Source organism: Simochromis diagramma, unplaced genomic scaffold, assembly GCF_900408965.1.
Source record: "Simochromis diagramma unplaced genomic scaffold, fSimDia1.1 OVJJ01000293.1, whole genome shotgun sequence".
In the NCBI taxonomy this organism is placed as follows: Eukaryota; Metazoa; Chordata; class Actinopteri; order Cichliformes; family Cichlidae; genus Simochromis; species Simochromis diagramma.
In genome coordinates, this window is record NW_024386801.1 from 13,793,004 (window position 1) to 14,081,361 (window position 288,358).

The 288,358-nt window shown below is 41.3% G+C and overlaps 7 protein-coding genes across 21 annotated transcripts; 4 read left to right on the top strand and 3 right to left on the bottom strand.

The window, feature by feature from the left end:
• Positions 1 to 16,890: 16,890 nt before the first annotated feature.
• Positions 16,891 to 114,280, top strand: reln (reelin). 4 transcript variants are annotated; one of them, XM_040026012.1, is made up of 65 exons: positions 16,891 to 17,447; positions 39,927 to 40,034; positions 58,159 to 58,297; positions 69,654 to 69,724; positions 76,632 to 76,664; positions 76,772 to 76,850; positions 76,962 to 77,058; positions 78,301 to 78,352; positions 79,449 to 79,557; positions 80,016 to 80,256; positions 80,468 to 80,613; positions 82,209 to 82,360; positions 82,688 to 82,803; positions 83,189 to 83,397; positions 83,709 to 83,837; positions 83,924 to 84,033; positions 84,628 to 84,694; positions 84,921 to 85,154; positions 86,129 to 86,290; positions 87,389 to 87,625; positions 87,889 to 88,081; positions 88,846 to 88,958; positions 90,659 to 90,796; positions 90,924 to 91,110; positions 92,050 to 92,255; positions 92,360 to 92,531; positions 92,777 to 92,983; positions 93,172 to 93,407; positions 93,564 to 93,721; positions 93,825 to 94,032; positions 94,564 to 94,640; positions 95,070 to 95,228; positions 95,339 to 95,533; positions 96,419 to 96,692; positions 96,783 to 96,923; positions 97,029 to 97,206; positions 97,321 to 97,405; positions 97,498 to 97,680; positions 97,828 to 97,996; positions 98,120 to 98,225; positions 98,331 to 98,557; positions 98,696 to 98,919; positions 99,227 to 99,371; positions 99,694 to 99,952; positions 100,128 to 100,377; positions 100,466 to 100,634; positions 101,137 to 101,277; positions 101,460 to 101,637; positions 102,834 to 103,027; positions 103,139 to 103,389; positions 103,477 to 103,631; positions 103,730 to 103,944; positions 104,091 to 104,268; positions 104,375 to 104,550; positions 104,634 to 104,740; positions 104,834 to 105,076; positions 105,171 to 105,346; positions 105,439 to 105,512; positions 106,387 to 106,548; positions 106,638 to 106,795; positions 106,945 to 107,170; positions 107,333 to 107,530; positions 108,005 to 108,103; positions 111,054 to 111,059; positions 112,819 to 114,280. In XM_040026012.1, exons 1-65 carry the CDS (start codon positions 17,195 to 17,197, stop codon positions 112,913 to 112,915), a joined length of 10,437 nt encoding a protein of 3,478 aa, XP_039881946.1. In that variant the 5' UTR covers positions 16,891 to 17,194; the 3' UTR covers positions 112,916 to 114,280. The 4 variants fall into 4 exon arrangements, with proteins under 4 accessions (XP_039881946.1, XP_039881947.1, XP_039881949.1 ...); XM_040026013.1 differs by having other exon boundaries at positions 106,945 to 107,164; XM_040026015.1 differs by lacking the exon at positions 111,054 to 111,059.
• A 725-nt stretch (positions 114,281 to 115,005) lies between these two features.
• On the bottom strand, positions 115,006 to 115,392 carry bncr (bouncer). Its single transcript, XM_040026884.1, has one exon. It carries the CDS (start codon positions 115,390 to 115,392, stop codon positions 115,006 to 115,008), a length of 387 nt encoding a protein of 128 aa, XP_039882818.1.
• A 2,909-nt stretch (positions 115,393 to 118,301) lies between these two features.
• On the bottom strand, positions 118,302 to 121,220 carry LOC120729979 (small integral membrane protein 29-like). 3 transcript variants are annotated; one of them, XR_005695029.1, is made up of 6 exons: positions 121,102 to 121,220; positions 120,717 to 120,977; positions 120,593 to 120,618; positions 120,403 to 120,511; positions 118,517 to 119,016; positions 118,302 to 118,399 (listed from the first exon to the last, which is right to left on the bottom strand). XR_005695029.1 is itself a non-coding variant. In XM_040026031.1 (5 exons), the coding sequence occupies exons 1-4, from the start codon at positions 120,849 to 120,851 to the stop codon at positions 118,963 to 118,965; spliced, it is 324 nt and encodes a 107-aa protein (XP_039881965.1). In that variant the 5' UTR covers positions 120,852 to 121,094; the 3' UTR covers positions 118,302 to 118,399; positions 118,517 to 118,962. The 3 variants fall into 3 exon arrangements, 1 of the variants encoding a protein (XP_039881965.1); XR_005695030.1 differs by having other exon boundaries at positions 120,717 to 120,915; positions 121,102 to 121,219; XM_040026031.1 differs by lacking the exon at positions 121,102 to 121,220 and having other exon boundaries at positions 120,717 to 121,094.
• A 370-nt stretch (positions 121,221 to 121,590) lies between these two features.
• Positions 121,591 to 136,483, top strand: pik3c2g (phosphatidylinositol-4-phosphate 3-kinase catalytic subunit type 2 gamma). Of its 2 annotated transcripts, none has more exons than XM_040026017.1 (33): positions 121,591 to 121,709; positions 122,156 to 122,678; positions 122,791 to 122,870; positions 123,128 to 123,279; positions 123,976 to 124,090; positions 124,199 to 124,310; positions 124,719 to 124,789; positions 124,953 to 125,016; positions 125,125 to 125,250; positions 125,416 to 125,446; positions 126,254 to 126,437; positions 126,575 to 126,697; positions 126,861 to 126,989; positions 127,517 to 127,631; positions 127,725 to 127,858; positions 128,007 to 128,195; positions 128,572 to 128,665; positions 128,828 to 128,922; positions 129,705 to 129,885; positions 130,025 to 130,132; positions 130,234 to 130,326; positions 130,476 to 130,605; positions 130,698 to 130,834; positions 130,922 to 131,091; positions 131,186 to 131,342; positions 131,438 to 131,547; positions 131,653 to 131,821; positions 132,336 to 132,454; positions 132,574 to 132,670; positions 132,764 to 132,827; positions 132,961 to 133,040; positions 134,042 to 134,167; positions 134,969 to 136,483. In XM_040026017.1, exons 2-33 carry the CDS (start codon positions 122,238 to 122,240, stop codon positions 135,119 to 135,121), a joined length of 4,149 nt encoding a protein of 1,382 aa, XP_039881951.1. In that variant the 5' UTR covers positions 121,591 to 121,709; positions 122,156 to 122,237; the 3' UTR covers positions 135,122 to 136,483. The 2 variants fall into 2 exon arrangements, with proteins under 2 accessions (XP_039881951.1, XP_039881952.1); XM_040026018.1 differs by having other exon boundaries at positions 122,156 to 122,666.
• A 111-nt stretch (positions 136,484 to 136,594) lies between these two features.
• LOC120729978 (1-phosphatidylinositol 4,5-bisphosphate phosphodiesterase zeta-1-like) lies at positions 136,595 to 158,503 on the bottom strand. Of its 3 annotated transcripts, none has more exons than XM_040026028.1 (12): positions 156,386 to 158,503; positions 154,113 to 154,305; positions 152,213 to 152,414; positions 149,429 to 149,573; positions 149,016 to 149,168; positions 147,158 to 147,346; positions 146,793 to 146,949; positions 145,641 to 145,757; positions 142,058 to 142,230; positions 139,346 to 139,472; positions 136,917 to 137,066; positions 136,595 to 136,713 (listed from the first exon to the last, which is right to left on the bottom strand). In XM_040026028.1, exons 2-12 carry the CDS (start codon positions 154,297 to 154,299, stop codon positions 136,631 to 136,633), a joined length of 1,683 nt encoding a protein of 560 aa, XP_039881962.1. In that variant the 5' UTR covers positions 154,300 to 154,305; positions 156,386 to 158,503; the 3' UTR covers positions 136,595 to 136,630. The 3 variants fall into 3 exon arrangements, with proteins under 3 accessions (XP_039881962.1, XP_039881964.1, XP_039881963.1); XM_040026030.1 differs by having other exon boundaries at positions 147,158 to 147,337; positions 156,386 to 158,499; XM_040026029.1 differs by lacking the exon at positions 156,386 to 158,503 and having other exon boundaries at positions 154,113 to 154,325.
• A 16,400-nt stretch (positions 158,504 to 174,903) lies between these two features.
• Positions 174,904 to 262,937, top strand: LOC120729977 (pleckstrin homology domain-containing family A member 5-like). Of its 7 annotated transcripts, XM_040026019.1 has the most exons (29): positions 174,904 to 175,047; positions 175,169 to 175,245; positions 177,698 to 177,755; positions 225,953 to 226,036; positions 234,906 to 235,026; positions 235,170 to 235,274; positions 237,150 to 237,222; positions 238,932 to 239,032; positions 240,326 to 240,441; positions 242,312 to 242,806; positions 244,035 to 244,515; positions 245,624 to 245,707; positions 246,402 to 246,521; positions 247,514 to 247,567; positions 248,408 to 248,488; positions 250,819 to 250,881; positions 250,969 to 251,049; positions 251,589 to 251,738; positions 251,865 to 251,966; positions 253,948 to 254,106; positions 255,213 to 255,368; positions 256,201 to 256,321; positions 256,971 to 257,086; positions 259,412 to 259,627; positions 259,743 to 259,904; positions 260,487 to 260,620; positions 261,002 to 261,144; positions 261,443 to 261,545; positions 261,786 to 262,937. In XM_040026019.1, exons 1-28 carry the CDS (start codon positions 174,956 to 174,958, stop codon positions 261,535 to 261,537), a joined length of 3,840 nt encoding a protein of 1,279 aa, XP_039881953.1. In that variant the 5' UTR covers positions 174,904 to 174,955; the 3' UTR covers positions 261,538 to 261,545; positions 261,786 to 262,937. The 7 variants fall into 7 exon arrangements, with proteins under 7 accessions (XP_039881953.1, XP_039881954.1, XP_039881955.1 ...); XM_040026020.1 differs by lacking the exon at positions 261,443 to 261,545; XM_040026021.1 differs by lacking the exon at positions 248,408 to 248,488 and having other exon boundaries at positions 174,905 to 175,047.
• Positions 262,938 to 264,180: 1,243 nt separating this feature from the next.
• LOC120729980 (zinc finger protein aebp2-like) lies at positions 264,181 to 286,857 on the top strand. Its single transcript, XM_040026032.1, has 9 exons — positions 264,181 to 264,842; positions 265,528 to 265,738; positions 266,934 to 267,041; positions 267,168 to 267,354; positions 268,719 to 268,843; positions 275,963 to 276,030; positions 282,844 to 282,957; positions 284,263 to 284,292; positions 285,363 to 286,857. The coding sequence occupies exons 1-9, from the start codon at positions 264,286 to 264,288 to the stop codon at positions 285,367 to 285,369; spliced, it is 1,407 nt and encodes a 468-aa protein (XP_039881966.1). The 5' UTR covers positions 264,181 to 264,285; the 3' UTR covers positions 285,370 to 286,857.
• The last annotated feature ends 1,501 nt before the right edge of the window (positions 286,858 to 288,358 follow it).

Consider the following 288,358-nt stretch of genomic DNA (forward strand, 5'->3'; position numbering starts at 1 on the left):
GGGTTAGTTTGCTGTTTTTAACTGCAAAATGAATGTGTCTCATTTTTTTTTTTTTCCTATTTCATTTTAATACAATTCTGTACAAAAGTCTCGAGCCATCTGTCATTTCTTTATTTTTTGTTTCCAAGGAGCCAGACTTTCTTGGACTTGTTTTTTAAAGTGGTCTTGGCTGCTTTTTTCACTAATTTTAATACCAGTCATTCTACTTCATGCTGACCCATGAATCATTTCAAACATTAAAAAAATGCACCTAACTCAAGAAAGGATTCAGTGTTTATTTTACACACATTATTTCCATTTATCGATGTTGAATCTACAAAATATGGCAACAATAACAGTTTGGCAGGCATAAAATAGTATTCTTTTGCACCAGTCAGGCGATTTTAGGAGACAAACCTGACATATCTCAGCATTTTGCACTGTGTCCTTAAAAATCGACAAGTAGAGGACAAAAAGAAGAAGTGACAGGCCTAAAAACTATCTACGGAAGATGAACAGTTTTTGAAAGTCATGTCTGTAAGAAATAGGAAAAATGGAAAACAAATTCCCCACACAGGACAGAGATGTATCTGGCCCTTCAGCTGATTCCTCTGCTATTCACTGAAGCCTCATTGGATTTGGTGTCAATGGAAGGGCAGCCAATATTAAGGAAGGGAAAATTACACAAGAACTGGAAGTCAGTGGCAACAGAGTGAAAGACCCAAAAGTTTGGTTCAGTTTTTAGTGAGGGGTGCTCGTGTTGTGGATGTTGTCAAAATGTAATTATTATAATTGAATTATGAACACAGAAAAGTGCTTTCACATTTTGATTCACCTGTCTGAAAAGTGCCTGATTGGCAACAGCTTTATTTTTCAGCATGACAATGACTTTATTGCATTATAAATCCAATACACTGCATCTTTTTCCAATTTTCCTAACAAAACATAAAGTGCATATGTTTGGAAAAAAATGGGCTTAAAGTTGAATTTTGCTTGTCTTGCAGGTTTACCCCAACCTGCACCTCCAAACGATGGGCTAAGCCCCATCAATGGCAGCACGTTCATTGATATTTTTCCAGAACTTTCTGAATAATTTTGCTAACAACCAGGAGACAAACTCAACCAATCACATATGATTTGTTGCAGAGGTAATAAATACCAGATTGGCCTAGGTTTGAAGATTAACCTTTACATACACTGTACAATAAAGCCAGTCCTTTGTTGACACAGTGACACAGTAACATGATGACATCGGCTTAACCCAGCTAGTTACCAGAAACAGATACAGTGCAGTGACACACGGTGCAGGGAGGAATAGCTTTTTCCTTTCTCTGGGTCCAGTGAGTTGAAAGGGAGAACTTCCCTTAGGGCGTAAGCTAGAGTTTTAACATGTGATAGGGAGCGAGAATAAGGAAAGAATAAAGGAGAGAGTAGGAGCGAGTCTAAGCGAGTAACAGTGGAGGAGCGTAGGAGAGAAAGCTCGGAGAGAGGGCAATCATTGAGAAAAGGGCAACCACAGAGAAAATAGATTAGCTGAGGAACTGCAGCAACAACACTGGGAGCAGTGTGGAATGCCAGAAGTTAAAAAAATTTTAAAAAGAGATTTAAGATTTTTTTTTTTTTTAAATGGAAGCAACAGTGCTGTTTTTGTTTTATAAGATATAGGATCACTCAGAGCAGTGAGCCTGTGATTGGCACACATTTGTGATGGGGGACAGACAAAGAACGACAGCCCTGTGAGCACAGTCAATAGCCATTTAGAGGAGACGAAGTGAGAGATGACAGCTGAGCAGAAGGGTGTGAAGAGAGGAGGATAAATGAATGAGGGGAATGCTGGGAGGATGGGGAGAAGTGAGTGGGGGGAGGTCCTGTTGTATATTGTGGTAGGATGGGACCGTCTTGTGACCTCTGACCTGTAATTGGATCAGTGAGTGTGCGGAACACTGTGTTGAAGGACCTACAGTGGAGGATTCAATGGACCATTATATTTTGTGTAAATCGTGTGCATATCTGCATGGATGTGTTAATTGTAACGTACGCCTAAACCTCGCCGTTAATTACAGTCTCTCGCCATCATGATGATGGTGGAGCAGGTGTGCAAGAAGCACTTTTCTCTTTGTCATTGGTACAGTGTTGCACATAAACGATTGTCCTTGGTTGTTATGAGTAAACATTGAGTGCACAACATCATTTTAAAGCTGAATATAAAGTCAGGAAACAAAGGCCGCTGGTTTCCTTCTGTTTCCTGTCTTGCTTTGTAACATTTTGTCTTGTAAAATGCTCATGAAATGCGTCATTATTATGAGAGGAAATGCATTCATTTGACTGTGTGCGTGTGTGTGTGTGTTGTATTTGCAATTTGCATTTCTCGTTTTAAAGCAGGGCCCCATCGTTGATTGACTGGAATCAACTCGCTCTCTGTGTATGTCTGCATTTGTTTGACTTGTTGATACCCCCAATGTGGGACCACCAGCTCCTGGTCTGCTGACCCATATAATTAAGGCCACAGGGGTTCCTCCTTCTATTCATAGTGACAAAGATGAAGGTCACATTATCATCTGTATCATCTGGCTCACTCTGTCCTCCTCTCCATACAAGGGATGTTCCTTGTGACTAATTTCATTATCAATTAAATGTTTGAGAAATGGTTAAGACTGTAATGTAATTACTTTTGTACAAGTATTGTGTGCATAGCCATTTCACTCTGTTAATTCCACCCTTTTGTTATCAAATCATATTTAAAATGCCTCTGAAATTTATGGAGCTGTCTGCTGTCTGTATCATTGCACATGTCATTTTGGCTTGGCGAGTGTGCTGCCACCAGCAGCCTTCTTTACTTGCAGGATAGTGTCCACACGGCTGTATTGAATGTGGGTGACAGATTGCTCTGGTTCAGTGGTTCTAGCCTGACACAGCCTAGACCCAAGCATTTCTTTTCTAGATCAAAATACTGCCAAACCACACAGGTTTTACAAGATGTCATCTGTCTTTCCACCTTGCTTGTTTAGAATATTTCATCACCGAGAGAAAGGGGAAGACATTGTTGTAAGTGACTGCATGACATCCCACAGCTCGTTTTGTGAAATCTGAGCAATTAGTCGAACAAATGAGTATTTCTGGTACCGACTAGCAAAGGGAGCTTAAGCTTCTAGTCGACATCCCTGGTCCCTCTTCAGTTGTTGACAGTTGGAGTATGTGCACAGTTTAAAAGATATTGTGTCATGTCTGCCTCAGTACGTTTGGTTTAACCAATCCAAAGCAGGATGTTCATCCATCTGTGTGGGGTTTATACGCCAAAACAACCATCTATTGTGTCTCTCCAGCATCCACACCCACAGATCCACATGCCCACAGCCGCTACTTATATCTGTTTGTTTGCACAGTCAAGCACAATATGGATATGGCGACAAATTGGCTTAAATCAGTTAGTATGCTGTAGTGTCTCAGCGGGCTAAACCTATGTGCTTCCCCTGACAGCCATGCCTTTCTCTAATTGGCATCATCCTACCTGCCACGAAGCCTGACATAAACTCTGGATTATAAAATGGAGCCAGGTGCATTTGTTACAGTAGATTTACACAAACAGATACAATGGTCTGACAACCTCTGGCGCTTTTGCCGGTTGATTGCCAGATTCTGGTGTGGTTGGGTACTGTCAGAGCTCATCCTGTGGAGGGGGGAAGAAAATGGAAAGCAGAGCCAGCGCATCCATGTCTCTGGAGCCCTACGATAGGTGGGATGGATGGAGTTGAAGAGATGGATGCTGGGCAGCCAGTCTTTGTGCTTCTTCAGAATGAAACCTTGATCTGGGATATGGAAAGGAGGAGGAGGAAAAAGGAGGAGAGCTGGGAGGAGGAGGAGTGGGCTCCAAGAGGGGGTGCGAAGCTTCTGGTTTAAAATGAGATTTTCATTTATTTATTTATTTAGCTGAGCTCATAGCTCAAGGCTGTCTGCTTGCTTTTTGTTGTATGTTCTGTGGCCTCAGTGCCCCCTTCCCCCTCCTCCCGCCTTCTTCTGTGTTTCTAATGTGAGTGGATCTGCAAGTGCAAATATGTGTGTGTGTGTGTGTGTATGTGCGCTCATGCACATTTACACCTCTACTACTACTGCCAGTGTTTGTTTGACTGTGCATGTGTGCGAATGCTGTGTGAGTAAGACTTTTTTGCGTATCTCAACAGTGTTTACTGCTACATGCGACTGTTATCACTGCATATGTGTTTATTTGTAAGAAGTGAGAGTCTGTGCTGGCCGTCCAGGGATGAATGGTATCTTTTGGAATAGATCTGTTTTATTATGTGTTTGCCAGCCATGCTGTGCAGCTCTCACACACACAAGCAAAAGCAACTTATCCTAGCTGCTGAAGAGCGCAGTGCCCGAAAACAGCTCAGATTATGCCACGGAGTGAGAACAAGAGCTGTTTTGTCTTACTTTTTTTTTTTTTTTACAAGTTCACATTGGCATTTCCACCAACCACACTAAAATCAATACTGTATCTATTAGGCCATAAGAATGTATGTGAAGAGAGACGGCTTTTTGATGGCCTGCGTGTAGGATTTCAGTTGCTAGAACACCTCTCTATCATTTATCAAATTGATTTTCAGCCATGGTGATAGCCTATTTTCTCCCGAGTTCTAGACTCTGAAAAGCTTGTGTCAGGAGGTCGACTCATTGATCTTATTTGTACAGTGAACAAGTCCGATCTCAGCAGCAGATGAAGGAATGACAGTACGGGACCCTAAAGTACATGGATTCGCCTCCAAACAATAAAATCTGTGTCCAGCAAGAACTTCCACTCTGCTGCTGAATGCCTTGCAAATACTAGAAATCTTGTTTTTCTCGACTTGCTGTGTCCCACATAACTTCTGCCTCATGTCCTTCTTAATTGCTTGCATGCTGGATGTCAGGATGGGGAAATCGCTGTCTGTGGTGTCAAACCATTCGGCATTCTCTTCGTCTGTCTCTGTCACAATGTGGCCATGTGTCTGTCATCCTCCATGCTTCATATTCCTCAGCTTGTTCTTTCACAGCTCCGTTACCATGACTGCAGGAAGGGAGGGGGCTGCTGTGATGACAGTGAACTGGGAGCTGAACTGAAAGCGAGGAGTTTGGGGAACAGATTTTGCGTCTAACAAATGCAAAAGAAGTACGAAGCTAACTGTCTGTAGATGGAGGCAGCCCCGAGCGACGCACTTTGCCTTGCTCAGAACTCAGAAAGAACTATGACTCACAGCTATTGAAAAATGTATCACACTTAAATGGTGCCAAGCCATGTGCCTCCACCATTTAAACTCACAGATATATAAAGACTGTATTCACTGCAGACAGCCCAGTGTTTGACTATTTGATATATTTAAAGCAAATTTGCGGGATGGCATTATGCTAGAAAGTGTGCAGAAAAAGGACATCGGGACATGTGCACCTGCATTTATTTTTCTTTGACATTTCTTTTTGCGTGGATTTTGTTCAGTGGAACGAAGCTCCTGCAGTTAATGCCATAAACTGCAACATTGCATCATTAAGCTGTCCAGCTTGCAACCTGCTATGAGTCATTCTTATCGCTCTCACAGCATTCATTTGCAGAAAACCACTGCTTTCATCAAAAAGCTGTAAAACCTTACTGCACACTACCTTCTTAGTACCAAACACTTAGCCGTTTTAATATTTCCGTCAGGCTTCAGTACAGACAGCAGTTATTACATTTACCATTCATGAAGATCCCAGAAACACAACTTCAAATCAGCAGAAAAGTTATTTTCCATGAGTACAGCCACACATTTACCTTTTATTTAAGCATGAAAATGCACACAGATTCAATTATTATTAGTTAAAGGCATTTTAGCTAAGGTAGCAGGTCTTTTGACGGTTTTCTTAAATCTCTACTAATCACTAAGTTGCTTGTTTAAAAAAACAGAAAAGAAAAGGAAAGAAAAACAGTAACTTGGAGCGTTTGCCAGAAATGGTCTGTGCTGTCATGCAGCAGGCTGGCTCATGTGTGTTATTTGATCTAAACCCCAAATATTTCCAAACTGAAGCAGAGGCATTTATTATCCCCACCAGTATTTACCATTGAATCAGTTGCGTGCAGTATGTGCTGCACACGACAGTTTATTTGGTTTATAGCATCTCTGTATGAGTTTTACAGGACTGGGAGCATATGTTTGAAGGCTTTTAAAGCTTTGATTTCTAATCACTGTGATGTACCTTCATTCTGTGATGTCTTTCAAGCCAAATTGACGTACCTTTCTTCACATTTCTCAGCAGCAAATGCTTGATGTGCAATTATTTAAAAAATACTGTATCTTACTGTTGGTATGATTGGAAAATTACATTATAAACAAACCAACCGATGTCTGCTTTGAGTGTTAAAAATTAACAAGGGTTATATAGGGTACAGACTCTTGTGATGATATTCTTTTGATTAATTAAAAACTTGCAACATACAATCTAACAGATAAAATCATTGTCATGTTCCTAAGAAATTTGCATTTTAATTGTTTCATTGCATTTTCTAATCTTAAACTCAGCTTTAAATGTTGATATTTCTAAACACCTCAGGTGCTCAGTGATATGTGTACATACACATAATGTAGTTCATAGAGTACTGTGGGAAAGTCTTTAGTTACACCTTATTTCTTCATGCTTTCCTAAAATATGGCAAATAGGAACAACAATTTATTTAAAGATGTGGAAACATACAAGGCAAAACAGAGTTTCATTCTAATGAGCTTAAACGTCAATATTTTGTATGACCACCTTCATCCTTCATCCTTCACAGCCTGAACCCTTAGGCATGCTTTCTTGTAGAAGAAGTTTACTTTCAGCTGCTCCCTTGCCACAAGGGGTCGCATGTTTGATTTGGCTGAATTTTATACTGGATGCCCTCCCTGACACAACCCCAAGGGGGATTTGTGTCTCCAGCTGGAAGCGAACCAGCAACCTTTTGCTTGCCAAGTGATTGACAAGCAAAAGGTCTCTGCCATTGGAAGCAAGCTTCTTCGCAATTTCTTTAAATAGTCTTCAGGAAGAGATCTTCTGGCTTCTTAAAGGACAATCAAAGCTCTTTTTTGGATGTACGCTGCCAAGTCTGGGCTCTGGGGAGGCCAATCCATGACTGACTGCATTAGCGATATGTTTATATTTCAGCAACACAATGATAACAAAGCTGCTTCAATCAAATGCTTTCCAGATGGTTTTGCATGGTATATCACATTCTCATGGCATTTTTCTGTATTCATCTCAGGACTGGCAAGATCCCAAACACTGCTTCCTGAAATGAAGCCCAAGCTGAGAGCCTCCACAGCGTATCAAAGATGGCTATAAACACACACTATTGTACCCCTCTCCTGACCACGTCTACACATACTGATGACAATTTGAAACAGATTATAAATTTTGGATTCGTCACTCTATATAAGGCGCATTAGCACTGATTTTCAGTCCAGTTCTTGGGTAATTTCCCTTCCTTAAGAATGACCATTTGAGATTAGGCTTGAGTGAACGGCAGATGGATCAACTGAAGGGCCAGCTGCATCTCTCAGGGTCCTGCTAATTGCTAATTCTTCATTTGTCATTTTTCAAAAAATAAAAACAACTGCCATGAGGAATTTAATACCAGTAACTTGTTTAAAAGTAGGAACAGCATATCTGTATATTTCATGTTGGATACTTTTGGTAATTCTTATAATTTAATTACAAGAAAAATAAAAGCCCAGCTCAAAATAGGTTAAGGTTTGCAAATGGCACTGTTAAAGTCAGATGAGCTATGACAGGTGTCCAAAACTGAAAGCTGCTTTAGATTAATGATCTTCAGGCTGCACACAAGTTCAAAGCAATACCTGCATGTTTCCCCAACATGGTTTTTAGTCATGCAACGAAAAAGAAAAATGTTTGTGCCGGTCGTTTAGCTTGAAAATGCACTTGACCTTGGTAGCAACAGTGTTGGGCTTTCTTCTCGCAAAGAAAAACAACTCTGCTGAGTGCCAGCGCAAAAACTAGTGCATACTGTATTTCTGGCTAATAATGCTTCAACGAGAATTCATGGAAACTGGTTCACATGTGAGTATTGAAAGAGAAATTCTGGAGAAAGGACGCAACAGGAAATTCAAATGAAGGACTTTAATATAAGTTCCATGGTGTACAGTCTAGGAACCATTGAGCTAGTCTCAAAACCTACTCTTGTATAACTGAATAATTAGTCTTAGATGTTTACTTGCTTTTAACCATAACAAATTAAATACCATTTTACATTCTTTTTCATTTTTGTTCTGTCCAGTGTTTTGGTTTGTAACATGGCCTCACAGAGTCCCACACATATTCTGCTACTCTCCACTGGTAGCTGGCAGATTAATGTGGCCCTAAAGTGGAAAGCAAAAACAACTGAGTCACCCCTGAACTGTGTGAATGAACAGAGTTCTTTTATCAAAGATTTTTTTTTTTTGCTTTTCTTGTTTTTCCTGTCACTTTTATACTACATATAATTGTTAACGCATTGTGTCTGCAGACATTTCCATGAACAGATGTTTTAATAAAACAAGTTTTTATACATCAACCTTTATCTCGCTTTGTCCAAACAGCAGGTTTGAGTTTGGATTTTCAGTTGTTTATGTGGTAGAAGAGAACCATAGAATGTGGGGAATGTTGATCCCACTGTTGTTTAAAGGATGATGCTGTACTTACTCTGCATGGCTTACTCATTCATCAAGGTGTCAGTGTAGCCACTTCCAGAGGTTTTTGTCCTAATTGAGGAGTGGAGGACAGAGGACATGGGATTTTTTTTTATTTATTTTTTTAGCAGCCATGAGGACTTATGCTTGATTTTAAGAGGGAAAACGTCTGTCTTAGTGTCTGAACTCAAAATCTGAGGACTTAATGCCTTCAGTCTGAGACTGCATCTGTTAAAGCAGAGGATGCATGAATGTCTAAATCTAAAAGGATGTCTCTAGCTAGCTTAGCTTGTGAAATTTTCTTAAGAACATCAAGATGATTTTTCTTATTTCGATTTTATACATACACCCACTACCCACTTCAGCACCCCAGTTTTGTTTGGGGGGGGGGGGGGGGCATGTAGAAATAGTCAAGATGAAGTTCAAACCCAACGTGAGAATGGCTAGAAAACCAATTCAAGTGACTTTGAACATTGCATGGTTGTTGGTGCCAGACAGTCTGCTCTGAGTATTCCAGAAACTGCTGATCTCCTGGGATTTTCCCAGACAGCCATCCATAGGGTTTACAGACAATAGTCTACAAAAGAGAAAATATCCCATGAGTGGTAGTTTACTGGGTGGAAGTTACTTTTTGATGTCAAAGGAGATTGACCAGACTGTGTTGAAACTGCAACAGTAACTCAAATAACTACTCATTACAACCGTGGTATGCAGAAGTCAGTGGCGGCTCCTGAAAAAAATCTCAGGGGGGGCAATTTTTATGATATCGACTAAAATGACCCATTTAATGAGTACATCAAACAACACAATTTTAATTTGTTGCTAGGTGATTAACTCATACAGTGATACCTCATGCCCACTAGATGGCAACACACAACAGAAAGCTTTCCTCTAGCTACATAAGTTACAGGTAGAAAGCGAAAGAAATTAGCATCCAGTAGCCTTTAAGCAAAAATGAATGTGTCCACTTACTCATTACTTAGGCTACATCAATCCAATGTTGTGTGGTGTAATCAAGCAACAATATAAAGCCGGCTGCATCATATAAATCAATATGCACAGCCTGTCAGCCACGACTTGCGCTGGAACCAACTCCGACAAAAAGTCCTGTTGTATGCTTTTGACTTCTCCTTCGTTGCCTGGGTTAGTTGAATTTCGGGCTTGTCAGGTCCCAACTCTTTAACTTGCAGTTTTTCTGCCATTGTCCTTCTGGCAAAAGGGTAGGTTAGAAGCAATCTAACCGAATTTGGGGGAGGCTGTGCCTCAACCGTTAACAATACCGCTGCCATCGTCTCTCTCTGACCTTATAGCTCACTTAGGCTACTGACTGAGGTAAAATTCTAGAACAGCAAATCTTCGCGCGTTTTCTGCAGGGGCGCAATTTTAAGCGCCCCCAAACCATTTAATTCAGCGACACTGATAGGTCAAATATTTATTATTTTCCCCTGGCAACCATTTAATGATAGGCTATTTCGCTGCATATCAAGGGCGCTTTGACGAGCGCCCCAGAAGAAGAAAAACACCGTTTGTTGGTTGAACTTTAATGAGTCAGCTGGTGAAAATGTTAAAATACGCCTGGCTGTATATGGGCACACACATAGTAAAACTATCATTGATGAATTTTTTAAAAATATATATTTTTACTCCTCCACATTTGGGGGGGGGCGGAGCCCGAGCGCCCCCTATGGGCCAGCCGCCACTGGCAGAAGTGCATCTCTGGCTTCGCAACAGGTCGAACCTGTAGTACAGCAACCGTTTCCCGTCAACTAAGAACAAGAAACTGAGGCTACAATTCAATTGTAGCATGAGAATTTGATATAAATGACACATGCCACAAAGCTCATGTCATCAAAAAGTGGTTTCTTGAATATGACAATGAGTTTACTGTACTCAAATGGTCTCCACAGCAATCAGATGACAGTCCAAAAGAGGACTCCGTTTGGATGTGATGACACTGGAAGTTTGCATCATGGATGTACAAGTGACACGTCTGCAGCCAACTGTGTGATACTCTCTTGTCAATATGGACCAAAATCTCTGAGCACCTTGTTGAATCTATGCCACGAAGAAGTAAGGCAGTTCTGAATGCAAAACAGGGTCCAACCCAGTAGGAACAAGATGTAATAAATAAAGTGTCCAGTGGGAACACTATCTCAGAATGGTACAAAATATCCTGCATCTAGATCCATATCAAATCTTTACATTTGATATGTTGATGTTGAGGCAACCTCCTCCACTGATCAAGTTTTTATCCAATTCCATCTATAACGTAAAGAATAATCCTGCTAGCAAACAAATAAACCGATTCAATCACGTAACTTCTGACAACCCAGTGCAATGAACAACTATAATGAAATACAAGATTAACTTTTTCAATTCAGTTCAGCTCAGCAGTCACCTCAAGGTGCTTTATTTTGTAAGGTAAAGATCTTATAAGAATATATTGAAAACCGTAGTAATCTGATCTTCTATGAAAAGACAGTGCGGAGGAGACCCTGTTATAATATTTCAAGTGTTGCACCAAAGATAAGTCTAATAAAAAGTTTTACTGTAGGCGAAAAATATCAAGAGGAAGATTTTCTAAACATCAGATGGCTGAATTTTATCAGAGATCCATAAATTTGACCTGCATAACAAAGACTACATGAGGATGATTGGTATAGAATAGATGGAAATCCCTCACCTATGGCCACGAGCTGTGGGTAGTGACCGAAAGAACAAGATCGCTCATACAAGCGGCGGAAATGAGCTTCCTCCAAAGGGTGGCTGGCCTCTCCCTTAGAGATAGGGTGAGAGGTTCGGCCATCTGGGAGGGGCTCAGAGTAGAGCCGCTGCTCCTCCACATTGAAAGGAGCCAGCTGAGGTGGTTCGGGCATCTGACAAGGATGCCCCCTGGGCGCCTCCTGGGTGAGGTGTTCCGGGCATGTCCCACCAGGAGGAGGCCCCGGGGCAGACCCAGAACACGCTGGAGAGATTATATCTCTCGGCTGGCCTGGGAATGCCTTGGTGTTCCCCCGGATAAGCTGGAGGAGGTGGCTGGGGAGAGGGAGGTCTGGGCTTCTCTGCTTAGGCTGCTGCCCCCGCGACCCGGCCCCGGATAAAGCGGATGAAGATGGATAGATGGAAATAGATACTACAGCACACAGCAGTAACAGAACTAGACCTTCAAATGATCCAAAGGAAAACACTGCATTTTTAACAGTTTTAAATTGATTAATATTTATTTATAGTTGGAGCAGAAGTAAAACACTACAGTGATTTTGCAGTCTTTGCACACTGTTATGGACTATGTATGGTTAAAGGTGCATTTCAAGTCATGCATTTATTTAGTTAGTGTCAGCAGCGTTTTTTTTGGTTGTTTTTTATTTTATTTGTTTTTTTGTGGTCGCTGAACCTACGTGTAATACATACAGTACAAATAACAAATTTAGTGTCATTAACAAAACAAACTTGAAAACTGTGTTTTCATTGCACGTGGCCCTAGGCTGAGTCCCAACAACCAGTGAAGTTGTTCCTTGTGCAGTGGCCCAGCAAGAGAGTTTTGGGGTGAATATGGCTGTTTTTATTTACGCAATGAGCAACTCACCCCTTCCTTAACTCCTTTCTAGGGAGAGAAGCTTTTCATGGGACTAATTGGAGTGTGCAAGCCATCACAGCACCGAAGTGTTCCCGCAGGGCCTCGCTTTCAGTTTTTCTCTTTCCTTGCCTTCTCCCCTCATCCAACACCCAGGCTTTTATTATCATTCGCCATATCAAGTAAACAACCTGTTAGTGTAAATTAGGGTCCGGTGAGTGATGAGGCGACACATCCGACCCCTCCGGCTTCCCCTGTCGCCCCTCTCGCTCTCTGTCAAACTCTTTCTATCCCTTTGAGCTCTTTTCCTCTTTTGTGCCCCCATGCTCTGTTCTGCCTTGTTTGGCACGTAGCCTTTTCAAAGACACCGGTAGTGATGGTGGTGTGTGCATGTGTGGATGTTGGGGGCTGAAATGAAGATTGAAGCAGACAAAAAAGCCCCGGCGCAAGCTTGAGGTGGAAATTAATAATGATAAAAATAATTACTGCCCCACTCTACTCGCCCACTCCTCCCCGACCTAGTTTTCATAATGGAGAACGATAGCCCCCAGTCGCACTCTGTGAATGTGTGTGTGTGTGTTTTGTGTATTAATACGTCTGTGTGTGCACATAGGGGAAGGGGCTGTACAATAGCCACGGTGTAATAGATGTAGGACAGGACCTACATGAGGAATATGGAGAGATCACCAGGTTCAGGGGTGTGAGTGTTTGTTACTAAAGCCTGCTACAGGTAACAAATGGCTATCCTCGAGCGCGCCACGGGCATCAGAAACACTTGTTCAAGTATTCATTCTGTCTTAGAGCGCTCTGATTTTAGTCATGTGTTAAATTCTTCATTTTGTGCAGATGTATTTGTGAGAGTATGAGCATATGTATGGAGTTTGTTTGTTTGTTTTTTTCATGAAAGGTAGTCAGTGTTTAGGATGAACTATGACACAATTTATACTTAAAGTATGCAGTTATTTAGACGGGCTCTCATATACTAGCGAGTTGTCAAGGTAGCCCTAAAGCATGCTATGCTGTGTCATCCTTTTAAGTATGACCTTAATTTAGCAGGTGAACATTACATTGTATTAAATGTGAATTAAAACTACCAGTTGAATCAACAGGAAAGTTTTAAGTCATACAGCGAGGCATCCAAGGGCAATTTTGCTTTAAACTTCCGCACAAGCCTTTTTGCAACCAGAGGAGTCGCCCCCTTCTGGCTGTTAATAAGAATGCAGGTTTAAGGCACTTCTGCATTGACTTAACTCTGCATATAAAGCTGATGTTGCTGTTGTTGATCTTTTATGTACAGTCTATGTTTTCAACCACAACAACTATTGTAGTACCTGTAATTACAGTAAGAGGGCTAAACTCCTTGTCATAAAAACATAGTTTAAACTTTTAAGCTTCAATACATCATCATTTAATATGTCAACCAAAATTTTGAGTTCCTCTCTACTTCACTCCCTACAAAACCACAAAGTGTTGAGTCTCTTTTTCTGTTTCTTATAATAATTTGTCATAAAAAATAGATTTTAAACTTAAAGCAAGATGGTGTGCTCAACTGAGAAAGTTTGTAGGACCAGTGGTACCAGTGGAAAATTTTGTCTGGTGCCTTGGCTAGACTGATTTTTTTTCCCCCCTTGAGTCCACTGCATCAGCAAACCCATTGTGTCAATGCAGTCGTCGCAGTGAAATGAATGAAAGGGCTCGCACACTGTGCTTTTGTCTAAATAAGTGGGGCTAATTAAAAATAATGAGCTGCGTGGGCCGTCAGTGTACCGGTCATGTAAACTATACTGTGGAAAGAGCAGCCATCTACTTAATTATTTGTGTTGCATTATCCATCTAGGATATAAACAAGTTTTTATATAAACCAAATAAAGAGGTTACAATTCATGAACTTTACAGTTTTCTGTTTACCCCAAACTGTTACCCCCATCCTGGCCCGCTGATGCTTTACTGGAACTTCTTTGAGGAAACCAGAAGACGTTTTCTTGGTTTCTTCTTGTTTTTGCGCAATTCCCTCCTTCTGTTGTCCATTCCTCGAAAACTTAAATAGCAACATCTTGTTCCAAGTGACGCAGCAGTACAAACCGATTTGGCTTTCGTTGGGAGCAATTTTCACCTCTTGTTCAGAATTTTCAAATATTTTATTTTCTTAAAACTGTAAACTTAAGGAGTACATTTTTCACTGCATACTTCAGGCTGGAACTACAGCAAAGCATCATTTTGTGCAAAATGCTACTGTAACTGCACTTAAGGAATTAAGTTCTAAAAAGAAATCCCACCAGTGACTTAATGCATTTAGTTTAATTAAAAGTGCTTCATTAAGCCAACACAGAGCTGTTGGGCAACTGCAGACTGTTTGAGAGGAACAGCATAGGAGGACTGTGATAACCTCTGATCTCACTCTCCAGTCTCGGCAGACAGGTCCGCCGAGCTGACCTTATAAAGAAACTGGGGAGGGCACACGCTGTTTCTAAAAAGTTGCTGCCCTCCAGTAACTACCTGCACTGTCTTGATGTACTTGTTTTCCATCGCACTTCTGCGGTGAACGTGCCAAAACAAAACATTACAGTACACCTGTTCATGGTAAAGTTGCTGCTATGCACTTTAGTCATCCTTTTAATGTGTTGTCCCAGCAGTCTGGTCACATGATTATCATGGATCCTATATGAGGGAAATGTGTGTTTGTGTGTGACTCCACAGCACTCTAAGAGTTTTTTAATGGTTATGAGAGAGAGAGAGTCTCTATAACTTGCCTATGCATTAAAAAAAATAACTAAAACTCAAACACATGATCTCATATAGCATGAGAATTAGTGGAGAATTGACCGAGAAAAAGTTAAAAGTTAAAAGTTAAAAAATGGCGAGGAGAGCACTGAAAGAGGGGTTTTTGTTCAAGCCTGACAGTACAGTTTGCATTAAGCTTATTTCAAACCATGTCATGTTTTCCTTCATTATCAGGCTGGATGTAAGCATAGCTGAAGCTTCTCTGGGATTTGTGGTTTTGTCTGGCACTTTTCACAAGTTATTATAAATCAGACTGACCACTATAATAGAAATCCACAAAGTGAGTGAAGCTTCCCTTTACAGTTGCATAATATTTGTCTTTTTGCCCAGCCTCTTGGATGTCTGGACTGCAATGTGGATAAACACGCTGACTGGAGCTGGTCTGTGAGCTGCAGCTGCCCTGGCAGGTGAATAACTTTGCAAGAGCCAAATATAAGTCATTATATCAACATAGAGATAACAAGAAACTGATAGAACCACTTACTATATTTCTTTGTGTGTTTGTCTGTAAATAAGAGTACTCTTTAGTGCATTTTGGTTCGTTTTGCAACTGTGTATTTGTATCTGTATATGTGCATACATTTGTGTGTCTGGTGCAGCGTTTAAGCTGTGAAAGCAGCTGCCCATGCAGGACTGGTTGTGCGTTCTTGCTGTGGGTCAGTCAGGCTGTTTGGACATGAAGCTGCTGAGTGTGAGTGTGCGTGTGTCTGTGTGTACCTAGCTGGCTTGGGAGTGTTTATGTCTGCAATAGGAACTTAACCACACAAACCCAGCAGGCAGCTAAAGAGAAACACCAGAGGAAATAATTGGTGGTAACAACAGCTTCTTTAAGTCCACCCCCCCCCCCCCCCCCAACCCCTTTATCATAATAATTTATTTCATGTGTCTGTTTTGTCTTTGGCCGTGTGCCATGAAAGGAACTGTGCAGCCACTGAGACAATTTTTTTGTGTTTGTCATATATCTGGAAAATGTTTTTTTTGTCTCCACAAGGTCTGAAGAAGGAATGCTTGTTGGGGGGGGTGCAAAGTGTATCACTTACACACAGAGCAAGAGAGAGATGGGCAGAGAAAGAGAGTCGCATGGCTGAAATACAGGTTCTTTGTATTTACTCGCAGGTGAAAAGGGAAGATATGCATGTGCTGGACGAATACTTATCCATCAGCTGGTGGTGGGGTAATGCAGAGTGGAACGGTGGCGCGGGCTAGTCTGACAGGGGAAAAAAAGTTGGAGAATCTTGTGGAAAAGGAGATTCTCATGGAAAACCCATGAAAAAAAAGCAACAGAGGAGAAGAAGAAAAACAAATGCTGAGCACTTCTAAAGATGAGAGAAGAGACGGAGAGGTAGAGGTTTGAAAGAAGAAGGAGAGGGAGATCGAGGGGCAAAGTGGGAGAAAAGCAGAAAGAGAGAAAGGGAAGGAGAGGGAGGTGAAGAGAGCTTAATAGGGAGGGAGAAAGGAGGTGTGATAGTGGGTGGGAGAGGAGGAGACAGTCTGGTGGATGGGCAAAAAGACAAAGGAAGAGAAGAGTGAAAGGGATCTGTCAGAGGGCTGCTTAGGGATGAAGAAACTAACAGATGCATAGAGATAAGGCCGCCAAGGTCTCCAGAGAGGGATACAAGAGTGCAATATGGAGTAACAGAATGGTTTAGTGAGAGGTAAAGAGGAGGAGATAAGAGAGGGGGAGAACGAGATTAAGGAAAAATTCAGAGTGATAGACTGGCGGAGAAGAGGGAGGAGAGAAGAGCTGGATGAGAGAGAGGAGGGAGGCCGTCTTGTAGAGCGCATACAGCACGCGTGGAGCTGGTGTTGGAGCGAACGAGAGACAGAGAGAGGAAGGGAGGGAGGGTGGGAGGAGAGAGGGAAACAGAGGGAGGGGGTGAGGTATTTAAACGCCGGAGCAGGACAGCACAGGCGAAGCTCTGAACTCCCCGAGAGTGGAGGTAGGACAGGGAGAGGAAAAAGAAGAGCAGTTTTCCTGACGACCAAGCCCACACACTCAGACACAGAAATACTGCACATACAAGCACACACAAGACGTGCACACTCTCACCCACACACTTTTGGACTTTCGACTCATCTCTGGACTCCAAACCTGTCCTCTGGAGCTCTACCCGCGCCTCCCTTGCTCCCAGCCATCACTCTCCTTGCCACTTCACCCACCTTCACTCCCTCAGCCCCTCGCGTGGTGTGAGGGCAGATGGCCATGGCGCGGGCCTCTCTTGGGGGTGCTTTAGGCTGTGCCCTGCTTGCCCTCGTCCTGGGGAGCAGCAACATGGATTTCGGGGCTCCCCCTGCGAGCTTCTACCCCCGTTTCAACCCCTTCTTCTTCCTGTGCACCCACCACGGTGAGCTGGAGGGAGCCGGGATAGCAGAAGGTGGGGGAGAGGTGCTTCTCACCCTCCAAATTACAGGCAACCCCACCACCTACACCCCTGGACAGGAGTATCAAGGTGAGCACACCCCCTAAGGTGTCCACTTTTTTAAAAAATTCTGCATGGAAAAGAGAATGGGATGTGTTTGTTTCAGCAATGTTGATGTCAGTAAGGAATCAGTAAAATAGAAATGCTTTGAATTGATAAAATTGTGTATTTTTAAAAAATCTCTTTTTGATGATTCATTTCTACAAAAATGCAATATGCATAATATGCACTTTGCAGTAAGACATACAACGAACTTATCGAACAAGAATTTCGCACACTGCGGGTGCAGTTAATTCCTTTTCGTGCAGGTGTTTCGTGCGGCTGTTGCGTGTGCACATGGGAGTTAACAGGTTCTGTGAGGTGGCTGTTGTTGGAAACCAGCATTTATGTAACTGTAATAAATAGTGATGCTGAGTGGGACTCCTCTGATCCCGATGCTCCATGTGTAGGTGGCTTCTCCACAGGACTAACGGCGAGATCCCTCCAACTGAATGAGAGTGAGAGAGAGTGTGAAGGCTGCGAGTGCGAATGGACAAAACGGAGCACCACAGAAAGAGATGCTCTGACTGATAGGGAGAAAAGATTAGGAAATCAGTGAATCGTGCTTCGACTGGAAGAGGAGACAGATACTTGTGTCCCCTTTCCCACACTGTTGTGCCGGCACCTGGTCCTGGAAAGCAGATCCCCTCTGACCTCCCCAAACTCTGCTCGTTCGCTCTCGCCTTACTTAACACTGGGGACGGTGACCCTAACAGGCCACCACAGACCGACTAAGGTTACATTCCCACGCAGCTATCATCTTAACAGAGAATTGATGTATGCACATTTTAATGTGTCCACCATATACGGTTTCCTAAATATACATGCATATACACCTTGCTGATGTATTTGATTTAATTTAATACATTATTGTTGACGACGGAATCCAGTTATCTTAACTCTCAATTCAGAGTTTGTGTAACTGTATGAAGAAAGGAAAAAAAGGGCAGGAAAACAGATCAGAAAAGGATGAAGCAGTATTATTCTATGTCGGAAAAATAACAGCCCGGATCAGCCCTTCAGTCAAGCACCTTTAACTGGGGCCGGGCTTGTAGGGAGAGTGGGTGGGGAGAGATTTGAATAACTAGCTGGTGGATGGGAGGGAAAGCGCGCACAGAGAGGTTTAGATAATTAGCATTAGAAATGTGGTGGACTGGGAGGAGGGAGGGATTTAAATAGGGCCAAGGCTGGGATCGGATGGAGTAGGGGGAGATTTAAATGACGATGAGAGGATTGAGCCGATAAGATACCAGCAGCAGGGCTTGCACAGAAAAATGACAGGGTTCCAAGCTGCTCACTTTTTTTCTCCCCCCCCCCCGCCTCTGTCCCATGTTTTGGCACATGACAGCAGGTCATTGTTACATTTCCAGGGTTTTGACTGAGTTTGCTTGGGGATGGAAGGGAAAAATGGCAAGCGAGCAAGTGAAATGCTGCTGGCTGTGTGCATAGTTGTGCAATCGTGAGCAATCCCAGTCTCGTCTCTTTTCCACCTCTCTCATCTTTTCAAACCTTGATGGTTACAGCCAGCCTTGCATGTTCTTACCACAGCCATTGCCAGGCTCATCGTGGTAGGAATTGAGTGGATTTTGAGGGGCTACACATACACAGCAGTGAGACTGAGGACGGGCATCTATCTGCATGCCCTGCTAAATGTGGAGTGATAGAAAAAGACAAAAAATGACATCCTCTTGTTATATGATAGAGCAGGGAATAACTTTCTGGGAATAAGCTTGTGTATTTAAGTGGTTTATATTTTTCCCCTGTTTTTCTGTGCTTTTTGAACCTTAGTTTTGGATTAGATTTTGGTTTAATCTTCTAAAGCAATGTGTGATATAACTATTGAACGAAATGGGGGTGGAAAGTATTCGAGGTTCTGGCTGTATGCTTGTTGAAGAAGCTGTAGAAAAGAAAACTGAAGAAAGACCGTGAAGGAGAAGAGGTAGAGGTTAGTGGATGGAGGTAAAGTTACAGAAAAGGAAAGAGATAGATGATCTTTTATAAAAGAGACAGGAGGTGAGTGTCTCAGAAATCTAACTCAGCGTTTGGCGCAGAGCAAGAGGAAGATTCAGTGTGGCCGCACAGTAATTGAGTTTCCAACCTGACCTCACTGCCTCTTGCTTCTCTGTTGCTTTTGAGTGATAAGACCATGTGTGGGCAGTGTACTTTTGAATGTGTAGACAAGATTACGGTGTTTAGCTATCAGAATGAAATGACCAAGAGAGGCTGAGAAATGTTTGAGAGGGTGGGTGTACTGGCAGGGTCATTGTGGACAAAACAGAAATACAGCACTGTGGGGACTTTCTGAACTGCTTGGAAACAAAAGGGGAGAAATGAAAAGGTCTGTTGAGATTTGTTTGCTCACATTCAGACTCTAGGGTCGCTTCTTATTCCAGACAAATGGAAACCAAGTGTGCACATACTGCCTACGTAGAGCCTTATCTTTTAATAAAGAGACAGAAGCAAAAAAGAAAAAAAAAGTGAGGTCACACTGGGATTTAAGGCTGTCCTCTAAATAACCAAATGACCCTTTTGAACTACTTTTGATACACTCGGGAAGCAGCTCTCTTTATTTCAATGATGTTAAAACATTTTTTTCATTTGCCGCCTGGCCTCTTTTAACACTGCTCTGGGAGTCAGCGACGGTCTCCATACAGCAACCACATGTTTATAAGAAGCAACATCAGAATACAAAACCCAGAGCACGGTTTCTAAACACAGTTAATCAGAGAAAGCTGTTTTGCATTTCTGTCATTTCTCGTCACCCTGCTGTGGAAATCTTGCGTGTTCGTCTTCACAGATGAACAATAACATTAAGAAAACACGGTGACACAGCAGAGAGAAGAAAAGGAACAGGCAGATTTGACCTAAACAGAGCATTAGATTTAAATCCGGAGCTGAAGGGACATCATTTCACCGGATCGTGGAGCGTTTGGGTCTTCATTAGAAAGCACAGATTGGCGAGGGGACAGAAGGGCTGTGTGGTGTCCTCTGAAAGTCAGCAGAGAACAGCCAGACAAATGGAGGTATATAGGTAGAAATGGGGCCAGTGAGATTGATTGGGGTCTTTTTCATGTCAAGGTGTTTGCACCAATTTGTTTGTGTTAATGGCCGTACACTCTTGAAAAAACCCCCACAGTCATGTTTATCGTACCACGACTGTTCGTATGGACATCTGCGTTTTGTTTGTGCCACTTAAAAGTGTGAGTGAGTTGTCTAGAGCTTGCTTTTATATGCACAGTTCTTGATGTCATTGTGAAGCACTGAGCCACTCACGCAACCATGCAGGTTCCAAACAGCCCATACAATGGTCTTTTTCAGTGTCGCTCAGGAGGAGGAAGGGGCAAAACAAGACGGCTGCTTAGAGAAGGAGTTGTCAGTAGATGCTGAAACAGCCTTTCCTAATCTGTCTATGGTTTAGTCCGTGGACCTTTTCCATGTGCAAATGATTGAAAAAGCCAGAGAAACAATCAACATTTCAAGGAGATTTGGACGTTGCCACTAAATGACATTCTTAGTGGGAGTTTGGCGATAAATTCATCCTCACAAAATGCCATCAGCTCATGCCACGATAACCTATGAGATTAGGCTTAGTGAATTGCTCCGTCCGCTCTCCTGTCAGCCGCCAGAAACAGCTCATTGTGCCTCGCAAAGTGAAAGAGGCCATTATCTATCTGCAAAGTTGATTACTCGTCATGGTTGGGGGAGTTTTTCTGCAAGTGTGCTGTTGACTGATGTCTGTAGAACAACATGTTGAATTGAAGGTCACAAGAACAAGGCCCCAGAAGGGTTGTAGAAAAGCAAATATTATCTTGCCTACATCACATTATGCTAGTAAACCCCCAGAAAGATGTCTTGCAAACATAGGGCCCATCTTTAGACTATCCAAACAGGCACGCGCCGGCTTCAGATTGAATGGCCAAATGACATCAATCTGCTGTGACTATGGCAGCCGTTTGGATGTCATCAGCACCTTCTGTAGTACTTAACCTCTGAGGACTGTTAAGTGTCTGCTTTCTGACCTCTGACCACTTCTTGTCAGTGCTGCATTGTTTAGAGTTCTGTTCCTGAGAAGATTAGATTAGAACTTTTTTTTTCTGTCCACCTTACATTTCTGTTCCCCTTACATGTAATTGTAATTTAAATTTGTATTTATCGCTTCACAAGACTAAGAAAACTTGAAGTAACCTTGGTCAGCAAACCATTTAAAGACTGTCCTAGATTTTATGCAGTTTTGGGAACAGCGAAAACGTGAGCAAGACTGGGGAAAGAAGTGAGGGGCGAGGGGCTAATGGTTTAATAGGGCTCTCTTGTGAGCAAAAAGCAACATGCGGACAGCACAAGCACTTTCAAGTGGTCCAAACCCGTGCATTCATTAGCTTCCCGGCCCTTCAGCCTCTCTGCCTCCTGCTGCTGTGTTTGAATAGGTCACTTCAGTGGGTAGAGAGAAGTGTGTCAAGTGTATTACTGTTTGTATGGGCTTTTTTGGGTGTGTTTGGGTGTTCTGTCTTTGTGGACACTGAATGATGAACCATTTAAAAACCATTGTGCTTTCTGAGTTATGCCAGTTTCCTTTATATCAAGGAGCAGATGGGCGAGAAATGAGAATGGATATTCATTGGGAATCTTCCCTTTGTCACACATGCACGCCTGGCTGTGTGCACAGCACTCAGCTCTTGGTGGGTGATCCATCATGACATAGAGACAGGTCAGATGTTCCGCTGGCTAAACACAAATGTCCTGATCAGCGGGCTATTACAATTCTCTGTGGCGGTGTTACAAAATGACATCGCAACATAAGTTAGTATTTTCCTGCTGTCATGTGCTAAATTGCTATGCCAATATATTTCCTTATTAATGTTCTTAAGCTATTATAACATACTGTACAAACGCATGACATTGCAGAAATAATAATAAACTTGCAGCGACAAACACACTTCTCTTTTGCCGCCTTTGTTTTCTTTTTTCTCATAAAGAGTCAATGAAAGGCTGCAGCAGAGAAATTCAAGCCGTGATAGTTGAGATGGCGCAGATGCCACCTATAAGCTACATTTCTGGAAAATTGATTTACTGCATCAGAGCACAGAAAATCTCCTTAGATAGCAGTTACATTGTTAGCCATTGCCTGGCTGGTGCCAGAATGATGCCAGCGTGGTGCCAGGTGTGGTAGAAAAACTAAAATTGAAGGCAGTGAGTGGATCCCTGCCAGGCAGAGGTGCGCGCCTGTGCCAGTCTTATCTGGCCAAGCGGCACAGAGCTGCTACATCTTTTATTTTCAATTTCCTCAACGGATTCATTTTCCAGCCAAAACAAGAAAGCTCCTAACAAGCACATGTGAGTTGTGTTTTCATTAACTTTCACGAGTGGGCAGATGAGTGGCTGTAAGGATTTTCAGGATGCTAGAGTGCATGTTTGTCTATTGGGAGGCAGAGGGGGGGCTGATTTGGAGTGTCTGTATGTTGATAATACGAGATGTGATGTGCAGAAACTAGACTCCCGTTGTCCTAACGTGTCCTCAAATAGTGCATTTCCCATGTGTCTGTTTCTGAAGTGTGTGGGTTTCTGTTTTAGAAAGCACAAATACCAGTATGTTCCACTCCTGGCACACATTTTGCAGCCAACGTAAACCACATCAACTATAGTGACATTATGAGCTTTTCCACCTTTGATGCACTTTAGCAGCATTCTTGGTGGTGACTTTCTCAGGATTTAACAGTAAACAAAGCTAATGGAAGCCACAGTGTGGGAAGACAATGGCTGTACTTTGTGAACACGATTGCTATTTGCTTAAAAACGCATTCAGGCATGTCTAATTTGTCATCATTCTTAATGTAACAATTAGGACAAAGGAAAAGAAAAAAGTACAAAAGACATTTTGCAGCAGAGCAGCTTCATTTTTAAAACTGCGTAAAATAGCGTCCCTCTTTCTCTATTTGCACCGAGTTACAAAAAGTTTATTTATCCATGTTACTTGTAAACTTGATTTCTTATGTTTGCTTTGACACAAAGCGTGTCGCTTCAGCTCACAACTCTCTGCATGTGTTTGCTCTGATTTCATCTGGAAGTTTTTGGTGTCTTATGTATTTAAGTCATTGTTGATTCTTTTAAAATGCTGGCATACTAGTCCTTTTCGGATATGCTGTCTTCTTTATTTTTCCTAGTTCATGTGGAGTAGAAAAGTTTGTGCACTGAGTAACATGCCAAATTTAGTTCCATAGATCTGTTTAGCAAGAGGGTTTGTGGGTTCTGACAGCACAGAGGAAGAATCAAACATGTTCAATGTTTGATTCTTAAGCAGTAAATAAAGAGCAAAATGTCTTCCAAGCATCCAAGCCACCCAAACTAGCATGCTAGACCTACATCTAAGATTTAAAGCGGATGCTCCAGCACCTTCAGTTGATAAACCTGTAGGTCTGATAGGCTGGTTACTGTCAAATTAGGGTTTTTTTTTTTATGTCTTGGAGATATTTACTCAGTAATAAGACAAGAGTGACATCCCACAGCCTCCTAACAACTTCAACGCATCCTTTCTTTCATCTCATCCCTGTGTTCATGGTGCAGATGTGAGAAAAGTTAGATACTTAAGAAACTAGCTAGCTCCACAGAAGAGGAACAAGCATAAATGGAGTACAGCTTTTTTTCTTTTTCTTTTTTTTATTAAATTTCATGTAATTTTCGAGCAGCTCTAAATATCACCAAACACACAAACTTTCTGGGCAACGTTTTTGCCAGCTAAATCAGCAGCTGTTGTACTTTCCGGGGAGATGAAAATGTGACAGTGTCAGAAATGGAGAAAGATGTAAGATAGGAGTGGAGAGATGGGAGAGAGCTTGCTTTCAGAAGTAACTGCTCAACACGTGAAATTTGATAAAGAGGAAATGTGAAGCTTCTATTTAATGTCCTCATTCATTTTTGAGGTTTTAAGTCGGATATTGGATGTATACAGCACACGTTACTGAAGTTGTGTTCTTCCATTTTGTGAAACATCACAAACTGAAGTATAATAATTTTGTGTTATTCAAAGAAAATACCAGGCAGTTTATTGCAGGATATTCAGGTTAGTTTGCAACAGTGTTTCAGGTTTACTGTGATTCAGTATGGTTACATCAAAGGTAGCAATTATTATTATATATAATATTTAATGGGATGATTATTAGTTTCACTCACCTAATTTTACCTTTTATACAAACATTATACGGTCAAGGGTTTGGAAATCAGCCTTTAATCCACAAAAAAACAGTGAATATTAGAGTAGCAGGTCAGCTGATCACAGCCTGTGCACAAAGAGAAATCTACAGTAACTCACAATGCAAGTTATTATGTGACTTATTTTTAAGTACTCTTTTCCCTGCACTGCTACACCCAATCTGGGGGTTCTCCGATATACCAAATCCCACTTTACCCCCTGTCTACACCCATCTTGGGTACAAGTCCCATTTTGGAAACCATGCTCAAGGAATGGAAAACTACCTTTGCAGAAACACAGAACTTTGAACAAAAAGTAAAGGAAAGAAATCTGGTAACATGTAGAGGGAATGTCAAAGTCTGATGAATTCATAAAAACTCTGAAGTGCGCTGGGGATTTTTGAATGTAAATTTAAATCATTTCTAAAATTATTGAAGTGAGAGACTTGGGTTTTTGGGGGGGTTTTTTGCAGAAAGGGTTTCCAGCATACCCCTGCTGAGGAGAAAATTAAAGTCTTTTATTTCCATCGAGCACCTATTGTGGAGAAAAAAAACATGGAGAAAACTTTCAGCGCAACTGTTTCAGCTGAACGTCAACCACTCAAACTGATTGATTGACTGAAATTCCGTTCTGCCTTTAGTGGCGTTGGTATTGGATGACAAAACATTTTACCCTCATTGTGTGTTTTATTTCTATTTATTCTCATTTAACTTCTTGCACAACTTCTTTGTGCAGAATGTTTTTTATTCACAGTTGTTGTTCATTTTTTAACACAAATGCCATTTGCTTTCACATGTTGTCGTCGAATGCAATTATCTCGTGTTTTAGGAGTGAAGTTCAATTGCGTAAATACTTCCTGGGGCAGCTGCATGTATCAGTTTCTATGATAAAGTATAATGAGAAACAGAGCGTCAACTCAAATAGCCAAAATACTCGAAACCCTGAGGGAGGGAGCGTATCAACCGCATTGTATTTACTGCTCAAGTTGTTTTAATAGAAAACATGAGTGACACACCCTTCTGCAGTCTATTCAAATTATTTGTATTATTTTATAATTGCACACTCCAGTTTTCCCTTTTCCTCTGCCTCTTTGATGTTCACTTTCAACTAACGTGGTTGTAAATATATTTACAAAGTTATTTCCTTCTCAAGTCTCAGATAACAGGGCTACACGTGGCATTAAGAGTTCTCTGTGTCTATTCAAACTCCCCCTTACCACTTTGCCTCACAACAGTGTTGGTGATTCTCATCAAGGGGTACAAAGTGGCTCAAAACTGGATGAGAAAAGTGATGAATCTTTCTGTTGTTCTCTTGGGATCCTTTACCAACTGCTATCAGTTTTGCCAATGGCCTCTTCCTTTAAGAGAAAGGAGGCTGCTGATGGAGCACTGTGCACCTCTGCCTCTTTCTTCTACTTCTCTTTTTGCTCTAGACCCTCCTCCTGGCAGCTTCATTGAGAAAACTGTAATCCCTGCTTGGGGGGCAGTGTGTCGTCTGTGCTGATAGCATTCAGAGGGACTTGTAGCGCTCCAATGGGCCCACTACAGAGGAGGCAGCTTGGTGCAACTGGCTGGGTGCTGGGCACACGCCGTGTGGCACAGGCGGATTAGTCCCAGCCCTGGCCCCTTCCCCCCCACCCATTCAGCATCAGCCTCCTTCAAACGACTATCCCACTCTGCCCAGAAAAACACAGCAGGCTGGCAGAAACAGATTACAGATCGGCACATCGAAAAGCACATATTCCTTCCTTGAAAATGTTTCCCATTTCCCCGCTGTTCCCAAATATGCAACCTCAAACCTCCAGCCTCCATTACGCCATGTTTGAGTTCTGACTCAGGAAAATTGAAACTTCCTCAGAGCTTTTTCCTGTGGACCCCAACAACAAACATCTATTTTGCTTTTGGTGGTTCATCAGCTACATTTCTGAAATCCAAGATCACTTTTAGTCATTACTTACTCAAGAAGTCTTAAGAAAAGAATGTCTTTAAAATCTATCCAAGTAGATAAGAAGCCTGTAAAACATGGAATATCAATGAGCCAGTGACATATTTTTTTCAAAAGATAAAAGAAGGTCTCTTTTTGCCAAGGAATACCCAGTTGAGCTGTGTCTTACACCCCTGTGGATCAGGTGTTTGATTGTATCTTGCCTGTCAGGGAGAACCGGGAACTGAAATCAAGAATGATAGAGGTCTAAACTAAAGATTAAGTGAGACCTCACCTTCCAGACTTGCTGCACTCGAGGGAGACTGACAATATCCAATAAAAAGACACAGTTTCTCTCACCCTTGTATTTTTCATTTTAAAAAAAAATAAAGTGAAAGTGTGAACTCGCGGTAAACACAACTTTAGCATTCCCGAAGCCACAGCATCTTCTCGAGATTACATTTATTTTTTTTACATCGTATGTGTTCACTCAGTGAAATAATCATAATAGGTTTAACTTAAATAACGTGTTAGAATAAATCCCAGGGAAATACTTATTTTCCTGACTCTCATTCAGTGGATCACAGCTAGCCGGGGGTGATTTGGAGCCACAGGGAAAGAAGACATGACTCAGAAATGTGGCATAGTGTTTTTTATTTGGAGGGCCCAAAAATCAGACCAGCTGATCTCAGTGTCAGTCCACATGAGCTGGTAGTTCAGGTAATACTTTTGTATGCAAAATTCATGTAGAGCATTTTATCTAAGCTGTTTTAAGCTGCTTGAACTTGCTGTGTATCTGCAAGCCACTTTGCAGCCCACCCCTAGCAGAGCTCCTTCCTTCATGCTGTATCTGACTTAAAAAGTGTCATTTTAATCATTCGTTAGTGTTTATTACTCCATGATCCTGTGTTCTGTTCTCGGTGTCTCTACTGCTCTCCAGCTTTCCCTGTGGAAGGGCAGGGAGGTCCAGAAACAGAGCCATACTGTCACTTTTAAATTACCGCAGACTGAAATATTAGACTTGCTTTCATAATACCATATTTAACTGAAATACTTATGGTTGCAAACACACCAGATACCTATTGCACCAGCTTAGCACATTCCACTTTGTCTGAACATAGACATTGCGGTGCGTTTGTCAATGACTCAACACATTAGCTTATTTGCACGTCACTGTCACATGCAGAGCGATAGTAATTGAGTGATCCCTGTTATCAAGTGAAAGCAGAGGTCTGAGGTGGAAGTTAAGACAGAAAAGAGGTGGGGATGAGAAAGGGGAGATGGTGAGAGTATGAAAGCATTAATTTTCAGCAATAAGTGCATTCTTAGCAAGCTGTGCTGGTGTGATTAAGACTGGATGTCACAGGAAGCACTCCCCATTGATCCGCTGCCAGTAGAGACCATCTAGTCTTTCATTATGGCAACCAGCTTGTTAATTAGAAATCAATCATCCCCTCTGCTCTATGCAAGCCCCTTCCCCACCAGCGTGCCACTCTCCTTCCACCAAGCATTCATACCCAAAAGCTACAGAGGCGTGTCAGACTTTGACTGATGTCAGTACTTTTTCACTTAGCTGGCCATAATTTGTAACTTTCACGCCAAGAAAGAGCAGGGAGCTGAGAGCAAAATAGCGTGGCACTTCCTTTCCAGCTGCCAGGAAGTCTTTGAGTTCTTGAAAGACTTTGACAATTGGAATTCATATTCGCCAGATGAATAACAGCTATCATGTTGTCTTTTGGCTGTGTGCACTTGTATATTTTCAGGAAGAGACCTGTAGGTTCAGAGGACACTTTTTGATGACTGTTAAAGTCATTATAAATCTGATGAACTGTTTTAACTGTTTTGATCCATAAAAAAAATCACGGCTAAGTCGACGTGTTGACGAAGCATATAGTTATGTAATGTACTGCTGTTCTGAATAAAAGAAGCATATTCTACAAAATAACTCACAGTTAAAAAATAAACACGATCTCCCGAGTATATACATAGAACAAGTGTTATTAATAGAGGAAAATGTTGTGTAAGCAGAAAGGCGTAGGAAAAGTGGGTGTGGAAAAGACGCTAAGATGTAGTGACAGAGCTGGGATGAAAAGTGAACCTCTGTGAAATGACAGTTCCATTATTCATATTAGCGCTATTAAATCTGTGATAGTAGGAATATGGTCGGGACTGCTGTTAGCCGAGAATACACTAAGCATGTGTGTGAGTTACTCCTGTGTGCACATATCGGAGCACAGATGTATACATACTGTTTTTGTGCTCCTGTGTGCACATACATCCAGTAGTAGTACAGTAGCACAGTAGTAGCAGAACAGCCGGTTTTTCAGAAAACCATGTCCAGATGTTCCTGGGCAGTAGGCATTAAAAACTAGGTTAGTGTATTACAGGCACAGGTGGGGAAAAAAAGAGCCATTGTAGACGAATTCTGTGCATCAGATTAAAAACATAAAAATACATAATTTTTTATCCTGGCCTTGGTTAATAAAATATCCCATTGTTACTTTCCATCACTCTGTGTCAAGAGCTTTGCCTAGAAGACATAACTGTATTGTGTAAAAACTCTGAGTTTTGAAAGCCATGAATTTTGCATGGACAGAGAGCTGACCTGCTTTTTGGAAGTCATAACAGCTGAAGTTCAACATGAAGTGGGCACATTGTGGGGTTTTTTTGTTGATGAGGCTCAAACTGTTCAAAAGTCCACGTTCATAGCCTGATTAAAAACTGCAGTTTGATGTGTCAGCCCATGAGGATGGCTAAGACGAGGGCAGGTGCACCTGGTGTTACTTATTCTCTTTCATCTCATAAGTCTTAGTGAGTCTGGAATATGTAATGTTGGAAATATGAGGATGTAAATTCAGGGAAAGACTAAACAGCAGGATTTTATTTAAAAAGATTATTTATTTATTTTTCACAAACAATATGAAAATATTCACTTTTTAGGCTATTTCATCTCAGTTGGAAATAATTCAATATAAGCAATGTGATTTCATTTTAATAAAACATGACGGCTCCAAGACACTGGCGTTTATAAGGTTTTGTCTATTTGTCTCCTTGAAAATGAAGTGAAGTCTGTGTTGTGTGTCTCCAACAGCACACTATCTCTCAAATAAAACTTTTCACTACCTGACTCTTTGCGTACATCCCAAAAGGTTGATTCTGTTCATCTGGATGTAGCGTTTTCAGTGGGAGAATACTTCTTCAGTCTCAGCCGACTACAGGTTTCAACAACCTTATAAACAGTACATTTGTACAATGACTGAAACCAGCCCACTGAAGGAACAATGGGCTGTGAGGTCAGTTCCTTGATCATTAATATGCAAATTCTCATGACCATTGATCAACAACCACTGATCAAAGACCATGAGTACCATTCACAGAGAGTTGGGGAATGGCTGCAATCACAGCATTGTAAGATTGCAAAAGATGTTCCCATTAGGCCCCCTCCTCGATTCAGAGATGGTCTTTCCCTTTTCACGTAAATGGCCTCCTTGACTCCGCGCTCAAACCAGCGTTCCTCCCTGTCCAGGATGTGCACATCCTCATCATTGAAAGAGTGTCCACTGGCCTGTAGGTGTAAATAGACTGCAGAGTCCTGGCCTGACGAGGTGGCTCTTCTGTGTTGTGCCATCCCTTTTGCCAGAGGTTGTTTGGTTTCCCCGATGTATAAATCAGACCCAATCCTTGGGGTGGACCAATTTTTGGCGCAACGTGTTTTGGGGTTTAGAAGCCACATAGACTCTGTGTTTAGAAAAAATGTGTCTCAACTGTTCCAATAGTCCTGACACATACATTGTTTATAGTGCTATCTGTACCGAACCCAGGAAATTATAAAAGTATTTTTTTTCTTTCTCTTCATTTGTAATTGATTCCACTTAATGATGAAGATTGAGATACTGATTTCCAAATCTAAGCATCTTCACACCAAAGAGTGCAAAACACACATACATTACAAATTCTGTTGTCTTACTTTGGATTTACCGCCTTGTCACTTATATTGATGCATTGATGCAAGACAGAAGTGTTTTGGATATGCAGGCCTGTAGGAAATTTTAGAGCCTTTGAAATGCTTTAACTTTCATTTGATGTGAGGTTTGGTGTTTGGTGTTTCAACCATTGGTTGGTTGATTGACTGGACAGAGTACAAAGTTTGTGCTTCATAATTTTTACTTTTTTTTCTGGCATGTCAAAAAAAAGTTGTAGTTTGGTAGGCCAAACAAAACAGATAAATGTTTCAGTCATTAGTTTTAGTCTCTGTCATTTTAAATGCCCATCTAAATCCCTGCTCTACGTTGGGCTAAAGTCTCAAGGCCTTGCTTTGACAGATGCCTTCCTGGCACAGATGACTCAGTTGTGAAACAGTTTAGTTTACACTCCTTGTGGGAGATAAACCAGTTGTGGAAATATGATAAACAACTTTTAAACAAAGCAACCTGGTGTCCCTGACTGGGACATCAAAACTGTCATTGACGTTATGCCTAACAGTTCACAGCTTGGCCCTCATTGTCTCCTTCCTTTTTTCCTATAGGGTAGCTCCCAGTGGAGCAGGTGAGATGGAAAGGGAGTTATGCAACAGTGCTGTGCATGTCCAGTGTCTGGATTTGGTCTGTGTTTTTGTCTGTGGTTACTATTTGTTTGTATGTTGCTGTGAAAGCAGATTGCTGTACGATCAGGTGTCTTTTTGATGAGTTTAGAGTCAAGTTTGTATTATATTACAGTACAGATTTGTCAGTGTGTGTTGTGTGTCTCAGCAATATGCAATAAGTTGTGGTTTGGGTTTTACCCAACTTTTCAGGCTAACTCAGCTTTTAATGTTTTCCTGCATTCCTTGGATTTTCTCTCTGGAAGGCATATGCAGTCGCAGCTTCCCTCTGTAACATTTTACCAACATTAATGTGATTATATTTTGTCAGTTTCATGATTAGCATTTTGATCACCTTGGCTTTTCATGTCACATTTGCATGTTCAGGATGGCTTTGACAAGTGACGGAAGACGCTTTGCTTGTCAGGCCTGGATAGCTGAAGCTTTTTTCTGTCTACAGAACACATGGTGTTGATCATAAGGACAGCTCACTCTCCAGTCCTGGCAGCCACCACGCGACAGAGGGAAAGAATCATGGTGTTCTTGAACCCGATTACAATATAACCCTTTATAGCAACCACCAATTATGCATCTGATGCTGAACAACATTCCCTTCATGGCGAATGTTTTGGATTTTGTTTTAGCAGTTATATTTATATAACACTTGCCTGCTGCTTTAGGTTACAGTTGTATTAGGCTATTTCTTGCATTTTTCCCCTTGTACATACAATCACTTTCTTATCTCATGCTTCTCATCATATGAAAATTTCTTAACAAGATGAAGACCAGGTAACAGAAGTGCAACCTATCAAAACCTATTTAGAGTCTCAAAGCAGAGCTGGGTAATGATATGGGATCTGCGTGCAGTTTGAGGCCTCTGTACAATGAAATAATGAATAATGTTAAAAGCTCAGAGAGATGATGTGCTATCAAAGCTAATCTCAAGTAAAGAGAACAGCCTTTGAGTTGTCTAAGCTATGAAGTCTCTTCTGTCATGACTTATTTTGCCTCGCTGATTGGTGGACATGCCTTCCCACTAGGGTTGTGTATTCCTTCTAAGTCCAGTGTAAGCATTTTAGCACCATGAATAAAAAGGACATAAAACACTTACAGATGGTGGAAGTGGTACTTAACAAAGGAAAAGCCCCTAAAGTAGAAACATAAATATTACAATGTGAAAACCTTTGATTATTGTAAAATAATTTACCGAGGATCCTTTTGGTGGATCCCGTACACACCTGCTCATGTTTTCACAGTGAACATTGTATGCATTGTATGAGAGCTGCACAATGAAGTGTGATTGTGAGGCAGATTATGTGTGAGGAACAGGATGCTTGTGACAGAACTGCCTCTTCGCTCCTGTTTTTTCTCCACGGCTGTTGCAGGGGTGAAGCCAAGTTAGGCAGGCAGTAAAGGCTTCAGCTCCCCTCTTTGGTAAACAGAGTAGAACCTCAATAGAAGAAACTGGATCGAGAACAGAAATTGGCTGTTATCTCTGGCAGTGATCATGAAAGGACACGTATCCTGCTCCCAAGAGGAAAAACTGCTTTCTCTGAGCCTTTTTGCAGAAAAGGTTATACATGTTGTAGTTAAGCAGACCTGTAGAAGCTCTGTGGCTGATAGGTCGTCTGTGATCTAGTGTTTCACAGCAGCAGATGGCGGTGCCAGCAGGCCAGGGTGGTGCCAGAAGGTTACGCAATGGAATGATGCCTCTAAAACCTGACTCGAACGCCACATGACACATATATGTGCAGAAACACACTTCCCACACAATCTTCTGAAGCTGTAAGGAGAGACTTAGACTTGGGTAATTCAGATGGCCACGAACACGCTGTCCGTTTAAAGCTCCAATCTTTGCTTTCTTCATTGTCATTGGTAACAGCAACCTATCCTTCATGGTGTCACGGTCAGGTGACTGACAGTTTGAACCATTTCAGGAAGCTCAGAGTGAAGTGGCACCCCGACACTGGCATGGCCATGGAAACAGATGGAACTATAGCTTCCCTGTGATCTGGCCTCCATTTCCTGGTCCTCTCTGGGGCACGTGTGTGTCTGCCAGTGGGATATGGGTCAGATGGTCGGCTATCTTTATCCAGATCGTTGCCAGGAAAACCTCCATCCATTTGGAAACAAAAAGGGCATCCTCCTGGGATGGAGGGAATTTCATTGATAATATATTCTCTTGCACTGTCTGTACTCTGATGTCTTGCTAAAATGACTTTTTCAGACTCTTGCTTCTTTAAGCTGTTTCTTTCAGCCCCTGGCATAAAAGGGAGCAGCTGTATCAGATTTTGTCAGAACCTCCTTCTAAAGTCATTTCTTTCCATTTTAGGTATTTTCAATAGGTTTATTTGAGACTTGTGCAAGTGAAGTGAAATTGGGTGAGGCTTAAGACTGGTGGGTGTGTCTGTACACAAAGAGCAGAAAGGAGCTGTTCAGGCCATGCCAACCACATAGCCACTTCAATGCAAACACACTCGTCCGTGATGTAAGTCAGGTCTTCTTTGAGACCTCCAGGACTTCCTGTCCAGCTCTAGTTTAATCCCTTCCCATGCTTTTTTTTTCTTTATTTCTAAGAATGAGCTCATGCCACATGTTGCCAAGTACAGTACCGATTAAGCTTTGCTGCACCATAAGGAGACATTACCATGGCTTTTAAAATGCCACTGGGTGCTATTTTTCTGGACCCTGTTGTAATTGCTGACCCAGCATACAGTGATCCATTCACATTAGTTTGGAATTTCCAACATGAGCATTTGGTTTGTGTTTGACAGCTTAATACACCCATTTTTTTTCTCAAGGAATTGGCCAAACCTTCTATCATTCATGGCTCTCCTCTCACTGTTTGTACTATATATAGGGAAAAAAACAGGTTCTTTGTCTAGCACCGTTACAGCCATGTCTAAAGGCAATAGCACACCTCTGGGACTAGTGTAAAACCATACTGTAGTATCTTGTAAAATTTAAATACCTATTCACTGTCTTCTTCCAGTGCCTTGTTGTTCCCACGTTGAGAATGCTTTTATAGGATTCAGGAGAGCGTAATGCACTCAGGCGATATGATAATGCAGCCCTGTTGTTCTTGGTTAGCAGCTGGCTACAAGAACTCATCGAGAATCCTAGCTGAAAAATTAATCATACAAATTCAAACCAAGATTTTCTCAGACAGAACAAGTAGTGTAGTGTTTAGCACATGCATACATTTAAATGAAAAGTAGGCTTTTCTTTTATTTACTCGCAGTTTTTCGTGAACATATTTTTGCAAAGTAGACTGTCACAGAAGATTAGTTTAACATTACCAGTTAGTCATCACTTTGTGTTTTCTCTCTGTGTGTTTTCTCTCTCTCTCTGTGTGTGTGTGTGTGTGTGTGTGTGTGTGTGTGTGTGTGTGTGTGTGTGTGTGTGTGTGTGCCTACTTGATCTCTCAGAGACTTGTCAGCAAAGGATGTGTATTTTGTTGCGTTGTGTGGTGCTCTGATACTTCGTGCCCTAACATTACTCCTGGTGGATCCCAAGAAGTGAAGAAAGCCCTGGGCCCATCAATAGTTGAGCGGTAGCACGGTTGTGTGTGTCTATAATGAGGCATACCACATCGCACCATCAATATTACATACTGGCTTAGGGCCAAGAGATGTGCTCTGTGGTGTGTTCCAGTATAAAATATGAGAATCTGTATGTGGGTATGAGTGCTATGCATACAGTGTAATGAGGATTTTGCAAGATCTAAGTCAAGAGCACTTGCAGGCATGACACTTGGACCTAGCGTGTGCCTCTTGAAATTTGAAACATGAAGGTTCACCAACGTATGCAGGCCTTGTTAATGTTTAGTAGCTCATTTGTCTGTAGAAACTTTCTTCTTCCTTCCTAAACACAACAAGAATCACATAACCAAAATTTAATTAAGAACAGAAGCACTAAAAAACAAGTAGCGGCCGGCCCACATGCTGTAAAATACCAACTTGTTGTAAAGCATTAAATAGCAAAGGTTTAGCGAAAGAAAACATTAAGGCAGGGTTTTCCTGTATCCTGCACGGGATTGAGCGAGGACATGCACACAGCAGAAACTGCTCAGACACATGCTAAAGCATGCTAAAGATCTACTGACCTATCCCCATTTACTAAGCTAGCAGTCAAAATTGATACAGCAAATACAGAGTTAACGCACACGTATTGTTCTTTTTTTTAAGTGTGCACTTGACATGTAAACCAAAGATTAGTCCTTACTACAGGAAAAAGCCTAAAGTTCAATCTAGAAGTTTGCATGAACAGTACTAGCCTGACACTCGGTTTGTTCATATGTGAGGAAACAATGCACATGGAAAAATACATACCCAAAAACGCAGAACCTGCCTACGTGTTGAATGAGACTGTTGGTATTAATTTCACCTCTTTTGCCCGCCTCATGGCTCCTCATCCCCCTCGGCCAAGTGAACATTGCTCAGAAATGAAGTATGGACAAGAATGTTAAGGCTACCATCAAAGGCCTCCCTTTAGATCTGTGTGCGTGTCTGTGTGTGTGCTCGTGAGTGAAGCAGCCCCACAGGTGATTGGATCTGATCTGATCTCATCTGATTGGCTCATCTGTCTGATGCATTCCACAGGCGAGTGAGAGAAGGTTGTTAGAGGCCTTTCTAAATAATTTAGATCCTGGATTTGTATTGATCAGGTAGTGCTGCTCTCCACGGGCCACTCCAGTACCCCTTCTTTCTCCATCCCTCTTCACCCCTGTTCTTGTTTTTCCTCCTCTCCACTCTTTCTCCCCCACCCCATGCTCTACATCAAACAGAGGTACACTGCTGCGAGGGAGCAGAAAATGCATGAGAAAGGAGTTGATGGGGAAAGTGCAGGGAAGAAGATTTTTCTTTTACAGCGATTCCTCAATGGGAGTGAAGCTGTAGGAAAGGTGTAAAGCGCGGCTAAAGAGAGAAACGGCACAATGAAGGCAGGGGGAAAAAAGTCTTTTGTTTGCTGTATTTGTGCAGCACATGTAAAGTTGTCTGTGGAGAGTAATGGAGTGTGCGTAACCTTGGTGATGCAGGTCAATGGAAGTGCAGAAATGAGCGTTTTGTGCGTACTGAGCCTGGTCCAACTTAGTCCATTAAACTCAGTCATTACTCCATTAAATACTGCTTCATGCCATGGCCTTGGATCAATACTGCATAATGTAAAGACTGATAACATGTCTTAACCACACAGTGGAACGGATTTGTTGAATGGGTAATGTATTCGTGGAGGGATAGAAAAATAGCACAAATGAGGAGGACGTGTATGCATAGTATGAACATGATAACTGCTTCTTTTTTTTTTTTATAAGAAAGCCCTTTTCTTTGCATTCTGCAGATAGGGATGTGTTAGAGGTGCACTGAGCAACATGGAGCGAATATGATAATGATTCTGTTGCCAAGCAAAATATGTATCTTTCTCAAAATACAGCTTCGCGTACACGCTGTACACGCTGATAGAATTTGGCAGTGCTCAGAGCAGACAAGCAAAAGGAAATTACTTGTTGCTCACAGAGTGTTATTAGAGCCAGCTATTTTTTTTCTTTTTGTGGACAACCAAGCATTTCTAATATTAAATTTAAAAAAAAGCAATCGTCTATATTTTAAGTGTAAGGCTTTTTATATTGACCAGGAGGGACTGCAGACAGCTCTCCCTTTTGACTGGTTAATATTTGCGACCATGATAACATTTATTTCTGACATATAAAACAAACAAACCAATATCTACACATACACATTCACACAGATATGTGGTCAAGACAAATAAACAAAATCTCAATGCCATGAAAAACCACTCAGTCATCATCAAGTGTGAAAAGGAAATAAAGCGTAACTGGTGTTTTTATATCTTGTTTACACTTTGCTGTAGAAGTTTGCAAAGTGGAGTGGATGACAGGGACTATAAAAAATTACTCTTCCATACACAATTAATAATATGAACTGCTATGTAGGAAGTGTCAATAATGCAATCATTTTAAGCGCGTTCTCATCCCAGGGCATCACAGTCTTTCCATCAGATGCGGCTGGGGTTGCAGAGCTGTGCAGTCCGATGGCTTCAGCGGACGCTGAGACATAATTTTCCTTCTTTATAGGGCGATAAAATCCTCATTTGGAGGTTGGCGAATTGGCAGTGAATTAAATCACTGGAGACGGTGGTTTGTGTCTGGTTTGTGAGCTGTGTGTTTTGCACTTTGTTTTTTCCTCCACTCTCTAATTAGTTTTGTTTTCAGTCTCTCGCTCTTTTTATTTTTTTTTAAAACTTTTGCTTTTACTCTCTGATTAGGTTTAGACAGCAAAAAGTATTTGGTTATGTTTAGGCACCAAGAGTTAGATAACAAGAACAACAAACCTTTTATTAAGTCCCAAATTACAAAACCATAGAGAAACAAACAGAAGTCCAAAAGTAATAATTGGGGCTGGGGAAAACAGAGAGAGCCTCTGGAAAATATGTTACTTCAAAAAGGGACAAAAGGTAAGACACAAGTGTGTGTATATACATGGAGGACTGAGACAGGTGGAGAGCGAGACACAGCTGAAAACAAATGGGGGGAAAGACAGGAAGTGGAACTAACACAGGACATGAAGGATAACTAACCGTCAAAGTAAAACAGGAAGTAATCCAGAGGCAAGACGCTACACACAGAGATAAGACTGACACTAGATATTAATAACAGCCAGAGAAACAGACAGTAACAGAAAGATGAGACAGAAGGAACAGAGAAAGAAAAGCTACTAAAATAACTACAACGAATAAAAAACAGAACATGAACCAAAACACGCTGTCTACAGTAACAAGAACAAAGACTCACTGTATGCTGGAATAATAAAGAAATCAAAACAGGAAACAAAAACTCAAGTTAACAATAATTAAAAACCTCAAGCACTAGAAAAACAAACTAAATTTAAAAAAGTGTAAAGCAACTCAAAAAGCAGACCAGGGGGACCATGACAAAATACTTAGTTACCTGCATGGTTTGCTTTAAAATAGGCCTTTCATAACATTAACCCAAATTAGGCTTACTCAGTACATTTAAATTGTGACAAGTTGAGAAACAGTGTGTCACAGAACTGGAACTAAAAGCCTATCTGTGAGGAGATGCCAGCAGCTGGAAAAAAAAGTAGAAGTCCTTGAAATGAGATTTAGATCCTGTTACTTGAGTGGCTGTTTCTGAAAGAAATCATCAGAGCAACATTAAAAAGTATAAAACCGACTGTTTTATACTGTAATGGAGCAGAGAGAAGTTGTATGTACAGTGTGTATACTATTAGTAAACACTGTATATAGTCCTTGTGGAGCGCTGGATCCCTGTGCAAAAGTTACGACAGAAAAACAAAGGAGGAAACGTCCGGATACAGTAAGGAGTGTTGTGGGATGAATTATTGAGGCTTTAATATGGAGGAGAGAAAGGGAGGGAAGAGATGGACTGAACTCTGCTCCTAAGACAGGGTGTAACACGTCCAACATGCACAGACATGCGGCGAACACACACATTCAGAGACACACGCACAAGCGTCTTGTGCGAGGACATGTTAATGGAGTCGCCCAGCCAGGCAGGCAGACGGGGCCACACAGGAGTCTGCTCTGCCCAGAATTCCACAGTGTAACGCACCAAACCCAGAAGAATGAACGCCCTGAGACCCAACTGACATGCTGCTATTCTTACTAAAACACAGTCTCACTGTGGGTGTCGCCTCATTTTCCCATTCAGTTTTCCTCCATAAGCAGGGGGATTCCAGGGTCAGGAAACAACAATGCCTTCATCTTTCTCAGCCGCAAAGGATTTTATTCCCCGATGTGTAAAACGGTTTTGTTTTCTGTTTTTTTTTGGTGGGGTGTGTGTGTTCCTCCTTTGAGCCACGGGCTGTTCCTTGTACTCTGCTCTGTCTGGCTGGAAACAGTCCAGTGACTGAGCCCTCTTCCTCCAGTGATGCAGCTGACTCTGTGGTCCCATCACTCAGGGCCCTTGTTTACCGGGTGGATCAATAGTTAACGTGCTGCGGGATACACTGAGCTGTAGATGTGTTCAGCTGGATAACACACTCCCGGGAGTTTTCTGATCTGTGGCTGTTTGTGGTGGGCTGGGAAGAATAAAGGCTTAGCAAAGCTATCAGGGTTACAGCCAATTAGCTCATCAGTCTGTTCTAATATGGTTGTCAATACGACAGGCTTTGATTAAAGCGCTGTGATTTGTTGAGGATGAGGTAGATTACATTCTGCCACCATTTTTCTCTGTAAAAGGTGAGGTGGGGATATTCTGCTGTTTTCTGGTTCAGCAACCTTTAAAGTAACTCATACCCTGGTTTAGCACATGTTTTAATAATGCTTCTACTTCTGTCTAAATATATATATATATGTGTGCAAGTGACCTTCTAGATTTTGCTTTAACACCTCCATGCACTCTCCTCTCCTCCTGCAGGGTGTTTGGTCTTGTTGGCATCCCATTTAACGGCCAGTTTACCTTTCCATGTGCTAACACCTGATGTGATTAGCAGCAGGACGTTAGTGAGCTGCTCTACATACTTCCAAACATCCTGTCCACACACGTACATCACGCCTACTAATTATCTGCTTAGCCTGCAAATGAAGCGTAAATGCAACTTAGTAATTGCGATCTCTGACACCTAATCGGCGTTCACAGTTCATCTTCCTGTATTCATTTGAGGTGTTAATACAGGGGTGGTGAAACAAATAACAGCTGGATGCATTATATTTAAAATGTTTCTGGGAGTAACTCTCAGCTTCACCAGCAGTAAGCATGTTCCTTTTTTCTCTCTCTCTTCAGTAACCATCTCCACCAGTGTATCCTTCGATGGTCTCCTGGTGACTGGCCTCTACACCTCAACACCAGTCCAGTCGGCTCCCATTCCTGCTCCAGCTGCTTTTGGCTTTGGTGAGTCTTGCTTCTTTTGCCAATACAAGCTGCTTTTTTTTATTATGCTTTTTAGTACTAGCAAACCCTCAGATACCCCGAGAAGTGTCTGCTGGGACCACGGAGTATTACGATCCAGCTCAGTGATCCACATCCGTTCCCAGACTCAGCATAAGACCACTTCCCTTCTCCGGTTATGACAGGTCGTGATGGATGAGGAGTCAGGATGATGTGATCAAGGGTTCGGTCAGATGGGTTTTCATTGATGTTTGAGAGAACAAAAAAAAACTGAATATGAGATAGATATGAAGAGCAAAGCAGCAAATGTAGAGCTTTCTAAAAGATTAAACTTAAAATAACAAGTGATCACCAGGCCAGCTTGCCAAATGTTGGAGCAAAGGCCCAGTGGACGGGCTGATTTACATTTTTTTTTTATCCAGAGATGCAAATATAGCAACAGTTTAGGTGGTAGATGTTGCTATTAAACTGGATGAAGTTTGCAAACAACTTATCTTATTCTTTGTCCGCCTTTCCTTTGCATTGTCTGCATGCTCTGCTCTAATGATACAAATTGAATCTCTCTTTATCCTTAAAAGATTAAAGCTAAACTTATAAGTCTTTACACTTTTGATAACTGTAATCGAATTACACTGTAAGCATGCAACTGAAATGCATTAAGTGCAACTCTTTTTTTGGACACACAACCAAGATTTGTAGACTCAGATGAAGTATTTGCGGATGGAGCCCTTGTGTGCACGGATGGGGGCTCTTTTGGTGCAGTGGAACAGCTATAAAGAACTCCTTAGAGAACAGGGCTAGTGTCCCAGAACTGCTGCGCAGTGGGCTCCCTTATCCTGACTAACTCCACTGTTCTTCAGACTTTGACTTCACTCTGGCCAGGGCAGTTCTTCACTCTTGGCAGCTCTGTTTACTGGGGAGGCATCCAAGCACGGATTGCGTCACCTTAGCTTCACTCTAATTACTTGAAAAGTTTGAAGGATACGCCTACCCTGATAGGCAGCAGCTTGTGGAACGGTGACTTTCTGTAAGATGTGTGTTTAAGTAAGTCTGCAAAGTCTTCCGTTACAGCATGTGTAATCTGTCTGGGTTTTGCAGTGCCAGTTAGACATTTGGTCCTCAGCTGAAGAGCTTTCTGCACTTTGTCTCTCTGCTCTAATTCTCCAGCCACCCCTCCCACTGTGGGATTCAGGACTCCATGGAGCAGCAGGCACATGCAAAAGCAGTCTTGTCATAGAGGAGATTCTGAATGACGATTTAATAGATTTATAGTTTTATTTTCCCTTTGATTAATTTTTCTGTGCATTTTTGAGGTACACTGGGATTTTTTTTATGATCAAGTGATAGAAACTTTGCAGAACATGGTGGTCCACTTAGCTGTTGAAGGCTGCTCAGCGTTGGAAGGGCTGAAGACATTCTCCTAGAGAGAACGTCCTTTATTAATAAGCTCATGGAAACTTGGTGACTTAACAGAGAGCCAGCGTTTTTCCAAAATGCTTTGAAGATAATGCAGTGGAACAATAATACAGAGTGATGCCTCTTCATGTCCAGTGTTGTGACAAATATAAATGTGCCTTTGAGCGCAAGAGGGTCACGCAACTCCACGAGGGAGTTTTATGAACATGGTGTTTATGAGCAGGATAAGGTGGGGCTCTAATCCCTCTGAATGAAGCCACGTGGGGGACACGGTTACACAATGGACTGCAACATGCGTATGCACACGTTCAATAGAAATACCACCAACTTTCACTCAAGAGCACACACACAGTCCAACTGTTCAGCTGAAGTGAAGTGTTGGCTGGCTGGGGGGAACATGTGGTTGGCAGATGTATCAGTCCAGGAACTAGCATGAACTATAGCAGAGGGAGAATGAAACCACTGTAGCGAGAAGATCGCTAATAAATCACTGAAAGACTGAAACGGCAGCTTAAGATGAAGCGTGAGAGAAGATTTCTTTTTGTTTTTGGCTGTGTTTGTGTTGTTGGAGGTGAAGGGCAAAACAAAGAGATCCTAAGAGAGAGACAAAGAAGGAATCAATGGTTTTAAAAAAGACGTAAAGTGGACTAAATAGACAAAGTCAGGGAGCTGTGGACACAGAGGTTAGTGTTTTTACTCGCTGCGTTGGGATGTCCAGTGGTTGGTGTGGTCAAAGCTGTGGTAGCAAGCAGACACGATGGCTGCCCAATAGCCTCTAAAGAGAGAAATCCCCTCAGTCTTCTGTGTCATCCTTTGTTGCTTTTTACACGTCATAAAAACAGTGTGGATGTGAGCATGACGGAATTGCATGCTTCATCAATTCTCTTTGTGTGTGTGTGTGTGTGTGTGTGTGTGTGTTTATCACTCCTTTTTCTTTTTGTTGATCTGTTACAATTATAACTTTAAGAAACAAACACCATAACATGAAGACAGCAGGGATTTTTTTTCATTATGTTGTCTTCTACTCCACTTGAATTGCAGTGCTCTTTGAACTACATTTGTAGCACATATGTTTTAGTTTGAGGGTTTTCACTGCAGCGTCGCCCACTGTTTGTCAAATTACTGTAACCGATGTGTGGTGAAGCAGTCGGCAGGGCAGTTTAAGGTAGTCTAAGGAATGCCATGTTTTCGGCTGCTGCGCTGAGTTGTGGTTCAAGTTGCTCAAGGCTGGTTCCTCCACTCCCTAAAGGCAAGCGACCTTCTACTTGCTGCTGGCGGGCTAACCACAGACCTTTACAATGCTGTAACTGCTCTGCTGTGGCAAGTGCAGAATCAGATGAACTGGAGCTAAAAACAATGTTGTGCTTTGGGAGCCATGCCTGCTAAATACAGGGAGAACGCGGGAGTGCAAATTGATTGTGGTTTTCGTAAATGTAGCGATCACAGGCCAGCAAAACTAGTCTGGGTGCATTTATTTCAAGGTGCCAAAGCTGAGAGGAAAGACTTGACATTTCATTTTGGGATTCAACTACTTACAACTCACAGTTAATGGATGAGGTATGACGTGCAGCTTCATTTGAGTCTACTTTGTAGTCGATTTTGACAACCCAAGTACTCATTAGAGACTTTTTGAAACACTTTAGAGTGAAACATGGAGACTTTATATGCATGTTTGAATGTAACGTGGTCAAAACGGATGTCTGTACACACTGCCAGAAATGCAACATGAGTCTGGACTCAGCAGCCGAAGAATTCCAACTCCTCAGTGTTTTTCCTTTCTTTGACATTTATTCCATTAAGACGTCTTTCTTTCCAATCCGCCCTCTTGGCGTTCTGAAGCTTTCAGCTTGGCAACCAGAAAGATTAAATGATGAAACCAATAACATAAGTATATTGTCATAATTTTGATTTTTGTTTCATGTATCATAAAATCTGCTTGCTGTTACATGTCACATAGCAGTAATGAGGTGATATATTAAAACCCATAGGCCAGAGCCTGGATGGAAAGTAATGTCACATGTGGTCTGATTTGTATTCCTTGATAGTAAAATGTTTCCCATCACATCATTATCCATTCAAACACAAAGACAGACAGAGCAAGTATTCATTCTAAATTTGTCCAGATAACTTATAATCACAATGATGAACAGGCACTTGAAGGAAAAGGAGAGCTTTGAAAATTTAGAGCAAAACGGCCAATAATGGACTGAGAAAGTGTGTGAGATTGAGGAATGAGTGTGAGAGTGGAAAAATGTGTACATACCTCCTTTTTTCTTATTTCTTTTTTCATATTTCACACACTTTTATGTTTCAGATCATCGCGCAAAACTAACATTGGACTAAGATAAATAGAACGTGCACAGTTATGTTTTTTACAGTAAAAATGCCATCCAAAGCTCTCTGGCCCTGTGTGGAAAAAATTACTGGCTTTTCTTGCTAAATCATGAATTAACTGTGATTAACCACTTTTTTTGGAAAGCTCAGCTCAATTTCTAAAGCCACACTCAGGCGTGTTTAATGTCTGACAAAACAAAAAAGGCTAAAAGATCTCGGAAAGCAGTCCTTCATGTTGCAATCTAAAGAAACTCAAGAAGAGATTTGATAGTTTCACTGATGTCTATCAGTCTGGAAAGGGTTACAAGGCTATTTTTGAGGTTTTGGGAATCATGGTGAGAGTCATCATTCACTAATGGAGAAAAACAGTTTTCAACTGGAGTGGCCGGCCTACCAAAATTAGTCCAGGAGTGCATGAGCAAGTCATCCAGGACGGCTACATCTAAACACAACATCTAAAGAACTGCAGGCCTCACTTGCCTCAGTTATGGTCAGTGTTCATCATTCACTCGAGAGACTGGGCAAAAATAACTTCCACAGGAGAGTTACAGGGGATAAAACCGCTGTTTACCAAAAAAACACAAAGGCTCGTCTCACAAAAAACATGATCCCGAAAACTTTTGGAAAATGATTCTGTTGACTGACAAGACAAAAAAAATTAACTTCTTGAAAGGTTTGAGTCCCTCCACATCTGCCATAAAACACACATAACACATAAAAAGAACATGAGCCGCAGTCAAACATGGTGGTGGTAGTGTGATTGTCTGGGGCTACTTTGCTGCTTCAAGACCTGGATGACTTCATTTAAAACATGATTTCCGCCCTATACCGAAAAAACAGGAAGGAGAATGTCCATCTATTAGTTCATGCTCACTTTATGTGGCAGGAGAGTGAGCCAGACCACACCAGCAAGTTCAACTGTGAATGAATCAAAATATATAATGGATGTTTTGGAGTGACATAGTTCACTTAAAATCTGATTAAACAGGCTGTTTATGCTCGAAAACCAACCAATGTGGCTGAATTAAAACAATTCTCCACAGAAGAGTGGGCCAAAATTCCTCCACAGTGATGTGAAAGACTCACAGACAGTAATTACAAACACTCGATTGCAGTTCTTCTGGTGTCACAACCAGTTATTAGTTTTAAATATATATATGTATATATGTATATACATATACATATATACACATATACAGAGAGAGAGAGAGAGAAGGAGGATGACAGGATGTGATGATGGCATTTCATCACTCCCCCTGATGGAGGGCCTGATTGGTGTTGCCTTGCCAGCGCTGAGAAACTGGTCATTGATGGATGGCTCGTTTGCAGGGTGATGTTTATTTTGCTGTTAATTTGCATATTTGTAAGTATTTGCGGGGTGGTTGTCTTCCGCTAGCAAGGCTCAGTCCCCATCTCAATATGATGGATCTGGCCGTCTGACAAAATGGACAGCTTAGTGACAGGGACATCCAGCCGACACTCTCTTGCCATGACGGATGGGCTCATGCTAACACACAACCCAACTGATGAAATCCTGCTGCACCTTGACCTTTGTAGGAGGGGTTGCCAGAAAAGGTCTTCCGCCACAATAATAATCAGGTCTCACAAACATTTAACTCTCAAATTAATCCCAGGGCACCTGGTACTCTGTTACACCTTTGTAATATTTTTTTTTTAATTTGACACTCAGTTTTAAGGTATTCCTCAAACTGTTGCCTTGGTAGTAAATTTCATGCAAACAATTTAACAACTAAACATTTTTTTAATTAATTTATTTTTTTTGCTATAAATTATGCTGGGTTCGTAGTGAGTTAATATATGTATAATATATGAATAGGCTTTAGCATTCATTCATCTTTGTCATTTAACAGTAAAATGATAAATGACAAAGATGCAGTTTGCAGTTTATTCTCATAGCGGTATATCAGACAATAACAGATGAATTCTTAAGTTGTAGATTTCATGCCCAACAGCACTTTATGTTATATTGGAGGATTCTGATAGTCATACACTACAAAGATGCACTGATGTCTAGTTTTTATGGCAGTCACAAATCAGATAATTTAAAAGCACAACTGGGGCATGAAAATGACAAATAGTATACAGTGGAATATACTAACCTCAACTATCTGAGCCCTCATACTAAATAACATGCCATTAATTCCCGTGTTCATTTTCCAACTTGGGAAGCATGAAGCTCTCACAAACTTGCACTCTGCTGGAAAATATTGCCATTCAGCTGCTGCGACCACAGAGTAAGAAAAAAGGAAAGAAATGCCACAACTTCCAAAAACTCGTCAGCGCTACTGAAATCAAAATGTGGCATCTGACTGTGGTGCCATGCAGGCTAATTACTTTATATAAGGCTGCTACTGACCCATAGTTTATAATCCTGTTTGCAAAATGACCCATGCATTAGCAGGTTAGCAGAACTTGTTCTGAAATAGAAAAAAATATTACAATTTTCTTCCTTTTTAATATACATAATTATGCATTCAAATCCAGATATCCACACATTCATCCATCTCGGGGCTGAAGGTCAGCTGTCAGCCCCCTCTTGCCACTAAGCCAGATTGAATGTCAGCCAGAATGTCAGACTATGAGAGATGGCAGCTCATCATGTCAGTATTTATGGAGACACACTCGCAGGTGTGCTTCCTGCTGTACAAAGCCTTGTTTGGGAACCTCTGTGTTTTCTCAAACAGTACCAACAGTCCCACGAGAGCACAAGTGTTCTTTCGCAAACCCACCCCTCCCGAGCAGGGCACAGACTGTGAAGGAGATGCTATGTATGGAAAGATGAGGATAAAGAGGAATGATATAGAGAAAGGGTGGTGCAGGGAGCAGAGAAGGGGTGAGAGAAGGGGCTCCCAAGGGGAGAGAAGCTGTCAGTCCCTAGGAGACATCAAACACACTGCAGCCCTGTGATCAGCGTGCTCTCTGGCTCTCTGCTGACAGCTCCCTGACTGTGCCGCTTAGACTCCTTCATGCGCTCATAAATACACACATACACACACGTATATACACTCGTTTGCTCCCATAAGAGCTCCCACACTCACCGACTTATCCATTCATACCCCAAACACATTCAAATTCTATTGACATACGCACACTCGCGCTGATTCTCATACATAGGATACACATCTGTGACACTTTTGCTCTGATATGCATCCTCACAATAACCTTGAACACCAAAGTTTGCCTATCACATCTCTGTCAAGGACACTTTACAGTCCCAAACTGTTGCTACTGAACTATGGGCCAAACAGAGACAAGGAGGTGCTGGCAGCAGTGATGATGTTAATAATGATGATGATGACTTATCTAAGCCATTACTCCTTCTCTGCTCAGGGCTGGGACACCAAAGGCATATCCCTCCTGATGATGAATTCATTAGTGCAGAAGATGAAATGAGTTGTCAGGAGGCGGGTTATGTATGGTAGGTTATTTGTGTTCTCTGCAGCAGCGTGTCAGATCACACTTAAGATCAACTGGGTCGGCTTGTTGTAAATCTCCCTGTTTTGCTGGCGCTGGACTTCCCCAACCTTCTCGCCCAGGCTGTCCCTTTCTTTTATTAACACATATTCCCCCCACTAATATGCAATGCCTGGAGGCTGCTAACAGGTGGCTAAACATTTGTGTACTCCCAGAATCCAGTGGAGTGCTTGGGTAATTATGCACCAGAAGTCAGAAGTAACTTCTCTCCATGTGGAAAGCGTCCTTAGAGGCCAAAGCAAGCCCACCTTTAAAGAATTCAAACAGAATACACGATTCATTACTAATTCATGTTGGACCTAAAGCAGTGGCCACAGCTGTTTGGCCATACAGCAGCAGCCTCTCAGGTGTGATGGTGCAGCAGACCTGTAGGAGCACTACTGCTGGTGCTGCTGGGAATTTACTGGTTCACTGAATGTACACTAGCTCTACTGAAGGAAAAAAACAGTGCTTTTTTTGAACTCCCATGGCTTCCCCAAGTGTGCTTACATTTGTGTAGTGTTCAGTATGTGTGCCTGTGTGCATCTATTTGTGCCCTTGTGTGTGTGTGTGTGTGTGTGTGTGTGTGTGTGTGTGTGTGTGTGTGTATGCGTTCATATTTTCATCATGTGAGAACTCATGTGTATTTTTATAAACATTTTTTCTTTTCTTTGCTGTATGGTAAATCCGGGCTGACTAAGAGAGCAGGAATGAGGAAGAGCAGGAGCTGGACTCTCTGTGATAGATAGAGATTTCAAAGTGGTGTGCGAGCTGTTGGGCAGTTTTATTTTATTATTATTATCTTTTTTTGTTATTATTCTGCAGGAGAGAGCAGCAGGCGTAGGCTGTTTCTCCCATGTGTGGTCTCTCTTGAGCAGAGCAATGTTATTTTCTGCCATGCAGAGAGGGTGGTAACATGCCAGAGCGAATGAGAGAGAAATAAAGATAGAATAAAGACAGAGACAGCTTTGACTGCTCCGATTGACACATTTCTGTCAACGGCAGAAGGTTTGCGTCATTTTAAGTTAGAGGCAAGCTGACTTTGAAATTTATCTTGCTTAAATTCTATGCCACCACTAGCACCTTGCAAGCGTGTGGGTATTGGTGTGCAAAGTGAAAGGAAGTGATTTTACAAAGCCTTCCCCACAAAGTGCATGCCATCCAAGCTGCACTCTTAAGTCTATTCATTTTTAAAGTTCCCTTGAGTATTAGAAACAGTGGAAGTGCTCAATCTGACTCTGTGAGCTGAGGACACTTAGTGTGTTTTTTTTTTTTTTTTTCTGCTGTAGGGTCCTACCTGGGTTTGGCCCTCTACCCTCTAAAAGCCTCAGAGACAGAACAGGGATGCTCTATTGCATAGCCACTTTTTTCCCTTTTACATTATATACAAGTTATCTGTGAGGAACTCACCCAGATCCACTCTGACCCATATTTTGGCTGTGAAAATAGTTACTGACCTTCTCTTTGTTTCGCCCTCCTTACGAGAGCCAGTCTGTTGCTGTGATTAGTTCACTGCCTCCCAGCACTTCTCTGTCAGACCAGGCTCATCTCCAGCCTCCTCCATAAACACATTTAGCTACACACAACACACTCGACATACACATGCATACAAAGGCAGCACAGGCACCACGCTACTTTTCCGTCGGCTCCTCACCTGTCGCCCCAGGTCTCTATCTCTCTCATGTGTGTCAGGGCAGGGCCTGCGAGACCACGGCCTCACCAGTTTGTTTATTTGCTGCACTGACGGGTGGAGACCGGGGACGTGGGTGCAAGAAATTAGCACAAGTCAAATCAGATTAATTAATCCCCAACTCAAACTATTAGCCGAGGAGTCGTGTTGAATTAAAAATCAAATTAGCCCTAGCGCCTGCCGGTAAAGCTGTGGTGTGTGCCTGCCAAGCTACAATGACACACACCCACAGAAGGCAGCTGCTCATAGGCTTTGCTGATGGATGGATGTATGGATGGAGAGTTGGAAGAAGAAAATGGTGCTCAAAGACTACAGGGCTGGGGGAAGGGGTGTTTAGTGACTTTGCCACCCAATGTGGTAAGCCTCTCCTGGGGCACGAAGCTGGCTGTCCTCCACTGGTTGCTGCTTCACAGGCCCCACAACACCAGCACTCAGCCTTTCAGTTGCTGATTTAGGGCTTGAAGCACCACTTCACCTTCATAGTTTACATAACACACATATCTTGAACCTGGGACTGAACCCATTTTAGGAAGTTTGACTCTATTAAAAACATAAAGGAAAGCTTTTATTATCATAGTTTTGGCTGTCCTTCCTATCAATAATTATAACCTTGTGTTTACTGAAATAAAGCTTCATCACTACAACTAAGCCCAACGTAATAACAAACACAAACGGTTAGTCAAACATGAAAGAAAATAGATCCATGTAAAATGGCGTTTCACCTCCAGAACTCGGACCTACAGCACTTCTAGCAGATATGTGGTTTTTCTGTGTAATTACAGGTTTTTATGAAGATCTAATTCACTTCTTTAATGTCTAAATATACGACTAAAAAAAAGTAAGAGAGCACTTGAAAATGTTTCACTTTTTTTATGTGCTTTTGAATCTCAGCCTGAAACGGCTGATGATCTTGGTTTTGGGTAAAGTTTGGCTCATACACTTTTTTCTGATCCAATATGATGTAGCTCATATTTCACATTTTAGTCTGTGCTTCCTCCAAAGCAAAACTATGTGACTGCTCTGCTCAAAATTCGAACAACCACCCAGAATGGACATATCACATTGAAGTAGTGCTGGAGAAGTGGACCAAAATATTTTTATCAAAATATTGATAGCATTCTGGATCCAACAGATACTGTATTCAGCAGTGTAGATGGAATATACTCTTATACAGGCATTTGATGTATGATCTGTGCGGGCCTGTGAATACAAAAGCCTAAAAAGCCATAAAGTAGTCTAAGTCTCATCTATCATACAAGGTGCGGCTCCAAAACACACAACACTTGTTTGATTCAGAACAACATTCATTTCAATTATGGGACATTAGTTCTGGAGGGTCTATTATGCTCCACTGGTGTTCCTGTACTCCATTTATCATTTATGCTTGCATGGCTTGTAGCTCTTGATCACAGCAAGGAAGCCAGGAGCGCACAAGTAACGAATTAGATGTTTATTTTCTTCTTACTTTAACTTTTCAGTTACCAGTTTTGACACAAGGAGCATATGTAGAGCATCTCACAGAAGCAATTGAGTATTTGTGTTAAACAATGTAAACACATGAGCGTATGCTTTTCTGCAAAATACTCTCTCTCTTTGTCAGCTGGGTGGAGCCATACTGGCAGCTCCTACAACAAGCCATAGATTTGTGTTTTTGTGGGTGGGTGCAGCTATGCCATCAGGAGTTTATGGATGATGGATGCTGTGAGATACAATGGAAGTCTAAATGAAAGCGAAACTGCTCTATGAGCGCATGCACACGGGCAAAAATTGGTCAGGTGTTTCCAACACATTTTTTTACTGTGTGGATATGGAAACATTAATGTAAACACATGCACAATAAACCTCTCTTTGCACTTCATCACCAGTGCACATTTGATGCTTAGCAGACCCCACAGGTGTTCTTTAATACCATTTAAAGTCTTTCATTGATGTGGCAAGCCTCTTTCCCTCACATTTTCCCACAGAGTTTCTTACTCTCTTTCCCCCTGGCCGCTGGCATCTTTCACCACCCATATTAACACACAGCTTCCTCCTGGCAACGCTGTGCCGGACCCCCGCCACCACCTCAAAGTTGCCAACCTGTCTCCATGGTAGCATGATTGGCAAAGGCAAAGATGGATGCCATTTTCGGCCAATGGCAGAGCAGAGTGGGTTGTCATGTACCACGAGACCCTGCAGTGGTCCGACTGACCAGCTGAGGATGGCACTGTGGAAGAAGGGGTGAATGCACCACATCAGACACACAGAAAAAAACACACATCCCATGGGATCATTCAGCAGCACAAAGCGTATGGGGTCCCCACTCAGGCTGTCACTACTGTTGTGATGTATCATTTATGTGGCCATTGTGTGGCCTTCTCTTGAAACGTGTTGACAGAGGCATTATATTCCAGCTTTTGACAGATTCCCATACATTCACAGGCTTTTAATAACACATGTTAATGCTCCAATAATTTTGTGACAGGTTAGAATTACTGCGTGAAATATGAACCTTTAATTGGCTTTCTCGCCAAGTTATTTGGCGTGCTGTGCATTAGCTTTTTAAGTCTGAGCCAGTGGTAAAAAGATGGTTGCAAGGCTATTATCTGTCTGAGAGTGAGGATACGCAAGGTGATAAACATTCATCTCTGCTTTTTATGTGAAACTGACTTTTCTCTGTTAAAATAAGTGCTTAGCGACAAATATAAGATCCCTAGACAAATAATGGAATAACCTCTTTACAGCACATTACACTGCCTTGTAGGGTTTTAATGCTTTAAGCAAACTGCTGTGCATACACATGCATTTTAATTGTACTTGTTTCTTGTTAGTTCAAGCGTACAGAGCCGCATGCATGTCTGTGATTCTGAATGCACAGTGCGCGCACTGTAGCGCTTTAAGCAAGCCAGACAAGTTTACAGCATTTACTGTTGATGGCAGGGAAGCAGCTTAAACACGTTGTTCAAGTGCCTTTGTGTCAATCATAGCAGGAAAAGCATGTTTAACTGCCTTGAACTGATCTTAAAAAGCACTTAGTTGGACACCATTAGACATCTGCTAGGCAGCAAATGGCTACTGACCAGATGTCAAATGGTGCGTATGGATTTTGGTAAATGTGCATTTCAGTTTGAATGGTGCCTTTTGAATCCTCAAAACTCTGCCACGTAGCCTAACTACCATCTCTAATGCCAGTTCGACCGGCTCCTGCTGGTCCTACAGTGTTAACTTGCTGCCAGGCTGAGCCACCGATTGCCCATCTGCTCCATCGGGGAGAATTCTCACTCCATCTATTTGACTTGTTTCGAGCTTGGCTGTGGAAAGCTCATTAGCTTTGCAAAGTGAGAAATAGAGAGATTTTTAAATAGGACATACACAGATGTGAACTGAAGTGTTTACATATTAAAAAAATTAGAATGGAAAAATGTGGGGAAGTCTTTGTTAGCGGAGACATGGGCAGACGGAACATGAATAAATAAGAGGCGGTCAGCTTCCCACTTCTTTTTTTCTTTTTTATGGATGGCTTTAAAAATTCACTACAATTACCAGCAGAGATGGATGTCGGAGTGACATTCCAACAACCAACATGTGACCCCTAAAATCCAGACACACCCATTTCCTGTGTTTTTGTGTGTGCGATTGAGTTCGTGTGTGGGCACGCTCAAGAGCGCATGTATAAGCAACTGCGTGCCCGTGTGCATGTGTGTGTGGGTTCATATTTATGAAACAAGGTTTGGCCCGTCATACCGTGGGAGTTAGCAGGTCATCTTCCCTTGCCATTAATCACTTCCGACAGCTCTTAAGTATCCAATCTACATGTGAAAGAACTGCATGTGTTTGAACGTGTGAACGCGCATGTATTTGCATGTGCGTATTTGACTGACAATGTGTGGATGGAGTATTCCTTCAAGATCCTCCTGAGGCTGCTTATTGAATTAGAGATGGACTCTCCTGATGCTAACGTGCAGCATTAATGCATCACTGGTGGCATTTGTAATGCACTTATAAATTTACAGCTCATTAGGCGAGTTCTGCATGTAGCTGATGGCGTGATAATAGCACCCAGTGCGGATAATAAAATATCACAGTTAATGAAGCATAAAATGATTTCTACTAAAAAGTAGTAGTTCTGAATCTTTTTTTAAAGAATGCTTAGAACGCTCAACCAAAATCTTTTCTCGCAATCACAAAGTAAAAGATGCTTTTTAATTAACACTGCATCAAGGGTTTATCACGTGGAATTCAGGGGAATCATCAGCGATAAAGGAGGTGTTTTTCTGCCAGGTTTGGTATTTGCCAGCTGCTAATTTAACAAAGAACTCAGAGGTCAGCTGAGTTAAGAGTAATTTAAGGTCACAGGAGGGCCTTTTTCTTTCATATATTTTCATTTCACAGGTACGAAAGAGGCCGTCGTGCTGTTTTTCTGCTTCTTCCCTGGACCGAATCGTGAATGTCAGAACTTCTATTATTTTTTCCTGTCCAGGTTCACTAAAGCTTGTTGCTTTACTGGAACATTTGAGATTTTCACATCGAATAATAGTGATTTTTCTCTCCCTCTTCACACCCAGACATGAAAGGAATAAGAGATCGTTATTTGCATTTTTATGCCTGAGTGTATTTTTCAAGTGGGAATAGAAATTCTGTGAGCGGTGTCAAGTCCCAGTGCTGCTGTGTCCTGGAGTGCATCAGACTGCCTTTTCATCTTCACCATAGCCTAAGTGCTCTGCTTTTCTTTAGTCGTACCTTTAGCTCTTCGAGAGCAATCGCTCTATTTCATACTTAATTTCTTCTATTTTTTTGTCATTCTCTCATTAAGTTATGCCTTTTTTTCAAAGCGTTGAAATCTGTGTGTGTTTTCTTTCATTACTTCAGAGTTGCAGTGCAAGAGTTTGTGAAGTGTAAGTTTATAAACACACCTCTGTGGTGAGTGGCAAGTGCATATAATTTTTCATTTAGTGAAAATGGTGGCTAGTTTTGTCTTTTCATCTCCCGCTGATTTCTCTGCTGTTCAGTCCCATCACCTCACTGCTCTTTTTTTGTCTTTGTGGCCATCTACTAGTGTCTATTAGCTAAAGAGCTAGACTTGTGTTGCACATCGGCAAGGAATTCTCAAATTATGGGTCAACAGTCATAATCAAAGCTTTTTTTTTCTTAATCTGCAGGAAAATTGAACAATTAGAGCGAAACCTGTTGCCTTGGCTGCCTTTGGCTATGCTGGTAAATATGTGGCACATATCAGCAGTGAAACTGGTCTGGATTTGTGTTAAAAAGACAGAACGATGTATAGGTATGTTAAAGAGGGATAAGGGCTGCACAGGAACAATTTCATCTCCTCTGTATATCAGCAGTAAAGGTTTAATAGTGTGTTTATTTCCTTGTGTGCATGATTGTGTTAGTATGTGCTCAGAAGTAAATTGTGACAATTACGCAGAGAAATTGTTGGTGATTTCAAAATAATAGCATTACGAGGCGATTAAATCGCATTCTGTTATTGCATACCAGCACCTCCTTAGCATGGTTAAAGGCTGCGCTGCTGAACAGCTCATAAATCTGACACATTAGGACCACACAGCACGTGTCCTTGCACGTAACAGCACAATATGTTTTCACGTGAAAGCGCGGTAAATGGTGTTGCTTTGACGGCTGTTCAGTTTGAAGTTGAAAAGTATGATGTTACTGTGCTTGTTTGGGTGGGGGGGAATCTTGGGATGTCCCATTTGGGTGCAGAAATCAATGCCCGGTCCTTGGCGTTTTTCCTGAGCTTTTTAACCGACAGCAGTGATAAGTAGATTTGTTTGTACCACGGCGCGCACATACACTTCAGTATAAATTTTATGCAGTGATACAACTGAAGCTCTGCACAAATACACACACACACACACACACACACACACACACACACACACACACAGCTGGCCTCATCAAACAGAAACGTTTATGGTGCTGTCAACATTGTGTATATTTATGGATGCAATCTGTGAGGTCAGATTTATTACTGTCAGAAATGGGTGGAATTATTTCTTTTCAAATAATGAATTTTCAACCACACACACATACGTACACAATTTTTACTTATTGATTTGCACATTGATTCTGGGGATATTAAAGCTTCTCAGTTATTAATCATTGCTGATTATACTTTCAGTGAAGTGAGTTATAATTGCAGAGAGGAGATTGTGTTTTGCAGGTTATACATAGAGGCGAGCCACCAAAGCACTGCCGCTTAGAGCACATCTTTGTAAACAGATGGGAGAGTACGTACATTTTTAAACTGGCTGAATGTGTGTGGCCTCAGTGCTGGAGTGACTGTCTGGGGAACGCATTTATGTGTTTGTGAATTGCAGCACAGTTTGGGCACCTCGTAGATGACACTACAAAGTCAGGTACAGTAGATAATTAAACTGTTCCGAATGTGCATACGATGATTGATGAGTCTGGTGGTGTCCTGCCCTTGCCCTTTGTGATATAAAGCAAAGATTGTGCGACACAATGTCATTTCATCGTGCAATCATAGCTGTACACAGATGCTCATTAATAAGAGCACTGTCACAGATTGTCAGCTCACAGGGAAAGAGGAAAGAAGATGGTTGAGAACAAAAATGATAAGGGAAAGAAGTACAGAAAAGAGAACTGGTGGATGATTGTGGTTTAAAAACAGCACGAAAACAGCATGAGACTTAAAAAGTGGAGGAGCCAATGAAAGCAAGTAGAAATAAGTCAGCGGTTTATTTGCAGTTCAAATATGTGGACCAAAAACAATACCAGGAAAGTTTAAAAAAGAAAGTTAAATGGTGGATGAAGACTAGATGTACACAAAGTGCTGGTGAGGGTTGTCAATCAGAGGTCTGTGCTATGAAGAAGAATTTGGGTTGATCCAGGTAACTTCAGGGTTAACGTTGGATTTTTTTTGTACTAAAAAAGGGAGTTCTACGGTGGCCCTGATAGGTCAAACGGACTGCAACTTAAGAAAACACCAGCAATAAGAAAAATGCTGCAAAAGCACAGGAAAAGAACGGAAATAGGAAAAACGAAAACAGAAATAGGAAAAAACACAAGGGAAGTGTTTCTGGGGAGACAATAACCTGATGGAACAGTTGCAGGAACCCAAAACATGGTAGGCGTGTTTTATCATGATTCATATAATACTGATGACGGATTTTTAGGCTAATAGTTAGGCTAACACACTTACCTCTCACAAAACCAATAGATCCTCCACTTCTTTCAAGTGTCTCCCAGCGCAATTCTTAGCATATTTTGGTTCCTGCAATTGGTCCGCCAGGTTATTGTCTCCCCAGAAACACTTCTCTTGTGTTTTTTCCTATTTCTGTTTTGTTTTTTCCTTTTTCCGTTGTGTTTTGTGTGCTTGTGCTGCGTTTTTCCTTTTGCTGGTGTTTTCTTAAGTTGCAGTCCATTTGGCCTCTCAGGGCCACCGTAGAGTTCACTTCCTAATAGCGTGTATCACCATGGTAACTGCTCCAGATCAGTTTAGGATCAGCAGGAATTAAATCATCACCTGAATTAATTAATTCCCTGTTGTTGCCAAACAATTCTAGTATTGTGATCATAAAACAAGAAACCTATTTGTACTTGTTGACCTCATGTGATATTTACACATAGACTAAGCCAGTTTGAATGTTTGAATTCTGGTGAACATCACCGAGGTTGAAGATAAAAGAATTAAAACTAAATCTCTCTTTTAAACATTAATTTCACTCTTTAGTCTTTGAAGACCTACTGGGACCACTGATGAAGCTTTTTCTGAACTGAGTGGTTCCTATTTGCAGGCCTGCCCATAGAACAAAATAACTGGGTGTGCCAAAAGTTAGTGAAGGGGTGATCTCTACCTATGCAGCTACCCTTGGAAAAACCTCTTTATTTATATTTATATACTGAGGTCATTAAAGGTAGAGGGGAGGTTGTCACATGTTATCTTTATGGGTGAAAGAGTTAATAAAATACTTGATTATAATCCATCAGATTCTTCCATGATTTAATGATAGAGTTATGGTATTGAAAAGATGAAAACTTACACAGTTGGCATTTCTACTAGATTTACTTGATAAAATTTTACTTTATTTTACTTGATTTACTTTATTATTAAAGTAAATCTTTTTCAGTCGTACTGACCAAAGTGCCTAAGTTCATACAAAGTTCATACACTGCTTTTAAAATGACCCCTTTCATATAAATGTGATAGTGTGAAGGAACCCTGGGTTCACTTAGCGAGGTGATAACCAGCTTTGTGTGGCCGCTGAAGGGTATTTTGAACTTATTTTGTAGTACAGGGCCTGGAAAAGAGGGAAAAGGAACAAAGGCAGGAAGTAAAAACAATAAACCTTTAAATTGCCAATGCTGAAATGCATAAAGGCAAAGACAGGAGAACATAGAAAGCACAGAAAAAAACTGAAGCATAAAAGAGCACAAGATTTTTTCCACCACTGATAGTCTCTTATTACACGATTACACGATTGCTTGTGGCTCTGTCTTCAGTGTTTGTGCTATAAGAATTTATTAAGAATCTCTCTTGCACTCTTTGAGTGTGCTTTCTGTGCAAATATTAATGCAGCATTTGGATTTTATAGCAGTGCTTTGTACAAGACAAAACAGAAAATTCAGTGTCCTTCGTTATTGTGATTTTATTTTTATCTATTTTTATTTCATTTCATTACAATATAAAAGCAGCCTGGACGGACTCGCTTCTTAAAACCTCGGTTCATCACAGCGACATTGTTAACATTGTTTTTATATTGTAGTAAAAGTAAGTGTGAGTGTGCAATAATGCATCTGAGCGTGGATTAACTGAGGATTAGCTGACGAGCGTTAGCTACCAAAAAGCATTGTAATGCAGAAGGCCACGAATTAAATGTAATCCTGGACACCACATCTGTTCTCTTGTAATCTTTTGTCTTTGAGTAAGGCTGCTCGACAGATTAGCTAATGGATGCAATGTAAATTTTGTCAACATAAAAGCAGACATGACATTTATGGCTTTGCAAGTTCCTTTTTCTGTTTTCGTGAGTGGATAAGCTAAGTTTTAGTACAGCGGGAAAAACAAATGGAAACCAGCTGGTACCTATAAAACAGGAAATAATTCAACCATAGAAAACTGCAGCAATTTTTGCAGCCTTTAAATTGCAAGCTGAAAGGAAACAATTTTTAAAAAAAAAAACATCAGATGAACCTTCACTGCTAGTCCTCGTGTCTCCTCATGTGTCTTGCTTGTCTTCTGTGCCGCAGGTGTGATGCCAGATCGTCAGTTTGGTGGAACCCAGTTTGTCTGCAGTGTGGTGGCTTCCCACGTCAGCCACCAGCCCTCTACGAGCTTCAGCTTTGTCTGGATCGCCCCACCACCTGGGACTGGCTGTGTCAATTTCCTGTAAGTCATATGTATTGACACAGAAATGGCAGGTGATGTGATCTTTTGTTGTGCATCACTTAGACTGTATCCAACCATGCTTGTGTTGAATTTTTGAATTTATATTTTATAAAAACTCACACGTTTGCATGCATTTTCTTTAAGCGCAATAGATTTTAAATACCAAAGATGTTCTGAGAAAACAAACATGCATGGATTACTGCACAAGGTTAGGCTTCCTCTACTATTAGAGGAAAGTAATTAATATCGAGCACCACTGTTTCACCAAGGAAAGTTGCGCTTGGCTGGGTTTTATGTGTTGATGAGATGTTAAAGTGCGATTTGGTTAGTGAGAATGGTGCCTCCGTGTATCTAAAGTAAAGTTAAAGTGTATAAAAGTCAGGAAAATGACCATAGAGCTTCTTTGATCCATGACTTCAGTTAACACTTTCCTGATAAGTTTATGATCTCCAAGTATTGAATACATTCGTTTCTTTCGTAAATCACGGTCTCTATCACAGAAGAGAAGATCATCACGTCTTATTTTAAAATACCAAACTTCAGATTCCTCTGTCGGTTAAAGCATTAGCAGAGATAATGTGTACAGAGGTACAGTAAGAATAATAATACTCATGTGAGCTGTTTGAGTAGCGTGCACCGTTTCTTTACTCGTGTGCATGTAGATAATATTTTGGCACTATACTGACTTTATATATGTATCTAACCCAAATATAAGCTATAACTATCTGTTAGTGTTGTGTTGCCCCAGAAAGCTCGGGAGAGGTTTATCAGATGACATCATGGGTGTTGCTCTCTCTGAACCACAGAAAGGATGTTAAAAGGCCATCCTGTCAGAGAAAGCCTGCACGGTGACTGGAAAGAGGTTAAACTGGGGACATAGTATGTGTTTATATCCTAATTGCCTTGCTCAACGTGACCTGTGCATTGGCAGGTGCGATGTGTGCCTTGCTGAGAATTCACGGAAATACCTCCGTCCTCTAATTCAGTGTGACCATTTCTCATCGGAAAACGTTCGACTGGCTCATCAGATCCACCCATCCCGGGAGGATGGGTGTGTTGCAGATAGTAAAGATACGCAAACATATCCTAAGATTTTTTGCCCCCAAAAAATAACATGATGTTCCTCTTCTATGATTTTACATAAGGGCATATTATTTATTGGAAGCTTTATTGAGATTTATAACCCATTGCAACAAATCTGGAGCATTACACAGCAGCTCAGGGCCACTGGATTGGTGATGTTGTAAATAGTGCTCAGTCTGTTTCCCTGGACACTGCAGGTTGTTTGATTGGTGTAGGTGGAAAGAGCTCTAGCCAAATATGTTTGAGAACAGCCTTGAATTTTCCTTTTTCTATTTTTCTTTCCGCCTCTAACTGTCTTGTCTTACCTTTGAGCATTTTCCTCAACTCTCTGCCTTCAAACGTACCACAAACTTTCTTTCCCTCCTGTTCTCTTGGCTTGGTGATTTACAGCTACTTGCAGATAGTCAGTCAAAATGCAATTAGCAGCTGTTGCTGGAGAAGTGTAGAGGAAAAGAGAGAATTCCTGTAAATCCAAAGTCACCACAGCACCACATTAGAAAAATCTTTGAGAAATCGACCCACAAATTTTTACATTGCATATAATTTTTTATCAGGGTAAATGCAAATGTTTGTGTAGGTTCTCAGTCATCCAGGTCATGGTATTCTGACGAGCTTGGAAAGTAAACGACAGGACTTCTTTAAGGTTCTTGAAGACGTTTCACTTCTCATCTCAATGATTATATTTACACGAAGTAGAGTTCAGTGCTTTTTCTTTTCTTTAACAAAATGAAAGAAAAGGAAAACTCATTATCGTTCTATGATTTTTAATTCATAGATAGTCTGCAGTTTGACTTGGCTAATGCCTGATATTTTGCTTTTTTATTACCAGTCATCCACTTTTAAACCATTTTATTTCAGGGGGATTACAAAATTCCTATCAATGTTTCATAAAAAACACAACTAAATTAAACAGTTTGGCTGTACTCACAAAAAAATCCCTCAATGAATTCCTGGAGGGACGCGGTCGTCTATCAGACGGAGACTTTTGTGGACGGACTTACATAAAAAGATTCAGCTGGGGAATTTGCTAAAGTGGAGCAGCCATTTAGACAATATCCACTGAGCCAAACAGATTTACTGGCTTTTTTTGTCTGCCAACAAACACATTTACTGTTGAGTGTGTGTCGGCTTACAAGGACCGTGTTTTTCAGTATATTTGTGTGTGTGTCCATGCGTGTGCTGTGTGTTTGCATTTGAGTGTAAACCACTGAGCAGCAGTGTGCCAGTGCGGATGACAGTGGGGTTGGCAGGGGGCCATGATTGTATGACAATAAGGGCCCCTGCGGCTGACCTTATCAAAGTCAGCCAGTCACACTCCAGCTGGCTTTAGACTGTTCCTCACATACAGACATTTAGACAAACACTCTTACCGCACCCCTGTTCCAGTTCGCAGCTCCCATCTCCATCTCGAGCAGTATATCCTCGTCTCCAGAGCTGCCTTCTCTGGTTTCATTCAGGGAATTTAAGTTTCAAGGCCTTTCTGGCAAAGGCCAGGGACACTTTTGGTGCTATAATTGATCAAAAAATTGTCACCTTAATGGTCCATTCCCTGTGAAACTCTCATCTGTCATATAAAATTGCAATAAAAAGCTCTCTAGACACTAAAAATCTCGAATCCATCTTCTTTACAAGTCAAATTCCAGTAGTCCCATAGGTCCATAAAACTGTAAATAGCCAATATGAATCCGTAATCTTTTCTGTGGTGTAACATCAGCAGCTCTGCAAACAGTCTATACCATATCAGAGATGAACATGACAGTCGTGACATAGCAGATTGGTTTTTGACTCAGCATTTTGAAGCCACAACATTAGCATTTTGTTAGCTGTCATGTTTTATTTGTATGTTATTTCTTTGAAAGACCCATTCCCTTCATACAGTAGCTATTGAGTTAGTTGTATTTTTAAAGATAAAGATAACCTTTATTAGTTCCACGAATGGGAGATTTGTTAGGTCAAGGCTGCCGACTTTTGCCAGAGCCAGTTGCCAGTTAGTGCTGTTTAGTTGGGCTGCATGTGAGTCTGTGGGGATTAGCTGGTTTTTGAAGCCAGCATCAGGTGGCCTTTTGGACAAAGGGCAGTTCTGGTACTTTAGAACTGGCTTCTTTTTTCAGTCCTGGTGGTTCAGTACAGTATTGTAGCCTCGTCACTGACCAGCAGATGCTCTGTTTTCAAGTCCGAGTATGCACTTTATACCACTTTATTAGAATTAGGCACTCTGCAAATACCAGGTTGGAGCCAGTTTTGGCTTCAGATTGCCTCATTTCTCAATTCGGGTCATAGATTTAACAAGGTACTCTAAACATTCCTCAGAGATTTTGGTCCATATTGACATGATAGCGTCACACAGTTGGTGCAGATTTGTCTGCTGCACATCCAAGATGTGAATCTCCCCCTTCCATCATATCCCATAGTTGCTCTACTGGATTAAACTGGTAACAGTGGAGGCCATTTGAGTACAGTGAAATCATGATTTGAGTTTTGTGACATGATGGGTTACCCTGCTGAAAGAGCACACTTTGGTCATAAGAGAATTGGCATGTTCAGCAACAATAGTGATGTATGCTCTTGCGTTTAAGTGATGCTTAGTTCATAGGAAGGGGTCCCAAGTGTGCCAAAAAAATATTCCACCCTTACACCAGCCTCACCAGCCAGAACTGTTGATACCAGGCAGGATGGATCCATTCATTCATGTGGTTTACACCATATTCTGACCCTACAGTACAAATCATGACTCCTCGGTCCGGGCAACATTTCTCCAATTTTTCTTTGGCCAATTTTAGAGAGCCTGTGTGAACTGTATGCTGAGTTTCCTGTTTGTACCTGACAGGACTGTCACCTGCTGCAGTGGGTGAAGAGATGCTTTTCTGCATACCTTGGTTGTAACGAGTGGTAACTGGAGTTATTGATGCCTACTAGCTCGAAACAGTCTGGCCATTATCCTGTGAACTTACTCATCAGCAAGGCTTTTTCACCCAGAGTGCTGCCCCTTTTTCAAACCATGCTATGGAAACCTTAGAGATGTGTGGGAAAAGTTGATCAGCACTTTTTAAACAACCCACACCAACACCAACCGCATTCAAAGTCACCTTAGTCCTAGTATTAGTCCTAATAAGCAGCTATAACAGTTGTACCTAATGAAATGGCTGGTAAATGTACTTAGTGCTGTCAATGTAATCTCGTTAAAATGACATTGAACTCGCTGTTTTAAATGTAATTTCTTTTTTTAAAGTGATTTAAATATTTTTCTTGAAAGAACTGACCCTTTTTGAAGTATTGGAATTTAGTTAGAAGTTATTTGTCTTTGTATCATGTGTCACATTTCACTGACTCAAACACAAATTAACAAACACCGTTTGTTAATTCAGGTAAGATCTTACAGATCAGTGAATTTCAATATAAAAGAAATAACTGGGGTTTTTTTCTAGATTGTACAAAATGTAAATAATGAAGCCTCCTGCCCTTGCCCATGGCAGTACTTCCTTGATTGATACAAGGGCTATTTTCCACGAGTGTTGTCCATGAGTGTTTAAATTAAAGGCAAAGACGCGACATGTCCTTCGGAGAACTGGAGCTGGTCCACCGGGTGCATTAATATGGGCCCTGTGAGCAGTTTTATGGGCTATATTGTGGGAGTGTTCCTGGTAACTGATCTCTAGCAGGAGTGATAGAGTGCAATGACGTGGGCATCCAGAAGAACTCATTTTCTGGGTGGCTGTAAATTCCCACCTAAAAAGAAGGAGAGGCCTTGGTGTAGAAGAGGAGAGGAGATGAAAGGAAGAAGCAGAGGTGGAGGGGAGAACACAAACTCGCATACAGACAGTCCAAAAGTGCTTGTACCCTTACACCTCGCTGAACAACGCTACTTTGTCAAGCAAATTTGCATGCCTTTGTTTTGCCGCTGGAGCAGAATTTTCAATTTCAATGAACAGACAGAAGTGATGACACAGAAATGGATTGGATTTCCAGCAGTCTGTTGTCTTCAGTTAGTGTCGTAGGTGTCTTCGGCTTACATTCGGTCATTCAGCCTATTTAAATGGAAATGTATATGTAGATCATTATATGCAATGTTCTGAATATATACAAGAGAAAAGGTTGTCTGAGGAGAAACGGAATATGTCAAGGTATGAAAAAAGAACAGCCGAATATTCCTATGATTATTAATATTACTGTTATTTAGTGTAATTGCTATGGGCTATGGGATTGCTTTGGAGCAGGACACAGTGAAATAAAAGCTTGCTGAACTTTCTTAAGCAAAACATACAGTCAGGTCAGGGAGCTCTATCCAAGCTAGAAGCCATCAAAAATAATTCATTAATATATGGAAGTGAACACTGGGTCGAAATGCAACTCTTGCTGTTATGCTGAAAGTCGGGATTAAACTTTTTTATACACGTGCACTCTAACTCACAATTCAACAACTGCACAAAACAGTCGTGGCCCACTTTTGTTCTTCTTGCAGACATGAGAGTCCACACTGTTGTATAATGTACTAATTACTTTGCTGTACTAAGAGAGGTGAGAATGGTTAATAGCTTCTTCTGGCAAAAGCAAAGATGCACTGGTGTGTTGCTTTCATTCTTTTGCTCTGTTTTGCTTCACTTATAGCCTCGAGGCAATCAGTGTGAGTGTTTGTGTGTGTTCGTGTGTCCGTGAGTGTTAAAAATCTGTTCCAACAGATAGCTTCAGAGAAACATATTTAACAAAAAGCTTAGCACCGTGTGTAACTTTTGATGTTATAGATTGCACATGTGGATATGTATGCACGCTCATGTGTGTTTGTATGTGTCGTATGCATGTATATATGTGCGTGTGTCTGTGTGTGTGTGCACGGGCGTGTTGCAGTCCTTTGCACCGTGGCCCTGTGGGAGTCAGACAGCTGCTGGGATGAAGATTGCTTTAATTACTGCATGCGAGCCCCCTTTTCCAAAGTGTTCCCCTGAGGAAACGGATGTCTGCAGATCTAATGGCACACTCTCTCTCATGGCATACTGTTGTGTTTTATATGCACGCACGTGTGTGTATATATAGATCTGCGTTTGTATGCAAACACAGATTTTAGTCTTATCTACATCTCTGCTACCTGTTGTTTCTTTTGTGGACTGGAGACAGACTGAAATCATTGTTAGGGGCAATGTGAAAGGTATAATTAAAAAAACCCAAAGTGAAGCAGAGAGAGAGCTCATACTCTCTCTTGTCTTGTTAGCTGTGATTGAAGAGGAATGGTTTCTGTGCTGTAATTATGCCGGGTGTTGTGGTGTTGTTGGTACTACCATCTGCTCAAAGTAAGTAGGTCTGTCAGAACGTAGAGTTTGTGAAATATATAGTGCACTATTGTATAGACTGCACAGTCTGCTGCTGCATGGGAAGAACATTATTTGTGTGCTTTTGGAGCATTTGCTTAGCTCTAAGGGAGCTTCATGTGAAATAATAACAATGGTTGTATTGTTGCAGTGAGCTACTGCTTTTACACACTCTAAAAAATGTTTTAACATCCAGAAATATTTAAGCTTAGAGTTTTTATTTCACCTTATAATAATTTGTCTGTGTCTTAAGCATCTAGCAGAGTAATATTGACAGACAGAATGATAGACAGCTAATCGGAGGTCAAGGGTCAAAGGACTGACAGGTGATCTATCTCAGCCAGCTTCTAATTTCTCCGGGTATTCGTCAGCTCCATTGATTTGTTGTTATTCAAGTCAATCTTTGAGTCTGTTTTAACATATAATCAGTAGTTAATGAGCTCTTCTCGTCATTAAAGCTCCACATTGGCCTGTAGCCTGTGGCAGATTAACTGTAGACACTTGGCTGGGGAACATGAGGGATCGATTCAGGCCAGGTAATCTCATTTTGGCAATGTAGATACAGATATATGGGGAGAAATGTGAACGATGACAGAGGACATAAATCCGACCCTTTTTTTTCCTCCCGCCAGAACCGACTAGAGCTGCAAATCTGACACAGTCCGTCCATATAATTCCAATTTTCATATATCACAAATTCCCATATAAGACAGCAACTCTTATATCTAACATATTCATGTTCTTAACCTTTCTTAAACTTTTCAAATATCACAGTTTCTCAAATTTAACAGTAAATCTTCGACATTTTCTGGACAACCCAAGCTCCTGTTGCTGTTGACCGCAGACGTGTTTCCATTATTGATATTGTCTTATTTCCCCAGGGATGGCCCATGACCCCTGTAATTATGTACATACCCCTGTGTACACAGAGGCACACATCCACACACATGTGTATGCATCAGTGCTCTGATCAATACTGCCACATATTGTCCACAACACATAAGTGCTGTACTGTCATCGCACGGTCTTATTATCAAGAGAGCGGGCGCTGTACTACCTGCTGGGATGCTGACCACCTTAACAGTTCCAGGTGAAATAGAGCATGAAGACTGAAAAAAGGCAAGCACTTGATTTTAAATGCAGCATAATGAACCAGGGCGAGCCGGGCTGCCCCAAATGTATTTCGTGTCAAATTATTCATTCGCATTCTGCACTGCCCGTTCTGTGAATGCGCACGAGATATAACAGACACGGTCGGTCAGGAATTCATCTCCCTCGTTGTTGACGCTGGGTAAATACAGCTCATTCTTCCCCGTCTCCTCCTTTTGTCCTGAAGAAAAGGGGACATTTTACTGCTGCTTTTTCTCAAGTTTAGAAGAAGTCATTTTTTAGCAGCACATGCCTTTATCTGCACTTAAAAATCTGCAGTTTTTACAAGCTGATTTTTTTTTTCCTTGCCTTCCTCGCATATTTACTCCTAAACACTGTGGTTTTCCTAATCTCCCTAATTATTACTCGCTAACAGTAGTCAAGGTCAATTGCTCTTCTCCTCAAGCTGTATGCCGAGCAATAACCGCTCTTCTTCTGGCTGTATTCTGAGCCATAACTCTCAATGACCCTGTGCTAACAAGCAGGTAATTTGCCAAACAACTCCCAAATCCCTCTTCTGTGGAGCTTCATTAAATTTGCATGTTCTCCGAAAGCCTTTTTCAATTAATTAATTTAGGGGCAGTCAGAGGCATAGGGAGTAATGTGATTCCACAAAGCCAACTGCACCTTCACAGTAACGAATCAAGACTACATGTTATTTTTTATCAGAGCTCCTGATTGCCAAATGTTCTGGAAGACACCAGAATGTGGATTTTGCCCGTCTCATTACTTCTTTATCTTTTTCTATTGTCCCTGATTGCGGTGTCATAACCACAGCTGGTCCTCAACATGGAAGATAAATCAACCAATTAGCGTGTATTATTTTAAGGGCTAGGTCCAAATGCACCAAATCAGTGCTAGCGACTAGAACTCTACCCCACTGAAAGTCCTCGTATTAATCATGATTACCAACAGGAATAGTGAGCCGGGAGAAAAAATGAGCTTTTAATTGGGATTTGAGGAAGAGAGGATGAGAGTGTTGACTAAAGTCGTATCTTGTAGCTATATTTAATATGTATATGGGTTCGTGTTCTTGGGTAAATCAGCTGCATTCGCACTGCGTTCATATAAATATATGTGTATGCGTGCATGTGAGAGTGGTTTAGTAGAGAGCTGTCAAGTTGGCTCCTGGGGGATACTTATGGCCGACAGCAACATGCAATCTAACATGGAAGACATGCTTGGTAATTACCCACTCCGAGCCCTTTTGGGAGCTTCTTGAGTGACAGGCTGTCCATCTGCGTACATGTTAAAACTCGTATATGGCTTCAATTGTGTGTGCCCGTTCCCGCCTTTACTCCAATGCTTCGCTATTTGACAGCAGATTGTGGACTTTGAAAGACAAGGCCATCTAACCCCCCCTCTCCTGTCTCAGTTTCCTCGAACCTAACCTTTCCCCAACCCCCTCCCCTTCCCCGTCCATTTTTCCATCTTTCTTTCTCTCTTAGATCCCAGCTTTTTCTTCATCTTCCTCAATCCCCTCCTCTCTTTCCCGTCTCAGATTTTCTCCTTCAGACTAATGAGAGGAGTGAGGATGACACTTATTCTCAGAAGATGAATGATCCCTCGGTTGAATCAGAGAAGGGAAGAGAGTGGAAAAAAAAACACCAACACATTAAGGCCCTTAATTGCCCCACCCCTCAAAGAAACTCAAATTAACATTTAGATGTGCAGTAATTGTTTTGCATGTATCGGTACTGTTCACTGCCTGCGTGTGTGTGTGGCTACCAGAGTGGAGACAGTAATGAGAGACACACCGAGGAACCACTGGAGTGTGACGGCAGGACAGAGACGGCGTCGTGCTGTGCTGATCACACACTTGTCGGCTCAGACTAAATGCCCTCTCCTGGCTGCTGCTTTAATGACATACATCTTATTAAGTCACACCAACCTCTCACATACTTTTTAAAGGGAATATCTCTCATTTCTGTTGAAAATCTGCCACATTAATTGTTTTATTTTTTGTTTTGTGTTTTTTGGAGACTAAGAAAGCATTTTTGATTTTATATTACGTTACCCCCGCCCTCCACACACACACATCCTCTGGCACCTAACAGAATCTGTTTAGTGTACTTGAGCAGAGAGTGTGTTTAGTAAATATTTAAGGGCCTTGTTCCTACATCCCCACCCGCTGTTCGTTACGCGCCATCTTTTATTCATAAATACCAGCCTCAAATTAGTTTTCACCGAATTCTGAAATATGACTGTAATTAAGTGTGTTTTCTCCCCACTCTGCGCAAGCACAAGAGGTCTTTATTAATTAATAAGGGGGTCTATTCATTATTCATGAGCTGAGACAAACGCGTAAATGCCTCGGCACCCATAAAAGGCAAGTTTGGTGAGGTGAGAGACAAAATCCACGTTGGACTGTAGGGAAGGAAAGAGGAGTGATGAATAAGGAGAAGGAAGCGAGTCTGTGAGCCTCACGGGTGACTCAGGCAAGCACCATATTGTCTACACCCTCCTCTCCTCCTATACAGTATGTTGACTGGGTGTGGCGCAGCATACAAAAACTGCTGTAGTGCACTGTAACATCTGTACTGTACGTTGTGAAGGAGGACGCTTACAAGTACCCCTTCAAGAGACTCGATCGGTGTATGCGGGTGGTGTACATAGTTGTGTTTGAGTGTGTGGGAGGTCGCTCAAGTTTACAAGCCACATATGTTGTTAATAATTAATGCCGAAGCCTGATTAGGTCACTTTTGAAAGTTTATCTGTGCGCCCAGTGAGGCAACTTTTCTCCTCTCCTTGATGGACAAGCAGTAACAGCACGAGCAGACTCACATTAGAGCTGCGATATTTCTCCCTTTTTATGTTTTCGACCTCAGTCACACCGCAGTTGTTTTTCATCCGTGTATTATGTGGGGAAAATGTAGGTTATATTGTAGAAGTGGGGAGTTACGGCTTTTACTGGCCATCTAAAAGTGTAGTGTTGTTGTGCAGAAGTTTCCTAACTGGACTGAGCTTCAAAGGGCTCTAAAACTTATATATTTTCCCCACAACTCATTTCAAGGTCTCTCTGAAAATTGCAGCTTTTTTTCAGACCCAGTGATCTTTGCGCCTCATTCTCCCTCCTGATTTATGAGCTTGTATTTTTTTCACGTTTTATTATATCTGTCTTCTCCTAAGCTTTTAAATAAACAACATACCAAACGTTTTTCTTTTACTGTTTTTACTACGATTAGTACTACTACAGCAGCAGCAGTAGTATTTTTTTCGTGGTTATTATTTTTTGAATGAACAAGGTTTCTGTACAGCTTGTTCAGCGTGCTCGCAGTGTCATTCTGCTGTCACAGATTACAGTGGATCTCATTCTACAGGACAGTAGAGCATGTCTCAGTATCTGTGTAAAATATCTCAGTGCACTCTGAACAATTTCACCCTCTTAGGTTTTTAAAGATTCTCCATTTTCATATGAATAAGGCATTTTATGGCCACCTGAAGGAAATTCGTATTCCATTCTCTATGAATGACACGCTGCATACAGCTAGATTTACACGGACATGCAAGGAATGCAGTGTGTCAGTGCGAGGAATGATGATATTGGATATTGTATAACCCATGCTCTATTTTTACTGTAATGGTACTGTTTGGTACTGTTTGTCTGTTTGCTCAGCAATGCCTTTTCACTTGTTTATCATTTCTGTCAGTATAAATATATAAATGCATCTATCTGATTTCTTTACCTTCAAAATCACACCATAATGAATATTGAATTGAATATTAGAGGAAATAAGTAAACTTTTCATCTTTTTTTTGTTTTATTTTTAAATAATGATTTTCTCTCCTCTGTTTCTCCCGTCTTTCCTTTTGCTTTTTCTCAGCGCCACGGCAACATATCGAGGACAGATCCTTTTCAAAGACACGCTGGCCCAGCAGCTCTGTGAGCAAGGAGGTGAGTATCAGGGATGTTGCATGCATACCTCTCTTTGCAAACACATGCATAATGAATACGTGGGCTCTTACAGATATATTTTCTATCTGTCCATAGTACTATATGTTACATGTGCACCAACTTATATGCATAATGTTCCTCTGTCTCACTTCCTACTACTGTCTGTCAAATTGTATGCATATATTATCAAAATATGGCAAAGCAGTTGATGCGCTGCTTCTTCATGACTGTGCCATTGCAGCACTTCCTGGCTTTCTTTCTGCCTAATGATGCAGCCAGAGTCAGAGATATTCGGGTGTCCTATGTTGCCAGCTTAATTTCAGCTTATGCTAAACTCTGCAACCCCCCCCCTCCCCCCCCCCCCCCCCCCTCTCTCTCTCTATGTAGGAGATTTATGCTTTATGGCCAACACATCTTACATCCACTTTCTGTGACAGCCTTAAGTAGCTATTGACAGACAGTGCAGTCCCACTCTGCACGCTGAGTGTGTATAATTGCTTGTTTACAGGAAAGAAGCCTCCCTCCTCCTCACTCAAGAACTCCTCCTTTTGGATCAAAATTGGACTTTAATGCTGAAAGTAGAGATGTACAGTAACTGCAGTCGAGGGTATTTTTGCTAACTGTTTCGGAGTAAGAATTTGAGCTGCATGCTGAATACTTACAGGAGAACTTGGTCTTTATTAGATTAAAAGTAATCGTTGTACTTGGTCTCCGAGGGCTCTTTATTACAAGTGCACATCCCAGTAGGGATGCAGCACATGCCAAGCAGAGAGTGTTCAAATTCATGCCTTCGTGCCACTTGGAAGAGATGAGGCACAGAGCCCAGTCAGCCCAGTCAGGCCTGGAAGAGCGACAGAGAGAAAGAGCGACAAGGCTCCTCTCCTTTGTCTCCTTGCCCGAGAGCTCATCCTTTCACTCCCAGTGACACACTGCCCCAGTCTTTTCCCTGTGCACATGAAATATCTACAGCCAACAACAGTCATTTACTTGTTTAGTGCCAAGGCCCCGCGGTATCACACTAACACACAGCTACTCACAGCAGACAAGCTGAAAAGCAGAGATTTAGACGTTACAAGGCCTTGGAGGACACAAGCTGTAAATGGAAATGGACAGAAAAACCAGCAGTCAGGTAACGCACTAAATGCAATCTTCAGGGAACGTATACAGGTACGACAGGGAGAGAGGGAACCGAGATCAGATAGAGGATGGCGAAAGCGATGAGAAGTACAGGGGAGAGGTAGTCGAGGAATTGTAGGGCTATAAATTGAAGGTGTAGCTAAGACGTTTGGTGAAGGAAGATAAAAGGACAAAGATGTTGGAGATGACGAGACGATATTGATGAAATGCTTGAAGGTCATATATTCCAGATTTAAGTGTTGGGCAGAGAAGGAGAGGTAATTAAATGTCATCACCAAAAATAAAGAGTGGAATGGTTGTCCGACCTTGTTGCAGGCTAATTGACAGCTAATGGGGCATCACTCATTGTGATGCTGCACTAATCCCGAAAATCTGAATTATAAATGAGAAATGAATCTGGCACGGGCAACAAAAGTCAAAAGGAGACAAGGAGAGAAATGAGGGAATAAGTGAGCTTCTGATTATTTTCTTTACATGAAATGATTGAAGCTGATTTTATACAGCTATAAATGCAGCAATATAAACTGCATTTATGTCGTGATTAGTGATTTTCTCTCAAAGTGCTTTTACACCCACATAAACACATTCATCATTTTTTATTTTTTGTCCATACGGCTCGCTCCATTACACATACACTCAAACACCGGTGTCATTTTGGTGTTCAGTGTCTTGCCCAAGGACATTTTCTGAGCCGCGGGACACTTCCTGAGCCACAACCACCCCCGCTTTCGTCTCCTTTGGGTCGTACTAACGCCGACGAGCATCATTTTTCTCTTCACCACTGACCTAACTCACAGCCAGTCAGATTCTGTTCCCCTTTACAGACCAAAACCTGCCACTTCAAAAGAGCTGTGTACCATTAAACACACACACACACAACTGCAAGGTTCAGACATTAAAATGAAACTTGAGAACTACTTTGACCTCACATAAACCCTGTGGTTATAGAACCAACGCTGTTTAACATACAAAGTATTATCATGCCAAAACCAAGTCAAAAAAACGCTGAGGAGACGTGGACATAAATCATGGTTACTGTCTCATTTTCCCCAACAAAATCCGAGTTACCAGCAGGTAAGACAACCGCCTCTAGATTTTTCCTTTCTGCCAGAACCAGAGGTTATTTCTCTGTTTTCAGTGGCAAAGAAAGTGCAGGGGTGTGTGTGCGTTTGTGAGCAAAGTTACTGCAAATCTCCACATTAGCATTCAAAGTGAAATAAAAGATATGGGGCCAGCTCAAGCCACTTTAGAAGTTCATATGCTTAAGACTCCAGCTTTGAAGAGCTGAAGAAATGAAAGCTATCTAAAACAGGGTTATGATCCACGGAGGAGGGGGAGGGAAGTTGAAAAAGAGAACGTAAGCATAGACGGAGCGAAGCGGAGGGCAGGCAATCAGAGCCGATCAGCTGGGGCGAAGACTTTAAGAACAAATGGACAGATTAGCTAAAGAGCTAGAAAAGAAGGTCAGAGTTTGAATTAGATGGCCAACACAGATAATTCAAATAAATTCTAATGTAAATATACGATTTAAGGATAAAGAACGGAGACGGGCGATATAAGCCTTAAACCCGAGGTGGAACGCCTGATATGCAACACTTTGCTTCTCAGTAACAGAAAGCCCCCCAAAATAGCCTGCTAAGACATAAGCAAGGACTGGATTTGTGTGGGTGTGTGTGTGTGTTTGTGTACATGTGTGTAAAATAATCTGTCTAGCAGAGTTGGGGGATGCCTGGTCCCCAACACACTGCTCCCCCCTGTGCTTACAGCTCCTTTCTGCTGTGCCAGCACACTTCTCTACCCCATCCCTTCAATCTGCCTCCAATTCATTCCTCTAACATCCCTTCCAGTTTGCTTTGATCTACACCCCATTACTTTACCCCAACAACCTGCACGGGGGGGGGGAAATCCCCATATTTTGTTTTTATATGTGGATTCTGAAGTCGAGACGTAATGGGAGCCTGACAAATTCTGCTGCAACCAAATGAAATGCTCAGCAAGGCGGAGTAGTTTGTGACACCAATCAGCACAGGCTCTTAGAGATGCTTTAAAGAATGATGTGGCAAAATTCAAATTACTCCTACAGCTTCAAATAACTGAAAGTATAAGAACAAATTGGGGAGGGAGGCATCTAATGAGTGACCATAGAAAGACTTATTAGCGGCCAAGGTGGGGGATGAAGAAAGGTAGGGGAGGGCTACGAAAGGGTGCTCTCTGCTAAAGGGTGGAGTCATTGAGGATGTTGAATAGCGCTGTAGGCCGTCCATTAGTTCTATCACCTGACAGCAGGGCCAGCAGTCCCTGCTTTCTGCACAGCATCCCCAAGTCGTCTCATTTCCAGCAAGAGAATAAATCAGATCTTTATGGGCCTGGCCAAGTGCACTGCACCCCAGATGGATTATTAAAGGGACATATAACTCAAAGAGGCCACTGCTCCCTAAGGGGTGCCTGATCACAACGCAACAGGGAAGGGACGGGTGGCCTAGCCTCTCCCACCTCCTCGCCACCCACCCAGTCTGCCAGCCAGCCTGCTTTCCTGGCTGAGTGCCATCTTGCTTGCCATTCCATATTGCTCAGTAGCACAAAAAATGTGAGACCTTGGTTGTTGGTTTGTCTCCCTCGCTTGGCCTGCTGACTCCCTCCTGTAGCCATGTTTTCCCATATTTTCTGCTCTTATCTGTTCTTCTGAATTTAAAAAAAAAAAAAAAAAATCTTTTTTCCAATTTTTGTTGTGTAGTTTTTGCTGGAATTACTTTCATTGCTAAACATTACCAACTGAGGGGGGATAACATGTTAAAGAATAATGCTTCTAACACACTGACAGGAACAAGAAGTCAAATAAGCCTCTCTTGTTTTATGATTTTTTTCCATTTTGGTGAAGAAGCATGTGTAGCGAAGAAAAACAAAGATAACGTGGGCACCGAGGTGTGAGTCTTACTTCTTTGGTGGTTCAGACCGTAGACCTGTGATTATTGTAATAACTCCAATTAGAGCTCACTCGGCCGCCCTGTTTTTGCTGAATGGACTGGAGTGGCTGCTATCTAACCTTGGAGAAGCGCCTCTTTTTAGTCACCACAGATCAAAAACAACAGCTTCCTGCAACCTGGTGCGTTAGTAATTGCAACCACCGGTTAGACGAGAGCGACATGACTTCAAATGCACTTCGCGTCATCAAGGATGTGAGTCAGACGAAGGGGGGAAAAGCGCAAATAAGATGAGAACAAGGGAGTTTGGAAGAGTGGATGCAGTTTACAGGGTGGGGAGAAAAGAGGAGCAAGAGGAGATTAGAGCTGGAAGGCGAGGAGACGGAGGGGGAGAAGATTTAACGTGACTTGTGCCCCGCAATCTTTGTGCCAAGATGTCTGAGTCTGCCAAAGCTTATGCTCATTTAGTCCCCCATTGTAGCACCCCAACCCTGCTCATCAGCACCCATGTGCTTTGAGCACTGGTGCATTTTACTGAAATGGCACTCTTATTTGTTTCTTCTGTTTATTTGTGTGCACAAGTGTACATGTGTATTACAGAGAATATCAGAGAGGGTTGGGTCAGCTGTGGAAGGCAAAGTCATCTGTGTATGTGTGTGTGTGTCTCTGCATGCTTGTGTGTTTAAGCCCTGGCCAGGGAGATACAGGCATTAGCAGAGATGAGCTGCTAATAGAGGAGGCAGTAATTGAAGTCTTTAAGAAAGTGAGAGGGGATTAATCCAAGTGAAATGAGCACCACTGTCTGCTCTCGATGCGCAAAGGGTTAGGCAGGGAGAGACAGGACGGGTGCGGATGGAGGGGGGTGAGAAGGAAAGAGAGATTGTGATAGAAGAGAAGTGAGAGAGACAGCAGGAGAGTGTGATGAAGCAGGGAGAAAGAAAACTGTAAATGAGGCCTTTTTGGAAGCTTCAAGGGATTATCCACCCAAAAAAAAAAATCTTCTGGGCCTTTCTCCAGCCAAATGGCCTCACTAGATAGACTGGAGGAGATTTAGAAGGGTTTGTTTAAGCACGCAAGAGAGGAGAAGACTATACAGAGCAGAATTATCCACCAACCAAGCGTTTGTGACTGTATGCCTGTTTGAGAGGATGGATTACGAGGAAATGAGTTTAAGTACGTGCTCTTTTCAGGTTGAATACGTAAGATCAGCACATGGCCGTGTAAACTGAGCACACAATCGTATGAATCATTTTTATTAGAGGTTAATAGGAATGTAAAGTAGATACAAGAAGCATGAAAGAGTCACACATGCTTGAACTGATGGCTTCTCTAAACATGTTCTGCATCAGCAGAGACCGGAGGATTAGAAAAGAACAAAATAAGATGGAGAAAGGGGGGAAACATAACCCTTTGATCTGCTTTTAATGGGCTGCATCACTAAGCTGGAGCTCTGGCCTTAGCTAAGCATCAGGGGCCACTAGAGCAGCAGCAGTGGTCACAGTCACTGAACCAGCTAGCTCTGTCACACAGGCCACTTAAACTTCTACAGTCAGCATGAAACTTTGCCACCACTGTATGAATCGCAAATCCACTTCTAAAAGCCCGGCATTTGGATCCAGTGGTGAGAAATGAGGGCAGCTAAAGAAAGTGAAAGCTGAGCTTAAAGTAAAGACGTTTCCAGAGCCATTACAATTGTAAGAACACTTTTTTGTATAATCCCTCATCTCTCGATTCAGGTTCCGTTGTTTATAAGGGGCTTTTAGGTGGGCTTTCTCGAATGCTTGAAAGAGAGTCTTAAGTAACTCAAAGTTAAACTTTGGAACAAATCCACGCTGTGCTATCTTAGACCACCTTATCAGGTGGGCAGGCTCATCCTGGATGAGAATACAGCTGGTTATGTTTCATCAGTCAGGAGTAAGGTTGTCTTAAAACCCCCCACCATCCCAGAGCAGAGTAAAATAGTGCAGCGGAATTGGTGAGATCAAAGCCTATTTGCAATTTAAAAGTAGAAATGAATCTCGCTAAGTTGCATGATAGCTTTGATCAACTTTGGAGATTTCCTTAACCTGATAAAATAAAGGTGTGCAAACGATTGCAGTTTGCACCAGTATCCTTTTTAATGCAGGTCTGAGTTTATGCACAACTTTATTTGTCACTTCTTTCCTGTTTTTTATTAAAGCATGAGCACCAGTTAGTGAAACAAAGCTTCCATTAAGCTAATCTATCAAACCTTTCCTCAGTTTGATTTCTAAAGTTTTAAATCTCACTGTGTCTCTACGTTTTTTGCCTCCATCTGTTTCAGCACAAAGGTCACATCAAGGCTTTGCGACTATTTTTTTTAAGACCCATAGTTGATTCATTAAATCCTAACAGTCATGACTTCCCTCCATTCACCTCCCGCCTCTTCTCAGAGCTGCGTATATACCCCAGGAGAGATTGATGGTTGAGTGTTGAGTCTAGGCAGCGGCCACAGATTACAGCACACAGGGCGCCTCTGGGGAGGAAGGCGGTTAATTGCCATTGAACCATTAATCATAACAGCCCAGCCTTTCATTACTGAAAGGAATTAACATCAGTAGGCAAGAGACTGCAGCCATGGCTGACCAGGACACAGCGAAAGTTTGTTTCACTCAGAGATGATCGCTCAAGATTGGTCCATTTTCCTAGCTTCTTCTGACAAATACACACGTGTGGTCTGCGTGTTTAGTTTTGTCCATGATAAAAACTCATTAATACACTAATTCTTTAGCGCTTCACGATCAGTAAGCTTCTGCTAGATCCAGATGCAACATGATAACAGACAGGTATAGCTTAGCAACACTCACTCTGCTCTTCTCTGTCTGTTTCAGCTCCAACCGAGTCCCCACTGAGACCGAGTCTTGGTCAGTCTGCATTCCACTTCTTGCTATTGTTTTTTTAAAATAAAATTGATAATGAAAAGTATCGTACAGACGGTGTCTAACAGTGAGCATGTGCTTCATGTGTGTAGTGGAGCTTCATGGAAAACATGCTGTGCTGCGTGACGACTTTGACTCTAACCTACAAGGAGAGCTAGACCCCAGCATCTGGTAGGTTAAAAGGTTATGACTCCTCTTGTAATGTTGGGGTGCAGTCACTGTCACTACTTCTGCACTGCAGTTTGTCTAACAGCTCGGCTTCTCTTCTCTTCTCTCCTCTAGGTCTGAGTGTAGCAACTGTGAGGTTGGAGAGCAATGTGGCGTACTGATGCATGGCAGAGCGGTCACTTTCTGCGAGCCCTTCGGAGAGCGTGAGCTGGTAACTGCCATGTTTGACCACACTGCAGCCGCTGTACATTTTACGGCCAATTGATCACACATCCAAAGCAACCACACAGTCGCCACAACTACACTGACAGTAAATTACACCATGCTTGCTCTAACCACAGTTTAGTCTCATGTTTAAATTTGTATATTCCACGAACACTGTGCACACACTGCTAACGTAGGAGATGCTTGATTGCGGTGAAGGAAGGGAAATTTACCTGACCTGGTTTTTCTCTATGGGACTTAATTTCTGTGGGGATTAATTCAGGAGTAAGCAAGTACCAGATTTTGCAGTTTGTTTAACGTGTAAGTAAGAGCAACAGCATTTGTTAACATTTGTTAAGCATATGTTAACTGATGGTTAGATGAAATCAATTCAAATATGTTTTCTCAGTTTTTACCTCAGACAAAAACAACTAAAAGTGAACACTTCCAAATAAAACAGGCTCGTACATGCCTCTTGAAGCATCCTTAAGATGTGCAGGAACAGAAGTACAAAGTAGTTTTGGTGTATTTCATGATTTCTTTGTTCAAATTAAATTTTTGATGTCAACACGCCACAAACACCCTCTTTAAATCCCTTTCAAATGCTGCTTACTACGACTGCTTGCTTCTAGTTATCTACCAGCAACCTGTTCAGGATGCTGAAGCACCTGTTTGGCATTTATCCTTTTGCTAAAACTTCTCTTGCAAACTGCAGCACAGCAACTGTTATACTCTGAACACACTATTGTACAGCAGAAAACAGCAGATGCGTTGGGACACAACAATCGTTTCCATGCTCTCTTCCTATCTTTATAAACTCGATTTCAGACTGTTTATTCAGTTGTAGGAGATTAAAGCCAGGCTTCAGCATAGAAGTATTTAGTGGCTCGTGATGCTATTTACTTCTCTGATAAGCATTTGCTTTGTTTGTCACTCTTCCAAATGTTTGATGCCGCTGCCTGGCAGCTCTTCTGTCAAGCGCAACAAGCGTGCGCAACCAGAAACACAGAAACATTTACACACAGTGACAAATAAAACAACATCAATAATGGCAGCATACATTCATGCGCACTCAAACAGACGTTTAAAAGATAAAGTGGTTTAAGGTCTCAAATGACACCAGCGTGATTACTCTTAAACTGCTAATCCAGCACAAAAGATTAAAGAATTCTATAATATATTTACAAAGCATAACTTAATGTAACTATTTATCCGCAATATCCTAAACTGCCTTGTGTATCCTCCCCAGACTACTGCACCTCTGAACACCAGCACTGCCTCAGTCCTGCAGTTTGCCCAGGGTGAGTATTAAATCTCCACATTGTAGACAATAACTAGATTCAGACAGCTTATGTGTGGGATATTTATTTTAACCTTGGTAGCCCTGTGTTAACCAGTCAGTGCAAGGATCCCAATGGCATCCTCAGGAAACAAGCATCTTTTCCACTGTTAGATGTCAGGAAGCCAGCCTGTACAAACTGTATTCGACCCCCTCCCCTCTCCCCCGTCACAATAATGAATGATTTACAATATTCTGGAAAGACACCCAGAAGGCCATGGCAGAGTTTTTAGAGGTGCTGTATTTTTCATGTCCATTACATGCATCCGCCAGTTCTCATGGGAACGTGACTAGGAGGAAATAAGAGTACATAATGTAGAGCATTCTGTCTGGCTGCACTCTTGCTTGAAGGTCCTCAGTATGAATTTGTGTTGCGTATTGAACAGTTCAGTAGAGCAGTACTGTGAAGTGGCAGCGGGTTAATGCATGGCTGTATTCAGCGGGGATGTAACAGCACGGCGCAACATTTTGGAGGCATGGACAATACACACCGTCGGTAAAGTGGGAGGAGGGGGAGAGGAGAGGAAAGGTAGGGATGCTGTGGGGGTTACCTGTCTCCCTCCATTAGTAGCCTTTGACCCTCCCTAATCCCGCAGCACCCACACGACACCATATTTTAAAGCGGTCCAATCCCTCTCTGACTCTGCAAATAGAAATGCGCAGCAATAATGACACACACATACACGCACGCACACACAGATGAACAGTTTATGGCTGGAGTTAGTACTGTCGTCATTCTGTGACTTCTCCAGTCATTTCTGCCCAGCCCCGTCATTCAGCTTCCTGATGTCACTGAGCCCTGTTAAGCTGCTGATCAGTTAGTTTCACCATGACATCATTTAGACATTATTTTCCATTAATGGAGGCGATGTGGGAGCAATCACTGGAAAGACAGCCATTGCGCATTGTGCAGCCTCACATGCAAAAGCTCATTGGCTGGCTGGAAACAGCTCAGCTGATGAAAAATAATAGCTAAACGGCACATTTTGGAGCTTCACCCTCAACACGAGTGTTGACGATCATATACGTGTGTCCTCTGCTGATGTTTCGTTCCTCAGGCTCAGGCTCCTGCCGCTTCAGTTACTCAGACCCCAGCATCACTGTGTCGTACAGCCTCAGTGGCAACACCAACACCTCAGATGACTGGATCACACTGGAGAAGATCAGGTATTTTTCCTCCTTTTCTTCCTTGTTCCTCATCCCATCCCACAGTCCTTCCATCTGTTACAAACACCCGCCCTCTTTTTTTTTCCCTTGTTCACACCTCCCCCTCTTAATTTGTCATCCCTCTCCTGTTTGCCTCGATGATCCACCTGTTTTTTAATCCCTCTCTCTCCCCGCCTCTCTCTGTTTTGTCAGCTTTCAAACATAAGCATAATGTAATAATAGACTTCTTAATACAGTATTTAGCAGCACTAAGTGGATGTTTTGCTTTCACGTAAACACTTCAACTCATTCTGAAAGCTGCTTTTTAAAGCTGCTGTGTCTCTCCTTATTTGGTTATTTCAGCTACTTTGAAACGATTGATGATTGTTATTTACTGTGTAAATATTGAACATCATTTCAAAACCACGACTTCCACATTTAGAAAGTCACTTGTTTTTCTATATTTTATTTTCCTCCAGAGCTCCTACCAACAGCAGCACCATCATCCACCTGCTTCCACTTCCACACTCCGCCAGAGCCAATGGAGTTCGTCTCCGCTGGTCTCAGGAGGCCCCCCAAGGCCCTGAAGGCTATGAGTCCTGCTGGGGGATGGACAATGTGCTTCTGGTCAACGCCGCCCACAGGACCCCCCTGATGGAGGAAAACTTGGATCCTCCAGACACCGCCAACTGGCTCTTCTTCCCTGGAGCTACTGTCAAGGTACACCAGTCAATCAATGCACACTCAAGGATTTTGTTTCCCAGTCATTTGCTTAGAAATGTGGTCAAATGCTCAGATAGATTAAGATTATCTTAGATATATTAAGCAAGAAACTACAACAACTCCAGTATGAAAGCAATAAATAAATGTAATCATGTGGTTGTATAAGTGGCACAGCGTCCTATTTCTCATCTGTATTCTTATTGTCCAGCATGCCTGTCAGTCAGAAGGCAATGCCATGTATTTCCATGGTGGTGAGGAAAATGGACATAGCTTTGCCACCACCAGGGACATTGATCTGCACCGTGAGGAGGGACGGAGCTACTGGGAGGAAGACTTTGAGAGCCCACCATTAAAGTAAGTCAAAGTAGCGAGTCATTTGATTTATACCTACCTTAAGAAGGAGTTTGATCCACTCCAATAAAACTGAAACAGTAAACTGAACTTGGCTTCCAGACCAGACTGTTCTGTGTCATTAAAGGATTAAAAATGTCCATTCCCCCTTTACTGAGTTATTTGATTTATATTTATCTTAATTTGGCATCTTTTTTTCTCCTGTTGTTTCTTTCAAAGGTAGAGAAACAAAGTGCTTTACATGCAGCAACACAATCACGGAAATGTCAAGTTAAGATGAATGAATAAATAAAGATTTTTAAAAGCTTTTTTAAAAGATACTGAGAGAGACTTTACTGACAGGGAGTTTCATCCACCGCAATAAAGCTGAAGCAGTAAACTGAACTTGGCTTCGAGACCAGAGTCTTCTCTGTCATTAAAGGATTAAACTACAACGGAGCCAAACCACGAAGGGCTGAAAGAGAGTCAACAGAATCATAAATGGCTATCTTATGCACGATGTGATTGGATCAGAGGGACGGGATATTACCAGATAGATATTACTGTGTCTATGTATACACATAAATGCACTGACACCTGTCACTTGTCATATGTCAAGCGATTAAACATGCAGCGTGTCGCACAAGATCAAGTCAAGCATGGGGGCCGACACAGGTGAACGCCGTGCCTCTGACTGCTACAGAGATGGCAGTCCATCTGTTCAGAGTAACACACACACACACGCCGGACAGCAGAGAGCACTGTCTGAAGCGCTGCAAGAGGAAGAGAGATGAAAGGAGAGAGATGATAGATGGCGTTACTGCCAGGGAGTGATTAACAAGCTCCATGCACCGTGTCTGTCAGCATGTTTTTCCATTAATGAGAAGGACCGCAAACAGGAGTTTGCTTCTACAACCGCCCCACACCTTCACACCTCCTTGCTGCATGCCAACATGCTGCACTGCATGCTAGCTCTCACCCATCAGGCGTCAGGCACTGAAACATGTGTGAAGTAGGCAGGGAGATTTTTTTCTTTTTTTCTTTATTCATTTTATTTTTTTACGTTGAAGGTACACTCGGCTCTGCTAAGTGTCATTTAACTTAACACTGGCAGTGACAAAGACACAGAAAGTAGGGAGTGACAGAGGGAAAGGGGAGAGGAGATAGCAGCCGGCTTCTGTCAGAACTAATGAGAGTCCTCTCTCTACTGTGCAGAAATATGTTTGTGCATGCATGTGTCAGTGCGTCCTGCATGCCTCTACCAAGTGGCTTAAGCCATATTTCTGACACCGTGTGTTTGTTTAGTAGTTGTAACTCTTTCCTGATTTCAGCAAAACTCCAGAGGGAGATGCAGGACTTTTTAAAATTATTCACAAATTTTAGTCACTGCTTATTTTTCCTTAATAACTCTGCTGCATAATGGTTAACACAGTTCAAGACGAGGAGGAGACACAAATCCCTGCGAGTCAGCAGAGGGTTGTGTCAGGAGCGGCATCCAGTGCCAAATCAAACATCTAAGCCCTTTGAGAGAAATAGAGCTGCCTTTTTGATGTAAACCTTTTGTGTTTAGATCAGTCTTTTTCTCACAAACCCTTCACTCCTTGTTGTTTTTCACTCAGCTGGGACATAGAGGGCGCCGTCTATGGGACCCAGTGTGGAGAGATTGAGTCGGGCTCAGCGCTAGTGTTTGACAGAGAGGGCCGGAGGCGAGTGTGCACCCCCTACCTCGACACCACGTCTTACGGAAACCTCCGCTTCTACTTTACCATGGGTATGGAAATCCTCCATCTGTATACTCTCTGTCTAGCTGTAAGTAAAACTGAGTCAGTTTTTATTTATGTAGCACCTTTCAAGATAAATACCGCAAAGTGCTTCACAAGAAGAACATCAAAACAGAAGCTTAAGCATCAAAACAAAAGTTACCCAGAAGCAAGTTTAAAAAGAGGAGTTTGTAGCTGCTTTTTAAAAGAGATCACAGAGTCCACAGAACTCAGGCTCAGAGGAAGAGAGCTCCAGAGTCTGTAGTTGCAGTTAATAAACCACGGTGTGCAAGTGTTTTGGCATGTCTATAAGCATAATAGGGCATGTTTGTGTGTAGGTGGTGTGGACTGTGAGCCGGGAGAATCCCATGAACACGACGTGATTCTGTTTGGACGGTCTGAAGGAAGGAGGGAGCGTGTGGTGCTCGACACCCTGCCGTACTCTTCTTACAGGGTGAGATACACCAAAAACTGGGCATGCATAAACTTTGTTAGCCTGAAGCGCTCTGTCCGATTGAATAGCATTAGATTAACAGCTGTGAGGCATTTTGATAAGCGATTATCATTTTTAAAGTAAATATGTTGTTTACTTGTTTCAGCTTCACATCTGCAGGATTTGCTGCCTGCGAGTCGTACAAAAAGTGACTATTTTTGTACCAAACTGCTAAAGGCCGCATTAGAAGTGGCCTTTTGTGACTTTTTTTAGACCAAGCAGTTAATCGACTGACTAAATAATTAGCAGATGAATCAAACGTAGAAACAGTCACAGTCACTGCCCTAATTTGAGCCTCCCCTGTGCTCTGCTCTCTTCACTATATCCGCTATCTTTCTTCTCGCAGACTCCTGCGGTGGTATCTGTGGCCTTGCCGACTGAGCTGCAAACACCAGTCACCCAGTTCTGCTTGGAGCAGCGGTCACATGGCGGTGCCAACCGTCACGTGTGGGCCGTGGACTTCATGCAGCTGCTCCCCGTGCTGCCTGGCACCCACACACATGTTGCTCAGTTCTCCATCAACCTGGGCTGTGGCTCCTACCAGCCTGCCAACAGGTGTGACTCACTGTAAACTAGGCCAGGCGTATTGTGACTGTGAACATCTCCATTATTTTCAGTCAAATACATGAAATTTTGCAGCAACAAAGGAGTCTCACACATACCAGGTCACTCAGTTATTTTCATGATGCATACATCAAACTAAAAGTTCTGTTTATTTAAATCAAACTGCAGCCCTCAGATGTATTTAAATGTGGAGTGAGGGATGGTGGACTTAACACCACTCACACTTACTTAGTTTTTACCTAATTTAAGTTAAGAGAAGCAATTTAGGTCACTAAGATGTCCTCTGATCCTTTTTATTTTAGTGTCAGTCTGGAATTTTCCACCAACCACGGTCGTTCCTGGTCTCTGCTCCATACTGAGTGTCTGCCAGAGCTCTGTGCAGGACCCCATCTACCTCACAGCACCATATACTCCTCCGACAACTACAGCGGGTATAAATCAGTGTGCATATCTCCATGTGTGCATCCTTGGGGGGGTTCCTGTATTTCTTTCATCCTACTATTGTTTGTCTGCACAGGTGGACAAGAATCTCTATTCCTCTGCCCAATGCCGCCCTGACAGAGACAACCCGGTTTCGCTGGAAGCAGTCTGGCTCGGGAGCCGGCAACATGTGGGCTGTAGACAATGGTATGAGCTGCACATAACGGCCAGATTTTTCTTATCACATGTTCCATTGAAGTATATATAGATTGTGCGCATGTGCCAATAGGGCATGATGGAAATATTAATTATGCAAATAATGTAACTCAACAATAAGCAATATAAATCAACATAATCAGAGCTGCTGTGCAAACTGTGCTGATATATGAAGTGCTGATGAAAATTACTCAGGATACCCTGCAATATATTTGGTGTCTGCACAAGTGTCATGAATAACCTTTATTTTAATTGTCCTTGTTCAGATGTGATATATCTTAGTGACCACACATTTGTGGTTTATGCTAACACCATTATACATGATGTGATTAGAGTACCTATTCATTTAGTATAGCAGATATTTATATATTTAATTGAATACACACATAAAAAGTTTACTCAAACTGCTACTGCAAACAAGTCCCATTACTTGGCAGCCACCTTGATTACGCCTCTGGGAAGTTACTTGGCTCTTTGGGGGACAGGGGGAGGACAACATGTCATCTGTAGCTTTACAGAAATCTCAGATGGATTTCCATCTGAGATTCTTTGACAATTAATTACAATTAATTTGTTTCTCTTCAGTGTATTTCGGTCCAGCTTGCCTTCGTTTTTGCTCTGGAAGAGGACATTGTTCCCGCACCGGCTGCAAGTAAGGATCCACTTTTTATTAAACCAAATAAATCCAGAACGAGCCTGCTCATCCACATAATGCCTTACAGCACCAATAACCATTCAAAATTAATCAGATCGTACATGTTATGTTTATGACTTATTAATGAATTTTCATTATTTCTGTCTTTTGTTCTCATTGTTATCGTTCACTCTTTTTTAAATATCTTGTGTATCGTCTCCTGTCTTTTTCTTTCTTTTCCCAGATGTGATCCCGGTTTCAGCGGTCCAGCTTGTGAGCTTGCTTCCCAGACTTTTCCAGCTTTTCTTTCTGAGGGTTTCTCCAGCCCACGCCTCTCCTCCTACCATACCTTCTCCTCACTTCGTGGGGCTGAGGTCAGCTTTGGCTGCGGTGTGCTTGCCAGCGGAAAGGCTCTGGTTTTCAACAGGGACAGCAGGAGACACTTGGTCACGGCTCCACTAGACAGTTCCCAAGCCAGGTAATTGTAGTACTTATATACAGCAGAGCAGAATGGAAATGCACTGCATATAGAAACATGAGCAGAGAAATCAGGGAGCACAAGTTTTGCCAGATTACTTTGGAAAACTGTGGCTTGTCTTCAGCAGGTGTCTGTACCTGTGATTGATACTGCAAATGTTCCAGGCAGCCATCTATTCTCCCTCCTCCTCTGCCCACCCCTCATTCCCTCATACTCTGTATTCCTGCGCTCCGAGATGGATTGTGATCATGGGGAGGACTGCAGATGAGAGTGGAGATGAAAATATGAGAGAGAATGATAGAGAGTGAACGATGGACTTAGATATGGCATCTGTGTTAGATTGATTATGCCTGTTGCGGCTCTGAGTGTGCCACCTGATGGCCATATTTAATGCCAGTTTCCTGGCTGATTGAGTGAACAGCTGCCTGGAAGAGGAAACTGCACTGCTAATGAAAGCACAGCTCAACCAGCAACAGAGAGCGGGGGGATGACTGGCAGCTCAAGACAGATGATGGAAATTATAATAAATTTTACATTAGTATAGATGAGGATATGTCTGCCAAAACACAAATAAACATAAGATGACAGAAACTCGCTCTGTATTGGGACTATTTACAGTTTACATGAATACATGGGTATAAACTGTGACTCTCATTCACACTCTTGCTGAGTGTTTTTTTTTTTTTACCTGTCTCATTAAGTTTTCTCTTCATTCATTTAATCATCCCATCCATCATCCACCTCGCTCCCACCTCCTCACTCTACGAGTGTCTATTTATCTGCCTTTTTAACCAACTCTCTCTGCTCTTTGAACACACTCTTTGTGACCTAGGTTTTCTTTTTCTCTAATTTTTCAGTGTGCCCTCTTCTCTCTTTCTGTCATTTCCTTTTTGTACACTTGTTCTGTGCCGTTCACCGTGCTCCTTAACCAGTTGACCCTACTTGTTCTCGCTGTCATCTTTGATTCCCTGCAGGTATCTGCAGTTCACTCTTCGGCTGGGCAGTCGGAGCATCCTGAGCTCATGTCCTGCTCCAGACCAGCCAGGGGAGGGCGTCCTGCTGCATTACTCCTCAGACAACGGCATCACCTGGACCTTGCTGCAGCACTATGCATATCAGGGCTTCCATGAGCCAAGGTACTTCCTATATTTAAATCTTTTATTTTCTCATGAGTGTGTGTCTCTTTGTGCGAATGATTGTAAACCAATAGAGTTTCAGTGACTCCATTAACACACACGTATGTGCTGTCAATTTTGTGCTGGGTTTGCTGCTGGGACCCATTGAGACAGTTAGTGGCATCTTTGTGTGTAATGAAGAGTGGACAGAGTCACACAGCTCTTCATCTCCACTAGAGAGGTCAACAGAGGACAGTGATTCAGCAACTACGTAATGCCAGATATAAGTACTGTAACAGCATACTTCAATCAGGGATAACATTATATGTTCGATTACAGATGCTTGATTGGATTTAGATCTCGGGAATTTGAAGGCCAAGTCAACACATCAAAGTCATTGTTGTGCTCTTCAAACCAAACGAAACAAACTGATGCTTCTAACACATGCAATTTGAGGACAAAACGTTCACTTGCTCCCTAATATATCCCACCCACTAGCATGCGCCATGATGACGAGATAATCAGTGTTTTTCACTTCACCTGTGAGTGGTCATAATGTTATGCCTGATCGGTGTATATGCTTGCATAAGATATCATGATATACTAATGATTGTTGAGAAAGAAAACATAGCAGCAGCATAACATCTGTATTTATAAAAACAAGTTAGAAATAGAAATCCTGCCCATGCATTTTGTCCAAATGTACAAACAGCAGATGTGATTGTGTGGGCTCAAAATCCAAGTCAGACCTGAGTCACAGTTCAGTCAGCCTGTATGATTAATATCAGCTGAGCAGCTTAGCTTTATGGACACTATATCCAAATATGTATCACTTTACACTTGCTCGTTTGTGCCTGCGTACTGTTTATGTGAACTAACATCAGCAATGTTCAGTTTAGGGTTTTTTTTCTTGCTAATGAATGAACACGTACAGAAGTGTGAACATGACAAACAGTAATATATTATTCAATTCTGTGACAGTAGTTATTAATTATCCTTCAGATCATTAATTCTAAACCATGCCTGAGTTTTTCTTTCTGCTATCTCAGCTTTTAACAAGCTATAGGTAGTCGCGTTGCAAACACGCACGTCTATTAACCGTTTCCCTTCCTTCATCAGGATTGTGTCTGTCGAACTCCCATCCGGCGCTCGCAAATTCGGCGTGCAGTTCCGCTGGTGGCAGCCGTACCACTCGGGCCGTGGCCACGACGTGTGGGCCCTGGATGAAATCAGCATGACTTCTGTGCTGTTCAACACCATAAGTCTTGACTTCAGCAACGTGCTGGACGTCACCCAGAGTCTTGGTTTCTATCTCGGCCACGTCCAGCCGTACTGTCAGCATGACTGGACCCTCAGGTGCATAATGCTCTTTTGCATTAATACATTAGTCTTTGCTTGGTATTTGAAGAGATTAATTTCCACTCGGTTCAAACATGACTGAATACCTTAATTACGCTTCACAATGGTCATTTATAACTCTGGTGGTATAAAAATAATTTACTCTTTAAATTTTGTCAAGATTCTCTTTATTTCTACAAACAGTATTATACCATTAGAGCATATATATGGTTTGTATAAGGTTGAAAACTCTTATTTCTTTTCTCCATGTCATACTCTAGTTTCTCTGGTGAGCCCAGTCCTGGCTCCAGTATCCGCTATGTGGAAACTCAATCAATGCAGATCGGAGCCTCCTACAGTCTCCAGTTTTCACTGGTCATGGGGTGTGGCCGCGAGCCCTCCCCTCACATTGACACTCAAGTGCGACTGGAGTTCTCCACCAATCATGGTCTCACCTGGCACCTGGTGAAAGAGGTAAGGAGACTGAAGCACAGTCACCTTTATTTCCCCATGTATTAACAGTGGCTTTTGCTATCACAGGCCGGTGCACATGCAGTATCTGTTTGTGACTAAAACTTGAGATAGTCATCCCAGAGAAAGACACGGAAGCATCATTTATTCATGATCATGAATATTGATTTACTCATTACAGTCCTGGTAATAATATGTAAATAATGTCTTTAAATGTGGTACTTTGTCTCAGATGAGAAATTATCACAATTACTTTTAATCATCCCACTATCAGCAAATACACGGCAATACTTGAATCAGCAAGCAGATTATCTTCCCATGATTCAACAAAGATTTTCAGTGATCATAACTGGCTCATAAATATTCATAAAGCACCAAAGTATCTGCCAAGACTTTTATTGCTTTTGGAATTGAATAGAGCATAATGAGCCCTCTATCAGTGAATTTTCTCTAATTCTCCCATGTGCATGAAAATGCAGTCGTTTGGCAAGTGCACAATGTAACTCAGTGAATGTCCTGTACAGTTAATCCTTTGCTTGTGTTCAAGGTCAGAGATACTCTAATCCTCCATTAGCCTTTTATATTTATATATTGTGTGAATGATGAAGCTTTGGACTGTATCTGCAGCTGTTTTTGAAGAATTTTACTACGAAGCGCAGTCCGCAATGGAAAAATTCCTTCTCAGTAATTGCTGTTAGTCAGTGCTCCCCCCGTCGGCTGTATGAGTAAAAATGTGTAGTAAGAAGCTGCTCATTTCTTTTGCACAGGCCTGTCTACCTGGCATGCCAAGCTGCTCTGAGTTTACAGCACCCAGTGTCTACCACCCATCAGAGTTCAAAGACTGGAGACGCATAACCCTTTCTCTGCCTCAGAAGACATGGTAAGGATCACATGTAGAGACATAGAAGAACATTTTTACAAATTGCCCTTTGGGAAAAAAAGTCTCTGACGTTAATTTCATGCTTTCTTTGCATTTCATAAGCATGCAGTGCCATGAATGCAGTCAGAACCATAACATACAGCAGAAAATCAGAATACTGCAAAGCGCCCATACTTATTACCCTTAATGCTTTTCCATGTAGACATGGACATGCATCTGCAGCTGTGCACGTCTATAATGTTGTATAAAGACAGAAAAAGAAAGCAACACATGAGGATTTGTTAAAACCCATGTATAGCAATTAATACGACAATTCATTTTACAGCATTGCAAACAGAACACTTCTTCACGCCCTCAACATTAACACAAATGTGTTTTCTCAATTGTTTGTTGTAGCCACCAAAAATTGGCTTATGAGTCATTTTTATCTGGAATGCAGTCAACAAGAAAACAAAAGTTAGCATGGCTGTCCTTCTCCAGCTTAATTGCAGAGCTGTGCAGACATGAAGCGATTCTACAGGCGTGATCAAGCTCTTTGTGTTTACTAATTATAGTGATGTAGCCGAAGCCTCAAAAGCTTGTGTTGTCAAGAGGGGTGTGCACTTAAATACAGCCAGTTCCTAGCAGATAATTTTACCTGACGTGAGGTGGACAGTGTTGGCACACTTTTTCAGTCTGGTTCACTACTTTTTGTCTGGTAAAAAATGAAATCATCCCAAACAAGTTATCGAATGATATGGGGGAGTTCTCCGTCATTTGCTTCACACCGTACAGTACCAGTGTTAAATCTATAAACTGGTGTTGTCTGACTAGTGTAATATGTACTATACAAAGACTGCAATTTCATTGCATTAGGCTTGGAAGACATATTTGATAAAGAACCGCTCGGTTTAATATGAATTCAAGCAAGCCCCATAGTGAATCAGTCACCCAGTGCCGAATAAGAGAAATAAATATATTGTTAAAGCCTTAGCTCACACATATATCAGCTCAAGTAATCACATAAACCTTCCACACCGAGCACTGTGACCTCCACCTCCATTTCATTCTGCTTCCCAGCTCCTAAATAAAGGTGGTCTAATCTCCTGCAGGGTGTGATGACAGGTCAAAGGGTCATGGCAGCAAATGATAATAAAACAGTCGAGGTCAGGTCAGAAAGATCATGAGGTGGTCTCAGTTGATTTGGGTCACTAACACATCAGACGAAGGAACCGCTCTGCTATATAATCCCCAATATAACTGCCTATCTGCGCTAGCTTCTGCTACCACTCATCATTTCTGTACATACAGCATATAGTAAACCCCCACCGAAACATTTGCCAACACACCGCACACATCCACAATTTACCATCCACATGGAGAACGTGTAATGTTATTGCCCTCTCTGTGACATTACTGCAGAACACACACATAGACACATACACTGGAATGTGCACATTTAAGTTAATCTTGACCTTGCAAAATACATTAAATCTACAGTTGTCTGCGCCAAAAAGCAAACTGTGATTGACACGCTTTTTCAGACCATTTTATGCATTTTTTTAACAATCAGTGACCTTTCTAATCATTTTGCTCGATCAGCCAGGTACACAAATACCATATTGCCATTTTTTCCCCTTCCATTTACATGCATTATCTTTGGTATAAACAGTATAAACATTTTACAGCTATGGAACATTCAGGATGCTTTCTGTGTTCAGGTCCAGTGCAACACGGTTCCGCTGGATCCAGAGCTACTACGGAGAGCAGGATGAGTGGGCCCTGGATGACATCTACATTGGCCAGCAGTGTCCTAACATGTGTCATGGGCATGGCTGGTGTGACCATGGCCATTGCAGGTCAGACGTGCAATGAACTGACTACATTTTTCATACCTCTCAGTAGCACCATTCCACTAGTGTTTTGTTAAAATCTGTATTAAAGTTTGAATGAATAAAAACGTTCAAGCACTCACTTCTCTTACAGGTGTGATGATGGATTCTCTGGAACAGACTGCCAGCCCTCCTCCCCACTCTCCTCTAGCGTACTTTCTGACTTTGAGTCCCAGGATGCACTGCTCGCCACATGGCAAGAGGTGATAGGTGGAGAGGTGGTTACGCCTGACATGGGCTGTGGTGTGGTTTCTTCTGGATCATCCTTGTACTTCAGCAAGGTAGAAATACATTAAATTAACTTCTTCTGGTTTTTGCTCAGTTTACTTTTTTGGGGGGTAGGTATTGTATTTGTTAGGTGTTGCATCCAGCAAGGTTACATTCAACATATTAAAGTAAAATTAAAACATTTTTGTGTATTTAATCTAGATCTAAATCTAGATCCAGATTAAAAGTGTAGTTAATTTGTTTTTATTAAAATAATCACTTCAGAGATATGTGTAAAACTTGGCATACGCTATCCATTTCCTGATTACTTTCTAGTGTTTGCTGCCAAAAATTCCTACCCTTTGAACTCTGATTACCTCTGCTCTGCTTGAAAATATTTTTTTATTTAATTATTCAATAGCTCTGAGAAGTATTGCACATGCTTTTGATTTGATTGGACAGAGGAGATTCACAATTTTCAGGCAGCTGCACATCGCTTGTTTCACATATTGCGGCAGCCAAAAATCAGTGTCCACAGCTGGAACATTGCTTTAGCAAACAACGTCCCCTCATTCCAAGTTTGCTTACGAAGAAAATGGCAACAGATTTTCCATCTTCAACATATAATTATATATTGATTACTGGATCACAACTGGCTCCAGATACCATGTGTGGGATATATCTGATCCATCCATTCGTTTTCTTAACCACTTTTCCCGTTCAGGGCAGGAGGCGTGGCCTATCTCAGCTGTCATGGAAAGGCAGGGGTACACCTTGAGCAGGTTTCCAGTCTTTTGAAGGGCTAAAACAGAGAGACACACACTCACTTTCACACTAAGAGCGAATTTAAAGTAATCAGTTCACTTAATAAGCATGTGTCGTGACTGTGGGAGCAAGCTGGAGTACCCAGGAGTACCCACCCTTGTTTTAAAATTATGTCAGACTGTAAAGTGTGTTTCTAGCTGATCTTCCCACACTTAATATGTATTCATTTATTTGGATGTTCCTTTCAGGCTGGGCTTAGGCAGCTTGTGAGCTGGGACCTGGACACTGAATGGGCAGAGTTTGTCCAGTTCTACCTGCGGGTGGGTGGAGACTGGGCGGAGTGTAACCAGGCAGACAGCAGGGAGGAAGGAGTTCTCCTGCAGTACAGCAATGATGGAGGCATCAGCTGGGGCCTCATTGCTGAGATGTACTTTACTGACTTCACCAAGCCTCGGTGAGAAACCTGCAGAGGAAGAAAGGAGGACAGAGCTCAGGAAGTGTTTGGTGGATGTCTTATTGGAAAAGAAACATGTGTAACCTGTCTCCCCTCTTTTGCAGCTTTGTGCATTATGAGCTTCCCTTGACCTCTAAAACCCCCTCCACAAGGTTTCGTTGGTGGCAGCCTCTTCACTCGGGGGAAGGCTATGACCAGTGGGCAATCGATGATGTCATAATTTTGTCAGAGAGGGAGAAACACATCATCCCCATGGCTAATCCTACTCTGCCGCAGGTCAGGAATCATCTTAAGGAGTTATTCTAGTAACTTGTAATTTGTGCTGTGAACTTGTATAGCAGCTATGGCTTATTCTTAATATGTACTAGAACATGTCAGCCATGCTGACATAGAACAGTTATGAACTCTTAAAAATCAAAATAAAAAAGACTTCCATTTATCTTTTTATAAATCCTTTTTCCTTCAAAAAAAATATTAGCACAAAACAGAAAAAATAAATCTGGTATCTTCTGTTTCTGAAGAACTTCTACGAGAAACCAGCATTCGACTACCCCCTGAACCAGATGAGTGTCTGGCTGATGCTAGGTAATGAAGGCATGGAGAGAGAAAACAACAACAGCTTCTGTGCCCCAACTCCCTCTGCTATGGTGTTCGGGCGCTCTGATGGGGACAGGGTGGCTGTCACCAGGGACCTGGCTCTGCGCCCTGGCTACACCCTCCAGTTTAAAGTAGGTGGAAACTGCAGAAATTAAAATGTAAAAGTTGGATGACATTAAGAAAGACATTTCAGGACACAGTGGTGGGTTGCAAAGTGGCTTGTAGAGAAGTACCCACTGTAGGAATGTTAAACCAACTTAAAGCAAATGTGAGATTTCCTAAGATGTGCAATTTTTCCCCTCTACTCCATCCATGCCAGCTGAACATCGGCTGTGAATCAGAGTTCAGTGCTTCTGCACCAGTGCTGCTGCAGTACTCCCATGATGCTGGTCGCACCTGGGCCCTGGTGAGAGAGGGCTGTTACCCAGGCACCCCGGGGGCTGGGGTCTGTGAGGGCAGCGGTCGTGAGCTGAGAGAACCAGCTGTCTACAACACTGGAGATTATGAACAGTGGACCAGGGTCACTGTGGTTATACCACGTAATGTTGCAGCCAGGTAACTATGGTAACAGGCATGTAATATGAGATGTAAAGCTGTACTACTGGGGTGTTTTTTCTTTGGGGGGGTTTGTTTTAACATATTTTTAGACTGAAAATATTTGAGAATATTGAAAACTCCAATTAAAATGGCTTCACCTGCCTAATTTTCTAGTAAAACGAGGTTCCGGTGGTTCCAGGAGAGTAGTGTGTACAGAGATGCTCCACCCTTTGCTCTGGATGGGGTCTACATCTCTGAGCCCTGTCCAAACCACTGTGGAGGACATGGTGATTGCATCTCTGGAGTCTGCTTCTGTGATATGGGATACACAGGTAAGGTAGAATATAGAAAGGAAATTAAAAGAAAGGAAAGACAAAGAAATTTCGGGGCCATTTTTTGTTTATTTAAACTTTATTGTCTTCATATTTTTCACAGTGGAGCAGGATAGTTGTGTCCCGTCTGTGGCTAGTCCCACAGAGCTCACTGAGGGCTTTGAGGGGAAACTGAGCCCACTTTGGCAGAGTCTCAGTGGGGGACACATCGGAGGAGGCTGTGGCATCATTGGTGAGGGCAAGGCCCTTTACTTTAACAGTCCTGGAAGGAGAGAAGCACGTACAGTTCCTCTAGACACCACCAACACACGGTGAGAGGAAAACTACAAATCCCTTTAATAATAATAATGGATTGCATTTATATAGCGCTTTTTGGGGCCCTCAAAGCGCTTTACAATTCCACTATTCATTCACTCTCACATTCACACACTGGTGGAGGCAAGCTACAGTTGTAGCCACAGCTGCCCTGGGGCAGACTGACAGAAGCGAGGCTGCCATATCGTGCCATCGGCCCTTCTGGCCATCACCAGTAGGCGGTAGGTGAAGTGTCTTGCCCAAGGACACAACAACCGAGACTGTCCGAGCCAGGGCTCGAACCGGCAACCTTCCGGTTACAAGACGAACTGCCAACTCTTTGAACCACGATCGCCCTTTAACCCTTTATCACCCAAGAATCAAACAGGCCGCCTGGACTAATTTTCTAATTTTAGCTGTAAAATTAGAAAATAATTCTCATCTTTCAGGACCGATGGTTGGAAAAAGAAGGGGCTAAACACTCAAGACAGTTTAATGTGTAAAAATGTTGGAATATGAAATTCACTTTTGTTAATCTTTGCATACAGGTTGGTTCAATTCTACATCCGAATTGGCAGCAAGAGTTTAGGACCCACTTGCACCAGGCCTCGCTCCCGCAATGAAGGTAATTTTCAATCCACAGAAGCCATATGTCAGTGCTTCATGTGTTGTGTTGAGGCCCTCTGCTGGATCCACGTGGCTTGTCCTTAACAGTGCGGTCTGTAGAGAGAGCAACTCCACATCTGCTCTGATCACTTTACCACCGGCCTGTCTCCATCTGTTCCTTCTTGCTCAGTCTTTGATCAGCCTTGTGATCCAACCAGAGCTGTGCAGCTACAGATCTGATCTGTGCTATCTGTTCTGTCCATCAGCCAGCACACTGTGCATTTTTAGCCTGCAGCATTGCCAAAGGTTCAGTTTGTTCATTTCTGCTGTGTCAGATCCAACACTGCCAGCCTCCTAAACAGTTTGTCTGTTATCCTCAGGGCTGCCATTACATTATTTTGTGTTTCATTCATTTAAAAGGATCCATTCACTTTCTTGTGTGCTTTAGGTGTCATTGTCCAGTTTTCCACCAACAATGGAGTCCAGTGGCAGTTCCTGAGGGAACTGGATTTTAGTTCCTTCTTGGAGCCCCAGGTAGTGACCATTGAGCTGCCACCTCCAGCAAAGACCTCCTATACAGTGTTCCGGTGGTGGCAACCACAGCAAGGTTAGTGTGCTGACTCAGGAAAACACAGCACAAAACTGCCATATTATTAGAAAAGAAATTTGATTGGTTGATTTCTTTTTCATTTTCATTTTTTGTCCCCTTTGTTGTAGGGAAACACTCTGCCCAGTGGGCTCTGGATGATGTTCTGATTGGTATGAACGACAGCTCTAGGACAGGTTTTCACGACAAGTTCGACGGCACAACCCCTCTGAGGCACAACTGGTACCGCATTCAGGGTGGGGAGGTGACCGTGGACTGTTTGTCTTTGGACACGGCTCTTACCTTCAACTCTGAGGCCATTGACAGTGAGTCACTCAATCATAGTGCCAGTCCTAAGCACATACACACATTTAGTTGGAGAAACACTCTTATGATTGCAGAGTTGTTGTTTTAATTGGAAGACTGTGTAAGAAACTGTATGCATGTTAAAAGGAGACTTAAGCAGCTGCTACACCAACTTTGTCAAGAGCTCCCTGAGTAAAACGCTACAAACGCTTTGAAGCTGCTGTGTTTGTAGTGCGAATATTTCGAAGTGCGTGAATGCAAAGCAAAAGAGCTGCACTACTCAGTTGCACAAGAAGAAATGGAAAGACGTTGAAATATTAAACAACTGGAACGCATATAGTACACATTGTGATTATGATTAAGCTCATCCAATATATCGCGGACTTACTGAACATTCCTACTCACAAGTGCCTCAAACAAGCCACACAAGTAGCAGTGCAGGGACATCACAGCATATTTTATACACAACAGACTGAAATTGAATCACCCATTTACTGTGGCGCCATGGGTCCTGCATTATTAATGAGAGCAAACCTGATTGAACATCCTGCCTATTATTTATGCTTGCACCATGCTGTGAGCGGATTTACACGTAGCGGATTTACAAATAGTACATTACAACTGGGCCATTCATTACACGGCCACAGCAAGAGCAATTTGGCAACGCATCTATAAACATAAAGCTCCCGTGCGCCTGTGCGAACACATGAAACACTGATTGTCAAGCTCTTTTCTCAAAACATGGCCACATTTCAACATTTACCTATTGGAAGTTTTACATAAGTAATCTTTATACAATATGATAACCAAATATAATTCACAACATTTTGACATTTACAGACACTGAAAAAAATTAGTATAAGGAACTGGATACATGTAACGTTGTTCTTATACTATGCTTACAGAGAAACCCAGATATGCAGAAAGCTGGGACTTTGAGGTCACAGGCTCTTCATTCCTGCAGTTTGAGCTGAGCATGGGCTGCAGTAAGTCGACCTCCTTTTCCCACGGTGTGCGACTGGAGTACTCCACAGACTGTGGTCGCCACTGGTCTCTCATCACACCAGAGTGTGTGCCCCCAGCCATCGGCTGTGCTGGATATACTCAGAGTTCCATCTATACATCAACGCAGTACAAACACTGGAGGAGGATCACCGTCTACCTGCCTAGTGCAGCTAAGTATGTGTTTTTATGTTCTAAAACACAGTAGAGAGAATTGCTGTATTTTTCTTAAGCTACTCTTCTGAGCTACAAACTCTTGGATCTCAGTTCTCCTAGAACTCGCTTCCGCTGGATTCAGACCCATTTTACCCCCGGAGCAGAAGGATGGGCTCTAGATAATGTGCTACTTGCTCCTGGCTGCCCCTGGATGTGCTCTGGACATGGTCTTTGTGACAACGGGCACTGTGTGTATGTAAAAGCTTGCTTTTCTACACAGTTCATTCATTTAAAGTCGCTCTTTTTACATAGATGTAAATCCTTCTTAACTTTCTGTTTTCTCCTGTGCTCACACAGGTGTGACAAGGGTTATGGAGGGGCGCACTGTGTGCCTTTGGCCCCACTGCCATCTGTGCTAAGAGAGGACTTTAATGAGAACTTGCAACAGGAAACCTGGCCTGAAGTTTATGGAGCCGAGAGGGGAACTCTGAGCGGAGAGCCTCTTAAGTCTGGCACTGCTCTTATTTTCAAAGGGGTAGGCATCCTAAACACCATGCAGAGAAGAGCCAGCTGAATCAAACAGATACAGCTTGAACTCTTCAGATCACTGACATTAGAACTGACCAACAACAAACTTGTTTGTTTGCAGGATGGTCTGCGAATGATTGTGTCCCGGGATCTTGACTGCACGAGTACTCTCTATATCCAGTTTTCCTTCAAATTCATCACTAAAGGTACTGCAAAACTCACTTTTATAGCTACATTTTTGTAAACAACAAATTAAAGTCATATGAGTATAACAGTACATCCTTTTGGGTCTCTCTAGGTGTGCCAGAGCGCTCACACTCAGTGCTGCTGCAGTACTCTGTGAATGGAGGAATCAGCTGGCTGCTTTTAGATGAGTTTTACTTCCCAGCTTCAACTGACACTCTCTTCCTTCACCTGCCACTGCCAGCCAGCGCTCAGACCAACGCCACTCGGTTCAGACTCTGGCAACCCTACAACAGCGGTGAGTATGAAACCAGCACTTTCATGCTTAGATGTCGCTCATCCATATTCACTTTTATTACAACTATTGTTCTCACATTTGCTTTCCCACTTGGAAGGTCAAATTTCCAGATTGAGTGTTTAATCTCCACAATATTATCCCCTTTAGGCAAGAAGGAGGAGGTGTGGGTGATAGATGATCTCATCATTGATGGCAGCTCGTTGCACAACCCCCCAGTGGTGATAGACAGTTTTGAGGAAGGCCCCAATGAGTCCAACTGGCTGTTCTCTCCAGGGGGAAACACTGGTCTCTACTGCCCCTACCAGAAGACTGGCCTGTAAGAACTTGTTGACAGTGACACTGTCATTCGTGACTGTGTTTGGGTTTTTGCGTCATCTGTGCTTTCATCGATGATGAAACATGCAAAATATAATTTTACCCTTAAATGTGATTGATGCAGGGAGGAGGATGAGTCTGCTATGGTGTTTGTCTCCAGTGAGCTTGGAGAGCACTCTATTACCACCAGAGATATTGATGTAAATGAGAACACCATCATCCAGTTTGAGGTACACTGACTTCTTGATCAAAGCAACGGTCGTAAATCTTACAGTAAAAACAAATAAATCCTGGCTTGTCATCTTCACTCATGTTGTTTGTATGTGTCTCGCCAGATTAATGTGGGCTGCACAGCTGAAAGCTCCTCTGCTTACCCCGTGCGTCTTGAGTTCTCACGGGACTTTGGTGCCACGTGGCACCTCTTGGTTCCACTGTGTGCAGGCGGACCACAACCGTCCTCGCTTTGCTCCACAGAGCTTCACCCTGCCAGTATCTATTTCCCTGGCACTACTCAGGGCTGGAAAAGGGAGGTAATTCAGTTTGGCAAACTCCGCCTCTGTGGGTAAGGACTATAACGGTTTAAATACATAACAATTTGACTATACGTATACTGTTCCTTAATGAGTTTCTTGCAGCATGCAGTCTGTTTGTGTCTGTCTCTCTGCCTCATTAATCCTTAGTTTTCTTTTTTATTTCATAGGTCAGTGAGGTTCCGCTGGTATCAAGGTTTCTTCTCAACTGGTTCTTCTCCTCCAACATGGGCCCTAGACAACATCTACATTGGCCCACAGTGTCAGGACATGTGTAATGGTCATGGAGCCTGTGTGGGTGGTAGTCACTGTGTATGTGACCCTGGCTACTCTGGACCTGACTGCTCTGTGCCTGACACCCCCAATCCTGACTTCCTTAAAGAGGACTTTGAAGGTACAACAACATATAGAAGCATATTAAATCTTACATTTAAATTTGGATTCTAATTATGGATCCAAGTCATCAGAAGTTTATACTTTTATGGCTGCTTGAAATCACCTTCTGTCTCCATGTGAAATAGCATGTGAGCATTTTTGGGGTTATTTCATTCACTGTAGTGAAAATTTTAAACATTTTAAAGCATTATTTTTCCACTTTTTTTACTCTTGTTATGTTAATTATGTTTCATGCATTCATGTTGTTTGCAAAAAAGTTTTGTATGTTTGTAAATTCTACACACTTTCCACTTCCTCTTTTGTAGGGGGAGCCGCTGAGCACTTCAGACTCCTGAGCGGTGGAAAACCATCCAGGAAGTGTGGCATCATGTCAAGTGGGAACCACCTGTTCTTCAGTGAGGATGGCCTACGCATGTTGGTCACCAATGACATGGACCTGTCAAATGCAAGGTATACCTACATCTGGACCAAAGAATGAATGCAATAAACATTTATGTTTTTTTCCCAAATAACTGATCTAAGCCATTTTTTGATGAGTGGGTGATTAATTTTTCTAAGGACTTACATGATGAACTGGGACTGTTGTGGAGGGCCCCACCAACAGGCTGAACTCAGTTTTTCTCATTATTAATTTTATGTCCTTATAAGGTTATTGGTGCAGCCCTCCAAAACAATCCCAGTTCATCATGTAAGTCCTTAGGAAAATGAATCGCCCTTTCCTGCATTCTTTGAATCTAGCTGAATCTCATACGTTGATTGTTGGGCTCTTCAGGTTTGTTCAGTTCTTCCTACGCCTCGGTTGTGGTAAAGCACCACCGGACCCCCGTTCTCAGCCGGTCCTGCTGCAGTTCTCTGTGGATGGAGGTCTGACCTGGGGACTCCTGCAGGAATTCCTCTTCAGCAACAGCAGTAATCAGGCTCGTCTGGTTGCCCTGGAGATCCCACTGCGTGCCCGCACCACGTCCACTCGCCTCCGGTGGTGGCAACCTTCTGAAAATGGACACTTTTACAGCCCGTGGGTCATTGATCAGGTACATTGATAATCATCCAAACAGCCATTCATCAAGTGTTTCAATCATTTATAATTAAATACTGGTTTGAAAAAAGATTATTATCTATCTAAACTATCTTAAACATTTTCATTTACTTTTTATTCCTTCCTTGTTTGCATTGACCATGCAAACATTTGCTTTTTTTAATCCATAGGTGGTGGTAGGTGGCAGTGCCAGTGGCTGGGGACCACTAGAAGATGATTTCTCCTCAATCGATGGACGTTCATGGCTCCTCCACCCAGGAGGGACCCGAATGCCTGTTTGTGGCTCAGACGGACCCGCTTTTGCTTTTATTGAGAAGTCCAACACACGCTATGCCGTCACCACTGACATCAGTCTGGGTCAAGATGCATTTATCCAGTTTGACTTTTCTGCCTCCTGCTCAGTCACAAACTCCTGCTACTGTAAGTACTATTAATAAAGCCATTATTGGTACAGTATTAAAAGAAAATAAGTGGAGTAAAGAAATTAACCTCTTTGGTTTCTCTGCAGCTGTAGAGTTAGAATATTCCCTGGATCTGGGTTTGACCTGGCAGCCTGTGGTCAGAGACTGCCTGCCCACAAGCCCCGACTGCTCTTCGTACACTCTGCAGCGACTTCTGGTTTCTGATATCTATAACAAGTGGGGTCGTGTCACCCTGCCTATCCCGTCATATGCCAGGTCAGCGCAGGCCGGTTCTTTTATTCAGAAACAGGAACAAATGTATCATCATAAATCTACAACATTCTCTTGTGTTTGAGGGGGAAAAGAAGTGGCTGTACTGTAACAGTTACAGTACGATCTAATTCAGATGAGTCGCATTTGAAATAACAGGTGAAAAAGATAGTTCCAGTTTAGCATCTATATGTGCCAACTCATCACTCCCAACAGGCATAATATGCAGAGTAATTGGGGTTTGATAATCAAACATCGCCTCCATGAGTGGATGCAGTTAAAGCAGCAGGGAACAATAGAGCAGCAGCACTGACATGACAGAAGGAGAGAAGAGAAAATGTGCAGGTTAAATAGACTGCCAAATTAGGAAGTTGTTTTTGGTATATTACAGTACAGGACAGTGAGATGCGTTACAGTATGTGTTTGGTATACCCTGAGTTGTCTGCTTGAACTAGCTTTTATTCTGTTTTAAATTATGTGTATCTCCAACTTTAATTTATGTTGTTAGGTCTCCAGCCACAAGGTTCCGATGGTACCAGCAGGCTCCCTTTGACAAGCAGCAGACCTGGGCTCTGGACAACCTCTACATCGGAGATGGCTGCCCAGATATGTGCTCTGGACATGGGCGCTGCCAACAAAGCTCCTGCGTGTAAGTGCCAGCAGCAGAAGGTATTCTGTCTAAAAGCAGAATTGGTATATAGAATAATATTTGGGCTGCTTTTATTTACTCATAATTGTATAGAAGGTGTTTTTGTTGCGATGTTTAGCTCATCGGGTTCACTATACTTTGAAGGCTAGCTTGTATTAGTATCTGCTGATCTGTGTCTGCAGATGTGACCCAGAGTGGGGTGGAGAATACTGCGATGAGCCCGTGGTCCCTCTGCCCTCCCAGCTGAAGGACAGTTTCAGTCGAGCTCCCTCGCTCAGTCACTGGCACGTACTCACTGGTGGGAAACTCAGCACTGTGTGTGGAGCTGTGGCTTCTGGAGCTGCTCTGCACTTCAGTGGGGTAAGTCTACAAAGCACCTTTGTTGTTCGAGTCTCCGCTTTCCTCATTTTATGATATAAAAACCATTACACAGTATGACCTGACACAAGCAAGGAATGTCTGTAACCCTTAGCTGTAAATCATCACCTGCAATAGCTTCTTTTTTTTTCTTTTTCTTTTTTTTACCTGATGACAAATTTTAAGTGGCTCCACAGGTGTTGTGGGTTCACACACATTCACCAAACAAGTGAAGGCTTCAAATCCAGGAGGAGATACAGATCCTTTGGGGATTGTGTTAGGAAACATATAATATGCAGAGCTACCCACTGTGGTGACCCCTCATGAATAAGTGAGCTGAAAGCAGCTATACTACAGGGGGCAATGCACACATGGGTGAACACAAGTAAATGTTCTCATTTGTGCAGACTGAAATTGTTAATCTTAGACAGACATGTCTCTTTCTGCACATTTTCTCTGTTTTGGTAATTCTCTGATTGTCTTTTTCTCCACTGGGTCATATTTTCATCTGAACTTTATCTGAACAGATTTTAAAGGTTAAGAAAAACAGTGCATAGAGGTGGCAAAAAAATCCAACAAAGCATCAAAAACAAAGGAGAAACAGGGAACCATCAGAATAAAAAGAAGGGATAATACAGGGACTGACAGGAGGAGATGAGATGACAACTGACAGAGACCGAAGAAGACAAATAGACTAAATTGATACAGGTTGAGAAGGGTAAGAAAGGACTGGTGGACCGAGTCAGACACAAACAATGGAAAAAGGAAGAATTAGACACACAGTGGAGTAAAATAAAAATCTAAAACATGACAAAGATTGTGGCAGACTTTGCAGATGCAGTGCAGCAAACAGATGATTGAAAAACAAACCACAAAGTAACTATCTGTCAGCCTTTATGAGCAGCTGAAGTTTTCCATAGACATTTAGAGCAGTCTTGTAAGTGAATATTTATTGGAAGGCTGATGTTAATCTGGCGACACGGCCAGAGAAAAATCATGGGAACAGCTGTTTACATCTAACATTAGGATTTATGATCGTTATTTACACCTCGTCATATTGCTTTTGTTATGTTCTGTAATTAAACAACAGATCGTGATTGATTGCATGCTGATTTTTGGATATTTATTTAAAAACATCATCCGTTTAGAAACATGATTCCAAATATCCAAATGGCTCAAATTTCTTTTTGTGTGCACAGAGCTGCAGCCGTCAGCTGGTAACAGTGGACCTGAACCTGACCAACGCCGAGTTCATCCAGTTCTATTTCATGTACGGCTGCATGGTCCCGCCGAGTAACCGCAACCAGGGCGTCCTGTTGGAGTACAGTTTGAATGGTGGCATCAACTGGCATCTGCTGACGGAAATCTTTTATGATCTGTACACCAAACCTGGGTATGTGTTGTTTTTTGGTTTTTTTACCTGCCCCCCATGGACATACCTGCTTGCACACAGCTGGAGAGAACCGGGATAGGTGTGAATGTCTTTATCTTATCATCTGTTCAGGTTTGTGAATGTGCTGCTGCCCCCTGCTGCCCGTCAGGAAGGAGTACGTGTGCGCTGGTGGCAGCCTCAGCATGATGGAGCAGACCACAGCGATTGGGCTCTAGATAACGTCCTCATCGCTGGCTCTGACCCACGGGCACAGATCTCTGATACATTTGGAGGGGTGGCCTTGCCTAACCATGAGAGGGCTCCTGCTGATGGGACTTTAGGAAGGATAGGTCAGCTGAGCGAGCAGGAAGAAACGCCAATAGGTATTGTTCAATCAATCACTGCGTTTTTAATTTTTTTCTTCTCAGAAGCAACTTATGTTTTCTTCTCTTAACGTTCTTTGTTTTCAGTGAGCAATCACTGGTTGTTCTCAGAGGACTGCTCGGTGCAGCGCTTCTGTGGCTCTCCTGACGGGGTCATGGTGTGCGGAAATGCCGACGGTAGAGAGGTGTATGCTGTCACTCATGATATTGTTCCAGATAAGGGCTGGGTAATGCAGTTCAAGGTAACCACTGATTCTAAAGTAACCAGTCAAAACATTTATTTGTTTTTTGCTCTACACCTTTTGAATCACTGTTTGTTAATGTCTGTGTTTTCATTCAGATCGCTGTTGGCTGCAGTTTGCCAGAGCGTCACGCAGATCGGCAAGTTCACATTCAGTATTCAGTAGATTTTGGAGTGACCTGGAAGTACCTGGTCCCTCAGTGCCTGCCTGCTGACCCCCGCTGTGGTGGTCAGGTCTCCCAGCCGTCAGTCTTCTTCCCCACTAATGGCTGGAAGAGGGTAGTCTATCCTCTGCCTGAAAGTCTGGCTGACACGTAAGTCATTTCACGTCAACAATGCCACCGGAGCTGCTTCATGTTTAACTGCAGCACCATCACATACAGTTATGAATAAGTTACATTACTGTTGCTGAAAATTGTATGCATGTTACTCAACGAGTCTATCTTGTCTTTTTCTTAAGTGCGGTGCGGTTCCGCTTTTACCAGCAGCACTCAGACATTCAGTGGGGTGTGGAGAACTTTTACATCGGGCCAGCGTGTGACGGTCACTGCGGGGGGCACGGAGACTGTCTGGATCAGCGCTGTCTCTGTGATCCAGGATTCACTGGACCAAACTGCTACGCTAGCACTGCTCTTAAGGTAGCTTTGATACATGTTTTTTTTCCTCCCGGGAAACACAGAACTAGAAAAAAAGAAGCAGGTCGTGATTTAAATACACGTGCATTTGTGTGTGTTTACCTTGTAGGCTACTCTAAAGGAGCGTTTTGACTGGGAAGGGGCAACAGGTCCTCAGTGGCAGGTGCTGGAGGGTGGTAAGCCCTGTACGGACTGTGGTGTGTTGGTAGAGGGGACAGCCCTGTATTTCGGTGGGGCTGATGCCAGACAGGCTGTCACTGTTGATCTGGATCTACGGGGAGCCAAGTCAGTATTTAACTTCTTTCAATGACAGCTTTAAGTTACAAGAAGAGCAGTTTTATTTTTAAATCCGTGTTTATTTTTTGCAGGTTTGTGGAATACTGGGCGAGGATTGGAAGTGAAGATAACATGACCATGTGCCACCGTCCAACTTGTCGTAAAGAGGGAGTGCTGCTGGATTACTCTACTGATGGAGGTGGAGTCACTGTGTGTTTTTTCCTTTTTTTTGTTCCTCTTTTATCTGTTTTTGGTCTTTAAATGGCTCATTCTGCCTTTAATTCTTCTTCAGGTGTGTCCTGGACGCTGCTGCACGAGATGGACTATCTGAAGTATGTGTCGGTGAGAAGAGACTACATTGTGCTGCCAGAAGGAGCCCTAACTAATGCTACTCGCCTGCGCTGGTGGCAGCCTTTTACCATTTCCTCTGGCCTCGCCACCCCGAGCCTGGAAAGAGCTCAGTGGGCCATAGACAACATATTAGTGGGAGGGTCGGACATCAACCCATCCACCCTGCTTGACACGTTTGATGACGGTGAGTTTGTATGATTTTACGCGATTAGGTGCTAATATGGCATGACCAATGAGTAAATATGATGGAAACCACCTGTTTCTTTGCCCTTCGCTAGAGGGTGTTTCCCACGAGGAAAGCTGGAGCTTTTACCCTAATGCCGTACGTACGGCAGGCTTCTGTGGAAATCCCTCTTTTCACCTGTACTGGCCCAACAAGAACCAAGATAAGACACACAACATCCTGGCCACTCGAGAGCTCATTGTGCAGCCTGGATATATCTTACAGTTCAAGGTACAGAACTGAAAGAATACTACTGTAATGTCGGTCTTTTATCTTACGTCTTTTAAGTCTTAGTTGGTGTCTTATACCTCTTGCTGTTGTAGATTGTTGTTGGTTGTGAGGCAGACACCTGTGAAGACCATCATTCTGTCCTGTTGCAGTACAGGAAGGATGCAAGGTAAGAATATCACAGCCTGATGCTAGTAATTAAATGTGTCCCATTTCCTGGTAGCTCTGGTATCTAGTAGGGTTGGGACTCCGCAGACACCCCACCATACAATATTATCATAATACTTCACTCACAATACAATTTTATTCTGATTTCTATCATTTTGCTATCTGCCGAGTTAGCAAAATGATAGGGTTGCTTCTTTTTTTTCCCTTTCCCTTTGCTGCTTGTTTTGATACGATCAGACAGAAATCGGATGAGTTCAGTCCCCTTCGAGTTGTGCTCATTGACAAAAACTCATTCAAGCTGACGTCAACATGTCTGCATTCATAAATTAGACACCAATTATTTGTAGACCTTGGACCATCTCTCTGAGAGTGACTGCAGTCAGTCCAAGTCTAACTGTGACTGTCTGCAGAAAGGTTGCCACCTTTCAGGCAACTTCTAACTTCTGCAATCAAAAGTGGGAAATGTGCAGCACCCTCAAGCTCTGTGCCATCATTTAGTCACCAATAAAATTGCAATCAGTTGCAGGATGTCAAAAAATTCAATACAATCCTCAGACAGCAACAATTCTGTCCTATTTTTACTTGCACGACTGAGCTGTTTAGCATGCTTTTACATCAGGGGACACCTTTGTGTAGCTAAGCGTGTCTAGTGTTGGATGGTTTTTTCAGTAGAGTTGATTCAATGTAAGTTTGCTTTGCTAACATTATCTCAGTATTTGTTTTATTTTTAATTTATTAAATAAGAAAAACTATATTTTTGGGGGCCCTGTATTAATCCAATATTGCCACACAAAATATTGCAACACCATGCTGTATGAATTTATTATTCCCCTCACTCCTATTATCTACTGTACATCGACTGTTTCCCTTCTTAGGTCTGACTCATGGCAGCTGGTGCAGTCAGAGTGCCTCCCTTCATCAGTTAACAACGTGGGCTGTTCCCCTTTCCAATTCCACGAATCCACAATCTATAGTCCAGTCAACAGCTCAACGTGGACCAGGGTCACTGTCCAGCTACCAGATCATGTCTCCTCAGGGTACACACTCTTTTTTTAAAGTGATACATATCAACAGCTCTTTACGTTGCAGTAGTAAGAGGCTTTTGTGATTTATCATATATTTCCAGGGCTACCCAGTTCCGCTGGATTCAAAAGGATGGAACAGGAGAGCGGCAGAGCTGGGCAGTGGACCATGTTTACATCGGTGAGGCCTGCCCGGGGCTCTGCAGTGGCCACGGCTACTGTACTAGTGGAGTAGTCTGCATTTGTGATGAGGGGCACCATGGTATGTTCAGTATATTAGAGACACACAGCTTTTTTTGTAATCAGTTGAATTGTTAAGCAGAAAAAGGCTCCGTGTGTAATATGATGTAGAAAAAGGTCAAAGGGACTAAATATTTGTCTCTTCCCCTCTGCTTCCGCTCACTCCAACAGGTGACGATTGCTCCCTCTCCAGCAGCGACCTGCCCAGCTCCATCAAGGACAACTTTGAATCAGGCAGCGTGTCTCAGGAGAGCTGGCAGCTGATCCAGGGTGGTGGAGTGGGCAGTGGATGTGGGCAGCTGTCACCGCACGCCCACGGAGACTCACTCTACTTTAATGGCTGTAAGATGAGGCAGGCAGTTACTAAACCGCTGGACCTCACTAGAGCTAGGTACAGGTACTACCAAAACATAAATAAACTCACTACATACAGATACAGGCCAATTTGCTTCAGTCAGAAGCCCAAAAAATTGTTTTTCCACAGAATACTCTGTTCTGTCAATCTTGGAAATGTCTTTTTTCTAATCTTTTTTTATTCCTTTCTTCTCTTCCTTTACAGTAAGATCATGTTTGTGCTGCAGATCGGCAGCGTGGCACAGACGGAAAGCTGTAACATAGCTTTAGATCAAGCTGACACAGTTGACCGGGCCGTGCTGCTACAATACAGCATCAATAATGGAGTCAGCTGGCATGTAATCGCCCAGCACCAGCCCAAAGACTTCATAAAGGCTCAGAGAGTTTCCTACAACATTCCTCTGTAAGTGATGCACACAAATCCAGAAACACATTGTTATATGCTCAGTTTAAATGGAGCTATCCTTCATTAATGCCTGATTTTTATAGGATTTTTTGTATTTGGCCTTTTAAATGTTTAACTAATACAGTGTGCTTTTTATTTCATCATTAATAAAGTGTAATGATTTTCTTAGTTTTAATAACCCTCCGCAGCAGCTAGTAAGTCATACAACATTCATGTTGAGTAATTCTTAATAACTACTATGCTCTAAAAAGTAAACGTTTCTGGGAAGTGGCTTTTAAATCATCTGGGAATTTTTAACTCTATTTATAACAAATGAATAGTTGAAAAAACTCTGTAAGGTAGTAAGTACAGTGTGTTTAATAAACAGTTACCTGCGTGATAAATGCCATTAGGCTGGTGTAACACTGATATAAACCCTGACAAACGTGTTGCCCCTCACTGACACTTCAATCGTTTCCATGATCTCTCCAGTGAGGCGAGGGTTAAAGGGGTGATGCTGCGATGGTGGCAGCCAAGACACGATGGTGCAGGACACGACCAGTGGGCGTTGGACCATGTGGAAGTAGTTCTGTGAGTACCCAATTCCCAGCTGGCATCTGGCTCTTTCCTACCCCCACCCAAACTGGCCCCCCACAGAGCCCTGATCTGCCCCCGACGCTACCTTTGACTCAGACTCAACTGTACAAATGGTTCCCTCTGCACTCCACCCTCGCACAGTGATCAAGTTAGCACACAGGTGTGCACTGATTGCCACCCACAACTAAACTCATGAGAAATCACTTTCTTGTATATGCTAATCGCAGCTTCTGGTGTCAGGCAATCAGGGCACAAAACTTACAGCAGCATGCTTTGCGGTGATGGGTAATGTCTGTGGATGGCTGTTCTGTGTTCAGCAGATCAACGCCTGCTGTTAAGTCATCATATTTTCAGTGTTTTGTAGAATCCATGCATCTTCCACGCAAACAGGTTATCAATAATTTTTTTTTTTCCACTGAGTTGTCAAGAAGCAGTTACAACACATACACCGTGTGTCATTTATTTTTTCACTAAATCTCTTATTAAATGGAAATCACATGTTTACATATCCACCCTTGATTTACCGTTACTATCGCCATTTTGCAGTTAAGTTATCTGTCCCTTGTTGCATCACTGTTGAGATGCTCTGTGAGGTCCTAAACACAGACTGTATATAAATGATGGATGTAGCCTACTGATCTGAGCCTACTGATCATTTTTTTTTGTAATTCCCATCAGGAATTACTCTTTGTAATGGGTTTGTGGTCATGCATGTACATATATGTGTGTGTATCTGGGTTTCCAAGATGCATCCTTGCTGTCACCGCAGGAACATAGGAGAGGTAGGATAGAATTTCACTTAGACAACACGAATGTATGGATACATCCTGCCTTATATGATGGCGGTGCTGTCATGGTGTGGGAGATATTTTCTTGGCATTTTGTGCCTCCTGGTATCAATTAAGCATTATTTAAATTCCACAGCCTACCTGAGTATTTGGCTGATCACGACCATCCCTTTATGACCAGAGTGGACCAATCTTCTAATCGCTGCTTCCACCAGTATAGCATGCTATGTCACAGAGCTCACATCATCTCAAACTGTACTTACATGGCCTCCACAGTCACCACATGGAATGGAAGATTTGCATCATGGATATGCAGCTGGTAAATGTGCAGCAAATGTGTGATGTTGTCATGTCAGTATAGACCCATTGTTAAATCTATGCTATGTAGAATTAAGGCAGTTCTGAAGTCCAAAGAGGATCCAACCCAGTACTAGCTAGGTTGCCAGTGAGTTCACCAGTACAGCTGCTCTCTGTGTTTGTGTTTTTATCACTAGTCTTCTTTAATATATGATGCTTGTTTGTAAATTATGGTCTGACCTAAGGGACGCTAGAAAATACGATGGGGTTTGCATCATTGCATGGCTAGCTTGAAGTTGGCAAGCTGCTACCTTGTGGGCTAGGAACACAATGCTCAGCTCAAGGCTTTAAAATGAGCAGGACTCTGCAAACTACTTTCAGTGCAGCTACATCCGTCTTTAACACGGTCTGTGGTTCTGAGATGATTCTTGTTGTGAATGGCAGTCTATAAAAAAATGCAACTGAAATAATTCACATGTGGTCTTCCGTGTAAAACAAAGGAAAGTGTGATGGCCACTTCACATCTATTAAAAAGTGTCTTTTTGTTCCGCTGTGAACTCACAGTCTGACCAGTCTTCTTTGTTTTTAGGTGTCACATCCATTTCATCTAAAAACGACATTACTGTATTTCTTTCTTTTAGGTAATGCGCTGTTCTTAAATTTGATTTCACTGAACTTGTGGATACTGAACCTTTTCACTGATTGTTTTTCTCTGTCTTTCATTCCCATTTTCTACGTGTGTTACATTGTAGCTCATAACCTGGATGAGTCTGTTTTATCAAAGCGGAAGTCGATTCCAGCGTTTAAATCTAATGACAGGCTTTTTTTTTTTTTATGGAGAAGTGGAGATTCTGCAGGGCACTGAAGATATCATGAACATGGTCTATAGCACATTGTTAAGCATGTTCAATACATTCTCTGCATGTTGTTCTGGGAAATTGCTTAAATTCCCTCACATGCAGGTGCTGATTGGTCATTCAGATGTGTAACCAAAGCATTTCAGATGGTACATACAACAGCCATGTGGTTTCCAGATTATGGAAAGTTGCACACAAACGCAAATAATGACTCATACAGACACACACATTTATGCCTAACCTGAGCTGTCCCTGGTCTACATGGCCGCGACCTGTCCCACTCCCTCCTTTGCACTCGCTTGGTTTCAACAGTGTCTGCTGAAAGGAGTGACCGCGATCCTCATATTTTGCTCTGTTGTTTATTTCTCTCTGTTCACCACTCCTTTGCACATTCTCCTCTCAATCCTCCTGCTCAATCTTTTTCTTTTGCTTCACACGCTTTTCCTCCCTGCCTCCTTGCTCCCCTCACCTCACCGATGCCTTCGATCATGCGGTCATGCTCGCTCCTTTTGCTTGTGCCACATTTATATTCCTACCGTACTTCCGCATCTTCCTCCTCCTCTTTTCCTTTCTTCCCGTATTTCCCCTTTCTTTCCCTGTTTGTCTTACATTTTTGGCATACAATGGATGGATTACTGCTGTGTATCTTGCTCTCTTTCTTTACCTCTGCCTTTGGTTATATCTCCATCTTACATCTTTCTACTGTTTCCTCGCTTGTTCTGCCTACTCTTTTGTTCTCCATTTTCTTTCATGTTTTTTGTTTCCTTCCTCACTCTCTCTGTCTTTCCCACTCTTTCTTGTTTCTTCCTTGAACCTCTGACTATCTTTCTGCCTTCCTCTCTTCCTCCCTTCTCCCCACTTTGGGCCCCTCGCCTCCCCAGGCTGGGGCTCATACCCTCCCAGACCTTTCTACGAGACAGCAGTCCCTTCCTACTGCCCCTCCCCTCTCGCGCTCTAACCTCTGCTCTCTTCTGTATTCTGCTCCCTCTGGCATGGCTGTAGTGTCAGGTAAGTTCTCCGCCTCTTCCTGAATGCAGCCCCCTCCCTCATCCTCCTCCCAGCTCCTTTTGTTCTCCCTATTACACCGCAGACACCCTTGATTTCACATACACACCGCAGCCCTCACCATCACCACCATGGTCATCTCCATGCCTTCTCCAACACGTAAGCCCCCACAGGCAGGTCAAAGGGCAGGTCAGCTGCTCACAGTGTTCAGCTGGAGGCTCACTGATAAAATGATCCAACACACAGTTTTTAAAAGACAGCTCTTAACACAGGAAGTACACCAATATCCATGAAAATTCAGTGGATGGAGGGATAAACAAATCCTGAACAGTGCTGGTAAATTTTCTGCTGACATGCATTTTTTATTTTTTTATAAATGGTTCGACACAAGGTCACAAAGGTTGCAAATAAAGCGGCTATGATTTGAATATGCAATCACTGCAGCATTTAAATGTAACAATTTACATGCACAGATGTCAATGGTAGTGTGTTTGTGTGTATATGTGTGATGTAATCCATCACTATACTTGTATCTGTCTGTTTTGTTCTTGCTGCCACCTCAACTACAGGCTGCTGTAGTGTTTTTTGACATGGCTGCTGATTCACAAGCAGACCTGAAAAAGATTACTGTTTGCTGTAGTTTATTTATCATCACACAAGCCTCAGCAGTGAATGACGATGTATCTTTTCTTCCATTCATACATCAGCATCAGTCGCAGTGCAGGGCATCTCACATCCTCATCCTCAAATGAACTCACAGTTGACCAGAGTTTCATTAGGCTCCTCCGTCCTTGCATGGCTTTAACGGATCGACTGTTGCGATAGCCCTCCATCCTTTTTTTTTCACTCATGGTTTTCTGTCCGTCTGTCCGAGGACGACGACATGTAACTCTGAGCCAGGAGCTTCCTCCTCACTTCTTTCTGGTTTCTGACCACAAGTCAGAAACACACCAGCATGCACACGTGCTCTCAAACACACACATCGCTACCATTCGCCTGTACAGCATCAACCATCACACCCACTGGCGCCATCTACCTACCTCGCCCTATCCTTCCTGCCCCCCTCCCTTCCCCCCTGCTTCGCAGAGGCCCCCCCTGCCTGCCCTGGCTGCACTCCTGGCTCACTGGCACCGCCCTGCTGGATGGAAGAGGCAATGAACAGGCTAAGCAAGAATGATCTACTGCAGCTTTTCTCTGTTACTTAGATTTAAAACCACCCGTTCCCACTCACCACCCTGCACTTTATGGCTTTTTTTTTTTTAATTATTTTTTTAAATTCTTATTATTTTGTTTCCTCTGACCTCAAACACTCAGTGTCAGAGTTTCTCCCTAGTATGTTTTAGTGTGTCTGTAGACTCCTGTGTCTTCTGTCTTGTCGTGTTACATTTGGTCTAGTTGATGGATACATGTAGCTAATTGTAGTGCCATATTCACCATCTAGCTGCCTCTCATTTGTGCAGAGTGTAATGAAATCGAGTAGCGCCACCCATTCTCTGAGCTGTGGGATCCATGCAAGCGTTGAGTGTTTGAGGTTGTGGTTGAAACGTGACTTAAAAAAAAAAATAGCCAGCATGACTCCGGATGTGAGAGAGTGCGGAAGCTGCATTCGGCCATTTGTGCGTGTGAGTGCATGGTTTCAAGTGCGTGCATGGGAATGTGTGATTTTTGCAGCAGCTCTTTACTCTGTCGCTAACGTTCACACCCCCTCCTCTTCCCCTCCCTCTGTTTTTTTTTTTTTTTTACTGTCTTTGTATCCCTGCAGCACACGTAAACAGAACTACATGATGAACTTTGCCAGACAGACCGGCATGCGTCACTACTACAGCCGCAAGAGGCGGGCACTGCAGCGCCGTGCTTGAACCCAGCGAGTAGGGATTTCATCCTCTGACGTGCCAACCACACATCGACCTGCCACACACCATCCTTATTCTCATCCTGTTGAGACCCATCCAGTGGATTCCAGTCAGCCTTAGAGTTCCCTCGCCCATCTTTACCGACCCCTCTGCCACAAACACGGAACATCCAATCAGTTTACGCTCCAGCCAATCAAGGCCTTCCCAAACCCATGGGTCGGCGGGATTGAAACTCAGAAGGAAGGAGTGAAGAGGCTGTTTTGTTTACTTGTTCCCATGGGATGGTCGGGATTTCTAGTTGTTTTGTAATTGTTGCTGTGGTTCCTCCGATTCCCATTCCCACCTGCTCTACCCTTCCCTCTGGGTCCCAGCCCCCTCCCTCTACCCCTTCTTCACCTTCTCCCTTCTTTTCCTGCCGCACTGTGAAATTGAGAGATAATATATCACTGCTGAACTGACCAGCCGATTGGAGAGCAGCCTCCCAGTTCCACTGAGCCACCGGGTGGGAGGACCGCTCCACCGCTGCCAACAAGTACACCCAGAAAGAACGACTGCAATGATGATGCTGACCATTAGGAGGAGTGATGGTGATCAAGCCCTAAGAAGAAAAGAAAAAAAAGAAAAAAAGAAAAGAAAAAGGAAAAAAAAAGTACTGTGTTCTTGCTGTTCTGTGTGTCTGTGGGTTCTTTTTTGTGATGAGTTGACTGTGGTGTTCTGTTCATTTGTTCGTTCGTTTTATACTAATTCATATGCTTTTAAGGGGGGGGGGTGGGGAGGGTCGGTTTGTGCTGGGTTCTGTTTCCTTTTCCTCGTTTATCCACATCGGGGCGGGGCGAGAAAAGCCCCGGCTCCACACGAAGAAGAAGCAAAAGAACGATTTGCAGACGACGGAAAGGAGAAAATATGGAGAGAAAAAAAAAGAAAAATAAAGACTGAACAGCAATTGTGTTTTTTTTGTTTTTTTAATCATTTTTTATATATGTTGGTTCCCGAAAAATACAGATATTTATGGTAAATGGTTCTTCACGTGACCTATTTAAGATGCACTGTGCGTGAAATCTGTATGTTTTTTCTAGTGTTAAGTTATTAGGCAGTCGAGTCAGGCTCTCGGACTGCATCATCTCCCCTCTCCCTTCACTTCCCTCTTCTCTTGTGCTGTTTCCCCCCCACCCCATCCTCTCTCTGCTGATTTCTGATACCTGGAGGTGAGGCTCTATTAGTGTTGTTTTTTGAAGTCTGTGTAATATGGACCCTCTGCCCTCAGTGTAACTTCAGTATAGCAATCTCCTGTATATATATGTATATCCACTATGGGGAGACCCAGCAGCCTTATAAAAGGGAAATAAAGAACTGTCCAAACCTCATACTGTACACATTGCTTCAGCTGCTCTCTTTCATTCCTGCAAAATAAGCCTGGACTTTGTTTGCTTTAGACTTTCTCTCCTTTGCCCATTTGTGGCTCTCACTCTCAGATCCCAACAAAGATTTAAAGCCATGTATGGCTGAATCTAAATTATCTATTGTGTACATATCAGTAGTAAAGAAAGATGCAAGCCAGTGAGCGGCTCCTAAATGTTTACTTAATTCAGTGATAGAACTCAATGGGATAAAGAAATCCCTGGAAACTGACACGTGAGAGCAGGAATCAGTTAATTGTTTTGATTTTCTGTAAAATTATGACAATAAGAAAAACACAGAACATAACCATCCTTGCCCCATATCTGTGTGACTTTGTATGTGACAGAAGAGTGTGGGAAAACATTCAAAAGGCATCAAATTTGATAATTTATTCAACTACTTATTTATTCAAAGAACTATAAAAACAAAGCCCCTGTTTAAAGAAAATAAGCCATTGATCCAACCGGGGTTGTAGTGGGCTGGAACCTGGATGATGACGATGGGCAAGAGGTGGTGTACATCTTGGATATGTAGCCAAATTTAATAAGACATTTATGATAAAATTCTCTCTTTCACTGGAGTGCACACCTCAGTGTCTTCAGACTGGGTGTTCACCACATATCACTGCAGACCTTCAGCCTTACTCCAGGCTCAGGCTGCAGCAAGTCCTCTGAGCATGTTCATCAAAATGTCTGTATTCACAAACCATCACCGACCATCACCCACACTGTTACAAGTGCTAAAGTGAGACAGAGGGGTTCCAGTGTGATGTTCAGGCACGAGTTACAGTACGGCTGATCACAGCAGCTGTAGCTCACGGTGTAGGTTGTCCCCTTGAAGTGGACTTTTTGCTTCTGGCTGCAGTCTTTTTTTGCCATGCAACCCCTGGCTGACAAGACGCTGTGGTTGCCGTAGCGGCCATCTGCCTTAAAGCACACCTTACTGGGAGGGCACTCTGTCACGACAAACTCGGGTGTCTTGTCTTTCTCCAGCATGGGGCTGTAGAAGCAAAGCAAGTTGTCACAGAGCACAGAGGGAAGGAGGAAGTGAAGCCACAAACCAGTGATATGCAGGAGCTTCAACATGCTCAGGCTGCAAAGAAAAGAGAAGCATCTGTTAAACTTTGGGTAAAACACATACTTAGTGCTACAGTGGTTTAGTTTTTGCAATCTACACTGAAAGGCCACTGGTAAAAAGAGATTTTAAATAGTTATTTCACTAAATCAATAAATCAACTGCATTTTTCTGTCTGGGTTGCAAAGCCATTTAAAAATTAGATTTATTTTATGCAAACCAACCAGTTAGTGGAAGTCTCTCAGCTGCAGAAATGTCTCCTCCTCCTAAATATAACTGGACTAAACGACACTTGTCTCCAGAGTGACTCTGGTCAGCACAGTGAACTTTCTCCAGGCACTCTAGCTTCCTCACACATCTCAAGGACAAGCTCATTAGGTTAACAGGTGACTGCAAATTGGCTGCAGGTGTGTGAATGTGAGACTGTGTGGTTATCCGTCTCTCTGTGTTAACCCTGCAACAGACTGGTGGCCTGTTCAGGGTGTACGCCCCCCACCCGCCTGGGATGAGCTCCAGCACCACCTGCAGTAAATAAGTGGACTGATGAAAAACTGATACTCTGATACTCAAAGTGCTAAAAAAAAAAAACAACCCAAAAAAACCAAGAAAAACAAATTGAAAACCTCAGTACCAACATCTTTCCACAGTTTCATAGAAGCCACTTTTTCCCAACACCTACAAACTGTAATGCTGTGCAGAGTGAAGCACCTGGTAAGAGGCTGAAAAATGAAAGTGACAGGATTCATAAGTCACTGGCCCCTTAGCCGAATTTACATGTTAGTTAGCTGCAAGTTTCTATTGTTTGGTAAAGGCTGAATTTAGATACTATATTTACCACGTTAAATAGCTCACAGATAAAATGTCATAATGGGTCATAATTACTGGAAAGAAATGTTGCTGCTGAATTTTTCTGTGATATTATTTTCATTCATGAAACAAAGTGAGTGCCATTTAAATCCATTATATTAAACAGATGAACAACATCTTCACAGCTATCATCTTTAAAACCGGTCAACTTGTACAGCTGTGCAGTAAGTATGAAATTTCACCATTTCTTGTATTGGTGTGAAGGATTTCCTCTGATAATCACATTCAGACTACTTCCAGCATTGACGATAAAATGCAGGAACAATTTTAGCGTGAAGCTTAAGATAAGATAAGATAAGATAAGATAAAACTTTATTAATCCCTCGGGTGGGTTCCTCTGGGAAATTCACTTTCCAAAAGCACAGCACCGACAGAAGTTACAGAGTAACATATACATACACACACACACACATATAAATACAGAGACATATATAAATAATATATATGAAGGGGATAAATAGAATAAATAGGAATAAAAAATAAAAATACAAGTGAATTGCACATTTCAAGTATTGAGGTCTATTGCACCGTTGACTATTAACAAAAGTATTGCACAAAAGGTATTGCACAGTGAGGTGAAGAGGCACTACAGCTTAGTTGTCCCCCCCTCCTTTGTCCTCCTGTGTCCCCTCCAGAGAGGAGTTAAACAGTCTGATGGCGTGTGGGACAAAGGAGTTTTTAAGTCTGTTAGTTCTTGTCTTGGGGAGAAGCAACCTGTCACTGAACAGACTCTTCTGGTTGTTAATGGCCGTGTGCAGAGGATGCCCAGCATTGTTCATAATGTCCATAATGTTTTAGTGTCCTTTTCTCTGCCACTGTCACCAGAGTGTCCAGCTTCATGCCGACCACAGAGCCAGCCTTCCTGATCAGTTTCTCCAGCCTGGATGAGTCCTTCTTTGCTGTGCTGCTCCCCCAGCACACCACAGCATAGAAAAGTACTCCAGCAACCACTGACTGGTAAAACATCCTCAGGAGCTTCCTGCAGATGTTAAAAGACCTCAGCCTCCTGAGGAAGTACAGTCGGCTTTGGGCTTTTTTATACAGGTGCTCTGTGTTGCATGACCAGTCCAGTTTATTGTCCACCCACAGCCCGAGGTACTTGTACTTGTTGACCACCTCCTCCCCCTCTATCTGAACCGGCAGTGGACCTTCTCTGGACCTCCCGAAGTCCACAACCAGTTCCTTAGTCTTTGAGGTGTTGAGTTGCAGGTGGTTTGTGTGACTCCATGCGACAAAGTTCCTCACCAGACTTCTTCGCACAGTCTCACCTCATTTAAGAGATTTTAAGCCAAGCCAAAACATTTCAGAGCTTCTCCTGCTGAACTCCAATCTCATCACTGACTCCAGCTGTACAGGCCACACCTTCGATTATACCTGCTTGTTAAATTCACACAGAGCAGCTACACCAACAGAAGCTTGATCATGCCAGTGCTTTTATTTTATTTTATTTATTTTAAACACATGTATATGGAAATAGGCATTACAGAAAGATGGTTGACAAGTCCATCTCTCTGGCGCATAAATACAAGTCACACAATACATCATACATTTTTTTTTTTTTTTTTAAATTATACAAACTTTTTTTTAAAGTAATGACTGAGATTTAGACATTTGACTGAATGCCTTTCATCTTCTGAAGATTTAAGTGCCAGTGGCTAACAGGACTCTCCCCAGTCTTCAACAATACAGGTACCTATGCATCAGTGACAGGTATTGTTGTTCTTGTGTTATTTGGACATGAATCCAAAGGCTCTTCCTTAAGACCATCTGTTTTTCCAACATGATCAACCTTTAATGCAATCAAATCCAGTAGCTTCTTCAGATTGCTGTCAGATTTGGGCAGGATGTTACACTGATTTTTACAGCAGCATGTGTAGCTGACATTGTATTTGACTCCCTGGTAAGAGATGACTTTATGGGAGCCACAGAGTTTACTGTCCACACAGCCCTGAGAAGACAAGATGTGGAAGAAGCCATAGTTGCCTGTGGAGATGGCGCAGCGCTGGTCGGGCATACACTGGCTGGTGGTTTGGGGGCAGGGCTTGCTTTTCTGCTGCAGAGGACAGTAGTAGCACAGCAGGCTATCTAGAGCCAGTGCTGGGAGGATCGCAGCTGAGACCAGCAGGGATGGAGATCAAGAAGCAGCATGGACTAAACAGATGGATACCCAGACTAATGTGAATTCACACCAAAACAACACATACTGAAATAATATTTCAATTAAAGGCATTTATGGTTCTTAGTTATTTGCATGCATGTGCTGTTCACCTGGTCTTTCTTTGCGATCCCATCTTTTTCTGTAAAATCCCACCAAACGTGAGAACGTGTCCACTCAAGCAACCTTAAAACGCCAGCTTCTGATTGCTAATCAGAAACAGGTGTGTCTTTAATGTCATTGCGCACACATGTGAAAGAAGAAACACATGAATTCACACAAACACCTTTCAAACTTTAAACTTCCAGTTTATTGCAAAGGAAGAACATTTGCTTTGTCCTTTAAAATAAAACTCTGTGCAGCCTATTAAAAAGATAATTTCAGCTGAGGTAAAAAGAAAAAAAAAAGGCAGTGTTACATTGCCATCTGGTGTTTGCTTTAAGTCACGTTTCAACCACAACCTCTATATACACTTTGAATCCAGGCAACAAGCTGCTGTGCAGCATGTACAGCAAATAAAGATTTATTTGCCTAAATGAGTTTCTTCTGAAATTTGTGATCATGTTGCGTAGCCAGAGGAAATGGTGAGCTGTGCCTTCTTGTACAAAGGTTCCTGTGAAGAAAATCAAATTCTACATAAGCTGAAATGGTCACTGCCACCCACGTGTATGACAGGAAATGAGGGTACGAATGTGAAGTTGAAAATATGTAATCGAAGTGTTAAAACTTATGTGACTGGTGATGTACTTCAGTGAATCATACACAGGGGTACTGAAGGTGACATTTTAAAGTACGAATCAAATGTAGTTGGTTCTTATATAGCACTTTTCTACTCTGCTTAAACACTTAAAGAACTTTTTTCCCTACGCTTACGTGTTTTCTATCTAATGTTCACACTCAAATGAGTACATCAGGAGGACTTTGCAGTTCAGCATCTTTCCCATGGATTCTTTGGAAGATACTGGAGCAGCTAAGGATTTAACCCACCAACCTTGGAACTGGTAGACAACCCATGCTACCTCATGGATCACAGCCCACACAAAAGTAATGGGCAGAAATAGTTAGCCCGAGAATGAGAAAGGGAGCACATGCACAGTTCAAACAGATTCAAATAGAAGTATTAACCAGTCAAAGCAAATCAGTAGACAATAAATGACAGATGCCACTAACTGCAGAAAATGTACAGCTGAAGAATAACTTACAGTTCAAATTGTTAGCAAGATGCTAACATGGTAACAAATGATACAAGAGCTGTTGTATGTGACTGATTATAGAAATTTACCAATTAACATTGACAGGTGTAGTTTTAAAAGGCCCTGTATAGGTGTATTTGTAGCTGTAGCTCTGGAGGTAGTGAATGTTATCTACTAATCAGAAGGCTGGTGGTTCAATCCCTGGCTGCTTCAGTCTGCATGCCAAGGAGTGCTTGGGCATGTTTCTAAATCTCCAACATGCCATCATAAGTACTTAGATAGATGGAAATATTGTATTTGTGTTAATGGTGTTCCTTTCATTCTGTGGCTATCTGTTTCTACCCAGTTTAGGGTGCCTGTGGTTCTGGAGGTAGTGTGGGTTGTCTACCAATGTGTAGGTTTGTGGTTCAAATCACTGGCTGTTCCATTGTCCTTAAAAGACTCCTTGGGAAAGATCCTTAAGTTCCTTCTGATGCGTTTATTAGAGTGTGAATGTTAGAAAGCACATCCGCATAGGAAAAAAATGCTGTTTTAATGAATGAGGTTTGTAGTATAAAGTGGTTTGAGTGCTCAAGTAGAGCAGAAAAGTGCTACATAACAACCAGTCGAGTTTATTGGACTCAATCTACTTGAGCTCTTTTGTCCCATACTTTGTCAATTTTCTTTTGGTTGGCTGCCAATTGTAAACAGAAGCTTTAATACTGACCTCAAAGATTCTTAATGGTGACAGTACATAAATGAAAATCAAAACAAACATATAAAGTCTCGTTCTAACTCATCTGAATCTACTAGAAGAATGTGCCTACATTGAGCTCCGCATCCTCATCCTCCCTGCCAGCATCACCCCAGTCTTCCTGTTCCTCTGCAGGGTCGTAGCTGTACAAAGGAATCAACCTATGCCGCAAATCATCCAATCTGGAAAAAAAGAGAAAGAGAAACCTGAACATGAAAGAGCCCAAACCGAGCTCAAGATGATGCTTCAACTTCAGGAGTTACCTCATTTTTCTTCTGATATAAACAACCTAAAGAGAAGCACAAGCCAAACAGAAGTGCAATTATAATAGATGTGTAAGACATCATTTTGAAAGTGAATTGTGCAGAAGTAAATAAACATTTTTACCACTGCCACTATACATCCAATCAGTGTGAGCACAACCAAAGGGATGAGTGAATAGTAACCAGGAAATACAGGTTTGCTGGGTACTGGTGAAATATGGGGAGTTGTGTGGTTCGGATGCATTTCTTCCTGCCCCATTGCCCTTTTTATAGCAGCCGTCTGTGCTGCGCACCTGTGTGACACATTCAGTGCCGTGCCTCTGCTTTCATTCCCACAGAAAGACGCAAAAACAAATGTCGCCGTGGCATGTAAGATCCAGCAAATCTAAATGTACAGTACAGTAAATATTTACGTGCCTCAAACTGAACTGAAAAGGCGGCTGATTAAAGGATACTACAGCGACGCATTTTAACATATGTGCGTTTTTCTTTCTTAAATGTATTCTTACCTTATGTGCTACCTGGGGACTACCTGAACATGCATGTCGTTCTCGCTCCTTTCAAGTCTTTGTGACCCACTGAAACACAGTGATCGCGTATCTCAACTAGCTCAATAGCATTCCTCCATGAGGAGTGTATTCAGTGTATTCCGGTGTGTTAGTTGAACTGGACAGACGTGTTTATCCATGTTTATGATCACGTTTAAAACATTTTGACACACATACAGTAAAGTCAGAAGTGATGCTGCTTTGAAAATTAATGTCACATATGGTTTTTTATTGGTTAACTCGTGAAAAACACACGCGCAAATTAAATCTAATCAGCATTTGAAACATACAATGAAAAGTCAAGATTGTTTTGTGTTTTCAAATTTTAACGTAAGACTAAAAACTAACTGGAATTAGTTCAACTGTACAACCACAGCACACGCACACATATGTAATACACAGTTTTGTCCAGCAGAGGGCAACTTTGTGACGCGGGAGAGGGAAGAGGAGGAACAGTGGGAGGAGCTAGCAAACCTTTCCAGATTTCTTACAGGTCTAACTGGCTGGGCTTGGCTTCATTCAAGCGTTCACCTTGAACAGGATACCCGCCGGACATCAGAGCTTTTACGGTAAGCTCACAAAAATATACCCGTGAATTTGCAAAAGATAAATCTTGTTATTCACAGCTAGTCTTAACATTTTACTATAGAGGACCTTCTGTGACATGAAGGGAAAACACTACGTGATATGAAAAAGTACCAGGCTAGATTTGAGTTTGATTTAAATTCAAAAATCCCTGCTGTTCAGCTTTATACTGTCTAAAAATAGAATTTAAGTCATAATGTGTTATTTGTGGTGTCACTGATATATAACAAGGCATTGTTGTGGGCTTATTGGTGTGCTCTGTTGGATTTCCTGTTAAGATTTGAAAGCTTGTTAATAATTACACCAGCCTGAACCTTCAGATTCAGTTAGACTCTGCTCATAAAACCCGCCCTACCTTCAACAATTCTCATTTTCTAATGTAAGTCATCAAGTATCCTAACTTGTCATTATTAATAATACCACCACATAGGTTTTTTCTGTTCTGCCATGCTGTGAATGAAGAGTGTGAAACACCAGCATCCAGAAAAACTTGTTTACATGAATAAAATGCAATGGAAAGCTCAGCTGAAACACTCCACAGAGAAGATGCGAGCGACACCGATCTCCCCATGCCTTTGAGGGACGATCTAGAAGCAATACACCTTTATGAGAGCATTGACGACCTATCACAAAATGATGGGCCTAATTTGTACGACATCCCAGAATCCCCCACTTTAACCCAGCCTAAACCTGGAAATGAAATCTGGAATTTTGAGGTCGGAGGTCCTGGAAATACCAACCAGCAGAGCACAAATGGTCGTCCCCCAGTACCCCCAAGATCTCCTAATCTACAAAGATGTAGGCTTCCCAGTGAATGTTTGAGAGGAGAAAAGGTCCTTCGACTTCCTCCTCCTCCTCCTCCTCCCAGGCCGGGACTCAAAAAGCAGGTTTCTTGTGATTTCAGCGAGCCTCTTCAAAGACTGACTCGCTCCAAGACTGAAGTATGCAACCAAGTGAGCATCTCCAATACTCATTGTAGACAAAAAGCTCCTTAATGTTCAAGATCGAAACCCAAAATACAGAGAAAAGACTGAAGAGTGTCTCTTGTATTCTTTTCCTCATCAGGATATATGGGCCATCACACTCATAGACACTCCGGAGGGCAGCACCAAGACAATGGTTTCGTTTTCTGCTGCAACTGCCAGGTATGAAAATGACCATAAAAACAACTTGTGTGGAAATGAAATGACTATAAAATGCTTTCGTTTACAATGTTCTCCTTTACTATGACAGAAATCAGGCAAACAAAATTAGTCACTGGACTTTAAATCTTATATGCTGTGTATTTACTGTCAATTGTTTTGCTACTGGACGGCTCCTCTGTAGTTCCAGTTGGTTTCTAATCGCAATCATACTTTCATTTGGAATTTTGCAACCTGTTTTTCTTCACTGTCTCTGGCAGCTTAATGTCAAAATACAAGCACACAGACAGTCTTTACAACTCCGGCTTGGTATGCGGTCGACTGCTGGACATCAACCGTGCTCTGCTGCAGCAGGTCGAGGTGACTATCAGTGTGGTGTGGGACCAAAACCAGATCCCCATTCCCACCTCAGGTAACATTTATATATATACCAGTTCACTTGCTTCTGTTAGCTAGCAGCAGCTCAGTCACAAAATACTGGAGGGAGAGAAATCCTTTAAAAGTGGCTACAATAGTGCAATTTGTACATTCAAATTTTTAAAACCCATCACTGAATTCACTGCAAAGCTTCTTCTGTCATCATGCACTGACTCTGAGATGACAGTGCAGCCATCACACATGGTATTTGGGCAGAAACGTGGGCTAAGGATCTTTCTGAGGTCTTTACTGAAAATGAGGTCTAACACAAATGTAATAATATTTTCTGTTGCAACATTTAACCACAAATCAATTTTCTTGCTTTTTGTCTGTCCTTAAGTATCTGCAGACAACTTAACAACATTTGTTTCTTCCTCCGTCTTTTGGTTTCTGTGGCAGTTAAACGAATTTAAAACAGGAAAAATGATCATAAAATGTTGCTTGTTACTCGTAGTCTGTTTTAGAAATTATGCATTATTGATATTTCTAACTTAAAAAAATAAATAAGTGGTAAAATTGGCATAAAGTGTTAACAGACTTATCAGCAGTCAAGTAAGCAGCTATTACCCAGCCTCGCAACCCAGGAAACTGTGCTGAACAGGGTCATTTGTAGGTAATATCTATAAATGCTTCATAAGTTTCTTCATATGTTGGCATGTGTGCTGTCTCTGAAGTCTAATCTTTTATCCAGTGAACAGGACAGTGAAGAGTCTGATCGAGGACATCTCCCAGCTTCTAGACATCCCTCCCGACCAATCTGAGCATTGCGTATTAAAACTGTGCGACTCCGAGGAGGTTCTCCAGAAGTAAGTTTATTGCTAGATTTTACTACAAAAGCTCATGACGTCCTCTTAAACCTGCATCGTTTAATGTGGTGTAATGCGCCCCATGCACTCTTTCGTCTCTGCCTTTAGTGGAGAGCTGCTCGGCATGCACGAGACAATTCAGATCTACTACAAGCTTAATCTAGAAGTCCCCGTCCGACTGATAAACATCAACAGCATCAAACGTGGACTGGCCAGAGATGTGAGTGGCTCAAGGTCCTTTTCCATTTCCTCTTACAGAAAGGATCCTTTCGCTTCGTCCCAAGTCTTGAAACAATGTACAACTCTTCCCGTTCCCTGGCCGGTTTGTTATCGTGAGAACTATTGTAGCTGTAAAAATCTCCACCCTGAGCTCTTGACTTTGCTCTGTGTAAACATGACGCCATGACTGGTGGCATTTAGCGTGAAGACGTAAACAGAATAAAGGTGAACCCGATGTGCGCTTAGATTTAAATGCATAAAAGACAAAATATGCATGTTCACTGTCGTGTACTTAGTTAAATGTTTTATATAAGCTACATATTGGATATTATTTATGGAAGTTGTCCACATATGAGCGACACCATAACCATAAAAATCCAACATTCCAATCTATGTCGCCCCCTTTAAGGCTGTGGATGACAACACTGCATGCCAGCTGTTCCAGTTCCTTGCTTCTGCTTTCGTCTTCAACACCAGCAAGTAAGACAACCAGCAGCACTGCATACCACCAGCTTTGAGGAGTAGTTTCATTAACAATGACAGCTATTTGATGGCAAGACAGTCAGATGGTGTCTGTTTGCAGAAAACATGAAGAGAGCTGGTTTTACTACCACTTTGTTTACACTTTTTCCTCCCCTCTCAGGCTGAGTCTTCAGAGTGTGCTCAACACCTACTGTAGAGAGGCAAAAGAGCTCTTCAGTAATAAGGTCAGTAAAATAAATAAATAAATAAAAGCAGCTAGTGGATTTCCTTTCTCAATACATGGTTGTCCAATATTTCTCCTCATTTGTGTCTCATCTTATTATGGTCTGCAGTCTGGGGTGAATATTGGTGTTATTGTGAGCCGTGCTCGGACCATCAGCAACCTTCTGTGTGGTGTCACGTGCCAAGAACTGGAGGATGCCATTGGCAGCCTCAACCGGATTAACCCAAGACCTCTGGTAGGTTATATCACAGAAACAGAACCATCAGTATAAACAGAAGTTAGTATCACACTAACCTGCAAAATTTGCCTCAATCTCATCGTTTTTCTTGTACCTTTAAAAACCTGCAAAAAATGCCTGTTCACATTAAAAATGACAGATGTTTCATTTTTTGTGTTGCAGAGTCATGAAGAGATAAGTGAGTGTGCAGATGGTGAGTATCTATACTGGTACGTGTGTGGTTGTGTGTGGTGTATATTTACTGTAAACTTTTTGTTGTTGCTGGACAGCAAAGAAGTTTTTTAGATTATTTTGGGCGTCAGATTTATTTTCATAAGGAGAATCTATTTGAAAGTGAAACAAGTTATTTACTCATTGAAGTGTTGGTGACTGGACTCCAATCAAAAAAAAGAGAGCAGATTAGTGTCAATAGTAGAAGTGTCTGTATAACAGACAGGATGAGGCATGTAGTGGGTAAAAGATCCCGGAAATAATGGTCTTAAAGGCAGAATGATAAAATAGCAGAATTTTAAAGAGCAGGAAATAGCTTTTACTATATGTGACAGACAAGAAGATGATTGGATCAGAGTGAGGAAAGAAGTTTGATATGAAACCGAGCTCCCAACACAAACTTGCCCACCAACCTACATGGTTATGAATTTTTAGTTTTGTAACAACATGCTCAATATGCTCAAAAACTTGAAAAACATATTTGTTATTTAAATATTTACAATTTTTGGAAGACCACTGTCAGACGTATCAGTTTTGCCTCTGGCGCACAAACGTGGTGTTATATGTACACTACTCTTCACTAACACTGCTTCAGTGCCATGTTTTGCATTTTTCCAATGCTAAAGGAAAAAGAGAGCAAACTACAATTCTGGTATACTACACCTATTATTGATACATCTACATAAAGCAATGACGATCATTATTAAATGTTTCAGCTATCAAATTTTGCTGTAAAGGTTCTACTAAAAAGTTGGACTCTCTTAAGTGATGTTTATTATCTGTGCTCCAGCCATGCTCATGCTCCACGAGGCGCTGCAAAAGCTGCTGCAGGTGTTTTTTGAAAACTTCCAGTCAGACTTCAGTGCCCCGAAGGTAACGAGCAGCTTGCAAATCTGTGACGTAGACCACAACCGCGACATCCTCCAGCTCAAAGTTGCTGCTCTCTACAAACTACAGCCCGTCTGGGTAGACATGTACGTGTGTGGTTATTGTATTTTTATATAATTATATATGCATGCACAAACTCAATTCACGCGCTCAAGCATGAATGTTAACCACACCGTCGATATTCACTGGATTATTCCCAGCTTTATTGTTCCTCTTCTTTTAGTTACGAGTCGTTCTCTATTTCGTGTGAGCTGACGTACGTCGGAAGGAAGCTCTGCGACAGTGGAGTTTGTGAAAATATCAGCACTGCCTTGTCACACGGAAACACAATCCAGTGTAACCGCATGTAAGATTTAGATAGTGCCCATAAGTATAAATTTTATTTTGTCACGTCCAACTTCCTCTTTCTTCATTTACAACCTGTCTAAAGTACGATAATGTAAAATAATTGCAAGACAAACAACGCGTGTAAATGAATAATATATAACCTATATGTTCTTTGTTTTTAGGATAATATTCCCTGTTTCAATAAATCAGCTTCCCTATGAGTCCATGCTCACTTTTCGCCTCAAGGGCTCCAAGAAAGGCAAAACTGCTGAGCTTTTATCGTGGGCTGTACTACCTCTTTACAGCGATAGGTAAGTTGTCATTAAAGCTTACATCTCTATAGCACCTATAAAGTTTTTGTGTCTATTTGGATTGGTTTAAAATTCATATGCACACTCATTGGACTTTACGAGCACTTGGAGACAGTGGGTAGGAAAAACTCCCTTTTAACAGGAAGAAACCTCAAGCAGAACAGGGCTATTGTAGCTGTAAAAATCTAAACCTAATTGGCTGATGAGATATTTGCAGTGATGAGGAGTTGGACAGGTGTTCCTAATAAAGTGACTGGCGAGTATATGCAACTGTGAATTAAATCATGTATTGGTGTTAACTGAGGAAACCCCAGTTCCACTATCTCTGTGTTTGTTTTCACGCATTAAAATGAAAGTGCTTCATTCTTTGAATACTTTAAAGACTCAAAACAACAGATGGAAACATGTCACTGTGCAAGAACAGTTTTCAAATTGCTTTGCATTGCATGTGTTTAAAGGCTGGTTGTGTTTTTACAAGCTCAGTGTAGTTCTGTTGCAATAAGTGTATTCTCTCTCTCTGTGTGCAGGACTCTCGTAACAGGCACCGTCTTGCTCTGTATGTCTACTTTGGCTGAGCTGTCTTTTCCTCCGTCCGCTGCCCTCTTTGACAGCCACAGACAAGCCACTGGGGTGATAATGCAGGTAAGTAATACTGGACAGCTCTGCCCTCTGTTGACCAAAAAGCAAAACGACACCACATTCCTTGACTCTTTATCTTCCTACCTTTTCCCTCAGCTTCAGTTTCAAGACCAGGTTGAGTGGGAGTATAAGAGGCCCATTGCACTCCCTGGGTCAATATTATTCACACAGGCTTGTGAGGAACTGCAAAAGAAAATGCTGGAGGTTTCAAAGAAGCATTGTCTCTGCTTGTGAGTAGAATGACTTAATTCCTGAGTCATTTGAGAACAGGACTAGTCAGAAATACCTTGGACTACGAGTTCTCAGTAATTCTTCAAGATTGCTTCCAGGGTTTTGTTGTCAAGCAACACATTCCTAAAATAATTTTTCTTTCACCAGTCTTACAGAGAATGAGAAAGCTTTCCTGTGGACGAAACGTCACAGCAGCGACAAACAAAGTACGTTCCTCCACCTGCTGCTGGGCGGAGTTTCCCACTGGTATCCTGAAAACCTGACAGAAATCTATACCATACTGGAGAACTGGGCCATCTATCTACCCGAGGAAGCCCTTTTCCTGCTTAGCGACAGGTACAGCGTTTACATGCAAAAATAAAGTGCTGTCACTTAGAAAAGCTGACCAAAAAATTTATACAACATATGAAAGTAGTTATCAGTTCAACTAACACAAGGTAATGACTGGGTACCCTAAAACAAGGTCAGCGTAGTCTTTGGTTCTGGCTTCCTTTAGCCTAACACTGATCGTCCTGGATCTGGAATATCATTTCTTTAATCTTCTTAATATTCCTGGCCACCTACATTATCATCATAAATGAAGCACAGCGCATAATTCAAGACAATAAACAATAAAGAACTTTTGTAATAGAAACTGATGGATATCTGGTTAATGTTTCATTCATTTAAAACAAAAATGATCTGAACCCTTTCCCACTGATCTCACTTCCAGCTTTCATGATCAGACTGTACGACAGACAGCCGTTCAGTACTTTGAGCAGATACCAGATGGGGAGCTGGAGGTGTATTTACCACAGCTGGTCCAGGTGAGCAAACTAACACACATTCAAACCTTTCAAAGGAGATCTCAAAAAAAAAAAATGATGTTGAAGTAGTTTAATTTTTCAGATGATAAATTGGACAACTGGTGGCACACTTTGCACGCTCAGTAGTTTGATGTGTGATTGATGAGTGTTCCTTTCCTGCAGGCACTGAAGAATGAGTGGAAATTGGATGGACCCCTGGTAATGCTGCTGTTGGAGAGATCACTTAGGAACATACGCATCGCTCAGCAGCTCTTCTGGTGAGTCAGACACTAAACTGATGAGGAATAATACTAAAACTACTGTCATTTCATTCAGGTGAAAATGTTTATTGCCATATTAACATGAATAAAACTGAGACACTTCTGTCTTTACTGATAAAATATTGATGTTTTTATTACAGTTTTTCACTCTACTCGATTTTGTGATCAAATAGTGATCACATAAGAACAAGTCCATAAAAACTTATCAAATTGAAATCTTACTCCAAGTCATTTTCTTCCCCCCGAATTCATTGAATAGTACAAATAGAAGCTATGTCTTTCTTACTGTAAAGGGTTGTGTGACATGACTTAAACTAGTTTTTCCATAACATACGAGGAACTGCAGGATTTCCCGCTAACTCTTCTCTCTTGACACTGTGCACTGCCCACTGTATAATGGGCCTCCCAATAAGAGATCTAAAAATACCAGCTGGTACAAAAATGCAGCTGCTATTTTTAGAGCTGATATCATTGAATATGATCAAATTGTATTGTTAATCATCCAATCCGATGAAAACAGAAATATATAAAGAAGTACATTTTGTGCACACTAAAAGAGGTGAAATTTAGGAAACTGCCTTTGTATTCTAGTGTGTGTTAACAAAGCAATTCTTCACTGGCCTTCACACACAGTTAAGACGCTTCACTTATCAGTCGACCTTATTTCTTTTAGTTCTAGACTCACTGTATTTAGGTTCAACCTCTATGATGCTTTTAGGCAGTAAGTGACAACATCATGCATGCAAAGCTTTACAACTCATGCTAGAATATAATGTCAGGCTGCTGGAGGATGCCCGCAATGACCAACACTACCAGAGCTGGTTCAGTAAAATTCACGATGCCCTGCTGCAGTGCTGCGGCCAAGCACTGAGGGAGGAGCTGCAGCGCGAAACCAAGCTGATGGCCGTGCTCGTACAGGTGGCTAGTGGCATTCGCAGTGCTGACAAGGCTCGCCGTAAGGTCCGTAATGAACTCATTGGTGTATTCACTTCCTGGCTTATAATCCTTGTAATCATTGTGTCTGTCGATGTACAAGAAATGCATTTAATTTTTTGTTTTCTTTTGTGTTTTTTCTCCTGCTTTGCTCTTTTGTCTGCAGAGTACTTTGAAAAAAACAGGGTGGAGAATTGAAGACTTCTTTAAGGATGGGATCAGCTGTTGCCTACCACTAGATCCTGCTGTCTGTGTGAATGGAGTGAAGCTAGAAGTAAGATTGTTACCCACCACATCATATATCAGTATTTTTTTTATGCAAACACACAGCAACGTTTTATTTCAGGTGTTTACTCTTTGATGTGTTACTTCCAGGCCTGTAAGGTCCACAGCTCATTTGCTGCTCCTCTGGGGATCCCATTTATCTGCACTGACCCTCTGGCCAAGAGCTACAATGTTATCTGCAAGGTGAGTAATGATATGCAGTTGGATCGATCCACACTGTGTGGTGTGCTTGTTCTCTTCCAGGGAAATGAAATCTGTTTCAAAACTGCTATTACATAGCTCTGAATATTAGAGGACACTCTAAGGAAATCTCAGTTAAACATGTTGTTCAGACAGGAGATGACCTGCGTCAGGACATGCTGGTACTTCAGATTGTCCGTGCGATGGAGAGAGTGTGGCTCCAAGAGGGACTCGATCTACAAATGATCACCTACAAGTGTATTTCTACAGGCCAAGCTCGGGGTCAGTATGATAGATTTGTTTGTACTTTTGAACGTCCATAAATAGTCTGGGAATTTGTGTTTTTCCAAAGCTTGTTATTTTATGCTTGTCAGGTCTGGTGGAAGTGATACCAGAGGCAGTGACCCTGGCAAAGATTCATAAAGAGTGGGGTCTGGGTGGAAGCCTCCGAGAGGACACTCTGGAGAAATGGTTTCACATGTTTAACAGAACTAAGGAAGACTACGAGAAGGTTAAGACCATCTGAAAAGCCTTTTCTTAACCATGCACTGTCACTGCTCCATCTTTCTCGTGCATAACACTTTCTGTTTATATGCAGGCTGTGATGAACTTCCTGCACTCGTGTGCCGGGTGGTGCGTTGCTACCTTCATCCTGGGCATCTGCGACCGCCACAATGACAATATCATGCTGAAAAAAAGTGGGCACATGTTCCACATTGACTTCGGGAAGATAATGGGCAATGCACAGATGTTTGGAGGTGTTAAAAGGCAAGTCAGCAAGTCAAGCAAAGCAGCATTTTGAAAAAGGACAGAGTGCTGTTATGTATGAGTCAACAAAAAAATTTTTCCCGCTCAATAATAGGGACCGGTCTCCCTTCATCTTTACATCTGAGATGCACCACTTCATCACTGGTGGAGGGCAGAAGCCTCAACGCTTGCATCGCTTCGTGGAGCTCTGCTGTGAGGCTTACAACATAATCAGACAGCGTTCTGCACTCATACTCAGCTTGTTGGAGCTTGTAAGACTAAATAACACTACAGTCCCTTTTTAACTCTGTCTGAGAACGGAAAACATCCCGTAAAACAGGTTTCTACCAATTGTGTACATTTCCAGATGCTACATGCAGGAATGCCAGAACTGAAGGACTCTAATGACTTGCAGTACGTCCAGAACAACCTCAGACCTCACGATACTGATCTGGAGGCCACCTCCTTCTTTACAAAGTAATGTGACGTGTGTGGCAACGTCTTCCTAAGAATACATATAATCCTTCCGCAAATAAACAAACTTGCATTTAATTTCTGCTGTTTGTGTTACACCTGTGGTAGGAAGATCAAGGAGAGTATGGACTGTGTTGCAGTCAAGTTTAACTTCCTGGCACACAACATTGCTCAACCCAAGACAAAGGGCACCCTGCCCCGGGAGAGTGCTCCTGCTCCTGCTAGTAACATTCAGGAAGCTGTCATTTTGGGATACTCTGCCAAGGGAAAAGATGTGGTAAGCCTGCAACTGCACTTTGGCCTCAGTAACAAAACAAACCATTATAAAATAGATTTTACCTGATGCACCACATCAGGCCCAAATAGCTGGAGGAGGCAATAAAACACTTGGAAGTGACAGCAAATTCACACTTTTTTTTTTGATCTGAGAGGAATAGCCCTCACTACTGCACTGACAGTGTGTGTTTGCTGTCACTTACAGCTTGTCAGAAGGCAGTCTTGTGCTTATAAAGTCTTTCCCAAGGGTTGGGTGAAGAGTATTTGTAAGCATTTACTACTCTTTGATCCGAAGAGCTGTCCTGATGTCAAGTGCTTCTTCTTCTAGTCACATTCAGTCTATAGTAGAAATAACAGCAAGGATCAAGGATTCAGGTGTTTGCAAAAATGCAGTGAAAATAAAGGAGTTTGAATATGAGCAGTGATTTAAGCTACTAAAACAATCTCCCTGGAAGCTTTAACACAGTTCCTGTAGTCTCTATCTAATGTAATAATTGGTTGTGTTTGATTTGCAGCTCTATGACCTAAGGATAACCATTGACGATGGGTTTCTGACCAGTGAGAAAACATTTGGACAGTTTGAGCTGATCCATAGGGAGCTGCAGAAACACTTTATTGAATCAACACTACCACAGTGAGTGAATAAATTAACATAAATCCTGCTCACACGTATTATATTTTGTCGCACAGCTCGTTCTCATAGTAATTACATAATTAGATGCATGACTTCGCTTCCACTCCTTTGCTTCCAAGGTTTCCGAGCTGGTACCAGATGTCATTCACCCCAGGCAGGAAGATGTCTCTGCTGAATAAATACCTAAAAGAGCTTTTTGAAGGACCTTGCAAAGGAGTGAGTTTCTTCCCTGCTTTAGTAGTCCTTTGTGATTAGCTGTTTTCCCCATTAGAGCTGAACTTGAAAAGTATCTCAATTTGCCACCCGCAGAATGAATTTGTCTGCAGCTTGTTTCTGGATGGTCCAGGACATAACCGAGGTCCAAAATGTGCAGGTAAGAACAATGGAAAAAATATGTGAATGTGAGCGTTGATTGCGTGGTATATTGAGAAAAGTGTGAAATTAGTTTATTTATAAGAAATTCCTTTGCTGTGATCTAATTGCACTTGTGTGATTATCTGTTGCAGAAGAGCAGCCTCAGGTCCAGCTTTACATTACTTACGCCAACTACAAGCTCTCTGTAATGATAAAACACCTGAAGAACATTGTGAGTTTCATTTATTCTTATTACTGTCCTGCAGCATTTAGCAAGAGTAAAGCATGTATAGTTAGGGTTCTATATCAGATATATACTCACTGGATACTACATCAGGTTCACCTCATTAACTTAGTCATACTAGTATGAGGTTGGACCGTCTTGCCTTCAGAATTCCTTAATTCTTCATGACATAGATTCAACAAGGTGCTGGAAATAATCCTCAGACATTTTGGTCCTGTTGACGTGATAGTGTCACACAGATCCACTTTCATGTTGTGAATCTCTCATCCCGAAAGTGCTCGACTGCACTGAGATCTGGCGCCTGTGAAGGCCATTTGAGTACAGTGAACTCATTGTCACGTTCAAGAAAAATGTTTGAGATCATTTAAGTTTTGTGTCACAGTGTGTTAAGCTGTAGGATCCTTACTTCGATCGTGTCCATTACACCATCATGAACTACCAGAGGTTATTCTCCTCTTATATCAACCAGGTATTTGTGTCCTAAGAACTGCTGCTTACTAGATTCTTTATCTTTTTGGAACCTCCCCTATAAACCATAGAGAAGGACATGGTGAAAAAGCAGATCAGCAGTTTCTGAAACACTCCTGTCTGGTTTGAGTGATTGTCTGTGGCTCGGGAGATAGAATCGGTCATCTACTAATTGGATGGATGGTGGATCGAATCACCAACCTTCCGGTCCATTCATCGGAAAACTACTAGTGTAAATGCTAGATAGCCATAAAACAAAGTGCTTGTATGAATGAGGCAAGTTCTTTGAGTTTTGAGGTAGAGTAGAAAAGTGCTTTATAAGAACCAGGTCATTTACCATCAGGCACCAAGAACCACCCCACATTCAAAGTCTCTTAAATCACCTTTCATCCCCATTCTGAAGCTCAGTTTAATCTTCAGCAGTTTGCAAAAATGCATTAGTTGCTATCATGTGACTGAGTGTACTTGTGGCACGTGCTCATTCTCCTCTGACTTCCTGGCCATTCGCCTCTCCTCAACAGAAGCACCCGAACGGTTCTAACCCTGATGCCTATGTTATCACATACCTGAGGCCAGACCCTCGGAGGCGCTCCAAGAGGAAGACAAAGATTGTCCGCAATAATGTCAACCCCATCTTCAATGAACTGGTAGTGCCATCATTCCTCCTCTATATCCATGATTAGACACAGTCAAGACATCTTTTGGTACTTAGCTGTATTACAGGGTAGCTTGTACATTTATAATCTTTTTCCACTAGTACATAGTGGCTTGGCTTGGCTCAGCTCCACTAAGTTTTTGGGTTTTCCATTAGGTGGTAGTATGTGGCACCAGGTGCTTTTTTTAATATCTACATGGCTGGGGTTCCAAGCTATCTGAGGCAATCCAAAAATGTGATCGACTGAGTAGCGTCAAGTGGAAAATCAGCTAATAGTACTTAATACTTTTAGTCTGCGTGCCTTTCACATGGGTAATTTGTTTTCAATTTAACTTCTAATCTGAAGTGCTTAGTTTAAAAAAACAACAAAAAAGAAATTGTGCAGTATAGCCACAATCACAAATTTCACCTAATATGATGATGCATCCTTGAACCCTTGAGCTGGATTTTGTCATCATGCATTAGCTGTCACATGTACAGTTAATTGTGATGAAAAAAAAAGTTTGTTTTTCTTTTGCTTTGTGTTTTGAATACTTCTTCAGATAAATTGTTCTCACTCAGACTTATAACTAAATGTATGAATGTGTTTATATATTTCATTATAATGAGAGTTCCTTCTATGCAGCTGCAGTCTGATTTACAACATGATCTTTGACCCACTAACCATCATATTCCCACAAATTTATAGCCTCTTATAACCTCTTATTTAGAATCTCATGCATTAAAAAGTTTTGTAGAATTATAAAACCACATCTTAAGCTAGGTAACTAAAGTGTCTCCTTCCTACTCACAGGTGGAGTACACTTCGGTCACACAGCTGAATGGGATAGTCCTGGAAGTGGTAGTAAAGAGCAAGAAGGCTTTTGTGGCTGCAACTAACATAAAACTGGACGAAAAGTTGCTCAATCAGGAGCTCTGGTTCCCTCTCGGAAACTCTGCTATCTGACCTCTGAGCTGCACTGCAGGCTTACTGCCAGCAGGGGGTGCAACCATATCAAGTGAGGGACCACATTCATGGATTTGAGAGGGAGATGCCTGAGAAGAGGAAGAATGCACTGTATACAAAACTGCATGCCAGTGATACCTATTTATCAGATGCAACTTAATCCCATTCCAGACTTGAAAACACTGCCAGATGGGAGTGTGTGGATAAAGTTACAAAACAGACTGAAAGAACACAGCGGACGGTTTACTGTGTGACACTGGATTTATTATTTCTAAATTTTTATCGAATGAAGGCCTTTTGTTCACTAGTTTTTCTAATGTTACTTTGGTGATGGATGAAGAAAACGTATTTTTTAATCACTGTGGCACTTTCGTTTGCACTTGACTTTGTTTTTACCGAGAGCAAAAAGCAGACCTTGTAAACGTGTACGTCGCCGAGGCTGTGGACGCGACAGATTAAAGAGGAGGTGATGCAGCACCGCCAGTTTGTTACCTGAGTGTGTTTGTCCCCTCAGGCTGCGTCAGCTGCACTGTCCTTGACCAGTGGGACTGGAGGCGTGAGGGGGTGAGGGAGAGCGTGTGAGCAGGATGACAACTCTGCCTTTTTGGCCCGTGGGGCTGAGTTAACACTCGCCCCCTCACCAGCCTTTTGCCTTATCCATCAGGAGCATTTGAACACCGATTTAGCACGTGTGCACGCAAAGGCAGACAATCACATGATGACAAAAAAAAGAAAGAAAAATAAGACGCGCACACTTTCAAGGCACAACCAGGTCTTCGTGTTATCTTAATGCTGTCCTTTCTCTTGACAGGCCTGCTGACCCATACTTTCCTCTGCCTCATTCATAGTGATTTAGTGGCGAAAGAGGATAGAAATAGACTTCCCTGAACTGGATCTGGTTAAATTATGTATACCTCTGTGAATCTTATTTATATTATTCCCTGAAGGGTCTCTCACAGGGAAGTAGGGCTGTAAGATGGTACTCTTTAAAAGCTGTGCTCGTGGAGTATTAGTTTATCCTGGCGCTACACATCCGTTTCAGGCCTGATATATTGTTTTTCTAATCATTAACGATAAATACCTCCTTCCCCCACAAAAAATGTTGTGGATGTGCAAGACCCTTATACAGCATGTGCAATCAAGTTTACCACATAAAAAAGAAAAGAGATCAATCTACTCCTCTAAAATCATTACTCTAGGAATGTCTCTATTACTTTAGAGATGCAAGGAGAGAACTATTATGTGTGTTTTCAGACTCACTGGAGCCTTCTGGTCTTTTCTTCTGCAGCACTCAGTTGCAGGCAGTGGGGAAAAATAAATGCACTTCTATTTTCTGACAATAAAAGTGGTATTTATATCTGAGGAAATGGTTCTTTTTGATTTATTTATATATTTTCATTGTTGCTGCCGCTGCTGCTCCCACATCAGCCACGCTTCTCTATCTGCTGGCAAGGTGTGCGTGTGTGCCTGTGTCGCCATGTGAGAGAGTCTGATACGGAGACGTGTTTTTTAGGAATGCGAGATATAGACGAATAGGGAGGCTGGATCCAGGCTGAAGCCGTCTTTGGATTGGAGAGGCACCCACCTGTAGCCTGGAGGTTTGAAAAGAACAGTACGTATGGTCATACAGGATCATTTCCATAAAAACTCAACCGAAGCTCAGATAAACCTTCAGTAATGCTGACACTGGGAGTTTAGGGGAAATACAATGATGCCCGACATTGTCACCTGATGTAATTTAGCCCTTCATCTGACTGCCCTACAACCCTCTACCTTCCAGCACTTGCTGGCTCACCTTTCTTCAGACTCTTGAAGGGCAGGGTGTACTGGCCTACAAACTCACTGCTGAGAATGCCGGTCTGATCTCTGACACAGAAGCGAACGAGGCACAGTTCAGGCAAGCGAATCGTGAAGGACATGTCAGTATCCCAGCGAGGACTCAGAGCTAGAACAGAATTAACAACTTCATTAGAGTCAGTTAATATTTCTTTGAGGTGCTAATTAACATTTTTGGATCAAACACTGGATCACACGACTACCTCTATGTGAAAGACGTCAACTGTAATGATGAACACAGAGAAATTTATCACCTGCCTACAAAGATCATTGTTTTCGGTATATAATTTATGGTTTTGGGCTTTGACTTTAACCAGTCTTACATCATTTGAATAAAACGGCTCTACATATCCACTAAAGTCTGCTAAAACTTAGGACAGACAAAGAAAAGTGGTTAGCTAATGAACATAGGAAAGCATTTTGGAGCCTGTAAATATATTTTTGTCATAAGTTAGTGGAGCCCAAAAGCAGATTTCAAAGGCAGAGTATGTGATTTATATTCACCTGGAGGCCAGAAACACAACTTCAAATGAATTCTAATGTACAGTGGCAGATAAATAACAAGTAAACAAGTTCTGTTTTATGGGGTGATAATATGACACTGTTGGGTTCTCAGCTTGTTCCAGCTGTCTTCAGGCGAGCTCAAAATATTACAAACTTGACTTTTACTTTATCATGAAATTATTGTCAAAAGTGTAGCTACGCGTTAAAATACTTGTTTCAGGAGGTGGTATTAAAGTTGTCACCGGCTTTTGAAATTACACACCGCCTGAGCTCATCTTGAGTGCTCTGACGCTAATACACGCTGACAACCTGTGCAAAAAGTAAACTTACCGTTAATTCAGCTTATTGTTCAACCTGAGTTAATCACTTTCACTTGCTGCTTTGAAACAAATGCAGATGTCACAATAAGAATAACAATGCTACCGTGCCAGTATTTTTGCAGGTACAAACCGCTCTTACCACTCTGCCAAGCTGCTGATCAACCAAGTGGTAAATTAACAAATACAGTACTGCGCAATATTGTCGAAACACCCCCTATTTCTCTACATTTTGTTCCAAAGAGCCATACTTTCTTGTCTTTTTGTTAAAGTGGTCTTGAGCAATAGTTCTCAAAGATTTTGAAATTTTGATCATCTGGAAAGAATCTGATTGAAAATGGCCTTATTGTTTAGCATTTCAACAATCCCAAACATGCTGCCAATACAATAAAAGCGTACCTGAGTAGCAGAACACGCAATGACCTCTCTAGAGTATGAGTATGGGATCATCTTGACAGAACAGAATAAAAGGCAGCCAGCATCCAAAGAAGAGCTTTGAATGTCCCTCAAGAAGCCTTTAGAACTATTCTTGAAGACTACTTAGAGAAATGACAAGAAACGCTGCCTAAGAGAGTTCAGGCTGTGCTGAAAAATTCAGGAGTTTATACCAAATACTGACTTTTAAGTTCATTAGAAATGTACACTCTTCTTGCCGTATAAATAGTATATTTCCAATTTTGCACATGTTCCATTTTCTGAGCATGTTTCTATAATATTTAATACTATTTATCAATTCTGCCCAACTATGCCTCACTGTGAAGCAGGGAGAAACTACCTTTTAGATGGTTTACCAAGCAGTAGTCCCTCCAAAACAGCCTTCCATTCCTGACAATCCTGCCATCATTTTAACTTTACCTGTGCCCAGTGCAATGTGTGCAAGCTAAACATAAAGTGGCTGTCGCCTGCAAAGACCTCAATGTCAAATGCCAAGCAACATTTCAAGTTTCTGTTGCAGTTAGCAAGCTAATGTTGCAGAAAAATGTTGACTGGACTTTCAACCATTTTCACAGCAGTGCTCTGTAGCTCACTAAGGTGAGCGACCACAAAAAACACAAACACTTGATCTAACAGTGAATTTAAAAGCTGTTGGGATAACTGACCAGCAATCAACAGACTCACAGATGACAGCACATGACCAGTGTTGACTGGATTTTAAAGGGTTTGCTGAATTCTTTTAAACAATTTGATCAAGTTTCTCAATCTAAAATGACATTTGTATTCACCTTACCTGTTTTATTAGATGACTATATGATTAATGTTCATATGCACATCATAACAGAGTACCAGATGTATTCACTCTAGTGCTACGTCTGGTACTCTGTTTCCTCCTTCTCTCCCTCCTTGTCTCATCTCACTCCCATGTACAAATACACACATGAAATCTGTCCTTCCTACTTTCTTGAAAATTTAAAATACCCCACTTTGAGCTGAGTGTCAATGATCTAGAGTTAATTCTGACAAAACACAACTTGAACTGACCAAAGTGAAGCTAGATCTAACATAATGGAGAACAGATTGCTGTGTCTTGGTACGTTGTGATATGCGCAGTTTGTGTTGTGCCACCTACAATTGTTTTTGACAGTATGTGTGTTTTTTCTGCAGGAGTCTGATGCAATCCCATGAATCTCCACTCTCACAAAGGGGTCCAGAGCTTTTCCACTCCTGGGTAGGGGTAGGTTGGACCCACTGATCACCTGTGGACAAACACACACAGAGGTATACAGTAAATTTAAATAAATGATTAGTGAGAATCTCAGAAACAGTAAGAATCAGTAAGAATCAAAAATCAGTAAGAAGAAAAGAGTAGAGAAGAGAAGAGGAGGGAGGGTTTGTAATTACACTAGTCTGGAGAAAGGCAGGCTTATCTGCAGTCGTCTCACACTGAGCTTTCCCTCACTGGCCCTGATCAAAGACAAACCTGCATGTACTTATCACGACATGCCCTGCTTGGCACTGATGTAGCCTTACAGTGTCCAGCCTAGAATTACAGTCCCTTTCCTCTTCTGTAGTCACGCTACAAAACCACAAAGGTTCTGATACTTCACAGTCACAATGGTCCCTACTTGTGAGTTCATAGCTAGCAGGTTGGAGTCATCATTAAATAAACCTTTTGCACGTACTTGACAGTTTTATGCTAAAAACTCTTGCAAAAGCTCAAGGGGAAATATTGTTTTCCTGAACAGATGAATAATTTAATGCTGAGATTGAAGATTGAAAACCCAAACACTCCTACCTAAGTTACAACACCGTCTGCTACTCATGAGTCTGATTCACTGAGTTGAGGGCTGTGTTGAGATTGCGGGATTTTCCCCGAAGTTATCGAATAATACAGAGCGATGATGTGAATAAATAAAGGCGGGGCCCTGGGCACACTAAAACACAAGCACGCAACATTCATATTTATGCATCGTGATGTGTGTTGTTGTGCATATTCTATTAGAAGACAATGTCTGACATGCATTTGTTTAACTTGAGCATGTCTTTGTAAAACACTGTCTGACCAAGAAGTATTTTCTTTAAAAAATTTACAAAAGCGATGTGACAGGAGTTTAACAGATATTCTATTCAGAAACATAAAATAATAATAAGTTAAAGACTGCATAACTCAGCCAAGGCTGAAAACTTCCTCCATACCATGCATAAATGGAGTCCCTGGATGCAGAAAATTATACTCGAAAATATGATGCAAGGTGTCAAATATTAAATCCTTCCTAAAAGTTGGATCTGAATTCCAATCACCTTTGACAACCAATCACTTCTAAGTGGGTCTAATATTCACGCCAATCCATAATATCCGTGGTTGTTGTTTTAGCAACAAATAAAAAAGAAAAGAAAGAAAAGCAACACTGTGCATATAAAGCCATGCTGGTTATGGTGTGAAAGTGTACTGATACATTCTACATGCTAACTTTAGCATGTGTCAAATGCTAGCGCTAACATGCCACTTTAGGGTTACAGTAGGTAATGTTTACTGTGGTGACTCCTTTCGCTAAAAAAATTCTTTGCACAGCTGAAGCTGAACAAAACTTCAATAGTTGCAGGCTTATGGTCGTCAGGCATTTTGCACATTTAAAATCAGGTATTGAAAGAATTTGCCAATAAGTATACTAGTATAAAATACTTCTTGGCAGCACGGTGGCATGGTAGCTAGCACTGTTGCCTCACAGCAACAATGTCCTGGGTCTGAATCCGGCATCTGGACGGGCTTTTGTGTGTTGAGTTTGCAGTTTGCATGTTCTTCCCGTCTCTGCGTAAGTCCAGTCCCAAACTCCAAACACATACAGTTAGTAGTGTTAGGTTAATTGGTGATTTTAAATTGCACATAAGTGTGAATGTGAGTGTGAATGATTGTTTGTCGCTCTATGTTGGCCCTTCAACAGACTGGCAAGCAGTCCGCCTACCTCTTGCCCTAAGGCAGCCGAGATAAGCTTCAGTCCCTTTGCGACCCTGAATTGGATAAGCGGAAGAGGATGGACCGATGGTTTTGTATACTAGTGCTAGTCTAGTGTTTCTGCAGATAAAGGGGGCTTTTTGTTCAGTGCTACAAAGGTTTAATAGGGATGAATGGACATCTCAAGCCTATGTGACTAGATTGTTTCATTGTTGTTTGCGCTTTTAGTTTAGTTGATATAAGCTTTAAAGAATGTTTTTATTTTTATACGCCTTATGATCGATCATGAAACTGATATCAGCATAATGATGTTCCCTCCTCTGCCTTTACTTCATCTGATCCCGCACTGTTCCCCATGCTGTTTCAGCAGTACAAAACCTCGATATCTCTCAAAACTCTTCTCATAAGATCAAATCGTGACAGTTCTCCTTATGAGCTCAGAAAAAGATATGTGACTGTGCTTTTTCGGCAGCTTCTTTCACTTTTGCTGTGTGGCTTTGTACATTACAAGTGCTGCTATTACTGTCCCCCAAGTTGCTTAAAATAATGAAGGAGAGATGATTTATTAATTGGACCCCAGGTCTAATTGCATTAGATCATTCCTGTCTCTCTTTTCCTAATTTTCTAAAGGAGATAATCTAATTAAACAGACACTCTTGGGGAGTTTTACATCATTGTTGGTTCAGAGCATCCGGCAGGAAAGTATTTAACTGCAGGCAAGAAGTGCAAGGAATAAGATGAGCTCTGCTTCACAGTGCCCTACATTGTGAGGGATATCCACACTTATACATGCACGTGAGGCACACATACCCACAGACAGTCCGGTAACGTTACACCTTAATCCATAAATGCACCATGAGTGGATTATTCAGTGCTCCATAGGTGTACCTTGAGCAGCAGGTATGTTGATTTACGCTTGTGGTGGCTGCTGTTGGGATCAAAGCGCATCTGGGTGGACATGAGAACCGCCGGCTTTAGGACGTAGCCACAACCCCCGTTGTCCTGGAAAAGTCCATCATTAAGGTCCATAGGCAAGCCCGGAGACTGGAAATTGAGTGCCACTGCAAAACACCACAGGACAGTCTCTGAACAATGAAACAAGGAGACACAACACAGTGGAGCAAAAATTGCAAATGCCTAAAGCTTGTTAGATAAAACAACCAGCTTGAGATGATCCCTGCAAACCTTCTGTTTTCTAAAGCTCATTTTCATTCTGCAGGAGAGAGTTAAATTATACAATGACTTGAAATGTTTCTGCAACAATGGCTTTCATTGCATCAGGGAGTCATTCACAATTACCAACTGTGCAATGACTGAATGCGCAGTGGGCTGTTCTGCTGTGCACAGTTATGTTTTGGCATGTGCACTGCACACATCATCAGTGACTACAGATTTCAGGCATCAGAATAGAGTGCCAGATTATGTCTCTCTCTGGCTGGACAGAAATCATTGATGAGGGTTGAATAACGTATATAAATAATGCAAAGAAACAATTCGGTGTGAACCCCCATGTTGCTCTGCAGCCTTCAGCTTCTCTTTCTGTGCTCTCCCCGTGTGTTGCCGAAGCCCTGTGGATGTTCTGCTCATCTAACAGCAATTGATCCTTCTAGGCTACTGCTTTGTTCCGCAGACTCCTGCAGCTTTGATCACCATCTGCACGGCTCAGCGATCAGCGAGGCTACATGTCAGAGTCAGTGACTGACTGGCTGACTGATGAAGATGTATGAAGAGTATGTGTTAAGACAGAGTGACAGGAACACTGGCAAAGACAGTGTCAGACAGATAAGGCTTGTGACTTTAACCTCATAGGCAATCTGTTACATTTTTAAACAGAGCTTGAGGCCTGAATGCAGATGCACATGCTCAAAGGAAATGCGAAGAGCGAGCTTTATCGAAAGAGCTGATAAAACCGGGTCCAAAAGGTGACGAAATTTCAAACAGGCACGCACTGGGGACAGAGATCAGGAAGAAGGAACAAGTACAAAGGGAAAGACAAGCCTATATTTACACAGAGGGCGTATTAGGAATGAGACCCATGTTGGAACAAGACACAGATGGACACAATCAAACACTGTGTTTGAGGATAGGGAAGGTAATAACCAACGAACAGGAATTAAAACCAAAACAAGGTCATTAGAAAAAACAATGTAAATATGAAACAGAAAGAACGCAAAAAAAAACCCCCACCAAGCAACAAGACACTAATGATGACAGAGACAAAGGAATGCAGAAGGCAGTGGCAAAAACAACTCTAAGAATGCCTAAGAAACTAATGGAAAACAACCATAACAAAATCTGGAAATGCATGACTTGCAATCCAACAACTTAGCTCTGGGGACAATGTCTCGGGGCATTTGGGCATAGTTCTCTAATATCCGGGCCAAAGTTCCCGAAACATGTGTTGTCATTGCTTACAAATGCATTTACATTTTAAAGAACTCGTCACCAGACAAAAAACGTTGGCATCAAAATTGCAATTTGACAAATGCAATCCCCATTTTGCACTCCTCACAACCTGCATGGAACCAAAGCTTTCTCCAATGCGATTGGTCAATGCTGTTTGGACTGCAAAAAGACTGCAAACGAAAACCAGAATGCTTAGAGTGTTGCAAATATCGTCCTTTGCCAAGAACCTGTTTACGGAGATTACCTCAAGGATGAATCATGCACTAATGCATAGTTACTCGGGGAGGACATGTAAGTCATATGGAGGGAAAAAAAGAGCTCTGACCGAAAGCCAGCTGTAATTTAAAGAAAGGGGGCATTTAGTGGGGTGCAAATCGATTTGAAAAAGATGTGATAACGGCCGGGAGAGGACTTGCTCTGGGGGAAAACACAGATGAGGCAGTCAGGCTGTAGATTGGAATGAAATGTTCTTTTCACAGGTAATCGACAGGACACTGGGCCAGGTTGTTCCCTTTAAAGTTTGACAGTCGGTCTTCTGGGCTGCAGTTTTCTTCATCTCAAGAGTTCATAGTGGACCGAAGTAAAAAAGCAGTTTGTTTGTTTGTGTCAAAGGTATTTTCTTTCCTGTTGACACAGTGGGGGGAAAAAAATAGTTTCACACATCAAAATTGATACTTTTAGGGTTTCGCTCAAAGAAACATAAGTGAGAGCAAAGCAGTGGTTATTTCATTAAGAATCATTAACTCCTCTTATTATATGTGATCTTTTTTTATTGCCCATTAAGATATCAATAAATACCTAGTTGCTGAATTAGGCTGCGTTCACACTGCAGGTCTTAATGCTCAATTACGATTTTTGGATCAAATCCGATTTTTTTTGTCTGCTTGTTCACACTACAAATAAAATGTGACAGCAAACGCGCTCTAGTGTGAACCCTCAAAGCGTCCCGCATGCGCAAAAGAAGACGTCACACACAACGCGCTCTGTTTAGACCCAGACCACACAGTATTGTTTGACTGATGGCCCTTAATGTAAAGACTTGTTTTGGACTTTAGGTTTCCCAATTTTGCTTTAAGTTATAAAGTTATTTTGTTATTGACATATGGCCTAATAATCATCCTTATTGCTGTTTTAGAGGAGCGGTGCTTCAAAGGATAGTTGCAGATTTCTGTCAGAATCTGCAGATTATACAGTACAAATAAAATGTTCACGTTTCTCCAACGTTGTCTTCCCAACAGTTTCACTAACATCTACACGGGATGGCCAGGAAGCGTTCGCGTCTGTCTTGTGTCAGTGACGTAAAAGACGGATTTAATGCGACATGACCATTCAAACAGCAGTCGCTTTCTAAAACATCAGATATGTATCGGATTCAGTACCACATACGAAAGTGACCCAGGTCGGATTTGAAAATATCGGATTTGTTCTGTTCACACTGTCATACCATGATCAGATATGGGTCGCATAGGGTCAAAAAAGTCGGATTTGATGCACTTTCGCTTGCAGTGTGAACATAGCCTTGGTGTCTTTAATTATTCTGAAATTAAACTGTTTGGGAACCATCTATTATTTATGCCCTATTCATTTCTGTAATTGGATTGGTCTAATTAATTAACTGCTTTCTAAATATTTCCATAATTCTGGCAGCCTTCTTAACGGCATAATAGATAACACTGCATGCACTTGGAACATTTTTCTAAACTAAATGAATCTCAGAATCTCTAAACAAATAGGAATGTGCATGTGTAGAGTATATACAATCACTTTAGTAATTCCACATAACAAACCAGTTGCCCCTATTTAAGATGAAAAAAAAATCTTTATGCAAGATCTCCCATCTGCAACCTCTGGTCTGTAGCATCCACCTATAGGCTACAGGGGATGTTAGCTCATCACTGCTCAGTATCTCTACTGTAATGCATTTGTGAGTTCAGACGTCAAACTCTGACTCTGCTTTGCTGCTGTAATGAATCAACCATTTCAAATGGGCGCTGTCTGACTAAAATATCTTTTGTGTACATAATGAGCGAGTATCTGAGTATTCCATGTGAGTCTTCCAACTCACCGAGCTGAGAACCGACATTCCAAAATTCCACAGGTTTATAGTTTGAGGAAGACATCCTCAAGCCCGTTGGATAAATCCTACTGAGGAACTTCTGGTTGTGTTCAACAAAATCCGAACCTGAAAGAGAGACGGGACAAACAATGCATCAATGACAATGGTCACATTAATCAGAATGCCGATTAAGACTTGACAGCTGTTGATTTGTTTAATGGAACCACATGACACATTATCTGTAGGGATTTGATTTGTCCTGAGCAGATTATAGACATATCCCACTATTTCTCATTGGAATGATTAAAATTCATTACACTACAGCTCAAGCTTTTGGTTTTGTCAACCTTAATGTGTTGTTTTTATTCAAATATAAAGAATTGCGATTGTAAAACATTGCAGAAAGTGAATCGCTATACTGTTTAATGTAAAAAAAGGGAAGATAATGTCTCAAGAAATTACATTTTGATCCATGTATAATTATCCTCCTTCTGAGGACTGAAAAGCATGGCACACAGCTTCAGTCTATACATTATCTTTAACACAGTAGCTGTTTGATTTTCCTGCAGAGACTGTCGAAACCACCACGCTTTTGAGCTAGATTTGCCGAGACTGCTCATGGTTGCTGACACCCGAGTCAACCAGCTCATAATGTAGCTGTATGTGTGGAAAAGTGTCATTCCTCCTCAGCAGGAAACAGATTTCATTTCTCTTTATCACTTTGTTTCTCCAGTATGCTGCGGCTTAGCGGCGTGCTGACACTTTAACTGATTATCCGCTGATTTGAACCTCTGAGGGCTCTTTTCACATCCCCAGCAATGAAAGTACGAGTCACATTTCTGGGTTTTTGTTCTCATGCTTTATTCCTTAAAATTACTTCCTTCTAACGTATATGTCATGTTCAATATGCCTTTGCTGTTCTGGGAATTTATAGCCGGTATGCTGTAATTGCATTTTCCATCCAAAGACTCCTGGATGAGAAATGTAATTATGCACACTGAGCACTTTGCAAAAGTGGGATGATAAATCAAGAGAAATCTGCTGGGATCACCCGAATAATATTTTGTAACATTCACAATTACAAATACGCATCCTTTATTACTTTAATCTATAAATCCTACTTCTCCTGTTTAATGATTTCAAATCAATAAATGACTCTACCTGAAGCTTTGAGTAGCTTGCAAGCCTTCTTCTCTTCCATAGATGTGTTCTCATAACAGTTTTGATTGTCCCTGGAGTGACTAAAACTGATGAACTTGACAGACCTTGTGTATATAACAAGGTCAGACAAAGCCTCAGCTACCACCACCTTCTTCTTCTACTCAATGCATTAAGGACAGAAGAGACAAACAAAAAACACCATTGAAATTCCAGTAACAGTTCCAGGTTGAAAGCTATGCCTTTTTGCCCTCATGCAAAATGCCTTTACCTTTACATTTCAAACATTATTTTTTGTAGATGATTTCTTTTTTCTTTTTTAAGCTGACTGGAAAAAATAAAATAAAAACAAAAACACCCTGACTTACTTTCTTCTTTGACCCTGCCTTTCTGGGAGACCAGAACTTTGCTTTTGTTTGATGATCCTCTTCCTCCTCATCCTCCTCCTCCTCACCCTCATTTGCACTCTCCTCTCCCTCTGCAGCATCCTCTGTCTTAATCTGACGCTTGAGCTTTTTATTCTTGATGAGGATCTTATACTTCAGGTCCTGGCAATCCTCCACAGGATCAAGTCACACATGAATGAATGCGAACTAACATCCACACAGCACTTTTAAAACACGCCACATATTTGCATCAGCCAAACTGTTTCTGCATCTTCAAACTTTGGGCACAAACACCAAATTTTTTTCGTTTTTTTTGTTGTTGTTGCACAAACCACCCCACTCCCACCGCTATGGTCTGCCACAAAGACGCTGTTCTTCAAAGAGTCACATCCACAGCGGGGCATACAGTACATACACACAGTTAGAGCAGATAAGAAGAAAAGCAAGAGAAGCAGCAGGTGTATCAAATCACCGAATCGAACATCTGCTCCTGCATTTCACCGTCCGGACTCCATATCTGTTAGTACTTTAAAGGGCTCTCTTTTCCAATGAGCAGCAATATGCTAAAAGCCAAAAAAAAAAGAAAAAAAGAAGAAGAAACATGGTCTGGAGGAAGCTCCACGTTAAGTGAGTGTCAATGCATGCTGTATGCACAGGCAAATTATTCAAACTAATTACAGATATGCCAGCATTAACAACCTGTAAGAGACCATATGGTCTAAAAATTACAAGCTTCATAATTTCACTTGGCCCCTTCACTTCTTGAAATTTCCATCACTTGTACACAAAATTATATAGTCTGCAGAGCTAAAATTGAGGCTTTGCTTATGTGGATGCACTTTAGGAAAGAATAATTGGTTCTTGAGGGGGGTTTCGCCTCACACTGACAGTAAAAATAGAATAAAGTGGTGTAATAACATGTTAATTAACTGTAGCTTATTTCTAATCCCACAATAACTCTGGATAATTGAAAACTGAGCCAAGACAACTGGCTTTTCCATCTTTTCCACAGCTTAGAAAAAGTTGTGTAAACAGCTTTAAAACCCTTTGATGTAACTAGTAGGAGTAATGAGGGAATCCTGAAAACTACAGATTGGTTCCACTTTTATAATTAGATAGTAACTTGAGCATGTGTGAAGCTGCATAATTTTAAAACATGAAAACTGTCCCTGCTGCAGGGGTTAATAGTCAAGATGAAACCGTTAGAGCTGAGGCTCCTACGTAAGCCTGCTACTTCCAAAGTCATAAAGATAAAAATGATATGGAGAATATGTGCTCCAAGGATAGAGCACAGCTCATTTTTGCAGCAGAAATCAGAAGTACCAAAGAGATTCTCATGAGACTGCACACATTCATCCACAAAGCCTTTATCCTCCTCGTCATAGTCAGTATACTGCAGTCTCATTGTCTTTCATACTGGTCACTTCATAATGAGCTGTGACAGATGCTTTCAAAGGAGAAGTCGGCTTGAGTGCCTCAACAGTCTCAAAGTGATGGACACTTATCAGGGTCTACTACGTTACGTTAGATTTGTGACTCTCTGAGATTAAAGAGGCTTGCAAATGCAGATGTCCATTTACCCCGCATGCTTGCGGAGGACAGGGAGCCTGGGAAGCCTAGGAAGGGAGACTAATGAGGCCCTTTGTGACGATGAAAAGGTCTCACTTTGTTCTTGTTTTGTTTTGCTCTGGCATACAATGAGAATTTACAGGTGCAAACACCATCATTCTTCCGCTTGCAACAGCTGTTCTACTGTTAAACACAGATTCATCTCCTTTCTTTCTTTCTTTTTGCTACTCACACAGCCTAATTCTCACATCTTACATTGACTGAGTCTTACATTTGGACTTGGGAGGTCTCCCGCAGTTGGGTGATCCAAGGGAGCTATCAGCAGGTTTTCCCCCAGGATAGAGATAAGATACTCGGCCATGACCTCCTGCTGCTCCCGGGAGCAATGGTTTTCCAAAGACAGAATCACTGGATAAGCAGACACCTGTCAATAAAAATCCAAACCAGAAAGAATAAAAGAACGTTTAGACCCTATTACCAGCAACTTGACTGTTCTCTCTGTATGGTCGTACATCACAGAGAATGGCCTGAAATGCTAAATCAAAGGCAGTTTGAAGGCAAGAGAGGTTATTAATGAGAGCAAATGCTGCTCGGTAGGGTCTCTTGGCGCCCGCAGAGGCAAGAGTGAGTGAGCTGGCTGCTACGCCAGAAGCAGTAATCATGTAACAAACTACATGCTGTTACCTCAAAGGCGTGCTGCCCCACAGTGGTGATGACATCCTTAAAAAGTATCTTGCTGGTGAGGGTGTGGCCATGGTAAACTACGGGCTCCGTGTCTGGCCCATCCCAGCAGTCAATCTCCAGGCAGCGACAGCCTTTCCTCAGAGCACTGTTCCAGACAGAAGCACACACGTGTACAGACTGTATCTTATACAAGATTGCTTTCTGACAGTGGAGGAAATAAAAATTTCACAAAGAGGTTGGGGCAAATAACCACTTTGCTTATAATATTTTTTTCATGCAACACTGACACACAGTTATATCCGCCTTTTTCTCCAGACATTTTCAATCAATGCTTGTCTAGAAGTTATTTGTGTTTTAAATGGAGCCTGGCGCATGCAAAACAGCTGAAGTCTGTGTAAGCTTTCAAGTGCTTTTCTTTGTAGTAATAAAATGTCACATAAGTGTTAAATGTGGCTCTGTTATTGCAGGCAAAGTTCATAGTATCACACTGTCAGTCTTTTGCTTTCTTTGGTTGAGTTACAGCAGACAGTAAAATAGTCTTTCCAGGTGTGATGTCATCATGCCTTCACAAGTATCTGTGCTCACATTCGGTATCAGGTAACCTGCACTATAGTGCTCTGAGTCAGTTACAACATGCCAAGCTAAAACTTGAAACAGAGACACAAACAAGATTGCATAAATACGGGTTTTCTGGCAGGTTGAAGTCAGCAGTGCAAAAAGTCAATCAAAGGCCATTCACACACTTATAAAAAAAAGTCTCAGTCACTGACAGATTGCTAGCTGACTACAAATACTGGCCGATTGTACATTAGTGGTTTTGGGTGAAAATACACGTTTTTAAACAAATCTTTACAAGTGCCTTCAGAAGCATTTTTGAACTTCTGAGAGAGCCAAGCTAACTCTTTTCTTCAGCTTCTATTGTAATGCTAAGTTCCAAAGAAGGCTTGCTCATCTTTTTTAGCTTTGATGCTTTGAAATAAAACTAGTGTCACCTTTTTCTGGAAAAAGGGGACCAAAGTGTGCAGTTCTCAACATTATGTTTTACAATTTACCTAACACAATTATCTCATATCACAGTTTTTGAAGTGAGAGTTAATGTGATACATACACAGCCACAGTTACGCAATCTTCATTTTAACAAGTACCAGGGTGCATATTTTAGTATTTTTGATGCATTCCTCGTAACTAGTATACATTCACTTCATGTTATTTTCATCCCTCTCCCACCTGTGAGCTAGTGGGATTTCTATAAAGCAGCTTACTGTTCCTGCCAGTTTGCTTTCCTCTCAAGATCATTGCATCATTATCTAAGTAAACCAGAGCTCTCGGGCCGCTGGGTTGAAGGGTTCGCTCTACCAGTCAGCCAGGGAACTCAGCACTTTCACTGGAACCATAAATACAGCACTTCTGCTTCCATCAGCCTCTTTTGTAATCACCTCCATTGTCCCATAAAGGCACCACAGCAATTTCACTGTCTGCCTCAGCACAGGACTGGGTCAATGAAACCAGAGCGCAAAAGAGAATCCAAATGACAAACATGTAGGCCTGGAGAGGGAGACTAATGTGGTGTTGTAGGGCATTTAGAGCTTCATTGCAGCCATTTTTTGTGTTCTGCTATTTTGCTTTTTTAAAAAAGATTTTTTTATTTGTCTTAATATTTTACTGGTTAAATTTGCTAATTTACAAGTAGACTTTCACCAGTATTGGCATAATTTTACATATAAATGGGTTGTGCAAAAATGTTACAATCTATAGATTATTTATTATATGACGTTTGCTATTTCTTGTCACTAAAGGCATTTGTAGCACCGAAAAGTAAAAATTTTAGAAGTAAAAAACACCCTTCAACTATGTTTTGGGTTATGACGTTAGATCATTTGTCTACAAGAGGGCACTCGGCAACTTCTCTGTTGGCAACACATGTTTGAAAAGGCACATATACAACAACTAGTCGATTCTGTGCAATGCAACAACAGGCACCACAAGGTACTTTATATTGTAAGGTTAAAACCCTAAAATAAATGAGAAAAAACTCCAGACAATCAGAAGACCTCCTATGAGCAAGTACTTGTTGACAGTGGGAAGGAAAATCTGTAGTGCTTAGTATGTGGTACAACCTGTCAAAGAATGTGTGTCTGTGCAATGAAGCCGTGCAGTTTATGAATACAGTTTGCTAACCAAGCTTGGAAGCCTTAGCTGATAACTTAGAACTCTATTCTTCTCATTTAAAGTAGCTCACTTCTGGCTCCAAAAAAAATAAATATACAAAAATAACATGGAGAAGGCCAAAAAGATGAGTCAGAATTAAGAAACCGATGGGTAAGGTCATATTGACTACATCCATCTTTTATATACAGGCAGCAAATACACCAGGAATCATAAAAAAACTATCTTCAGAGGCAAGAAGAACAAAGAGTCTAAGAACTGTTGATATATCTCCCACAGAACCCTGATCTCCATTTCATAGAGTCAGTCTTGGATTATATGAAGAGACAGAGGGCACTGAAACTTAAAAGCAAAGGTTGGATACACCAAACATTGATTATATTTGTGTGTGTGTGTGTGTGGGGGGGGGGGGGGGGGGGGGGTCCCATTTGCTGTGCTTGGTATAGCATACTCAACTTATCCACTAAAACCTATTTATGATATAATCTATTCAAAGCATTCTCAATTTAACTTCAGTGCCTTAAAACATATTCACAGTACTCCCTCTGGCATTGGGCGAGGCTTTTTAAAATACTGCTAAGTGAAGAGGAACACTGTATGTAAACATTGCTTCCCTACCTAACATAGGCATCCAGGCTGCTTTGCCCTACTAGCTGATCTCCGGTCAGGTAGGTGTTGTGTGATGTGGAGATGAAATAGCTGGTAAGAGGCTGGTCCATGTCCTGGTACACTGATGTGTGGGCCTGGTTGAACACACAGCACTCTTTGGACTCCATGTACCTGAGGAACCCTTCAAAGGTCATTGAGCTGTTTTCTCTGGCTGGAAGAGGAGGAATTGAGAAGACTTAAATTTCATCTTTAAGGATTAAAAAAAGAAGAAGAACAGCATCTACAATCAAGCCAGATAACTACATTTAATTTCTATCTATACCATGTTACTTTAATAGTAAAACAATAGTCCTTCTTATAACATCTCTGGCAGAGTTACGGCTGGTGTGTTATAGATATTTGGTCATAAACCTCTTTGATGATCATGCTAGATAATAAAGTTAGGGAATCACTAAAGTCATTATAAGTCATCCTCCTACAGCCACAAGTAGCTGGGTGAAATTTCGTGACAGTCCATCAAATAGCTGTTTAGAAATTTGAAATTAGATTACAGCAGAGGACTGACCAGTGGAGCGTCTCCAGAGCCATGATGTAGCCTCTGTGAAGTTTCTGCTGGTAATGAATTGTGATGTCACAAGTGTACTGTAATTATCTTTAGTCTGAGGTGGGAATAAAACTCATTCAGCTGAACAGTCAGCTCAAACGATGAATTTAATGGAAAGAAATCTGACATTAAATTAAAAAAGAAAAAAAAAAGAGACTGCATTTCATTTTGGTGAACCAGCTGTGGGTTCCTGGTATTGTGTAAGCTGATTCAGTGCCATGTCTAACTTCATTAATAAAATATCTTTCACCACCATCAGAGCTCTCCCTGCTCTGACAAACTGTCTGCTGTGAAAACGGTTGATTTTACTGACTACACTGCTGATGGTTCATACCAACTGTATCTGCTTTTACATTTAGCAGTTTGGATGATTTTCTGATTTATTTTGAATAAAATCACCAACTATGGTATGATTTAATACGTTTTTTTTAAAAATTGCAATTCCTCTACGAATAACTGAGTTTGTTGAGAGAAATGTGTGATACAGTTTTCATGCAAGTGCAGAAAAAGAAAAACATGAGCACATTTGTTTATGCAAAGAATGGCAGAAAGTGAGGTCTTCTGTTAGGGTTCCTTAATTATGATGCAAATCTGTATGAACATCATTGGACAAGCTTATTTAATTCAATTACTCTCAAACTTGGGCAAAACAGTGGGTTTATTACACTTTAAAAAAGAGCAGAAATATATCTTTGAAATAAAGTGGAAAGACTTTTAAAACCTATTTACTTTTTTTAATGTTTCACACCACAGTTGGCATGTTTGCAGTTTTGTTGTGCTTGTACAATTACAATGGAGGTCTGGAAACATGATTTACTTGAACTTAATAATAATTCAGAAGAAGTAACACCAAAATAATTTTAAAAAACTCAACTCAACTCAACGTTAGTAAACTAAAAGTATGTGTTTCGACAGCTCTTGTTCTGATAATTAGTGAAAGACAAAAGTCTAACTGAAACTAAAATTTGATTAATTTGGACAGCCCTGGCTTCTGTGTATTAATGGCACAGACTAGTTGTAAGTCTTTTATCTTCTCTGTTTTGCTGTTTGTGTTGGTGTGAATTAGCCCACAATACATTGGAGAACATCCATTAGCCAGGTCCATTAGCCTGAGGCTGATGTGCCTTACTCTTCCATTTGTTTTTCTTTCCTTCTTTCATTTTGCCAGCCAGGCATCACAGCCTTTAAATTCTCTTACAACTAAATTAGCATCCTTACGTGACAACACCAAAGAATAGAGTATTTTTTCCCATGATGATGAACAGCAAGGCCAAAGACATTGTCCACATTTCTCCCTTTACTCACCTGTCTCGTTGATCTCAAATCGATCGATCAAACTCTCTGCTTTTTCTTCATTTGCTGTGAGTTCCTTCTGCTCCTTGTGGAGGAACGTCAGCAGTGCACGGACACTCAAAGTTTCCAGTCCTGCAGCGTAGACTTGGTAGAGTTGATGGATTTCAGCTCTCCTGGAGGGGGGCTTGCTTTTCTTCATCTATCCCTGTGCACAATTATACAGCCTTGCAATCTCTTATTGTTACTCTTATTGCTCTATTTATTCTCAATTCCAGCTCCTACAGATTGGCTGTTTGCCCATGTAAAACACTGATTTTAATTAATCAGCCGATTACAGATCCTTCTGATCTTAACTCGTTATGTGTCTAAAGCCTGTCCACACAATCAGTTTCTTCTGTTCGAACCTCTCCACCAGCATGGGTAAGATGAGAGGGCTGTCAAGGGATGTCAGGGACAAGATTTTAGACCTGCAAAAGGCTGGAATGAGCTACAAGATCATCAACATAATGAGAATGTGGTGAAAGGTGGTGGATCAACCCAAAATTACCCAAGAGGAGTGTGTTAATGATTTGAAAGCAATTGGGACCACAGTCAACAAGAACACACTACACTGTAATGGTTTGAAATCTTGCACTGCCGGCAAATGTTCTACTGCTCAAGAAGGGTCTTTCAGGGTCCTGGTCTTAACTTTGCCAGTGAACATCTAAATGATTCAGAGAATGCTTGGGAGAAAGTGCTGTGGTCAGATGACACCAAAAGGAAGTCAACCTGTGATTTTTGGAGGAACTGAAATACTGCGAATGACCCAACACCATCTCCACAGCATGGTGGTGGAAATATTATGCTTTGGGGCTGTTTTTCTTCTATTGGTTCATGACAACTTCACCGCACTGAGGGGCCAATGGATGGGAGTACTGTAAAATGTTAGATGAGAACCTACTTCCCTCAGCCAGAACACTGAATATGAGTCATTGATGGGTTTTCCAGCAGTTCATGGAGTGGTCTAGCTTCTGTAAAGACTAGTGGGCCAAAATACCTCCTGAGATGTGTGTAAACCTGGCAACCACCTACAAGAAACGACTTACTGCTGTACTTACCAACAGTGATTTCTCCACCAAGTACTAAGTGATGTATTGCTTGGGAGATCAAATACTTTTTTTTTTAACTCAGTGACATGCAAATCAATTCATAACTTGTATGTGATGTGTTTTTGGTTGATATTTTGTCTCTCTCCATTAAAATGGAACTACCATAAAAATTGGAGACTGATCATTTCTTTGGAATTGAAAAAATTGCAAATCAAATAGTACGCACGAAACTTAGGAATGCTCATGACTTTCTGCAACACTTAATTTCCATAATGATAGTGTTGAAGGAAGAAAGTGTGAGATTTAGGCCCATTTAAGACTTAACAGCTTAGAATATTTTTCATGTCACCTTTTAGATATTTTACCTTCCCGTTTCAGAGACACAATACACCGCTTGCTCTCTAAAAATACACAGGAAGTAGTGAGTAGAAATGTCAAGCCTGAGATGCATCTCAGCATTTACCTCAGCTCACTGTTAAAACACTACTTTTTTTTTTTTTTCAAACTCAGCATGAGAGAGAATAAAAGAGAAGCCACGGTGTTTGCTCTAGACAAAGTTCTCCCATCCTCTCATCCTCCATGCCTCCCCCCCCATCATCCCCATCTCCTGTCTGTATCTCTTCCATCAAATACTAAGGGTACATCTCTGTGTAACTTTCTCATTTTGGTCCCTCTCCTCTCCCTGTCATTCCCTTCAGTCAGTGAGACAAAAATGTCTGTGACTTTCTCTGACTTTGTGTGTCTCTTTCCCTCCACGGCTTTCATCTCTCTCTCTTCTGCAGCCCTTCACATTTCAGACATACGCCTCAGCCCTGCAGTGGGCTTGGTACCCCGCTGCATCTGTCACCACAATGAGAGCAGCACGACGGCACCAGTACTGCTCTCTCCGTCATTAACGTTTCATGCAGTTACGTTAACTTTATCAGCAGATCCCTTTGATTAATAACTGTCCAGGAAAACTTGGCAGTCTTACATAAGATATATATATATATATATATATATATATATATATATATATATATATATATATATATATATATATATATAGTGCAGCTAGTCTATTCTCACACAGACTAGCTGCACTATCTAGAAAAGAGCTGGGGGAGAATTAGTTAGCTTAGATGCTGTATCGTTTTGAGGCTAAAATGTTTCAGACAACTGTTTCCTGAAAACTCGATGTCATAAATAGAAACCTACCTCGGATGTGGAAGCTCTTGGAGTCTCTGTAGTATAGGTATTTGGAACAATATCGGGGTAAAAATAAATTAATAAATAATCTCGGTTTTTAGCGGGTTTCTGGGGTAGTACACAAAGTTGTTGCCATAGTGACAAGACGTTGTCGTTATGAGGTCAAGTGTGGAAAAAACACATAAATACACACAGCTTACAACAGGAGGATTATACGCCCTATGTCTTTCTAGCGCTCACATTGCCAGGCATCGAGGGCGGACTTGCTGGTACCATAAACAATATAAGAAAGACACTTGGCACCTGAATATGAGAGAATTCTGCATCAGAGAAAAGGGTAGTGTAGGGCCAGCTATCGTTTCCTGTGGACACAGCATTTTAAAATAGTCTTTATGGGTAGTCAATGAATTATCCAACTGCTGATTCTTCACAAGCAGTGTGTATGTCCTGGTGACCACTAAAATTGTAATAATTTTAATAATGCTTTGCACTGAATGTCCCTCCCTCCCTTAGCCTGATCCTGCTGGAGGTTTCTTCCTGTTAAAAGAGTTTTTCCTTCCCACTGTCAGCAAGTGTTTGCTCATCCAGGGCCATTTGATTGTTTGGGTTTTTTCTCTGTCATTGTAGGGTCTTATATATGCTTAGAGAGAAACCCATATCTGTCCTTCTCACGATTAAAGCCAGTCCTGTAACCTGCATAGCATTAGGAATCCCCCCTTGGATGGCACAAACATACTCTTTACCCCACATTTAATTTAGTAAAATCTTCTCGCCCTATTATCCCTTTTATAGAGGAACTCTGATAATAAATTATGTAAAAGAAGAACTTTTTGCCTTCATGTTCCTGCCCGCATGGGGACAGTTTCACAAAGACATTTTATAGTTTCAGACTGCTCAAAAATTTGCTAATGCAAGTTAGGCACTTTCACAGTTCATTTAAATGTACTTGAGCTAATTAGTGCTAGGCAGCAACCTCCTCTGGCTCATTTGCCACTTTTTATATTTTAGAATTCCCGCTATGTAAATGAAATGAATTCTATAAGGTATACATAATTAGGGGCGTGGCTTTTTGAGTGACATTTAACTAATAACAACAGTTATTTACAGCTGTTGGTATCAAGCAGGTGTTTGATCCACCACTTTCATCAGCTAAGTTCATGCCAGTGACTTAATGGAAAATCTAACCTCTAGTTCATCTCCTGCGACTGTTGATTAAATTAATGGTATATTATTAGCCGTAGCTACTTTATACTTCATGTTATGTACATTCTAATCTGAGATGGTGTCCATTCCCCCAATCATTAAGTCTGATTGCTCTCAGATTTGGAATAAAACAGGAAGTGAATGATGCTCCCAAATTAAGTCATGTTTCCTCTGTAAAACTGGAATATTATAATTGTGCAAGTGTGGCCGTGAGATAAATGTGTTCTTCGCACTTCACTTTTGATCTGGCTCAAATGCATTCTTGCTAACAGTTTCCTCCAACAGGATGGTTATTTGAAGCCGTGATATCTCCAGTGTCTGCTACAAGTGCTACAGGGTGTACTGAGCTACTGTATGAATATATCATGCAAATATATGCCGATAGAACAAGACACTGATTTCAGCGGTATTCGTTTTGTGGAACAAAGTCCACATTCTCAAAAATGCCACAGTGGATGAAAGTGTGAATACATCATGAAACTAATCTATGCATGTGAATGAAGTAAGCATATCCACTAACTCTGTGTTGGTTTGACAAGCACTTCCTTCCTGGTTGCCTGTGTAAATCTGTCTCCTATTGGCTGGTGTGAATCACTGGTGCACAACAGCAGTCATTGCCCAGTCATAGCCCTGCGAAGTAATTTCTGTCTACACCAGGCTTTAATGGTTTGGCCTTGGGCTTGTCAGAACCATTGGGCGTACAAGTTTGATGTGATAATTCCCAGGCAGTGAACTTGAAGCTCCGTGTATGGCCCCATGTCTCTGCATCACTGCACCTCCCTCTCCACAGTCTGTTAGCTGGGCTCACTTGGGAGCACACTACGCTTGTGTACGTAGCTGTCAGGTTTTGTGTCTCTGCTTGTGCGCATCTGTGCATTCTGGAGAGTTGATGATGGTGAATACAAGATTAGCAGTTCATATGTGTGCTTCTCTAAGTGTGTGGGTGTGGGTGGGTGGGTGTGAAACAAATACTGCAATACTGTCCTGTGCTAAGATCTTGGTTTGATATCATCCCAGGGCTTAAGTGCAAGAGTGTGTCGAGACAGAGTTACGGCCACACCTGTGGGAGATGTTCAAGATGAGAATAGCTGAAACCCCTGCGCCTTTTTTGAAATGTGACTCTGCAGATGAATAGGGGGTAGTGTTGGTGGGGGTGGCGGCGAACCATTTTTCCTTTTGACAGTGTATTCCTGGCTGTATTTAAAAGCGCTGATTTGGTATTCATTGGCCGATTGGAACTTTGAGTCAGACAGCAGAATGCCAGTGGTAATGCCTGGTGTCGGGGGATAACTACAGCGGCTCAGTGCTGTGAAGCAACCAAAGCTCTAGAATACACTAAAGCATCTATACACAGTTAGAGCTTTTGTGTTTTTACATTAAAAGTAAAGAGGATTACTACAATGGTATACACTTCATTAAAGAGTCATGTCTGCTTTAATGTAAATAGGCTGTGGACAATACGTAACAGTCTGGGAGATGTCGCTCTCAGACTGCTACTTAGACTGAGGTTGAATTGCCTTGCAAAATGAGATTAGATAGGTAACTGTGAAATTGAGGAAGAAAATAATGGGACCCAAAACAGCCAAGATCTAGATCTAAAGTAACAGAGGTAGTTGGCATGCCAAAAATAACAAATAAGCACACAGAAAGGAAAAAACCCCACAGGTATCACAGGAAAACTAAACATGGCAACCCAGTAGACTGAGGAACACATCTTGTCATGACCAGAAAATTAACAGAAAATGAACCCAAATTCATAACTGCTTAGTATTCCTGCTATCTCATTCCAGTGATATTGTTATTGCCCTGAGCAAATGGCCATCTGTTGGAGAAAAAACTCCATCCAGCAGCATGCAAGTTGTTGAGGCATCAGAGTTTTCATTCTCTGACAGTGCTGCTGTGTTGAGGGAGGCAGGCAGTTGGTTATTAGGAGAAATTCCAGCCCAGGGAAATCAGCGAGTTAAAGCTGAAGGCGGCAGAGATGTTCATTTGTTATTCAGCTCAGGATCAAGACAGTGGTACAGATCTGAATCTATCCTAAGGAATGTGTAATACTGATACATGCAAACAGTATGCAAGCGTGCATGCAGTGACACGTCTGCCAAATCCAGCTCATGCCACTAAAGACAAATAATGGTTACCGAGAGCCAGTCTGACAGAACAGGAATTATGAGTTCTATAGACACAGACAGGGAGGTATTATCAACACAGACACAGAGGCAGGGTATTATCAAAGCCTGTAGAACGTCTCTGGTGTCTTACTGCAGAGTTCAGACGATGCCACAAGTTCCTCTTTAGTGCCTCTCCTGAACACATTAAAATCTTTTAAGAAGGAACTGTTTATTTAAATGGTTTTGCCTTATATGTTACTTTGCAGTTTGTCAAAATATTCCAGCTACTTAAACTGAACTAAATAAAATTAGCACTGTATGCATGTGCTACGCAAAACAGTATAACTACAAGATAATTAGAAAGCACCTCTATGAAGTGTTAATTTAATTATCCCGTTACAAATTATAGCACAATTGTCAAACTTTTGCTGACTGCTATTTTAATTATAGCTGGTTTCAGCCAACGTGCAGTGATCCCCAGCAAATTACATATCCCCTTTCTGTCTCAGTGTGCTTTCCCCATCTATTTTCTGGGTCCATAATAGCCATGGGAGATTAATTGGTGTCTTTTAGCCTCACTGACTGCCAAGAGTGATGTGGGGAAAAGGCATTCACATGACTGGGAAAATTGGACCATTTAGCTTCCTAACATGGTTCATATACCTTCTCCATCCTCCCAGCTAATTACAGTCCTCTTATTAACCCAAATGGAGTTGGGCATCAAAATATGACCACCGTCCTCTATTAGACAGCTTTGACTCTACCGCATGGAAGAACTGATAATGTCTGAGTTGGGTCAGTTAAGTATTTGAGCATCTGTCTTCATGTGTTTGTGCGCATATATAAGTGTGACCCACTGCCCTGTGGATTGAGGCCATTTCTGGCACAGAAAATGCAAGCTATGTTTGTTCAACTACGGCTCAGCCAGCTATGATCATTGGGGGAAAAAGAAAAGAAAAAGAGGTTTTTCTCATCCACTTACACTGGCAACAAACTGCCAAAGCCTACTTCATAGGATGCCTTGTTCAGCACCCAGTACATATGCAGTCTCATGCCATGATTTACTCATGAAGTTCTTTCTTTTCAGTCTTTTTAAATAAAACACATATTTACTGGATTTGTAACTAATTCTTAAAACCATGCTGCACAAGAAAACTGCAAAATTAGGACACTTTCGCAAGCAAATTACAATATGAGTATTGGAACGTCCATCCATCCATCCATCCATCCTCTGCTGATTATCTACTGTGAAAAAAAAAGGCAACAAATTTAGAAGCAGGATATTTGTCTCTGTGGGGAAAAAAATCCAAGTAAACAAGTAAAAGTTGTCCCTTTTGAAATGTGTTTGTTGCACAACAAGGCCCATCTTTTACATGAACTTTGAAGGGAAAGACTTCGTTTCTGGCTCGCATTGCTATTGTTTCACCATCACTTGCTGGGTAGTTGCCCAGTGTTTGCAGATAATTCTGCATCCAAACAATGGAGGAATGTGGCAATCTGCTAGCAACCAAAGCAAGGTTGGATGAGGTTTTTGGGGCAGTGCCACTTTGTGACTGATTTCACCTGACACTACCACCAACCAGCAATCTATCAACCGGAAAATACACAGTTTACCCTGGCAATCTGTGGTTATCACGTACCAGTCTCTAGATCTGTGTACCTGAGGCCTAATGTAGCTTCATATATTGCCTTTACGGAAGCAATTAAGCCGTCTTAAAGGCACGGTGTGTTTAAATAAATAGATTTTTCCCTCTCTTGGTTAAAATGTTTGAAACTTTGGGAAATAATGATAACTTGCTTTCTTGTGAAGAGTGAGATGAAAAGGTTAATACCCTCTCACTACTGTTAAATCACCAGTTGTTACTTTTTGCAAGCATAAGTGAGAGACAACCAGGCGTTTTCTGACTAAATGTTAAAAAAAGGAAAAATAAAGTTTCCACCAGCAGCTCTAAGAATCACTAATTAAGAAGTATATTATTTAGAAACACGTGAATATTGTCATCACTCTGCAGTTGGCAGGCAACCAGTGGATTAACTAGTCCAGCATATAATGCTTTGTGAAATTAGCTACACTAAGATGTATTCAGTTTAAAATTTGGACATTAATCAAACCAAACCACCTGCTGTGTCTAACTCTGCAGAAGTCACCTTCTCATCACCTTCTCATCTAACACTGGGTAAGAAAGCAAATAAGTGCTATTTCCCAAATCATGTACTCAAGTATTCCTTCAAAAGTCTCCTTGTGGATATAAAATAAATGGCTCTCTATGTCCGTTAAGGTGTCAAAGCTGGTGGGGTCTTTGGACCACTGGGACTGAAATGAGCTCTCCCATACTGGCTCCACTGTTACTCACTCAGGAGGCTCTGCTAATTAATCAGTTGCTTGGCAACATCTGGCAGGGACATGATTTATGGCAAACAGCCTAAACACTTGTTATACTGAGACAGGAATGGGTGGAAGTTGAGTCACTGTGCAGCCCATCAGGCCCTTGCACAGGATAAATATCTGGCAGCATAATTTGGCTGGAGAACATTTGAGTTTAGGCTTTACATATTTAGGCCTCTTCCTGTGGATTTGAACAGATGATTTGGTTTGTATTGTAAACGAACACAATACCCTGAAGGATCTTTCAGCTGAAGTCGTATTTACATTTTTTTTCCACCAGCATCACTTCATCAGATCACTCACTGCGTGCCAGTTGTGGTTAAATGAACAGCATGCAAAACATTTCTGTTAGTACAGCTGATATAAATTCCGGCTTTGTGGCTTTACAAGTGTTTCCCTCACATCCTCATTAATAGCGTCATATTCAAACAAAGCTTAACTACAAAGCAGAGATTTCCAGAGGGTACCCCCAATTATCACCAACCTGCGTCCTGCTTCCTTCCCAAATCCTCGCGTTCTTGTACCTGCAGGGACATGGCAGCCATCCAGGGAATCTTGCTGTCTCACATTTTTCAGACTGCTTCCATGGCATCTGTCTCTTTGAACAAGCAAAACAAAACAAAAACAGAGATAGACCGTGTCCTCTGCTTGACACTCATTCCACAAAATAGGCTTTTCAGTCACTGTTTTGACATCTGTATCACCCCAAAGAGACCTTTGGTTCTTAATTTTATATTTAACTTGGTGTGTGTCAGGGAGTTTAACACATTTTATTCTTTAATGTACAGCTGTAGTCAGAACTTTACACACAATCATGGGTGTAATTTCAGGGTTTTAATGATTTCTTTGACTGTTCTTTTCCAGGGTGGAATGATTTTGCAGAACACTTCTTTAAATACTTAAAAACAAAATAAGAATAGGGTGCACAAGTTTTAATTTATTTTGGATTTTCTATAACCTACACAGGGTCAAAAGTATACATAGGACCCTATATTTGGATAAATGTCCATTAGAAAGTTACACCTTGACAAGTCACTTTTGGCAGACATCAACACCATTCTGCCATAATTTGTCTGGATATTTTATCACTGTTCTTGGCAAGACTGGTAGAGAATTTTTAAATTGGTTAGTTTCCCAACACACACCAGGCTTTTAGGCGTATGCCATCACAGAAGCCTAATAGCAAACAATTCCAGGATCATCAGTTCAAACAGTTGTACATAAGTACAAGTTATTCAGATGTGTCACTATCAAGGTCTCAAAGAAGACCCTAACTATGACTATCAGAAAAGAGGGAATTGGTTAGGACAGGGGTGTCCAACTCCAGGGCTCAAGGGCCGGTGTCCTGCAGGTTTTAGATCTCACCCTGGGTCAACACATCGGGATCAAATGATTAGTTCATTAACAGGCCTCTGGAGAACTTCAAGACATGTTGAGGAGGTAATTTAGCCATTTAAATTAGTTGTGTTGGATCAAGGACACATCTAAAACCTGCAGGACACCTGCTCTTGAGGCCTGGAGTTGGACACCCCTGGGTTAGGATGTTCAGGGACAACTCAGGAACCACTAAGGTTCAAGCCTGCCATGAAAATTGACATTTGAAATTGGTTGACTGAAATTTGAATCTGCCCACACGGTCAAGCCAAATGCCTTCTGGAGAAAAGCTTTATGGTTATATGAAACAAAGATTGAGCTATTTGGCCGCAATGACAAGAGGTATGTTTAGAGGAGTAAAGGTGAGGGTCTCAAACGTAAGAACACTGTTCAGCTTGCAAAGCATGGCGGTGGTAGGATTATGCTTTGGGGCTGTTACTCGTACACTATTACACAAGGTGGATGGACTAATGAAGGAGGTGGACCACTGCCAAACTATTAAGCCAAAATTATCCCAGAAGCTTGTTGATGGCTACCAAAAGGATCTTGCCAAGGGAAATTTAACCAAATATTAGGTGTATACCCTGGAAAAAGAACTGTTTAAAGAGTCCAAAACTGCCATGGCAGCCAAGCCCAGGATGAGTGTATGTAAACTTCTAACCACAACTGCAGCTACATCTAAAATTATTTAGATGTACTGTTCCTTTTTTGTTTTTTTGCACATCCTTTGAAACACACCTAGTGCTTACCCAGTGTGTATGGAGTGTATACTGCATTCTGTCTCAGTGAGCTCCCAGGAACTTGCTCATCACAGCTCACTAAATAAATTATGAATCCATTAATTGCATTTCACAGCAGTCATGATCTGCGAATTAGGAATCAGGGCACTCATTTTGTGTACACTGTCAGCGAATAGTACTGTAGTCAGAAATGTAATTATTTCCATGGTTTCTGCTCTAAATCTGGGCAAGTTTGTGCTTTTTCTGTCATTTCCTAATAATTTATCCATTATGAAATGTGTATTATTTCCTTTGAAATTGCCCACAAAGAAGGCAGATAATGGTTAAACGGGGTCAGACGAAGAAGAGAATCACACTCTGTCATTTCAAATAAATAATTTATTTGAGCAGTCTCACCGAGTAACAGCTGAGCAGTTCAGTTTCTATTTCTCTCATCACCAGAGGCCAGCTACAGTTGACATTACACATCATGAATCCAGGAGGAGCAACCTGTGGATAACTTAAACCAAAATTCTAAATGTTATGTTAAAGATTTTATTCAGAGTAAATACATATCTGTATATTTATGTAGATATTTTCCTTAGTGAAATGATTAGAAATCATTAGATGAATTTTCATCTATTTATTTGCATTTCTTCAGTATTTTATCCATTTATCAAATATGAGCTGTGGGGAGAGAGCAGATATGACGTGCAGCAAAGATCTGACTGATGGAGAATTACGCCTGAAACCCTCAAGGCTATTTGTGCTCACCTCTCATGTATTTTTTTTTTTGCCTGAAAGTGATTATTTCGACCACATGGTTGTACTCCACAAGCCAAATTGTTAACATCACTAGAAAATCTGCCTGTCTCTAAGCTCCATAAATGTTACATTGGCTTATTCTTCTTGATGTCAGGGACATGTCAAGGGAGTGGGATTGGGTCAAGAGGCACTACATTTATTTTAAATTTCTGATTAATATAATACAGCTACCAGTAAATTGTGCTACATTATTATAGATTGAGGTGCTCTGTAGTAAACAAATCATGTCAAATTATTACCAGCTTCAACATTAAAGTGAGAGATAAAACTAATTGATAATTAATCAGTGATAATAAAACTTCTTGTACTATGACAGTGGGAGGGGATAGGCTCCTGTCTCCTCCCTGACCCCCCTCACTGTATAATGAATACTTTTACTTTAGATGCTTTGAGTATATTTTGATGTTAATACTGACCCATGTAGAATTCTGAATCTAGAACTTTCACTTGTAACAACATATTTTTCTCTCTAGCATTCCTACTTTTACCTAATTAAAGCAAAACTGTTGTTTATCAATGCTGTTTTAATCTTAAGGCTCCAATGACATGTTTCATACAATACCATTTAGACTGGGGTCATGAACAACAACCTGTTTTAAAGGTATACCCACAAATGTGTCACATTTATAAAATATTTAAATACTGGAGAAAAGTCTGTGTAATGAAATCTCTCTTTCACAAGCAGTATGCTATATAATTGTCTAAACACAATTACTCGAGATGTCAAGGCACAGTGAATACATCACATATCTGCACAGAGTCAAAGACAGTGATAGCCAACACATGTCTGCAAAAGGAAATTCAAACGCATATTTCTTTATTGTCGCACTTAAGAATACTTTGAATTGTGCTTTTCAACACATTCAAATCTCAATATAGTGAGGATTTATTGGAAACTCAAAGGAGTTATGAAATATTGCACATAAAAATGTGCGACAGTAAATAGAAAAGGTGAAAAATTGGCCAGTGTTTAACATTCAGTGCACAAAGTCACAGTGGGGGATTTTTCTGTGGTACCAAACCATCATCTTCCTATGCTCTGTAAAATCTCCTGTCATTGAGCTCTTTGATCTGTAAGCTATGGAGCATTTGCATGCTCTTGAGCTTGCTTTTTGTGGAGTTTCTGCTGTTTTATTACCACTTGGAAAAGTGTTGATTATCTTGCCACTGTTACTGCTATTCTAGCTAGTTTTCCCCTTCTTTTTCTCTAGATGTGAGATCCCAAAAAGGCTTTAAAAATAGGATATTGTCAAAGGTCATTGTGACTTTGCAATCCATCTATCTTTGTGACTGTCAGTTTAGAGGGGTTGCTTGCTCTTTATTTATTTGAGCTGTCTGCTGAGCGCAGCAGTTGCGGTGAATGTGATCCATTCGGCCAACAAAGCACTTATTAATTGTCTGTCTGCATCAAGAGAGTGAGAGCCACAGTGGGATGAGGTTAAGAGATGGACAGTAAAGAGGATAGGAGCGTAACTGTCCATGCAAGGTTTGTCACATCAAACCTGTAAAAGTTGATGGTTCACTGGGTGGATAATTGCAGCCTTCCATTGCATGAATATACAATTTCAGTGTAATTATGCCTGCATGTTTGTTTCCTTAACATTACAGGTATGCAAGTAAAATTTTCCCCTTTTGTATATGTGAATGGAGTATATCTGTAACACAACACCATGCCTACCCAGCTAGCATCCCTCATTCCCCTCTCCCTGCAGGAGGTCAGAAGTGTGACATCTCATCAGCTAGGCTGTATTTGAGATAAGTGAAGAATCAATAGCCATTGATCAGGGGAGCTGCGACATGAAACTCTTTTTCTTTCACCGCCTGCTTTGCCTGAACGTTCTGGTTTAGGAGACAGATGGCCCTTACCCAGTGTTGCTTAGCACACGGGACTTGTTTAGTGGCCCAGACACAACCTCTCCACAGCGCTCAGCTGCGTCCTAATGCCTCTCCAACAGACTGACAAATTTAGATTTTCATACAGACGCTCTCTTTGGCACTCTGATCTAATCTTACGATTTTGAAGAATCTTATGAAAAGCTATAAAAGCTGTTTGATATTTTGTGGGGAATTTCATTAAAAAGCTCTTTTGTATTTTCAACATCTTGTCCTTCGGGTGAGTGAGCGTAAACACCCCTTTACATCTCTGTGAGATGTGCAGGAAATGTTGACGTACTACCCTTATATTTACTGGACCTTGAAAAGGGAGGGAATGAGCTCAGATTTCCCACAACCCAACACTCCCACTCATCAGTTCAGAGTCAATTTACTGCCCCAGCTCTTTTACTGTTGCTGACACCGGCCATCTTGCCACATAGCTCAACTACGAGCACTTTGACAATACCAGCTGTAACCGGGAGCCTTGCATTCAGCACTCCAAAGAGAGCATTAAAATCACTACACCTGAACAGGTGCAGAGCAGAAGGGTGACTCAGCAATCTGCCACATATGGAGAATAAATGAACCACGAGATATCTTGTGCACCAGGAAACAAAGGCAGACGAGACACTCAAAAAGCTTTTAGATTTTAGGATATTCTTAAAACAATTTCATTAACTTGGTTTCTAAAAATAAAACCATGCATCTGTTTGGATAAAACTGTAGCTGCAAATGACAGTAAATGTAAATTCTTGCGTTTGACACATATAGAACAAATTAAAACATTGTGTAGGAGTTTCACCAGTGTCTTCAAATGCAGAATAACAGAAAAACCCTGTTTTTCTTTGGTTGTATGAGCACCCTGTAAACCTTATAAGGTCTCTACAGAGAGCCTATTTGTGGCAGAACATTAAATTCTTCTGCAGCCTATCAGCATAATATGATGTCTGCTATAAAGCTGTGTGACTTCTGACTGCATACTTCATCAATCATTGACAGATCCATCTGAGAAAGTTACTACAGAGTGTGGCATCATTATATAAACAAATAAATACAGCAGCGCAGCTCGCGCTCAGATCTCTCCCTGTATCAGTGGAGTCGGCGGGGTTGTGAAAAATCAAGCACCTCTGTGACAGTTACGACTTCGCTCAAGTAGATTTAAGTCAGTCGTTCTCTTTTTAAACTGTACAGTGAAGAGCGTGATTAAGCACGTAGAGGCATTCACGAGGAACTCTGCGGATGAAAGGAGTGACCATTTTTCTGTTGAAATCCAAGATTTCACAACAACTTCCTGTGTCCGACTCGTAGGAGTAAAGAGTAAAAAAAAAAACAAATGAAGAAATTCCCCTAACAGGAAAAGAGATGCATTTGAATAACTTCTCATTTAAAACAAAATAGGGAACCAAATGAAGCCATTACAGTATTTTCATTATGAGGAAGCTTGTGTGACTATATCATTTATTCCATGACCTTGAATTTTAAAAACTTCAGGCCAAAAATAGCCCCAGAGAAGAGCAGATGTTCATACATAAATATGTGCACTGTGATGTCAAAGACTAGGTCACATGTTTTCTTTCCTTTACAGAATATCTAATTGAGATTTTGGTTTTAACTTAAGTACTTTGGAGGGGTCAGAATTCAAGGTTCAAGTTGTACAGTTAGCACAGCCAAAAGACCCTGTGTTTGAATCTGTGGCCTTTCTGTGTGGAGTTTGCATGTTTTCCTCATGTCTGTGTGGGTTTTTTCAAGCACTCCAGCTTCCTCCCACAGTCCAAATAGTACGAATGGCTGTCTGTCACTCTGTGTTAGCCCTGCTTAGAAAACCTGGTACAAAAACATGTACAGGCTGTACATCACCTCTCGCCATATGACAGCTGGGAAAGGCTCCAGGTCTTCCCCGACTCTGAATTGGATAAGCGGAAGAAAATAGATGGATGGATGGAAGTACTATTGTGCTTTTGCAAAGCCAGTGGTCTGTTAGGCATAAGAGTCAGTTTAATTCATCATTAAAAACTACTTTTGTGCTCCCTTTTTTAAATACATGCTCTTTTTCTTCTTGGAAAAAGGATCTGTACTTTGGCGTGCAAATAACTAAGCGTTTCGTTTCATTAGTAAATATGAATTAATACAGATCCTCTCAAATCCTTGAATTGGACGGCATAATAACAACAAAAAAATAGAAAGCAAGTTTACAAAGTCCAGCAGTTCAGTGTTGTCCTTGAGGAGTTCCTGCCTTCCGCCTTAAAGAGTTATTCCGAGCCTTGAGCCTTTCTCGCTGTCGCTCACATGACCCTGGTTGCCCCGAGAAGATGCTCATGACCTGTTTGTCACACTGCTCTGCTTTCCCATCATACACAGGATATGTGTGCCATCAGGGAAGGACTGCATGCTGAGATTTCCTGAATGTTGCAAAGCCCAACAGATGTTGCGGTTGCATTGTTGTACAGTACATGTCATCAGCTTCTGTGTTAAAAACAATAAATAAATAAATACAAATTCTCATCTGGCACGTCACCTTATTTAACGTGCATGCAGCGGAATGCTGCCTCTTCCATTCCCGCCACGCCAAGATAATCACGCCTTTGAAAGAGCACTTTTGCATTATACCAGCACTTGGCCTCAAGTAGTTCTCCACGAACTCCTCTATATCCTGCTACTTAAGCTATAAATGCACTGCAGGGTGAAGGCGCAGGCTTTGCACTCATGAAGATGAAACCAGGAGGTACTGCGTATCAGAATCTGTGATATCAGCACATGCGATGAGCTTTAACGAGCGCTGTGTGTTGGGGAATCGCACCCATGTCAGGTTATTTATGCATTACAGCAAAGTGGAGCTTGGATCCCTGATCAATGTTAAGTAGCCCTTCATCTTAATTAATAATCTGCTCCATTACTTAAATTACACAGCTGGGTTTTTTGAGTAATGACACCATCTGCAATCAATATAGAATCCGCTCCGGTTACGAGCGGATATACTTACAGTAGCCTTTTGTAGCACTTACCAAATGCAGATAGCAATTAATAAAGCAGTTTATGAAGCAGGGAGAGCCTCGGGGAGGCCGGCTAATTTCATTATCTAAACACAGAGGTCCTTGTCTAAACCAGTAAGGGGTAAGAGCGACATGTAGGTAAGAGTATGATGACTTTGTTGAATTAGATATTGAAAGACACATGAGTGTTGAGAGGTTGAGTTCTGGACCATCTTTCACAGATGAATGAAGTGTGCCTGGTTCCACCGTTGGTCTCGCTGCTTGGGGTTCCTAAAGCAAAATAGTAAAACATTTCTGTTTCCCTTTACATAGCAAAAATAAAAACAGTACATCTGGTAAAAAACACAGATAACACCCTCCCTCTTCACAGTCATTTACTTACAACCGAGTCAGGCCACTTGCAGCATCCTCTAATTACAAAATAGCATATCCACTCATTCATTCTTAATGACACATATCACTAGTGGAAGTCTCATAAAAGTAGGAGAGAAAAAAAATATTTGGACTGTACCCAAAAATCCGATGGATCCAGTGAAGTCGTCACTCTGGTGAACAGAGAGTCATTTGTGGGTAGGGTTTTTGTCAGGCTGTGACTAATAGTGATTCAGGGAGGTGTGTTTAATGATTCAGAGTGGAGTTGTGAGAACTAAAACCGTCCGGCAGAGTCATTTTTCCACAAGCTCTCAAAGCCTAGCGACTCCTTCCAATCATCCATATTGGTACTTGTGCATTTGCGCAGCTACAGCTGAATTAAGCGTTAAACCATTTTTCCAGAGTTGCCAATTAACCTGGTCTGCTGACTTGACTGACCCTGATGGCTTTTTGGTTTGTGTGCTGAGCAAGCTAATGCGAAAAAAAAGTGCTGTGCTGAAAGTGTATGACAGCGTATTTACATCATCTGGGAATCATTTCCATCGGTGATTTGGTAAAAGAGTGCAGTGCAGCAGGAAGTTATTGTGGCATGTGTTGATTTTACACTCTACTTGTGGGTATTATTACTATTATATTACTCCCTTCAAGCTTCAGTAGGCAAAACAACAACAAAAAAGATAGTGACCATGTTGAAGTGCTGTGTTCAGGCTTAAAGATAGCTCTATCTACACAGCCTTGTGACTCCAACAAATGAGAGGTTTGCACAGATGCCGAGCGGTTCCAGTCTAAAGAGGAGGGTCCTCTTACCTAGCACAGACAGGCACGAGGCTACTGCCGAGCTGGCACCAGAACAAAGCCCTCAAACAGCTGCTTGATAATGTGCAACCATTAATTACATTCTGATGCCTCAAGTCTGGCCTGTGTCACTGAGCAGAGAACCCTCGCCTCGCTGAGCATGGAGCAATTATGTAAGAATATGTTGCGCAATGTTAACCAGACACAACGCCGCGTGTCTTTATGAAGATTCTTTATTGTACTTTTACCAGGTCTTCTTTACATTAATTAATGTTTTGTTAGTTGGTTGAACTGAATTTTCTGATACCTGCTTGCATTACGTTATTCAGCTGGAGACCTTTAATCTTCAAAATAAGCATATAAAGTAGGGTTGTCTTTACAGGAAGATGTTTCAGCAGAAGTTTCTGCTGAGTCAGTTGTGTGCTTGGATTGCATGTGACCAGAGGCTTGGGATCCCAGAGATGTCACTGCCTGACGAATGACTTAATGGCTGCAGATCTGTTTGGCTTGCTTCCCCATTCATTTTCATTTTCTGTAACTCAGTAGATGCTCCTAAGAAACATTTGCACAAAACACATATGCACGTCCTGCACAAATGCTACCTCTCCAAGTTCCAGCGCTCATCTGACTCCCACTTTGGCTAATGGTATTAGGCTCTTTGAGTGAGGACCATAAGTTATAGCTCAGTGGAGCATTGTTCACCCTGGCAACTGTGGGTGGCAGTTGAGAAATGTCTGCCCCTGCCAAAAGAAGAATTACATGACCCACAGTGCTGGACTTTCAGCTATATCAATACTGTCAGTACTGGAACTAGAACAGCGGGGATACTGTCAAGTTCTTTAACAACCCTGTAACTTGAGATTATATGAAAAAATAAAATAGCTGAAGGTAAACCTCACTGAAACAAGTGCTGTGTGATATACAGGGAATAGTACTTTCATTTTCTGTAAGTTATGAATGGCATGACACAGGCCTATAGGCTCTCTAAACAGATCAAAAGATGACTGCTTGAAAACTGAGACGTGAAAGGCTCCACTTTCAGGCACTACTTCACTTTCAGATCTCACGGGTAAGCTAGCACATTTAAGCAGGTGTCAGGCTCTAATCTTATCATTTTCACTCTGATGGATCCTACACATAGATATGCTGGAAAAAGATCATGGATTGAAAGAGGGCAGGTGAGATCCGCATTTTCCAGCAAGTCCTTCACTTAAATCATTATGCTGGTTGTTTGCTCTTCTCTGTCTAAAAAGACTAATTAAAGAGTCTTTGAAACGTGATTGTTTCCAATGAAAGCATCGACTCTCAGCGTGCTTACTTTGATTTTCCTTGTAATTTGGTTAGGTTTAGGCACAAAAATACACTGTCAAAGTTGTTGATTACCTGTATTACTCACAGACCCCCTAGAAGATGGCTAACATAATGTAAGCATAGGTCATAATAACAGCTTGCCAAAATGACAGACGGCAACTGGTTGTTTTCTGGGGAAGACAGTCTCTTCTGTTTCCTTAAAAAATATATATATTTTGACTGTTTCAGAAAGAAAAGTTGGAATTTTTAAACTATATTTCAGAGATTGGAGGAGGACTTTTTCTAGATTGTGCATTTTAACACACAGCTCACGTACTACTTCTCATATCAATATCAAGTTCATGAAAAGGGCAAATAAAGCGCAGCTTATTTTAATATTGTTATTTTCCCATCTTCTTTTGGATCACTGCCCCCTTACTTGGGATGAAACAAGCAGTTCCTTTGTACGTCACATTACCCAAAAACTGTGTTACTCTGCCCCAGGTAAACAGAATACAAAGAGCTCAGTGTGTGACTTCTGACCAGGATTCAGTGTTTCACTGCTTCCTTGTCCTTTAAGAGTTCCTCTCCAAGTGGTTGACCTGGCAGTTGGCAGATATGTCCACCACCCATTACCACCACCACATGCTTGCTCAAAAACAGCGGCCTATCATGTGTGCAGAAAAACAATGCAACACAAAGCAACAACAGGCCTGGCAAAGTGGTGTTGGATAACATGTTTTTGTATTCTGTGAAAAGCTGATGCTGCAGTTTCGCTGCACAGTGACAAAAGGCGGAGGCCAAGAACCGAATGGTAGAGTTGAAACTGTGGGTGCGGTAGTAGACTGTGGATATTTTTCTCTGTATGTCCATCAGTCTGTGCCCCCCAAGCACATGAAGTAGGGAACTTTCCTATGACTATGGATGTTCCTCAGAAAACTCCAGACTGTCTGTGCATCATCCGGTTTGAGCTAATTTAATTGATCATTTGTTTTGGAATATGTACCACAAAAGCACAATACCATCTAACACTATAAGAACCTCAAAGTGGTTCCTGCCATTAGCCGATGTGACTCGGGGGCACTATTTGAACATGAAGAGGGGAGAGGATTTGAGTTTTGATTAAAAATGTCTAAAGTGAAAAAAGGCTTTTGGAGGTCCAGCAGATCAATTTTGTCCTGGGGCCCTAGTGGCAGGTTACACCCCCCCCCATGCTGTATGCGCCTTTGTATGTAGAAAAGCTACAACCACAGCCACGGGCACAGGTTTTGTTTGAGCACTGGGGGGTGAGGGTGGGGATGGATTAAGCAGAAGGTCTCGAGGTCCTCCCCAAGGAATTACTGAATGTCAGACACTTAATTTCCTTCTGGTGAATTTTAGACCTTTTCCTTTATGATAGAAATGTCTTGTTTTATATAGAAGAAAAAATTTAAAATCAGTCATCAGGTGCAAATTCAACATGCCTGGAAGTTATGTTATTATTGGTGGGAACAAATGTGTGAGATGGGAGCCTGCATTCACCACTGACATCTGTACTATGATGTAGCAACCAGACCCCACAGACGAGACATAGAAGAAAAAAAAACATATAAAGAATGTGAAGACTGTAAGGGTACAAAACAAAAAATATACACTCACTGAACACTTTGTTAGGTACACCTTGCTAGTACTGGGTTGGACTCCATTTTGCCTTCTATGTCTATAAACCTATGTCAAGTCTTCTTGACATACATTCAACAAGGTGCTGGAAACACTGCTCAGAGATTTTGGTCCATTTCGATAGGATAGCATCACTCAGTTGCTGCAGATTTGTTGGCTGTGCATCCATGATGCAGATCTCTTCCATCACATCCCAAAGCTGCTTGACTGGATTGAGATCTGCTGACTCATGTTAAAAAAAACAAATCAAAAAACAGTTTGATATGATTTGAGCGTGACTATGTGTACTAAGAAAATATCTAATCCTACACCATTACAGCAACACATTTAGTTACAACCCAGGTGCGCATCTTAAAGCAGTCCCCTCTCACTTCTGGCAATAAGACATTGTTGCGCAGAGTATATGTTTTTACACTATCTGTAAACGCCAGAGATGGATCTTCGGGGAAAATCCCACTCAACCACAGACGATCAGGAGTTTCTGAAATACCCAGACCAGCCCATGTGGCACCAACAACCATACCACTTAAAAAGTGGCTGCTGGGAAACCGATGTTCAGTTTTCAACTTCAGCAGGTCGCCCTGACTATGTCTACATGCCTAAATGCACAGAGTTGCTGTCATGTGAGTTTGCTGATTGGACATGTGGTTTAATATCCTGGCTGTATATTTAAGTCGTAGAGAACCATAAAGAACCATAAATCCAAAAGGACTTTTTTGACTAAAGCCATGTACACAGCGATGCAAAAACTTACCTAAAAGTACAATAACTCTTTTATTGTGTCAGTCAATAAATAAAATAAAATAAAATTTGGGTTAAAAAAAACCCTGGCTGTCCAGCCATTATTCTCCCATACAAATGAATGGACTTTACCTGTCTGCTCTACACCCTGCTCTCAGCCACCCGCCGTTGCCAAGGTTTCCGTGTACGCGCTGCCTGGGAGAGCGGAGCCGCGCGATTGTCATACAGTACTGCCAGACATGGCGGCGGAGCTACAACCCGAGTGGATTTCTTGTCTCCCGTCTTCCTGGAGTTATGGTGTTACTCGGGATGGACGTGTCTTCTTCGTTAAGTAAATATCCCTTCCAAAGGCAAACGCTTCAAGTCATTCTGCTCGTTTCTATTTCGAACAAAGTCACCGCTGGATTTGAACGCATTTCTCGCTCTTTCTCTCTGTCTCTCCCTCTCAACAGCGAAGAAGCCAAGAGTACAACCTGGCTGCATCCAGTAAGTGGTGAGGCAGTTATAACCGGGCACAGGAAAACTCCAGGTAAAGATGTCACTGTCAAGTTTTTCTCTTATCTTGAAAGCCTTTCGTGTTCGCCCCGGCAGTGTGTTGTTGTTGTGTTACCCAAAAGCGAACACTTCCCACGCTGTGCGTGTGTGTGTGTGTGAGAGAGAGGCTGTGATATCCACGCAGTGTTTCTTAACACACGAGTGGGTTTTTGTCGCTCGTGCTGTGAAAATTGAGCCCTCTCGTGCCCACCTCTGCCCAGCTAGTGCCACTTCCTTCGCAGCTGCCTCTCCCCAGGTTGGTCAGTCAGTGGAGTTGAAGAGTGGACTCTAGCCAATATCGCCCGAGAACTAGTGAAGAGGCGACCTTTGGCCTAATAGCAACTAAAGCACGTAAACAAATGTAGGAAGTCGTTTTTTTGTTTTTGTTTTGGCTTTGAATAACCCAGCGCATTATGTTGACCGTGCAGGGGAGTAAGATTAGTGCATTTAAGTGTTTTGACACAGGACCCTACTTAACAGTAAGCTCCTGTGTGACAGGTAAGCAGGAAAACTGTGGCAGATTGAAGTATAGATCTGCTGAATTTCATCATTAATTTTTTTTACAGTGAGCTTATATATATATATCAGAATCTCTTATATATACTGATATATATATATATATATATATATATATATATATATATATATATATATATATAATTCCTACAAAAAGCTTGACTTATCTTAAAGACATGGTACAATTAGCTTCTTAGTGCGTTTTTCTGGTGAGATTATGATGCAACTATATACAGCAGCAGCAAGCTCTTCTTTAACTTCAAGCACCCCCCTCTCCTGTTAATAGTGTCTGCTTCATCTGAATATGGCTGCAACCAATGAATTTTTTTTTTTAAATAATGTGTGCGTTCATACATTTTCTTTTCTTTAAAAAATTGTATTCTATTAGTATCAAAAATTGAAAAATGTCCATCAGTATTTCACCACAGAGCTGAAGCCCAGAAGGCAGGCAGCTATTCTAAAAAAATAATTACTAATATCATGATATAGCTCTGTTCTTTTCATTTGCAATGATATGCTTTTATTAGCGTTGTGTAATAGTAAATGAGATATTTTTTTGTGGTTTCCGGGGGCAAAACCACAAAATTTGAATGTATTCTCAGTCAGTTTATTGACCAGATGACTGAACTGATTTATCAAGAAACTAAGTGACAAATTGAGCACAGGCGGAATAATTAGTTCCAACCCTAAAGGTGATGCATAAAGCTGGCAGAGGCAGCATATTTTTGGTGTCACTCACTAATTCATGTGAATGAAGAGGGGAGTAAACTCGCACTTTTTCTGGGCTCTCGTTCAGGGCACTAGAAAATCTAGCTTGTAATGAAGTACTTGGGCAAAAAGTAAAGTTTGTGCAGAAAATATGCAGTAGTGCGATGGGTTAAGTAGAGGACTTTTACAAAGCAGAGCAGTTTTTGAATCCCATGTGAAGCTCAGCTTTGAGTGAGTTTTAGCTTTTGTGAAGCACGAGCAGATGCCTGCATTTGTCTGATGGGAGGGTGTTAGGAGGAGAGCTGCCAATTTTCATATTCTAATTTCATAGCAGTTTTATTTATTTATTCTTTGCCTCCTATTGCTTTTTTTCAAAACATATTTTTTCAAATTTTTAAAAATTTCTCCTTTTTAACAAACTGGAACTTTCGAAATTTTCTTGAAAATTCGAGAAACTCTAAATTTTCAAGGTGGTTGCCTAGTTTTGGGTAAGTGGGTCTTTCATGTCTGGACAAAACACCTTTAACTTTCTGGGACAAACACTCATACATACATGCATGCTGGAGGTGTTGTGTAGCATCAGCCGCTACTACACTGGCTGCAGGTGGATTGCTGAGCGGGGCTTCATGGACTAGACTTTTTCTGGTGCTCACTCATGGAGCTTTAACCTCCTAGGACCTGGCATCCACATATGTGGACATCACATTTTGTGTTATTTAGACCAAAATACTTAATTTTACTCTGCAAGGGCCTGATATCCACTTAGGAGGACATTATACTGCCACTGTTCTATCGAAATTTTAAACGAATATCCTCATATGTGGCTCTTATTTTTCTTAGAAACAAAAATAAGGTTAAACAAAAATCTGGTAATTCTTTGTTTTTAACATTCATCGAGTGCCAATATGCCCAAATATCAAAGAGAAATTAAAAATGCATGCTTTGGAGGAGTTCGGGTCTTAGGAGGTTAAAGACCATTGACGAGAAGTATTTGCAGTCTGGCAGCGCAAGTCGTCCCATCAGGAAATGTCTTTTTCATGGTGATGTGTGCTCTGTCTGCATCTTTATGAATGTCAGGACCCGAGAGGCCCAACAGAACCCCAACAGAACATAGCATCGTAATGACATGATCAATGTTATTTGCTTCACCTCTCAGTGATTTTTAATGTGGCTGATGGCTGCATGATTGTTCACATATTTGTCCACCTTTCCTTCTTTCACAGACTTACCCACCGGATGGGAGGAGGGATATACGTTTGAAGGAGCACGGTGCTTTATCAAGTGAGTTTCCCGCCTATTTTACTGCATGACACGCACACCCATCGCAACCTTAGGACGTCTGCATACAAACATGTCATCTAAATTCAAAACACTTCCCCATTGCGCGCCACCGTGGTACCTCGATTACAAGCATAAATTAATTTATTTCCACTTAAGTCACCTCAGAGGAATGAAACGCTCCTCTCAATAGTCTGCAGCTCCTGAAAACACGCCTTGTGGTGGATGTGTCAATATAAAGAGGTTGTAAATTTGGAACCTTTACTCCCTTTTTGTGTGGCCTATCCCAAAAGTTAATGATTACACAGCTACATTGTGCAAATAATGGGCAGACATGGATACAGTGTGCTTGCTTTCCTCTTGCAAGCTGTTTGTATTTATTCAGACTTACCCTGCTCAAAGCTGAGTCTGCTTGAAGAGTTGAGCCAAAGTATAATGCGTTCTCTTTTTCTGACAGTTATCCTCGCTGTTTGGGTTTATACGGCTCCTCACATTTCAGGATGACACTTGTCCCTAAATAGATGCTGGAAAATATTTCCGAAATACTACATGCCAGTCCACTCCGCTAAAGGAAACGTAAATGGCTTCTCATTCAAAGTCTCCTTCCAGTGATTTTTTTTGACATTTTTTTATTCCTACATCATATCTCAGGTATGCTAATTTCTTGTGGCTGTGTGGGCAGGGGAGAATGTCATATATCCTCTGTGTCCACTAAAACACTTTGTTCAGTTCGTGACCCTCTCCGTGTGAAGCCCAGGTTCTGCATGAATTACGTGAGCAGTCGGCCATAGTCTTTGAAATACAGTAAATTTCACATTTTGCTCTCTTCCCCCAGTAGCCTGATGTATGCGGCTAATCAAAAGAGATCACAAGTGCTGTCATTCATTGGGGTCTGATTCATCATCTGTCCTCCAAATCCAAGGGTATGAGGGGGGAAATATGTTGTTATTTTGCATGTTCTCTTGCAATTACGTTGCACGGCACGTATAGATGCGTAGTATGTGAACATCTCTGCCAAAGTACAAGAAGGCTTCTGAATGACTGAGGATATAGCATACGCGCCATATGAAAATAGGATATTATACCCTATTATTCTCATCGAATCCTCTCTCCTTTGACTTCCTCATGAATTTGAGGAGCTTCATGTGGCAGGCTGCCAGGCAGTCGGACTGAAAGGCAGTAATTTTATATTCCAGTATTTTATCTCAGCTTCTCGGTGCAAAACAGACTTGAGGAAGACATTCATTAGATGATCACTGTGATTTTGGCACAGTCCAATGACATGGTAATGTTGCCTGTAAAACAACTCGCAAACTAATCATCCTGCCCCCCCACAAAGCAGGCCATCTGCATATTTGTGAGAAAAAACACATTTGGTTTAAGCCGTAGGTTGAATTTTAGTCAAAACTGTGAAAAAGTAAAAGCATTTTAAATGATATCGTTGCCTTTTATCTCATATACTGGCATACTGGCGCTTCAGCAGGGTCAGAGTAAACAAAAATATGCGGATGGCTGATTCAACTGAGCTTGTCCTAAACTGAAGCGAAGCAAGTAAAATACACAGAGAAACGGCTTCAGCATACTGATTCTCCCTTCTGTTGACCTTCAATAGCAATTCCCTCTTTTTTAAAACAGTAATGAAAATCTAGTAACACGGAGCAATGTGACCAACATTTGACCAACACTTTCACCGTCTTCCTTCTGTGTCCTCTTTTAGTAAGTAAACATTTACCCCGTCCTGTTTCTTGGGAACGACTTTGCTTCTTTTGTTGTTTTAACTTAGCAAGAGCTTTTAGAATTTGAGTCATGTCGTCAGAACTGCGAGTGTTTTAAAGATGGTGGCACATGCTGGAAAAATATTTGGTCAACTTAGGGCACAAGATCAGCGATCAAGACATCTTTAAGGTGTTTTTATGCTTTACGTTACGAGGCTGCGTAAAACCATGCCTGTTAATTTCATTGTGACTCATGTTTTGACATAGAGCTTTGTTGATAGCTTTATGTGATAACTGTCTTGGACGGCCCTTGAGGCATTTTGAGGCTTTGTGTGAGGTTGCCAGTAAAAGCCTCTCAAAGCTCTCCAGTACAATTAGCCCAGTGACAGCTGTTCTTATGTTTTACAGTAGGTTATTATTGCTTTGTCATCAATTTTGTATTAAATATCACAAGTTTGGAGATCTTTTTTTTTATATTCAAGCAGTGGTTCTAAACACACACTTGTGTGAAATATAGACACGTTTATTGATCAATTTCTGTGGCTGTTTTGCTAGAAAGCGGAAAAAAAAAACCTTGTGCCAAAGGATCTGGCTTATTCACATGCTGGCTGTGTGGCTTGGCTGTTACCGTCGGGTTACACAGTGTGAGCATCAAGGAGCAGATTGTGCTGACGCAGGCTGTCCTCTGATGAGATGTGCTGGGAAGGATGAATTGCAGGTTGTTGGTGTGATAGTGTGGACTAGAGGCATGCTCCGTCCCAAGATTTGATTAGTTTGTGGTGCCGTGAGTTCTGAATGAGTGAAGGTCACTGGAGATGTTAATTGAATCAATCATAGCTTACTGCTCTCCTCAGACTCGCACCACTTTTCTGGATTGGTTTCTGGGTTGCCTGATGCAAAAATAGGATTTTTTTTTTCTTTTTTTTAACTTTGTGGTGTGTTCCAACTGGCAGGTGGTGGGTGCTCGCTACCCAAGTAACAGAGATCCTGGTGAGGTATAAATCAGCAAGCTGTTAACTTGTTAATTTCATTCACAGGCAGTCAAAACAGTCAGTGCAGTGCAAGTGCTTTGCTTCCATGTCTGACAGGACTGCAGGCACTGAAAGTGTGCCGGTCCTTTTTGCTAAGATGCTTCAGTAAAAATGCCAGATGTACCTAAGTACGACTGCATCCACATTTTTAAGTCAGGAGTTTTGGCCACCTTCACAGCTGTTGAACTTGGTAATAAATCAGAGAACACTTCAGCTATTCTCCTGATTTTATACTCTGAGATGATAATCCACATATAAGAATAGTAGACACCTTAGAAGTTGGGTCCTATCTCTCATTAACTTAACCTCTATGCACTCCTGGATGCTGAAGATACATCTTTTACAAAAGTATATACAAGCAAAAAAAACTATATGCATTGCTCTGTGCAGACTACTGCAGGCAAAGTCAAGCATTTCTACTTTTATTTTAAGACATTTTCTCTCCCTCGTGTCTATGAGTAAATCCAGCAGCCACCCAAATCTGTTCAGCTTGTTATTATTTGTGATGAAACAGTATTTTATGAGACTGGTCCATCTGGCAGATTTGTTTTTTCATTTTATCTCCATAGCACATAATCCCAGATTCTAACTCAAGCCTCATTTTGAACAAGAAGTGGGCCTGTGATTTAGGCACTTTTTGCTGTGTTTTGTCACATTTTGCTAATGAGCATTCTTGACCTGTGAAAACCTCTCAGAAGTGTGTGTCAGGGCAACTTAGGTGAAGTGACTTTGAGTGAAGCAAAGGTGTCATAGCATTAATATATAGTAGGAAAGCGGTGACCTTAATTGTAAGTTTGCTGCCTCGTCGATGCTGTAAGTGTAAATATGTTTATGAAAGACAGGTGCAGAAGTCAGTTCCCGGTCTTTGTTTGCTATTCTTGTCTCATTAATTCTGTCTGGGAATGGAAAAAAAACAAAAAAAACCCGCAAACTGCTGAACTCAGGGATAATTGCGCTAGGTTTGGCAAAGAGACTGCTGTTATCTTGTTTTGAAGCCTAATGAGTGAGTAATAAGCAGTCTGCATGTGACCCTACAGTTTTGCTTGATGGCTGTCCAGTTAGTAATGCTTCATTTGACGACTTTTTGCAAGTGAGTTTTGAGGACAACTTACCGTTTCCAATAGCTTATCAGTGTGAAATGCAACATAAAATATACATATCGTGCTAGTCTGCTCTCCAACTACCATTTTCATTAGGCTATTCACTTCTGCTGCTGCATAATTCATCACTCAGAGCAGAAGAAAGCATGTCAATTAAAATGTCGTCAATTATGACAAAAATCTCCTCAGTGGATCTGTGTTTAGCTGTTGGCTTTCTCTGCTTTAAAAGCCCGTGTACTCACGTGTCAGGTTACTCCCAGACAAATATTCATTGGTGGTTAATGTCCATCAAAACTAAATAATGAAGTTCATATAATAATCTTTTTAATGACTGTGTTTTTTTTAAATTGATAACCTAGATTCTGCTTATAATAGGTTTCCTGTTGGGATGCAGCAACATCGGTGTTTTAAATAACAATCTGACTGATTGCTGATGCAGAGTGGGTTTTTTTGTTCTGCTTATTTGCTATGTTAATTATCTGTTCCATCTTTTGTGCAAGGGAGGGATCTTCATTCTTTACAAAAAAGCTTTTAGCTCTTTGACATTTGTATGGGGCAAATCTTGTGTGGTACAGCTGCTGACATCTATAAATGTTATGTTATATGCTAATATGTTGATACCAGTTAGCATCGTTGATACTCGCCTATAATAAGTCAATATTTTTCATACTGACTCACATTAAATCTCTTGTTCAAAAGAAATACACTTTGAACCTAAAGAGGATGTTCTGTTTGAAATTATGTTAGTATACATCCAACTATCCTCCCTGCCTCCGGCTCGGCTGGTTATCCGGGTTCAGGTCACTGGGGCAGCAGTCTCAGCAGAGATGTCCAGGCCTCCCTCACCGACCACCTCCTCCAGCTCATCCCAGAGGACACTGACACATTCCCGAACAAGAGACAAAGTCTCTCCATTATGTTCTATCCTGGGGCCTCCTGCTGGTAGCACATGCCTGAAAAAACGCTTTCTAGGAGGCATCCCAGTTAGATGCCTGAACCACATCAGCTGGCTCCTTTCCATGTGGAGGAGTAGAGGCTCCACTCTGAGCCCCTCCCAAATTATTGAGCTCTTCACCCTGTTTCTAAGGGAGAGTACAGCCACCCTTTGGAGGAAGCTCATTTCCATCGTTTGTATCCTTGATCTCATTCTTTCAGTCACTACCGAGAGTTCATGACCATAGATGAGGATAGAAATGTATGTTGTCTTACTCTTTATCACAACAGACCAGTATAGCGTCACAGGAGGATGCTGCACCAATCTGTCTGTCTGGAGGCCTACATGGTCCACCCTCCTTTGGGTGCACCACTTGCAGGAGTGGCTGTAGGGGTTCATCCCCAGTTGATGAGCTATTAGTATTTTTATATCTTAATTTTTATTTACCTCTGCATAGTTGCAGTGACTGTAGAAACAAGCTGTGAACACAACAGAAATATTACAACCTTTGAAGTTGGCAAGCTGGCTGAATGTCAGTGTCATCTAAGTAACAGTTATAGACATGTCTGACTAAAGTAATAACACCCAAACAGTTTTCGTGTCCTTGCAGGGTAAAAAAAACTTAAGTAAACTTTTAGATTTAAAGTTGAGCTACTCCAGCAGCAGCAACCTTTCTCAGACATTTCCTGTAGCTGCTTATGAGACTTGCACAATGATGAGGAGGAATTTTGGATCTTTTCTTCCTACAAAACTGCCTCAGTTCATCAGTATTTCTGGGATGTCTTCATTCAACAGCCTTCTTCAGGTCATGCCACAGCATCCCAATTGGGCTAAGGTCAGTTTTGCAATACTAAAACAGGATTTTTCTTCATTTTTAACCATTCGTGTCACTGATTTGACTGTGTGCTTTGGGATTGTGATCTTACTGCATCTCCCAACCTCTCTTAAGCTGTAGGTCATGGACTGCTGCCCTGACAGTATCCTGAAAAGTTTACTGATACAATTTTATGGTATTGCTCTTTCAGTGACTCCAAGGTGTTGAGCAGCCCTTTGCCTCAGCTGAAACATACAGTGGATGAAAGTCAGAGCACTAATTGCAAATAATCAATGCAGAAGTCCCTGGTAATTCGAATGGGTTCACAAACATTTTATTGCATTCGATGCATTCACCTTTACCAGTGTTTTTGGCTTGCCTTGTCTCTTTTAAAGTCTCATTTTCAGACAATGACATCTGGACTTTCAGTAAACCCAGGCGTCTTATCAGCGATCGTAAGATGGAGATTAAAAAGTCACAGCCCTCGAAGATGGGGTAGGGGGTGGGGGAGTTTGTTTTTATTGACCAGAGTGAGAATGATTTTTTTTAAATTGAAGAATGACTTCACTCTATTTCTCATTTCTGTCTACCTGGGTTTGCTGCATCATTGTCAGTAGCTTTTCAAGAACTCAGAGTTGAGGTCCTAATCCTTCTGTGTAAGAACGATGGGAGTCCCTATGAACCCTCCTTAACTGTGAGAATGACAGTTATGGCAGACATTTAAAGACACTCCCTTCTCTCCAGGAAATAAACCATAACTGTGAGCAAAGCCTTATATCAGCCCTGATTATGTAACCCTGAAAATCCAGTCATGGAAGTGGAGAGGAAGGCACAGAATCAAGTGCTTGGACATGAAAATAAATAGATGCAAGTTAAGGTTGTATATTAAATTGTCTGATAACACCTACAGGTTATTTAAACCCTGACTTGTGAAAGCAAAGCTGTGATCAGTCATGCAGAGAAGGCTTTTTTTTACCATATGTGCCCTGGCTCGTAGTATATCAAGAGATTTATTATAGAGGGAACAAGTAAAGCCAGTTCCTTTCATTTGTATTGCAAGAGCTGTAGCTTGTTCCACAAGACATTGTATGAGAAGCAGGGTGCGCATAGGAAAGCCTGCCAGTCTGTCTCACAAAGACAGATGACCACAATCACATGTACAAGGTAATTCATTTCTGATTCTACTAACTTCCTCCTTGTACATTGTAGGAAATTTGAGCACTTGTTAAAAATTGAGGTGACACACAAACCTTTATGCTGGGAGGCCACACGAGAAACTACTCAGTGATAAAGAATTGTGACAGTGCACAGAAAAATTAATTTGAAAGCCAGAAGAAGGGAGTTAATATTCAGAAACAAACTCCTGAGTTTCTGAGATTAAAGATGCAAATTTATGAAATAAAGCCACAAATTTACAAGAAAAAACATTCAAATTTTCTGACATTTGTAAGGTTAGATCGACAGATCGACCTCATCACACCACAGATGCTAGTGGTAAACAGGGGATGCTGCATGCACACAACTGGATGATGTAGCGATATGCTTGCATGCTGTCCTTTGAGTTGTAGTCCCTCATCACAGGCTGTATAAAAGATGTATGAACCTTCTGGGTCTGAAAAGTGAACCCATGGAAAAACCTGCATTCTTCTTAAGGGGCCAGTCGAGAGCAACTCCTGTGGTTATTTAGATGTCTGCGACTGTGAAAGCGCCTCTCAGCTCCCTCACTCCGTGACCACTGTAAACATTTTCCTCATGAATTTGTGCCTTTACTGGTTTCAGGTCATGTTAATAAAACCTTAAGTTAATTTTGCAGATTGTGGTCATTATTAGAATTAGAATTAGAAAACCACAAGTTGCCATCCAGTGAGTGAGCGGTTTCTCAGTCTGATCCAGCGCTCGCTCCTCGTGTCATATGTTAAAACAATGAGCTACTTCTGGGCAAACTCTTTTTACCAGGCTGACATCAGAAATGTATGAAAATGTTCTGCATGTGGACGCAGCAGGAAGAGATCAATATCTGTGTGTATGGGGTTTATTTGTTTTATTTATTTATACACGGTGCGCAGGTTAAGAGTCCTGCGTGTCTAAAAGCCAGCGTTGATTGATAGCTTAGATTGAAAGCAAGTCTGTGGTGAATGACGGATGTCAAAACTGCTTTCCATGTGGAGTGGCCTGAAAAAAAAAGCTTTGAAGTTCCTCTGTTTATCACTTTAAGACAAACTGATGTTAGTCACACGTGCATGTTTCAAGTTTCACCACAAAAAAATCACACCCTTGGTTTTGAGGGTGTTCCAGTATCAGCAGCATTAGGTGGAACTGCCCGCTCCTTTCAGGAAGAGATCTATGAGCAACAGAGAGGAGCAGCAGGACAGAACATACAGCTCACGGTTGCAGATTACACAGAGGTGAATGAAATGCTGTGTCACTGCTCTGACCTTCTTTAGTACATTATGAAATTTCGTCCTTATTTTGGATTTGACTCAATCACAAACTTTGAGTCAAATGAAAACCAGATTTTAGTTTTCAGTCATAACATCAAAGCCTATTGGGTTATTGTTTGTAAGTTGGCCATTACACGTGACTAACTTTAAGAAAAGGCACACGGGACAATGTCTTATTCAAACTGCAAAGTGCTGAGATAATATTTACTCATCCTCTTGGCAGGGGGAGGCTCTGATGTGTGTGACTGCTGACTCACTAACACTGTCTGTGCTCAGTACTCTTGCAGAGCACTTGTGTGTGTAATGTGATTTAAGAGGGAGACCAGACTGCTGTACATCATCCTGATCTCCACATCTATAACTCTCTGTTGTGTGGCTGAGTGCTGACTGGGAGACAGACAGTCAGCAAGGCAAGCTTTGAGCTGCTCGCACTGCTCTCATGCCTTTAAGTCTCGGTGGGGTCCTCACCATCTGGCTTCTATTGGGAGGGGTAAAGTGTGTATCTGTTTAGATGCTCTGCTTGTGAACATATGTGTAAGAGATGCTCTGATGTTGGTGGCTGCCCCAGGTGCTGATTAAGACAGTTTCTCAGTGTAAAGCCACATCAGACCAAGTTAGCCCTTTGTAATGTGCATGTTGTTTACAAATTGTGTGCACAGAGATTGCTTCTCCTTTCATCCCATGAGAAAAAATGGAGGACAAAAAATATGGGTGGGGTTTCAACATAATCATAACTCACCTTCTATGGCGTTTTAGGTGGGATATGGATGTGTTTGCACATATGACTTTGCTGTAGTCCACACAAGCCTTGCTGGTGATCAGATGTTGTGATTGTTTTATAGTTATTTCTGTAATTGAGCCCTTTCTGGTTAAATCTTACAAAATATATGAAGCAAATGTAGGCCCACACCTTTGGGTTAAGTAAGGGAGCATATAGATGACAGTAATTCTTTGGTCCTAAAGCCTCTTAGTTATGCGGCGTCTTTCATTTAATGCTGAGAGAGCTGTTGAACCTGATTAATCCCTGTATTAATCTGCAATGAGCCATCCTTTGCTGATGTTGTGTCAGGTTGAATCCAGGGACAGCTGCCTCCATGGAGGTCATGCTCTAGTCTGCTATTACCCCACAAATGCTTTGGTTTACGTATGAAAACTTGGTATGCTGGCTGTGTTGTAGTTTTTCAGATTCTGATTTTCGAGGGATATGCTTAAGTCTCATTCTGCATTCGCTTCACTATAGTCAATTTTCCTTGATTGCAATGTGTATAGCTGTACGTTACAGAGGGCTATGAAGTCTTAAGTCACAAGGACAATATAGAACATTTCAAATCCGTACAGGCTGCTTCTGAAAGGCCCGAGGAGATTTATAAAGCTTCTACTCATAGCTGTTTTCCAGGGTGCCCATGGTAAAGAAATCTGTGGAAATAAAGCAAGCTGATCGGTGAGTGATGAAGGGGAAAGCGACTTTTATTTGCAACTGGAATACTTTACTTTTTGCCCATGTTATCAGTTCTCTGATCTATTAGTGGTGGATATCTCTTACGCTCTTAACATGTTACCGCTTCCATATCATACCCTGAAAAATCTTTTACTTTCTTTCCCCAGCTTTATCTTTCTCTCTCTGCCTCCCTTGTCTGTCTACCTCGGTCCAGTGGACAGTGCACGGCCCAGTTGTTTTCCAGATGGTCTGTGATGATTAGGGAGCTTTTGGAAGCCATCATTCTGCTCAAATGCTCTACAGCTGTGAGCTCTTGGAGCACCGTGTTAAAATGTCCACAGAGGACTCCGGACCACTAATACAGATAAATTAAACTTCTGAATTTGTCTTTAACAAATCCAAGCAGGCAGGGGGTTGCCTCTTTCTTTTTATTTTTTTAAATTGTCTTTTTTCTTCCACTTTATTTATAAAGCGGAACCAAATCTCTGTTTTCACAGTGAAGCCTTCGTGTGAAAAGGGTCCACTAAACTATTGGGCCATATTGTCGTTTCACACATTTCCAGAGAGTTAAAATAAAAGGAAAAGTGGTAGAAATGATATCCCTTCAACACTGCTGTTAATACCCACTTGGTCCTATTGATACTGTGGCTTTGCTTTTTCGTCTGTCTCTCTCCTGGCAACAGTGTTTCCAACGCTGTCCCTCTGCAACCCCTACAGTCCCACAGTGGGCTTTCATAGGTACGCCTTATTCAGGCTCTGCATCTTGCATGCTATTAGCAGGACATTGTTTCTCTTTGTGGCTCTCCCCTTAAGTTTTTAATCCTTTCACGGCTCTCATCTGTGTTTCTTAAGCTCAGCCACAGCACAGATGCTTTAGTCTCCCTAGGTGTGAGCCTTTGATATCACTGCCTCATTTGTACAGTGATAACCCTTACCTAATCTCTAGTAATTGTTTGTTCACTTCTAGGAGAGAGAGCTTGATGCTTAGCCTTTAGCCCATCTGCGTTGCTGGCATTTGTAAAAGCCCTTCATCTATATATAAAACGTACCTGTGCGAAGGGTTTCCATAGCTATTTTTGAGCATCGCCTCACTTCATTTTTTAAAATGTATTTATTTTTTTTAACAAGCGCATCAGTCCCCCCCACCGTGTGCCAGTGTGCATGCATTTTAGCGCGAGGCCCATCGTGACTTGAGTGCACTGCTACTAGATGGGGCACTCACGGATATAAATAGTAGCAGTTTGTCACGACTTCTTCAGAGAGTAGAGATATGTAAAAACTTGTTGAAAATAAATCAGCATCTATATAGTATGCACAGCCAGTTACTTTCAGGGGATTTGGTTCACTTTATGTGGGACAGAGAGATGAGCACTGACAGTAGCAGTGATTGCATACAGTGCCTTTTGTTGCTCCTCTGTGGGCGAGTCGCTCCTCCCACACTCTGTCCTCAGCTGTCCCTGCCTAAACAAATATTTGAACTGTGTGCCAGGTCTGTCTTTGAATAATCTGTGCTGCTGTGATTGATTTGTTTGTATCGCATGCTGAATGGCATCACCTGAGTTACCACACGGGAGGAATTTGCCACAGTGAAACGACATATAAAAAAACAAACACAAAACCCAGGGGAGGACAAACTGCTAAATGTGTATCCCTTGATCTAAATCTGTGCCATGGAAGCCTGCTGGGTTTCTGCATCCTGGAGTTTGAGCTGCCTGTTTGAGATCAGGTGATTCACAGTTAGCTAGAAAGAGATGCATGCCTGGGTACTGGACATAACCTTAACCCAAACTCTCACTGTGGATGTTCTTTTGAATTCAAGGTAGGTTTTTTGTTTTTTTGTTTTTTTAATAGCATGTTGGAAGGCATTTTGTTGAAGTTTCCTTTCTAGTATGAGGGCTAGTCAAAAGTTTTACATGTGTCACTCTTAGTATGCATCTTAAACCCTAATGTGCCATGAAACATTTGCAAACCAACCCTTACATTAGGTTTACTGTTGTCTTTCAGCCTTTATAATACAGCCCCAGCTCCAGCCATTTACTGCACTTTGCAGAAATGTGCCCTCGTACTCGGGATTGCATTACCAGTAGCAGTTGAAAAAGCTCCATATGTTACCTTTAGAGACTAGCTGCAATGAAATCAATCTTTTCCACCTTTTCATACGGCGTATCAGCTCCACACAGCCTGCTTTCAGTTTTGTTGGGAGGCTGTGTGTGAGAGATGAGGCCAGAGTGGTGTGAGCTGACAGGGGCTTCATAACTGTAGTAATGGCTGCACCTCATATTGATCCATCAGTCTAATCAGCTGTCAGCCCTCCGCAGTATGTTTCTGCAGCATTCAGCGACGAGTGCTTCCAGAAGTCGACAGTCTGCTTTAAATATCAACGGTACTTGCTCAAGGATAAATGCAGCCTTCCCACATTTGTGCTGCAATTCACAAAGTGATGTGTGCAGGCATTCCTCCTCCTCCTCTGAATGAGAGGAAACCCACTGTTTTCCACTGTAAGACCCCTGCTGGTGGTGCAGATAAATGCACCTCTGCTTCTCATGTAAGGTGGCTGGATTTAGCCACCACTTCAAATGAATCTTTTAGAGAATGCTTCAAAATGTCTCCCCGTGTGATGGCTTTATTACTGCCTGCCACTAGTCTGAGGGTCCTTACTGTGTGTATTCAACTGTGTGTTCGAAAAGGATGGGAAATTTAACCTGCGTAAATGTCAGAATGGTGAATAGATGGGCTATGATATCATTCTGATTATACAGTTAGTGCCACCACAAGGTAGATTTTGTCACCTCACATAATGTGCACTGTGCACATGTTGACGCATGCTGAGAGTGCAGAGTGTGATGATTAGAGCTGCTAGGGTTAGCTGATTGGTGAAAACTTAACATATTTTCAAGTGATTAACAGTTACAAATTTGACCGTTTCTCAGCTGTGTGAGTTAGTTTTACCTTAGAGTACAGTGAGCATATACAGTATGAGTGAGTGAGCTTGTATATGTGCAGATTACTTTACTTTTATCATTGATAGGAAATCAGAGCCCTGATAGACAGCATACAGATTTGCATGCAAACTGTTTTTTCAGGTTAGTTGCTGGTTGAGTAAATGCTTTCATGGTGTAAAAAAACAAAACAAACTATATTTTGCCTGGTAGTTAAAATTTGATTTGACATGATACACCAGCAATGAATCTCAGTTTGCTGTTTTCCATCCTACCAGTCTTAACAGTCAGAATAAAAAATGAGACATCATGTTTCCTTATCGACAGTCTGTGCCTTAAGCTTCGTGTCTAACTCTCTCGCAACTTTGTATTTTTGGTCCAAGTCAGACTTAATGAGTTCTGAGCGGTGAAGCGTTTGATAAATGTGGGCCCTGGCCTGTAATATGTCTGAAAAATCCAAAACCTCCCTCCACATCTATAGCAGGTTTTCGTGTAATGATTTAGAACTAACTGTAAGTGGACTGTAAGCTGTTAGAGTTGCCACTCGTCCCGTTTGTTTTCATTGCTTATTTATGGAGGAGGGAGGCTCATTAGTCATTCGGTGTGACGGCGCAAATGTGTACACAAGAACTTAGCTCTTTGCCAAGAACTAAAGCACAGTTGAAGATGGCTCACTGCCAAGCTTAAAATTGGCTTCACCCCTACCCACACTCAAAATGGCAATGTTCAAAAAATTCATGTTTATTCAGATTTAGAAACTTAGCCAGCACAATGCTTCAAAGACATTTCTTTGAAGCAGAAGCATTGTGCTGGCTAAGACTTGATTGTGGTTACATTCATCCAACTCAGTAATGTATTTACCTAAGTCATATCATTTTCACAGTTTACTAGTTAAAGACTAGTATGATAGTAATGTTGCCTGATCAGATGCCTCCTGCATCTCTCTGTTATGTAGCTGGGTGGGATTCTTTGTGCTCTAAAGCTCTGGAAATGGTTATATTGGCCTCTGACAGCCAATGGGCACATTTAACAGAGAGGCTTCATTAGGAGGTTGGAGAGCTGCTGGTAGAATAATTCCCGGGGTTAACAGCCAGGAGACCCTGGTTTAGCTTCATGCTGAGCCTTTTTCTTTCTTTTTACACTTTCCACTTGTTAGCTAGTTTAGGCACTAAAACCTATTTGGTTTGGGTTAAAACATACCTGTTTACAACAGTGGACACTTTGTGCCTAAATTAGCTAGCGGCTTTGACAAGGCAGTAGTCACTGCCCCCCCCCCAGGGATGAGAATGGGCTTTCTTTTGAGCACTCCTGGTGCCTCGTTGGGTTTGAAACTTCCACATTTGGATTGTTAGTACAACAGTGTTTTAAAATGTCTTTGACTGAATGTCAAAGCGTCTTTCCATAATAACAGAGAAACACTCTGCTGTGACTCCAAAGCAGCATTTTAGTAAACTACAAAGAGTCATACAACTGAAATACTGTTTGTGTTGCTCACAGTTATGAGCTTCAGTGATACCCAAAGTGGCTCTGAATCAGAGGGTGATTTATGTTTTTCATGGAGACAGCGGTTTACCACAACTGCTTTTGTAAACTGCACATTGTATGATCTGATTGGATGGTGTGCTTTCTCTCAGCTGGTGTGATGCAATAGCTGGACAAAAGTACTGGTTCACCTACACATTACACCTGCTTGGCTGCAGAAACCCATGCCATGAAGCTCAGCGCACAGTTTTTGTGCTGATGTTAATGCAACATGAGCTTTGGAGCTCTGCAGATGTTGAGTCAGCCGAGCGTCAGGGACTTTTACACACTAAACGCATCAACGCTTGGAGACCCCGCTCTGTAACTTTATGTGGTCTGTCGCTGTGTGGCTGAGTTGCTGTGGTTCCTACATGCTTCCACTTTGCAGTAAAACCACTTACAGTTGAATGGGAGGGAAGAAATTTCACAAACTGACTTGTTGCAGGAAGGGCATCATATTGCCGTAGCATTATTGAATTCAGTGAGCTCTTTAGAGCGACCCATTCTGTGTAGACTGCATAACCAGGTGCTTGAGTTGATACATCTGTGGCAATAAGACTGAACACATCTGAATATCTATCTGGTTGAATCAGCTGGTAAATGAACTGAATCTTGGAAAGCTGGTTTCATTTAATTTAAGCAATTTTAAATGACTTCAAAGCGGCCTATACTGGCTTGTGACTTACGTCTGACCAAACGTGAGATATCCACTCAGTCCTAATGGTCATAATCCTGATGGCTCTGTATTTCATGCTTCATTTTATGTGTATGTGTGCTTATTGTATGCATTTCACTTCACTGGTGTGCAATCACTGTGATTTAGCTGATGCTGTTTTGTGGCCAATCTTGCAGAAGAAGTTTTAGACTTTTAGATACACTTTTAGATGCACTATTTGACTTTCTCAGCATTTTTTTATTTGAGGGGAAAGGGCCCTCATTTGGGGTTTCTGAGTTAGATGAGACCCAGAAACTGGAATCTGTGTCTCTTGGTTCAGCGTGATTCTTGTGGTCCCTGTTTATGTCAAACCTGGCTGTAGGCACTTTAGTGCTGTCCACACATATTGGTTCAAGCTTCCATCACCCTAAAAGCACAGGACTTTAACTCCTGCACGCTCTGTCTTCATTTTTGAAGCATCAACTGATCTTTATGTAAAAGCCAGGGACCAATAACGATCCATAACCTTGTTGGCTATGCTGTCGGCGATGCTAGCAGAGGCATTCAGCTAATGAGATATCGATAGAGCCTTCTGCAAGGAAGGATAAGAGAGGTATGTGTGAATTAGGCCAGCTTTTCTCTCTTATACTCCCACGCATCATTGCAACACAGCAGACAATTTTAAAAACTGACAGAAGAAACCTTGGTGCATTTAGCTTTTGGGAATTGGCATCAATGAAAGAGCCTGTACATGTGAACCTTAGTTAACTTGACATGAAAAAAAAGAATAGCACCCAAAAGGGATATTTTACTTTACACAATCGTTCGTGTTTATGCTCTTTGATGGATTGTTAATGGATAGAAAAACCATGAATAGTAGCAGCTAAAAAGACCAGTCAGCAGAAACAATAATTCGATGGTTTTCATATATTCTTTAATAGTTCTCACCTATATCAAAAGTGCAATGTACTCTTGCGATATGGGAGGTAACTGTGTGGGAGATATGAAATCACATGGATGTGCTAATTCAAACATTTTAGTACTGTGAGTGCTTTGCTGATCGACTGATTAGTCATGTCGTGCTCATGGTAGACCCATTAGTCCAGATTTCTCTAGTTTTCATTGTTCTTTTAACAGAACCTAACAGGTACTGCATAACGTTTCACTGCAGCTGAGTCGATGAAGGCTTGTGTGTAGGACATGTTCTGTTTTGTTTTACATAGAAAGTGTTTCAAGGTGCCTTAGACTGTAGATTTGGTACTTGGCTGCGTAATGGTTTTCTGATGTCTGTGAGCATATGTGAATTCCTCTTCCCTTGAATCAGATCTTGATTACCACCTTGGTTTATAGTTAGGCTTGTTTATAACTCTCCTGGGGAAATGAATCATGGTCTATCGGGAACAATTTTAGGTTCTGTCTGGAGAACTTATCACCTCTCTGTCACAGCCTCGTCACGGTGAGGCTTACACACTGTAAACTAATGGACACTTCTCAGACAGATGTTACCATGTCTCACTGTTAGATGCATTTTTTATTCGTGGTTGTCTAGATCTAGGTGTGTGGTGTTTTCATTCCTATTAGTAGTCCTATCAACTATGTTGATATGACTTTAAGTCAGTAATATGACAGGTTTAAGTATACTTTTGATGTGTGTGGGTTTTTTTTGTTTGTTTGTTTGCTTTTTAACCCTGACATAGAATTTTTAAGATGGATACTGATATTTGATCGTTTTTAAAAATCTAATATATCAGCTGACATTTTTTCCCTTTCAGAACATCAACAGATTTCACCATTTGTTATATGTAGCCCCTACTAAGAAAATATGAAAATGCGGTTTAAAAATAGTCTTGCAGTGTTTAAAACAACAATTTGCCTGATACCCTGATTGCTGATATTGATATGTTTTTTTTCCTTCTTTCTTTTTTTGTTGCTTTTTTCTATATTAAATTTTCTATATTAAAAATAGTTGTGTAGAAGTCATTCAGTTCTTTATTACACTGTCACCGAACACTGAACGAGCAGAAAATCGATGTGACACAACAGATAGCATCTGCAACTGACATTGATTAATGCCATTGTATTGCTATCATGCCGGTAATTGGCAACGAGGCTCAGCAAATATATTGGAAAATCACCACTATTCCCAAATGGATTTAACTACCTATTTGTGAATGTATGATTGCCTCAATGAGAAATATCCAATGTATTATTTCTGCTGGAAATATTTTATTGAAATGAAAGAAATGGTACAAGACCTGGTAGATTGTCAGGGATTTAGAAAAGGAGAAACCCTAGGAGCTTCAAGCCATGTGGTCTTTACATGCTTTCAGCCTGGTCGCATGTTCACTGTCTCTGTTTCTGATGCCACATGTTAAGCCCCACCTGAGGCCAACATGTTTTATTCCTGCTGCTGAGGTGTGGTCAGAATAAGGTCTGACACTTTCTATGGTGGTTTAACCGGTCTGTAGTTTGTATGCGACTTACTGTTTTATTGTGGATGAGAGAGAGAGGGCAGCAGTTCAGTGTGGTTGATTTAAAACAAAGCATTTGTACTGACCTTCACCTCTGGTCAGACATAATGCCAGAGAGGCAAGCAGTCAAAAAATAGAAGCTTGCATCATTTGTCATGATGACAGGTGGAGTTCAGTGACCCCCCCGCTGGACCCTGGAGCAGCACAGCTGATTCACTCTGTATTGAGCAATTTGAAGTGATTTAGGCATGTGGAAAGGATAATGCCTCCAGCTTTACTTTCGGTTGTTAACAGATGACTGATAGATGACTTATGACTCAGTGGAGAGGGTGTAATGTTAAAACTGGCCTGCTGGCACCCAGGGATCCCCTACAAGCAGCTCGGAAAAAACCTGCTGGTTTTTCTGGAATGGAATGGAGATAAATAAGAGAATTAATAGATGATCCTAATAGGGCGGAGCTCATGAAAGCAGTTTTTTGACTACTCAGGGGCTTCAAGAGCGTGCACTCCTGATTGTCTCAGTAACATGTGCTTGTTTTATTTTCCTCCAGCACAGCCATTAGCAGAACGAGCTGCACATCTACACATGTGTGGGGGGTAGAGAGATGAAAGGCTCTTTGATCTAAATTATTTTGAGGTTTCATTATTTGACTGAAGTTATTTTAAAAAATTAAATGGGGGCTGTTCCTTTGATCAAGGTTTAGTTTCTGACATTGTCTGATTGAGTTTAAACATTTGTCTATTCTTTGATCTAAATAATATCTGTGCCTCTGTGGGAATAGAAAATCCATAAAAGTTTGATTTTGTTTTTTTTTAAAAAGCAAAATAAAACTTTTGAAAGTAAAACTCAGAATCGCTGGTGGATTTTGTCTATATACACTTTGCTTTTGTTTGAATAAACAGTAGCATTTTTATAGTACGTTTTGTGACATTGCATTTCTGCACAGTATAATGTCATTTCTCATTAGGTCAGTATGTTTTGTCCTGCTGTCATATATACTTTTTGTCTTTGCCAAAAATAACCATGAAATACTGGATGAACTCAGCATTTTTCTGGATTTGTGATAGCATTGAATCTTGTTACTAAAAGTGCACTGAAATACAGCAGTGTTGGGTTTTACTGCAGGGAAGATGTGGTTTACAAAAAGGAGAGGGAAAAAAGGCTCGTTTGTGCTTCGGATTTGTCTCCATCTATTTGTAAGGCTTCTCCTCCAAACACGGATGAGTCTTAACAGTCAAGCAGCTGTGCTCATAAATCGCCTTCATTGTGATCTCTTTGATGAATTTGAATAGATTTACTGGGATCATCCTGGCCTCCTACCATGTGCCGTTTATTGTTTATGCCCGCATGCATCCCTTTGCTCTTCTTCAGAGACTGATTTTATTGTGTATCCCATTCCAGCTGCAGGGGTAGCGCGCTGTGCTGCTGAAAGTGACAAATTAGCATTGAGATTAGGACCAGATGTCAGCCTGCATGTTATAATTGTGCTCACTAATGGTGTAATTGGATATTTTATCCAGCAGAGGGCATCATAGTAGCTGAAATAAGGCCGGAACTGCAACTGCAGAGAAAGTGAGAGATCTTAGTCAGATTGTCAGTTTGAATTAAAATAGACTTTAGTTCCAGTTGTGTTTAAAATTAGGTGCTTTATCTCAGTGGGTTTTTTTTAATTCTTTAATCTTCGTGTTACATCCATGCTCTAGGGGAAACCTAGACATAACATGCTGTGTGAATCCCCCACATTTCCACTCCAAAGAAAGGCTTATTGAACAGTGCGAATCGATGTTTAGAGTGCCTCTTTGTTAGCTTCAGAGCTGAGCAGTGCTCTAAACAAATGACAAGTTGCTAACCTAAGCTCCAAAAAAGGGAAAGAAGCTATTCAACAAAGGGCTTCTCACTCCCGCTACGTGCTTGTAGGTTTGCTTATATTTTTAGTGCACTGCTTGCAAAGTGAGGTGGATGTGAGCTGGGGTTTAAAAACAAAAGATCTGCTGTCATCCAGTGGTGCAATCCAGAAGCTGCAGTCTCTTTGAGTGAATCAATCACAGAGCCCTCGCCTCCTCTGGTACAATGTACACCCCTCCTATACAACCTGAAGGGAGGAGAGGGATGGAGATCTAGCACAAATGTAGAGAACAGGTTCATAGCACCAGAGGCCTGTATTGTAGTTTATGTCTCATCATTCACCTGACAAGTGTAAGATCCCCTGTTCGATCTCTGGAGGAGACACAGACCTTGGTGGTTACGCCAGGGGGAAGAAAAAGAAAAAGAAAAAAGCTAAATCAAACATGTGGAGCTACCTGCTGAGAAGACCCCTTGTGAATATTGGTGCCCTGCAGGTAGCTTACTTTTATTTGCTGATGTAATTGCACAGCTTTGGTAGGCATTAATAATTTATGCCTTAAAGGTTCTTGAAGCAGGTTGCTTCAGCTTTTTGATGTATTTATTCTGACTTGATTCAAATTGCCCGGGTCTGGTTTTGTTTTTGTTTGTTTTTTTTAAGTTTTTTTTTTAGAAATGATGTGTAACATTTTGTTTTTGCCATTGGGAGGCAGTGTTGGATCTTAACATCTAGCAGCCCTGTGGTCACTGCTTCAATGTAGTTGTTATTATTGCCTTAAACTTTTCTTCATTATATATATAAAAACATGCCTCTGTTAGAATGTGTGTGCAGATTAATTAAGTTTTTTGTGCATGCTTGTGTTGTGTTGTGTGTGTGTGTGTGTGTGTGTGTGTAGGATGACTCACAGCACTTCCTACTGTTGGTTTGCAACAGATTTTTGTTGTTGTTGTTGTTCTTTGCTTTTATTTTCTCTCCCACCTTGGTTGTCTTTTTGTGCGCTTCTTGCATCATCAATCCATGTAAGTGGCACTTAGGAAGATGTTTCACTTAAAAACTAAAAAGCTCTGCTCTGCTGAGAGTAGGAGGATGACTGTGTGTTTTACCTTGAGGTGCTTACAGTTGAGTGTGGTGTCTAACAGGGAACATTCCTCCCTGCTGTTTTAACTGCTGTCTGCCTCTCACACAGCTGCTAACTCAGTTTTTAGAGGAGCCGCCCTGTGGATGTGGCCCATCCTGCTGCAGAAACACTTTGTCCTGAATCCTTTTTTGTAGGTCTTTGTAGTTTCACCTCCTGAACAGGGAATTGGGTGACATTTGCACTTTTTTTCTTACAATGTTTTTCTAGTTCAGCCAGCTACACTGAACCATTCACCCGATTTACTCCATCTCACTCCCCATCCACTCCCGCCTCTCCGAGTCGTTCCCTCCCTTCCCGTAATCTATGTGGCTGTTGGGACGTTGATGAATTGCCTTGTGACCCCTTACAACTCTACACCTGACATATGCAGCTGTCGGTGGGAGGGTTACAACCAGGAAGGAGGTGCGGCCCGTTAAATTTAAAACAGGCTCTCGTGGAGCGTGTTGATAATGAAACAATATTGTCCTTTCACAGTTATCATAAATACGCTGGATCTGACCGCTTGCTTGTAGGCGTGCAAAGCTGCAAAGAAACAAGATTTGAAAGTCAACAAGAATAGCTTGTTGTCCTTTTTCTCAGAGGCGCATTTGAGAAATGCAGCTGCACCTACAGAAATAGCACCAGGGGACCTAAGAGGAGACACACCTTGTAAAACAGACTGAGATTTGGCTCCTTGGCTTTAAGGGCTTGTTTATAAAAGAGCTGAAAAATATGGAAAATACTTAAGACAGCCATATTGATGATATCCTCCAGACTTAAAGCTTTACAAATGTCTTTCACGCTGTGGAGACATACTGTGTTGATATGAATGAGGACTATGAGGGAAGGTGACAGGGCGAAAGATGCATGAAGTGCCATTAGACTGAGTCACTAACTCAGTTGACTGCTCAGCACAGAGAGCTGTCCTCAATTTGTCAGCTGTGCCTTCCTCTGCACACTCCCAGCCCTTGTTTTAGAGTGGCATTGATTGGCCCCATTTCAAATATGGATTAACAGGATGCTATAATAGAGGGTCAAATCAGGACGTAAGAAGCCTCAGCGAGTATGCCGTTTGTTTGGCTTGCTCTTATGACCCCGTGTTTTTATTTCACCTTTTTTTTGTTGTTGTTGCAATGCTTATTTCCTGCATGGAAAATAAATGGAAAGATTTTTCCCCTTCCTGCCAACCGTGCATGTCTGTGCTGTACTCTCATAAACCTCATGATTCATTCATGAAGTAAAAGAAGTAAAGTTTTATGCTTTCTGTTTACTTTAATATTTATAATTTATATCTAATCCTTATAAATAGGTTGCACGAGAAAACTGCGAAGATGCAGCTTTCATGACTAAATCATAAGACCTATAGATCTTACAAGACGTATTCTAAAGCTTGGGTTTACCTTGAAAACGTTTTAAAAAGGGAATATTTGTTTTCATCTAATGCAGTGTAAGTTGATCATAAGGCTATAAATACCTGTTAATTTCTGTAAGCATATAAAAGCCTACTTTTAAAAATCGCTCTTGCTCTAATGGCATGTCATGTTACCTAATGCAAGCTTATCATATTAAGTCTCTAACTGATTGTGTTAGCACAGCTGATGTGATTCGGCTGGTTATGGAAGTGAGGAATTTGGCTTGTTGATTTTCTCATAATGGCCATTTTTTTTCTTATGATGATTATTTACCCTTTTTACATGATAACCCTTAAATTATGTAACATACTGAGCTTCTGCAACAGCATTACTGGTTGCTGAAATTGTCTATCTTTGGGAATTTATTTATGCATTCCACTAAAAAAAAGTCATATATACATAAATTACACTTAGTGTTACTTGGAGTTATTAATTTAAGGTTATTGTGCTGACCTGAACTAATCTTAAAACTAAAGCTAAGTGTGAAGAACATATTACACTGCCACTTTTTGATCATAGTGTAACACAAAGTTCAATCTGTCCAGTGAGGAAGCAGGAACAATTCTGAATGCATTTTACCTGCTTTGGCACGACATTGCAGAGGGAGTGCTGGACAGGGCAGTCAAAGGGCGTCAGACCAGCAGCAGGACTGGTATCTGCTCCTTTCAGAAATGGTTCTGGTGTAGTCTGTTAAATGCCAGTGTTCTCTGCTGGGCTGTGAACACAGTTTCCACTAAAAGACGCCAGCCATTTTCATAAAGTCTGTGTCTCACATTTTGGTCAGAAACATGGCTGTGAGTAGCCTGCTTGTGATTCTGCATGGCTCTGGCATTGCTCCTCCTGCTCTTCCTGTTTCTCCTGGTACAAAAGAGCAGATACTGGTCCTGCTGCTGGGCTGATGACCTTCTACTGTCCTGTCCCACTCTTCCTGTCTAATGAGCCATCTCATGGTATCTCCTCCATTCTCTTCAGAGTCTGCTGAACAAGACAGCAAAATTAGTTGTGGCAGTATGCAAGGATATGTCATCCTTGAGGAAGCTGGACTACCTGAGCAACCTGAATGTGCTGGTGGTGGTACTGTAGTGGCACTAGCAAAAAAGCAAAACTAGAGAAAAATCAGTCAGGTGGGATAAGGAAAGAGCAATGGTCTGTGACCACCACCTGTAAAAACATTCCCTTTTGGGGGTTGTCTTGGTGCCTTTCAAGTGCACTTGTTGTCACTTTCAGTTCATCCAAAATGCTGCTGCAAGAATACTGACGGGGACTAAAAAAAGAGAACCCATATCTCTCCCATATTGGTTTCTCTCCCCGTTAAATCAAGGATGTAATTTAAAATCCTTCTCCTTACATACAAGGTCTTGAATAATCAGGCTCCATCTTATCTTTAAGACCTCATAATACCATACCACTGCAATAGAGGACTTCACTCTCAGACTGCTGCCTTACTTGTGGTTCCTAGGGCATTTAAAAGTAGAATGGGAGGCAGTGCCTTCAGCTTCCAGGTCCCTCTTCTGTGGAACCAGTTTGGATTTAGGAGACAGACACCAGCTGTACTTTTAAGATTAGGCTTAAAACTTTCCTTTTTGACAAAGCATATAGTGAGTGCTGGATCTGGTGATCCTGCATCCTCTCTTAGTTACACTGCAATAGGCCTAGGCTGCTTGGGTTTCCCATGATCCCTTGAGTGTTTCTTCCTCACCTTCACCTTTTTCACTTACTGTGTGTTTCTACACCACTATGCATCCAGTCATTAGATATTATTAATCTCTCACTCTATTCTACAGTATATAAACCTCCCCTCAACCCCAACCGGTCGTGGCAGATGTCTGCCACTTCCTGAACCCAGTACTACTGGAGGTTTCTTCCTGTTTAAAGGGAGTTTTTCCTTCCCACTATTGCCAAGTGCTTGCTCATCAGGGGTCATTTGATTGTTTAAATTTGTATTATTGTAGGGTCTTTCCTGGAGCTTGACTGACTTTTTGTTAATGTAGTTAACATTGTAGTTGTTGAGCAATGTCCTTAACTGAAAAAAATAAAATAAATGAAAGCTTTTTGTTCTTACAAAACCAACTAAAATAAATGAAAACAATAGAGTAATGTCCTTAGTTTTAGACTTTGTCAGTGTGGTCAAATATGTCAACACAACTAGCCTGTTTACTGAGATGTGGTATGTCTACATCACTGTGAGTCAGCTGCCTTCAAAATCTTATATGCTTGTGTTGTAATATCTAATCTGAACTTCATAAGTCCTGCCCTTGATAAACACCCTCTTTATTGTGATCTTTAAAAAGACTGAAACTAAGCTAATGAAAACTAGACTGAAGCTGACCATTTTTACACTATAAAAACAAACAAGCTAATGCACTGAAAACAAAAAACTTAAAATAAGATTACAAGTCCAAACATTTCGGATTTATTTTAACATTTTCATGTTACATTAAAATAAATATTACTTGAGCTTTTTTTTTTTGTGTTTCTGGTCTATTTTGGTGCTTCCACAGATATACTGAATATCTCAGATACCATTATGGAAACTGCGTCAAAATGCCTCTACGCATATTAATAATACAGCGGGATGTGTTGACTTAAAAACTAAGTACATATGATGACCTCTGACTGTGGAGCGGTGATGTTCTGGGTCAGCTTGTTTTTCAAGTGCACCGCTGCCTCTCTGTGTACTCTGTTTATCTGCTGGCTCAGATTAGGCCTGCTGAAGAGACAGCAGTCAGGTTGAAGTTTTGAAGCTGTGACCAATCCATTTCTCCTTGGATCGAGCGTCCATGACTGAATTGTTTGGTGCTGCACTGAAGTCTGTATATCTATTGGGGTTTATGTCTGTTCACAGCTCCTGTCTTATATTAAGTTTTCGGGGGGTTTTTTTGGGGGGGGGGGGGGGTTCTTTTGCTTTTGCAGTCTACTTGCTTTATCTAATACATGTTATACATAATTCAGTAAATGCACAACAGAGGAAACAAATAGGCCTTCAAAAATTAGTCTGTACAGCAGATTCAGTAACTTTATATGCTGGGGTTTTTTTTAGGCACTGAAACTGCAGGCAAGAGACCGAGTATGTGCTTTCCACAATGTTTGTTTAGTCATCTGCTGTTTGCGTTGCTTCAGCCTGAAGCTGATAATATTTGACAATCCACAGCATACGATGAGTGTTCTTATTTTTGTTGCCAGAGAGCTCATCTTGTTTAAAAAAAGAAAAAAAAAGAAGAAAAAGGAAAAAAGAGCTTAGAAAACGTGATTCTAATAAACAAATATACATGTAATTTTAAGGTGCCACTCATATTTTAGTAAATATTGTCCATGATTACTGACTCTTTGATGTGTAAACAAACACTGTTTACTCCTGAAGTCTGCCTCCTTCTAATTTTCAACATGGAAAGCTTCTGAAGTTTTAACCTCACATGAACTTCTGCCATCGCTCTTGCTTTCTTGCTGTCTCTTGGGTATCTTGGTATGTCACTCTTGCGGCTGACCCACTTGCATTGGTCAGCTTTTCTATAATCAGCTGCACCAAAGTGCGAGCGGCACTGCCGTGCCATGTCTCTGCTCACGCTAGCTGCTATCCTTGCTTGGGGACCAGAGGAAGTAGAGCTGAACAGATCCTGTATGGCGTTTCATTACATTGTCGGCTAAAGGCTGCCGTTCTTTAAATCTTTCTGTTGCTCTAGAATGAAAGTTGTTTTCCTTCAGCTGCAATTTAAGTTGTGATTTGTCCTTTAACTGCAGTCTTTGCCTGTTAAAATTCTGGATGATGGACAGACCAATAATCCCCGTCAGGGGTGGTATTTTTTTTGTTTGTTGCTTTGGCTGATTAAATTGGATTTTTACCCATTTATTGAGGCCACACACTCTCCTCTCTGTCACTCATTGTCTGTCAGACACACGCACACACACACACAGTGCAAAGAAACTTTCCATGACATTATTGGTTTTATCAGAAGTAGGCCAAAGCAGGAGCCTGCCCCCCTGGCAGCCTTACTGAGCATGCTCAGCACTGCTGAGGGCGACGTAGTGGATCGAAACCTTGTTTTAGACATTTCCCTCTCTTTCTGTCTGTCACAGCACAGGCTTGTTGATTCAGACAAAGAAGGAGACAACACATGAATTAAAAATGATATGCCAATGCTTTATTCGAGGGTTTTGGCTATGGTAAGCTTTACTGTCACTGGCATTTCTACTGAGTGTTTTGAGTCTTTTTGGCCTTGAAGTTTTTAAATTAGTTATTAGTTCTCCAGTTTCAAATGTGAAGATAATCTATTACTAACTCAAAAGGCAAAGTAGTCAGCAAATTATCATATTAGGGATGCTGAAATGATGTAATATTTGGGCTTTGAAATGCCTAATGAATTAAATATCTATAGTCTTTAATTATCTAGTAGTTGTAGCTCTCTTTTATTTATAGATAAGGCAGAATTAAAGACGTAGTGGGATAGGTTGTATTCAGTGAAACCAAAGCAGAATAACATCTCAAAGAGCCTGAGCGACCCATGCAGATAACACGAAGTCTATCAGAAGCTATTCTAAGGTTTTCTCTAAACAAGTCAAAAGACACATTTTACCATTTCAGTCTTTTGTTCCTGTTTATATAGCTTCAGACAATTAGCTTAGTCTTCAGTTGAGTGTCATACAAGTTTTATTGGGGAGTATTTCAGCTGGTGTTGTAGTCCCTGAACTGTGGTGTTTCATTCAGATCTTTTGTTGTGAACAATGGAGAAGCACTTATGAGAGAAAAATTGGCCTTTGGAGTCAGTAGATTGTCCCTCAGGCTGCAATAAATGAACGTTGTGTAGAAATCAGAGAAAATAAAGCAATGGATGTTTGAAAAGGAGATCACATTCATGTTTTTTATACACATATAAGTCTTAAATAAAACTGACAACGTAGTACATGCAGACATATATTGCCTCAAGCTTGATGCAGCAGAGCTGATTGCATTCACAGCGTAAAATTTGACTCGGCTCACTTGCTGTAGTGTTTGGTGGGCATTCGTGTGGCAAAGCTGATCCAGCATCCGTTCTCTGTGATCAATCTGTAACTAAAATAATAATCTCAGGAAGGAAATAAGCTGATAGAGTGAGCCACAGTATTTTTCATGCTGCACTGTGGCTCTCCATTGTTGTATAATCATCAGTTTTGTGGTTGGTTACAGGGGCTCCTTGTGCATGTGGAAGAGGTTGTCATTACTGGCTTTAACAAATCAGTTTCTCAGCTTGCATTATCTTCTCCTGACAGGCTTATTATGCTCAAAGACAAGAGTTAATGTGTTCATTAGGCTCGCAGTGATGAACTGTGTGCAACTTGTGTGTCGATTTAGGAAACTCAGCAAGAATAAGACCTGACTTCTGATGCTTAATATTATACTGTAATACCAGCATTTGCTCACAGAAAGTGTGCCCACTATTTCTTATTATGTATAGGCTTTTGTGCTCTAGTGTCTGGTAGGCAATTTGACAATTTTTTCAGCTGATTACTTGATATTTATGTAATTTATGTAATCGAAATCCTCTATTTTTGTTATGCTCTGAAACTCCATTATTAAACCATTTAAGAACTGTGAATGGGGAAACACAACCGTTGTGTTTTCAACCACTGTGGTTTGATTTGTGACTCTTAAACTGATGTTATTTTAACCACTATCACAATTGCAGCCTGTAGGCAATATAGTGTGTAGACTTGGTTGTACAGCCATATTTTATTACGTTAACAAGCCTCTGCTGAGGCGATTCAGTCTACCTGAGTGTGCTTCAGTTGGATGGATAAAATTCCAGGATGCAAACTTTCATCTTTTACGTCAAATAGTTCGCACCATTTCTTCACTTTCTTCTTCTTAAACATTTTTACAAGTCCCAAACTTTCAGATTACCTTCAAATTACACGAAACTGGGACATTTCTGTGTGATCTCAGGCAAAGTAATATAAAGTAGGATTTAAAGATCTAAGTGCCAAATAAGAGGTAGTGCTATGTATTACTTTTTAATAAAGGCACAAACGTCCTCTTTGTATTAATTATGCAGAACCAGCAAGTATATTTTTTCTGGAAAAAATAAAAAAAACTGTATATTGCTAAATCTAAGCAACTTATTTTCTAGGGGTACATACAGTATAATACACTTGGCTCATCATTCTGCACAACTGAAGCCCAGTGGATTGATGCTCTGCTTACCTAAAGGTTTTAAAGTTTACTTTGAGTGTTGAACTATAAATTATTCATGTCCAAATAATTACCTCTGTGTTTGGTTGCCTCGCTGGTGTAAACAAAAGTCGACAGGCTGATGCTGACAGTTGTTTGATGATGGATGTAAAGCATCAGTACATATTTCTTTAACGATAGGCATTGGCAGCACCTGCACTTTTTGCTGGTACTCTACATTTAGTGGGGGGGAAAAAAGAAGGTCGAGCCTGGTCAGCATGTAGACGCGATTGCAACAAGGGCTGGGTGAGGCCTCTTTGCAAGAGTGCATCACTGTTGGTATTTTGACTAGTAAACTTTGGAATGTGTGACTGTCAGTACTGCTAATGCTCACAATAAGCCTGAGCAGTGAAGTGAGTCAGTCCAACCCCCTCTGTTCACATGCTTACCTGTGATGTCACTCACTACGCCCACATTGTGGTTAAGAAATACTGCAGGTTCACTGCCCTGCTGACATAATTTCATTCCATCCCTTGGTTTTTGTGACTTTAGCATCTTGGTCTATGAACATGAACATTAACATAACCCGTTCCTTCGATTACAATATGTGCTGCAGATTGAACATGTCATTGGGACAGGGATTTCTAGCCAGCTTTTACAGTCAGTAGGATTCTACACTGCCATTCACTTCTCCCAGACTTCCTGCCAGACTGTGAGTTTGACTTGTTATTGACTGAGTTACTTGTTTGCCTCTGTAAAATTAGCCATGTTCTTTTTGTTGTTTTTTGTGTGTGTGTGTGTGTGTGTGTGTGTGTGTGTGTGTGTGTGTGTGTGTGTGTGTGTGTGTGTGTGTGTGTGTGTGTGTGTGTGTTGATTTAAACTAATCTTTATTTCATTTTATCCGCTAACAAAGAAAACCATTGTGGTTCAAAATGCTAAGTGCAAGTTCTTTGCACAAGTTCAATACACCAAAAACAAATTATGTAAAAACATCGTACAAGTTGACTGTTTTCATTCAGTGAAAACACAATGACTGCAGTCAGTTTGGTTCCTCAGAAATGCTTTCTTGTTTGCATCAGATGTAAATGCTTTCGTTGTTATAACCCAGGCAGATGATAAGACCCTATTTTGTTGAGGGATTTCTCAGTTCCTGTCAACCATGTCTCCTACACAAAGATAGAAACAGCTCTGGTAGTCTCTCTCTCTTTTGCTGCTCTTCTTGTATTGTATTGGATAGCATCAGTGGTGGCTTGTATCTCCTCGGGCAGCATACCATGCCTTATCGCAAATTAGTAAGAAGTCCTTTGAATGCACTGAAAGATGCATAGTTTTTCATTCCAGATTACACTTCCCAAATTCATGTCCTTTGACTCGGATCCCTTGGTTTAATCAGTGCTAATCAGTCAAGTTCAGTGTTCACCGATTCCTTTATTGAATAAAAAAAAAAATGTAATTCACTGATGTTATTAGAGTAACTTTATCTTGGTCTTGTGTGTCTGGATGCGCTCACTCAGGCACACAGGAGTGAAATGTTTTTCAGCTCCATCTGACACACTCAGCTAATTACTGGAGCGGGAGACACCCCCATTCTCACACACTGGCACACCAAGAGGGTGGCCATATCAGCCCGTCTTCTCACCGGCTCCCTGGGGACAAGCTGGGAATTGAACTGTTTATGCATGCAGTATTTTATTGCTGTCACACAGTAGGAACAGAGGCCCCCGCAGAGTGCTGGAAAACGTGCCACTCTGATTCTGTGTGGCTTCTTCACAGTAGAACCTCAGGCTACTGCTAGTTGCAGCCATTGTACGTGCAGCATTTCAGAACACTGGCAGGTAATAATCTGCACCTTGGCGACAAAGGAGAGAGCTTGGGAGTGTAGGTGGAAGAGGAAAGAGCCAAAGACGAGAGCGAGTGGGTAGGTAGCAGAGGCTCCTTTGAGAGTGGATAAACAGTGTGAACACTTAGCGATTTCCTCTCCCTTCCTGTCTCTCACTGACTCTGAGTGGGCAGTTAATGAGTCTGAAAGCTTCTCCCTGAGATCTGTCAGCCGAGACGAGATGAAACTTCTAGTTCCAGCTACACCTGAAGAGAAGCACTCTGTTGCCCACTAATAATCAGTCCAATGTATAGAAGTTTTTTAAATTTCTTTTTACTTTTTAGCTTCTTTGTTAGGTTACTATGTGGCTCCAAAGGTCCTGTAATGCACATTAACCACATGTTATTAGACTAAGTAGTATTATTATGCTTTTAGAACAGAATAAAGCACAGTCAGCTCCTAATGGTACCCAAAATTTACTTTAAAGTTACACTGTGTAAAATCTCACCACTAGATGTCAGTACATTGCAGATTGCTGTCAAATGAATTCTGTTTTCTTAACCCTTCCTATTCAAGTGCATAATCCTAGCTAGAATGGCCGCTGTAGGACAAACAACTCTGCCCACTGTTCATCTGTGGTGAGTGTGGGCATTCAGTCCACTGTTTACCTCAGCTGTCAATATGCCAAATGTTAACATCTATTACTCTGGAGGAGACTCTAAACCTTTATGAAAGGAGTGAGATACACGTCAATGAGACTTTTCTGTTTTTAAGAAGTTAAGTTTTTTGCTGCTGTTAGCGTCTGTTAGCTGCTGTTAGTCAGGATTACTGAAACTTCTTTGAAGTGGATTTAAAATTGTTGGACCGTAAACTCTCATATGACGTGACAATGCAATCAAGCTGTGACACCTGACCAAGCCTGGTTCTGCTGGATGTTTCTTCCTGTTAAGAAGGGTTTTTACTCCCTGTTGTTGCCAAATGCTTGCTCAAAGTGGTGGGTTGATTTTTGGGGCTTTTTCTCTGTAGCGTCTTCACCTTACAATATAAACTTCCACAAGGCAACTGTTGTTATGATTTGGCACTACATAAATACTAGGGGTGCAACGATACACAAAATTCACGGTTCGGTTCGGTTCGATACTTTGGTGTCACGGTTCGATATTTTTCGATACAAAAAACTGTTCATGCCTTTTTAATTTGTCATTTATTAAAATTATAAATATATATTTTAACTCAAAAGTACAGTTTTTAAATTTAATGTTGCTGAAACAAAAGTAATTAAAAAAATAAATATATCTCAGGGCTCTCAAAATTTCAAAATCCCTGGTAGCCCTTTGGGCAGGGACTCTTCAGTTTTTGGTAGCCCAAAATAAATGTAAGTAGCCCGAATAAAAAAGAGAGCAATTTTTTGATTGATGTTTTGTTTCCCTTACAATATTATACATTAAAGTATAATATTGTAAAGGAAACAAAACATTAATCAAAAAATTGTTGAAAAACAAATTACAACATTGTATAAAAATTACAATCATCAACTCAAATACTTGGTTCTAATTGAACAGAAATTTCTATGAACTTGTAAGAACTGTGTAGGACATGAATCAGTCTGTGTCAGATCCTGAATTTGAAATTTCCACTGAAGTCACGGGTAAGAGACAAGTGGAACCAAGACCTAGGCCATTTGCTTTTTGAAGTTTGCAAAGACTGCTAAATTTTGCCAGTGGTAGTTCACTCTTTGCAACATAGTACACTGTTCTAAACAGATTTTTCAGGTTTATTTTTAGTATGTTATTTGCAACTGGTGTTTGTTCTGGGAAAGATATTGCAGACTGAGCAATAATGCATTTCTTGCATTTCTCATGGGTTCTAATGGGGCCTTTCTTAAAATAACTGGTCCCAGTAACAAAGGCGCTTGTCGACTCAGAAATCGAGAGAAAACCAACAACACACCCGGCAGAACATTATGTTATTTACACGGGTGCACATAAGTGGTCCGCATGTGCGCATTCGCTGTCAAAATAAAAGAGGCGCACCAGATAAGAAGTTGCAACGCGCGTTTGCGTCCATATAAAAAGCACTGTTTTTGTCCGCTAGAGTGGGATTTTCACGGCACATTCCGCACCACATCTCTGTGCGTTCATCATTTGTTTGAAGCCAGCTCACCTCCTGCAACCGCTTTTCCGAGAATACGTGCTTCTTTTGTGGTTCGGACTCCTTCTGACAATTGTTTGGAGGTGGAGGAACACCAAAGTAATTGCTTAAAGGAGCTTGCTTCTTCGACATCTTTAAGAGTTCTAAACAAATGTCTGTCCTCCTCCAGAAAATCTTATGTATGCAAAACACGCGTTGCAACTTCATATCTTGTGCGCGTTTTTTTTTATTTTGACAGCGAATGCGCACCTGCGGACCACTTATGTGCAGCCCCGGTTATATAGCTCGTCATATTGCAGCCACAGAAATTCTTTTGTCCATGAAACCATAAAGCTGCACTTTCTTTTTGCCTTATAGTCTGATTTGTCATAACTTTTCCGTTTTGTGGTAAGCTTTTCTTTGGCTGTCACTTCTTCACCCTGACCTGTCTCATTTGGCTCAGCATAACTAAAACATATATCCTGCTGCTTTTACACACTCACTCACATAACGCTCAGCGATTCTCTGCGCGATCAGCCTCTCACATATTTAAGCTTGCTACAGGAGATTTCACTTGTCATGTTTGCATAGTAAGCTAACGATTGATAAGACGATGTCAGAGGAATTGGTGCGCAAATTATCATCACTCACCAATCAGTGCTGTCGCTCTCTATACACAGTTTGCGCAATTGCAAAGTGAAAGCAAAAAACAAGCGCAAATTCAAACGGGATTTCAATATGTCACATATTGACAGTGGCTCACTGATGCCAATGACATAATTACCCAGCTACATTTCCCGAAAGAATGCAAAAGCATTGACATATATTTTTCCTTCCTACAATAGCCCAACGGGCAGGGCAGAGATAGATTTTGGTAGCCCGACTGGAAAAATCGCTAGCCCCGGGACGTCGGGCTAGCGATTTTGCGAGCCCTGTATCTGATTGAGGAATCACTCATCTTTGGAAAAGAGAGTTTATTACAGAGAAATGGCTCTTTCCAAAATAAAAGCAATACTATACGCTTCTTCTGGGCTATATTCTCAGCAGCATATTGTAGCGGGTCAGGGCTGTTCGGGTTTCTGTTTGTACAGTTATGTTTTGTTTATGTTGCCATAGTGACGGGTGACGCCCTCTCGCTGCGACGGTGTGTCCTTCCGGGGTCAGAGGGCGCCCTGTGTTGTTGTTGCTGTGCGGTTGCCGCGCTGAGCAGTTAGCTAGCGGCAGTGTTCTTCTGCAGATGTCAATAAACGGCTGTGCTCCCTGGCTAGCTCACGGGAAGCAAGACCAAACGACACCTCCGTCTCCTCCTTGTCTGAGCTCGCCACATTGGTGTCAGAAGTGGGATGATGGTGGCACCCCATGTTCTGACCCGAATGACTTTTCCCCCGCCGGTCGTGACCGGCCGGTGCGCCAAAAGAAGACACCTGGACATTTGCAGGACTTTGTGTGGGGTAATGGAGTCGTCGGGGACGACTGACCCCTTAGGTGGGGGCTATGTAGCGGGTCAGGGCTGTTTGGGGTTCTGTTTGTACAGTTATGTTTTGTTTATGTTGCAGAGGGCGCCCTGTGTGTTGTTGTTGTTGTTGCTGTGCGGTTGCCGCGCTGAGCAGTTAGCTAGCGGCAGTGTTCTTCTGCAGATGTCAATAAACGGCTGTGCTCCCTGGCTAGCTCACAGGAAGCAAGACCAAACGACACCTCCGTCTCCTCCTTGTCTGAGCTCGCCACAATATTAAACATATCAGGTCCCCATAAGGAGAATCATGTGCTAACGGCTGTCTAAATGACTCGGGTAAAGTTTGTAGCATGCATGCTTGTTGTTTTTGTCTGCTTCCACTTGTCTTTGCAGTAGGATGATGTCGGCGTAAATGTGCAGTCATATTCGTTGTGTTCCCACTAGTGCTGTCAGCGTTAATCTCGTTGAAATGACGTTAACGCCACAACACGGCAAATCTCCGTTAACGAGCTACCCCTGATCGCCCCGTGGGTGGGGCTAGACGGCCAACACGTTAACGAGCTAACTGCGCTAACACACTAGTTCCCACCCATGTAATTGAGCATTGCGTGGCACATCCAACATACTGTTTTACTTTAGTCCATGACGCCTTACCTTCAGGGTCATATGTCACATGAAAACCAAAATAATTCCAAACGCCAGATCTGAATGAGGGTGGGGGAGGTTCAATTTGCCATGTTGCAAGGAGAGCTTAACTTCTGTCTCGCTAGCTTGCCCTGCGCTCTTCCTTCTGACAATGCTGTCTGTGTTAAACGCTCAGTGGATCTGCGCTCGACAGTGCAGCCTAGGCGGAGTAGTCGAACGCAGATTCACTGAGCGCTCAACACAGACAGCATCGTCAGAAGGAAAGTTGATAAAATAAATTACAAATTTTGTATTGTTCATACATATGCGTACCGAACCGAAAGCACTGTATCGAACGGTTCAATATCGATACGAGTATCGTTGCACCCCTAATAAATACAATGGAATTTTTCTATTATCCAATCCAAGTTAAGCAACCTCAAAAAAGACTTACTATACTCTTAACATAGCATGTCATGCACACTATGAAACCTTTAACTTTTTTAAATAATAAAGGTCCAGAGGGGTTCTCTCTTCATTATAAGTCAAAAACAGAAAACCATTAACACATAACTCATCACCTGCCTGATAAGGTGCAATTCCAAAGGATCCTTTTTAAAGTTGGTGTATTACAGGTTTGTTGTTCAAGTTGCATTATGTTGCACAGATGTTGCTATTGTTCACAGCCTCTGTATCTGCTTCCACAGAAGGTGCATTGTTTCTTTAAAGGCTTTCAGCTTGGACAGCCAGACAGGAGGGGTGAAGTTAAATAATTCTGCTGTGATAACATCAACAGATCTGAGCTTGCCCCACTGTGTTAGCCTTTCGCTCATAAAGCTTAATGGTGCACTGCCATAAAATTAAGTGTAGCTGAGTTTTGGTTTGGGATGAAACAGACTGTATAACCTTGGTTTGGCTATACCCCCACTTAAACTAATTCTTGGAACAGTTTTTAGGACTCTCACTCCCACTGAAACCTCTCTGGGGTTTTTCTGCTGTGAGGTTTAACTTCACGCTTCCTAATTTATAAAAAATTACAACAAATAGCATGCAGTTGCAATTGTAACAAAAGATCAGTGGCTGGGTTGATCGGGACTGGTTTCGTTTTTTTTAAGCCGCCAGGCACACAAATCTGAGCTACTGAAGTTGTGACATGTATGATTTTGAAAACATCCTGCAGATCTGTGCCTTGGGGTAACTGAGACAGACCTGGTGGTTGCAAGGGCTACATTTTCTTTTTATTCTCATAGATGCCCTTAAATGGAATTAAGCATGATTCATAGAGCTCACAGTACACATCTCAGCAAAGCAGACTGGTGCACAGCTAATGCAATAGCTAGTATTATTCCAAGCACATAAGCTGTTTTTATTTGTTTTCATAGCTCTAGATAGACTATAGACTAAATCGATTCTGAAGTCTTCTCTGTTTCCTACAGTAAGAGTAACTTTTGTTCAGTGTTTTGGCTCACAGTGCAACATGATTATCTCAGTTTCTCTCTCCCACTACAGCATAGGATTCAACACAAGACTATAAATCAAGCTTTACAACGAGTGAGCAGATAGAAACATTTTTTTTTCCAAGGGAGTACTTTGATAAAACTTGTTAAACAGAGCTTGGTTCTTGTGAGAATCAAATGTGTGGATGCGCTGTCGTCTGTAACCACCCTGTCACACTTTTATGTAACAAAGTGAAGACCTTGGCAGTGGACAGACTTTTGTGTAGATTAATAGACTGCTGTTTGCTGTTTGATTTGGGCACTGAAAGCAAACACTGATGTAGTCATCCTGGATAAAACCACCATGTTCACCACACAGCACATACGCAGATGGCTGAACAGCTTGCTTTGACTTTCCCCTCTGACACTTTTTTTTTGTGGGCGTTGGAGCACAAGATCTTCATTCGCCATGGATTCATCTTCCTGGGATTGGGTCACTAAATATCTTATCATATATGTGCCAAATACTCATTATTCCCATCTCCCTCTGCTTTCTCTTGGGGTATGGTGTCTGTTCTGTGCCCCAGGTGGTGGCCATATCCCCTAGCTCTGAGCGCCAACATGGAGGCTCTCCCTGGAGGACCAAGGATGGCTGAAGGAGTGAATACACCCCCTTTACTGCTCTCTTTGTAATGGAAGCTCGATGCATTATTTATGGAGCTGGTCAAGGTAGTTCACGTATTACAGATGGCGTTATAATGTGTAATGCCGCTTTACTGCATTTTCTGCCTATAAAAAATACATTCAGTATTTGAAAGCATTTTTTTAATATGTCTCTTTGAGAGATACAGTATACTCCTTAAGGAGTGTTGAAGTATTATTAAACAGAGGCAAAAGGGAGAGAAAAGCAGCCGCTAAGAGTGCATTGACTGTCCCTGGGTGTCTTCCTGCACCATTCACTGCACCCAGCAGGTTGATGAGTGGAAGAGCTGTTTGGCTTCTTGGTAGAGGCTGGGGTCATTGTCCATGCTTTCATGTCCTCAATAGCTGCGGGCTCCCTGCTGAATCTACTTGATATTCACTTCTTTCTCTTGCTCTGTCCTATTGAAACTAACAAGCCTCAACCAGAGATAGTACAGTTCCAGTAACTGGGATGCAAAGGAATCAAAAACCAGAGCTAAGAAAAACTAGTTAAATATTTTAAGCGTGCTTACACAATGGCTTCAATGTTTTCCACATGTTCACAGCAACTTTTATCGCTATGATCCAAAGAATATTTTCAGGATGAGGCTGAGTTCACTTTCAACACGGCCCTTTGTCAGGACTTGTTGAAGAATGAGCTGAAGGAGGCGCACCTACCCACACTCATATTTAAGGCAGTAAATGCCAGAAATAACACAGCTCGGCTCACCCAGGAGCTACAGCGCTCAGACTCATTGATATTCACATTATTGACCTGCCTGGATGCATTCCTAAATAAACATCGGAGGGATGGTGTATGTTTCCATCTCAGATGTGGTTCAGTTATAAATGTGTCCAGCTGTTACTGGGCTCCCCGTATTTTTCCATGCAGTTATATTACCCCCCACCCCATCCCATCCCATCCCATATGAGCGGAGGAGTTTGGGAAATTTGCAAACTGCGTTTCAAGAATAAATCTTGCGTGGCTACTGTGGAGAAAAGTCCATCAGTCTTCCGTTTGTTTTTGAATTTCGCCTTCACCACACGGGAGCCCTTCAAGTCTTTCAGCCTGCGTGAGTCAGGCTGTGCCAGCGTGGTATTGGCGGGTTTGTACCGCTGTGCTTTTCTATATATTAAAAAAAAAAGAGAGAGAACGCCACCGGCTACCTTCCTTTCTTTAAACCCGGACCGTGACATCATCGCCTCTCGTGTTTCACTGTGTCCCTACTACAGGGCGCACGCGGCAGTCAGCAGTCCACACTGAGCCGTGTGTGAGAGCAGAGCAGCCGCGGACGGGGAAAGCGCACTCCACGACGCACGCTTGTTCTTCACTGACAAACTGTTCACGTCGTTTTTTGCAACGTTCACATCTGGATAAGACGGTGTTTGTTGATGTTGTTTTTCTTTTTTTCTTTTTTGTTTTACCTGCTCGTTTTCTCGCCTGCTTGACTTCACTGCGATTTGAAGCCGCCTGGACATTCATGGAAGCGTTTCTTTGTAAGTAAAAAAGACAAGCAGACCTCAGGCAGTACTGCGTGCCACTTGCACTGAACGGGATTTACTGTGAAGTAAGGCGGTAGTGATTTGGGATATTCGGGATGTGAAATGTATTGACGCTGATGGCTGATGCTAGCAAAAGGCTATTGAGATGCAGCCCCCGTGATTGCCTTGTACTGTATTGCAGCTCTAATCAGCTCCGAGCAGGCTCCCAGTCAGCGTTTTGTTCTTTACATGGCTTTATGCTGGACACTACCGTTCTCCATAATACCGCATTTTATCTTAGTTGGGATTCTTGTTTGTGTAATGGCACACATGCTGTGGTGCTTATGACCCCTTATGTGGTATCTTTGATCTATTTCTCGTGTTTTTGTTAAATACATGTAATAGATCATCCTTATGGTTAAGTGCAATGGTTCAAGCTTGGTGTGAGAAACGCTTCCTTCCTACTCTACTTTGGATCAAAGCAGTTGAATTCAAATATGTTATTCTTTTTTAAAATGTTTTACTGGTGGTCAAATGTGATAACAGGAGTTTTGATGGAGACAGCAGTTTAAGTAAGCCACATCAGGGGAAATACTTAAATAAAATCTGAGACTTTCTCATTCTGCATTTTAGTTTTTGAATGCTGTTGATGCAAATCGAGTTTCATGCTTTTCCGAGTGTATTATCATGGTTTCATGGTGGAAGTTTTAAACCACTCTTTGCAGCTATTGAAGAAGCATTTCCATCTCACTTTTTCAGATTTTTCCATCACTTAACTGCAAGCAGTCCTCAAGCCTGGCAGTTCTCACCCTCATGGCTCAGTTTTGTTGTATTAGTTTTTTTTTAATTCCTTACAGTACTGATCTGCGCAGTGGTTCTGTGATCTTTAAAACCTTTTATCTGTCCATCACAGTCAGTAGAGCCACAATTACAGTCTTTCCAGCAGTGACCAAGACCATGCACTCTTTTAATAAACTGCTAAGCTCTACGTTGCGACAGACTGGATTTTATTTTTTAATTTGGATTTTGTGGTTTATGCCAGAATTTCTTGGAATAACCAAACAATTAAGTAGTTGAGCCTTTTCCTCCTATCCTTATCAGATGTGTTTTTATTCATGCTGTTTGCTGTTTTCCTTATTTCTACATTCACGTATGAGCTGCGGATCATACTCAAGCATCATCAATAAAGGTAGTTTTTGGATTTGATTGCATTTAGACTGGAGATGGAGTTTCTCTGTATTTGTCCCCTACAATTGAACAACATATAAATGGTATATCTGTGGGGGGACTAGTGTGGTCAGGACTCAGTGGGGTTTAAGTGATTATGGGATAAAGTTAGAGTGGAGAGCATTAATTGGATGTTGGCATACAGAGGTGGAACACAGTGGCGTATCACAATAAGGATGAGATACTTGTCAAATCGAAAAGGAGAATAATAGCCATTCTGTTGTTAGTATTCATTCACTTTGCTTGTGAGTGTATTCAGTCCATATACCCACTGTTGTTTTATGAATGGGATCTACTCTGGGCTGGAGCACTCCATCAACTTAAACTTGAGTCCTCTGCAAAACATTAACAGCATTCACAAGCTAATGTCTCTTTAACCAATCGGTGTGATTTAATATAAATTGGACTTTTAGACATTTCAGCTGGAATTTTAAAGGTATAAAGAGTTGATTTGAAAATTTTGGATGGGTAGGTAGCTTTAGATAGGCTATCCAAATAAATGTTATGAATGGGAGGCACAGGGCAGGCCCAGAATAATGGAGATAAACAGATGCCCTGATGATCTCTGCTGATCCCAGCCCCAGCAGTCACTGAGCAGAAGACATCAAGGACAGGCAAGGGCGGGGCCCCATTTGTTTTCAATCATCGACTCATGAGAGATAAACCAGCAAAATGGCAAAAACTTGAGATGGATGTCAGCCCGTTGAAATGCAGTTGTGTACAAACCAATTGTTATTGTGTACTGTTTACATTTTTGCAGAGATATATGGATAGAAAACAATGGGTGAAAGGTTTCAAAGCATTTCCTTTTCAAACTCTGTCTTTTAGATTCACATGTAGTTGTGTGATGGCAGCAGTAGCAAAAATGTGTTCATGCATTTTGTAAGTAGGGAAAAAAAAACACCAGAGGAAAGGCTCGGGCTCATGTGCAGGCAGCCTGTGGTGAGGAAACCTTTTCAGTTCTGCATGATTTAAAATTTGGCTCTTTACTCCAGTATGTAGCAAAAAAAGGGGAATGAACACATAAAAGCTGTTCTTACTTCTCACTTTAAGCTTAACCTTTTAATGTTTAGAACAGATGTTAGAATTTGAACATATAAAAAAATAGTAGTCAATAGTCCAGTTCTTAATTTTGCATTTGATTGACTACACCACCATCACCACCACCACAGCCTCTCTCACTATTTCTTTAAGGAGCTGACCTTGATTAGAGTTTGTGTTATTTTGGGGTGCCACACTTATGCTCTTTGTCCTGCAACAGACCTAAATAGCTGTGGTAGCCCTACAAATGGTGATAGTGATGGTATATAGGCATAATTTCTATATGTGCAAATATAAATACAGTGTTTTTCTGATACAGCCGTTTTGTATGCAAGCCTAGTGTTGTCTTTAATGAAGCTTGAAATTGAACATGGAGTAGTTAATAAGGGAAGTTTCACAACACTGAAAGTGAAGGTAGAAACTTTATATGTGTGGCAAGTGTATGGGTGGGAAGATAGTATTTGGTTCATCAGCAGACCTTTAAGGAACCATTCCTTTTGTTTAATGAGGAACAGCTGGGACTGGCCTCTGGCAGAAGGTCACAGTGTAGCTTAGTCTACAAACATAGGTGTTTACCTCCAGCATACTTCCTAAATTTTCCCCATAAATGCTTGGTTTCACTTCTTTCAGCCTTTGTGTCTGTTTTTTTTTCCCCACAATAAGGCAGCTTGTTTCCATGACTCTGAAATCTGCTTGAATTGCCCGTTCAGCTGTGTCACCTTGACACACTTTGCTCGCAGTCACAGCTGCCTCAGTTGAGCTGCTAATTTAATTATTTGTGCAAAAAATCAGATTTATTGCCCGAATGAGCAGCTGTTTTCTGTGAATACGTTTAAAGGTCTAAGGTGAAGGTCTAAGCTAATCAGGCCTCCAGATTAAGCTATGGGTTCTATTTTCTGCAGTATTTGTGCTTCAGCACAGTGTGTTTTCATCATGTTTTCATCACCACATCACTACATTTCGGAACACTGTCTGTCCTGTGACTTGTGTGGACTGCAGAGCTGCTATTTTGTCCTTTATTGTCTTTTCTCCCACTGCCCCACACACGCCCTCTCATAAACTGCCTATTCTGCCTATTCAGCTCAGCTATTGTGAGGAGGGCTATTCATACCTCTGGTCAGCATCCATGTGGTATTGGAGAGTACCATACCAGCCCTAACTCTTTTCATGCTTGCTAGGAGTACTTACCTGATGGCACGAAAACCCCAATTGGCACTCGTGGGCTTTGTCCGATGTTCAACTTCCTTCTCGTGTAATGGGATTAGATTTTTGACCATTGCCAAAAGAATTATCATTATGAGCATTATGAGGGTCTGTTTGATGAGCTGACGTTTCATTTGTTTAAGAGACAAAGCAACATTTTTAAATTCATTTCCTTTAATATCCTGTCAATTTAAAAAAAAAAAAAAAAAAAAAAGTGTGATCCTCTAGTATTACAGATATGAAGTTGGGTTTAGCCTGATACCAATACCGTATTTGGTGATTTATAAATCAGGCTGATGACTTTTTCCCTGACATGTCTTATGTGTCATTATTTATTAGATATGAGAGAAAATAACTACAATTAAAAATAAACTTGTTTTATTCTCACGAGTTGTGCATCACTCGTTTACGCTCCATCTGGGTCTACTCTGATCAACTGTTAATACTGATACACTGACAAACAGCTAATATCAGGCTGTGCCCATATGTATATCGGTGGGGCTTTACTAGGGGTGAAGGTTGCCAGATAACAACATATAAACGCAGTTAAATGTGCTGCAGATATATAATGTATTTATGATGGTAACTCTTGATGATTGTCTACCATCTGATCTAGTAGTATGATATGTTATTACTCTAGCACTTGTAGGATCATCTTACTAGGCTGTGTCTGATATATATTTTTTTTTTTATAAACAAAAAATCAAGAACCAAATGCTCTCACTTATCCTGTGATTAAAGCATCATTATAATTGGTTCATGTCTTTAAGAATGCAGGCTAGATAGCTTGACTCCTCTGACCTGCCTGCACACTTGAATGCCCAGTCTGTAGAGACCTTGAGGCAGTTATAAAGGCATTCAATTAAAAATAGGATTCATTTGCTGTGGTCAGGCAGTGTGTATTTATAGAAGTTGTGAGGAGAGAGAAAGCGGCATGGGTTTCCTTGCTTGAGCTTTCCCAGAATTAGAAAGCAGTTACAGAAAATGCAGAATTTGAATTTTCTGTCTGGAGAAGTGGAACATTTTACCATTTCAAGTTGTTTAATTGATGTGATTTTTGTGTCGTAAAGTCACTTAATCATCAGTTCAAGTCGTCCTGGGACAGTGCTTCATCTTTTACCCTTGCAAGGTTACCTTTGTGTTGCAGAGTTTGTTTGAAAAGCCCTTTTTCAAAATCTAAATTTGCCACAGTGGTTTTTTAAACTCTGCACCATGACTTGGGGGGAATTTCTTCCAGTTTTTCAACAGAACACAGAATGAGGAAATCCCCTTCAGTGGCTTTTCCCCTCCTTTTTTACTGACAGCAAAATATATGACAGCCACCGCTGTTTATAGTGGGTTTTTTCTTAATATTTTTATTGGTAGAAACCAAGGATTTAATAATCTTAATTATTAAGTTTTTTATTTTTAAATTAACCAAACTTAGGATCACTGTATTAAGTCTTTTTTTAAGCTCAAGATTGTTGAATAAACATCAAAGATATTTTATGAGATTTCAACAGGGTTCCTAAGTTCTGGTGTTAAAATCCAATTATATGTTGTCAAAACTCATGGAGCCCTATCCCTCTCTCTATAATGGTATGGATCTTTCTTGCAGCCTCTTAGTTATTTGTGGTTAAACTGCAGTGGAACGAGAGCATGGGATCAAAGTCCCACCCGGAGCAATAAAAAGCTTAGCCTGTGGAGTGCTGGAGTGACCCCCCCCCCTCCCAGACCTTAAGCTCTTCATTACTGCAGCTCACTGCTAATTATTTTGGACAGGACAGTTCAGGAGACAGAAAACTCCCCAACCCTCCTCACTGCAGGGTGGTCGGTCATTACTCCCACTCCTAGTCCCGCACCTTTTGTACATCTGCAGAAGATCCTGTGGGTGCACTTCACCCATACCCGCCCCATGAACAAACAAAGGGAGAGATCTTACACTAAAATGTAGAGGAAACAATGCGTCTCTGCTCTACTACCACATGCCCGTCTTACAGTAAAACACTGTGATTTTAAGCTAATTTAATCTGGACCGTATTGACCACAGACCACATCCTGCAGAACATGTGTGACTATTTTAAATGTTGTTGCAAACTAAAATTAGCTGGATGAGGTGGAAAACATATTTACTCACAGTTAGGTCACAGTAAAAGTAGATTTTTTTTATTTTTTTTTATTTTTTTTTTGTTAAAACAATGACTGCCATCAACATTCATTAAGGATTAAGGTTTAGTGATATTTTTTGGAAGGCCCTCATGTTGTTTACAACAAGGAAATCGAGCCACATTTCTTGCCAGTAATTGTTCTGTAGTGTGTTCCTGTCATGGATGAATTTAGCTCCCAGTGCCATATGGATACAGCAAAATTGATTTTGAGGAAATTTTTCTCACTATTGTCAAGGCTGTCAATCATGTTGTGAATGTTTCTCTTGCATAGCTTGAATAGATGGAAAGGGTAGCTCCTTTGTAGGTTGCTTTAAAAAAGGACCTTCCTTTTTTAAAAAGGTCAGAAAAAGTATATTGTATCATCATACCTTTTTTGGCCTGCATACAGGCACAGATGGTTGTGATGGGAATGTTTAGGATCTTCTCAAATTACTTCTGTCCAAAAAGGTGTGCTATACAGACACTGACCTCTGACTTGTGTCAGCTTTCCCATCTCTATAAACCTCTGTGAGAGCAACCCTTTCATGTAAGGGTACATAGTTTGTATCCTTAAATGAAAGAGCCCTAGTCAGGTTCATTTTGAGCGTGGTACTTCAGCTATCTTTGAAACTTTAATTTATATCAATATGTTCCAGAATATTAAGATCCACCAGGTCACTGGTGGAACACCTAGGGTTGGGGTTAGGGTTAATCAACATCCACCACTTGTTTTTTCAGAGTTTTCACCCATAAGGGAAAAAACAGAAAAGCTTTAAACCACAAAAATCTAATATCAACATGAATGTATGGGGCTTCATTTGAAAGGCACCATCTCTTAGGTTTTTTGTTTGTTTGTTATTGGACGACAGCCTTAACACCCTACCAGGGGTGTCCAACTCCAGGCCCCGAGGGCCAGTGTCCTGCAGGTTGTCTACAGCTGATTTAAATGGCTAAATTACCTCCTCAACATGTCTTGAAGTTCTCCAGAGGCCTGGTAATGAACTAAACATTTAATTCAGGTGTGTTGACCCAGGGTGAGATCTAAAACCTGCAGGACACCAGCCTTTGAGGCCTGGAGTTGGACACCCCTGCCCTTGACATTTCAGTGGTAACCTGGTGGATGTCAGCAGGGTGTGGTATGTGTTTAAGGGTCAGCACTTGTGCCGCTCTAACAGCCTTGTAGCTTGTCAACTCTCAAGAATACTTCAATAGTTTAATATTTCTTTTAATAGAGGTAATATATTTCTTTTTCAGATTCAGGTGGATTAATTACAGACATGTAAATACACTGCCCTAATTAAATTAAGTTCATCTGTCTTTTTGGATTAAGTGCATTTCCCATAAATAATTTTTGATAATTTTGTTTTTAATCCAGGTTTCAGTGTTAAGTTTCTAATTTTATTATATTTCCTCCTCATGTACCTGTTTAACATTTCTTACTACACACAGAATGAGATTGTGACGGGAGTCACTGGAGCTTGATTATTTTAGCAAAGACTGTGTAGGGGTCCTCTCTATGTAGAGTTGCCTCACATCCTTGGTTTGGTCTCCAGACTACTGGGAACTGTCTGGTGTCTTTTGGCTGCTACAGCAGATGTTTGACTCCTTTTTGTTTGTCCATTTTTTATTTTTTTTTTTGCCAGTTTCATTGCGCAACTAATGTATAATTGACTTCTTTGAGCTGTGTGTCGAGCAAGCCCCTACTTTACTGTACCATCTTTCAGAACCTCCGGGATTTTACCACCCAGACTGCCAAACCAAAACAATGAGCTGAAAGAAGCTGAAAAGTTGTAAATAGGGTGCTGGTTTCAAATCAAATCAAATCAAATCAAATCACTTTTATTGTCACATCACATGTGCAGGTACATTGGTACAGCACATGTGAGTGAAATTCTTGTGTGCGAGCTTCACAAGCAACAGAGTTGTGCAAAATACAATAGTGGTTTGGGAGTGGGATTGGCAGTCTGAGCAATCTTTTAACACTAAACAGTCTTTTTGTGTTTTCATTCGGTGCGTTTTTGTTTTACTGCATAATTATTGCACTCAAAGAAGTGTATCTTGACACATACAAAGTTCTTTATGATGCATTCACCCAAAAAGTGTAGGTTAATGCATACTAACAAGGTAAAATAATGCTCTAAGATCTTTACCTTACAATATGAATGGCTTTGACATTGTTATTCTTGTGAATTGTTCTCATATAAAATGTATTTAATTGCACTGAAACAGCAAGTTTTAGTGTCTTCCTGCAGCATTAAAAGAGTTTCCCGCTGCTATGTATGTGTGTTTGTGTTTATTGCAAACATCCTCAGATGTGGGAGGTAATGGATGTTGTCGTTGCCCTAGAGCCCCACTACAGATTGACCGCATGTATGCATTTTGTGTAGCTTACTGTGCATTTGCTGTACAAGCCAGCACAAGCAGCACTTTTGGAGAAATTCTCAGCTGTACCTGCACCACAAATAGAGGAACTTAGCAGTAAGAAAACACTACGTGGTGATCAGGGCTTTAAAATGTTGCAATTGTATATTATTGTTATTAATAACCCTTTTCCTTGAATGGTGGCCTGCCAGCATTTGAATGGCTTAACTTTGATGGGAATTTTACATAGTTTAAAGTGAATAAAGAAAGACTGCTTTAGTGAAAATGCATTACTGTTTTTGTTGTGTACTGTTGCTTGCCTAATGCAGCATAGCACATGCAGAAATCGCAGTTGTATGATGGGCCACTGTAAGGAAGTCACTTCGTCAGGAGCTCTGAAGAAGTTTTTGGCAAATTGACGGTGACCCTTCCTTAATGCTCTCATCTCCCAGATTAGAGTTGACAATGATACAGCTCTGATCCTTGATGAACGAAGGCCAACTGCAGGTGAATGTAGCTGAATTTGGTTTGGGTGATTTTTAGCTGGGAGCAGAACCTCTGGCCTAATTCTACCACCATTTTACAATTGAGTGCTGTGCCTAGCTATGCCCATTGTCTGCTCTTTATGTGGTGAGTCTGGCTTGACCCATGCCGTCCTGGATGATTGCTCTCCAGAAATGTACTGGCCTAGACTGACAGTACGACCAGGACGGGATGTTTTCGGGTTATTGGAGTTTGGTAGAACAAGCGTGGGGAGTTTTCTCTCTGCCATTGATAGAGTTTTTGGGAGATGACAGGGCATCTGAACTGACAGCGGTCATAGTCAGTATCCAAACTTAGAAATGTGAAAAAATGTGATTGATTGGAGCTGATTCTGTAGTAGAAATCATTATTGGGACTGTTGTGCAAAGGAATGTTCTTTTTTGTGTTCCACTATTTTGTGTATCTATACTTTTTCTCTCTCTGGTATTTGTAGCCAACCTATGCAGACCAGCATAGGCATGTGTGAGGGATGCCAAAGAAATATGGTGCCGCTGGCTTGCCCAAAGACCGCACAGAGTGCTCTGCTGCCAACAGAGCCTCCAGTAATTATAGACCAGGGCTGTGGATACTGTTGCTCTTCAGGCTAAAATGAAACTAAACCCCGTATTTTATACTTGGTATTTGGTCGTTTCTTCAGTGTTTAAATGCTGTGTTATTTTTGGGCTGTAGCTTGAGTCTCTTGTGTTTATAGTACAGCCTGACTGAGTTAAAGTATAGAATAACTATCCAGAACATAAAGGCAGGAGTAGCTTTGATGCCTTTGTTGACATTGCAAGCCATATGTTTTGTTAAGTCTCCATTTTTGTTATTATGTTGATTAAGATATGTATAAAATACTCAGTTGCACCCCATCTCTGTATCAGTCACTAAATAACTATCAGTTTCTATTTCTAAATTGCAGGTTATGTGGTAGGAAGCTAAATTGTATGTTGATGTTAAATTTACAGTCTTGGCAGTATTCCACCGACACTGTTAAAGCAACAAATGATTAACATGAGTGACACTAAAGCCCATCAGTGAGCTTCCTCACCCCGAGGCCATTCACACTGACCGCTGGCTCCTTTACCAGTACGCTGCTGTTCTTCAAGGACTGTGAGGTCGCTGTCCTGGTGTTCTAATTATGTCAGGGTGGAACTGACTGCAGGCCGCTCTAATTGGCCAACAGGATAGTGGCATCATTTGTTCCTCTGTTATTAGGTTTTGAGTGTATGTTAGCACAACAGCCTGCTGGAACCCTTTTTTAATGATCATTTTCATGATTTCTTCAAATGGGCTTTCAAATGATTTTGGATGTACCAAATATCCTCTATTTTATAAATTATAAGAGGAAAAACTGACATGTTTAAACTTAAATATATACATTTTTTGTTTGTTTTTGTTTAAGAGAACTACTGCCATACTTTTTATTTAAACGCCTCTTCTCTCCCAAGCCCATCCCAAGAAGACATGCCATAAGAATTTTTGCCCCTATTGAGCAGCCATAGTACCTAGAGTACCTATTCTGGTGAACTGACACAATGTGTGTCAAGTTAGGGCAGTTTCCACTATCTCTTCTAGTTGATTTTTATGGAATTATAATATGTATGAAGTTAACGGTCTACTGAGCAGGCTCAGAAGCAGTGCTCACAAATGCCAGGTCTACATTCTTCTCATTAAAGAAGAAGTCTTTAATCCTCGAAACTAGTTCGATTGAAATGCCTCCAAGCTGCTGCCGCTTTGCTGTTAGCTTGCAAGCTTTCCATGCAATGTTAGCTCTCCTGCTAGCAACCAGTGGACTACTGCCATTTACAACTCAATTGATTGGGTTGGCTGTTGGTCAGCACATTGTCAGTGATTTTGTGTCAAGATGGGACTGATGTGTCATGATGGGGGGCTTGAGAGAAGGTCTATTATTAGTGTGCTGAGAATTACTAGCAGTAATAGGAATGGCTTTTTTTTTTTTTTTTGAGGGAGGGGTGTAGTAAGACTATAGTTTTAAAGATTGAACTCAACAATTAAAGACAGTAGATTATTTAAGGAGGTATAAGTTGACAAGAAATTACACATAAGGCTCTAAAGTTTGATATATGCTTAGTTTTATACAGAATTGTTATCGACTTTTACATTTTTCCTTTAATACAGTAGTTTTGTTTCCATGGCAATGTGTTATCAGTCCCAACACCTACAAATTTTCTGGCTTAAACTCTGTCATTTCAAGTGTGGTCAGTTTCTTAATTGGTGTGGCTTACTACTACTACCGCACTGTGTATGCAATTTTCGTTACCATACACAATATCAATTGTTTGATTCTCTTATGTTTTGCTAGTAAAAGTTTCAAATAAAAGCAAAAATTTAAATTTTTCTGAAATTCTTCTGTGTCTAAGCTGTTAAGCAGCATGTCTATTAGATATTTTTAAAAGTAGGTATAAATGGAGAGATCTATTATTGACAGACTTATTTTTTGACCAAAGCAATGCTCAGTATTTTTTTTTTTCTTCTTCCCTGTCCTCCTCCTCGTTAGCCACAATGAACGGAAGGTGACCTGCAAGCATCCTGTGTCAGGCTTACCCTCGCAAGACAACTGCATCTTTGTCATCAACGAACAGTAAGTCTCTTGTTTTTTTCTTTTCTTTCTCTCAGAATGCCACTGTGCAGCATTTTTAGCACTACAGTATGCTGTTGAAACTCCTCATGTGTAGGCAACATTGCATAAGTTGTTGCCGTGCCATCATCTATTTGCAGTTCTGCCCTTTGAATTCAAAGCCTCTATTCAATGCATCCTCAGTTATGCGGTTTCATAAAGAAATTTCTCAGCAGTAAGAAGGAAAGTTCTGTTAAGAAAAAAAAAAAAAATTTGTAGGTAACTTTTCATATTTCAAAGACTTAAATTTTAGTGCTGGTGCTAAGGCCCCAGAGTGAAAACCATTATTATTTCAGGCATTAATCAAATAGTGGAAAATGTGATTTATCACATTTTGGCCCTTGTTTTGACCTGGAGAGAAGTTCATGTCCTTTTCAAATACAGTACAGGGTCAACTGTGTGACGTCCATGTGATCATCTACACTGCTTTCAGTCATCAAATTTTTGCCCACATGACTGAATCAGATGTCAGTCATCTCAAGCTTTTACTTTCAGGAGATCAACACTATGACTCTGTCCAGTATTTTCATTACCATCCTCTAACTTCATAACCTTCCTGATTGACTGTTTAAGTCCGCAGCATGTCGAAAGTGAGGACAAATATCTGTCTGCTCCACTGCCCTCCTTAACTAGTTCCCATTCTGATTTACTTCAGTCTGTAAGATTGCTAAATATACACAGCTTACATCACAGCCCACAACGCTTTCATGGTTTACCCTAGCCATCATAGCTTAATGCTGCGTAGCATGTTTCAGCTCTGCTCAGTTTCTAAGTTCGATTTTAAACCCCATTCATTGTAGATCTCCTCCACTAGATTGTTCCACTAAAATCATGCCATCACAACTGGTGTCACTTATTTTAGCACCGAATACTGATTGAAACACGTTCTGCTCCAAGACGTATAATTTCACTCTCAAGTGGTTCGGCAGTAAAGAAGAAATCCCCCAGTCGTTCTTTATGAGTACCAGTTTCAGCTTTTTCCAATATGTGGGTTAGAAAGTTTTTTGTTTTTTTTTCCAGAGCATGCTGTAGTGACCTATTTGTCTCTCTAAAATCTTCTGAGCAGCACTTTTCTTCGGTATAGATTGAATAATCAGGGAAAAAAAAGTTTGTGAAGAAGCTTGTTGTACCAGAACTGTGACACTGCACTCGCTTGACACATTCCTCTCTCCACTGTGTTGCTCACACATTTCTGCCGCTTTTCACGCTAAGAAGCACAACATGTCAGTGCTAGATAATATCTAATTTAGCAATTTGAGTTTTATCATTTACAGAATCTGCAAAAAAAAAGGAGAAAAAAGAACGTACATCGGGTCCAGTTAGCGAAGGCAACACAGAAAAGCGGTAAACCTACATGACTCACAATTCGAAGTTTATTACAGAGCATTTCATCCAACAGTTGGCTCTGTTTTAGTAAAAATAGTACAAGGCCAAAATCTGCACTGTGGACGAGTAATAAAAGGCAAAGACGGATTTAAGCTGCCACAGGGATAAAGAGGCCTTGCTGAAAATCTCCGCTTAATCTGCTCTGCACTTTAAATGCACTCAAAACACAAATCTTTGCCTCAGTTTGGCATTATAATCAGTCTAGTATAACATAAAGCCTGCCTCAGCCCACCTTAAGATGGAATAAAAAGTGAGTAATTCAGGTAAAGGAAGCTTAGATTAGATTTGAGTTAATGGATTGGAGAAGACAAGCAGCCATGTTTACTTTGAGTCCCTATTTGTGTCCCATTAGGGTAGATATAGCAATGATATGTGAAGCTTTATTATGAACACTTAAACTGCAGTAAGTTACAGGATCTTCTTTCCCTTAAACAACTCTCAAAAAAGAGCTCTGCTGCTGGAAAGAGGTACAAATAATAAACTGCAGATTTATGTAACAAAACAAATGTCAGTTAGTTACATCATTTTCAATTATTTTTGTAGCTTTGCCAGATAATGGGGTGCTTCTCTGGATCACTGGTTGAGCAACTGATCCATGTGCCAAAAGGCTACTGCAGAGGCCCGGGTTTAGCTCCACTCCAACCTGTCCCTACGTGTTACCTTTTAACTTTCTCTCTTTTTCACTTGTCCCTTGTAATTTCCCTCATAATCGCTTGATCCATTGACCGCTCATACTGAGGCTCATATTGAGGCTGCTGGCTTGTGGATGGCCCTGAGCGCTGGATAGTGTTAGCTGTTTTTTCTTTGTTAGTGTCTTTAAAATGTTCACGTTGAGCCGGGTTAGGGTGATTTAAATGTCTCATTAGGTTTGTCATTAGAATTGTTTTTCCACCGGTCTCCCTGTGGTTTACTTTGCTGAACTCTGGGTCTTCAGTCACAGTGAAGAGCTCCCACGATAATGACATGTTAGCATGTGGCCGTGAGTGTGTACAGGATCTGCACATGAATAAAATAGATCAGCTGGCAATCAGACATGAGAGGCTGACCGGCTGGTCACCAGTTCAGGCTGTGCACACTGAAAATCAACCATTTCCAGTCTCTGGCTGGTCAATTGCTACACTTTTAACAGGAAATTCTAATAATACTGTAATTATACCGCTTTGTTCTGGAACGCTGTCACTTATCAAGAGACTGATTTCACATTCTGAAAAGTATTAACAAAACAAAGCTGCTCTTTATGTTAACATAGCCAAGAACAGTAACCAGGAACTGTTTCCCTTTCTTTATTTCTCTATTTCTTTAGTTATTGTGAGTTTCACTTCAAGGTTCAGTTTGTAGTCTTCAGTTACATAAATGTGTGACAGGAACACATGACACTGTCACTGCTACATTGCTACGCAGGGTATAATTAAAGCTATTATTTGCACATTAGTGTTCTCAAACTGCTATAATATTCATTAAGAGGCTGTATCACTCATGTGTCATACATACAGCTGTGGTGCGATGTGCGAAGTTACCACTAAAGTGCTGTATGTGCCATGTGACTTTACCCATATCTGTCATTGTCAGCTTCACCATTCTGTTATACTGTGTAAATGTTTTCCTGTTTTTAGTGTTCTGCATGATCATGTGCAGGCTAACAGGAGGTATTTGTTTACAGCAACTCACATGTAAAAATGTTGACCAAAACGCAGTCTCACCACGTGTTCAGTGTGTCAGCTGTTTCACAGTGCAGTTTACTGCATACCGCACTAGCTGTTCATTTAAAATGTATGTGTTCATTAGAGTGTTAGGGACAATGTTAAAAACAGGGCTGTTTTACTGTAGTGTTGGGTTGATTTTTCTTATTAGAGGTTGTCCTTTAGCTAAATTTGCTACTTTAATAATTTTAATTTTCAGCTTACTTGTCACTAGGGCTGCCACGATTAGTCAACTAGTCACGATTATGTCGACTATCAAAATCGTCAACAACTAATTTAATAGTCGACGCGTTGTTTGAAGCTTTCTAAGATCCCAAAAGACGCAGGAATAAGTAGTAGGATTTAAGAGTGTAATAACGGACTGAAACAGGAGATGGCAGCACTGCATGTACAAGGATGCCAGCTTCTGTTAAACCCCGAAGAAGAAGCAGTGTCCCAGAATTCATAGCGCGGCCCTGCTCAGTTTCCAACAATGGCGGCAGCTAGTTAGTTTTAATATTACTCTTATTATTCTTTCTGGGGCACAAAATAAACGTTTAACATGTTTTCAGGCGAGAATGTAGCTGTGTAAACCTCAAATATCTGCTCAGTTTATCAAGACACCACATATTTTCAAAAGCGCTCTGACGTTTTCGGAGACGTCTGTTACCCACCAGCTCGATAGCGAGCCGGGGTTCAAGGCTCACTAGAGCCGGCGAGAACACCGGACTCCCGGTAAATCGTTTTCAAACCCACCGCCGTCTTTCACTACTCAGGTTAAACATGATATATGAGTCACTTAGATAACTTAAAACTGTTATTGTTTGGCTTTTTTCAGTATTTTATTTGTTCCTGAGTAAATCGGTTTGGCTGAGATTTAAAGTTATAGTTTTTACACAGCTGAGTAAACGTCAAGCAGACAACTGATTATCAGAAGTGTGAGATGCTCGAGAATTTACTCCGGTGTCCCGTTATATTTTAGATAGCAAGGAGCAGACAGCTGAGTTTATTAAACTTCACCGAAACAATCTGCAAATGTCATTACAATTTAATAAACTATCATCTTGTCTTTATTTTTAGTTAGCACCTTAAACACTTAAAGCTGTAAGCTAATGATAGTCATATAAGAGCAGATGCATGCTGGTTCAATAAGCTGTACGTTTTACGTCCAATGGATGCATGATCTGATTAGTCGACTAATCAAAATAATCGTTTGTGGCAGCCCTACTTGTCACTATCTTGATACATAATGACATGATGCAAAATGAGATGAGATAAACGTTTCCTGACCGAGTAGTATTTGAGCAAGTGTTACCTGATTAAAGTAGTCCTCAAAACCCAATCTCAACAAATTTGTTTTCCCTCTGTTTTGTGGTGTAAAATGTGGAAATGTGTCTCTCAAGCGCAGCTGGATGAATGCACAGTTTCTTTTAATGTAAAACAACTTAAATGTGTTTGTCTGTTAATATTTGTCGTTGTTGCGCACTAACAATAGACTCTGCAATATACTTGTACTACAAAATCCCATGATGTGTATCTAACTGTCTGAAACATTTCTTTTGTTCAACTAAACTTTATGAACAGACCCCAGGGAGATCATTACTAACATTTCCTGAGCTAAAGTCAAGCTGCACATCCTTTATAAAAGCTGAGCTGTCAGACAAATCATCTTTTGTACCACTGACTCTTCTTTGTTGAAAGCATACTGGGTTTTTTTTAAGTCTGTGGACCAATATAATTGGCCAATATTAGCCTTTTGCCAATCCATCTGTATTAGCATTTATTACAGCCGATTAACGAAAATGAAAACGTTAATGAAGAAATGGGAGAAAAACCCTTCAGCCATGTTATGAGTGGCACTTTGCAGCTTCCCTGCTGACAACACACCTGTTTTGAACACCACAGACTCTACTCTAGCTGCATAACTAAAAAATAGATAAAAAAGATGGATTTAAAAAAAAATGCATACTTTAATGTTAAGCATATTAAAATGGATTTGAAAAGGGCAAATTACAAAAGGTCGCTGCACTGCCCTATAAACCTCCAAAGTTCTTAAAAAGAACAAAGAATAAGAGTATGCAACATACTGTTCCCAGAGCAGTAAGTAAATAATGCCCAGAGAGTGAGCGCTCTTGTTTTATGAATGTTGTTACTGGTTAAGGCTCCACGGTTTCATATGTTATTAGTTCTGTAAGTAGGGTAATAATAATGTGGGTAATGTGGACCCACAGCAAAAAGGGGTTTAGTTGATCTCGGTTTAGAACCTTTAGTATCTGTAAATCTTTGGTGCACGATCCAGCTCTGTTCTGCTCTACACCAGTGGACCTAGTTACACTGTTACAGATCTGATTATGCTTCCCTTGTGTTCCAATCTTTTGTTCATTAAAAAGATAAAGGCGCAGTTCAGCAGCACACAAAGGTGTTTTAGAGCCGCCTTGTCTCTTTAGAAATGCTGTGTGGTCATTTTAAAATGCGCCCTCAGCCTCTCTGTTCAGTGTTTTTGTTTTTTTCCCCCCAGTGTGCTTAGAGTGCTAGGCTTCAGTGACAGTCTAATCCCTGCTCTTTCTGCACACACAGACCCCCACATTTACACAGACACAGAAAATCCATGCAAGGGGCAGCCTGTATCTGTCACTTTTAACACATACAAGTTTGTTGAATTGATGCAGCAACATCTATTTTGTTTGTCTACAATAATGGCTCTATTAGACAAAAGGTTGATTGCACAGTTCGCCTAATTTCAACTTTTACTCTGTGCGGAATATTTGAGAGTTCAACCTTAAGATCTGATGTTCAGTTCTCGGTCTCATTTGAGAGTGTTTAGTGTTGAAAACTATAATGACACTGGCGAAAACTAAAATGGAAAAACTGTTGCCGCGACATTGATCTTAAGACAGACTGGCACGCTGTACAGACCTTCCTTCCCGTAGGTAACAGAGCAGCTCGACATTGCTGAAAACAGAACGTCACATGGCCTTTTCAGCTTCACTTTTGGGTTCATTGACTTTGTTGTTGACATTGAGCTCTGGTGAACACAGCGGTGAGTGTTGCCCGTGGTATTTCACATTACAGTCATTTCCACTGTGGGCAGTGCTGTCAGGAGGCAAGCCCCATCCTAAACCAGACAACAGGAATTGAAAACAGACAGGCATTCAAAACAGCATGATAAGAGTATGAATAGTGGCATATAAGCCATGTGGGTATTATTGTATCATTTTACACGAAATAAACGAAAGTTAAACAAAATATAGGAATGTGTTGGTTTTCATTGTGTGTGCACATGTATGTGTTTGTGATGTTTTGACTCTAAATAACTGTGAAATAATTACTGGTGAGGCCCTGGGAACACTGCTCAATTCATTGGCCGAGTATTGATATCAGCTGATATTAGCTGAACATCCTGTGTGTAACACTTTGAAGGCTGATGCCGGTGTATTTGCAAATAAGATGGCATTTACTGATGGCAGTGGATGATATATATCTGATGTGTCACATCAACTTTGCACAGGCTAAATGTTCAAAGTGTGGTAAAGAGCTGAAAGGGATGGATGCAGCTCAGGTGGTTGAATAGATTGTCCAGCAGATCGGAAGGTCAGTGGGTTGCTCCTCGGCTCCTCCAGTTTATGTGTCAAACTAGCCTTGGGGAAGATGCTGAAACCCAAGTTGTCCCTGATGCGTCTATCGGCGTGTGTCTCTTTGTGAATGTTCGATAAGTGCTTTTTCGTGCAGATAAATCACCGTATGAATGGATGAATGAAGCTTGTAGTAGAAAGTGCTTTCACTGCAAAGGATTGAGTAGAAAGGGGCTATATAAGTGTCACACCATATGAGCTTTATGGCTTATAACTCTTTGTGATAGAGTATGAAATGGATTTTTACTCCCGAACCTTATTGTTGAGTTCTTTCTTTTAAATACTGGTTTCAGTGAAACGTTTCATAGTGATGCATCCTTAATTTTTAGGATGTTGATCAGAGAAGAACACTATTGATTATAGATTTATTTATTTTTTCATGTTGGTAAAGTACAAATGACTGGTGTTGGTTTGGTATTCTGCACATCTTCCGTACATGTTTCTAGTGTGATTAGGAATATCTTTTTTTGTGTGTGTGCGTGTGTTCAGTCACTTGTAAAAAGATCTGTAATGATTACGTGTTCCTTATTTTTCATATTAGATTCGATTTTTATGTTGTATTCTGTTTGCTTTTCCAATGAGCACTAAAATGTCCAAATAGAATATGTATTGTAGTGTGGGTGTTTTAGGTTGTCAGGGCTGTAATGCAAAGTAATTTCTCAATTTGTTTTTAATGTGCCTATAGTCGAAGGCCAGCTCTTACATTAAAGCTATCAAATTGACACATTTGTATCTTCTCGGTTTGATTGCATGCGGAATGATTATCACTTCCAAGCTAATTATCTGTAGCCGAGAGCCTAGACGTGTCGTGATGCCAAATAGAGCATCAAATAAAGCACTATATCTCTTACAGTGCAGTCATTTCACACGTTCCACCCTTCCCGACCTTTATTAGATGACAATTTGACTCACCATTGATTATGCTTTTAATAAGGATTTCATGAGTCAGTGGAAGTGCTCAAAACGTTTAGACCTCATTTTCAGAAGCAAATTTATTGGACTGAGAAGAAGGCAAATCTCAGTAGCTACTCACCCATCTGTAAAAGCGCCTTTTCTTTAGATAAATGAGTTAGTCACTTATCACTTATGTATGTGTATCCATATATCTAGTCACATACTTTCATATCTGAAATTATCAGAAGACATTAATAACATACTGCTGCTTTTTCTAACTAAGCTTTCCCGTCTAACTAACTACTGTACGTAGCTTTCCTCCTAAATGCCGGTAAGACCGGGTCGGTCTGTAATAGTCATTGTTTCGAGGGGTTTCCAGGTGACATCAGATCTGTCCCTTTGCTGCACGGGAATGAACATCCTGTGTGTGTCACGTATGGTCGTCCATCGTGATCCCCTTTTTGTGTTTGTGCACCTTGGGTATGACCGCATGGTTTGAACTGTTTCTAATTGAATGCTTATATTTTCTTGTTGCATTTCTAACAGACGGTTGCACTGAAAGATGGAACTTGGTGATAAAACATGATCTGGACTGTACAAATGTTATATTGTTGATCACATGGCTCGGTTAGATCGGGGAGTGTTTTTAATGCAGAGTCAGCAGTTTCAGCCCTTACGTGCAGCAGAATCACTGGATCTGTGGAGATATCACTGCTGCAGTATTTTTGATCCCCTTTGGTTTTCATGCCTTGTTCCCACTGGACCACAGCATTGTTCCTATCTTAGTGAATGTAGGACATCTCCGTGGGTCGTGTACTGCTTATTCACGTGGTGTTCTTTCATATGCCACAATTACTGATCCTGTTATGCTTTCCCTTTAAAAATAAGACAGATTTTGTCTTTTAAGAAACATCCTGACCCTGTTCACTGCTGCAGCTGCTGCTTCTGGATATGTCAGGCGCACTTTGCAGGACATTCACTTTAAGCTCTTAGAGAACTTAAAATGTATCAGCAGTGACAGGGTGGGAGTAATTGGTTTGATTCATAAGCCCATGTTGAGATCTCATTATAACAGAGCTTGAACTTCAGAGGACAGACAGGGAAACATATGATAAGGGCTGCCTGCTCATTTTCCTGCTCCTCTGAAGGTCACTGGAGATAAATATGTTGGATATAACACAGTGTCTATTTCTGATTAATGACTTGCTTGTCTGCTCTTGGCATGTTGTGTGTTTTGTTTAGATCTGCTTCCAAAGTGCCGGCGAATGAGAAGAAGGAACGACCAGTAAGCACCATGAGTGAGGCCTCTAACTACACGGGCGGCTCGGAGCAAGCTGCAAACCCCAGTAGCCCCGGAGGAAGGGTGAGTGACAGGGGGGCTTACGATTCATGCCTGTTATGTTAGAAAATAATGGGAAAAACAAGTGGATCACATTTTAATGGCTTAAAACATTTAGATGTTTCTTTTCCGTGTGTGTGTTGAGCTTAATTTGATTTAACTTGTAGCCCTCAAGACCTTCTAAAAAAATTCACAACTTTGGGAAACGATCCAACTCCATCAGGAGGAATCCCGGTGCCCCGGTTATCAAGAGAAACTGGCTGTATAAACAGGTGAGTAGGAGTGCACGGCTCCAGGTAATGTTTACTCCAGAAAATGCAATCAGAAATTTAAAGGACAGATCATACAATTTGTTTTCTTCGACGCATGTGTGTATCAATATTTTTAAACCACTGTGGTTATAACTGAAATGTATCAACGTGCGGATGGATTTTTGCAGAAACCTTTTTGGTTGTACCCTCACCTTTTGTCTTACACCACCCTGTTAACAATTTGTGTGAAAGTGCAAAATATCAATAAAGTTGATAAACATGGAAAAAATATGTTAAACAGCATGTTAGCATTATTAGTCCGAGCATGCTCACGTCAGGAGCTCCTCTGGTTTCTGCTGGATAGTATTATCTTTGGAGTCAGAGGCAAGGAAAAGCTTGGCTATACAAAGGTGATAATATAAAACAGTGTTGGGTCTGTTTCCATTTTTAACTGCAAGTGGTTATGCAGCAGCAGCAGTAGTCTTAAGATGAGCACAATCTGAGCATTTCTTTGTGCATCTCTGTTTTTGCTCATCCAGCAGGGCCACTGTATGAATGCAAACCTCCCTGGTTACTTACAGAAGAGTAAAAAGGGGCCAGACCGGACACCCTTGTGCATCCTAACTGGGAGTTTCATTTAGCTGTGATTGCAGGCACCCTGTGCAGTTTTGTGAGCACACGATGGGCTCCTTTGGTGCAGCTGCCAGCTGCTTTTTTCTTTGGAAACATCAATCAGGGTGACGTAGATCAAGCAAAAGACTCACAAATCTGCTAGCCTGAATAAAAGCTGGATTTGCACTTTTATTTCCCTGCCTCATTGAAAACTGGAAGCCATTGAAGTCCTTGGCTGAGGGGAAGCTGCAGTCCTTCGGTTGGTCCGCTGCTAGAACAAAGTGCCGCAGTGATTGATGTGATAGCGAAAGCCTCCAGAGAGCAAGATTCGACAGAACTTTTGATAAAGTTTATTTATTCTTCTGCTACTGACATTCAAAAAAAGGGGGGTTAAGACCTGGATTTAATTGAGGAAAGGTGGTGGACACAAGATCTTTAAAGCTTGTTACATTTCACATCTACCTCTTTTATGAACATACGGCGCAGCATCTGGTATTTTGAATCTCTCTTGATACTAATGTTTTAACCATTCTGGTTTGTGGAAGTGAATTTCCATTTCAAGTAAACTGCAGCCCACATGCCGTTTGACCATAATGACAGAGTTGTTAAGATCCCCCCTCCTGCTTTTGTCTCCTGGTGGAGGCTACGATTAAGGACTTTGCTCAAGTTTTCCATTAAAGTAAACCAGGGAGTTAATACCCTTTACTTCACCCTTCATCCTTTTCAGGCAGCAGCGTTAAAGGCTTTGAGCTGATACTGAAGAACAACTTAAGCAGAGGAAGTTTGTGTGTGTGTGTGTGTGTGTGTGTGTGTGTGTGTGTGTGTGTGTGTGTGTGTGTGTGTGTGTGTGTGTGTGTGTTGCATTGTCTTTGTTTCATGCCACAAATTAAGTTTTTCCATCTCAGGCCAAAAATAGCTAAATTTGAGAGTCCGAAATTTTGCAGTGCTGATCGGATGACTTCCATACCCCGTCTTCATTTAAGCAAGGGGTTATTTCATAATTTCCAAAGTTCAGAGAGGCATTTTGGATCACAAATGCAAAATGGTGACCTGTCTCAGCTGGAAACCTAGAAAGTCGTACACAATTATGTAATACAACAAAGAAGTGATTGGCTGTTAATCCTTAGAGATGATGTAGCAAACAATTGATCACATGGAAAGGATTGTATCATAGGACTACAGCATGTGCTGAATAAGATAAAAAAAGACAAAGATATTAGAAAAAAATCAAAGCCCCAAACATTTGTGGAGTTAATGTCCTCTATTGCTCTGGTGTCTTTTCAGGACAGTACAGGGATGAAGCTATGGAAGAAGAGGTGGTTTGTCCTTTCTGACCTCTGCCTCTTCTACTACAGAGGTGAGTTCAGTCCTGTCATCTAGCGGCACCGGTTTTCGATTAATAGTTCAAGTGCTTTTGTGATCTTCAACAACAAGCGATGCCTTTTCTCATCATTGTTATGTCTGAGTCCCTGTGATAAAGAACATGTCAGGACCAACTGAGGAGACTCATCAGGTGAAAAAGCTTGCAACATCACCTTTTTTTCCATCAAGCAAAGCCAGGTCCTTACGCAAGACCTGGATGCAGAGTTAAACGTTAAAGCATACTAATAGGATTCCACACTAATGTTAAGTCATGATGAAACAAGATGAAACAAGTTTATTGAATGATTCCTTTTTATGCAAGTCATGTCATCATTCATGCTTTTACACGATAGGAGTCTGAAAGTAGTGTTAGTAGTAGTTACACTCACTTACTGTAGTTTGCATTTTTGTAAAATGTGTGGACATTTCGATGCGATTTATCGATTTTATATAATCTATTATTGATTAAAATGTGATTTTAATGGCTGTTCTCTCATGCTGGACCAATCTTCACATCTAATTTTGACACATCTCTGTTTGGAGAATGTTTAAAGTGTAGCCCAAGTGTAAACTAGGTGTGCTGTTTGAAACTGTGAGAAAATACAAGCCTTACCTTTGTACAAGGCTGCACTTCCCAGTGCTGCCGCTTTATGCAGATGTAGTCGTCATTTCTGCTGATCAGGATGACATCCAGTCTGTGTTATTTCTGGTGTCTGCCATTCCCGTCGCCGTCTTTCCACCCACTGACTGACAAAAGCCGCGGACAGCGGCGGACCCAAAGGCTTTATCCAGATGGATATGATGAGAAACTGTATCCATCAGCAGAGAGTGGGCAGAGAGGTCGTGAACTCTGCTGCTTCATCTGAACACATCCGCTATCTGCTGTTGTAGTTATCACTCTATTTCTGCGCATCAGGATATCCCATGATGAGACTGCTCTGCTGAAGCCTCTGCCTGTTGTGTTTTTTTGAAAGAGGCAGTGGCAAAGAGCCCGGTTGGTTGCAGACAGGTGACGCTGTCAAAAATCCATCCGCCCCTCTTTTGAAAATCAGTTAAGCGAGGCAGGTCTCTAACATAACTTCTGAGCAAACAGCTCGACTTCTGATATGTTTGGGAATGTCCGGATTGATGTTACCATATATTTCCCTAAATATTACTCACAATGTTGAACTTTATTCATGATCAGCCTTATTCATTCCATCATCGCCAATATGTGTTAAAAGACTTTGACTCTAACATAATGGTTTTGAGTAACACACATGCAAACTTGCACATAAACCAGACAAAGTCCATGCCTATATGGGATTGCAGCAGTCACTGTTTTGTTTTCCTGCACTGTTTTGGGTAAGCAGTACAGTTTGCTTTTATGGAATTTGGAGAGTAAGCTACTCTGCTTAAACTTGGGACCCAATCTAATCCCCCCCCATGTGGAGTGTGCACAATTGTCAATGTGGAACCCTGTCTGTTAACTTAATGAGGATTAGAGCAGCCTAGCTGCATACAGCTCTGAATCAGTGCTCATCTTTTCCAGTGTTTTGACTTGGTATCCTATGTTTATCTGACCAAAACACTGCACAGTTTTTCCTTTCACAGTCCACTTGACTTGCGTCCTGTTTACAAATAACGCTTTAAGATAAGAGTTGACAATATAGTGTATATATATATTTAATATATATAGTACTGTGTTTTGTTTTTCCTCTGTAGATGAAAAAGAGGAGGGGATTCTCGGCAGTATCCTCCTGCCAAGCTTTCGTATATCCATGTTGTCTGTGGACGATCACATTACCAGAAAATATGCCTTCAAGGTCAGTGCATGTTTTCATTCCTGTCAGACTTTGTTAGGCTGCATATTTTATGGTTTATTACACTTAAAGAAGAAAAGACAGGAATTAGTTTTCTAGAGAAAATGGAAAAACTTGTAGATAAGGCCATAAAAAGAAATGTGCAAGTCTCACAGAAGGTACATTTGAAAACTGGTGCTGCAGTGGTTCTTATCGTGATCTCACAATATATGTATGTGTATTTTTAGACATGTTGAGCAGTTTCTAGGTTTTATTTCCTATTTAACACGTTGGTTGTTACTTCAGAAGTTTTGGTTGATTGACAAAGTGAGATGTTTAGTCGCTAATGCTAACAACTAAAGTATGTCTCATATTTCTACACTGACTACTGACAGCAGTGAGGTAGGACTACAGTACTATGATGCTATAAGTTGACTCGCAGGATTCAAGTTTCAGGGCAACGGACTTATAATATGAGATCACAGTGGTGTGTAAAGGATTTGACTGTGGGTTCTTCATAAACCCAAAGAGACAACAAAGTTGTCCTGCCAAGCACAGCCAAACACAGACGCCCAGGAGTCTGCTCAAGGTCTCTCCAACCACACAGCCCACTCCTTTTCCAACTTAGATTCAGGCTGGAAAAAAAACCCCAAAACAAGACTTAGAAAAGAGAAAAGCATGAAAGCAGGACACAAGCTCTTCAGTTCAGTGATTCACTCAGAAATGGGATGACCTTTTGACTGTATATTTTTCATTCTCAACTTTTCCTGTCTCTTGTTGTGGCCAAAGGTCATATCAGTAAGTGTGTTATTTCTAAAAATTATTGTGAAGCAATTAGAAAAATTATAGTCTTGTCTTTTTTTAAACATTGGAAAACTGCACATTGAGGTTGTTCACGAAGCATTATGTCTCTTCCTGTGTTTGTTTTAACAATATATTGGTTTGTTCACCACGAGGGAACCAAGAGACAACCGACCATGTGTCTGCCATACAATGCACTGAATGGTAAGTATTGTGGCAGATTTACTTCCCTAATCTAGCATGACTTAAGGATTTGATTTATTATCATTAACTGCAGAGAATATCTCACAAGTCAGCACCGATTGCCATTAGTTGCTAAAAAAAAAAAAGTGTGTGTGTGTGTGTGTGTGTGTGTGTGTGTGTGTGTGTGTGTGTGTGTATAAAATGCAATATTCTACCGTCCTGTTATTGTGAGGAAACCTTAAAAATCCTAGTCAACCAGTTTTTGTCTTCTCTCTTTCAGGTAACTGTGTGGATAACTCTTCCTGTCCTTGATCCCGTGTACTGTCAAAACAGGCGACACATCCCAACATGAGGACGTACTACTTTTGCACAGACACAGCCAAAGAGATGGAATCTTGGATGAAAATGATGACAGATGCTGCGCTCGTGCAGTCAGAGCCAGTCAAAAGGTTTGTAAGAGCTTTGACAATAAAGTCATGTTTGCTGAGTGGGTGTGTCATTTTTGAATTGCGAGCGCATGGGGGGGGGGTTTGAAAAAGCCATTTGAGGACAGTTCTTCAAACTAGTACTAACAGCTGTGCGTCACGTGGTTCATTTCTAGACTCTGATTTCTGTTTTTCTGTTTGTACTGGAAGAGAGTACTTTTAAATTCCCTGTTAAGTTCTTCGGCAACACTTCAACACCCACTTTTGACATCTCTGGTCTCTGGGTTTGTTGAAGAAGCTACGATGTTCTTTCATGTTATGTAACTGTTTCAAGCGCTAAAGTTTATTATGGAGTAACATACATAAGACTGTGGGTGCACTGTGAAGGCATGATGCAGGTGGTTTAAGGGATGATGTGCACAGCTGCGCTGGCTGATCAGGATCACTGACTCATCAGGGTTTTTGTTTCCTTCTTCTTTTTTAAACTATGTTAAATATCTGCCATTTGGCAGGCTGCCTGTCTAATGTCCTGCTTTTACATGGGCGAGCAGAAACGTAATGGTAACGAGCAGTGTAATTACACAGAGCAGTAGTGCCTGAAATCCTCTGAAAGTCTCTGCTAAATGAGACCGTGTGATGCTACTATAAGATTATGTTATATAACTACACATTGATCAAAACAAAAAGGTTCTGTAATTTCATCTTTTTTTTTAAATTTACTTCATCGTTTGTTTTGCAGTTGTGTAACTTGAATGCTCGCAGGGCTAAATGTGTGCTCTGCTTGGTTGGTGGAGGCACAGAAAGATGGAGAAGTCATTAAGTGACTAGTGCTGCTATTTGAAAGTATACAAGTGGAAACTCTGAAGGAATGCCTTTTCTGCAGCTCTCTTATTGCTAACCCAGTGAGCCATGCTGCTGAGAGGAATTTGCCAAACTTTGAAGTTGCGACCTTATGTCTGTCTAAGGTCAAGGCATAGTGGCATCTATTACCTCTAGATAACTCCCTAGGGAGCACAGAGTGGTATGCAGGTCTTCTAGACAGGAGGCAAAAGAGAGAAGCAAATGGATTACTGGGATCTGAGCATCACTTTTCTGAAGTGTCTCAGCTGAGGTATTGTTTTACTGGAGATATCTGATTTCCTTTTACACGCCTTCCCTTCTCTGGCAGCTGGAAGAGGCATTGTGCACTTTGCTTTAGTTTGAACTGAATTCACAACATTAGTTGTGTAGTATATTGTAGTATAAACCTAAAAATGTGAATCAAACATCATTTACAGCAATTCCTACCAAATAATTAGTTGGACATGAATCATCTCGCCCAGATTTACGTAAGGGTTAATCACATTAAAGACATTTTAGCCTATTGTCTGAGGTTGTAACAGTTTTTACATGAACAACAAATGGAAGGAACGATGCCTGAATACTTAGGTGCAAACTTCCACATGTGCTTGTATGACATCATCCAAGCAAGACGAACAGCAATGCTTCTCAGCTCAAACGTGGCTAAATTGGAAAAAATACAAACACAACAGAAGACCAAGCCAAATACTGTGTGGAATACAATACAAATGTGGAAACCGTTTATGGATCCATTCAGAAAACTAAAAGGGCACTTTTCAGCATCAGTAGCTACTTTAGGCCTCATTGGTTTCATATTCATATCAACAAGACTCAAGTTAACAGTTCATGTAGTAATACAGTCTGTAGGATTAAGTTAACAGTGCTTTCAGAGGGGTTGTAAACAGATTACAAAGGCGGGAAGATAAAACAACACGCCACTCTCAGATTTCACTTGAAGACAAGCGTATCTTAAGTCTGGATAATCCAAAATGTCTATTGAAAGAGTTCCAGTGTTTTGTGATTTTTCAAGCCTGAACCTTCTTGTCTCTTTTAGGTTGGACAAACTAAAAGTGGAGCAGTGTGGACCTCAAGAGATCAACCATGTGGCCAACCATAGAACAGAAACCGAAATCCAGAAGAATGAGCGCAACCGTGAGGTTGACCGTGAGCACGCAGCCGTCTCCCCCACCACAGAAGAAGAGGAGAGAAAGCAGCGAGATGCAGAGCGCTACGGCTTCCAGAAGGATGGGGCCGACCGTGAACGTCCACTCACCAAAATAAACAGTATCAAACTGCAGCCAGCGCAGGCGGCAGCCATCAAGGCTAATATGACCTCGCCGCAGCCTCAGACCGAGGTTGACGGATCACAACACAGCCCCCAAGTTAATGGATCTGGAGAACAGCGTCCAGCTAATGGGACTGGAGTCCCTCCTCTGCAAAGTTCCCCACATGAGCCGGATCGCAGCCTGAGTCGGACCAGCTCGATGCAGCAGCTGGAGCAGTGGGTTCGCACACAGAGAGGACGTGGCCAGGACGACGATACCAGAAGGTTGGTTCAGTGCTATGCCCAAAAAAACCCGTCTTGACATGATATTGTATAAGCTTTAAATGTAATTGTTTGATTATAACATGCGTACACTGCAAGAAGAGAAATGATGCTATTCAGATGGCGCTGTAGTCTGTACAGTAGCACCAGTTATTTTCAGATTATTCCACAAGAGTCAAATCTTAGACTGTTTCCACAACATGAAGTCAAATTTGGCTTTATTGGGTGGAAAGTATGACGCTGGTCTCCTCTTAGTTCTAAGTAGTTAAAGTATATTGATGAGGTTTTGATGAGAGGATTTAATAAGCTGGTTCTTGATTCCCATCCCTGGTGTTCACATTTTTGTTAAAAATACATGTTTTAGTCAAGAGATACATTTGTCATCAGGCTTGTGTTCATATTTGACACAGCTTTGCCTCATTCTGTGGTTATTATTTGTTTTTTTAACAAATAGACATACACACTCGCTTTAGAGGATACCATGGGCAAAACTAATAAGGCCTCAGTAAATATTTTTGTGTTGGCCCTCTGAGGTAAACATTTAATTCTCTCTCCATTAATCTCTTTCAGCTCCTTTTGTCATGACATGCATGTTCTCTAGACGGATGTGTAGCAGTCACAAGCCTTTATTATAACACTGGTATACTGGGATTTAAAGACCAGTGAGTGTTTTAGCCCGGATCTGTCAGGTCTTCTTATTATTAAGCTCTCCGTACTGACTTTGAACTCACTGAGGAAGTGGAACTTCTTAAAGCCTTGCTGTCAATAGTAAGGTCTAATTTGTTTCTGAGTAGGGAATTGCTTTGCGAGATTCTCTAAAGACACACATGTAAACAGATAAAATAAGAATCATCCTTGTTTGATACTTAATTAGAATGATACTCAGCGTGAAGTGCTTTTCAACTACAAAGTTTAAACCAAACCAGCAAATGAAAAGATTCATAACATGGCATTGCTTTGATAACTGATGTTTTTGACTGGTTATAATCAAAATAAAAGAAATCCAATGAGATTTTTTTTTCAACTATAAACAACTCAACTCAACAGTTCAACTCCTTTGAACCTGACAGAGCCTAAAACCACGTTTATCTGGTGTTGTGTATGGAATATATGAAGAATTATCAAATTGTTATACCAACACAGATCATTTTAGGTCTGTGTTGGTGTAACACCATGCAGGTCATCTACTATATCATACATGATTAATTATCTGTTTTTTCTTTTACCCCAGCATCACATCGTACCAGACGCTGCCTAGAAATTTGCCAAGCCATCGGGTACCCTACATGCCTCATTATGGAGATGGATATTGCAGTATGCCCAGGAATAGCATGGCACAGCGGGACAGCATCTGCAGCATGTCCCCATCGGTATATGACCAGGCCATGGGTCCTTCAATGACTGAGAAACGCCGCTCCATGCGCGATGACACCATGTGGCAGTTGTACGAGTGGCAGCAAAGGCAGGCCTACAGCAGGCAGCCAGGGCTGTACAGCAATATGGCCAGTCCCAAAACCATGATCAACTTGTCAGAGCATGCTGCACCGAGCCACTCCATCCCCCCCTCGCCCTCCCATGGCTCCCTGTCGATGTACGGCGGCTACTCTCCAATGAGATCTTACAACATGGGCAACACTCGCTCTGAAATTTCCTCTCCCATCTTCCGAAGAGACATGACTGTTGAGAGACGGCAGAGGCCACCAGTCAACAAGGTCAGCTAAGAGATGCATAAACGGGAAATGTTCAGTTCACCCTCATAATAACAAAACCGCCTACTATGCAATAGTCTTCAGTCACCCCTTATTTCTTTATATTTTGCTTCCAAGTATCCAGAATAGTTCTCCAGGCTTTCTGAAGGTCTATCACATTTTTTCTTTGGACACTGGCTGCTTTTTCAATCATTTTCAGTCCAGTCCTTATACTTGACCATTTTCAAAGGAGTGGTTTTTTTTTTTTTTTTTGTTCATCAAGCCATTTAACACTGAAAAATGCACCTAATGCCAGAACCAGTGACCAATGTTGTGTCTACAGATAGCAGACAACTTGGCAAAAAGTCTATTTTAAAGGTATCGTTAACAGCTTGTTGCAAAAAATAAAAAAAATAAAAGAAATGGCAGGCCTAAAAGTAAGATCTACAGCAAAGGAACACAATCTGAAGCCTCATCAGAAATGGTCGCAATGGAAGAGTGGCTGTAAGAAGCCATTCTTAACGAAGAGCAATGAGGAGAAAAGTTTCAGGTATTTTAAATGACAATAGAGCTGGACTGAAAATCAGTAGCAGCAGGTCTTATGGAGTGATGATCATTAGTATGGAGGAGATCAGGGGAGATGTAAAACATTATGAATGCAGAAAAGTACTGTCAGGTTTTGATCCACTGTGGACAACAGCCAAAGCAGAGCTTTGAATGTCCTTCAAGAAGCCTGGAGAACTATTCCTGAAGACAACATACAGAAATTAAAGAAAGCTTGACTAAGAGAGTTCAGGCTGTGCTGAAGAATAAATGAGGTCATACCAAATACTGATCTTCAAACTCATCAGAATTGTGAAAACCCTGTTTGTGCCTACTTTAGTTCCCAAAGTTCAAAAGTGAGGTCATGTGTTTCATTTGTTTTTAAGCAGCGCAAACAAAATTACATTCAGCTTTGAGCATATTTATAGTGACAGAAATATGAGAGGGATATATACAAAAATATGCATCAAGGGTAGCAAATGTTTCTTTGTACTTGGATGAACCCCGTGGCTATGGCTGACTATTATATCAAAGATATTTAATGTTGCACATGACAGGCCTTTTTTCATATTAAATCTGTGTTCTGCAGTATGCTTACCTGCCTGATAGGAGGTCTATGCCAGCAGGGATCCCAATCCAGACCATCACTGCCCAGTCTTTACAAGGCAAAACAGTAAGTCTTGGTCTATGTCAGTCTTCTGGCTACCTAGATTTATATCACTGTGCTGTTCAGCTGAGATACTTCATGCTTGGTTTCTGTACACCTATACAGTCTGGGTTTAACTGGATATCTTTCAAGGACAATGCTGTTTTCTGATGATGCCACCTACTCTACCCTTCTCCCTCTTTCTGTCCTTCATATCCCTCTAAGACATTGTGACAGAACTCTTTCGAGACAGGTTTAGGCAGATCTGTGTTCCAAGTGGTAGGATTTAGGGTGTGTTCACTTCAGGAGCTCCTTAGACTCTCTTCAGTTCAGTGGAGACTTAAAAACCCTGTCACTCAAACTCTCTAAGCCAGGATCAAGAATTTATGTCAGAGCTGCACACAGTTCTCTGTACTCATTGAGCTTGTAAAGTGTGAAGTCAATTCTGTAATAAGTGCCAACTGTTCTGCTGTTTTGAGTGGACATAAAAGAATGTGCATGCTGCTAGCTAACATGATACTAAATTGCATGAAAACGCAAGACTAGAATGCAGCAACTGTTCACCTACTGGGATCCTGGTACCTCTAAATCTCCTATCCTGGTGTGCTCTCTCTCCTTTCTTCTCACCCCCAATCCCTGCCTCACCCCTGCGGTGTGTCCCTGTTTCACTGTGGCGATGCATCCCCCCCCGCCTCCTCTTCTTCCTCCCTCCTCCTTGCAGCCTGAGGAACTGACTTTGCTGCTGATAAAGCTGCGTCGGCAGCAGGCAGAGCTAAACAGTATCCGGGAGCACACTGTAGCACAGCTTATGCAACTAAACATGGATGGCGACAACCCAAAGGTCAGGCCCCCAGGGACATCTCTGCAGGCGTGTATGTTAGCGTGTGGTGTGTATGCCATCTTTATCCACTTCCATTATCCATCTCGATCCGGAGGATTTGTTTGGTCTTCACACATGGCTGATTTAAGAAGGAATTTTCTTCTAACATGACTATGCGTAATGGCTTCATGTTTTTTGTGGACCAGCTACCTTCTCATCAAAATGTGTGGAAATAAAACACTCTTCTTCCAGTTTCAAAATAATTTTGCAACCAGCATCTGACTTAAATCAGTGCATCAGATAATTAGATTTGGGCCATTTTAGCAGGGCAAGCAGCTGATTGAGTCATTTATCCCCCTAAAGAATATAGACAGATGTTATCCGCAGATGAAACTTAAAGCCATTGGCGAGCTTAAAGAGTGACCGACTAATGAGGCTAAGGCCACTGGCATATGTAAAAGTTAATTCAGGATTTTGGGACTTGAAGTCTCCAGATTTAATGCCAGACTGCAGATTTTACCATTAATGATGTAGGTCAACCAGGACTGTTGAAGATTTTTCCATTTTACGGTGTTTTTGTTGTTGTTTTTCTTAATCTACTACTGTGCATTTAATGCGAGTTTTCCTTGTAGCTATACAAGTTGCCCTGCTTCATTAGGGCAACCTGCTTCATTAGTTTATGTTTGCGTCAGCGGACACACACCACGTTGTGTGGTACTTTGACTTGCCATTGTCTTTGTTTTTTTGCATGCACTCGGTCAAGACTAGTCCTGCAGTGTACTCATTCTGTTACCTTTGAAAGTACACCTGGTACCTGACCTGTTTTCTTCACCTTGATTGGTCCTGCTTTCCTTTCTCTTGGGTTATCTTTGGGTACATGACATGCTTGTGTGATTGTGGACGTAAGAGAGAGTGTGACAGAGAGAGCATCAGTGAAAGAATGTGACTTGCCCTTTCTTTTGTCTCACTGTCCTTTTGCCTTTTCTTTACTCTCTTTTTGCTGCTGATGATAGAACGACATTCTTTCTCACCACCTCCAAAGGAACCTCATGTATTTGGACAATCAGGTGGGGTAATGCATGAATGCATGCCCTGTCTTCTTCTGTCATGACCTCATTTAATGCCTCTGCTTTTATTGTATTAATCCCTGCTCTGCGGCTGTTTTAGTGATTTGCAGTCCCAATGCCAGGCTAACTTGTTATCTTTTATTTCTATTTTAAATGGCTAAAAGTTCAGATCGCAGCATTTTTAGCTCACGCTAGTTCATTTACTCACACATTATCCAAATAACTGATCATGACTGTGGACAGTCGTTATTTCTGCCATATAAAGAACACGTAGAGATGAAGGTATCATATTTAACGTCTAAGTGTTTGCAAAGGAATATTAAAGCTTCATCTGCTTTTTTTTTTTAACGATCTTAAGTGCTTTGTGAGTTTTAATTGCTTTGTATATAGCACACAAAGGTCCAGTAAAACCTTTCTAATAATTATAGCAAAAGGAAGCCTTAGATTTGTGTAACCGCTGAGAAATAAGTAATTTTAATTTCCTTGACTTGGACTGATGAGCCTTAGCATTTGTGATTTCTTGCACCTCTTGTAAATGCAGTTCTTTTTACATTCCTACACATCAGCGTTTAATGGGAACTTTTCACTGCTAATAAAAATGAACCTTAGAGCTTTGTACTTCCGTGTCTTCCTGCTCCTGCTCCTGAGCGTCTTCTCTCTGTTGCTGTTAACCATCCCTGTCGTCTCTGGATGCACGTTTCTGTGTGAGTCTACCTCATCCGAGAGCGAGAAAGCGAGAGCGAGTGAGGTGTAATCACACTGTGGGTGTTGTCTCAGAAATGAAAAGCTGCTGTAAACTTTCTGACACTTGCTATATCGCTCCTCTCCACACTGGACTAGATGAAGGAAAATGAGCCTTTAATCGTCATGACTCACACTTTGATTGAGAACTCTGCCCCAAGGCCTCAACTTTACCAGCAAGTAAGGCCAGCCTAAGGCTTTGCTCCACCTCATCCTCACCAGTCGCTGTTGTTCTTTTTGGTCTGTTTTGCAATGCTCCTCCTTCGATGTCCAAGTCCTCACGGCATCTTGAGACTGGTCTCCCTGTATCGTTTGTATTGCTAGCACCTCTTCATCCATTGCTTATGACTGTTCCCTCTTATTATTGAGAAGTCATGCTGATGCAGGCATGACTTTTAAGACTTGGAGAATGTATGAATGCTCCACTGTTGGGTTAAATCTCTTCCTCACTGTGGTGTTTGAATTTATTTGTTTATTTATTTTTCAATAATCCTGCGCAGAATGTGTTCCCTCTCATTACCCGAGCCACCTGAACTTAACAAGATGACTCTAATTAATTTGACTTAATTACGTGTTGCTAGTCTTATTGCTTGTCAGTCTAGTTTATTACCAAATAATTCATGTTTTTGTGGAAAACGGCCCCAATTAAGGGCCAGCAGAAGAGCGATCATTAGAGTGGAATGGCATAAATAGATTTTCATGTTTTATCATCTATGACGCATGAATATTCTGCTATAGTTAAAGAGAAAAGTATGCACGCGATCTCAGCATCCCATTTAGAATTTATGTTCAGCCTGCCTTTTCTTAATTTTTTTTCTTTTTGTTTCCGCCTGTGCAAGTTAGCCAGACATTTTTCAGACGTAGGGATTAGCTTAATAACCCTAAGCACCACAGCTTCAATCACTGAATCGACTCTATATCTAAAGTCTGAGGTGGCGATACTGACGAAGATGAATCCTCATATTTTTTTAATTTAGATTAGCACTTATTTATCTGTCTTCATTACTATTCCCCTTCATCCCCACTGGTCATTCTGCTGATGGAAAGGATAAAGGGGCCGGCTTGTGTGTGCCGATGGCTATGACATCACATTGCCACTTTTGAGACGCCCCTCGAGGTGTAAAAGTGTTGCTGAGACTCACCCCGTCACCCATTCACTAGCATACCGCCACCTCAACAGCTGCATTCCCACCTGTTCAGCTGACAAAAATCTGTCTTCCTCCTCCTCCTCCCTACGTCTCTTGTATATTAGTCCACGCCACACAAAACCCACAGTGAAGCTCTTCAAGCTGTGGGAGAGTCTGCATGTTCTGTGTGGAATGCCATGTGGTTCTTAAGCCCCACCTGCTTTTAGCTTTACTATGTTCAGCTGCAAAAAAAAAAAAAAGGTGTTTGTGAGAGAGTGCAGGCGTGGATGTTGATTCAGAAAGTATTTGGACAGTAAGTCACTTTTTTTGTTGCTGTTTTGCTATTTTTGGGCACATTTGATTTGAAATTCAATCATATCTTTGAGGTGAAAGTGCTAGGTGGTGAATCTAAACCTTTTCAGTTATATCAACCGAGGATTTTTTTTTTTTATAAGGGCCTGACAGGTATTTTATCTGATATGTGATATATTTGTTTGCTGAAAACCAGACTGAAAGCTTAAAACCACCAATAAGGAAATGGCTCCAGTAGAGTTCTGGCAGAGTGTCTCAAGTGAATATACAGAGGATGTGCTGTGTCTGTAGGTTGTACACTTTCCAGGAAGGGAATTAAATCTTACACTTGGCACTTTGAGCCTATAGTCATTGAGTCATTTCATATCAAATGTGACTAAAAACACAAAATAACACAGAAATATGTCACTGTCCTGATGTCTGTGGTGTGTACTTATAATATTATAGGTTTAGCAGAGTGGGTGAATGACTATGTGATCTGTTGATTTTTCTGGAAACATGGGATCCAATGCAGCTGCAATGATTTTCTTTGTTTGAGAAGTAGCTGAATGATATCAAGTGGAAACATGGATGACTTTTGGAGTTTTCTGACTAAACACTGACGTTGTAAAATTAATGTAGAAACCATAACCGTACACTTGGGCACTGAACAAAAGTAACAGGGCGCTTTGGCATGCACACGTACACACACAGTCTCTCATTAGTTAACCCCAGATTATGCTGTAGAATACATGATTGGTGGACAAAGCTTATGCGCTAACTTCAGAGTGAAGTAAGCCAGATTGTTTTGTATGTTTTTCCATAAAACCATTGTGCCGATGGAGACAATGACTGTGCATGATGAAACACGAGGCGCAAGAATCAACAGCAGAGACTCTGTTTAGACTGGCCGAGGTCCCACTGCTGGTTTGGTAATGCAAATCGTCTGATTTAGTGAAATATGAGCTCCTTCTGAAGGATAAATCCTGCGGCTCAGTGAGAGAGCTTGGTCTTGACACTGCATTAGATCTCCAGATTCTAATGTGTATGCACAGATTTAGTGCCCCTGTCTAATGCTGTCTCTCTCAACAGATGAGTCCAGAGAACTACAGGGAACAAGCCTATACATGCATGCCAGAAGAAGTGGACACTGATGTAAGTTCAGTGCTGCAGACTTGCATGACATAATGTTCCTTTTAGCTGTACACAGCAGGTCATGACTCGTTATTGGTTTCTCTTCAGACTAAACTTAGCATGCTGTGTGAGCAGGACAAAATGGTCAGGATACAGGAGGAAAAACTGCAGCAGCTGTACAGAGAGAAGGTGACTAATACTGCATTTGTCGTCATGTTCACGCAAAACATTGTCTAAACATGCTTACAAAGATTTGGTATCATGTGCAAAAAATGTAAATTTGAAGGAATGCACAGTTTGCAGTTCCTAAGAGTAAAGTTTCTAAGCATGAAACAGAGCAAGTTAGGAGACAAAGTCTGTAACTATAACTAACTATAGCCTGTAAGTATAACTACCATCATCAGATGGAAAGACTTGTCTGGTTTGCATTGCTTTGTCATATTCAGCAAATCTCACTGACTGTTTTATGTTACTAGTTGATGTGCAGCGATTGTAGGTATATAGAAAAAATATAAAATCATTTCTAGTCAATTTTGAGTCACAGCTGTGCCCTTTGAACTTTGGATAAGACAAATAAGTAGTTTGAAATGCTTTCTTTAGGCTCTGAGAGAGGCTGATGGGCATTTGTGATTATTTTGACATTTTAAAGATGGGATAACCTCGTCTTACTGAAGTTTTAATGATGACTGTTGTGCTCTGTGTATTTGACATGATGCGTGTTGCTTCAGCACACTCTGGAGACAGCACTTCTGTCAGCTAGCCAGGAGATAGAGTTGGGCTCCGACAACCCGGCTGCCATGCAGAGTGTCGTGCAGCAGAGAGACTTGCTGCAGAGCGGCCTCCTCAGCACTTGCAGAGAGGTGTCCAGAGTTACTGCCGTAAGTAATACAGTGCATTCACACTCCAGACAATGAAGGCCTCTTGGGGTTTTGTTTTTCAGGAGTATTAATAATATGGTCGTTTTTCTTTGTTTGTTGTATAATTGTTGTTTCTATCCTCCCCAGGAGGTGGAGCGGTTATGGAGGGAATATGACAGGATGGAAGGAGATGTGACTATGGCTAAGAACAACCTGCTGGAGCAGCTAGAAGCACTGGGAAGCCCTCAGGTAGGAACATTTTTGACAATGAGTCTGCTCAACTTCTTCTCTCTAAAGGCCATTAAACTCTGAGCATGTTGGGGAAAAAACAGCACAAAATTTGGCATAGTTCGGAAATGATCTTGTAATGTGTAACATATATATACACACACTGACCAATCGGTCCTCAAGAATCGCACTGTGGGGAAAAGAATGAAGCAAAAATCAGGCGATGATGAGCTGGTTCTGGTGTTTTTTAAACAAGAAAAGGAAGAAACTGAAATTCTGGATTCAGCCAATTCTCAAGAGAAGGCAGCAGCAGGGAGAGTTTCATGGTTTGATCCAGGAGTTGAAGCTGCATCGCGGCTACTTTCGTACATATTTCAGGATGTCAGCAGGGCAGTTTGAACTCTTGTTGGCAGAGTCGGCACCACATCTGAAGAGGCAGAGAAACTATTTCAGAGAGCCAATAGCAATGACTAGCTGTGTGTCTGAAGTTAAATGGTATCATTTTACTATTTCAGAAGCATCGTATCTTCAGTACCGGTGTGCGTTTTGAGCTACTTTGTTGCCAAATGCAGTGGTCAGATTGGTCAGATCGGTTTATTTGCAGGTAAAAACTCTGAAAAATCTATTTTAAAAAAAAACAAAGGCAACAACTTTATCCTGTGAGATTATACAGTCAGTGTGAACGGCTGCGTTAAGCATCGATGAGTCTGGAAAATATTTTTAACACACAAATTTTTCGCTTCCATGTGAAAAGACCTTAACTCTAACTCGACATTAAGTGTGTAGAAATATGCTGATAATTTTGTAAACAATCCAGCACTGACACATTTGATGTTTAGTTTGCCATGGCTAAGCATTTCAGTAAGTACTATATACTCACTATACAACTCGCTTCCCACGCTGAACCCGTTAGGTTAGACAGAGTCACTCACGCAGGAAGAGTTCGGCTGTTGCTATGTGATTGAATGATGGGTGCAGATGGATGAAGTGCTGGGGACTTGATTCTTAATTTAATTACCGATTTGGCAAAAGAAGATGTCCCACAGTGCTCTAGGCTAGCAGTAGCAGCTGTGCTTTTCATCTTGACCCAAAGGTGTGTTTACAGAAGTGCTCTTGTTCTGGTTGAGTCACTGTAGTTTTGGTTCTCTGGTTTAGCGTCATGATTTTTTTTTTTTGCCTGATAGGGTTTTTTTTTTTAAGGAAGCGCGCTCTCAGTAGCTATCATGATATCATCATTCTTGTGAATTCCTTTTGGCTAAAGTAATGGTGTAGTGAAAATCTGATACTGCGGCTGACCTGCTTGGCATACTTGCAGATTCATACACTGCAGAGCTGCAGAGAAATCTGTAAACCTACTCAACCTTTTTGCAGACACGTTTTCTGGACTTTGGGAGAAAAATATGGAGAGAAGTAAATGGAGATCAAAGCAACACAGGGGGGTGATTGATGACCGTTGCAAGGATGGAGCAGGTCTTAATTAAGTTTGTCTTTTATCTTCTCTTTCATCAAGGAAGAGGTGCAGAGACAAAAAGAAATTGTTCTAGCAGTTATTCCTGGCTTGTACTGAGTAATGATAATTTAGAATAGAGAAGTCAGAGGGCCAGCAGGGAGTCTGGACATCCTCTTCTTAAGTCCATCTCACAAAGACCAACCTGCCAACAGCGAGGGGGAGATAATTACCTGTCTTTTTTTCTTCCCCTTTTCCAATCCTAATCTCTCCTCTGATTATCGTGTTGTGAGGCTAGTATCTCTCGTAGACAGTTGGAGCCTGATCAGATCTGTGTCTCCGCTGACTGCACACCTTAGCAGATACAGACATTACCCTTTTACTGTTCTTTTGCGATGCCATCATGCTAATTTTTTTCACTTCAGCTTTCTGTCTGCCTTCTGTGTGTTAGTTTTATTTGCTATAGACCTCCACCTTAGATCTCAGTCTGCAGGTGTTTTTTTGTTGTTGTTGTTGTCGTTTGTTGACGTGCGTCTGTTTTCTGTGCACACCCAGACAGAACCACCCAGCCAGCAGCATGTCCGCATCCAGAAGGAGCTGTGGAGGATTCAAGATGTGATGGAGGCCCTGAATAAACACAAAGCCCAGAGAAATGCTCTTGATGGGATGGGTTTCTATGGGCCCAAAGCCAACTTCAGTAAGCACAAAAATGAGGTGAGGCACCACTTGTAGAAAAAGAAAACCGAACACCTGGTCTGACAGGATGCTGAAACAATAAGGCATTTTAAATCATCATTTACTGTTCCTAGCTTTTCAAATGTGAGAAAGAGTTTTTCTTTTTTTTCTGCCTAAGGCTTCAGTCACACAGGCCTAGAAACTGATTAGCAACCATCTGGCAATTACCGGTTGTGAGGCAAAAAAAGTGTATTACCTGACCGGTCATGAGTGATTGGAGGCAATTGGTGTGAAATTAATTGCTAAAGTCCCAGTCAAACAGACCTGGAGACTAGCCAGTGACCTTACTGGCAGTCACCAGTGTGAAGTTGGTGTCAAAGAGGTATATAGTTTGGTTGTTAGTAGGTTGTCTGTAGTTTGTAAGGAAGATGCCGACTTGGCTGCAAAAACAAACTATATGCCAAGCAGTACTGAAACAAACCAGAAACGAAGACCATTTCCCTTTAAAGTCAAAGTTCCACCATTTGAAATGCATGCATGTTGTGCAGCACTTTTTCAAGTTTCACCTCTGTTGAAAATATCTAGCGTTTGCAAACCAGTTGGCATCTTTCCTGCAAAATGCCACTACAATCCATATGCTACTAAAGCAGTCGCAAGTTTTTTTTGTGTAGTGTTCTCTTTGTAATCGTTTTCACGTGACCACAGTCGGCAATCGGCGGTTGTTTAGGAGTTGCTGACTAGTCTCTAGGCCTGTGTAAGGCTTTGGACAGGTGGTTGTCATTACAAGCAAATTAAAGATGTGAGCTTAACGGTAATTTTTTCACCTTTTATTGGAGTTAATTAATGGGGAAAATTGATCATAAAAAAATAAACCCACATCACCAGCAGTTTTGAAGATGATAATCGACGTAAGCTGAGGGCTCTAAATGCCCACCCCACTCATGGATGGTGTGAGTAGTGGTGTCTGGAGGAATGTGTCACTCAAGCCATAACAGCATCTGGAGCGCTCTCTCTGGCTAATCAACTGTTTAGCCCATCCTGTGGCCCAGAGCTACTCTATACCAGATGGCTGTAGCCCTGAGCCTGTATGGTGGCGCCATGTGTCACCTTGCTTCCTGTGCTGTCATACCCAATATAATCCCCAGGAGGAGGACTCTGTACCCCCACGGCCACCCCTACCCCAGTCCTACGAGCCCAACCCCCCCACCGTGCCCCCTATGCCGTCTCATCCCGGCGTGCGCCCTTCATCACTCCACAAGCCAGAGGACAGGAAGGCCAATCACAGGAATAGCACGCACAGCGTAAGCCTGTTGACCTCTTGGTTGACCCTGCCCTCAGCTGTATCATCCCATGTCCATGATGATGAGTTCACTTTGATTTCCATAAATATCTCGTGTCTGTTGCATTTTTTTTTTTTTCCATTTGTTCCCATCATTGTACAGCATAATTTATTTTTCAGTTATTTGGTTGAAGTCCAGCTTGTGTTTTTATTTTTGTTTTGTTTTTTAAATTTTGTTTTTGACTAAATTACCACATCTTTTCTGTCTCATCCTTTATGTTGAAATGTAATATTTTTTTTTGGGTCTGTTTGTTTCGCCATATCAAAGTTTGAATGTGTCTGCCTACCTTTTGTCTGAGTATTTCAACAAATTTCACACATTTAAATTTAAGGTGGCTCAGTCTGCAGGGTTTTTCCTGTTTTCCGAGCAGGGATTTTGGAGATGAATTAGTGCAGTCGCCTCATGTGCAGGACAGGCAAACCGTTTTTATTGCTTAAATCTATTTGTTTTCATGTTATTTCTGAGGCGTCGATAAACTATAAGTTTATTATGTATGAATAAATGAAACTACAGTTAACAAATACGATTAAAAGAAAATATTTCTATTATTTTCCTCTGTAGGGGGCACCAAAACGTCTCAAAGCAGAAAAAACCCTGGTCAATGAAGAATTTTATTTTATTTTTTCATCTTAAGTCATTCTGTAAGAGATAATGACACGCTGAGTTATGCAGAGTTTGTTTACAAACTGACTACATTTCAGAGTTTTTCTCATTTGTGTTGTGTTGACCTCTTTTTTTTTTTTTTTTTTTTTTTTTTTTTTTTTTTTTTTACCCCCCAATTTCTCGTCTCCAGGGTCCTGACTACAGACTGTACAAAAGTGAGCCAGAACTCACCACAGTGGCTGAAGTGGATGAGAATAATGGAGAAGACAGATCTGAATATCCATCTGATAGAGAACATGTTGGAAATAAAGGTACTTTGGAGAGATACTGGTGCAGTTTCGCAGTGAAGCCTAGTGTATAAAAATACAATAGAGTGGTCATTTTAGTCTGTATAAAACTGGAGCTTTTTATCATGGGACTAACAAAGTCTACACATTGTGATCGCTCCCTTTTAGAGTATTTGAGGGCTCTCTAGTGGAAACATTTACACGCTCAGAAGGTGAACAGCATATGGAGTGCACTATGCTGTAAATATGGAGTGATTTCTGACACAAACCTTGTCTCTAACACAATTTGAGTTGGCATTTGGATTATTTGGATCTAGGTCAGTATATCACAAAGTAACTCTCATGGCAACCATAATTTTGCTGGTTACCATGGATACAGTGAGATTTGCACCTGCATACATCTTTTTAAACTTGGCCAAAACATGTGAGCTATAATATTTGTTTTACTGTATTTAAACTTTCTGCCACCAAACATGTGCTGTGAATAGATGAGCTGAATTTACCACAAAAGGGAAATTGATCTACATTTATTGAAGAGCTTGCAGGTCTTTTTTTTGTTGGATGGAAAGTGTTAATTAAAATACCACCTGTAATTGACCCTGTCTAATTTTTTACTATAATGTGATTTCAGTTTGACCTTTTATTGATCTCTTGTCTTCTTTTCTGTGGGTAGGTATGTCCTATCCAGTTGGTATCGTCCCACCAAGGACCAAATCTCCAGTGCCTGATTCCTCCTCCATAGCTTCATATGTTACATTAAGAAAGAGCAGGAAGCCTGACCCTAGAACGGTGAGACCTTGGGCTTTAATAATAACTAAAATGTTCTTAGCATTTGTAGATTTGGATCTATCGGACAATAGAAAAACAAATGAAATACAGTCACGATCAGGACTATAGTCAAAAAAAGACTGGTATATATATCTGCAGTTATTTAGATTTGGTAGTATGGCTTTCTGACCTTCCTGCGTTCCTATATACATACTTGGAGGAAGGCCCAGGCAAAGGGGAAACGAGCAGGAATTAAGTCAGATACAGCAGCGGTCCCCAACCCCCGGGTCACGGACCGGTACCAATCCGTGAGTCGTTTGGTACCGGGTCACGATAGTTGAGGCTTGTGTGTGAAATTTATGGGTTTTTTTTAGGGTTTTTATCGGTTTTTATCATTATTTTTTTATGGTTTTTATCGTTAACTCAGTTTCCCTGGGTCTTTTCCTGTGTGTTATGAATAAATCTTCTTTTTTTTTTTGTACCATTACTGGTTTTATTTTGTTGTATTTATCCACAACACCTTAAAGGCCGGTCCATGAAAATTTTGTCGGACATAAACCGGTCCGTGGCGCAAAAAAGGTTGGGGACCGCTGAGATACAGCAAGAAAGTTGGAGCTGAGCTAGAAGTGGGTTGTAAGGCAGCTTGCAGGTGTGCAGCAACTATGGCCAGGCTAAAGTAGCTTAATTGTTTGTGCTATCTGCAGATTGCCAGTTGTGTAGAGGAGTATCAGCTGAGCCCTTAGTTGATGTAGCCCGGTACTGTGTTTGGCTTGCCTTGATCATTTTTTGGCTTTGTGGTCTGCCTGAATTAACGCTTTCTCAATTAATAATGATTATGGGCAGCTGTGAACTAACCACAGTTAATTTTGAATTGTGATTACTCCTCTCCTAATTGGTTGTTTTGCTTGTGAGCTGCTGGTTGAAAACTCACATGTGCAGTAAAGGCCAGCTGTCACATGGTGAGGGTGTGACTCATGCTGCCATAAAGTAGATGCCAAACTGTATTTAAACAGTTTCCAGCCACGAATCCTATCAACTTAAACACACTAACCATATCATTAGTGCACCACACTGCAGGGTGTGTCCTGCTTTTGCTGCGCCTGTGTAACTTTGTTTGACCGTTAATGGACATGTAGTACAAATGAAAATAGATAAACGCACAATATTTCTCTAGGCTTATGTGCTTTAGCACTTGGTGCTAAGAGAGCATGCCTAAGGCGTAAGAGTTCAACTTAGATCCTGGGAGAAATGACAAATGAGTTTCAGTGGACTCATCTCTGTGCTTGTCCTGTTAGACCTCAGTGCGGCATTCAGTACTGTTGACCATAATATTTTATTACAGACATGTATAGTGCATGCCATAATTATTAAAGGTACTGCGCTGGAGTGGTTTGAATCATATCGATCTAATGAACAGCAACAACATACATTTTCATTGCTATGCAGGTGACACCCAGCTTCATCTGTCATTAAAGTTTCATGACGCACACAAATTGGTTAAACTGCAGGAACATCTTAAAGAAATAAAGACCTGGATGAGCTCTAATTTCCTGCTTCTGAATTTGGATAAAACTGAGGTTGTTGTACACACTGCAGGGTGTGTCCTGCTTTACTGTGTCAGTGTGAGTATGAACATGGATCGATGTGTAATGAAAATAGGTGATTGCACAAACTCCCTCTAGGCTTATGTACTTCAGCCTATGGTATTAAAAGAGTATGCACTTAGGTCCCAGGATATCTTGGACAGTGTGGACAGTGGGGACTATGTCCTTGACCTCTGGACTGAGTTCACATCTGCCTACCCTCCAGTGTGGCACAGACCTGAGAATGAACAACTTCTCTTCAGTTCACTTCACATCAGCCTCTCCTGCTCAGGCATTAACAAGCCCCCAGCCGCTCTGAGTGCACCCATGTGTTCCAGCGGGAGCGTGCAAGCGCACAACAGCCAGGTTGTTTGGCCTTTTGCCAAATGTAGCTCAAAGAGAGCAAATATTTAACAATTTCTCAGTCGTTATGTTAAGTTCAAAGTGTCTGTCCTGTTTGTTACTTTTGTTTAAAAAAAGTAAAATGTTTTCCAGTACATACATTAAGGGTAGAGATTTTTCTTCTTTGTAAAGTTTAGACTTTTTTTTAACCGTGCCTAGTTCATCACGCTGCAAATGCTGCGTCATGTGAAACAACCCAAGTAGGCAATGACACCATGTAACTTCAGATCTCTACCATGCACACAATTGGGGATCACAGTAAAAAAAAGTTACCATGGCGGCAACCTCGTAGTGCTGAATGTCTTCACAGTAATGCTATATCATTATTAAATTATATTCTGTTGTCATCTCTGGCCAACAGGAGCGTCCACGCAGTGCAGTGGAGCAGCAGCTGTGTGCTGTGGAGAGCAGCCGACCCAGGATGAGCGTGGAGGAGCAGCTGGAGAGGATCCGTCGCCACCAGCAGGGTACCCTCAGGGAGAAGAAAAAAAGCCTCAGCATCAGGGGTAGCAGCCAGGAGAACACACCCTCTCGCAGCCACTCATTTACTAAAGAAAACCATTACCGCAACACGCAGGTACTGGCTGAGTGACTCAGACCCTATTTGACATTAGGGTAGCTCTGAAGTCAGAAGATGTTCATATGATATAATGTCTCTGCTTCTTTTATGTTTCATAATTTATTTCTTTTAGTTTCAAGTGAGACGCAGAGATGAGGTGATAAGCAGTGACATTCAGGAGCTGGAGGCCTCTCTCAGGCAGCAGGAGGTGGTGGGGGAGCAGGAGACGCCCGCTGAGGAGATAGCTCGTCTCAAAGAATCCTCCCAGGCTGATCACTTTAATGTCGACCGAGAGGTACGGCACAGCAGTTAGCCGTCGTTCCCATCAGCCTGCTGGTTTTTTTACAAGCCATTACTCAGAGGGCTAATACTGTCATGGGCAAATTATTATGAAGGTGCCGTTTACCAACAGAACATCATGTATTATAAATTCTATTGTTAATACTGCAGGAAAAAAAAAGTTTCAACTGGAATGGAGAAGTTAACAACTTATAACTGTATAAGCGTTGTTCAGGCTACCTGAACATTACACAAAGGCCTCTGTGCCAAAATCTTTTCATGGGATGCTCATAAGCTACCAACATGATTTGCATGACTTGCTGCCTTGAGAAGAGTTCACGGCCTTGCTTTAGATTACATCGGTGAACTTCTTACAGTTGATCTCTGCGTAGTACAGAATGCCTCAGAGTAATTGACAGTGACACTCCATTTACTTCTAAACACCCAAAATGTGAAATAGTCTTCCTGCACAATATATGCCAATCAGGGTAATAATGTTGTTTGCACAGAAGTGGAATTTTCTGTGTCAGTTTAGAAAACCATTCATTTGTACCAAATGTGCTAAATAAGTGTTTCTTGTCTGGTGGCTGTTCCTCAGCTTTCTGTGCCTGACAAAGTGCTCATTCCTGAGCGTTACATTGAATCGGACCCTGAGGAGGCTCTGAGTCCTGAGCAGGAGGCTGATAAGCAGAGAAAAGTCGACCGCATCAAAGCCCTCATAGCCAAAAACAGGTAAGCACACTGTCATGATCCATCTAAATCAGTAATCGGTTATTAGCATGGACAGGTCTGCTCAAGCCTTGAATATTAGATAAGGATACTACGGTGAAAGAGCCAGCTTTGCAGGTGAGCAGATGTCGTGCATGAAATTCCTTCTAAAAGTAAAAGGTAAGTTTAGGGTCATAGCATAGATGTCTCATGCGCTTGGCATGCAGATCCATGCCTCAAATGTGCAGAAAAGGTCTATTTGCTCATCTCTGAGCCACTGTGGCATTTTATTCTAAATGTCAGTGCCCTCATATTGATTTTTAAAAACTGGCCTGTTTGTTGGTAATTAGAAGTTGTCCGTCGCATGCTGTAGAGAAAACCTTGCTGTTTTGTGTTTGCTCCTAGCATGCAGAATGTGCTGCCTAGTCTGGCTCTGAGCCCTGAGGAGGAGACTGAAGAGGAGGTTACTGTACAGGAAAAGGAGAAGATGATTAATATCTCCTATGAGCTGGCAGCCGAGGCCTCCAAACGCAGCAAGCTGGTAGCAGGTACGTCTCTAGAGAGACGAGAGGGTGGAGGTGGGGTGGTTGGATCAAAGAAAACGCATGCAAAAAAACAAAAGCTGGTGGGAGCCTGTTCTTAGAAACAAACTGTAGCTGCTTTCATTGTGTATGTGTTAGGTAATTTACTTGTGGTTGTTTACTCAGTAGCTTTTTCAGTAATTTCACTCACTTTAGTGATTATTTCTGTTTTATTTAGCCATTCACTCATTATCAACTGATCTAATTTGTTGTTTTCTCATTTCATGCGTGCACCTGTGCTCACCATGTTGTCGTTTCGTTGCAGTGAAAAGCCTGTCGTCCTCTTCCCCACCCCATCCGCAGTCTCCCACTACCGCACCCCCCCAGCTCACTGACGGTTCTCACTTCATGTGTGTGTAGTAGCACCAGTAAGGGCCTTCATCCACCCTTTTTTCACTCATACTCATAATGCTGAAGTGTTTTAATTGTTAAATTTGATTTCTGGGGTTTTAAAAAAGCATTTCAGGATAATTAGTTGGGTTCATTTCACGTAACAATGCGGGGAGTTTGTTCTCTATGTGTTGCGGTAGCACTAATAGACTGTTGTATAGCAGAACTATGAGGGAATCTCACTATAATTTCACTTCTGTCCTTTTGTTCTGCTTCAGCCCAGGCTCTGGCCTCAGTGAAAACCTACACATGAAGGAAACAGCTGGGGAGGCCTGAAGCGGCTCCTGAGGACTTTCCTAAAGAGTTCAGCACAAGGCCTTTGGCTACAGAGTGAAACTGCCTACTTCATACTCATGGGTCTCAACCTCTGACTTCTGTATTGCTCACTGTGACGTCTTAAGCTCCTCCCTCTTCGGGGGGCAACACTCTCCTCAACCTGGCAAGACAGCACATGGATTCATACCGTTTTACTGCTGCAGTTTCAGTTTTTACAAGGCTTTTATAATCATTTTTATTATTTATATGGTTTTATTAGGTTTTTGTGTTCGAATCTGGGCCAAAGTCTATCTGTATATACAGGAGGCTAATAGACTGAACTCTGTTCTGAGCCTGATAGCCTGTGGCAGAGTATGTTGGTCTGTTATACATTTTCATTCATGTTTCATCAACTGTTCGAAAAAGTTTCAGAAGCAAGTTTCACATTTTCTCTGCATTTAATTAAGCCTTTAATAATTCACTTAATTTTTCCCCCCCACACATTCGACATCAACTAACCAGGCATATTTATCCATTTATTGTAAAGAACATGTGTCTATGCTAAAGATGAGTAGATAAAAGATATAGATCCCTCCATTATTATATAAGGAGGAACCATTTTATTGCTGCAGACTAAGAGTATTTGTAATTTCTCATACTTCTGAGTTCTAATTATTTAAAGATGGGATTTGAAGTCCCTGGCACTTTGTTGCCAATGCATATGTGAATGTTCTGACTTGAGTCAATCTATACTGTCCTTTTTTTTAATTGCTGAGAGATATATTTAAACTGAGAGATGGAAAAAGAGATCTTGATTATATTTTATGACAAAAAAATCGAGAACATTTATGACATGTTGGTTTGGAGCCCTGGAACTAAAAGAAAACAGGATAAGGATGTGTAAAAAGCAATAGAAATAACCCCTTTCTGAATCTGAGATAATTTTTTGTGTGTACAAAGTGTAATTATCAGAGATTTACTGTGTATATAATGTACATGGTATATCTGGATGGGAGGATATGTTCAACATACAGTTACATACTAGATTTAATTTGCAAATGTTCATATCCCATCTGTTTTATATCATGTTAAATAAATGTTTCTGTTCCTAATGAGTGGTTGTGTTATGCTCTTTATCTCCCCTGTAGCTACATGCAGTAGAGATGCTGACCAAAAGGGAGTTTGACTCAAGCCTGCAACATAATCAAAGATTACATTCTCATCAACTGTTGACCGAAAGAATTTTACTTATTTAAATGAACTCCAGCTTAAATAGACCCCAAAACATAAAAATCGCATGCATGGAAAGTGTTAAATTGACTCCAAAATATAGATTTAAAAAGCGTTTCCCCCATGAAGGTTACACTTTTACTATGAATTCACTTATAGGATTTTTTGAATTGTTGAATCCCTCATGCAAAATTGCATGCCTCTGGTTCAAATAGTAATCAAAAACAATCAAATATAAGATATGATTTCATTTGATTTAACAAGCATGAATGACCGTTTAAATGAGGGGCTGTGGCTCCCTCTGGTGGTCATCTAGCTGTAGCAACATGGACCATATTTTTGCATTCACAACAGGTTTCTAACATTAATCATAGCATTCATAAATTATTAATAGGCCACTTTTGGGTGGCCATGTTGTAGAAATGCCCGTGCTTACCTTCCTGTTTGGCATTCTAGCAAAAAAAAAAAAAAATGAAAGCTCTTTGGTGCATGATGGAAATGTTGTAAATCAAAGCCGTTTACATGTGAATGCCTGGCTAATAAGAACTCAGTAAACAATGTACACGCAATTTGAGGCCAACAGATGCAAATATATATATATTTAATATATATTATATTAGGCTATCTCAAGGATTCAATGTGCAGTTAAACGTCTTCACACTGATAGAAGCGGGAGTCTCACTGGTGCAGCCCACTTAAGATCAAAGTGCATGTGCTGTATGTGCCCGATGATGTAAAAGGAGTTTGACATCCCTGGTCTAAAAGCTATTATCTACACCATGTCTAAAAAGATGTAACGTTATGCTGACAAACTGTTAAATCGATATATTTGAGGAAGACCTGGAAACCCCAAAGGTATTCTCATGAATCGGTTATAAAATCATTTCTAGCGCGATAACTAGCTATCCAACTATGAGTACATTTATTTATTTATTTATTTATTTATTTATTTATTTATTTATTTATTTATTCATTCATTCATTCATTTATTCATTAAACTTAATATTTCAAAGCTTCTTATAAGCTTTAATACTAATACTCCAGTTTTTATTAAAAAGGAAAACCATGTGCTTTCGGAAACACGAGGAAACTTTAAATACTACGTCATAGTTTCGCCACCTCGTGCCGTCTCCGTCCAATCAGGGAGCGGACTGAATTTAGCCAGCCCTCTTTCTGCAGAGAAGCTTTTGACGGTGGCATGAGTAAATTTTAATACCGAAAGTATTCCCGGCTATGTCCGCCGCCGAAATGGCTTCTGCGGCTTCAGAAGAAGCACCCGCGCTAAGCGACGAGAAAGACGTACCGACGGCGGCCACAAACAACGGCAATGGCGAGGAGAAGGAAAATGGCCCTACCGAACCGGAAACGGAACAGCCAGACGGTAGCCTAGAGCCGAAAATGGAAGCGGTGGAGGCGGAGGTTGGCGAGGAGAAGCCCGCTGCAGATTCAGACAAGGCCGCGAGCGAGGTGGTGTCAGACGATGGTGTTTCTTTGGGCGACAAGGAGGTGACAAACGCTCCCGGAGAGCCAGAGCCAGTAACGGAATCACAGCAGAGCCCGGGAGACGGTCACAGCGAACCTACCGGCGATAGCACGATAAAAGATGCTAAGGAGGAGACGGGGGAGGATAGCCGGAGTTCGGGGACAGACAGCGAGAAAAGCAAAACTGTCAGCGAAGATGGAGATAAAGCCAGCGCTGGTGGTGGGGAGATGGGTGACAAGAGGCGGGCGAGTGTGGAGATATCATCCTCGGATGGTGAACCCTTGAGCCGTATGGACTCAGAGGACAGGTTGGTCTGCGGAATAACTCTTGTAGTAGGTTCTGTTGTAGTACCCACCCACCCAAGTAGTGACTGAACGAGTGCAGGATGGCAATCCAGTCTTTGTTTTATAAAGTTGTCTGTTTTTAGTGTTAAAGTTTAAATCTCACATTTAAAGGTAAGCACAGAGGGCCTTTAACCCCCAGCAGCTGGATGGGAAAAACAACTTTTCAGTGGCCTTTCAGACCAGTGTGAAGTGTGGGGATGTATCTAATAAAAGGTTGTTAATGCTGAACTAATCAAATTGTAGCCACTTGAAATTTTAAACCTTATTTTAAACCTATGAATGTGAGAGTGAATGAATAGTGGTATTGTAAAGCGCTTTGGGTGCCTTGAAAAGCGCTATATAAATCCAATCCATTATTATTATTATTATTATTATTATTATTTGTTTTGCGAGAACACTGCTGACTGTGAGCCCTTTGATGGAAGCACAGCAAATTTGTAATACTATGCTAAGAAGCTATGTGTACCGCACTCATAAAGTTGATTTGTCATGAGTGTTTGTGGCATGCATGGAAAATCCCTTTCAGCCCGAAGGCTTTCAAGCATAGCAAGTATTTAATATCAGCACCTGTTCTTTTTGGCTGTGCAAAGCCATCTTTGTTTTATAACTGTGACACTGAATTCCTCCTTGCCCTCTCCTCTTGCTCAGTATCAGCAGTACCTTGATGGAGATGGAGAGCCTAGTATCCAGCGGGCGCTCCACCCCTGCCATGATGAATGGACAGGGTAGTGCCAGCCGCTCTGGAAACAAGTCGATGGCTTACCAGTGTTGCTGGGACCTCTGTCCAGAGTGCTTCAACTCTAGTCCTGATCTGGCAGAGCACATCAGGGGGATTCATGTGGATGGGCAGAGAGGAGGGGTCAGTAGACTGAAAAGTTTTGTAGCCTAGTACACTAGTGCCCCTTTTTGCTCTAGCTCAACACTGACTGTGAAGAGAGCCAAATCACAGTAGAGCAATTTTCTGTAATTGGATGACTTTAATTTAAATTTATAGTTGGCCATTTTCACTTCATCGCTTCAACACCCTGGCAAATCTAAAATAAAGGTCATCTGAATCCTTCTTTTGTTAAAGTGAACTGCATAATTCATTTTCTTACTAATTTCTAGTGACATCCAGTATGCCACTGCACACTCATAAAGCACCCTATGTGCCTATAATCTGATTAAAGTGAATGTTAAACTGCTTTTTCACCAAACACTGGATCCTTTTTTTGTAAGCAAAGTAAATTAAACTTTTGTTGTCACTTTTGTAACAAAATTACTTTTTTTCTATATCCCATAAATCAATTAATGTAACGTTCATGCAGTTTCACAAGTCATACTGACATCTTCCATCTGTTGGCGGAATTTGAGAAAAGGTTATTGAAAGTTTTATATTTTGTAATTCGTTTTTACTTTTATTTCATTTTGACTTTAGTTTAGTTTAGTGTCAGTTGCTTTCCAGAGTGGATTTTCTTGTTTTAGTTTAGCTTTTACTGTTTGAAAATCTTTAGTTTTTATTAGTTTATTAGTTTCGATGTTAGTTTTAGTCTTTGTAATTGTTTTTTATGTATGGAGGGCATATGTCAGAGGCAAGATTTAGGAAAATCAACAAAGGTGTTGCAATAGAAAAATCGAACTTATTTTAAAGCAGTTGACTCACACTGCAGACGTCAGGCAAGTTGTAATAACCTTTTTTATCAAACTAACAAATACTAATGATATTTTCTCTATGTTTTCATATTACTTTTAGGTCATTTTCCAAGTTCCCAGTCGTGTGTTTGTTTTAATTTGAAAGTGTAGTTTTAAACCCCAGCCTTAAAAGGCTGATGTTATTTTTTGTCTCGTTGAACTAAAATGTTTCTTACATCTAATTTTCGTTTAGTTTTAGTTAACTATAATAACGTTGGTCTTTAGATAACAGGGAAAGTTAGGTTTAGATCATTTCACACATGATCTTAAAAAGGCCTTTCTTCAGGAGTCTTTATCCTCTGTTCAATATTCTGTTATGAACTATTTTTTTCTCTCTGTAATCTCTTTTTATTTTGTCATGCTTGCCTGTCTGTGTTCCTCAGGTTTTTGTGTGTCTGTGGAAGGGTTGCAAGGTGTATAACACGCCATCCACCAGTCAGAGCTGGCTCCAGAGACACATGCTGACCCACAGTGGGGATAAGCCCTTCAAGGTAAAACCATAAATAAACTAAGACTTAATGTCCCGCTCTTCTCTTCATTGTCTCATTATCCTTCATAGTATGGGTAATATCCTGACAGGGCCATGTGTTTTTCTTGTTTCTGCTTCTCTGTTGCAGTGTGTAGTTGGTGGCTGCAATGCTAGTTTTGCTTCTCAAGGTGGACTGGCTCGTCACGTACCCAGTCACTTCAGTCAGCAGAACTCCTCGAGAATGTCTGGTCAGGCCAAACTCAAGGAGGACTCCCCTTCTAAGGCCGGACTCAACAAAAGGAAGAAGCTCAGGAACAAACGCAGGTGCTCCTTACGTACGTACCTTACAGGCGCACGCACCGATCTTATTCCAAAATGCTTCTCATTGTGCTTTTCTCTCCTTTCTGTGTTGAAAAGGATTACAACCTGAGCACATTTTTGAGGTCGCGCTGTGCTTGTTTTGCTTCTAAACTCCCACATGTCTTTGTTGGAAAAGTGAGAGCTGGACCACACACACAAACACCAACACAAACAGGAACTGCTGCCAGCTAGACAGACACACTTTCCACATGGCAAAGTGCTGCATTTCAGTAGGAAGTGTTTCATGTAAAAGTGTAGTTTCTCAATGCTTGGACAGGTACAGATCACTACTTCATTGCAGGTTTTGCCTTAAATGGCCTGTTTATGCATTATGCAGGTATTATTTTTAATTTCTACACCTCTGTTTGTCTTAATTCTCTAAACAAGAGGTAGTTTAACAACACATGTACAACATTTTCAGTTTTGTAACCTTGGATACAGATGTGATTTGTGCAGTAGTAAACCACCCATCCACCAAGAAATATTGAGTCTTTAAGAGTCTTTTGTCAGGAGTTTTGCATATTCCAGTCAATTTGTAAATTGTGTATACTTGCCATTATTACCAACTATTAATATATAAAACATACTTTTCTTAAATGGCAACTAGATTGCAATAATATGAATTAAGAAAATCCAAATCTGAACTGAGACATTTGACCTGTATTCTAATGCAGTCGAAGGTAATATTCTGCCGTTCACACTTTCTGCTGATAGTCACCTACGCATACGTTCGCTGGTCGTGAGTCATACGTGGCAGTGGTTTCTAAGCGTTTATGGTTTAGCTGAGGGAAAAAAAAATACAGTTACAAACTCCAAAGTTGTGTAATAGTTAATAATTGCCATATTTTCCTTGTTTGGTTGTCAAATCAAGTAAAGGTATGAAAATTTCCTTTCTCCTAAATGTATACTTCTGGTGATTTTTTTCATAATAATGTTTTTCCTTTCAAAGACTGCAGAGCGCTGTGTAAGTATTTTAGAAAACACGATGATGACAACTTCAGATGTTAAGAGGTCAGAGTTTTCTTTCTACTGAATTGTGTCACAGTTATTCAGAGAAACTAAAACAGTCATCTATTGTGTGAGTGCTGTAAAGTGTTCACACTGCATTTTCGCAGGAAATGCAAATTTTTCCAGTTTCATGCAGCTTTCAATTGAGAGCTGTCATTTGTTTAACTTGTATGGGAGCTGTTGTTACAAAAGATTAGTATTTTTCAGCTGTGAGATGATTGGGGGGCCCAAAATTGGACAAATGGTTTTATATAAACGTGTGTGTACATGTTTGGGACTTTGACTTTACTCCTGTTTTCTGCCTCCCCTCCCCCCACCCCCCACCCTCCAGCGAGACCCCATGACTTCTTTGATGCCCAGACCATGGATGCCATTCGGCACAGAGCCATCTGCCTCAACCTCGCCACCCACATTGAAAGTGTGGGCAATGGCCACAGTGTTGTCTTTCACAGTACGGTATGTGCTTGACTGAATGTCTTGTAGTTTTTCTAGTGTCTTTTTCCATTTTAATGGGTGTACACACAACGGGGGAGGGGGCGGTTCAGAGAGAGCAGGCTTTCTCCTTTTTTATGCTTTCCTCTTCTTCATGTCCAGCTTTAATTGGCCTCTTGCTGTGTTTGTTAAAGACTGGAAGAGTAGAGAGATTAAATCAAACACGCAGAAAGGGAAATACATGTAAAATATTAAGTTTGTTTTAAAGTTAGACCAGAAACAATTTTGGCTCCCTTTGGTCATATCTAAAACACTCTTTACTTATGTAAAATAAAAAAATTATTTACAGTTAAACTGAATTCCTCAAAATATCCTGATGTCTTAAAAATGTTAGTGCTAAGACTATTAACCAGAATTCATTCACCAGATTGAAACACACTTTTTGGGCACACTGCAGGCTGCATTATTTGGAAAATAAAGCCATTAAAAATGGTTTAAAAATCACTAACAGCACAAAAATGGTAATGGCAAACAAAGGCAATAAGAATAGCTTTTTTGATTTCAGATGCAAATTTGTATGTCTGACATTTGCTCATCAGCTATTTGTATGAGAATGAAAAAGCCTGGTGGCTGTCATGGTCATATGTGAGATGGTTTAGAGGTCCAGTTCACAGCCTTGAATTGGCAGAATTAAGGCCTTTGTCCATACGCCTGGCAGTCAAAGCAGAGACGGACTTCATTTTCAGACCTATCAGTATAACTCTCGGATGATACATTAAAAATAAAGTAAAAGTCACTCAGTTGTTGTGAAGGGAGAAACGACACATGGAGAACAAAGTAAATGTGCTTTTTCACGTTTTTTTAGCTGTGCGTTTGCACATAGTTTTGCTTTGGGGATTGACTTGCATTTGGCCGTTAGAGGTACTGCAGTTTTTGGCCTTTCAGAGTTCATTTTTTGTGTCTTGGAAGTTGCTACTTTAGATCAGTGTTGGTCAAGTTACTTGAAAAAAGTAATCAGTAACTAATTACTGATTACTTCCCCCAAAAAGTAATCCTGTTACTTTACTGATTACTTATTTTCAAAAGTATATATTACTTAGTTACTTTTTAAAAACACAATTTACAACCTGAAGAGGTGATAAAGCGATAGATCTTTCAGCCCAATTCTACTTTTTCTGCATAATCCATCATACAAAATGTAATCAAATGGAAAAATGTCTTTTTAAAATCTCGTTTTATTCGTTTTAATCTTTTAACTTTATGCATCAAGCAAAAATTTAATTATATGCAACATTCTCTGACTGGAAGAAATTTTCTGCACATTCCAGCACATAAAATAAATTTTTTTTTGTGTTTACACTCACTCTTTCAAATAGATGCCAGTAAAACACAGCAGAAAATAAATAAAGTAAAAGACTAGCGGTCCTGTTGCTCTATTTTCACCTGTAAAGCAGGACTGCAGTAGGCGGAGGTTTACCCTGGTGCAGGTGTGCCGCGGTCAGTTGAAGAATCCGCGAGTTTCTCTGTGAATTTCCCATTGCGTCATAGCGCACTCGGTGCTTGCTTGGAAGTTTAGGGTTTTTTTTTCGCTGTAAAAAGAAGTTTTCTTCCCACGCACAACGGACACTAATGTTTTTGTCACTTTTTATGGAATCAAACTCAAAGTAAGGTCAGTACTTCCACGCTTTAAACGCTGCACGCTCATACTCTCTCCCGCACTCGATATATTATCCACTGTTGATCTGCACACAGCTGTTGTCACGAACGTCGCACTCGCTTACATCATTGTCATGAGACATTCTCGCAAAAAAATCACGGTCTTAGTAACGCAGTAACGCAGCGTTCCTACGGGAAAGTAACGGTAATCTAATTACCGTTTTTGCAATAGTAATCCTTTACTTTACTCGTTACTTGAAAAAAGTAATGGGATTACAGTAACGTGTTACAAGTTATACACCCTTACTAATTGGTCTCTGGGTTCTCGCTACTTGTGTATGTTAAAAGTCTATTTCTTATATAATTGGAACAGGACTTGATTTCTCTTGGCTCAAAATAGGCCCTTTGTGAATGAGTGCAAATGTACAGCTGATCAATGTACAGTTAAGGTATTGAGTTGGTTACATAATTTTATAGAAATTTGAGCTTTTTGCTGCCATTTCTAATGATTTGATAAACCAAAAAATCTTTTACTCTATAATGCAGTAAATAAGAAAACAAGGTTGGAAAGCTTGTGTGTCAGAGCACCAAGATCAAATAAGATAAAGAATATTTTCAGGAAACACAGCTGAACTTTCCCAAAGTCATTTATCCGAAAGAACACATAAGAAACCAAAGATGGTTTAGACCTTCATCATCATAATGAGCAATAAAATTTGAAGCTGACTTTGTCTTCAGCGTCATCTAAATCTTTCGTCTTCCCTTCAGGGACACCAATAAAGCTGCTCGTTTGTAAATTTATGGCACTGTAATGTTACTTTTTGTACATCCCACATTTTTTTATATATATATATATATAAAATTAAAAAATATCTATATAAATAAGACAGGACATGAAAGAGCCATCAATTGAAATCCTCCAAGGATTGCAGATTTTTTTCCTCTTTGCACTTGAATTGAACCTGTAGCAACAGCCCAAGGCCTGATGTTGTTTTTCTCTAAATCGGGCTTCACAGGAAAGACAATTGGTGTGTTTTATGTGTGCAGCTTTCCCCATTTTGAGCCTTGTGCAGAATACATTATTAATGTGTGGTAAAGTGCCTTTTTCACCTTAAACTGGAGCCACATGTGAGCTCTCATAGGAAGAAAAAATCTTTTTTTCTGACAAAAATTCCTTAGATAAATGGATTTTCTGTTAAGAAAACTTAACTGTAGCTGCTATTCTAATGCATTTCCACCAGGGAGCACTCTGACTCCAGTTCAGATTGAGTGATGTGGTGTTCTTCAAAAAGATTGAGGGGGGGGGAGTAAGGATCATCTGCTGCCTAATCCTCTTTTGTTCACATGGTGTACATGAAACACACACAGTCCCACTCCTTTCTCGGCACAGTCTCTCTTTACATTTGTAAAGCAGCAGTTTTCCTGCCAGTGTCAGTAATTCTGTTTACACTTGTTATCTCCAGGCAGAAATCTATTCTATTTTACCGGCCTGTACCACTCTAGTTATCAAATATTTCCATTTGACATTTTCCCAAAAAGATATAACAATTCTTAAAAGCGTTGTTGTAGAGCATCACCACTGGCTGATCAGAAACGGGGAAACAAAACGTCTCCCCTTTAGCCTCAAAATAAAACCAGCCTTTATGAAAAGGGTTTTAACCACCATGAAAAACACACAGGAGTAAAAGGGTCGTTTAAAAACAGAGCCCGGTTTTGTTAAAATGTTTGTTTCGGTATTAAAAAGGGTATTTTGTACAACACATTTGCAGTTGTCTCAGTGATGACAACAATGATTCATCCAGTGTAATTTTTTGTGATGTTAGTACGGTAAATGAGCACACAATAAATCACAAATATGTAAGCGGTACAGTTCAAAGGAAAAACAAACAAATCTGGCCAGTTGGGTGCACATTAGTGTGTACACCCCTAAACTAATACTTTCTTGATGTACCTTTTGATTACTGACAGGGGTGTTTACACTTTTTGTATTCACTGTACCTCTTTAATGCTTGCATGTCAGCTATAGCAACACCCAGCCCTTCATTATCTGTTAGATTTTTTTTTGTTTCTTTTTCTGTTTTTTTTTAAGTAAATAATTGATGCATAAAGTGGGTGCAGCTGAGGAGTATTTTTACAGGACTCCTGTTCAGATCTTTTCTCCTTTGCATTGCCTCTATAAACCTCAACCGGTCAGCTGCAGCAGCCAAGAATTTAAAGACAGGGAGGGGAAAAATTGAAGATAAAGCTTGGGAAGAGGTTAAGAGAGGTAACTATTTGGACACGGAGTCAGAAGGAGGAAGAACCAGTCAAGGGAGGGAGAGTAACAAATGGAGAGAAACAGACTTGGAGAGTGAGGACAGGGAACAGGGGTTAAGTGAAGGTTAGGGTCATGGAATCGGAAGGAGATCTTGCCAGTTGGGCATAGATTTTCTTTCTCTGTAATCTCTGAAGGATTGTGGTGACGGGCTGCGATGCTGAGTTAGACCCCTGGCCCCAGTGGACCCTCCCAGGCCTGGGGAGATCGAGCAAAGCCGTGGGGGGTTCTGTGGAGCTTGGCCAATGGGTCTGCTGACCTGTTGGAGCAACTCAGTCATGTTTATGATGGGATATTTTTGTTATTGCACCAATCTGCGTCATCCACAGCTTGACCCCATGACACTAGACAGGCACCCAGTTTTAGCAGGCCTGTCCTCCCCCAGCTGGATTCCTGCAGTTTTCACTGCTTTGTTTTGGAGCCACATTAATATCTGCTGTTCACTCCCTAAGTCCTCCTGCTCTCTCTCCCTCCCATTCTTTTACTTCCCCCTCTCTTACCGTCCTCCCCTGGGTTTATAGAGGATTAAGATCTGTCCCTTAAAGCACAGACCATCATCATCAGACCACTCAGCTCACAAATCACTTCATGCTGCTTAAACACAAGCCCACTTCTTTACATACATGTTCATGGCCCTTTCAAGTGTAGGCTTGGCTTGTGATTATTAACCTGGTGCTACAAGGTGCCTGAGGGCATAAGTTAGCAGCTATGCATTTTTAAATAAAAAAGCAGTAAAGCAGCTGGTTAGTGCACTGAGTCTTACCCGCGGGGCTTAAGACACTCAAGTAGGGCTCACTCCAGCTAGCACAGGAGTTTGATTCTCGTATACAAGCCCTGCTGTTGTCTCTGAGAAACTGTTCCTCTCCATGTGAACTGACGAAGCTGGAGAGCTAGCAGATAAAGGAAGAGGGAGATAAGCAAGAACAAATGAGATACAGTGCTTATTTATGAGATGTGACTAATAGTCTGAAAGGAGTTTTTACATCTTCTGGGGACTAAGTTAGAAAGTTGGAAGAGGCACATCTGAGAGCATTTTAAGTAGAATCCAGTTAGCAAAGAGGTGCAAGTCTGTTTTGATTGTTTGTTTTTGCTTGAGTGAGATATAATATTGGTAGGGAAATGTACTGTATCACTTTCTCCTATAATATATAAACAGGTGCTCCAGACTTTTTCCTCTAATTTGAATTGTCAGAAACTGCTAACTACGTGGGGTCATTGGGGTGGCTGGAGCCTGTCCCAGCTGTCACATTCTGAACCGGTCAGCAGTCCAACAGAGACAAAACGCAGAGCGACAGATAACCACATGCTCTCACAGCCACACCTGCGGTTAATTTTAGATCGGGACTTAACCTTTCATGTAAGTTTTTGGGAGGAGGGACCCCCGCTGGTACAGGGAAGACTAGCAAACTCCAAAACCAGTGCTTTGTGAATAATAATGAATATTTGAAAGTGACTTAAACTGGCAGTTATCTCACAGCTGTTTGCAGCTGTGACATTTGCAGACTTCCTGATTTATATCACTGTATGTCACATTTCAGTGTATCACACTGTATCACTGTGATACCATTTAGAACTGCCTGTTATCACGGGCAGTGTATCGAGATACGATCAGATGGTAAGTAACTCTTTTAATTCCCCAAGCTATTAATCAATCACCCTGTTTTAGGTGCTTTGATATCCCTCCTTGTGTTTGTCAAGACTTGTGTGTCTGCACACTGTATTGCAGACAAAGGGAACATGGTTGATCTGCCAACTTGGCTGCTGTTTGCAAAGCGTCTAGCAGACAAATGTTAAGGCACAAGTCCAGAAACAACAAAATTAATCTCACCTAACCTAGCCTAAATAGTCCTTGTTTCATTTTTTTGTTTTGCGTATTTTAAAGTTAATCAGTTTATTACAGGTCATGTTTGTGTCCTCCTTGCTTTCCTCAAAACGTTTGCCAAACACCACAAAGGTGGAGGAAGATGAAAATACATAATTTGTCAGATTATCCATCAATTAGCTGTATCTGTTTATCATTGAGGTTAGTGGGATCTCAGATAAATAAAACAGATTGAAGCTACTTAAAACACAAAAATCCTGCATTTTGTGAAATGCAGGAGCCGTTGTAAGAGGAGGAGAGCGAGTCTTGCCTCTGTCTCTGTGTCTTGTCTCAGTGGAGCCTGCTCCTTCCTGTCCTCAAACCAGTTTCCATCAATGCCAGAGCTAGTCCCTGGAGTCACAAATATAATCTCAAAAATTCATGTGCGTAAGAGAAGTTCTTCACATGTGAGCTCATTCACAATCCTAAAAACAGACCCCCTCAAAAAAAGGCAATTGACGCAAGAGGTTATATCTGTGGCTATTTTTGCCTCTCCTGGTTATTTTTCTTGCTTTTCTTTTCCCTACTGACAATATTTGTGAATTCCACACCAGTTTTACTATAAACCAACACAGCATGAAAGATGAAATGCTATGCATGAAAAGGGCTAGATAGGGAGGAAGTCTTGTATAGTCTCAACTGTATTTTCAAAGAAGAAAAGCCTTGAAGTTTGTAGCTGCAGTGGCTGTGCAAAAGGTTTGTATTGAAACCAGAAACCAAAGCAAAAATGAACACAGGTTTGTGATGCAAACATTCCTCTGTAGGAGTTGGTCTCCGCTAAACGCATTCCTGCCTAACGTGTTGAAGCTTTCGGTTGTGACATAAACCGCAACAGGAGCAGTGACTTTGTGACGATGGTAATGTCTCATGTGCTTTATCTTCTGTGTGAATTAGTTTCTTGGTCTTGCAGTGTGTTGCGGGGCATAGATCACCCTGAAAATAGAAATCTCACTGAGCTCTCACATGCATTATTAAGACCGGCTGATGATTACACTAACAAGCAAAATGAGCACTGAATCACTTGGTAGGATGTTTGAAGCATGTAACCGTATTATTCATTAGAGAGATGAAGCCAGAAATAAGACACATCTTTGAAGCCTTTTCTCCACAGATGCGAGAGAATGCTGCAATACAGATTAAACCTGATACGTCTGTGCACATGTAAAGCAACAAAAGGGGCTTGAAATGTAAAGGTTAACAGCCATTTGGGTTAAATTATATGCCTGTGTAAATACTTTGTTCTGAATCTTCCTTGCTGAAGCCAGCTTAATGTTTTGTTTTGTTTTTTTTCCTCCCATGATTGTCTGTGTAGGTGCTAGCCAAAAGGAAAGAGGGGTCTGGCAAGGTCAAGGTTCTTCTGCATTGGACACCTGAGGACATGTGAGTAAAACTTTTCCTACATGTTATTATAGATCTGCATGAGCATTTGCCTTATATTAAATAATATACAGGGTGTAAGCTTTCGATTTCATAGTGCTTTAGTTCCTTAGCTGTTCACTGGCAATGATCGAAACACACACCGTTAGAAAGGAGGGATTTGTGAATTTCATGTGGTTGCCAGTATGTAGTATAACGACTGCAGTGTCTCCAGGGATGGGTTTGACTATCGTATGGATATATGCCACGAGTCTGGAGGGAGACACATTTTGTAAGCTTTATATTTAGATATGTATTTTAAAATTTACTGCAGGCTTCTATGTCCATTACTTTCAAAAATATATCCTTTTGAAATGGGATGCTTGTTTTTGATAGACTGTGTATAAGCCAAAAAATAAGTGCCAGCATGTTTTAAAGATGTTTTGCAGGCCTCCTCTGACTTCTAAATTGTGAGACTATTCATGCTTCAGGGGCGTCTGTATGAACCATCTTGGGTTTTGAACTGAAACTGAACCTGACACTTACAGTCTTTAAGTTGTTGTAGTAACCTTGTCGTGCAAATACTTCTGGGTCTGACTACGAGATGAACTTATTCACTAGTTTAACCCCACTGAGAAGGAGAAGACGTGCACTCTGACATTTGTTAATAATTAATGTGGAATGTTAAAAAGTAATATACTTTATTTCTATAGGACCTTGCAAAACTCAAGTTACAAGGTGCTTGGGGGTAATGGTCTGCACTGATATAGTCCCATTTATCCTTGTTTCTCATTCGCACACTTGCACACTAATGGTGGCAGCGCAGCCATGCAAGGTGTTCACCTACCACCTGATTTGGTGTCTTGTCCAAGGGCAGGTTTGCAGCACCTCAGCCATGGCCACACAATAATAATAATTTATACTAATATTCGTAAGCCATAATATGTAAATGTAACCAGTGTACAACAAGGCAGCTCAACACCTCTTGTACAAACCTCCACATCTGTAACAATCCAAAGACTGAACCACTTGTACAAAATTTACCTCTTTGAGCTGTAGCAGTTTGTACGAGTATGTGTCATCCAGCTGCACATGCAGCGATCTGGGCTTCCTTCATGTCGGGGCTTGTTATAAATCTTCCTTACTTGGCTGAATGAATGGATAAACTTGTACTAAGCCCACTGAGACTTGGACCGTTCTGCACAGTCATCACCCGTTTAAATGCCTTTTGCCAGCTTAGCCTTCCTGGGCTCAGTCCACTGGAGGTGAACATTGGAAGCAAAAAGAGAGAGCTTCACAGAACTCTGTGATTATCAGTAGGGCTTTTGCTCACGGGTAGATCCAACCAAACTCCCAACTCTCCCACACTCCTATTAAAGGTTTTGACTGAAAGGCATCTGAAAATGATCAGAGAGCCGACTGAGAAAGAGAACAAGGATGACGAGAGATAAGCGGGAAAGAACTAGAAACAGAGAAGGAAGGGGAGCGAGAACAAGGTCAGTGGTGGCAAAGAAATAGTTTGAAAACAAAGGGACCTGGCAAAGACTGGAGTGCTGGCACGAGTTTGCAAATTCAGCTGTCTGCTAAAAGCTTCCAGTGAACAGACTGTAGCAAAATCTTTATTCTCTGAGGTTTCTGCAGTCCATCCTCCTCTTCTTTCCTTTTCCCATCTCCGATCCACCTCTACAGCCTTCTGCTTTCCATGCATGTGGGAGTTTAATCTAATGTGGGGAGAAATAATAAGGGAGTGGGGAAAGGAAGAGAGAGATGAAGTTTGGTGATTAGGAAACATTTCTCAAATTAATTCCAAACAGAGAGACAAAGATTGAGATTGATGCTGAGACCCCAAAGACAGATGCAGGCAGAATAGATGAGGAAAAGAATAGGAGGGACAGAGATAGGAGGAAAGTGAGAAATAGGAGTGGGAGCAAAATGGCTGTGGGAGTGAGAAATGTGAGGAAGAGGCAGAATGAAATCAGAGGGAATGAATGATAGGGAGGGGATTTAACAGAAAGATGGAAGGCAAGAATGAGACGCCTTGGTTCATGCAGAAGAAGGCAGTGGTAGTACTGAGTCATACATTTGCCTTGGGCCAGAGGAGTGCTTGGGTCATTAATATGGATAATTATCCCATTACGGAGGGGGGTTACAGTAATGTCTTAAGCCGTGTGGTTGTGAGGGTGGCTTGAGTACCTCTAAACAGATGAAAGTTGACCAGGGGACTGAACTAAGTTTGCTTGTACGACATTTGCTAGGCTGTCTTTTCTATTAAGTTCTTGTTGGATAAAGTTCTTTAGTCTGTCAGGCTTTCTTCTTACAGGGGCACATTTTTTAGTTTACATTGATTTTCGGGGCACATTTACCGGTTTGTAAAACAATAAATCTATGATTTCAGACAAGAAGCTTTTCATCCATAGCCAAGAACCTGTGCCAGGTCTCGTTAACTAGCAAGAGAAGTAAGAAAAGAACACTTGATCTCATTCGGCCTCGTTCACTAATACATGCATAGAAATGTTCTTACCCTGCACAAGAAATGAAAGCTCATGAAAAACTACCCTTGGATTTATTAGACTTTCACACTGACCACTGTAGTCTTACCGCCACACATATGTTTGTGAGTTCAGAATAATTTTAAATCAGTCTGGCCTTATTTCTCTTTTTAAGAAAGCATATTTACCTTGAGGAGAAGTGGAGAAAGTGGTGAGGATGTTGTAAGAACGAAGTATGCTTTCTCCCAGCTACAAACTGGAAGAGAAGACAAGTTGGAAGTCAGAAAAGGCGCAAAGTGTTTCCATGGGAGTGACAATGAGGTTAAAACAAAGTGAACTGACGGAGGTGCCTGATATCTTTTCCACTGACAGGCTCATTGTGGGTCTCGGGGGGAGTTTTGACACTAAGGTAATATGAAATACAGACTAATAGACCAAAAGAAACCTGGTAGAGAGAAAAGAGCAGCAGATCAGCCCGAAATGAGAAACACTCAACAATGAGTGAAAAACATGTTATCACATCTGTGGGATAGTGCAAGGAATTAGACTGTAAGTGATGACATCACTTATAGGATGAAAATCATATGTAGAATACGTTTAAAAAAGTCACAGCACACACTGCCTAGTTTGTGAGGAACTGTAAATGATGATAAAGCAGACAAAGTGTCGAAAGTCACTCCATCATCATTTGTCCTACACACATCTGAGGCGGCTCTAAATGTGTAATTTGGTATAATACCCTAAGGATAAGGAAGAATGTAAGCATATAGGCTGCAATGTGCATGTGTGCGCATATGTTTCTCAGCCACTGAGTCAATGATTAGCTGTGTGAATGTGGGAAGTCATGTTTATTAATGCTCAAGCTAACCATTCACTGTGTGACTGACACTCATTAACTCCATTTGGATTAATGAGTAACTGATTAACATGAGCCATTATGAACTGAGATTTACCAGCAGTTCACTGAGGAGGAAAAGGGGGATGGGAGGGCTGGGAGAGAGAGCGAGAGAACCATAATTGGAGTCTAATCTTTGATGGATGGGTGAGTGGATTCCCCTGCACGCTGTTGATTGCTTTTGAATAACTAACACTAGAATACACAGTCACTGACAATGAACACCTCCAGCCACCGAATCTTTCCTGCACATAGTTATGAAAAAACTAGACTGAGCTTATATTTCCCAACATGGATTTATCTCTTAAATGTTTATGTTTTTTTTCCCCAAATTATAATTTTTTTTTTATTGCTTTGTTTACTTTTAGGCAGCTGCCATACAAGCTAGTGGAGATCTAACAAAGCAACAGTTTCCAAAAGAAGCACCTTTAATATTTATTCTAGTCACTTAAGCAGAAACAGTTTTATAAAAAGGAAGAAAAAAAAAGGGGGGGGGGGTATTCACTGTGTAGAAAAGAAAAAAAAGTGTAAAATTAGATTTTCTTTTTTTTCCCCTGCTCTGTTTTCAGTAGCCCCGGGGAACTTTGTCACAAGTTTGCAAGAGTAAGCATGCAGAATTGTCTCTAAATGTACTAAAGATCAATGTAGCTTTGATCTATGATGTCTGACTACATTTTGAAAGCGCACCGGGGGGATTGTCTGGTGGGTCTCTGACCAGTTACTTCTGCACCATAAATTTTGACACGAGGCAAAAGAATAAATGCATAAACCTGCATCACTGCTATTTCTAAGTTTGCTTGTGAAACTCAAGAAGAGCTGCTAATTTGATCTGATAGGAAGAAAAAGACCGTGTCAAGAACATCCACTTCCTTCCACGCATTCTGTCTGTTGTAGACATGTATGTAAGCCCCCCCTCTCCTCTTAAAAAAAAAAAAAAAAAAAAAAAAGAGAATAAATTTATTTTTATTTTAGGAAAAATTAGTGTGAATGTCCATTTGATGTAACCTATGCTCTATTTACTATGAATGGGTTTTTCCTGGCTGAGAGTAGAGTAGGTGTGACTTGACTCCTTGGAAGTAAACATAATAGAGTGAAGGAGGAGGTTTTTCTTTGAGCATTTATCATGTTGATTACATTTTTTTTTTTTTTTTTAATTGTTAAACTGATTTTGGTTAGCACTGTTGCTATTTTTACCAACTAGGTCTTGAGTTTGAATCTGTGGTGTAAACCTGACTAAGCAAGGAGTAACGTGATCTCTGGGAAGACAAAACGCATCTAAAATCTCAGAATTTCAGAAGTTTAAATTCGTTTTTAAGAATATATAAAAGTATATTGTATTTTAAATAGAGCCATTCCTAAAGTATTGTGGTGTAAAATCGTAATAGGAAGTTCGGGTGCCGATGGGGTGTAGCCTCTCTTTAGGCTGCAGTGAGTTTTATAGTCAATGAACCGGCTTTCTGAGCCTCCTGTCCTTTGTAGTTTATCAGGACACTTCATATAAAGCCATTTAATATTTTACCAATCTGATTATACTCTTTAGTGGTTTATGATAAACCTTTTGCTTCTGTCACCACTGGGAGCTTCAAGGCCTGGAGCCAGCCATCAATTCAGGGTTGAAGACCAGCTTCACTCTGGCAGGCGTTCCCCAGTAGCTTTCTCAACAGAGGGCCTCCCGCACAATATACATTTCTGGCTCATAAAGACGCGAGGCAAATAACCTTCCCAATTCTCCTCTGGAAAATAAAACAAATCCATTTGTCTTTATTTGGTTTATGTGACTGAATGGGGTTTTTCGATCTTTTAGGGCTTTGAAAATGTGCACGTGTGTTTGTGAATGATATGAGCACTTTGGGAGTGTTTGTGTGTGTGTATTTTCGACACATGCAACATGCTGCCCCCACTCCCCCCAGTGCAGCCTTCTTATGCATTTCCCAGACACAAGGATATAATAAGTCATCAGTACCACAGCGCACTTGCTGTGAGATGTTTACATGTGTAAGTACGAGCACACACACACGGGTGTTTACTGCATTTTTAACACTCCGCAGGTCCACCTCTGTCATTTGAGGTTTGCTTTGGAGAACGACACTAACTCAAGAGTAATCCAAACGGTAAAGCTGCTTTGAAGGGGGCTGTTTCTTGTCGTGTCTCTGCCTCTTCTCAGCTTCCTCTTTCTTCTCTCCCCACCATTAAAGGGGATAGAGGGACTTTGTGCACTGCAGAATCAAAAAGGAAAACAACTTAGCATCACACTTCTTTACTTTTTTCAAACTTAAAAACCAACAACAACCAAACAGACAGCATATGCCCTTATCTAACAATGATTGGAACAGCATTTGCATGAGCAAGCTATGTTTTTGCATGATTTGGGGTATTTTGTAGTCCTTTGCAACCACACACTTGAGCAAAAGCATATATATACATTATGCAGCTAGCAGCACCTTCCAGGCACTTAAACATACCATAAAAGGGTTTTTGCAACCACTGAAGTGAATCATTTTACTTTAATGTGTGCCATCCCCGCCTCCACTGCCACTTCACTTTGCTTTCCCTCCTTCCATAGTTTCCTGTCCTTCATTTGTCAGTTTTGCATTATATTTTCTCTCTTTAATTCTTCACCTCTACCTTCAACTCTGCAACATCTGAAGCGATACCTGCACACCATAATGCTGAATGGGCTGACTAGGCATGTGAATGACTGATTTGGCTTGGTGACTGCATGCTTGCCTAGCAGCCGCCTGCTGTGTGTGTGTGTGTGTGTGTGTGTGTGTGTGTGTGTGTGTGTGTGTGTGTGTGTGTGTGTGTGTGTGTGTGTGTGTGTGTGCGTGCGCGCGTGTCTCTGGGGGCTCCTGTGATGACGCACATAGTGACGGGGGAACGCTGGGGGTGGAGACGGGGAGGTGGGGGCTGTAGGAAGGAGGGGAAGCGCAGCAGACTTGCTAAGCTCTTTGTTTCTTTCTTTTGCACCTCAACTTGCCACGCCATTACTCGGCACACTCCCATACTGTGGGTGCAGTAAGGTGCTACTGCTCAGTTAAGCATTTAATATAACACACTCTCTAATTGAATTTTAAGGGGGAATATAATCAGTCTGTTCTCGTTGTACTTCTAAGCCAGTTTTTCCATTTTGTAGTAAAATTTGCAAAAGAAATCACTGACACATACGATCTGATCATGTAAATGAGAGGAAGGTACACTTTTTCCACCCTTTGTGTGTGCTAGTCTGGTCACTTGTGCATGTATGTCTGTTTCTGTGATTTGGTTACTTATAGAAACATACCTAGTCTTCAGAGATAGGTGTTAACGTGTTCATTTGACTCACTGAGGCTACATCTTTCCCACCCTGCTCCGTTCGACCCTACTCCCACTCCGTCCTCGGTATCCTCATCTTCGTCTTGTAACCTTGAAACCTGACCACATGTCCTCTTTCTGCATGTGTGTGCTGTCTCGCAGACTGCCCGACGTGTGGGTGAATGAAACAGAGCGATCTCAGCTGAAGACTAAAGTGGTGCACTTATCCCAGTTGCCACAGGACACAGCCATGCTATTAGATCCCAACATCTATCGGTGAGTGTGTGACAATGCCAGTGGCCTTTTTGTTTGCATGCATGCATGTCTGAATGCACAATGGCACAGTGCTGCAGATCGGTGTTTTACTGCAGTCAAATACATGGGTAAATATTACCTAATTAAAATGACGCTTGTGTGTTTAAGGTTTTTGCCTGCACAGCTATGTGTATGTGAGAATTTCTGCAAGTAGGTCTGTCAGGTTGTTTGTGTCCATGTGCTTTACCATTCTTCCAGCAGGTGGCACCAACTCATGATTTTAGCAGATTGGATTCAACAACCTGGTACAGAGAAAACACGTTTTGTGTTCCTTGTAAGGCGAAAAACATTATCTGTTGTGCAGGCCGGTCAGAGAGGTCAGCTTTTGGTTAAAGTACAGATGCATTTTTCTGTTACTTGCATATATGCAGATTGCATTTTACTGAGCAACTGATAAATTCATAAAATGAATAATAAGTTGTTAGTGTTGCTCTCCACATGACTCAGTTTTTTTAAAATTTATTTTTATTTTTAATAAAAATGGAACTTGTCACAATACAGTTTTAATACAGGAAAAAGTAATTTCCTGCTGTTGTGCAAATGCAACTCAGTGGACCACGTTTTCTGTCTTCAAGTGCACCACACACCACTAAACATTAGCTATGATATTATTTGAATCCTGCACAGCTCTTCTAGACTTGCACTCGTCACTGACATGAGAAAACAAGGGTAACTTTATGGCACCCCATAAAAGTCTGAAAATGAATCCTGAAAGAGGAACAATGTGCCTAAAATAACAAAGTAGTCATCTTACCAGAGATATATGGCACACAAGTGTGCTAATCAGCACACAGGCTGGCTGATTTTAATTAGAGGTGAAGGCTCAGTAACTGCAGAGGCTGCTGCTGGACTCTGGTTTCATAGTTGAATATAACCGTCAGCACCTAGCCAATTTATGTCAAGGTTGTCCTCGTGCATGAAATCCCAAAACAAATGTGGTAGCTGCTGCTTATGGCAGCAGATATTATGTGTTTGGACTCCTGTTCATGTATATGAGATGGAATAAAAGACCGTCATAGTGGCAGTGCTTCCGTGATTTCCGCCTGAAATCAGCTCAAGCACACGAATAGCAAAAAAAAAAAGATTCTCTTGAAAAAGTGTCTTGATGCATGCTAAATCATCCAGGTAAGGATACCCCAAAAAGTTGATTGTGTTCATCTGGATGTAGTGTTTTCTATCTACAACGTTTCTCCCACTAAAAACGCTGCGTGCAGATGAACAGACTCTACTCTGTGGGATGTCCTAAAAATGTTTCTTTCTTTTCAGAGCACTTCCTCAAAAGCGTCTGAAGCGCAGGTAAGCTGAACATGTTCAACATCGAGGTATTTGTGAAGTATAAATAAAATCATTTTAAAAAATGGATTTTAGACACTCTCTACTATATACAAAGGCATGTATGTTGGTTCAAAGCCAACTAGTAGTCATGTTAATCAATTACAGCAGGTACACAAGTAATTTGAATAGGCTATTAATGTGAACCTGAGCTACAAACGAACGGTACAGGACTTAAAGGAGCAACTGGATAACAATATATTTTATGTAGTTTACTTACTACAGCATCATTAATACACACACACACACACACACACACACACACACACACACACACACACACACACACACACACACACACAGTTTATACGAATTATTTTAGTGAAGTATTTAAAGTGGGAGCTTTGTGGAAATTTGCAGCAGCAACAATGTTTTCAGTGACGTGCAAAAAGTCTCAAGACACGCTTAAAACATAGATGTGTGAATCATTAAAGTCACATCAGACTCTTGTGTGAAGATGAGTGCATGGTTTTTGAAGTTCACCGTGGTGTTGGTGCGTGTATGCAGATAAGACAGAACTGCTGCCTCATTCTTGCTCGCCACCTCGGCTGTTACATTTCAACTGCATATGCAGTTGAAATTTTTTTTTTTTCTTCCCGCTGTGACGTAGATCAAATGATGCACTGACGATAATGTTCGTGCGTCTGCAGTGTTGCTACCCGTGGCTGTGACTTCCCTGTAGTGAAATATCATTACAGAGGATTACTTATCGCCCACAGCTCGGCAGTTCCTGTGTAGCATGAAGCCAGTTAACTGAGAAACAGGCCATTTTGAAGCCACAGCCTTTGGCAATTGTTAGCCTCATTCAAACATTAGCTCTTATTTGGACTTTGTTTATTATTCCATTAATTGACCGCAGTAGTGAAGTACATCCAAAAAAGAAAAAAAAATGCACTAAAAGCTCTTAATGTAAAGAAGTCAGCTCAGTGTCTGAACACCGAGGATGGATCCAGTTTTTTCTTACTGAAATCTCTTTGCTGGCAGATTAAAAACTCGAGTCTCCATCTCTGTTTCTCTCCTGTCTTTGTGCTCAGCCTGTAAGGAGTCATCTTTGGACTTGATACTTAAGTTGAAGTTCCTGTATGGGACGCTCTTCATCCGTCTCTGCTGAATGGGGGGAGTGACATGGCGATAAAAGGAAACAGGCTTTTCTGCAGTTCTCCTTTTCCCTCTCCAGCTTTGTATATAAAATGATTGTTGTAGCCAAGTGTGATGTCAAATGGGACTGAAAATTTTTAAAACCTTTGTGTTTAACAGAAAATGAAATGAAATGAATGTTGTTGTTTTTTTTAAACAAGCACCAAACATATTAACTCCAAGTAGTGTAAAAAACGGCAACAAAAAACCTGTTTTTGTGCAAGCTTGTCAGATAACACAGCATCATTTTATAGCTGTTTTGTGTAAAATATTTATCCAGATTTGTAACTTATTTTTATACCTTGAAAATACTGGTGTACTGTGGATTTCTGTGAAGGTTTTGAATAGAACCGTATTTACTGTGATAATATATGTAAGCTGTCACCTGTAGGGATACTTGGAGATTTTCTAGTTGTAATTACGTTGTATGTGACGTAAGTCTTAACAAATTATCCTATTTATAGTTACTGAATGCAGTACTGTTAACTATGTGTGCGACGGTGAAGAGTGAGGCTGTGCCGGTCGTCAGACAGTTCAAATGGTGTCTGGAGCAATAGGGACACTACAGTGTAGCTCTTAATCTCACCCAATCTGTAGACAGCGTGCCAGAAAATAAAAGGCAGGCATGTAAAATGTTTAAATTGCAGCAACTAACGCGGCCTCCTCTTCCACAAGTAACACGAACTGTATGTATCATAGTTGTTAAATGTTCATTGATTAACATTACCGCTATTTAAGCACTCAAGAAATATTGGTAAGTGTTTTCTACGTAATGTTTGAAATTAACTATTGTGTTTGTAATAAAATTGGGGAAATGATGTTAATGAATTGAACTTGTATCTGTAATGATCCAAATGGCTACATTGGCAATGGCGCAATCCACTGTTGCGTGGCTGTAGTGGAGTGTAAGTTCTTTAAGGGTGTGCTGGAGGGATTGGCTTTACTTGGCATCCATTAGCAGAACAGCTTTGGGAGCATGCTGTGGAGAAGCTAATGACTGGGCTGGCAGAGCAGGGCCACTGCCAGCCTCAAATGTTGGTGAACATGCCTGCAGAGAAAACAGAGTTCAGGGAGAGGTCTGCTACAGTGTGGCTGTCCTGCTCGTCAATATTTCATGCACTGGTCACACATACAAAATTCTTTTGGACTCCAGTGCCTGAAACAGTGTGGCTGAAGGTTTGCTTTTGTGAGCGTTTCTAATATCTGCAATGGTCTGTTGAAGCTTATAGAAATGTTTATGGCAAATTGATAATAATGTAATGTTCTAATAATGTAGGCAACTCGGTGTCAGCACGAAATCTTCATAGTCCCACTGCTGGACCAGTTTACATTTTTGGTACTAATATGTGAACCTTTTGATACGGAAATAAATAAATGTTTCTGTTTTGTTTCTTTGTGGGTCCTTGGATCAAATTTTTTTAATTTTGTTCACTCAAATATTCTGGTCATTTTTAGCTATTCGAGTGTTTAGAAAAACAGTTTCTTCTGTGTGTTCTTAGAGTCAGTATTTTTGTGGTTTTGCCTCTGTGCAGATCAAACAATATGTCACTGAAGTTATTTCTTTTGCCTTTAATTTGTATGATTTTTATACACAGTCCCCCTTTTTCAGAGATTTGAATGTAACTGGACAGTTTACCTAATGGGCAGCTTCATGTCCAGGTAAAGTCTCTTTTCCAAATAAAACCTATCAGAGAAAAATCAATAATCTGGTTCCTGAATGAATCCAGTGTCCAACTCGGCTTACAAAAACACTTCAAAAACCATAATGACAGAATTATTTTGATGGTTAGGAATAATAGCTTCACAACATCTAACCAAGTCAAGAACACACTCAATGTCAATGACGGGATTACAACCAGGCGAAAACTACAAATTATGTTAAGAACAATGAGGCCAGATTAGACTTTGCCAGAAACCATTTAAAAGAGTCTGCACAGTTCTGAAAATAAAATCTTTGGACTGATGAAACAAAGGTACACTTGTACCAGGATGATGGGAGAAGGAAAAAGTATGGAGAAGGAGAGAGAGACACCACACTATCTGTCAAACGTGGTGGAGGCAGTGTTATGGCATGGTTGTGTATGGCTGATGGTGGAACTAGATCATTGGTGTTAACTGATGATGATACTCTCTGATCATATTCAGCCGAATGCTGTTAAACTGATCAGACAGAAGCAACCTCAAGGTAAAGAAATGATATGTTCTTCAATGGCCAGATCAGTCACCTGATTTAAAACCAACAGAGCATGCTTTTGAGTTACTAAACACAAAACTGAATGCAGAAACACCTATACAAGCAGTAACTGAATGTGAAGGCAGTCTAGGCCTAGAAGAGCATATCAGCATTTGATGATGTCCCTGTGTTCTCGACTTCAGGCAGTCAGTGACTACAAAGGTTTTTCATGCAAGTACAAAAAAGAATCCTTATAGTTAAAATCATGTCCGGGTGTCCAATGAATTTTGAGTCTGTGAAAACGAGGGACTGTGAATAAAAAAAGGATGTAACCTAAACAGTTACTGTGATACTTGTGTAAAACCCCTCGAATTAAAGCTGAAAATCTGCACTCCAATCACATCTTGATTGCTTGGTTTAAAATCCATTGTGTTGGTGTACAGAAGCAAAACCACAGAAACGGTCTTTGTCCAAAAAAAATCATGAACAAAACTGCAGCAAATTTAAATCCATTAATAAGCAGGAATTTGTCATTAAGAAATCATGTAATGTGAGTCCGGTCAGTGCATCATTTACAGTAACTCGCAGTAAGTTGTTTATTGTGGAAGTCAGTGACATTCTTTTCAATTCACTGTTGGTCATTACTGCAGAGTCCATTTATCACCCTGTTATGAGTTTTCCACTTGAAAATGCAGATCATTATTGAACTATTTCGTAGAT

Coding starts and splice junctions, on each gene's coding strand:
- reln (XM_040026012.1), top strand. CDS start 17,195: ATGGCCATGGCGCGGGCCTCTCTTGGGGGTGCTTTAGGCTGTGCCCTG. Junction 86,291..87,388: donor CAGGGCTTCCATGAGCCAAG/GTACTTCCTATA, acceptor TTCCTTCATCAG/GATTGTGTCTGTCGAACTCC. Junction 87,626..87,888: donor CAGCATGACTGGACCCTCAG/GTGCATAATGCT, acceptor GTCATACTCTAG/TTTCTCTGGTGAGCCCAGTC.
- bncr (XM_040026884.1), bottom strand. CDS start 115,392: ATGTTGAAGCTCCTGCATATCACTGGTTTGTGGCTTCACTTCCTCCTT.
- LOC120729979 (XM_040026031.1), bottom strand. CDS start 120,851: ATGGGGCAGGAAGAAATGCATCCGAACCACACAACTCCCCATATTTCA. Junction 120,512..120,592: donor TATATCAGAAGAAAAATGAG/GTAACTCCTGAA, acceptor CTTTTTTTCCAG/ATTGGATGATTTGCGGCATA. Junction 119,017..120,402: donor ATGAGGATGCGGAGCTCAAT/GTAGGCACATTC, acceptor TTTTCTTCACAG/GAACCTTTGTACAAGAAGGC.
- pik3c2g (XM_040026017.1), top strand. CDS start 122,238: ATGGAAAGCTCAGCTGAAACACTCCACAGAGAAGATGCGAGCGACACC. Junction 132,671..132,763: donor TTGAAGGACCTTGCAAAGGA/GTGAGTTTCTTC, acceptor TGCCACCCGCAG/AATGAATTTGTCTGCAGCTT. Junction 133,041..134,041: donor TAAAACACCTGAAGAACATT/GTGAGTTTCATT, acceptor TCTCCTCAACAG/AAGCACCCGAACGGTTCTAA.
- LOC120729978 (XM_040026028.1), bottom strand. CDS start 154,299: ATGAAGAAAAGCAAGCCCCCCTCCAGGAGAGCTGAAATCCATCAACTC. Junction 147,347..149,015: donor GAGACCTCCCAAGTCCAAAT/GTAAGACTCAGT, acceptor GATCCTGTGGAG/GATTGCCAGGACCTGAAGTA. Junction 145,758..146,792: donor CAAGCTACTCAAAGCTTCAG/GTAGAGTCATTT, acceptor TCTCTCTTTCAG/GTTCGGATTTTGTTGAACAC.
- LOC120729977 (XM_040026019.1), top strand. CDS start 174,956: ATGGCGGCGGAGCTACAACCCGAGTGGATTTCTTGTCTCCCGTCTTCC. Junction 177,756..225,952: donor GGAGCACGGTGCTTTATCAA/GTGAGTTTCCCG, acceptor CCTCCTCGTTAG/CCACAATGAACGGAAGGTGA. Junction 254,107..255,212: donor TCAGTAAGCACAAAAATGAG/GTGAGGCACCAC, acceptor TATAATCCCCAG/GAGGAGGACTCTGTACCCCC.
- LOC120729980 (XM_040026032.1), top strand. CDS start 264,286: ATGTCCGCCGCCGAAATGGCTTCTGCGGCTTCAGAAGAAGCACCCGCG. Junction 265,739..266,933: donor TGGATGGGCAGAGAGGAGGG/GTCAGTAGACTG, acceptor TGTGTTCCTCAG/GTTTTTGTGTGTCTGTGGAA. Junction 276,031..282,843: donor CATTGGACACCTGAGGACAT/GTGAGTAAAACT, acceptor GCTGTCTCGCAG/ACTGCCCGACGTGTGGGTGA.